Below are 288358 nucleotides of genomic sequence, written 5' to 3' on the forward strand. Positions count from 1 at the left end.
CAACTTGGAAATGGATTTTAAAAGGGAGTAGAAAGAGGGTGCCAGAATGGGAAAAACATGGATTGGCTCAAGGGAAGCAGATTAGACAGGCGTGCCAAACCTCACGCTTTGCAAGAAACTAGAAAATGACCCCCTTTCTATATTAATGCTCTGAGTTAAAGACCAACCACATTGTGGAGCAATGTAAAAAATACATCTAAATCCCACCCTCAATAAAAGAAAGAATGAAAATTCCAGGATTGTCACCTCATATCTATCCTTTCCTCCTTTAGTGTCACAAGACTGACTAATCCTGCAAGGTGCTGAAGATCTGTCAGCATCTTGCTGCAGGTCTGTGTTAGCTCGACCCACAGGCCTGCAAACATCCTGGAACAGCAACACAAATCCACTAATTCAGGCCTTTGTGTCTGCTAATGGATGTTATGCGGCTCCATGTAGATGTGATATGATAGGATTGATTGCTCTTAAGATCCCTCAGGCTTGCTTTTTAGCACCACCCTGCCACCCAAACTGTCGACCGGCGAACCCGCTCATCCCATGCTGCCTCTGTTGGTGGTCCCTAGAGTAAGCTATATTTTCTTCCATGCTTCTCTCCCTCACTTTTTTTATAGAGCTAACACAAAATTGTTCCTAATTCGCTGCTGCTAGAGGGGGGTAATTTGCGGCTTTTGGCTGAGTGTTGCAAGCCCCAAATTTGAAAAAGCTGCCGAGTTAAAGGCGCTCTGTGAAGCGCTGTAGAAGCAGCAGCAGGGAGAGGAAAGGAGAGCCGGAGAGAGAGAGAGGGCCCTGAATTCATTCATGTGAAGAGGAAAAAACACAAAAACATGATAAGCCTCTAAAGGCTGAGGACTGCAATGCAATAATAACTGGTGGGTAGACTGAGCCAAAGCCACCAATAATTATGGCTCTTTTAATGAAATGATGAAGATAATGCATGCTCTCTTGAAGTCAATACGATCCCAGTTTAGCCCATATAAACGCACGTACTTGAATCAGACTATGTTGGATCAAATGGTAGAGCTCATTTTCCTCATGTGTCTGAATTAGTTTGTGAGTTTGCTTATGGAAAAATGCCACAAGATTCACTGCTGCAAAGTATTTTTATCAAAGACAGAACAGATGGCTAGTGTGAAAACTGTATTTATCTAACTGAATAAGCCGCTACTTTGAGAATTTAAATGAAGGGAGACCCCTTTGCCCCCCAGGTAATACTTTACTTCCCATCAACTCTGACAAGCATTCCTCACCCTGCTGTGGGGAAGCATTCCCCCTAGAATGATGCTGCCACCGCCATAAACCAAAGCAATCAATAATGATGGCTCTTCTAATAGACAAATGGAGCTTATTTTTCCTCATGTTTCTGTAATAATCTGGGAATTTGCTTAGAGAAAGATTCCACCAGACTCTCACCAGCAAACAATCTGTTACATTTACCTAATGTTATTCTGGCACACACAGAAGGGAAAACTTAGCAGGAGTGTTTAACTGTACAACTCACCAACTGTAGTTTAAAAGGTTGTGATTTACTCTCAGTATCATGACTGTTCTTGTTGTTTCACAAGCGGAAGTATTTCCAACCTGCCTGATTTATCTTGTACGTGGGAGATAAGGGTAGCAGCCTTTCTTCAACCAGCTGACCATCCGTGACAACAGATGAGGGAGGGGCAGCGCTGCATGACACAACTCTTCAAAGAAAACTCTAGTATTTCAACAAATTCTTTGACATCTCCTTAAAAAGATTTTAAATCGTAGGAACAATATGACAAAACATTTTGGCAATTTTGAAACATAAATGCTTAGAAAATTGGTATACCTTGATACCTGTAACTGGTCCATGCCTATTTGACATGTGGTGTAGGACCTCAAGTATAGAAGACCAGTTAGGACAGTAGTGGGGTAGTCTACTCAAATCATATGACTTTTGTTTGCTGTGTTTTAAAGCAATTAAGACTAGTAATTCATATCTACAAACAGGGCTGGTTCTCCTGGTGGCCTGCTTTGTAACATTAGTCCTCTTAATAGGCTGAAAGAATCACAGAATAAAAAGAGTGAAAGCAGGATTTGTGGTTTCCCTAATGTGCAAGGCATGTGTGGTGTAAATTTCACCATGTACACCAGTTTGAAGTGCTCCAGCAGTCTCCGCGGGGCTGATAGTGTGCAGCGTAAACATCTGCAGAGTCCTAAAGTCACTCATATGCAGCTGTTGTTAATGTGGGTACTTAATGAACCCTGAGAACTTTCTTGAACACTTTGAACAGTGAAGAGGTATGTAAAATGCAATGGTGTGTTACGACCAGATTCATTGGTTAGCTAGCTGTGGCTAGCTGTGGGTTCACATGAAAAGAGGGTCATTTTATCCAGTTTGGCAGGACACACTTCAATTCAGTTTCAATTCAGTTCAGTTCAGTTTTTTTATATAATGCCATTTCACAACTCATGTCATCTCAAGGCACTTTACAAAGTCAATTCAATCAAATCATACATATTCCAAGTCAAGTATATACATTCCAATTAATCCTAATTATCAAACAGTGCAATCAAATTCAGTTTATTATTTAAATTGGTTAGAAAGCTTTCTATCTAAGGATAAAACCCTTTGATATACTGATTCCTAGTTAGCTTTGCAATTGTTAGAAGACTTGTTAGTGCTGTTATGTACAGGTAAACTGTGTACAAGCAACAAATGAAAACTGTTAAAATGTTTAAAAAAGAAACGTGTGAATGAAAACTGTGGCAAACTACAAATATGTAAGTATAATAAGAATAGTACTGAAACAACATCCATTTTTCTACTGATAAATGAGGATTTTTAATGCAACAGCTTTACTTTCCGGAATCTCTCTTATGATGGAAAGATGAGCAAAGTGGATATGAGAGTTTGGTTTTCTGCACAGAGTCTGGATCTCTTTTTTTTTTTTTTTACCAGGAAAAAAGTTCTCATTCATTTTGATGAACTGGGCCATCCTCGCTCACATCTCCTTGGTGGCCTACTGTCTCCTCGAAGGTGGAAGCCCACATGGATGTTTTTTTCTTTTTATCCCACATGCTTTTACATTTCCACAACAGCATGTCATTACGGAGTTTTTAAAACACTTAGGAGCAGTGTAAAAGGAGGTTGAAGGGGAGCAAAAAAAACACTTAAGAGCAATGAACAGCTCAACATTAACTGGGTATCACTCGGGGGAGCTGTAAAAGCTGCCTTGAGAGTGAAATGAAGTCAATAAATAAATTTGGCTGCTGTCAGACGTCTGGAACAGCTTGAGAGGGTTTCAGCAACAGGGCAACCATAGCATTTAAATGGGGGGGGGGCAATAAGTTTGGCCGGGCCCCCAGAATTAGCAGCTACAACGCGCTGAGAGGCTTTGACTAATGGGGTTGGGTTTGCATTGTGATAAATTTAAAAGCAAGAGGAATGTTTGATCTGCACTGAACCACAGTTTGTTGAAAGTCACAACGCTTGCTTGGCTCCCCTCACAATAGATTAGGTTTATTATTTTACGCTGATCCCACGTGAGCTGTGTCTGATAAAGATGCTACTCCCCCAAGGGTCTGTTTTCACAGCAGTCCGTCAGACTGACAACAAACAGTACACTGTATAAAGGAATTTCAGATGGTATTAATTATAAGCTGTTAAAATGACTTACATTTAAATCAAGCATAGCAGTTTTTAAATGTAATGTTCAATAATGGTTGAATTTTAACATTAGCGACTTTATTTTGAACAAACTACTATAAATCAACTGAAGATAGTTAGTCCAGTTAGTAGACAGCTTTTCTCCTTCGTTGTTTGTGGTGTCCAGCAGAGAACAAGGCTGATGAGTTCGCATGGGTTAAAAACCTTCATATGACTTGAAAATGTTTGAAAAAGTTTCTGTGCTGAAGTAAGATTTAAGTTTCTTTCTAGCTTTAAACTGTTTAGCCATAGTGCTAATGCTAAACTAGCTAACAAGCAAGCTTCAAATAAAGGGCAAATCTTAGCTGTGAATATCAGGGGAAAGGTTTACATTCCACCATTTAACAATTTAAAAAGTTTATTACTAATTAATTAAAATTTTATGCCTTCATAACAAAGCATTTATTTTGGCATAGGAGGACAAACTACACAACAATAAGAAACTTTGCAGCATGTCAAATATTAGCTATTGAAATTATATGAATTTTAATCAAGCATTTTGGTATGTAAATGTATTGTTCTATAAGGGTTCAATCCTAACCACATTTGCTGGTTTATTTTGCCAAGAAAATAAAAATTTTGATTTGAATAAAATGAAAGTGTTGGTTCAGTTAGCCGTTAGCTACTTTCATTCATCATGTGTGGCCAGCAGTGAACAAAGGCCAATATGTTCTTAACAGTTGTTCAATTAATAAACCCATTGACTCGGTAAAGGTTATGAACTGCCATAAGACTGGCTGATGGGAAGATTTCTCTGTTTGAGCAACAAATGAAGTTTGCATCCAGTTTTAGTTAGTTTGGTGACATCACTAATGCTAAGTGAACGGCACATCTTAGTTAGGGTTGTCAGGGGAACGGCTTATTGCCCACCTTTTTAGAGTTGATTTTAAAAGGAAAATAATTATTATTAGTGTTTATTTCTTTTTGACAGGGAGGTTTCACTAGTGCTCTAATGACTGCACCAGGTGGTCTAATGACTGCACCTGATAAATGACCTTCAGTCATTTATCAGCTGTATTTCGAATTGATCAATCTGAGCATGTATGTCTTAAATGTTAATTGAGGAAGATTATTCTGGTCTGAAAATTCAGAAATATATTCTGTGACCCTGTTTATAATCTGCTGATTGTGCATATATTTTGCACTTCTTCATGATTATTTAAATAAATATGGCTATTGGCTGTTGTGTATAAAGACAACATTTGGGAGCTGTCAACATTCCAATCCAGGCTGGAGATTCCCATCGCTGAGCTCCATGGTCCTCGCTCTCAGCGCGTCTGCTGCTGTGGAGCCAAACATCTGGACGGCGAGAGTGAAAGGAAGTAACAAAGAAGAGCAGAGGAGAGTGTTTCTGAGAGAGAGAGAGAGAGAAACAACAGTGGGTAAAAAAGGAGGGATGAAGTAAGGTCAAGAGAAGGGGTGAAAGCTGTTTGGCCAACAGCCGTGTTTATCTTGGAGACTCCCGTGGAGGAGGGAGCCCACATCAGTGAGCCTGTATCGGTGGATGAAAGTTCACACTCTCCTCTTTGTCCTCATCTGCTTCACCTCTTTCCAATTTGTTTTTCTCAGCATCTTCCAGGCAGAATTCTGTCTAATCCTTCAGATAACAATTAAACCTCTTACCCCAACCCTTACCCTGCCATCCTTATCAGAGCAGAGCTCCCCAACTGACAGCTACAATTTATTTTGCTCTTGCACGTCTCACTCTTGTTTTCCCCAGTTGTCCTGTAAAAACCTGCCCAACTCCTGTTTTCTCAGCAATTCATGGGATAAGCTGAAGCTCATAAAGAAAAAGTGCAGAGGGCACACAGAGGTCCTGTGCTCTGTAAAAAGACTTGGTAGCAGCAGTGTTGGAGTAAAGTGGACACACACACATATACCTTGGAAGCATTTGATCCCTGTAAACGCTGCATGTCCTGTAGAGGAGATGCTCAGTATATTTCCCTCCCTCCTTCACTCCCATATTTCACTGTGATGGCAACTTGAGCTTGTAAAAAAAGAAGAGAATAAAACTCACACATGACAGGTGCCAAAATCAGAAATGTAGAGGAATTAATGAGGTGATATTTTGAAGCTGCTTGCTTTTATTTTAAAAATTTTCTCCTTTGAGTTGTTGCCCTTTCTGTGAAAGACTCAGCGTTTAAGTCTGAACATATGATTGCAAGAGTAAAACTTCATCTGCACTGCTAACCACACTTTCTTAACATCATCGTTTTAGAAATTATAACAGAAATGATGAAAGTTTAAAACATTTTATTTATGTTTAATGAATCCATTTACAGGATCAATTATAAAGGAATTACACTAGTGTAATCTTATCTAAGCAGATCTTTAAACAGTTCTGGGGCAACCATTGCAGTGACACTATCTACTGGTATAGTGTAAATGATGTGAATGTAAATGTGCTCATTTGGAAGAAGTTTCAATCCAGATTTCATTTACAATAGCGGAAAAAATGAATCGTCCTCAGTATGATTTTTGTAGTATTATTGATTTAATCCATCATCATGCAGTGCCATGCAAAATGTTCATAACTTTCAAATGTTTTCACATTTCCACCTACCGATCAACTCAAACCAGCTTTCCTGACGCTGCTGAAAAAAAGCATCACCCCAGTATGCAGCTGCCACCACCATGTTTAACTAAAAGGACATTTTGACGTGTTTTCTTAGTTTTCCACAACACATGGCATTTTGCATGTAGGTAGTTTTGAATACTTTTGTAAGACCAGTATTTCAAATTTTTTAACTTTTTCCAGTTGGACGTTTATTCTGTAAAATTCAATTAAAAACAAAAGAATCTGTTGGCAATACCTTGGTTGCAGGATGCACGGTGCCGCAGTTGGTAGCACTGTTGCCTTGCAGCAAGAAGGTCCTAGTTTCCCAGTCGGGTGTCTTTCTCTTTGGAGTTTGCATGTTCTCCCCGTGCATATGTGGGTTTTCACCGGGTACTCTGGCTCCCACAGTCCAAAAACATGAATCTTAGGTAAACTGGTTTCTCTAAATTGCCCTTAGGTGCGAATAAGTGAGTGTGTGGTTGTTTGTCTTGTGTGTGTCTGTGTTGCCCTGCGATGGACTGGCGACCTGTCCAGGGTGTACCTCGCCTCCCGCCCATAGACTGCTGGAGATAGGCACCAGCTTCCCCGCGACCTACAATGGCAGTAGCGGTAGAAAATGACTGGCTGACTGACCTTGGTTGCATAAATCTGCGGACCTTTAAAGTAATACATTACTAAAGCATTTTGTTTCTTTGGTGCACGCCGAACATCAGTTATAGAGAATCCGATAAACTGTAAATAAGTTCAGTCGTCCTTGTAGGATTTTCCCGTAATTTCTTCATTTGCATCATTTAGCTCAAACGGGGAGGAGACAAAGGATCAAGTGTATCTCATTGTACAAAGATATCAGTCAGGAGAAAAGTATAAAAAATTTAACGGTGTTATATAAATACTTTGGCACAGTGAAAACAGTTATCAAGAATTGGAGAAAATATGGGACACCTGGGAAATGACCGAAGCTGATTGCTTCTCTGAAATTCTTCTTCTCTTTTAAAGAAAACCTGGCCAAAAGATTACCTCATCCCTTGTGGAAGAATGCATTGTGGTCTGATAAAATCAAATTGGAACTTCAGCCAGCATTTAGCAAAGGTATGTTTGACAACAATGAACATCACAAAAAAAACACGGTACCCACAGTGAAACATGGTGGAGGTAGCATCATGTGCTGGAGTTACTTTTCTGTGATGGAACTAGACATTTTGTCAATATGGATGGAAATGTGAACAGCTCTAAATATCAGTTTATATTTAAAACCTTCAGGTGTATGTAAGAAAGCTGAATATGTAGAAAGATTTAACAGTGAATCCAAATCAACGGAAAAAGAGAAAAAAAAATGAAGGTTTTGGAATGGCTGAGCCAGAAATAAATCTGACAGAAAATCTATGAAGACTGCTGTGGACAAGAGATGTCTTCACTATCTGCTGGATTTGGAAAACTAGCTTAAAGTTTTTTAGGCAAATATTACCAAGTTAATATGTTGGATGTCCTAGAAGACATTATGCTCAATGTAAATCAAAAGATCCTTCAACAAAGTATTAGTTTTAAGTTATGCAAAAAGGTTATTACACCTTTTCTTTGTTTTTATCATTTTCCTTCAGATTTGTTTGTTTTTATGTTAAATGTGCGAGGGTTATAAAATTAGAAAACAGGGAGGGTAGACTTTTGAGAACCACTATATATAGATAATGTGTGCTGTTTATGCAATGTTGCTCAAAAGTAACATAAAAACATTTCTGAAAGTTCCCGTGAAAAAGTTTTGGTAAACATTTGGGAACATGAAGAAATGTTCCCTTGATTCACATAATCAGAGTAAACGTACTGTGTTACATTCTGTCAGTGCATGTGTGTGTGTGTGTCTGTGTGTGTCTGTGTGTGTTTACTGCTGATGGCACAGCAGAGAATTTATTTAAACAGATGTGAACTCTTTGTGCCACGTTGACCTCAGGTCCTGCTCGCAACTGATCTCTCCGCCCTGGAAAAAATAACATCGGCTTTAACAGACTGACCTGTAAAGGAGAAGGCTCGCAAATGCACCGTGCAATAAGTCATCTCTGGAGTAATCGAATCTCTGCGTAATCTTGTCAGAGCACGCCTCGCTGCGACCTGCAGCACACATGCCAGGTTGCGTCCTCGCCTCCTATGAAATATCACAGCTAACCAGACTGTACTGTAAAACCAGAAGTTATTTTCCTTTCACATTTTGATATTTGAAGCAGGATTTATGCCTTCATTGAATGAAAATGTAGGGTCTTTACACCAAATGCACTGCACATAAACAGCACACAGTATGAATTAGTGGGGTGCAAGAGGTTGAAGACAAGAGCCATAAAGGAGGGGAAATTTATGTCCAAGCGAAACAGGCAGGAGGTCAGATGCAGAGGGAAGTGTGCGGGGTCGACAGGGATGATGAGACGGCAATGTTTGGATAGAGGAGAAGACAGAGCAATGCTAATTTATACCCGCTAATTGGAAACAGCAGAGTCCTGCACCTGAAGTACCTCTGCAGGGACCAAACGACGTGGGAGGGGGAAAAGACGCAATGGAGGCTGGGGTCGGTGTCAAAGGCACCCTTGTTGGCTCTGTTTCTGCATATGGGACAAGGGTGATCTGTGTGCATGTGGACCTGCAGGATGTCTCAGCAGAATTAGTGTGGATGTTAGAAATTTTCTCCAGGTCATGCTATTGTGACATTCTCACAAACAAACCACACACACACACACACGGAAGGCTTGAGACGGAGCAAAGACCACCCTGCTCCGAAGAGGAGAATCAGCTCAGTGTGTCATGGTTTTAATCTGACACCATCCAACACACGACCTGGCTGGACTTCAGCCGTTTTAGCTTCCTAGTTAAATAAATATGACAACCTCCTCGGATAATTACAGCACAGGGACCGAGTTGAGTCATAGCATCCGTTAATTATTAGGTGGGCCACGTGAACAACGCCGGCTCGCTTATTCAAAGGCCGACTACTTGTACGTGCCTTTAGTTGGCCGTACCGCAGTGAGTGATGGTATATTCAGATGTTGGCTGTGACTGGAGTCTGGCCTTGTGCTAAAACATGAAGTAATCTTGGAATTTAGATTGAAAAAACATTGATGTTGCTCCATATCTGCGTGATCTGTTTTGCACTACAGAACTGTAAGTTTTGGCACCCATTCAAGCCAGGGATTCTATCTAGGGACCACTTCTAACACAGAATATATTTGCATATTTGGTAGCACAATGAAAAGCTCTGGGAATGTATTTAGTAAACACACAGTTTACTAAATGCAGATTTTCTTGAAGAATCTTGCAGATTTTCCAAGACTCAAGATTCCAGACAGAATATTATTTATTTTAGACAACCTTGACATTAAAAATATTCTGCTTGGATGGATGGATGGATGGATGGATGGATGGATGGATGGATGGATGGATGGATGGATGGATGGATGGATGGATGGATGGAACCTTTAGACAACAGGATAAGGAATAGTGAAAATAAAAATATGTTTACTGTGCTATTTTTTTCTAAAATACTTAAATCAAACTCCAGACTAATATTCCAGACTGCGTCGGAACCCTGCACAATATTACTTGAAATCAGTTTAAACAAAACAAGCCAATACATTTAGCTAAAGCTGCAGATTAGTGCTCAGAATTGTGAGATAGGTCATGAATTGTGGGTCAAAAAACAATAGATTCAGTTATTAGTGAAGAATGACATCCACCTAAATAAAAACATTTCCAACATGACAGGTGGTGATGCAGAAGGATGTGAGGGTGAATCAGGGAACACGGGTTAGGAATCTCTGATTAATGCCTATTTTCCTAACGCAGCTGTGCGTGCTTTTGATGGAGCAAGTCATCATTACAGCGCTAAGTGACGGGCTGTCAGCACTCACCCGAAAACAGCCCTCTCCTAATATCCAGGACGTACAACCAAAACCTTCCAAATACCGTAGGCTAGGACTTGGACATGTGGGGAGCACATTGGTGTTGGAGTTCCTCCCTTGAGAAGAGGAGAACACAGCGAGGTTTAGATGTGGTGTGGGCTGGTTTGTATCCCTTTAAAGGCATGTCAGTTGTCTCCTCTGCTCCAGGGTTTTTTGAGAGAGGGGGGAAAATTCTTTCTGCTTCATCACTCCTCTTGATTGACATCCCAAAAGTCTGCACACAGCCATGGATGTATGCAAGCCATTTTCCTGCAATGGCACGCTCTGACACATTCCCACACACTCTTCCACTGTAGTGGTCTGTGCAGGGATTCAGCTCCCTCTCCCACCCCCCACCAAAAAAACTCACCCTTCCTTGTATCTTTTCTTAGGATGGAGATGTGAGTGCACATCAAAGCCACCACAATCTGTCTGTTTCTCTAAGGATTTGTCTCTCACACACTCTCCTCGCTTTAGCCATGCCTGTGCACAAACTTAAACACAATAATGTGAGAGCATGTAATGAAAAAGCCTTCAGCCTGTTCTTTGATCAGGGACAACAAATTCTTCTCAAGAGAGAGACACAACTGATTTATTTTTTGACATTGATGTCCTCACATAAACTGCAAAAGTATTCATACCGCTTGAAGGTTTTGACATTGTGTCAAGTTACTACCACAAACTTCAATGTACTTCATTAGGAAGTTATGTGATACACCAACACAATGTGGAAAGACAATGATGCATGGTTTTCAAGTTGTTTTACACATAGAAATCTTAAGTGTTGTGTGCATTTGTGTTCAGACCCCTACATTCTGATACTCCATAATAAAATCCAGTGCAACCAATTTCCTTCAGAGGTTCCTTAATAAGTACCGTAAATAGAGTTAACATTTTTGTAGGGTAACACAATCTCAGTATAAATCCAGCTATTCTGTTAAGACCTCAAACGTTTGGTAGGGATCAAACAGCATCATGATGACAGATGAAAACACCAGACTGGTCTGGGAGAAAGTTATGAAAGACGATGCTGTGGTCAGATATATAGGTCAAAAATAGGTGGCCTGTATGCACCGCTCTCACCTTCAATCTCTCTGACCGGTCAGCCAGCCCTCATTCGGCACTTTAACTGATATCTGTGGCAAGTGCTCTCTGTCTTCTCCAGTTTCCATTTTCACACAGCTCCCCAGACTAACTCTCCGCTCCAAGACAAGCAGCCTCCTCCGCAAGGCTTTTGTCTGCTCCGTTTGGACTTTCAGACTGTAGATGGAGCTCTCCCCCTCCATCCTGGACCCGGGAGAACAGACCCATTTGTCCCCCTCTGTTTGCAGGCTTGGGTGGGAGCGTCATGGACAGGACAGGGACTCTTTCAATTTTCAGTTGTGAACAATTTTGATATCATGTATCATGTACCCTCCTCTTCACAATTCTACGTCATCTTGTGTTGTTTTATCATCTAAAACTATGATGGCTGACAGGGCAAATATGCAGCAAATGGCTAAATGTGCTGCAAACATATAAATGATACAAACTCCAAAACACAGAAACACCAAAAACAAAGGCAACAGAAATATGCTGCAAAAGTAAAATGATGCAATCACAGAAAAAAGAGAAGCAAAAATCTCCAACTCACAAAAAAAAGCAAAGGAAAAATGATGTAAATAGAAAAAAACAACAGCAAGTTAAAAACAATCTGAAAACTCACCCACAAAACTAAAATGCATTTTACCAAAGTAAATATGCTGCTGTTTTATAGGATTGTAACATATTACGACCACTTGTTTGAAAAAGACATGAAGGCAAATGTACCTTTTCTTTCTGCTTTCTAAATTTCTTCTGGGCATCCCGTTAATGTCTTTACTAAGGGTCTGGTCCGATATGACTTGGTGGTCAATTACCCCTAGTGGTCTGGTGCAGCTTTTCTTTACTTGTGGATGTTTTTGCTTGTTAAGCATTTTTCCTTTACATTTGTTTTAACGCTTGCCTTTGCACGGCACTGCATCTTTAATTGATGCTGTTCTTTCTGCTGATCTGACACCAGCTTGGAGCAATATATCTTCCACCCGTCAGGATTTTCCCCATTAACAAATATTTAACTTTTGTCTTTTAAACATTCTTTTCTCAAATGAATTGTGTCACCAATCAGTAACTCAGTATTAGTAATTGCACACTTCAGTAACGCATAGCTACAAATACTGGAAGGTACAACTTTAAGTATGTACCCCCAAAATACTTGCAGCTGTAGTTACAGCAAATGTTAGTTCTAAAATGTAAGCCACACCTTTCAGACTTTTTTCTGTAGAACAAGTCTAAAAAATGTGTATTACTTTCCTCCCACTTTACAATTAGGAATCTGTCGCATGAAATCCAAATAAAATACATTAACGTTGGTATTTGTAATGTAACACAAGGTGAGAAAGAGGTATTAATAGTTTTGCATGCCGCTGTAAATAGTTGTACCAGTTCTTTTGTGGCAGAGAACTAGCAACCAAACTAGCTACATGTAAAGAGTTTTTGCTTTATCACATCATCTTAGTATTTGCAAACTGAGCCCACTGCCTTCTCTGGAAAGAAGTAAATTCATGCCGCTGCACATCTTGTTTTTGCCTTCATCCTGCAAGTCACGGTTACTGTATGTTTCCTCCGCCTTTCTGTAGGATGCATGTTTTCAAAGAGACCACGGAAAAAATCAGAGGCCTGTCCCTGCGCAATACTGTCCTTTACTCCCATTTCAGATGGAGATTGAAAGGGGTGTCGACTCCAGGGGCGTCAGTGAAGGATCAACAGGGTCTGATAGCACCAGCATTCCTGTATTTCCAGTGCGTGGGAGCTGGACCTTGAGGTGTACCAAACACTGAACTCACTGCAACTTCCTCTGCCTCACGATCTGCTGCCTGGTGGGCGCAGTCGTTGGAAAGTATTGCCTGCACCCCCAGTTTGCTCAAGGTTTTGTGTGAGTGGAGAGAGTGTTTTGGGTTTGGCGTCGCTTGAAAAGATACTACAATAACAGGCCCTTGAGCAGGAGTTATTATGTGCTTGGGTGAGAGTGGGAGCTCGTGTTGCAGGGACGGAGGTTGGATGCTCCCCAGCGTTGTTTTGGGTTTGTTAGTCACAGCTTACTGTAAAGAGTTTCCTAAGTCGCTCCTATTTAGAAACTGCTTTGTGCACCGCAACTTAGAAGTGGTGTCACGGGTCAAGTCCACCAGCTCTCCTGGCAGAAGATGTGTCGACACTATGGATCTGTGAAAACAAGCGAGTAGCAGAAGATCAGTTCCAGGTTGACTGCACACAAGCCCACCGTATCTGTGCAAGATGTGGCTCCAATCTTCCTGCATATCTGTCTCCGCCTCTGGCCTGTATAGGCCTCTATTATAAGTTCCTTCAGCTTTCATGACACGCCGATCCCAATCAGAAGCTGCGTGACAGCATATGGACCTGAGTGACATCTGATGTATATGGCAGCAGCGAGTCAATCTTCTCTTTGTGTCTCTCATTCATGTGGTGAGGGCAGGATTAAGACTTGATCCAACCAAGCAGAAGCGTAGGAGCAGGACCAGGGTCAAATCTGCCTTGAATTAAGCCCGTGTTGCAACAGAAATAATACAGTCACCTCCCCCAAAACCCTATAAAACTACTGAGGGTAGTGTGTCTGCATGTGTGTGTGCGCGTGTGTGTGTGTGTGTGTGTGTGTGTGTGTTTGTTTGTGTCGAGGCTGATACCAAACCACCGTCTGGTGTCTTTTACAGAGATGCAGGGTCTCTGCTGATGGTTCAAACACAGCTCAGGGCCCCAGCTTCAAAAGGACCCCAATCATCGCACCCACTTACAGCCAACGGTGCATGTCACTTAATGTGGACCACGCTATTCATCAATTATGGTGAGCTCAGGGGCCGTCCAGCACTCGCACCGCAGCTCCACAAGGAGAGAGTTGTCTCCTGCTCTGACTGAAGCCCCCTCCCAGAGACCTCAAAGCCCATCTGTTGCATGAGGTGCGCTGTGAGGCTGTTAACTCCTCAGAGCTGTCACACTAATAGACCTCCAGCTCTCCCTGCTTCTTTCATGCTGCGTTATCTCACCGCAACTCAGAGAAGGCCTCCTTTTAAATGTAGCCTCCTGCAGAGAGCATTAAGCGGCACGATAGTACACTTTATCCCCTCCTAATGTGATTGTCATCCCTTGTACACATCATGCAAATCTCTCTACTTTTTCCCTACTATTGCTTTGAAGCATCTTTCCGCAGTGCCTTACAATAGTAGTCTTACCCTTTTGAACTAATTTTGTCATGTTTCAAACACAAACGTGGATGTATTTAATTGGGACTTTTTGAGATGCAACAACACAAAGTTGAGCCCATTTCTGAAATGGAGGGAAACCAGTACATTTCTAACAATAACATTGTGGTGGAAGCATCATGCTGTGGGGAGTTCATGGGCAGCTTTATTTGCATGCTTCTACATAGTATTAATTGAGGGAGGGGCTGGATACGCAGTTTTCAGATTTTTATTTGTAAAATATTTTTTGATTGAAAAAGATTATTAAAATCAGCCCGACCCATGTTAACCCCTGAATTAATGTTTAACCAGGTTACTGACCAAATTGAATTTGAATATTGAATCAAGAAATCACTTAAATATAACTTTCTGACAAGATTACTCAGGCTAAAACATATCAGAAGCAACACATCATATCCCATTTCAAATAAATGTAGAAAACAGATGAGGATCTAAGTCAACATCTATCAGTATGGAAAGGGTTACAAAGCCATTCCTAAGGCTTTCGGACTCCCGAGAACCACAATGAGAGCCATTAGCAACAAATGGAGAAAACATGGTGAACCTACCGGTAGTGAGCCTACCAAAATTACTCTAAGACCACATCAATAACTAATTTCATGACCTCATTAAGGTTTATTATCCAAGAATAAGAAAGAGACTGGATGAAAATGACACCTATTGGAGCATAAAATACAACATATCAGAAAAAGAACATAATTCTGACAGTCTAATACAGTGGTGGTAATGTGATGATCTGGTGTTATGATTCTGGCCTGCTCAGTCTTCATGTCTTCATGTAATCGGCTAATCTGCTTCACCTGTCTGCTGCTGCACTGGAGTGCAATCAATCATGCCATGCACCTGTTTTTCTGCAGTTATATTCAGCCCTCAGACAGGCAGACAGTGCCAGATTTTCGAAAACCTACCAGTTAGTAGATGTCCAGCATTCCTTCCTGCCTGACCACGTTTTTGACCACTTTTTGCATCTTGGATTTCCCTGCCTTGCCTGACCCTCATTGGATGTCTCTCGCCTCTGGATCACGACCTTGTTTCTGCCTCTCGACCAAAGCCTCCTGCCTCACCCCTGGATTTGTCTGCCTGAGTCTGCCTCCCTGGTTTCACCCAGTTACTGCCCCCCCCTTGACTACCGAGTCTTGGGGGGCAATCCGACTTCTGGCTGCGGCGTGTTCTGCACCGATCCTCCCGGTCTGGAGACTGCCAGGACCACACCCCGCAAAGGAGCCTATTCTGATTCCTCCGTCCTACACGGACTCTGTTAAGGTGGATGGCTTCTTTGGAATCATATATATTTACTTAAGCTTTTTCAAGCCACTAACCTGCCTCTCCGTTCCCAGTGATCCCGGGTTCCCGGCTGGTGGAGTCCTGAGTATCTGTGCGCTGCTCCTGAATAAATCGTTTAACTTTTATTCTGTTTCTGACTGAAATTCTGGGTCCTCTGTCCTGAACCTTACCTCTGGGGCTGCCTTGCTCCTTTAGGACCGGGATACAATTGCAGTAACTGATGGAACCATTAATTCTGCTCTCTATCAAAAATCCTAATGGAGAATGTTCAACCATGAATTTTAATTCAAGCGACTTTGGTTATACAGAAGGATAATGTTAATGAGGATAACCAGCAAGTCTACCTCTGATTGGAGGGCCTAAGCAAAGTATGGACTTAAATCTGATTAAGATGCTGTGGCATTACCTTAAACATACCCAAAAACCTTCCACTGCAGCTGAATGGAAACAATTTTGCAAAGATGAGTGGGCCCAGGTTCCTCCATAGTGATGTAAAAGACTCATTGCCAGTTATTACAAATGCTCAAAGGCAGTTATTTCTGCCAAGCATGGCCGAACCAATTATTAGGTTTAGTGAGCAATTATTTTTTCACATCGGGCCAGGTTGCTTTAGATAGCTTTGACCTTTAATAAATGATATAATAATTAAAACCTCTGGTTATCCAAGTCTGATATTAAAAAGTGAGACAAATAAAAAAGGACTAGTAGATCGAGGCACGTGACGTCGCCCAGTACGGCGGAGCTGGGGTCCCACCCTGGAGCCAGGCCTGGGGTCAGGACTCGCCGGAGAGCGCCTGGTGGCCGGGTTGCTCCTCGCGGGACCCAGCCGGGCCAAGCCCGAACAAGAGATGCGAGGCCATCCCCCAGTGGGCCCACCACCTGCAGGGGGAACCGTGAGGGATCGGTGCAAAGAGGATTGGGCGGCAGACGGAGGTGGAGACCTCAGCGGCCCGATCCCCGGATGCTTAGGCTGGCTCTAGGGACGTGGAATGTCACCTTGCTGGGGGGGAAGGAGCCTGAGCTCCAGAGCCTGGGTTCCTGGCGGGCTGGGATGAGTTTGCTTGTTGCCTCCCAGCTCAGCCGTCTCGTGTTGGGGTTTACCCCAGTGGATGAGAAGGTCGCATCCCTGCACCTTCGGGTTGGGGACAGGTCTCTGACTGTTGTTTTGGTCTACGGGCTGAGTGATAGTGCGGAGTACCCGGCCTTCTTGGCATCCCTGTCGGGGGCGCTGGATAGTGCCCCTCCTGGGGACTCCATTATTCTGCTGGGGGACTTCCACGCCCACGTGGGAAACAACATTGACACCTGTAGAGGCGTGATTGGGAGGAATGGCCTCCCTGATCTGAATCTGAGTGGTGCTTTGTTATTGGACTTCTGTGCTAGTCACGGATTGTCCATAATGAACACTATGTTCAAACATAAGGGTGTCCATCAGTGCACTTGGCACCAGGACACCCTAGGCAGGAGGTCAATGATCGACTTGTTGTCGTATCATCAGACCTTTGGCCACATGTTTTGGACACTCGGGTGAAGAGAGGGGCTGAGCTGTCCACTGATAACCACCTGGTGCTGAATTGGATCCGCTGGAGGAGGAGAAAGCAGGACAGATGTGGCAGGCCCAAGCGCATAGTGAGGGTCTGCTGGGAACGTCTGGCGGAGCCCTTGGCCAGGGATGTATTCAACTCCCACCTCCAGGAGAGCTTTGACCAGATTCCGGGGGATGTTGGATACATAGAGTCCGAGTGGACCATGTTCTCCGCATCTATTGTTGATGCTGCTGCCTGTAGCTGCAGCCGTAAGGTCCGCGGTGCCTGTCGCGGCGGCAATCCCAGAACCCAATGGTGGACACCAGCAGTAAGGGACGCTGTGAAGCTGAAGAAGGAGTTCTATCGGCTGTGGTTGGCTTGCGGGACTCCTGAGGCGGCTCACGGGTACTGTGAGGCAAAGCGTGCTGCGGCCCGGGCTGTGGCAGAGTCAAAAACTTGGGCCTGGGAGGAGTTTGGTGAGGCCATGGAGAAGGACTATCGGTTGGCCTCAAACGATTCTGGCAAACCGTCCGGCGCCTCAGGAGGGGGAAGCAGTGCTTCGCCAACACTGTTTACAGTAGGGGTGGGAGGTTGCTGACCTCGACTGAGGACATTATTGGGCGGTGGAAGGAGTACTTCGAGGATCTCCTCAATCCTGTCATCACGCATTCCCTGGTGGAAACAGAGGCTGGGGACTCAGGGTTGGACTCTTTCATCACCCAGGCTGAAGTCACCGAGGTGGTAGGGCTTCGGGGGTGGATGAGATCCGCCCTGAGTACCTCAAATCTCTGGATGTTGTGGGGATGTCATGGTTGACACGCCTCTTCAACATTGCGTGGCAGTTGGGGACAGTGCCTCTGGACTGGCAGACAGGGGTGGTGGTCCCCCTTCATCAGAAGGATGACTGGAGGGTGTGTTCCAACTACAGGGGGATCACACTCCTCAGCCTCCCTGGTAAGGCCTACGCCAGGATATTGGAGAGGAGCGTCCAGCCGATAGTTAAACCTCGGCTTCAGGAGGAGCAGTGTGGTTTTCGTTCCGGCCGTGGAACACTGGACCAGCTCTACACCTCTACAGGGTGCTCGAGGGTTCATGGGAGTTTGCCCAACCAGTCCACATGTGTTTTGTGGCCCTGGAGAAAGCATTCGACTGTGTCCCTCGTGGTGCCCTGTGGGGGGTGCTCCAGGAGTATGGAATTGGGGGCCCTTTATTAGGGGCCCTCTGGTCTCTGTACAAGCGGAGCAGGAGTTTGGTCCGCATTGCCGGCATAAAGTCGGACCTGTTCCCAGTGCATGTTGGACTCCGGCCTGCTCATAACTTTTATGGACAGGATTTCTAGATGCAGCCAAGGGCCGGAGGGGGTCTGGTTTGGGGACCAGTGCATTTCATCTCTTCTTTTTGCAGATGACGTGGTCCTGCTGGCCCCCTCTAGCCAAGACCTACAGCATGCGCTGGGATGAGGATCAGCTCCTCCAAGTCAGAGGCCATGGTTCTCGACCGGAAAAGGGTAGCTTGTCCTCTTCAGGTTGGAGGGGAGTTCCTGCCTCAAGTGGAGGAGTTCAAGTATCTCGGGGTCTTGTTCACGAGTGAGGGAAGAATGGAGTGGGAGACCGACAGACGGATCGGTGTGGCTGCCGCAGTAATGGGGGCGCTGTGCCGGTCCTTTGTGGTGAAGAGAGAGCTGAGCCGAAAAGCGAAGCTCTCTATTTACCGGTCGGTCTACGTTCATACCATCACCTATGGCCATGAACTTTGGGTCATGACCGAGAGAACGAGATCCCAGATACAAACGGCTGAAATGAGCTTCCTCCGTAGGGTGGCCGGGCACTCCATTAGAGATAGGGTGAGGAGCTTGGCCATCCGGGAGGGGGTCGGAGTAGTGCCCCTGCTCCTCCACATTGAGAGGAGCCAGTTGAGGTGGCTTGGGCATCTATACCGGATGCCTCCTGGATGCCTTCCTCGGGAGGTGTTCCAGGCGCGTCCCACCGGTAGGAGGCCCAGGGGACGGCCCAGGACACACTGGAGGGACTATGTCTCACGGCTGGCCTGGGAATGCCTTGGGCTCCCCCCGGAGGAACTGGAGGAGGTGTCTGGGAAAAGGGACGTCTGGGTGTCTATGCTGAGTCTGCTGCCGCGGCGACCCGGTCCCAAATAAGCGTAAGACGACGAGATGATTGTAAGGGGACAAATACTTTTTCACAGCACTGAATACTTTAGTGATCTAATCCTTCTCCCACTTGTTTATCAGCGTTTGGATTCATTTAGGCTTCATCCGATTCTGATATGTTGCTGTGATGCATTACTGAAGCCCAAGTATCTAAGTGTCAGAATGTACACTATGGCTGTTCAAGGGAAGATAAATGACAAAGATATGGCAGCCATACTTAGATGTTTTTTTCTTTTAAAGAGGCAGATGACAGTGGCATGCACAAACATAAACCAGGCTACTCAACATCATCCAAGTCTGTTCTTTCTCCTCAGCCAGCTCCACTGCAGCCTCCGTCACATTTTTACCAGCCGTAGGCGCAAGTCATGGAGGGTGGTGGTCAGTGCTTGAGTCAAGCCTCTCTCATCCCTTATAGCTCTTCAGCTGCAGTTACATAAGACCCTATGTTTATGAATATATCCATGGGAGCTCCAACCTCAGCACCTGTGTCTGATTTCATATCTAAATTTGTCTCTTTCTTGTTTATGTTTACGCTTTGCCCTAGTCAGTGGAGACAAGTCCCTGATCCCCATTTGAGTCAGTTAAGATTTAGTCATCTGCCAATACAAGTCCCAGCCGGATACTTCAAAAAAATCTATTTACATACTGAGTGAGCTTGACAAGTCAGTAACTTAACAAGTCCAGTACAGACATAGGCCAATCAGTTAGAAAGGAGCCATTACTCCAAAGGAAAAAGAGAAAGATTACAATTTATAAATGGAGACAGGGACAAATAACTTGACTTTTGCAGACATTTCTTGGGGTTTGTTTAAACTCAAGCTGTAGTGTTTGGCCATAATGACCATTATTGCATTTGGAGGAGGAAGAAGAGGGAAACTTGAAAGCTTCAGAACACCATCCTAACTGTGAAGTACAGTGGAGGGAGCATAATGGTTTTACTGTTTTGCTGCAAGAAGGACTAGTGCACTTCACAAAGTAGATGTCATCATGAAGAAGGCAGCTTTATGTGGAAATACTAAAGCTACATTTCTAGACATCAGCCAAGACGTTGGGGCAAAAAAGAGTATTCTGCGTAGACACTGGCTCTAAACATACACCAAAATTAGCTACAACGTAGCTTAAGGACAACAAGGTCAATGTTTTGGACTGGTCATCACAAAGTTCCACATATATTGGTGGGACTATTTTGAGAAGCAGGTGGAAGTACAAAACACCCAATCCTTACAGTTTCAGACAATTCTATCAAACCACTGAGAAAAATGTATGCCAACATCTGAATGAGAAGAAAGTCAAAACAAAAATGCAGGTTAGAGTTTTTAATAAACTCCCACCTTGATCCAGGGGACTATGGTTTTTAACAGCACAGTTAGGTGAGGTAGTAAGTCAGTGTAGCATGTTTACTCTCTGCTTTGATACGAGTTTTTGACAACTCAGTCTTTAACATAATTCAATGCAAGTGGTCATTTGAAAAAAACCTTACAGAAAAAGTTGTTCTCCCACATTATAAACTCAACACTTTGTTTTGAACGTCATAGAATGTTATGAGTAATGTTTCAGCTGCTCTCTACGGATCTTTCTTTCTACAGATATCCGTCTGGGCAGTTTCCATGAAACAGACAAATGGGCACTGCAGCAGCCAGGACAGATTTGCTTTCTTTGTGTGGGAAAACCCAGATTTCCTTGATCTGAGAAGATAATGTGCATGACCTGATAGCCAAGATGAAAAAATAGTTTTTTGGAAACAATTGACTATAAATTGCACATCTTGGTAGAGCAGCTCAGAAAGTCAGAGAGTGGAGCAACAACAGGTACTGGGAGTTTAATCAGAGACTCCTGTTACAGATCATTTTAAAAATGCTGCGATCATAATCCAATATTTGGGATCTGACTGTTCCTTCTTCTTTGTGTCTTAACAAATAACTCTCTAGATCTTATTTTTGAATGCCTATTTTCTAATCCCTAAACCATGTCGGTTTTGCTGAATAATTTTTTTGCATCATGATGAGACATGATACTTACCTAGTTTTTTCTTCACTGCTGATTCATGTATGTAGACATACAGAGTGAACAGTATTGACCCAGATAAAGCATTCCATTAAAAACTGTGAAAACAACCACAAAGGCTACAACTAGAAGCAAATATACAAAACAGCTAAACTATAAAATAAAAACTGAATTACTAAATAATAACACTGCATAAATTAGGGGAAATGATTTATCTGAAGCAGTCAGGTGAAATATGATGTATTTATGAAGCCAGCAGCACCATAAAATTCAGGCTAAAAATGTGAAATAAATATGGTTGCAGGTAGATCGAAATTTAGCAAATAATATTTAGCTACTTTCAGATACACTTCCCACTCCTTTTTGTGTTGTAAATGTTCACATGAAAGCAAAAATAAAGGAAACTTGTAAGATGTTGGACTTTATCTTATGTCACACCCCGTGTAAATTTGTTGCAAAGCCTGTACTGAATACACACAGGATGGGGGAGATGGCTGATTCATAAACAACTGCATCCACACACACACACACACACACACACACACACACACACACACACACACACACACTGGGAGGGTGCTTAAAAACAGCACTAATAGGAAAAAGATGACAGGGAATGCATCGAGCGCTCCAGGAGAGTAAGAGGAGAGCGATGTTGGCCCGGCACACATCGACAGCTCCAGGATCAGATAAAAAAAGGCAGTTTCCTAAGGAAAGTCCATTGTTATTGCTGGGTTTCATTTGTTCTCTTTTATATGGCAACATTTTTGTGTGTTTTTCTAATACTTTCACTTACAGTGCCTTGCAAACGTTCTTACATTTGTTGAGATTTATTTTATTGGGATTTTATGTGATGGAGAGAAAAAGTAGTTCCGAATGTTTTAGTGGAAGGAAAAAAAATGCATGGTTTTATAAAAATTTGACAAATAATCCGAGGCATGTGGCATGCATTTGAATTCATTACACTGAGTCAATAATTTGTTTGACCACATTTCTCTGCAATTATAGTTGCAGGTCTTTCAGGTTATGTCTGTAGTTTGCCTTGTTATCTTCACAAAATACTGCTCACTTGTATCTGTGAACGTCAAGTTTGAAGTCTTGCCACAAATGCTTTGGATAGTTGAATAGTTGCATTTATGTCTTGAATATGCTTTGATCTGAACATTGTTGTTTCCATTCCATTGTTGTTCTGGAACAATATATCGGCATTAACATCGATATCAGTCGATACAGATATGTTAAAAACATATCTGTATCGGTCCAGCAAGTAAAACTGGGCCCATATTAATAACATCTTTTTTTCCAACTTGTTGTCGTTTATGTTTCGAGAGGGGGAAGGGGGTGGTCATTTGGTATTTGTGTGGTCATGTGACACTGATAGTGATGTAGCGCATGATTGTGGGGTGCTTAACAGAAGCAGAAAAGCAATGTCAGCGGTGGGAGTTTTCTTTTCATTATGCAATAATAAAGTCCGATTTTGACCCACATTTTCATAACAGTGCATTAACAGTGAGGTGCATTCCTAGTGATGGCAGATTTAGTTTTCCTGATATACAGCGTTTTGCATGCAGGCCCAAAGCTCCAGTTTTGGTCTGATCTGACCAGAGCACTTTTTTCCTTGTGTTTGCTGTGTCCCCTTCATGGCTTGTGGCAAACTACACATGGGACATGGTAGGATTTTCTGTCAACAATGACTATCTTCTTGCCACTCTTCCATAAAGGCCTGATTTTTGGAGTGTGTATCTAGAAGATGACCTTTCAGTAGGTTTTCCCACCTGAGCTGTGGATCTCTGCAGCTCCTTCAGAGTTACCTTGCATCTCTTGGCTGTTCCTTTGATTATTGCTTTAAATCAGGAGTCTGAACCGCTAAATGGCTTTTAATAACTTTGTCCAAAACTGATATAGAATTGGAAGGTGTTTTTAGATATAAATAGGTTAGATTAGCAGCTTTTCCATGTATTAAAATAGAAAGTTGTTCAAATATTGTGCATTAATTTTTTTCACCATTCAGCCACACGTGCTTTTTTCATGTTTGTCTATAAAGATATTCAATTAATATAATGTTCCATACAAGAAAATGTACTCTAAAAGTTGTTTTTTTTTTTTTTCCTAATGCCTAAACATAGATATAAAGTTGTATTATTTAACTTTAATAATATTAAACACATTTTATAAGTTAGGAGTAAAACCTGATCAGGCAAAACTTTAATTACACAGATAGACTGTTTACTAATTTGGTGACTTCAATTAGTTGTACTGGACTTTATTTAGGTGTATCAAAGTAAATGCCCTATTCATTATAAGGCACTACTTTTTTTTGAGCTGTCACAAAATCCTTTTAAAATGCACTGACATTTTCCTACCACAAGTATTCATACAGCTGGAGGTTTTCATATTTTCATCGCACTTTTTTGTGGTCTTATCTAAAAACTCTCCTATTTAGTCCTTTTTTTTTCAGTTGCTTCACTGTACAAACACAAAATTAGAATAGAATCAGAAAAGTGCTCCAACTCTCCCCCAGAAACATTTCTGTGGAAACCGAAAAGAGAACCGCCTGCTGCATTCAGGAAAACGTGTGTCATCTTGTTTATTTTCCCTTGGCCCGCTGTCTTTTTCCAGCCCATGGGGAGCGATGATAATAAAAAGATACTGCGGCGTCCAACATCTCCCACCGGACGAGCTCGGACAAAATCCAATGAGCGACCGTGAGGCCCTACAGCAACATTTCTGCTCTGAGGGGAGAGGAGGAGGAAGTTATATGGTGGGAGTTAATGTTTGCTCCCTCGTGTGTTTGTGCAGATTTTGGCTTAGATTATGTACACAAACACAAATTAAGTCATACCCTCATCCTTGGTGGGTAACTGTGTCCCAGAGGTGCCACTGGCAGCCAGTTCTGGCAACCGGCCTTGATTTCTGCTACTTTTCCTCTCAATTCCCTGCAAAACTTTCCCTTTAGTTTTCCCCATGGTCCCAGTCCCATCACCGCTCCCTCCATCTTCTGCCTGATGTGCATCTACTAATACTAAATAATATTTGGACAGGTGTTCTCTCATATACATTAACTTCAAGGGGTTCTGGTTTGCCATTTCACTGGCGTACCTTACAGAGAAAACAAAGCAGCAGATCCTGACGGGTGGACTCTTTGCACTGTAGTCCACAGTGAATGTATAATCCCTAACAATAAAAAAGTGTTTAGCACCAATTTTCCTTTACTTTTAAGACCCCCCCCCCCCACCACCAGACAAGAGGAGGCCACATCTGGAAGACAGATGTATTCCCATTCACTCACTCTCTCTTTCTCCTATGCCCCCCTCCTCTTTCTTTCTGGGGAAACATGAGAGCTGAGCTAATTCTCTCCCTCCCGCCCAGGCTGGACCACCCACATTCGGAAACGCCTAGCTGTTCCTGAGGCAGAGGCCGCCCAGCAGCTCACGGAGGGCCCAGAGCGAACAAGAGAGATGTAAGGACGGGTTGTTGCGGACGGTTTTAGTGGAGTACCAATTACGTCAGTGTCAAGGCTGTGAGCCATCACAGTGGAAGCAGGAGTGTCCCAGAGGCAGCAGGGGCCCTTTTGTTCAGTGCTCCACAAACTATGTCTTTCACTTTATTCTACTGTATAATGGATTTTCTTTTTAAATTAAAAACAAGATCTTTGTTCTGGGCTTCATACGGACTAAGAAAAACTAATCACATAATCGAGCATGTCAAGAAAACTGACAACGAGTTGGTAAATCTGCAGTTTTTATTTGCTTGGTAAGCAACAAACAAAAATCACAGTCAACTCCTACATAAAGATCAACACCGCCACCTTGTGGACATTCCTCAATATCGCGTCCCAACGACAGTGATTTTAATGTGCTCTCACGTTCATCAAAATATCATTGTTCAAAAAGTAAAGCCATAGTCCAGCAGTTTCTGTCCAAACCATGATAATTTTACCACCACCCTGCAGCGGTGGACAGAAGTCATGACGGAGTACAGTGATCTACAGTGTACTTTTACTTACTGTATGTAAAAGTCTGAAACATATTTGAGGTCATAGCTACAAATGCTTGAATGAGCAAGTGATGCAAGGTGGTGGCAGAATCATGCAGTGGGCATGTTTTTGCTAAATGTATAGCCAGAGCTAGAATGGAATGGTTTAGATCAGAGCATATTCAGGTGTTAGATTGGTCTAGCCAAAGTCCAGAATCCAAGTTAGAATCTGTGGCGTGACTTGAACAAATTTTGTTCACAGATGTTCTGCGTGCATTCTAATAGAGCTTGAGCTGATTTGTAAAGAAGAATGGGGTAAAAATGTCTCTATATGTGCAAAACTGGTGGGGACATACATCTAAACACTTGCAGCTGTAAATGCATTAAAACGTAGTTCTACAAAGCATTGACTCACAGGGAGCTGAACACAAATGCATGTAAAACATAATTTTCCTTTCCTTTCCTTTACATAAATCTATTGAATAAAATCCCAAAAAACACAATAAAGTTTAGGTTGTAATGAAAAAAAATATATACTTCAATACTTTTCCAATGTATCAAGTAAGTAAAAAGTGCTTGAACAACAGTAACAAGGCACAAGGCTATGTAGTGGAGAGTTGGCGTCCCAGGTGGAGCTCCTTGTGGCAGCAGAGGAAGATTAGTGAACAACATCAGGACCTATTTGGCAAGTTAAAACCCCAATGAACAGAAAATGATGGATATAATCTTAAAGTGTATGATCCTTTTACCCAGATGAGCTAGAGAAACTCCTACAATCCCCTCACTGTAGTGGTATGTATTTATTATTTATAAATTAATGGTAAACAGCAATATTTTGCTACCTGAGCTCCGCTGCAAAGATTATATATCATGAAGAACCACAAATATGCAGAGCTGAACAAAACAAAAAAAGTATCTAGGTTTAGCCTGTCTGAACTGTTGCATACTTTGAAACCTACTTTAATAGCAGAGGCATCAGTGATAGGAATGCACAAGGAGAGCACTTTTTTCCCTTAAATATGCACATTTATAAAATTTCATATGATGTGATAGTTTGCAATTTGAAAAAAAATAAAAGCAGCGTGCACATGTTGAAGCGTGTGCGTGATATTGGGAAAACCCTCAGAGAAATTGTTTCACAGAAAGAAATAAGCTTTTCTCCAGCTTTAATTGAGAGTAAATTACACAACCATTAAACTTCTCCAGCCAATAAGAGTTTTTAAAGCTAACAAACACCAAGCTAAAAAACACCAAACTTCCCATATAAGCTGCAGAAAGAAGAATGACAGAGCAATTTAATGGTTTTTGGTAGGTAACGGTAATCAGAGATGCTGTAGTGCTTGAAAGGGTCAATAGGCTTCTAAATAATTGGATATTTCTCAAATATGACCTAAAATGCTATCATGTTTCCACAGAAGTAGAGGAACCCAGTGATAAAAATAAGAGAGAATGATTATACTCGGTTCACTTCATACATAAATATTCATGTCTAAAACTTTATTTTAGACATGAATTTACTGTGTGGATATGACGTCCTGGCTATTGTTTTGAAAGCAGTAGCATCGTGTCTTCTGCTTATTTTAGGTCTGTGTGCTGCTTTTAGCTCCTGCGTTTTGAATATTATTATTATTACATAAACAGTTTGTTTTTGCCGTTTTTTTCTTGTTTCTGCGCCGCTAGATAATTGTATCTCTGTTATCAAACTACAAAAACGGCTTAACGGGTTAAAGTGGAACGCTCTTTGACCTCCAGCGGGGCGGCTTGCGAAGTGCTTCCGTCGCATTTAAAGAGACAGCACCAAAACGAGCACCTCAGTACAGGGGTAAAAGAGGGGCCTGTGGAGCTACACTAACAAGGAGCTACAATAACAGACCAAAGCATCGCAGTTCCACTTTATATATACCACAACTGAATGATTTAAGTGTGAAAAGGAAGGATTTAAAAGCATGATATGTCCCATTTAAGCAGTATTTGTATGCAGTGACATAAACGGCAAAAAAAAACAAAACTGCGTTTTGAAAGAAGGTATCAAAAAGAATACTTTGTGACAACTTTTTTTTGTCACTTTTAGTGTCATTGCAATGATAATAGAACAAATGTGACGGCATTGTGAGTTCACCAGACTTTTCAGATTTTTATTTGTAAAGAAAAAAATCTGAAAATCGTGTACAATATTCATTCCACTTCACAGTTATGCACCGCTTTGTGTTTGCCCATCACATGAAAACCCAATAAAGCAATAAAATGTGTGTGGTTGAAATGTTACAAATTGTGGAAACTGCAGCTGTATCTGTGGTAGATGCTTTCCTTTCTGCCAATCTGTCATCAACTTGGAGAATTTGCTCTTCCACCCTGGACAGCTAGCGATTTCCCATATTAAACATTTATTATTTGTCTTTTAAAACATTCTTTGTTCCAATGTATTGTGTGCCCAGGCTTAGAGATATTTTCCTGTGCAATTTGCAGGTATAATCCAGAAATGATCCAACTAACAAACCATCCTGGTTTAGATTCAACAGATTCTACCCAAATCATGACACTTCCTCCACCATGCTTCAACTCTGGACCAAAGTTATTAACATGGATTACAGTGATGCACTTTCGCCAACCATAATCTGATGTGACAATGTATTTTAGGTCATATTTATGCAGAAACACTTTCAAGCACCACTGTGAAACTGACTCTTTTACCAAGTGTTACTCAGTAAGCGCATAGTTTTGTAAAACAGCTAAAATTAGTTGAAGGTGCACCTGTTATTTAGTTTTCTCTGTTTTCCTTCTGCTCACTTCAGTAGCCACAGAACCCACAGTGGCTCCAACCGTGCCACCGATCTGCCCGCCTACAAACAGACCCACCAGGGACCCGAACAGAGCCTCCCTTCTTACTAGAGTGGGCAGCCACCTGATCCAGCCCATCAGCTTCTCCCATAAGCCCCAAAGAAAGGAGGGAGTGGCAGAGGAAGGCGAGACCCTGTTACCAGAAGGGAAAATACTATCTACATCCAAATCAAAATCACGAGTGCTTCTCTCTGCCTCTTCCCTGACTGCTTCCATTTCTTTCTCTGTCACCTCTGGTTGTGAGTTTGACGATGTGTTGTCACTCAGCTCTTCCCCCCTCCTCTGCCTTATAATCTCTATCTGCCGCTGCCTCACCCTGTCCTCAGCCTCCTGGTAGAGAGGGCAGCTGAGGTGCTTGGTACCGCTCTCCCTCACTGCCTGCTCAACCTTCTCCAGCAGCTCCTCCACCTTTTTCCCTTCTTCTTCTGCTTCTCCGCTGCATCTCTCCAGCGTATGGTAGCGGTCGCCACACCTTCCCACCAGCTCTTGGAGGTCTTTGCGCCAGGTCATGATATACTGCTCCAGTGGCTCGTCCTCTCCCAGCTCCTCTGTGTGGGTGAAGAGAACAATGGTGTTTGTGCTTACTGCAGCAGGGCCAAACAGTTTTGCAAGGGCGTCGAGTGCCTTGGATTCATCGTGAGCAGGCTCATTCAATGAGACACAGAGCAGGAAGGCATGAGGTCCAGGGCTGGATAAGGTGATGAAGGAGGAAATATGCGTCCTCCTCTCCTCTGGGCTACAGGCCGAGCTGTACCAGGCTGGACTGGACACCACCACTACCTACAAGGAGGGAGAGTGTCAGTTACAGGGTGAACCAATGCTGTACGAACATTCTGAGTCTGCACAAGAGAACAATTTCTATGATTTACAGTTATGTGTTTGGAATAATCTGAACACATAGAAAATTATATTTTGTGAGTATTTTATTGGGATTTTAGGAGACAGACTAAGACAGAGTGGTTCATAACTGAGAAGCGAAAGGACAAAGATGAAGGGTTATCATTTTGTTTGCTAAATAAAATCTGAAACATGTGAAGTACATATATAAGTTTTGTAGAACCATTGTTTAAGAACAGCTTCCCTCTCCGTGCTCAGGAGAAATATCCCCAAAACATGATGGTTCCACCACCGTGTTATTCACAAAAACATTTGGACACCTTTATTTTTCTTCCAATCACAACTGTGCTCTACTTTGTGTTGGTCTTTGACATAACGAAGAATACTGGTTTGTATTATGTATTATTAAATTTATTATTATTAATTTTGCTTTTTCTAAACCATTCCATTGTAGCTCTGGCTGCATATTTAGAGTCATTACCCTTGTCGCCATCAGTCTTTTGCAGTGTCTAACATGTTTTTTTTCCCCCCCAGGACTGTCCTATATTTTGCTCCATAAGTCTTCCCATCCCCACAGCATGATGCAGCATTCGCCATGTCTCACCATTAGAATTACACGTTCACGGTGATGAGTAATGTTAAATTTCTGTTCTCTAAAAATCATCTGAGGCGTTCAATTGGATTTATCCTGAAATCAAACAACACACAGATGGACTCTGTACTCATTCATGATTACAGTTGGTTGCACTGGATTTTATTTAGGGGTATGAGCATAAAAGGGGTGGGGAGAAAAAAAAATCCATACCACACTTTCCAGGTTTTTTGTTTTGGTCCATCACATCAAATCCCAATAATATACACTGAAGTTTGTGGATGTAATGTGACAAAATGTAAAAAAGTTCAATATTTTTGCAAGCCCAAGAGTAGCTGGAATCCACTAAAAGTAAAAAGAAAAACAACTAGTTATGTTAACAGTAGCTGCATAAAGTATATAAATTATAAAAATATTATGAAATGCACGTTTGTTTTCAGTGATCTGAGGAGATGTAAGTCATTCCTTCCTTCCTACCTGCCTCCCAGCAGCTTGCCCCCTGTGTCTGGTGCACTCCTGAACTTCCTGAGCATCTGTGCCCTGTTGGTTGTCTTCCAGGCCCAGGATGGAGCAGACTGCAGTTCTATTCTCTGCCTTGATCGGGCCCAGAACCACCAGCCTCAGCTCTGCGAAGAAAAACCGACACCCATACTTAATCACACTGTGTTGTTGTCGTCTCAAACAGTGCGTGAACTCTGCAAAGTTTGTCTGACTCACTTTAACCGTATTACTACATGCAGGCATGATAAGATAATACCAAAAGATAACCTGTTGTTGACTTTGCGCTCGGTTTATTCTGATAGTGTATAAGCGTGTGTAGAAACAACTCGTTTTCTCAGAATGGATTTTCCGAGAAGTGACGCGGCCATTGGCAACTGCCACCTTCTTCCCTCATCAGGAACCGCAAAGACGCGCAGCAGAGCAAGCAGCTCCCACCCACCCACTCCTCCGCCATTACTCTTATTATTAAACCTGAATAAAAACAACAGGGCGCTCCGTCTTACCGGACTGTGAGGCGGACGCTGCCATCTCCGCTCCTGCTTCGCTGCTGTCAGTGTTAGATCAGACTTCCTAATTCCTGCAGGCTGACTCAGGCTTGACAGTCTGGACTCCAGAGGCGAGCACAGCGCCATCTGCTGATGACGCCAGAGCTCTGCTTCATTATGCGTCATAATGAACCAGAATACGATTGAAATGTTCGTTTATTTTAGGAATTCAACTCAAAAATGAAATTCATGTGAAATAACACCGATTTACAATTAAGAAATGTAATTTTATGGCCAACTTCATGTCCAACAGTCCACAGAATAAGCCACGAGGTTTATTGGAAAGCCATCTCTTTCCAGCATCCATGTACTTCTGCTGAATTAGAACCTTTTGCACCGAACCTTTCAGCCCAGATGGTTTCAGAATATTTATCTCATGCTTGATTCAAGCATTTCCTTTTGGCAGCATTCCCCAAATCTGTAAGACAGCCCATGTTCTGCCTCTGCATAAAAACATCAGCCAACAAGTCTGATATAAATCATTACCGCCAATCTCAAAACAGCCCTGTTAAGCATAAATACTGTATTCACTTGTAAATTAGTAACTTCAAACGTTTCTATTCACTAACTGATTAACTGCTCCATGCTGGCTTTCGGAGCACCAATTCTGCTGCCACACTGGTTTTGCATAACTTCAGTTTTAGAAAATGCTTCATCAGTTGCTCTCAATAGGTCTGGACAAAATAACCTGCCTCTGGTTCACGAAAGATTAATGTGTTAAAATAGGACATTTTCAGCATTCTAATTTTCCTCCTTTTGAAGGTATTCCCCAGGGATCTGTCCTCGGAACAATTATTTTCACCATTTAAATCAATATTAAATCTTCTAATAATTCTAAATTCAATCTTTGTGCTGATGATACTGTCCTATAGTCTTGCAGATTCTTTAGAGTCCAAAATCTACAATCACTTCTTACGTTAATTCAAAAAGAACTTTAATTGAAATACCCCCTATACTGCTCAGAGAATAAATGCTCTTTATTTACACACCTCAGCTGCTTGAGGTTCATGCCACATGCACTGATGGTAGTAATTCATGGGGAAAAGGCCAAGATTGAATGCTTATAACGCAGAGAACATGGACATATTTCAAATAGGCACACATCTGTAATAAAAAAAAAATGTTTCATTAGTTTTATGTAATATTTAAATTTTCTAAGAAACTCAAATTTTGGGTTTTTTTAGCTGTAGGCCATAATCATCAAAACACTTAATATACATCACTGTGTATAAGGAGTATATATGATGTATGAGTGTCACTTATTGAATAAATGACCTTTTTGATGATCTAAATTTATAGGAAATCACCTGTTTTACATATTTTGATGTGCAACATAAAAACCATGTCATCCATGTCGCTAAAACAGTTTAATGTTGCCTTCTTGTTCAGTTTTTAACTGAAATTATTGGAAGATCTCTTCATTTCGATGAAGTTGCACCAAGAGCTGTGTTTGTCCAACACTTCCTAAATGTCCGAGTACAGTAAAAACCTAAATGCTGCACCAACGACATGAGTAAAAATCAAGTACTTTTAACATTGTAAATGTTCACGAGAGAAATATTTCCTAGACTGATGAGTGCATAAAACAACAGTTTAAATTTTTACACGTTTTAGTAAAAAAAAAAACAACTAATTAAGATAACTACAATCATACAATTTAAATCCTAGTCAATGCCAAAAACTCAACAGACACCTGTACAGTAACATAAGAACAAAACATATACAATAAAAGGTTTGATTTAAAATCAGCAATTACAAAATTTTGAGATATTATCTAAAAAAATACACTTTAAAAACATGTTGAAACTAGAAATATCCAGATCTTCAGATCCCAAGCAGTGGCTTAAGTTAAACTTCGAAGGCCTCTCCAGGATCAGACCCTTCCAGTCAGTTTGGTTGCTTTGATGCCACATTACTCCGTTTCAGGGTCCTCACAGACCGGGCATGATGTAGGCAATGTTGTCCAATGTGTTTGACTGACAGAAGAAAAGAGATAACTTTTAGGAACCAGCAAATATAGGCGAACCTAACACTTTTAAATGAAATGCCTTGTAAAAATATTCATACCCCTAGACCTTCTTATCCTGTCACATCATAACCACAAACCTCAATCCGTTTACTGGGATTTTATGTGCAAAGTAGCTCAGATGCAAAATGATGATTTTCAAACCGTTTATTCTAATAAAAAAAAACTTAAATGTGTGGAGTGAATTTATCTTGAGCCACCTTTAATCTGGTACCCTAAATAAAAGCTGGTCCTACCAATTGTCTTAAGAAATCATCTAATTCTTAAAACTAGCCCACCTGTGTATAATCTAATCTCAGTATAAATACGAGCTTGTCTGAGGCCTCGAAAACACAAACCTATCCAACTAAACCAGCCAACAAGAGCATTGATCAAAAGAGCAATAAAGAGGCTCATGGTGTCTCTAGAGGAGCTACAGAGATTCACAGCTCAAGTGTGAAAATCTGTAGACGCCATCCTCACAGTGAAACATGGCGGTGGTGCCATCATGCTTCAGCAGGTCAGAGTTGATGAGAAGATGGATGGAGCTAAATACAGGCCTGGAAGAAATCCTGTTGGGAGGAATACTTGAAACCTGGGTGAAGGTTTACCTTCCAGCAGGATAACAGCCCTGAACATACACTCAAAGCTACAATGGAATTATACAGATCAAACCATATTGATGTGTTACAATGGCCCAGTTAAAGTCCAGACCTAAATCTAGGTGAATATCTTTGGAAATACTTAAAAACTGCTGTTCACAAAAGTTCTCCATCTAATCTGACAGAGCATGTGTTATTTTGCTCGAAAGACCTTCATATGTAAAGAATTTGATGCTGCTCTATCCCATAAAATCCCCCAAAAGACTTTGGAAAAGTTTATGGGAAATAAAGACTTTTGCAATGCACTGCATGTTGTCTAGATAGCAGAAACATTAAGGATCACCGTTAATGTAAGACGGTAATTAAATAAAATATTCATTATTTAAAGAATATCATCTTTACCAGGACATTTCGAGGACATCCATTTAACTGTGGTATCTGTGCTGTGAGGCAGGTCAACGGGCCGAGAGCACACAGGATGGAGTCCAGAAGAACGGACAAACTCCCAGACACTGCCACCATCCCCTAAAACGACAAAGCATCACTCACATACCTTACTAATTTCAGTGCATACTAAACCTAAGCTCTAATTTTGTTTTATCTTTACTAATCCGGCTTGCAGAGATGCAGAAACTCACTTCTGTTTCTTGCAGCCGATGGCCAATCAGAGACAGGGACTCTCCAAGCAGCTGCAGGTGAGCTGCCGCGTCGATGGGGTCAACATCTGGCACTCGGGCCGGGGACAGCGACATAGCGCCCGGTGTTCTGGCTGGTGACACCAGCCCTGCTGTTGTTCCTACAACTGATGGCAAAACACAATTTAGACACAAAAGCATGTAGATTACACAGTGAGCTGAACAATAACAAGAATGCAGTGTGAATGCTATGAGCTGAATGGGTCTGGACTGAAGCAGAATGTTGCTGGGTCAGCAAAGTATTAAAACCTTTACAATAATAGGATAAACGTAGAAAGTATTGTATTGGTATAAATTACATGATCACTGAAGAGTACAACAACAGGTAAACTCTTCTATAAAACAGCCAAAAACAGAAGAATTCCTTGCTTCAGAAACCGAGAATTAAAAAGCTAAAGTATTCAGTTATTATAAAGGAGTATAAGGGTGCCTTGAAGGACAAAAAAAAAGGTTGGCTTGTTTGGACAGGTTTGCTTTTCTTTTTTATTACCGATTTCAAGCTCATTTACAAAAGGCATGATTGTTGCATGGCTTTAGTGCTAGTGCAATTTTGACTTTTCCTTGTTTTTTCGACTTTAAACCTAAAACAGGTAAGCCTATCCAGGTGATCCTAATACTGCTCTTAGTTATAGCCCAGTGTTTTGTTGCACTTTTAAAGTGTGCATGGGGTTTCTAGCTGAAACCCCATGCACACTTTAACAATGAACCTTGAAAGAGTACAAGGTGTTTGATTCAAAAACCATCCCCATTCTTTTCTATGGGAAATAGAATATTGTCTAGAACAAGAGTGTCCAAGGTCGGTCCTCAAGGGCCGGTGTCCTGCATGCTTTAGATCTGTCCCTATTTTAACACACCTGATTAAGCTGATTGCAGTTCAGCAAAAGCCTGGTAATCATCCATCAATGGAAATCAGGTGTGCTGAAGCAAAGATAAATTGCAAACATACAGGACCTCGAGGACTGGAATTGGACACACCTGGTCTAGAAGGTAGATAATTAAACAGTATAAAAGTTAGAAACAGCAGAAGTGAAAGCTGGCATGTCCTGAAACAGCTGAATCTTTTGATATTTGAAGGGTTTAAATAGCATAAAAACCAAAGTAGTTAGAGAGCAAAACGTACACAAAAGGGTTAGGACAGTGTGAATACTATGTAGCATTCACACTGTTCCAAAAGTGTGAATACTTTGTAGCATTCACACTGCCAACAGTTTGAATTCTTTGTAGCATTCACACTGTTCCAAAAGTGTGAATACTTTGTAGCATTCACACTGTTCCAAAAGTGTGAATACTTTGTAGCATTCACACTGTGCCAACAGTTTGAATTCTTTGTAGCATTCACACTGTTCCAAAAGTGTGAATACTTTGTAGCATTCACACTGTTCCAAAAGTGTGAATACTTTGTAGCATTCACACTGTGCCAACAGTTTGAATTCTTTGTAGCATTCACACTGTTCCAAAAGTGTGAATACTTTGTAGCATTCACACTGTTCCAAAAGTGTGAATACTTTGTAGCATTCACACTGCCAACAGTTTGAATTCTTTGTAGCATTCACACTGTTAGCTACAATCCTACAAAGAACACATCCAAGGTACCTTTGGTTTTGCCCTCACTGGAGGGCTTTTGCTTCACAGTGGTGGCCTCAGCTTTGTTCTGCTTGTGTTGCAGGTACTGGGCCTTCTGCCTCCAAACCTGAGAGGAAGGCAGATCACTTTAACACTCAGTAGTGTGGTAGGTGTCAGACTCCCTATATAGGTTTTCACTCCTTCTTGCTCTTTTTTAAAATATAAACATCAAGGTTCCCTACTAGTTTACAGCATATATATCTTTAGTGCTAGTACTTTGAACCAAAAATCAACCTAAGACTGAACATTTAGACAACGAATGAAGAATGAAGCCTGGAAATATAAATGTTTTTTCCTCACTTATCCAGACCTGGAACATACTGAAATTAACCTCATCCTGCAATGTGTTTAATGACTTCAAGAAACACAAAAACCTACTAGTTTGTCTTTCTCAGGCATGGCCTTCCACACCTCTGCCAGCTTCTTGCTTAGCTCGCCAAAATCTGCAGATTAGACACACACATCTTTCAGAGAAATCTGAAGGAATAATGTCTGTGCAAGAACACTTTACCCACCTAAACCTGGCTGCTCAGCGTTTATGTTGACCCTGTACTCTTTACAAAACACCTGATATGCTGTCGTCGTCTTCTTCTTGGTCTAGATGAATAACAAAAAACACTCAATAAGAGAGGAAAACAACACACAAAGCATAGAAATTATTTTCAGCTGGAAAAACCAGAGCTAAAACTTAACAAGTCAAACCTTTTCTTTATCCTTATCATGCTTTTCTCTGTCTTTATCTTCTTTCTTCTTCTTCTTCTCTGTTGTTCCATCATGGCCTTGATGGTGAGGGGTGATGGGCTTGCTCATAGCATACATTGGGCCAACAGCACTATGGCTGACAGTAGGATGGGAGTGGCTGTGGCTTCTTGAAGATTCTGGTGAAAATGACACAAAGATGAGCTTTCAATAGAGGTCACTCCTGAAGTAGCGTGTCTCGCCCTTACTGCTTTTTGTCATCCATAGTAAAAGTATTACTGGTTGTCATGTAGCACAGTGGTTCCCAATCTTTTTTGACTTGTGTACCCACTCAGTCAAACTTGTTCACAAAAATAGAACGTACCAATTATTAAGTGAAAATCATTTCATTTAATCTCCTTAACTTTTATTTTCAGCTCAAATTAAACATAAAGATAATTCTGTTGCCATGAAAATAACTATTTAAATAAATACAAAATCAACATAAATAATAAACCTGCCTTTGTTGTAACAAAAAACTGGAGCTCTTTTGAATAAGTCCCCAATAAACATCTAAACTTAAAGAAGTCTGCTACAGAACACTTAACAAACGTAATATTCAGGCTCACCATATCAGTTTTACTTTGTAGGCATCATTTAACTGAGCTTTGATAAGACACCTGAGTCTGGTTGTTCTTGATACGCTTTGATAGATCTGGAGGCAGAGTGGAAACAGCTGTTACTTTTCTCCCTCTCTCCTGGTGGCGGAGCGTCGTCAATGTGAACAGCAAGGACATCCCTGCTCTAGTCTTTCCCACCTGTGGTTGTTTTATTGTGCCCATTTTGCTCTTTTGGTTGATAAAAGCTTAGTGTATTTTGCACCTGGGTCCTAATAAAGCATCACACATCCAAAAAGTATCCCTACTAACTGATAACATTTACCTTCATCTTGGAAATAAAATATTAAATGTTTACACGTACCCCCTGCAATGTGCTCACGTACGACTAAGGGTACAAGGACAGCTAAAGTCAGACAGGAAGGCGTTCCACTTTGCTGCTCTGCTGCATTCATTTACATTAGAACTAAGGGGCTCTGAAGGGAAGAAGTGCTTCAATGTATTCAGCACTTTTAAACTGGGGTTTGCAGTACTGAGCATTTCTGAGTTTGTGAACGCTCATCATCCTATTCCTACCTTTCAGTGTCTTTCCTTTTTACTATCAGTCCTTATCATAGCTTGTAAATGTTTAAGACTATGGTGTTTGTCAAGAGTGCTGTTCATGAACTTAGAATTCAAACCAATTTATGTCAGGTTTTATTAGTGGGATGGAGACATTCCAGCATGAGCTCTGGAGGCCTGAATGAAAGAAAAGTGCAAGCTAGAATAATGAAAAAAAGTAGTGATATATAGGAAAGGGGTGTATACACAATTAGCCTAATGTTTTACTGCTGTTTAATTTATGAAACTGAAAGAAAGAAGAGCATTACATTTGCACCGTAATCACAAGAAAAAACCTAACCTGTCTATTTGGAAATATTTCTAGTTGCAAAACAAAACATAACAAGAAAAACACAGTCATGGTGTGGAAACGGTTCTGCTAATTCCAGTTTCATACCCATACATTTGCATTTTATTATCTCCTATTTCCATTTTGTACATGTAAACGAACCATTACCAATGTAAACTTGTCAAAACAATACATTTTTTGATATAATTGATACCAAAAAATGAATTAAAAACAATACAAACTGACTTGTTCTCATGTCCATGGCCGTAGCTACCATTGAGGACACAGAGATCCGAACCACAGTACTTTTTAAAGTCTGGCTACGGCCCTGCTCATGTCCCCAAACTGTCGCATTTCTTCCAGCAGCAGTGCTGTACTATCAGAGGCACTCAGCCTCTCCCCTACCTGCAGCCTTACCTGAACAAAACAATGAGGTGCTGCTAGAAGTTTTAAACTTTGCTAACAATAACAAATGCTGAATGAAGCCACATGCTAGCTGCACTAATGCTAACAAGTTAACTTTATGACAATGATGTTTGAGAGCAACCTCAAAAGGTCAGTAAAGCTCCTGTATCTGCAACAGAGAGGTAGTAAACCTCCCAGACGGCTCTCGCCATCTGTCTAAATATTAGGATAGACACGGACAGCACAATGATGGTGTCTGCAAATTGCTTGGGGTCCCGCAGGGGGACATCACATGCCTTCTGCTGAACAACGCAGTTTGCGTACCGGGAAAATAGGTAGGCAAATGCAGTCAACTTGGGACTCCAGCTCAACCACCCAGGGATGTATGCCAGGATCCTGTTAGTAGACTTCAGCTTAGCCTTCAACACCATGAACCCAGACATCCTTCACCAGAAACTCATCCAGCTCTCAGTGCCAACCACTACCTGTCAGTGGCAAGTGAGGCTGGAAAGCATCTTTTGCTGCACAAGAACCATTGCCCAAAAAAGTTGCGCCCCCCAGGTGTGTGTTCTCTCCCCACTCTTCATCTCTCTGTGCATAAATGACTGCTCCTCAGCATACCCATCAATGAAACTCCTGAAGTTTGCAAATGACACCACTGTCATTGGTCTGATTCAGGATCAGCAAGAAGCACAACCTTCCACGCCCCGGGGCAGTACCACTGGGTCAGACTCTGCGTCTCGGTCTCGCTACCCACATTTCGGCCTCATCAGGGTGGCTAAATGCTGCCACGCATAACCTCTGCAAGGGCCTGGAGTTTCCTTTGTTCATCACTGTGTGGGTTGGCTCATCCACAGAACAGGACAGGTCCACACTACAATGAACAATTAGGTCTGCATAGAGGATCATCAGAGCTGGCCTTCCCTACACCCGGCGACTTGTACGGGTTTAGAGTCAGGAAAAGGGAAGCTAACATCTCTGCAGATCCCACACACCCTGGACACATGCTTTTTAGATTTTCACCTTTAGGTCGGGGCTTCAGAGAGCTATTTGCAAAAACCAGCCACCACAGAGACGGTTTCTTCCCCCAGGCTGTCTCTGATGAACACAATAAACACCTTACTCAGAATATTCAGCTACTGTGATCTTAAACAAAATAAAGAGATTTCCACTGTCACAAACTGCCTTTCTTTTAATGAATACCTGAAAATAACAAAATAGGTACATCCCTAATTACAGCCTTTCTGAATTTCTTTTGGTTCTTATCCCCGTTTAATTCACTTGACTATTATGCAATATAAGAGGTTTATCCAAAATAACCTTCTGCTGATAAGATATTATTTATTGGAGCACATACTGACATTTCCACACCGCATACTATCAGTAGATTATTAAGAAAATGACCCTAAATCATTGTTTTTCAACGTGGATACTAAACAGCCCCCAGTGGATATGAGTGGGCGTATGGTCGGTCCAAAACGCCCATTGGCCGACTGCTCAAAGTTGACCAAAACTACAATCCTGTAGAAACAAAAGGTAATGTTGATTTTAAACTGCAATTACCAAGCTACAAGCAGCTGACTGCAGGCTGGTTACAGGAGCAGATAATCCAACCTATTCATCAGCCATTATCTGCTTATTACATTCCCAGATTTACTCTATAATAGCAGAACTATTGAAAACTACTACCAAATTTAGCTATTATTTATTTGAAATTTAGGCTTAACTCGATGTCTGAAAATCAAAGTACCAACAAAATAATGTCACAGATAACATTATAACTGTATTCATTTCTGTTAAATAATTTTAACAGCCGTATGAATACTTGTTGCTTTTCCGTACTGAATAAAAGCAATGCTGCTTGAAGATGTTTTACATTTTAGTTTTGAGTTTTAGTGTAAGTCATGCAAAACTGGGCAAATTTTACTCAAGGTTATTATTCTGAGAGAAGCCCATGATGTTCCATGTCCGTTTCCTCCTTTCTGGTGTAGTATCACATCTCTGTCCCAGGGATGCAGCTTAGGTCCCCTTTGACTGACGCACATCCAGTATCAGGACTAATTTGTTTCAGTTTGTATTAATAAAAATAGGTGTCTTTTAATAACCATGCTCAATAGTGTATAAACTGATGTGGGTAACAGAAACGTGTAGCTCTTGTACAAAGATGTACAAAGTGAACCATAAATCATCTATTCTACCAAATAAACCTACGAACGCAAGCGGAGGAATAAATGTGAACACACCTCCAAAACTTTTGCTGTGCTTCTTGTCCTTCCCACTTTTGTCCTTGTCTCTGTCTTTCTCTTTGTCCTTTTTCTTCTTGCTTTTCTTGCTCTTCTTTTTCTTTTTTGAAAGGTGTGTATATGAATCGTCTATTATCAGTTCCCCAGCCTCCAGTTCTGCCCCAGATGAAGAACTCTCATCTCCCACGCCACCTCCATAATGACCTGGAGAGGAGAGAATTTAGCGTTCAAAAGAAAACCAAGGCTTCATATAGAGATTACTATATGTTGCAGCCTAAACTGTGTGGATCTGATTGATCAAAATGTGTGTTCCATCTTGGAACATGTAGTTTCGTTACCTTCTACCTCCACCTCCTTCCCCACTACAGGCAGCGGGTCTCTGTTCTGCAGCAGCTTCTTCTTGGGCGACTTTGACGGCTGCATCCTCTCTCTGTCCTTCTCTTTTTTCACACTAACTTTGGATAAGTGTGGCGTTATTGGAAAGCTTTCCGGCTCCTCTTTCTCTGACGACATGATGAGCTTCATTTTCAGCCCGTCTGCCTCACGCAACGTAAGGGGTTCCTCTTTGGGAGCTCCGCCGTGAAACAGCGACAACTTGGAGGAAGAATGCTTCTTAAAAGAAGAAGACGATGACAACAGAGACATGGGGCGGGAGTGCGATAAGGAGTGGCTCCCTTTGCTTCCGCTGCTCTCACGTTTGCGGTCCTTGGAGGAATGCGACGAGAAGGTGGGATAAGAGGGTTTCTTGTGCAAGTGGGGGCTGGGGTCCGAACCTGTAGCCATTGGAGAGGTGATGGCCTGCAGGAGGCCCATTGCGGTGTCTGCCGGGAGCAATGAAGAGGGTGAAGAAAGAGGTGGAAAGCGCTCTACAGACTTATGCTTTTTCTTATGAGGAGGTGGGCCTAAACCATCATGATCTGACAAAGACAACAAAATCCAGTTATTAAGTGGAAATTTGTAAATGCAAAACATTGTTAAATCACATACAATTTAAATAAAATACCTTAAAGCTATTGGTTGTAATGTCACACAGTTAAAGGTATATATATTAAAACCTTAGCAAGACATTGCATCTTCTCATGCTTTTAGAAGTATAACTTGTCACCCCGGTAATAGTGGTCGTCACTGTGTTTCTTCTTCTTCTTGTGGAAGTCCCCTCCCAGCATGAAAAGCTCTGAATCCTTATTTGAATAGACACAATACATTTTATAACACTGTAATAAGCATTAACACAAACATTTAGAATAAAAAGAGAAATCACATACCTTTGGACGTTTTTTGGATGACTTTCGGACCTCTGCAGCAATCTCTTCTTCCTCTCGTAACAAATCCTTGTAGGACCTCCTTTTCTCCCTCTGGCTACGACCAGCAACGAGGCCTCCATCTGACCCCATCTCTAAAATATGACACTCACGTTGTGATTCATTTGTACAACTTTAGAACAAGGCTGTATTTACAGCGCTTTGCAAAAGTATTAACATTCTAACAAGCTTTCTAATGGACCTGCCCTGCATTTAGATTCTGACCAGTGTCCCTGCTGTAGACATCTCCCTACAGCATGATGCAGCCATCACCATGTGGATTTGTCAGGATGACATGGAGGATTAGTTTTCTGCCACACATGGTGTTTCACGTAGGACCAAAGACATTCAGTACTTCTCTGATAGTAATGTCCATAGTAATTAAATGTTCAGATGATGAATTGAACAGAGCTCTTTGAGATGTTCAAAGCTTGGGATATTGTTTTATAACCTAACCCTGCCTTAAATTTCTCCACAGCTTTAGCCCTGATCTCTTTGGTGTGCTCCTTGGTCTTCATGATGCTGTTTAATCAAAATGTTCTCTGACAACTTCTGATGACTGCATTGAACAACTGTATGTATACGGAGAATAAATTACACTGGACTCTGTTTTAGGAGTCAGCGTAAAGAAAGGTGAAAATAAATGCATGACGCACTTTTCAGATTTTTTTTCAAGGAATAAAACAAATAGTAAAATGATGTGCATCTCAGCATTGGTCTTTTACATACAATCCATTCAAGCCAATATATGTAACATGAGAAAACGTGGTAAGAGGTCAATGGTTATTGAGACTATTGCAAAGCACTGTAGAATTGTGCCCATGCACTGCAATTACATAGAAGAGGCTAAATAAAACCAGCGTGTATTAGTCGAATAAACTGTAGACACCATAGATAGTCAGAGCTAAAATACAATGAAGAGTGACATAAACAATGTCTTCTTTACCCTTTAACTCCTCATATGCCATGGTTTCCTCCTAGTCAACCCCTTTTCGTGTTTTGGGATGTTGACAGTCCTAAAATTAGAACAAAGACTTGTCAAGGAAACAAATAAAATGCTAACTAAAGTCAACAGAACAAGTGAGGCCAATTCTGACTGGAGACGTTTCTGTCATTGCCCTGAGTCAATTCTAAACAGATTCCAAGCAGGATGGATCAAAAAACAAACTTAAAGACGGACAAGTGTGACTAAATCAGGGAAAATATTAGCAATGGGATTGTATTACAGAAGCATCATTTTCAAACCAGTACCAAACTTTTAGCTAAACTATTCCCGCCTCCTTTCGCAAAGATACATAAACACACCCCCTTCCTTTTCACTTAGACGCTGATTGTCCGGCACATGCAGCACATTGCGACCCTCTAGGCCAGTTTGCAGTCAGCTGACCGGTGAGGGCGACTCAGGAAACACTGAGGCTTTGCCTAAAAGCTAGGCCTTGCTAGCTGTAAGTGGACCAAACAACGCGGCAAACATGCATTCATCTCATTTGTATTTTTATCTTCTGTTGCTCAATAATATATGTATATTACAAGATCTGAAAGGTGAGAGAAAACGCATTTATTAAATTTTAATACCTCAATTGAGATCTACAATTTACGCGGGTCCTCTCGCCATCTTTATTATCAGCAGACAACAATTCGCCTGTGGAGAGGCGTGGCTTTGCTGACGCAGCCAATCAGCGTGTGAGAAATGTGGAACTTTTAAATATACATCCGCTAATGTTTTGTTTTCAACTTTTCACAATGACATATTACAAGTGTTTTCATTTATTATCCGGTTAATATAAATATCATTTTAAATAAAGCTGTCATAGACAGAATCCCACAATCGCAGCCAACGTATTGATTTATTGGTTCATAATAATTTCGAACAGCAAAACATTCTTTACAACAAAGTTCACAAAGAGTAATTGTGCACAGTTAAAAAAAAATAAGGCAATTAAAAAAAGACACTTTGACAAGAAAACAAGATACACCAGTTAAAACTGTTAACCCACTGTGTCCTGTAATTATCACAGTATATTCAATGAACATAAGGCAAAACGAGAACGAGTGAGCTCATGGACAGTATTTGAATAAACAGTCTCTTATACAAAAGCCATGGTTCCACCTTATCTCAGTTACATTGGACTCCTGTTTTCAGTTTTTTACCTATCCTCTGAATGACTTTTTCTAAGAGATGCACCAGTAAATGGTGACAGGAATTGGCTGACTTTACACTTGCCGAGCCAATAATTATGACCGACCAATCGTATCTTTTTCCCGATCAGTTAACCGACCATGCAAAAGCGCTAACAGGTCATGCTGACGACCCTCTTTAATGTATTAGTTGTTCTTGAGAGAAGAAGACTTAAAGTTGCTCTTTTTAAAATCTAGATTCTATCTGTTATGGAACACGCTAGATTTGGAAATGTTAGAAGTCTTCTTACTTAAGGTTAGGGTATACGTTATCTAGGAAATACACACAGAGACTGAAGTTGGTAACGCTAACTGTGCTAATTCCTAGTATAGGATGGGGAAAACAGCTTAAAATGTCATCTCTGTAATTAGGTTGTCTTTGTTGATTAAATAATGACTTCCTGCTTAACTGTAGAGTTTAGTAACACTGACTGTTCTCTCTTTCTCTCCCATTTCTCACACATAGACCCAGTATGATGTTAGCTCTAGTTCTAATGGAACTACTTACTGAGCAATCACAGAAAGACTTCTTAAGGCTCCAGTACAGAGTTACAATAAATGTAGGAACGATTTAACAATCTGACACATCTGGCAGTAAATCAAAGGTTTTTTTTCACTCAAATATTATTTTGGAAACAGTTGCAATTTATATTGAATGCAAAAAATATATTTCATTGTGCACTTCCACATTCTGCAAATGCAAAAAAAAAAAAAGAAGTGAGTATTATAAAAGGAGTTTGCTTTATTTGTACAGATGTATTTGTCATATAATGACCTCAAAGAATTAAGCTGTATTAAAGAGAATTTTACTTATATCAAAACTGTTGTGAGGAGTTAATATTTTTAATTTATCCAAAAATTATAATAAATATAGTACTTATAAAGAAATTAGAATCAGTGGGTCAGAAGTTTGAAAAAAAATCTCAGAGCCACAAAACTTTTTGATTGATGCATCTGTGGTTTTTCTGAGATTTATCAACAGGACTTTTTTCTGGAATTAAAAAAGTCAGAACATATTAACCATAACATCAATGGGTTTCGTATCAAGTTGACAACTTTACAATCCCAGTATTATTAGAAAACCCATTCAGAAAACTTCAGGAGAAACGTTGTTGTTAAAGCTTTCTTGCCTGGGTTAAAACAAAAAGGCGCAGAGCTGTTGTCTATAGCAGTCATTTAAATAAACAATGACAGCCAATCCCGGTCTGATGTTAGACCTGTGCCCTTATGGATGTACACAGACAATTAGAGCCTTGGCAGTTTTAAAAAGGAGCTGGAGGTCAGCTCTGTGTTCAGTTAATCTTCTACCTAGCATCCAGGTTCTGTTTCTGTAGACTAAGTGATGTAAAACTAGCCAGCAAATCAGTCACCTCATCCACCTGAGAGAGAAAACAGAAAAGCATTTAAGGATTGATGAAGAAAAACCAAACCTATTAGAAGTTTATTATTAAATGAAAAACAAACCCACACATGATGCAATCACCTGGTGGCTGTCTAATTCTCACCTGCTCTCTGGTGCGTGTGTGTTGCAGCTGCGTTGAAATGTGCTCCAGTCTCTCTTTCGCTTCACTTTGGCCCATTAGGTTCAGGTACTCTCTGAGCATTTGAATTATCTGCAGGGGAAAATGACAGGTAAAAGTTAATCAACGGTAGAGACGACACTTTCAACTGCGATTTACAAATCCAACTATGGCCTCATGTACCTGAGTGACTTCTCCTCTGAGGGTCTCCAAGCTGCGTGATTCTCCTTCCTGCAAAATGTTAAGTTTGGAGCGGGCTAGATGCAGCGGGGTCCGGCCTGCTCGGTCAAGGGCATCCACGCGAGCTCCTGATGAGAATTGACAAAAGCTTTTGTTTTAGACTAAAAAGGAACTTGATCAATTTTCTTTGAAAATCCACTGAACCTTTGATTATGTCATTTACTGTAAAATCAGATAGAAGGCTAACACTTTCCAGTCTTTGTATTACCTTAAACATAATTTTAAGTGTTGGATTAAAGGATGGATTAAAGGATGGATGGATGTATGGATGGAGTAATAAAGTCAGAAAGAACAAATATTTTTCAATACCAAATTTTGTGTTTTTGTTCTTGTCCAGAACAATAAATATTTAAATCAATTAAATACTTTTCCCTCCAGCTTCTAAAATGACCCTGAATTGTTCAGCAGAAACAATGCTGATGGCCCTTTGTAGCCGTTAAGTTTTCACATCAGTAGCACAGCCAGGCCTATCTGTAATTCTCACAAGGTAAAAGTCAGGTAACATTGTACCTCTTCGGGTAAACTATAAAACTAATTAGCTTGCAGTTTTTGTTCAACTGAGTAAAACTCAAGTGTTTAACTCTTCTACAAAGGTCTCACCTCCTCTCAGCAATGTGGTGATTACAGGCACGTGGTTGGTGCAGGCCGCTGGAGAAATACAGGATGAAATGAGTAAAACAAATTTCAAAAATACATCTGGTTTAAGACAATATTACTGAATCATTGCTTTGGCATTTTGTACGTAGGTTGACCTTTAAGAAAGGCAGCGCCGAGCTGCTCAGTAAAAACCGTACTCAGGCATCATCAACCACAGTAACTACAGCTTTTACAGGTCAGGAGGAGGGCTGTCTTACCCAGGTGCAGAGGGGTATTTCCCAGGCTGTCTCTCTGGTTGGGGTCAGCACCATAACTCAACAACAGCTGCACTAAAACAAGAGAAGAATATCCATGTGTTTGCACATCTTATTACTGCTTTATTAAGGGGGATGCACACTTAAAAGGGGCTGCAGTCACCAGCTGTCACCAACCTACCGATGCCATCATTGCCATTGCAGGATGAGAAGTGAAGAGCTGTCCTGCCCTTGTCATCTGCAGCACAGGGGTCTATGTCATCCTGCAGGAGCTTTCGCACTGACGGAAAATAAAACAGAAAAACCCTTAATCGTTTCTTTACACTACTGCCAAACAATTAAACTGTATCACCACATCACTCATACCTGTGTCTATATCATTGCTGTTGGCAGCTTCCCTCATTCTTTTAGCAGCTGTGGAAAGAAGATGGAGATGGAATTATGATTTCATGAACTTCATGTGGCCGAAATTTGAGGCTTTTCATCTTAGTGTTAAATTAAAGGGCTATTTCAGTGTTTTTAAAAAGTCTTGAATGCATTTAAAAATGTTAAACATTTAGGCTGGTTAGACCAAAAACAAATAGTTTAACATTATACCAAGACTCTAAAAAATTTAGATTGTTTTAAAGAGTCTAATTCTGATTGGAACGACAAAAAAAAAGCATTTACCAAAAGAATTTGACAACAAAACCAACTTTGGTATTTCAATTTCCATTTTATTTTTGTATCTTGTTATTGCCCCTTTTTAATATTATGTTCCTTTCTTCCATTTGATTATATAGGCTCTCTCCTTTCATTTTTGATGTTAGCAAACAAAGAATGCCATTGGACAGGGGAAACTTGTTTTCACAGTACACACGGCTAACAAACACTGAGCCATGAGTTATTTTACGCTGACAATGGCCACTTTTAAACACAGTTTGTTTTCTCAAAAACACTGGAATCAATCTATCCAACCATGCAACTTGATCAATGAGCATCAGATCAATACTTGCTAGTTCTACGTTTTTCTGAGAAGGGTCATATACTTAATGCTTTTAATCGCTCCAATCAACTATGAGAGAAAGGTATTGCCTTATCTTCTGCCTGCAAGCTGAACGCTGGTTGTGCAAAGCAGAGCCGTCAGTAGTAGCAGTGCTAAAATGCCTGAGCACCCAACTCTCAGCACCCACAACTGTACAGGTCCTTCTCAAAATATTAGCATATTGTGATAAAGTTCATTATTTTCCATAATGTCATGATGAAAATTTAACATTCATATATTTTAGATTCATTGCACACTAACTGAAATATTTCAGGTCTTTTATTGTCTTAATACGGATAATTTTGGCATACAGCTCATGAAAATCCAGAATTCCTATCTCACAAAATTAGCATATCATTAAAAGGGTCTCTAAACGAGCTATGAACCTAATCATCTGAATCAACGAGTTAACTCTAAACACCTGCAAAAGATTCCTGAGGCCTTTAAAACTCCCAGCCTGGTTCATCACTCAAAACCCCAATCATGGGTAAGACTGCCGACCTGACTGCTGTCCAGAAGGCCACTATTGACACCCTCAAGCAAGAGGGTAAGACACAGAAAGAAATTTCTGAACGAATAGGCTGTTCCCAGAGTGCTGTATCAAGGCACCTCAGTGGGAAGTCTGTGGGAAGGAAAAAGTGTGGCAGAAAACGCTGCACAACGAGAAGAGGTGACAGGACCCTGAGGAAGATTGTGGAGAAGGGCCGATTCCAGACCTTGGGGGACCTGCGGAAGCAGTGGACTGAGTCTGGAGTAGAAACATCCAGAGCCACCGTGCACAGGCGTGTGCAGGAAATGGGCTACAGGTGCCGCATTCCCCAGGTCAAGCCACTTTTGTACCAGAAACAGCGGCAGAAGCGCCTGACCTCAACGTTCTCTTCACAATATCTTGACACTGGACTTCAGGCATTTTGGCATTTCCTTCTCCCCAGTCTTCCTCCAGACTCTGGCACCTTGATTTCCGAATGACATGCAGAATTTGCTTTCATCCGAAAAAAGTACTTTGGACCACTGAGCAACAGTCCAGTGCTGCTTCTCTGTAGCCCAGGTCAGGCGCTTCTGCCGCTGTTTCTGGTTCAAAAGTGGCTTGACCTGGGGAATGCGGCACCTGTAACCCATTTCCTGCACACGCCTGTGCACGGTGGCTCTGGATGTTTCTACTCCAGACTCAGTCCACTGCTTCCGCAGGTCCCCCAAGGTCTGGAATCGGCCCTTCTCCACAATCTTCCTCAGGGTCCGGTCACCTCTTCTCGTTGTGCAGCGTTTTCTGCCACACTTTTTCCTTCCTACAGACTTCCCACTGAGGTGCCTTGATACAGCACTCTGGGAACAGCCTATTCGTTCAGAAATCTCTTTCTGTGTCTTACCCTCTTGCTTGATGGTGTCAATAGTGGCCTTCTGGACAGCAGTCAGGTCGGCAGTCTTACCCATGATTGGGGTTTTGAGTGATGAACCAGGCTGGGAGTTTTAAAGGCCTCAGGAATCTTTTGCAGGTGTTTAGAGTTAACTCGTTGATTCAGATGATTAGGTTCATAGCTCGTTTAGAGACCCTTTTAATGATATGCTAATTTTGTGAGATAGGAATTTTGGGTTTTCATGAGCTGTATGCCAAAATCATCCGTATTAAGACAATAAAAGACCTGAAATATTTCAGTTAGTGTGCAATGAATCTAAAATATATGAATGTTAAATTTTCATCATGACATTATGGAAAATAATGAACTTTATCACAATATGCTAATATTTTGAGAAGGACCTGTATGCCACCTCTGGCCTGATAAGTTTTAGTGGGATACAAGTGGGACCACCACTTGTCATAACAACATAGAACACCTGAAACTGACAGGCATGGAAAAAAGCAGAGGAGCTAGACAGAAGTGATATCAGTAAGGGATCTTGTTATCTTGTTATCAGAGCACAGCCACTCTAGATTAAAATGCATGTTGCTTTCATTCACCTGTACAATGCAAATATGCAAATATTTAGTGGATATATTTTCCACTATTCTCTGAATTTTAGCTCTTAAATGCCAGCTTTCCCCCTACATTAGTATTGAACAATGACAACTGAAGACAGGATTATATATATTCAGCCTGAATCAAATTAAACTGTCTAGTTTTGATGTGTATTGTCTGGTATTTTTGCCTGATTTATGTGTTTTATTTTGTGAATCTTTTTTTTTTTTTTTTTTTTATTAAAGCTAAGGCTAGGTATAGACATAACATTTAACCATGTCTAAATGTTATCCGCGTTTAGCCTCGATGTTGAAATCAGGTCCATTGCTCAGTGGAGACCTGTCCGCTTACCGTAAATGTCTTTCCCCATAGGACCAAGGTTCCGCACGGCTCGCTGGTGTCTCCTGGCTCTGCTCCCCGCTATCTTCCCCAGCCTGCTCGCCACACCACCCGGAGCGAGCTCACCTCGCCCCGGTTCCCACAAAAGGTGCAGATACCTGTGCTCTTTGTCCTCTCTCGACCCGACTCGACCCAAAACCATTTTTCCTTCCCCTATTCCACTAATCCCGAACCCCACCGATGCTGCTGCTTCTGCGCCCATGTCCTCCATCCTCGCTGCCGCATTCCGCGGCTCTCCGTCCGCCGCTTTCCGGGTCTCACCTCCAAGTCCGTGCCCTAGCATGTACTCACCCTCGGAGATGGAGCGGTCATTTTCCGAAATAACGACAGAGGTCCATCCGTCCATGTTTTACTGCTACATAGATAGCTCAGTTTATAACCGTCTATGCTCACAGGTTCTGCCAGCGCTCGGAGGAAACAACTCTCAGGGGAATATAGCTGCAGCCACTGATATACGTGGAGCCATTGCAGGAAGCGTAATGAACTCCCTTAGAAAAGCACTCCCATCATAGATAAGTTGAACTATTAAAACAACACAAAACCTTCGCCTTTACGACACCAAGATGTCAGCTATTTTACAATTTACATTTCATTGTGTCAAAGTAGCAAAAGAGACAGCTATTGCACAGTGATCAGCTTCAGGGCGCTAACTACCAATCAGACTTCATGATATTTGTCTGTTACTCTCCAACAGCATCAACCAAACAAACCAGCCAATCAAAGGGTTCCAGTGTTGGACCAATCAGCGACCAATAATTACTGCGCGTGTGGCAGCGAAGAGATAAAAAGCCACACACCAATGTCTCCGCCATATTGTGAGTGACAATGTTGTTCTTAGTATAAAATATAAAAAGATTATAAGTCGCAGTATTTTTCCAAAGGTGGTTTTAAATGCATTTCAAGCATGTTGTGTTTCCTCTTGATTGTTTTATCTTAGTTTGATAGCAGATATTGTCCATTTTTGTCTCAGATTAACACCACTAGCACATGGAAGACCATATATTATCGTATATGAAAACAGTTGTTTTGAATCAGTTAATTTAAAATATTTTTATTCAAAATCCCTGTTTCCAAGAACACTTCTATGGTTTTCTAAGGTGAATCTGCCTCTAACAGATTGGTAGACATGTTTCTACTGGGCAACAAAGCCAATGTGGCATCTGCTCTTTTGTGTTTATGCTAAATATGCATTGCAATGAGACATGTTATATATCCACTTTGTATATATAAAACCTCAAGTAAAACATGAATAAAGCATAATTTGTCAAACCCAGCAGTATTGTAGTATGCGATGTAAAACTAAAATACACCATTGTAAAGACAAAAAATTGTGAAAAACAAAAAAAATTAGCTCTCAAGGAACATCTTATTTTCAGCGATCAACAATAACTTGCAACCTCCAGCTTATAACAGAAAGACCATGTAATAAATCAGGGGTTAGATTGAAAACTACATTTGTCTTGAGCTGATATTTTTTGAGTAGAAATCTGACAGATTTACAAGATAATGGTGGTAAAAATTAATTTCTCTAGTATAAGGATAGAATATAAGAGAATGACTCTGAGTGATGAAGGTAGCGATTCTGAGAGACCAAAGCAGCATTTAATGGGTAAAACAATCAGAGGTCAAGTTTCAGTCCAGAAGATACGGATGCTCCAGGTGGTGCCAGGTAGTTTGGAAATGCAGGGTTTGCTGCCGTTGACATTCCAGCAGTGACTTGCTCAACCGGCACCGGTCCAGCCTTGTAAACGCGCCGTCTCAGGTGACTGTAGTGCTGGACGCCCTGCTGATTCAAATATCCCTGCTGACAGAACAGCGGAGGCTTATGGTGTGTGAGGGCTGAGTGGAAACACGTCTCTGAAATGCAGAAGGAAACACACACAGCTGTGAGGAGTTGAGAAAGAAAATTGAAAAGAAAAAAAAAACGCCCCCACTGTGAATTTTGCTTATGGAGGATGTGGTTTAGAAATGTAAAAAAAAAAGTTTTCACAAGACCAGGAAAATGTGCTATAAGCCAGTGTGATGGACTAGGAAAACCAAACCAAACCTTAAAAAAAGGAAGGCTTGCTGCAGCGTCAATGAACTGATTTGATCAGCTGAGCTTCCTTAGTTGAAAAACATTTTAATACTTTGCATGAAAAAAAAAAAAGAATTTAACCGCATTATATTTTAACTATAACCAAATTGGAATTTGAATTTTTGTCTGTGTCTCGATTTAATATGAGAATACATGTGACTATAAATTGGATCTGTCTTCTAAAGTGCTTTCAGACACCATTTTTTGTGAATCAATCCTATATAAATAAACTAAATAGAATTAAACTGAAGATACACAGGCTCATAAAGAAACATTAATACATGCTCTGCTTTTTTCATCAGTTGAGCCTTAAATTATGTGCATAATCTATTTTTAATGCTTTTTGTTTTCTTCCAGATTCTTATTTACAAATTTTGAAAAATTCTGCATTTTAAGGGAATTTTTGTTTTAAAAATTAAAGATCATATTTCCACTGGAGTGCTTCTACCACATTATGTTGTGATTGGTACATTTGAATTAAGTAAATTGTGATAATGATGATTTTGGTTATATTACAAAGAGTTATAAATAGTCAGTAGGACTTTACAGATCATATGCTCTGTTTAAGGAACAGATCAGTTACTGTCCTGCCTTACCTGCACTGAATGCCCTCAGGTCAGTCTGGACACAGTGCTCCAGAAAGCGCCGCAGTGGCTGGATGTGAGACAGGGGACCGTCCCATTCTGTGAGGAAGTCCTCAACCATGTGATGAATCGCCTTTGGCCTTGGTAAAGGCCAGCCATGGGGACGCATCTTCATGTCTTGCTCTGTTAAAAAAAATACAAAATAAACCCAAATTCCCGGAGTTCGCTGAAAACCATCCCAACTACAATGCTGTTTGATGATGGCAGCATTCATACCTGTAGGGAGTGAGTCATAGTAGTATAAAACAGGGTGGAGAAAGTTGGATTTCCAAGCTCTAGTCCAGTCTGTTTCTGCCCTGCTACGCCCAAGATAGTCTATCTTCTTCTTCCCATACTGCATGACCACCACTATCACCCCTTGACTGGACACCTCATGGCCAGAAAGAGAGGAGAACTGGGGCAAAGCCTGGAGCAGAAACTCTTCGATGTACTCACAGTGAGAACTAAAACGAAAGGAAACAACGCAAACATACAATCAGCACAGAAGTTCAAGGTTAATGTGTCCGTGGTTACAAGGCGCGGTACTGTGTGTGGGCGAAGAGATCTGCTTTAGGCAAGAAATGAGTATAAGCTTCTGAAACAGGAACATCTGTAGGATGAAAAACAAAATGGTTCAAACATTACACAGTGCTTTACAAAAGTATCCATAACTCTTGAACTTTTTCACATAAGTCATTTTATGATTAGAAACTTCTAAGTATTTTATTGGTTTTCTTTTTTTGTGACAGACCATCATAAAGAATGCCATAACTGTAAAAAGGATGGAGAAGCTGGAAATACAGCTGGCACTGTTTTGGGGTATATCGGTACAAGCTTTGTACATTTACAGACATGTTTTGGCCCATTCTTCTCAGTAAAATTGCTCAAACAGTCTTATTGAATGGAAAGTGTCTGGGAACAACAATTTTCCAGTCTTGCCAAATAACCCCAAAACATCAATGTGCTTTGATCTAAAACAATCTGTTGCAGCTCTGGTTGCATGTTTAGAGTCATTGTCCTGCTAGAAGGTGAACCTCCGCTCCAGTCTCATGTCTTTTGCAGCATCTGATAGGTATTTTATTCCAGGATTGCCCTGGATTTAGCTCCCTCCATTTTCCCATCAACTCTGACAAGCTTCCTTATCTTTACCAAGGCTATGAATAATTCTGGCCCAACAGTTGTTGTGTCAACAGATTTTTCCACCTGTGCTGTGGATCTTTGTCCCTTTGCCCCTGAAGGTCACTCAAAATATCTCTGCAAAAAGGCTGCTTTGTAAATAACGAATACTTAGAAGTGAAGAGAAAAGCTGGAAAAAGTGCCTAAGTGCTCAGGATATCAGAAAATCAGCTGCTCACCCTTGAAGAAGTATAACATCCCCGAGCATCTCAAACATTTGGTACGGTCCAGAGGCCTCTCCGACCCGCTTCAGGATCCAGGACATCAGCTGTGTTGTCACGAGTCTGGTTGATGGCCATGTGTTGCCGTGGTAACGGTATTCGAGTAAACGATGTACGGCTCGAGCTGAAGTAGAGAACTCATGCGGCTTATTTGAAAATTTAAATGACATAAATGGACATCATTGTTGCTGTTGTTGTCATGAAATCCTGGCTTTTGAGTGCTACTAAACCCACTGCTCGTTCCTACAAATCTGAATAAATGTCCCAAACATCTGAAAAGAGCAAAGATTCCCCGGAGGTTTTACCTGTATAACGGAATCCATGGACGAAGCCTCCAGCAGAGGCTCGATAGTCTCTGGAGTGAGAGGCGGTTCCCAAAAGGAACAAACCGGGAGTGTTCTTTCCCTCATACCACGCCGTCACCCCTGGTAGTCTCCCTTTTGCATTTTCGCTGTGTGGGGGGCATGCAGAGCTGAGGAGATTTACATAAACAATGCTTGAATAACGCAAGCTTGTTTGGGCTTTTAAGACACAAAGGAAGTTCTCAGGAACTCCGGGCAGCTTGGTTATTTTGATCTGTACCTGTCAAAAATACTGAAGTTGAACCTGAATCCAAGGCATCGGATCACCCGGTCATAAGGTTTCCGCAGGGGAAAGTTGTCGATGTGGTCAACTTGAAGCTCCTCTCGGGATGCAATAGAACCATTCCTCTCATCGCTGTTCTGCATGTACTTCTGCAAACCCAGATAGAGCTTTGCCCTCATCTCTGCATCCTTCACTCCTGATCTCCTGCTGCTCTTCTCTTGTTTGGAGATGACTACGTCCTCCAGGTGTGCCTCAACCAACCCGTCAAGAGATTTCAGCTGGTATGTGTCCAATAGCTCATTGTTAACAGCTCTGGAATACATAAACAAAGCAGAAGTGTTTCTTCTCCTCATCTTACTTATATGAATAACATTTCCTGTTTTTACATCTTGCTTTACCGGAGATCTCCAACATAATGCGTCTGCCAGGCCAGACGGACGGGGCTGGAGCTGAGCATGTGCACCCGACTCGCTCTTCCTACGATGCTCTGAGCTGTTTCAAATGCAGAGTTTCCTTTCCCTAAGATCAGCACAGCCTGGCCTTTGTAGTCATCAGGGTTAGTGGTGATGGACTCATAGCCCTCAACCAAGTCAGACCCTGCAAACTCTACCTCCTGAGGAACCCACAGACCTGTCGCTACTAGAAGGATGCTGGAGTAGAGATAAATAAAAGTACAATGCATTGCAACCCACAGTAAATTGGCAAAGGTATTCATGCCCTGTATACGTTTTGTCACGTTACAGCCACAAACTTCAATGTATTTTATTATGATTTTATATGATAGACCAAGGGCTGCACGGTGGTGCAGTTGGTATCACTGTTGCCTTGCAGCAAGAAGGTCCTGGGTTCAACGTCAGGCGCGGTGTCTTTCTGCATGGAACATGGGCATGTTTAATACTGCATGTTCTGTAATAATAACATAAACCTAATTTTTTCAGTGCATGTTCTCCCCGTGCCGAGGACTCCAGCTTCCGCCCACAGTTCAAAAACGTTAATTGGTCTCTCTCAATTGCCTTTAGGTGTGAATAGGTGTGAGCATGATTGTTTGTTCTGTGTGTCTCTGTGTTGCCGTGCGATGGACTGTCAGCCTGTCCTGGGTGTACCCTGCCTCTCGCCCATAGACCGCTGGAGAGAGGCACCAGCTCCCCATGACCTAGTACGGAAGAAGCAGGTACAGAGGATGGATGATAGACCAACACAAAGTGGTGCAAAATACTGACGTGAATTGGAAAAAGATACATTGTTTCCCAAAAAAAGTGTGGTGTTCATTTCCATAGGTATTACACCAAACAAAATTAATACACAAACCCAAAACATTGGCTCTAACACCCCCCTTTAGCCTGATGCTACTAAATAAAATCCAGGCCAATCACAGTTAAAGTCAAGGATAGAGTTTGTCACTGCCTGTGTAGGGGACTCGGCAAACATAAAAAAGAAGGTGCTCTGGTAAGTTGAGACCAAAACTATACAATTTTTGCTTGCGTGCAATGTGGCAAGAGACTGGGATCTGTTTGCAGTTGGCTAAATAGGGTGCAATCCTGGGTAAAAGAACTTGTTAGAGGCTGCAAAAGACTTCAGACTGGGATAGAGGCTCACCTTCCAGTAGGACAATTTTACTAAGCATACAGCCAAAGCAGTAATGAAATAGTTTAGATCAAAGCACATTCATGTATTAGATAGTCAAGTCAAAGTCCAGACCTACATATTTATTTCGGAATCTGTGACAAAACCTGAAAATTGATTTCAGCCTAAAGATTTACAAAGTTGGAACACTTGGAGCTTTAGTTGGAGTGGAAAGACGGATTCTTAATAAAATGAAGAACATTATGGAGAACCCTGAGCATCCTCTTCATGAGACTGTCCTACAACAACAGAGTGTCTTTGGTCAGAGGCTTCTCCAGATCTGCTGTAAGACGGAGTGCTACAAGAGATTCTTCCTGCCCACAGCCATCAGCATCTACAACGGCTCTTTGAAGAAGACCTACATGATATGAGCTACAACAACATTTAATTTCCCTTTGGGATTAATAAAGTATTTTTGAATTGAATTTAATAACTGAGTATTAACTCAGGGGGGTTGAATACATATGCACACCACACTTTTCAGACTTTTACTTGGAACTAAATTAACCCCAGTATCACTATGTCAATAAAATACATTAAAACTTGTGGCTGTAAGGTAACAAAATAGGAAAAAGATCAATATTTTTTTTTTAGATTACCTGCATGTATAGTCTGCTGCGTGTTGATCAGTGAGGACGTAGCTCCTTCCTGTGGCTGACTGAACAGACCTGATCCGTCCGATGTCCACACCATAATGTACTTTTAACCCGAGCTCCCTCACAAACATGGAAAGGTACAGAGGGAAAGCATCGGCCGGAGGGTAAAACTCGCTGCTCAACCTCCTGAACAGCAGGTCTGGTTTATCGCTCAGCAGAGAGTTCCAGTCATGCCGCAGGTTGAACTCTCGATTGCACCTTCCTGTGTGGATTTTGTTAATGCTAATCAGCTTCCTGTGCCTGGGATATCTTCAAACATAGAAAACGAAAGAGAAAAAAATGCTTTAAAATGTGACACACACGTACCATTTTTACTGCCAATTTCGAAATCAGAGCTCTCATAAAGTTTCTCACTTGTTGAAAAAGCTGCCTGGGCCAGAGTTCCTCTCCAAGATGATGTAGTCCCTTCTTGCTTTGGAGAGGAAGAACCCCATCTGTAGACCAGCAGGTCCAGCTCCAAGCACACAGTAATTGTAGTGTCTGGTACCATTGTAGTGGTGCTCATCGAAGGAGGTTAGCACAAAGCCAAACAGGGTAAAAAGGATGAAACACAGAAGGTTTGGCTCCATAACCTGATGGGATAGGAAGCATAGTAGCATTGGAATAAAAATGTTTGATGGGGTGGTATCAATGGACGTTGTTACTAAGAATGAAGCCAGAAGAAGCACAAAAAATGTCTAAGAAGCTTCTAAAGATGAAACTGTATTTTCTGCTGAGGTATGTTGGCTGTTCATTCAAGATTCTCCTTTTAAACAGAGGCTCAGGAAGCTAATGGGAACAGAACATGTTGGATTAGGAAGCTTTCGCAGTCTCTTGGAATCTTATATTTGACATAAGGGTCTGTTTACTTCATGACATCACCTCTGGTCCTAACTCACTTGAACTCAAGTAAAAATAATTCAGTCAATCAATTAAGGCTCCTGTGCACCCAATATAAATGAATGAATAATGTTTGAAAAAGCCTTTTGCTCCCAAATATTAAGTTGGAAACAACTTTTTTTTACTTTTGATTTGATCTCGCAAAAGAATAGCAATGTTTCTTTTTAACATAAAGAATATATTGTTGAGACAGATCATCGCTTATTACAGATCGTAGAAAGAAAGTATGTTGTTGGTATTTATAGATCAAAAGGAGAAACCTGAATCGACAAAAATCGGCATTCTCAAGTCAGAGCGTTAGAAAATCAGTGAACATAAATCTACCACCAAATTTCCCTGATCCCACACATCTCTATATTTGTTCTAGAAAAAGAACTACACAGATATATGGGATTTCAATCAGTCTTTAAGTGATCATCTGTCATTCAGATTATATATTCCTTCGTGCCATTATGACATTTATTATAGAACTTTACATAAAAAAATAATAATTTGTTCAGTATGGCTTGAACCTCATTAACTACACGCCATGTACACAATGTCAGATTCAGTTAATTATATTTGTTCCGATGAGACTCGTTTGCCTTTTAAAAATTACAACCTTTAAACAGGTATTAAACATACTTATTTATTAACCCCACATGTCTGTATTAACATTGTTTCTTTATTGGTCGGATGTAATATTCTAACCTTTAAAGTTGTGTTTTATTCGCCGAAAATAATAGAGGCTGGAAAACACCAGTCTGTGTGGAAATATTCTATATAATATGAAGTGAATTACTTTTTAAAATACTATTCTAATTTATTGAAAATGACAGTATATGCTGATAATACTTATGACAACAAGATTTATCATGTATAAAATGTTAAGAGATATATTTTTTGAATGTTTATAGAAACTGTCCCATGCTTCTAGAGCCCAGAAGGTATTACTGGCATGGTTATTGAACAGAATACTCCTCTTGTATGAGCGATCTTGGTTCTGTTACTCTTACATTTGTAGCTCTGTCTTCTGGGATCATTTTAATGCTCTTGGGAGCCACCTGCTGGTGTGGGGGCTGGTTTCCCTTAAGCAGCTGCTGGATTTGCTTATGTCTTGGGCCGACTCTGTATGCAGGTAATTATCAGATGGTGCTATTCAAACAATATGGTTTAACATGTCTATTCAGCAAATCGTTTACCTAATTACCTTCTGTGGGCCACAATTACTGCTCTTTATCCGCAGTCTACATGTTTTTGGATCATAATTGGGGCTTTGGGTTAACACCGTCCATAGCTATACATATTTAGGCTACATTCAGTTCCAAACCAGAGAAAACATTTGTTCCCGTAAAGATTGATAAAAAGCCAGCGCTGCACTTTAGCGAGAAAGAACTTATGAAACCGCAGTAAACTGCAGCTTTCTGTGGACAAGGATCCCTCGGCTCTCCATGAACTGCCTGGCCGATGTTATGTCACCCTGCTGGGGATGCGGAGGCTGCTGCCGCGGCGGGAGCCAGATGTGAGGACGGTGTTATCGCTTCATATATGTCAAAGATGGAAATGTTACCTTCTACATGAGTCGGTGACTCTCCCGCCACATCTGGGGCTTCAGATATATTGAAATGGCAGCATATTTGTTCTCATCAGGCATTTTAAATCGCGTTGAGGGTGCAGCCTTCTGTAAATCTCCACCACGCAGCCCACTTCCCCCCGGGTTATGAAAACCAATGGAGAGCTGCCTGCATAAAGGGGCGTGATCAGAGAAATAACATAGGAGACACAGGAGCCGAGTCATGTTTCAAATCCACTTAAAGAGACCCGAATACAACGTAATAAACAGGCTGGAATAAAAAAAATAACTGCAATTGTTTCCATCAACATTTTAGATACGCCCAATAAAATACTGGAGAAGTCTTTTACATTTTCATGGATTTTTGTCCTGTACTGACTGGCCTTAGGCAAACAGTATGGTGGGTCCAGTTGCTATTCAGTGTCGGGGCAGATTTGTCCTGCAAATGTCACATAATGTTTCCTTGAGTTGTTGAACCATGTTGCCTTGATAAGCTGTTATGATTTGTTGTATGAACCTGTCATCGAGTCCTATACTACGGTGGCCGGGGGGTGCAAAACACTTTTACATTTCAGAAAACAAATTTACATTTCAGAAAACATTTTTACATTTCAGAAAACACTTTTACATTTCAGAAAACATTTTACATTTCAGAAAACATTTTTGCATTTCAGAAAACATTTTTGCATTTCAGAAAACATTTTACATTTCAGAAAACAAATTTACATTTCAGAAAACATTTTACATTTCAGAAAACAAATTTACATTTCAGAAAACAAATTTACATTTCAGAAAACAAATTTACATTTCAGAAAACAAATTTACATTTCAGAAAACATTTTACATTTCAGAAAACAAATTTACATTTCAGAAAACAAATTTACATTTCAGAAAACAAATTTACATTTCAGAAAACATTTTACATTTCAGAAAACAAATTTACATTTCAGAAAACATTTTTACATTTCAGAAAACAAATTTACATTTCAGAAAACAAATTTACATTTCAGAAAACAAATTTACATTTCAGAAAACATTTTTACATTTCAGAAAACAAATTTACATTTCAGAAAACATTTTACATTTCAGAAAACAAATTTACATTTCAGAAAATCAACCGGAAAGGGAATGTACCAACACTGACCTGGAAGTTAGCCTCAGGGCTGCATCCTTCGAAGGCCGTATTTGTAGACCGATTACGTTACAGCGCGGCGACGAAGGCTGTCCCAATTCATGAATCATGACTCCCTCCAAGACAAATGTGTCCTTATTTTGCCCGATTTGAAGGATGGGTCGTGAGTATCCTTCGCGGCCCATCATTTCCCATCATTCATTGCGGGTCGAAGTGGATTGGTCAAGCAGGGGAAGCCATGGCGGACCATAGCAACAAAAGCTGTGAGTAAATTGTGGAAAATTACACTTTCTGTGGCACAAATTAACTTCTACAATGTTTTTAGTGCGGGAATATAACTATGTAGACGTGAAATATCTGCTTGATTTATGTAGACATCGCTTAATTTCAAACGTGCTCCGACGGGTTCGGAGTTTTCCGTTCCCGGCGTAGTAACCGGGTCGCCTCGCCAGCCCTATATATATAAGGCCTAACCCTAACCCCTATATATATATATATATATATATATATATATATATATATATATATATATATAGATAGATAGATATATTATATATATATATATATATATATATATATATAATATATATATATAAACAACAACTTTCAATTTTAAGATAGATGCTATTCGTCACCAGGTCATCTACCGTCTAAAGACCCCTGAGGACTTAAGGCAGTGTCCCGTGAGTTTGCAGGGCTGGCACGCCACAGAGTTTTTCTTAAAGCTGTGGGTGCAATTGACGGCTGCCATATCCGCATCAGGTGTCCAAGCAGCCCTGATGGTCAGTGCTACAGGACCAGAAAACTCTTCCCTTCCATAATCCTGCAAGCAGTTTCTGACCATTGGAGCCATTTTATTGACACGTATGTGGGCTGGCCTGGGTCAGTGCATGACTCTAGGGTGCTTCGCCACAGCCCACTGTACAGTTTATCCTCCTCCAGGGCATTTTATCCTTGGTGATGGAGGGTACCCATGCCTCCAATATCCACTCCCCCTCATCACTCCCTACAAGAGGACAAGACATGGTGTGGGAGCCCAGCGCTTTAACAGCCATCATTCCAGAAACACGCTCTATAACAGAGCCTGTTTTTGGAATGAAGAAAACCAGATTCAGGGCCATCTCCCTGCAAGCGCTGGAGGTGCACGACACCTTTGTACCTCACGTAAGTTTTGACCTAGATCCATTTTATATATACATTATACATAATATATACACATACACACATATGCACCCTCTTTTAAATTGTTTTCAGGTCATAACAGCATGCACCATCATCCACAACATCTGCCTTGGTGCTGGGGATGTCATGGCCCCAGAGGATGACCCAGAGGAGACTGTAGAAGAGGATGAGGGTGAGGTTTGGACTGAGGCAGTCAGCGTTGCTCTCTGGCAGAACCAGCTTTCAGCTGAGGTGTCCACCCTGGAGGAGGTACCACCAGAACATGACTACTGTGTCCAGCCAAGTATAATATTATAGATGTGATTCATTTTTGAGGGGTATGACTAATTGTAATATTTTTTGAGAACCATCTTCTAATTCTGCATTTTTCCGATTACCTCTTAGTGATGTAGCAGCCGTCAATTCAGCCAGCCCTTTAAACCCACTTGATGGACGATACCGTGGACAGCGGAGAGAGACATCACAAACATCTGCAGACCACCTGTGTGATGCTTCGTTCACCATCCAGAAAGACTAACCACAGGTCTCAGTTGCAGCATCCCATCCAAGTCTCTGACCTTGTGAGAGATTTAGCCACACCGCCAGACTTTCTGTTCAGAAAGACATCTGCCTCTTTGTTCTGTTCAAGAGGTTTTTCCAGGAACCAGTCACTCAAGTTGATCCTGTTGTCGCCGTTGTAAATACTTGTACATAGTTTTATTTTATGCCTTTTGTCTTGTAATCTTGATCTGTTTGAATGTTTTCTTCCCCCATTCTGTTTAAAGTGCTGTTTGTATTTTTCATAATAAATTCTGTTTATAACTTTAAATGAAGTTGATGTATTGTTAGATCAAATGGAAATAACATTAGTGACAAAAACAATTTTGAAATTTATTAGAACACCTTAAAACTTTAAGAAACAATCTGAACAAAACTTAATATTTCTTATGTAGCATCTTATTTTGGTGCCATTCTTTGGAAAACAGTCTGTCCATTCTTTGTGCCCTCATGTCCTCCCTGATCATCTCCATCATCTCTGTCCCTCTTTCTTTTCTGACCCCTTCCTGCTGGCTCACTGTCTTCCTTCTCCGTCTGGTTGACCACTGCTCCGCTTGGCCCTGGAGTGTCCTCAGGGATGGAGGTATTTAGGACAGGAGCTGTTGTGGAAGACCTCTGTCCCAACACCTCATCCATAAGGACAAACCAGGGCCAAGTAGCAGCAGTGGGCTTTTCACTGATTCCCTCTCCTGACCCTGGATACTTACAATCCTAAAGTTAGATTGAATAAAAAAAAGAGTTGACTAAACAGAGAAACCAACAAGACTTTTAGAAATATTTTTTTATTTGTGTGTGACATGAGAACTTCTGAACATACTTTAAATTCTTTTCTTTTTTCAAATTGTCCCACATTGTTTTGTCCTGCAAAGGGGGTGACCTTCCCCTGTTGGTCCATCTTCTCCAGAATTGTCCTAAACCGAAAAAAGTATGTTAATCACTGGATGGATATTTATGAAAGTTAGAAAGATAGGAGTTATTGAAACTGGACAGAAACCGACTGCAAAGAATGTTGTTATTGTACCTCCAAGCCATGGTGGCTGGGTTTTTAGCTCCAGTAAAAAGGTGGTGGTTCTCACCCATGAGCTTAATAAACTGGCCCATCTGCAGCTTTGTAGCTAAACAAAATATGAAAATACCAACAAAAAAAAATCTTGCTTAATATCAGAGCAAAAATAAAGCCTTTTTTAATTTCACATTTGTCTTAATTTGAAGAAAATATTAAAATATTTCTATGCAAATGTCTAAAACAAGCTCTTTCAAACTTTTAACTTCTTTACTGAGATTCACTTACATTTGGAGGTGTATTCCTCGTCGGGTTTACCTGGAATCAGAAATTATAATGCTAACTGAATTATAAATAAACTTTTAAAACATATAGCACATTTCTTCATTAAAATTTAATATTGAAAAGCTTATTTATTCTCAATCACACTGTCCAGCGATACAGTTGGATTACATAAAATTGACCATTTATTCTGGTTAACCTTAATATCACCTGAAATGTTAAATCGATTTTCAGTAACAATTAAAATAATAACATAAACTGTTAGAAATCACTTGTGTTAAACGTTCACTGTGATGACTGCCAGCGGGAGCTTAGTGGCGATAGTCCGGTCAGATCTCTACCGAGCTAGCTCACCTCACCGCCGGTAGGGCTGGCAAGGCGAGCCGGTTACTACGCCCGGAACGGAAAACTCCGAACCCGTCGGAGCACGTTTGAAATTAAGCGATGTCTAGATAAATCAAGCAGATATTTCACGTCTACATAGTTATATTCCCGCACTAAAAACATTGTAGAAGTTAATTTGTGCCACAGAAAGTGTAATTCTCCACAATTTACTCACAGCTTTTGTTGCTATGGTCCGCCATGGCTTCCCCTGCTTGACCAATCCACTTCGACCCGCAATGAATGAGGGGAAATGATGGGCCGCGAAGGATACTCACAACGCATCCTTCAAATCGGGCAAAATAAGGACACATTTGTCTTGGAGGGAGTCATGATTCATGAATTGGGACAGCCTTCGTCGCCGCGCTGTAACGTAATCGGTCTACAAATACGGCCTTCGAAGGATGCAGCCCCTGAGGCTAACTTCCGGGTCAGCGTTGGTACATTCCCTTTCCGGTTGATTTTCTGAAATGTAAATTTGTTTTCTGAAATGTAAAATGTTTTCTGAAATGTAAAAATGTTTTCTGAAATGTAAATTTGTTTTCTGAAATGTAAAATGTTTTCTGAAATGTAAATTTGTTTTCTGAAATGTAAATTTGTTTTATGAAATGTAAATTTGTTTTCTGAAATGTAAAATGTTTTCTGAAATGTAAATTTGTTTTCTGAAATGTAAAATGTTTTCTGAAATGTAAATTTGTTTTCTGAAATGTAAAATGTTTTCTGAAATGTAAAAGTGTTTTCTGAAATGTAAAAATGTTTTCTGAAATGTAAATTTGTTTTCTGAAATGTAAAAGTGTTTTGCACCCCCCGGCCACCGTAGTATAGGACTCGATGACAGGTTCATACAACAAATCATAACAGCTTATCAAGGCAACATGGTTCAACAACTCAAGGAAACATTATGTGACATTTACAGGGCAAATCTGCCCCGACACTGAATAGCAACTGGACCCACCATACTGTTTGCCTAAGGCCAGTCAGTACAGGACAAAAATCCATGAAAATGTAAAAGACTTCTCCAGTATTTTATTGGGCGTATCTAAAATGTTGATGGAAACAATTGCAGTTATTTTTTTATTCCAGCCTGTTTATTACGTTGTATTCGGGTCTCTTTAAGTGGATTTGAAACATGACTCGGCTCCTGTGTCTCCTATGTTATTTCTCTGATCACGCCCCTTTATGCAGGCAGCTCTCCATTGGTTTTCATAACCCGGGGGGAAGTGGGCTGCGTGGTGGAGATTTACAGAAGGCTGCACCCTCAACGCGATTTAAAATGCCTGATGAGAACAAATATGCTGCCATTTCAATATATCTGAAGCCCCAGATGTGGCGGGAGAGTCACCGACTCATGTAGAAGGTAACATTTCCATCTTTGACATATATGAAGCGATAACACCGTCCTCACATCTGGCTCCCGCCGCGGCAGCAGCCTCCGCATCCCCAGCAGGGTGACATAACATCGGCCAGGCAGTTCATGGAGAGCCGAGGGATCCTTGTCCACAGAAAGCTGCAGTTTACCGCGGTTTCATAAGTTCTTTCTCGCTAAAGTGCAGCGCTGGCTTTTTATCAATCTTTACGGGAACAAATGTTTTCTCTGGTTTGGAACTGAATGTAGCCTAAATATGTATAGCTATGGACGGTGTTAATCCAAAGCCCCAATTATGATCCAAAAACATGTAGACTGCGGATAAAGAGCAGTAATTGTGGCCCACAGAAGGTAATTAGGTAAACGATTTGCTGAATAGACATGTTAAACCATATTGTTTGAATAGCACCATCTGATAATTACCTGCATACAGAGTCGGCCCAAGACATAAGCAAATCCAGCAGCTGCTTAAGGGAAACCAGCCCCCACACCAGCAGGTGGCTCCCAAGAGCATTAAAATGATCCCAGAAGACAGAGCTACAAATGTAAGAGTAACAGAACCAAGATCGCTCATACAAGAGGAGTATTCTGTTCAATAACCATGCCAGGAATACCTTCTGGGCTCTAGAAGCATGGGACAGTTTCTATAAACATTCAAAAAAAATATATCTTAACATTTTATACATGATAAATCTTGTTGTCATAAGTATTATCAGCATATACAGGTCCTTCTCAAAATATTAGCATATTGTGATAAAGTTCATTATTTTCCATAATGTAATGATGAAAATTTAACATTCATATATTTTAGATTCATTGCACACTAACTGAAATATTTCAGGTCTTTTATTGTCTTAATACGGATGATTTTGGCATACAGCTCATGAAAACCCAAAATTCCTATCTCACAAAATTAGCATATTTCATCCGACCAATAAAAGAAAAGTGTTTTTAATACAAAAAACGTCAACCTTCAAATAATCATGTACAGTTATGCACTCAATACTTGGTCGGGAATCCTTTTGCAGAAATGACTGCTTCAATGCGGCGTAGCATGGAGGCAATCAGCCTGTGGCACTGCTGAGGTCTTATGGAGGCCCAGGATGCTTCGATAGCGGCCTTTAGCTCATCCAGAGTGTTGGGTCTTGAGTCTCTCAACGTTCTCTTCACAATATCCCACAGATTCTCTATGGGGTTCAGCTCAGGAGAGTTGGCAGGCCAATTGAGCACAGTGATACCATGGTCAGTAAACCATTTACCAGTGGTTTTGGCACTGTGAGCAGGTGCCAGGTCGTGCTGAAAAATGAAATCTTCATCTCCATAAAGCTTTTCAGCAGATGGAAGCATGAAGTGCTCCAAAATCTCCTGATAGCTAGCTGCATTGACCCTGCCCTTGATAAAACACAGTGGACCAACACCAGCAGCTGACAGGGCACCCCAGACCATCACTGACTGTGGGTTCTTGACACTGGACTTCAGGCATTTTGGCATTTCCTTCTCCCCAGTCTTCCTCCAGACTCTGGCACCTTGATTTCCGAATGACATGCAGAATTTGCTTTCATCCAAAAAAAGTACTTTGGACCACTGAGCAACAGTCCAATGCTGCTTCTCTGTAGCTCAGGTCAGGCGCTTCTGCCGCTGTTTCTGGTTCAAAAGTGGCTTGACCTGGGGAATGCGGCACCTGTAGCCCATTTCCTGCACACGCCTGTGCACGGTGGCTCTGGATGTTTCTACTCCAGACTCAGTCCACTGCTTCCGCAGGTCCCCCAAGGTCTGGAATCGGCCCTTCTCCACAATCTTCCTTTGGAAAACAGTCTGTCCATTCTTTGTGCCCTCGTGTCCTCCCTGATCATCTCCATCATCTCTGTCCCTCTTTCTTTTCTGACCCCTTCCTGCTGGCTCACTGTCTTCCTTCTCCATCTGGTTGCCCACCGCTCCGCTTGGCCCTGGAGTGTCCTCAGGGATGGAGGTATTTAGGACAGGAGCTGTTGTGGAAGACCTCTGACCCAACACCTCATCCATAAGGACAAACCAGGGCCAAGTAGCAGCAGTGGGCTTTTCACTGATTCCCTCTCCTGACCCTGGATACTTACAATCCTAAAGTTAGATTGAATAAAAAAAGAGTTGACTAAACAGAGAAACCAACAAGACTTTTAGAAATATTTTTTTATTTGTGTGTGACATGAGAACTTCTGAACATACTTTAAATTCTTTTCTTTTTTCAAATTGTCCCACATTGTTTTGTCCTGCAAAGGGGGTGACCTTCCCCTGTTGGTCCATCTTCTCCAGAATTGTCCTAAACCGAAAGAAGTATGTTAATCACTGGATGGATATTTATGAAAGTTAGAAAGATAGGAGTTATTGAAACTGGACAGAAACTGACTGCAAAGAATGTTGTTATTGTACCTCCAAGCCACGGTGGCTGAGTTTTTAGCTCCAGTAAAAAGGTGGTGGTTCTCACCCATGAGCTTAATAAACTGGCCCGTCTGCGGCTTTGTAGCTAAACAAAATATGAAAATACCAAAAAAAAAGTCTTACCCATGATTGGGGTTTTGAGTGATGAACCAGGCTGGGAGTTTTAAAGGCCTCAGGAATCTTTTGCAGGTGTTTAGAGTTAACTCGTTGATTCAGATGATTAGGTTCATAGCTCGTTCAGAGACCCTTTTAATGATATGCTAATTTTGTGAGATAGGAATTTTGGGTTTTCATGAGCTGTATGCCAAAATCATCCGTATTAAGACAATAAAAGACCTGAAATATTTCAGTTAGTGTGCAATGAATCTAAAATATATGAATGTTAAATTTTCATCATGACATTATGGAAAATAATGAACTTTATCACAATATGCTAATATTTTGAGAAGGACCTGTACTGTCATTTTCAATAAATTAGAATAGTATTTTAAAAAGTAACTCACTTCATATTATATACAGTGTTTCTTTTTTTACTTTTACAGAATTAAAAGCCTGAAGCCGGTCCAGGTCAAAGGAGGAGATGGATTGAGCCAATTACAGAACAAAACATGTTAGAGACTTGATAACAGCGTGATAATTCAACTTCCAGCAGGACAACAACCCTAAACACCCAGCTTTAGCCACAGTGGGCTTGTTTAGATATAAAACTCCATTCTGTCTGACTGAAAATGGGCTACGTTGCAAAGAAGTCTCTAGATGTGTGAAGCTGGTTGGAACATGCCCCACATGACTTAAAGCTGTGCAAACGGGGTTCTCCAAAGCATTGAATAAATACAAGAGCACACCTCATTTTTCAGATTTTTATTTTAAACTAATTTCAAAATCATGCATCATTGTCCTTCCATTTCACAATTATATACTATTGTGTAAAATCCATTAGAGTTTGTGTTTACAAGAAGACAAACTGAAACAGATTCTTTGCAAAGCATTGTACACGACAAGCTCCAAGTTACAGTTCTGCTGCATAGATCAAATTTAAATTCAATCTTGATTTCATATTTAGCATGTAAAGTGCTCCACGTGCATGTTGAGTATAAAAGCCACATTTCTACAGTGCATACATTCCAGCTCCTATAGTTGCCAGGGCAACACACAGTCCTATGGTGAATTGCAGGATGGGTGACACTGGGACCCTGGTAGCTGCCAAGCTCCTTTTTGATATGTCCGTTTCTGTTGTGATGCTCAGCATTTTCTGTAAGTCATCAAAAACCTAATAGGAAAAAAAGCATGTTGGATAAACTCAGCAAGTTGCAAAATGCTTGCTCTGCATACAGAGGGTTTCAGTTCCTGCTTCTGCCAAATCTAAAGTAACGTGGAGGAGTTTATTAAGCTGTCACCGGTCAGTGACCTCTAACTCTAACTGGGAACCTGCTTGATCCCTGTCTCCTCACCCGGATGTTCAGCTCAAACGCTGCCACGGCCTCCTCCAGAACGACCGCCTTCTCCTCCTCGGTCAGCTCCACGCTGTTCATCCGGCTCCTGTACAGCTGCTTGAAACGGTTGGGGCTGCTCACGCCGGGGAAGGAGAAGAACGACAGCCCCTCTTTGCTGCTCAACCCCAGAGATTTCTGAGTGATTTTTCCCAATACTTGTCCGCCTGACAGATCGCCGAGGTAGCGGGTGTAGGCGTGGGCAACGAGTAGCTCAGGGTTGTCTTTGCCAATCTAAAAAAGGAGCCAAAGGGAATGCTTTTAAATTCAGCTTAGGTAGTGGAAATCTGTTGGTCCCTGAATACATTAGGGATTTTTTGACATGTGCAATGTGGTTCTTTACCCAGGGCAGCACAGTCTAGAGAGCAAAACAAAGGAAAAATTGCAGTTTTGATTAGCTAGTGGCAGTAGCATCCAGTCAGTGTGTAAGCATTGTAAGCACCTCACTAATGATGCAGAGGTTGGTATCTGTTTTAAAAAAGAACATTTATGTCCTTTATTCTGTTTGTAAAAATAAATGGGGGGTGGGGGCTTAGGAGAGGACCACCCAGGTTGCTATTCAAGCAAGAACCGCCACTGACTGCAGAACATTTTTACCCACCTTTCTCAGTCTCTGTTCATATCTGTGTGTGGCTGCAGGGACAATCACTCTCTTCTTCCAGTCCTGGCCAAAGAAATACTCCAGATCTCTTTCCAGAGATTCCAAGCGGGAAAGTTCCTGAGGGAAGTAAATAGGCGCCACAGCTGGATGAGAGGAATTTCTGTCCAGCTCTTCTTCTAGAGCTTTGTAGATCTCATAAAGGGAGCACAGCAGGACCTATCGGGGGACATTAGAGGAATATACAACTTTTAGGATGATGTGGAAAACAAAAAGCAGCAGAGAGAGCTGATCTTCAAATGTGATCATCTTACCTTGTATTGTGGCAGAGTAATCTGTCCCTTCTGGTAACTGAGCATCAGCTCTGTATTTTCAGCTCTGATATGGTTTTCCTTAGTGGCGGCTTTGATTTGCTCGGATAAGTCGCTAAAGACAGGCGGCAAACAAAGATTACAATTATCCATCTTCTTTTTCACTAAATGCTGGAAAAACGACCTTTATTAAATCATTTCATTGAACAATTAAGACAATGGGTTATACCGGCCAGCTTCACCCGAGTCATCTTTCCTTGCACTCTTCAAGGTCTCCATCTGTGTAGGTAACACTGAACTCTTTATGTTGCTTGTTAAAAGCGCCTTTAAAGCAACAATAGTCAATGAAACAGATGGACTTACATTCAGTAATCTGCAGTCCTCAGTTCTTTCCCTAAGCAGAAGTTGTCTCTTCTTTGCGATGGCTCTACTGTAGCCTCTTACACCTCTCACACTTTTTATACCATCCTGATGTTGTAGCTGCTGAGTCAAACGGTAAGTGTGACCGCTGCGTCATGTTTCTAAACCAGCAGCAGCTCCACATGACAAAGCAGATGTGAACCCAAAGTGGCAAAAATGGTAAACCATGATAAGGCAAAACTCAAAAGAGAGAAGTTTGGAGTTACTTATATTGCTCAAATGTACGAAGGTGCTTCTGTAGAGTAGTTTTCCAGGGACGAGGTTGAATTATTTCTGGTTTTATATAATTTTATGCTTTCACAGCTTTGATTTCAAAGGTTTTTATTCACTTTTTTTAATTCACTTTTAAGTCTACTTTTTCTTGTTTTAAATAAGTACAGCAACTAAAATATCACAATGTTCCTCATTCATTGTTCCATTTTGGTGCCCTTTTTTTTTACACCCATAGGTAACCCTAACCCTAGTTACCAGTTACAAATCATACATACAAAACATAAACAAACACTGACATTGCTTAGAAAAAGTATTCACACAGCTTGAACGTTTTCATGTCACAACCACACACCCTAATGTATTTAATTGTGATTTTAGGTGACAGACTAACACAATGTAGTGCATAATTAGGAAGTCAAAGGATATTTTGTTTTAAGCATTTTTCATGACTTAAAATCTTAAAAAAGTGTGACATCCATTTGCATTCAGCTTCTTTGCTCTGATACCTAAATACAAAAATGGCAGGAATTTATACATTGTTGAAAGAAAGGCAGAAGAAGTCCCTTATAGCCAAAAAGTTATTACGTGACACACCAAACGTGATGGGGCTTGGGTTGAATAAGACCTTTTTGGCCTGCGTGCAGAAAACTATGCCAGAAAAACAATGTACATCAGCTTTGGGTGGCTGTGGCTCAGGTGGTAGGAGTTCATCCTGTAACCAGTGGGTTGCTAGTTTGAAGCCCCGCTCAGTCGTTGTGTCCTTGGGCAAGACACTTCAGCTGACTTGTCTGCCGATGGTGTTCAGAGGGCTCGGTGGCGCTTGTGTTTTGTAGCATCACTTCTGTCAGGGCAGCTGTGGCAACAATGTAGCTTACCGCTGTCAGAGTGTGAATGGGTGGATGACCATTGTAGTGTAAAGTTCTTTGGGGTATCTGGGGACTCGATAAAGTGCTATACAAGTGTAGGCCATTTATCAGTTTTACCATTACATCACCCACACATTGAAACATGCTGTGGCAGCATCTTGCTGTGGATATTCCTTTCCTCTGCAGAGACAGGGAAGCTGGTCCAAATTGATAGGAAGTTGGATTGAACTTCGACCCTTGAAGAAAACCTGTTAGAGACTTAATGTTTATGTTTAGTAGCAAAGATGGTAAAGCTCAGAAAATAAATTTTTCCACCACAAGACTCCCATTCTTCGGACTTTGGTGTTTTTTTGAGAACCAACATGCTTTTCCAGCAGTTTTGGGATCTAAGCGTGCCTCGTCAACAGCATTTTTCCTTCCTTGTTACACAACTTGGTAGAAAAGTGAAGTAGGAAAATAGCAAGCTTGATGACCTGCCCACATTTCTTCTGTCGTTACAGATGTTTCTTTTAATACAAAAAGAGAGCATCCAAACAATACAGTTAAAACGGGAAAGGAAAATACGCCACCATACTTATTTCTATCATGTCCAGTTTTGACCCGCCCATTGTGATGAAGTAAAAGAAGAAAGGGATTCAGAAAAATGGGTTAGTTATAAGCATAATCACCATAGCGATATTCAGCAACAGTATTGTCATTAAATTTTCTTATTATTGTGCTCAAGGCATATTAAAGTAGCCCAGGTTATATGGGGTTCCAAATGTGACAAAAATGTTTAGGGTGTATTCACACTTGCCACTTTTGGTCCGCTTTAAACAGACCAGAGTTCGTTTCCCCCCTTGGTCCGGACCTTTTGTGCAGGTGTGAATACACTCAAGCGAACCCTGGTCCAAACCAAACAACTGGACCCGAGACTCACTTTTTGAGGTGGTCTTGGGCCGCTTCCAAACGGACTCTGGTGCGTTTCGCTTATGGTCTGAATACAAACCGACCCCGATCCGAACCAACTACAAAAACGTACGTCTCTTTGGACATAAAAAGCCACCGTAGCCGCTAGCAAAGGTGTGTGTTGTAAGCTAATCATACCTGATAAATGTGTGTTGCTTAGCATCGCTACTGGCTTGTTGTGGGACACGTAGAGAACGGAACGGGGTTCCAAAATAAAAAAATTTAACGTCTCAAAATCTGTGTTGAATGAGCTGCTCTTCAGCCTCACAATAATGTTGCAAATGTAATGACGCCATAAATATGCCGAACAGAGGTGCTGCACGCAGCACGTCTACAGTTGTTTTCCTAAATGTCCAGGTCTGCGCTCTGTCCCGCCCCCGTCATTTCTGTCCAATGGGAACAATGATCGTCACCTGCGTGGCTTTGTTTACAAGTAATAGTTCACTTGCAAAAAGTACAATGTAAAAAAAACTGCACCAAATGAAAAAAATAATGTTTGCTTTAGGTCCGGACCAAACAAGTGGACCAAAGGACTTTCCTGGTGTGAATACACCCTTAGATATGTTCATATGTACACTGTACATGTCCCGTGATTAAACATTTGTCTACATATATGTAAGTTTTGACTGCTTCTGCTGTAATAAAAGTATTTTTGATTTGATGTGTCAAACAAACCAGACGTAAAATTCAACATGGTCAGTTCTATTTTAGTCTATGCTGCTGTAGTCCTGAAATGTTGACCTGATGGGCTGTTTGACCATGTCGCCTGACTTAGGAGTCACTTGATGTCATTTTCTTGTGTTGTGTTGAGGACATTGAATTTTTAAAACAGTTGTCATTGTTTACAGAAGGAGCTTTATAACTTTTTAAGAACTTTTAGAAGTCCTCCTTTATTCTATTACTGCTCAGGACAAATCTAATCAAGGTCACTCTTCTTCTTGCTCTGTTCACACGGTTTATCACTACAGCCCTCTAATGGTGACTTCACTTTTATTATGTTCACTTATCACTGCAATTAGGGTTGTAATGACACAACCTAACAGCAAATGGAGATACAGTGGGGAGAACAAGTATTTGATACACTGCCAGTTTTGCAGGTTTCCCCACTTGCAAAGCATGTGGAAGTAATTCATTTTTATCGTATACACTTCAACTGTGAGTGACGGAACCTAAAACAAAAATCCAGAAAATCCCATTGTGATTTGGAAATTTGACCAAAAATTAAAGACTTCTACATGCTTTGCAAGTGGGAAAACCTGCAAAACAGCAGTCTATCAAATACTTGTTATCCCCACTGTACAGGTCCTTCTCAAAATATTAGCATATTGTTATAAAGTTCATTATTTTCCATAATGTAATGATGAAAATTTAACATTCATATATTTTAGATTCATTGCACACTAACTGAAATATTTCAGGTCTTTTATTGTCTTAATACGGATGATTTTGGCATACAGCTCATGAAAACCCAAAATTCCTATCTCACAAAATTAGCATATTTCATCCGACCAATAAAAAGAAAAGTGTTTTTAATACAAAAAACGTCAACCTTCAAATAATCATGTACAGTTATGCACTCAATACTTGGTTGGGAATCCTTTGGCAGAAATGACTGCTTCAATGCGGCGTGGCATGGAGGCAATCAGCCTGTGGCAATGCTGAGGTCTTATGGAGGCCCAGGATGCTTCAATAGCGGCCTTTAGCTCATCCAGAGTGTTGGGTCTTGAGTCTCTCAACGTTCTCTTCACAATATCCCACAGATTCTCTATGGGGTTCAGGTCAGGAGAGTTGGCAGGCCAATTGAGCACAGTGATACCATGGTCAGTAAACCATTCACCAGTGGTTTTGGCACTGTGAGCAGGTGCCAGGTCGTGCTGAAAAATTAAATCTTCATCTCCATAAAGCTTTTCAGCAGATGGAAGCATGAAGTGCTGACACGGCACCCCAGACCATCACTGACTGTGGGAACTTGAAACTGGACTTCTGGCATTTCCTTCTCCCCAGTCTTCCTCCAGACTCTGGCACCTTGATTTCCGAATGACATGCAGAATTTGCTTTCATCCGAAAAAAGTACTTTGGACCACTGAGCAACAGTCCAGTGCTGCTTCTCTGTAGCCCAGGTCAGGCGCTTCTGCCGCTGTTTCTGGTTCAAAAGTGGCTTGACCTGGGGAATGCGGCACCTGTAGCCCATTTCCTACACACACCTGTGCACGGTGGCTCTGGATGTTTCTACTCCAGACTCAGTCCACTGCTTCCGCAGGTCCCCCAAGGTCTGGAATCGGCCCTTCTCCACAATCTTCCTCAGGGTCCGGTCACCTCTTCTCGTTGTGCAGCATTTTCTGCCACACTTTTTCCTTCCCACAGACTTCCCACTGAGGTGCCTTGATACAGCACTCTGGGAACAGCCTATTCATTCAGAAATTTCTTTCTGTGTCTTACCCTCTTGCTTGAGGGTGTCAATAGTGGCCTTCTGGACAGCAGTCAGGTCGGCAGTCTTACCCATGATTGGGATTTTGAGTGATGAACCAGGCTGGGAGTTTTAAAGGCCTCAGGAATCTTTTGCAGGTGTTTAGAGTTAACTCGTTGATTCAGATGATTAGGTTCATAGCTCGTTTAGAGACCCTTTTAATGATATGCTAATTTTATGAGATAGGAAATTTGGGTTTTCATGAGCTGTATGCCAATAATCATCCGTATTAAGACAATAAAAGACCTGAAATATTTCAGTTAGTGTGCAATGAATCTAAAATATATGAATGTTAAATTTTCATCATGACATTATGGAAAATAATGAACTTTATCACAATATGCTAATATTTTGAGAAGGACCTGTATAGTACGGTGGCCGGGGGGTGCAAAACACTTTTACAAGTACCGAAACAAATTTACATTTCAGAAAACAATTTTACATTTCAGAAAATCAACCGGAAAGGGAATGTACCAACGCCGAGGCTGACCCGGAAGTCAGCCTCAGGGCTGCATCCTTCGAAGGCCGTATTCGTTGGCCGATTACGTTACAGCGCGGCGACGAAGGCTGTCCCAATTCATGAATAATTCCGAGCAAATGCTGCCGACAAATGTGTCCTTATTTTGCCCGATTTGAAGGATGGGTCGTGAGTATCCTTCGCGGCCCATCATTTCCCATCATTCATTGCGGGTCGAAGCGGATTGGTCAAGCAGGGGAAGCCATGGCGGACCATAGCAACAAAAGCTGTGAGTAAATTGTGGAAAATTACACTTTCTGTGACACAAATTAACTTCTACAATGTTTTTAGTGTGGGAATATAACTATGTAGACGTTAAATATCTGCTTGATTTATCTAGACATCGCTTAATTTCAAATGTGCTCCAACGTGTTTGGAGTTTTCCGTTCCCGGCGTAGTAACCGGCTCGCCTCGCCAGCCCTTCCCTCAGAAACTTTCCCGCTTGGAATCTCTGGAAAGAGATCTGGAGTATTTCTTTGGCCAGGACTGGAAGAAGAGAGTGATTGTCCCTGCAGCCACACACAGATATGAACAGAGACTGAGAAAGGTGGGTAAAAATGTTCTGCAGTCAGTGGCGGTTCTTGCTTGAATAGCAACCTGGGTGGTCCTCTCCTAAGCCCCCACCCCCCATTTATTTTTACAAACAGAATAAAGGACATCAATGTTTTTTTTTTAAACAGATACCAACCTCTGCATCATTAGTGAGGTGCTTACAATGCTTACACACTGACTGGATGCTACTGCCACTAGCTAATCAAAACTGCAATTTTTCCTTTGTTTTGCTCTCTAGACTGTGCTGCCCTGGGTAAAGAACCACATTGCACATGTCAAAAAATCCCTAATGTATTCAGGGACCAACAGATTTCCACTACCTAAGCTGAATTTAAAAGCATTCCCTTTGGCTCCTTTTTTAGATTGGCAAAGACAACCCTGAGCTACTCGTTGCCCACGCCTACACCCGCTACCTCGGCGATCTGTCAGGCGGACAAGTATTGGGAAAAATCACTCAGAAATCTCTGGGGTTGAGCAGCAAAGAGGGGCTGTCGTTCTTCTCCTTCCCCGGCGTGAGCAGCCCCAACCGTTTCAAGCAGCTGTACAGGAGCCGGATGAACAGCGTGGAGCTGACCGAGGAGGAGAAGGCGGTCGTTCTGGAGGAGGCCGTGGCAGCGTTTGAGCTGAACATCCGGGTGAGGAGACAGGGATCAAGCAGGTTCCCAGTTAGAGTTAGAGGTCACTGACCGGTGACAGCTTAATAAACTCCTCCACGTCACTTTAGATTTGGCAGAAGCAGGAACTGAAACCCTCTGTATGCAGAGCAAGCATTTTGCAACTTGCTGAGTTTATCCAACATGCTTTTTTTCCTATTAGGTTTTTGATGACTTACAGAAAATGCTGAGCATCACAACAGAAACGGACATATCAAAAAGGAGCTTGGCAGCTACCAGGGTCCCAGTGTCACCCATCCTGCAATTCACCATAGGACTGTGTGTTGCCCTGGCAACTATAGGAGCTGGAATGTATGCACTGTAGAAATGTGGCTTTTATACTCAACATGCACGTGGAGCACTTTACATGCTAAATATGAAATCAAGATTGAATTTAAATTTGATCTATGCAGCAGAACTGTAACTTGGAGCTTGTCATGTACAATGCTTTGCAAAGAGTCTGTTTCAGTTTGTCTTCTTGTAAACACAAACTCTAATGGATTTTACACAATAGTATATAATTGTGAAATGGAAGGACAATGATGCATGATTTTGAAATTAGTTTAAAATAAAAAATCTGAAAAATGAGGTGTGCTCTTGTATTTATTCAATGCTTTGGAGAACCCCGTTTGCACAGCTTTAAGTCATGTGGGGCATGTTCCAACCAGCTTCACACATCTAGAGACTTCTTTGCAACGTAGCCCATTTTCAGTCAGACAGAATGGAGTTTTATATCTAAACAAGCCCACTGTGGCTAAAGCTGGGTGTTTAGGGTTGTTGTCCTGCTGGAAGTTGAATTATCACACTGTTATCAAGTCTCTAACATGTTTTGTTCTGTAATTGGCTCAATCCATCTCCTCCTTTGACCTGGACCGGCTTCAGGCTTTTAATTCTGTAAAAGTAAAAAAAGAAACACTGTGTAGGGAAATCTTGAGTCCTGTGTTTCATGATCTTTGCAATCACGTCTCCCAACACCTGTTGTTGTTTTTTCCCCCTAAATCCAATTATTCTAAAACTGTTGGTTACTTTAGACCAGTAACTTTAACGTCAGTTTTAATGAAAATATTTGAAAGTTTAATCACATGTGAGATTTTAAAGCAGACTGGGCATCTTTTAGATAGAAGAGCAGTGGATCCAACCCTCACTATGCTAAACTTGGATTCTAATGGGACACATGCCAAGCTTTTATTTGCGTTTTTTCCTCAACTTTTAACACAATTCAACCGCATATTTTAATCAAAAGGCTCCACGCACAGTTTAAGCAATAATTTGCTGGGGTGGATTCTGGATTCGCACTCCGCTGCAAAACGAGTTTGACGCAGCGGGGGTGAGAATCAGCTCCCCTAAGCGGAGCAATGGTTCTCAACTGGAAAAGGGTGGCTTGCCCTCTCCATGTTGGAGGGGAGTTCCTGTCTCAGTTGGAAAGGTCTTGTGCAGAATTGAGGGGAGAATGGAGCGGGAGATTAACGGACATCAGTGTGGCCACCACAGTAATGCGGACACTGTACCGGTTCGATGTGGTAAAGCTGTCAAATTTACAGGTCGGTCTACGTGCCTACCCTATGGGCACGAACATTCATGACTGAAAGAACAAGATCCCAGATAAAAGCGGCTGAAATGAGCTTCCTCCACAGGGTAGCCAGCACTCGAACCTTAGAGATAGTTTGAGGAGCTCCAAGTAGAATGGCTGCTTCGTCACATCGAGACGAGTCAGCTGAGGAGACTCGGACTTCTGTTCCATAGGAGGCAGTGTTCAAAAAGTCACATTAGCGGGCCTTCTCCTTGAGGAAACCGTGGCATTTTAATATTGTCCAAACCATATTTAACTTTTATTATCCTTTTTATCAAATCAGTTTTATCCCTTTTCTTGGTGTGACCGTTTGGTCAGAGAAGAGTTCCCCTCAACTAGACTGATTGGAGAGTACCAACAGTCAGTCACATTTGATTTATCAGGTCTAAAATATTTCTGCTTTATAAAGATTTTCTCATATATTTATTTTGAAGTCTTGCTATGCTTTTCTGTGTTCTACTTTGATTTGACTCATGGAGCTTAGAGCACTTTGAGAACTGAATGGTTCTGCATGTGTAACGATTTTAAATGAATGTTTTGAACCACTGCAAAACAAATCTACCTATGGGTGGATTGTGTGGCGTTAGTTTTCTGCCCCTCAGTGTTTTAAATGTTCCTTCTTCTACATGCTGCTCCCCACCCCCACCACATGGCTGGAGGCAAATTGCAAACTGGATTTCTTGAGGCCTTTTTCCACTAGGCTGTCAAGTCCAGATGTGTGGAGAACATGACTAACAGTTATATTCTCCCACCTGAGCTATGATGTCTGCAGCTCCTCCATAGCTCTTTGAGCCATGCTCTCCTTAGCTGGCCATATTTTCATTTTCAGGTGACGGGTTGAACACAAATGGACTTGATATGTTAACCAGGTGACTTCTGAAGGCAATTAATTGCATTTCATTTAAGGGTATTAAAGTAAAAGGGGCTGAATTCAAATCCATGCCATGTTTCAGATTTTTTTTGTAAAAAAGAAGTACTGCATCATTTTCCCACCACAGCACAGTAATGGACTACTCTATTTTGGTCTAGCACATGAAACCCAATTACATTCAGTGACATTTCTGGCTTATTATGAAAATATGAATACAATTCAAGGCCTATTTATATGTTCACAGGGCACTTTATGCAGACTTCATGATAATCAAGCAATCTGTGCAGCCAGAACTTGTGTATACAATTCAGTTTTTATTGTTTAAACAGCATCTGCACCTGAACAGCGATGTTATTTTCAGAATCCATCCTCAAATATCCAGCAACCAGAACAACACAGACCAAAAGCTATTTACATAAACGACATAATGTGTGGCTGAGAGCACACTTTCCTCTACTTGACCCTGTAGAGGACCTTCCTCTGCATGCGGTGCTGCAGCTCCCCCCTCCTCAACATCAGGTGGAGAACCTTGTAGATGGCGTGCTCTGGATACTTCTGTAGAAGCGGGAGAAAAGAGTGGAGTGATGAGGATTTGCTCTCAATATTAAAAAGCAAAACACATTCATTGTGGTTTGCATATAGGAACAGTCAGATGTCACTGACGTGGGGAACAAGAACAGCCCCGGTAAAGGTTTTATTGCCTAACAAGTCCAAATTCATCAGTGACAATTGTTAGAGCGCCTGCTTTCAATACTCTGAACAGTACCATGCTTGTTTTATGATGGAAGGAGAAGTTTCTTTTCTCCTAGCATCACTCCAAAACAACCTGTTAGCAGGTAAATAGCCTCTAATCGTTGCCATGGAGACCCTGAGACGTTGCTGCAGCTTTTGCAAAACAACAAGATATAAAGTATGACATAAAACCAATTATTTCTTAGCATTAGATTTTCTCCCCTTACTGAAAGACTAATTTAAAGTTGGAGTTTGACGTTATTCCAGAGAGAGACTATACTGCTGCAATAAAATAAGATATTTAAGTGCTTTTTACAGGACTTTACCGATGGCGGGCAATAAATGACGTTGACACATGCAGTGTCTTAGACTCAAACCGACCTGCTTGGTGAAGTCCTGCACGATGCTGTGCTCGGACACCTGGGAGCCGATGGCAAAACGTCTCTTGAGCTGCTTCTCAATGCGGGAGATCATTTCCTGGTCTTCCTGAGAGGTAAATCCCTCCACTCCTAATTAACAGCGAGAAACTGTCAAGCTTAGCAAAAAACAGCCAAATGCTGTGAAAGTAAAACTCCATAACCCTACCGGAGAGGCTGCCAGACAGCGCAGCGTCCAGCGTGGACACCTGGAAGAGTCTGAGGGCCTCGTCCACCTCCTCTTCTCCAGCCACAGCCTGCAGCTTCATCTTAGCCAGAGATTCTGCGATACGGACGATGGCCTCCAGCTGCCTGTTAATAAAACGGGAGATATTACCAAATCATATCAAATATAGAGTAAAAACACAGAAAGAGCAATACTGGAAAGGAGATATACCTGATGGTGATGGGGATGGAGGGCCGCTTGTCCGTCTCCCTCTCGTGCTCCCTCGCGCCGCTCCTCATCACCACATATCTGTTTTTCAGCTTCTCAGCAGCGGCCGCCGACAGCCGAGGGCCGCATTTACTGTGGGCAAACATCCACACAAACACTTTACATCTGAGCCCATGACTGGGGGCCGTTACTCAGACATGTTGTGGGGCGCACTCACGTTCTGCCGTAGGCGATGTACTTCTTGAAAGTGGCCAGAGGAATCTCGCCCTCTACACCTTCGGTCTGCGTCTGAGCGCTCAGGTGGACGTTCATGACGTGGCGAGCCAGAGTCTGCAATCAAGGGCGGTTCTGATGTCAGACTAACATTTTTGGAAAACTGATGGCAGCTAAACCCTCCCCTCAGCATGATGCTGCTGCCAACATGCTTGACAGTTTTTGGGTTTAAAAGACTCCCCTCAACTCCTCTAAACATTGTTCTTGTCACTGTGGCCCAAGAGTTCCACCTTTGCCTTCTCTGATCAGAACATTTCTCTCCAGAAGATATCTGGCTGGTCCATGTAAGAAACAACAATTCAGTCAAGCTTGGGGCTTCACTCCAGGTTGGCACCCTCTTAGTTAATGCAGATGTTGAACAGGTTTTAATGTGGACAGGGAGAGTGGTGCTCCAGTATCTTCAGGTGTTTGATATGCATGAACCCTGGTGGTTCCTGGATTGTTTCCTGGAAGTTCTGACCAGTTTTCTTTCGTTTAACAGTGACAGGTTGGGTCAGATGGTTGACAAGTTGGAACATTACGGGGTGTTCCAACAGAACAATGATCATAAACACATCAAAACTGGTGCTGGAATGGATGAAGCAGGCTAATATTAGGCTTCTGGAATGACGCCAAGCCTATGGAAAAGCTACGGACTAGGCTCTTAAAGACGGGTCTGTTCCAGGAAACCAGATAATTTAAATGTGACAAGTTGTCACATATCCAGCCCAATGATGTCAGAAACATCTGCATGCGGTTGAGTTGCAACTTGATGAGATACACTTATCCAGATGTACCAGAACCAGATTCCTGTTTTTAAACATCACTGAAGTTGTTTAATAATCACCAAACCACGATTAGGCAAGGAAGAGGTGAAACATGAATAAAAACCTAGAATAATATCACGTTAATGTTGATAACGGGTGGATGTGAACTTGTGACCAGCACTGTGAAGCAGGAACCCTCCAGCACTCCTCACCATGTCTCTCTGCTGGTCATGGTGGTCCTTGATGATGAAAATCATATCGAAACGAGACAGGATGGTGGGCATGAAGTCGATGTTGTCCTCTCCCTTCGCGTCGTCCCAGCGGCCAAACACGGAGTTGGCGGCGGCGAGCACGGAGCAGCGCGAGTTCAGGGTGGTTGTGATGCCCGCCTGGGAGATGCAAAAATGTCAGGTTACCATGGTAACCACCCCAATAGCTTTTGTTTTTAACTCCCCTTTCTTATAAATACCTTAGCGATGGAGATGGTCTGCTGCTCCATGGCCTCATGGATCGCCACTCTGTCGTCTTCTCTCATCTGGGCAACAAAAACACAGATTTCACTTAGCTTCTGGAGCAAAATAAGAAACGCACCACTCCAGCCACTTGGTTCCATCTTACCTTGTCAAACTCATCAATGCAAACAACTCCACCATCTGCCAGGACCATGGCTCCTCCCTCCATGATGAATCCACGGGTGGTTGGATCCCTCAGCACCGAGGCAGTCAGCCCAGCAGCACTGCTGCCTTTACCTGATGTATAAACCTGTAGGCCACAGACGAATGACTGAGTATTACATCACTTAATGTTAATGATTCTACTGCAGCTCTGCAGAAAGATTAAGTACCCCGATTGGCGCACATCTCTCCACGAACTTCAGCAACTGAGACTTGGCTGTTCCAGGATCTCCGAGCATCAGCAAATTGATGTCGCCCCTACGAGTCAGACCGTCCGGCAGCCTAAAGGACACACATCACAATGGTAACCAAACACGTAAATCTGGACCCTGTGGCTAGAGCGAGGACAGAAACTGGCTTCCCACCTCTTTCTCGAACCTCCGAACAGCAGACAGGTGATGGCCTTCTTCAGGTCGTCGCTGCCGTAGATGGAAGGAGCCAAGGAGCTCGCCAGAGAGTTGTAGATTTTAGGCGAAGCAGCGAGCGCTCGGAGCTCCTCTTCCTCCTGAGGAGACACCGATCCAGTGGCACCACGACCTGGAACACACAGAACGAGGAAGGAAAAAAATTAAACATGACTAGAAAGATGTGGTATGCCTCCATGTGAGCAGATGAATGCATAAACTCATCCAAAGCATTTTAAAACCCTCTAACTTTAACTTTTCGGTAAATTATAACCATAAGTGTATTTTATTGGGATTTAATGTGAGACGAACACAAAGTAGCACAAAATTCTAAAGTGAAAAGAGAATGATGCAACTTTTTAAATACAATTTCTACAATGCTTTGCAAAGTGTATGCATTTGTAGTAAGCCCAATTTACAGCAATACCCCTTAGCAGCAACTCAGTCAGGGCAGGGATAAGGTTATGAGGATGATTAAACTATATTTATGATAGAAAATATGATCCTGAGCTCTTAACACTCCAGGTATCTATCATGGAAGGAGAGATTTCTTGCTATCATCTATCATCTTGTCTTTATAAAACCGTCTTTTCTTGTCCTGCCCCTTAGACAACTATGCCCTTCTGTGTTTTCGTCTATCACATTAAAAACCCGTAAAGAAAGAAGGTGGTGCACTTGCCTGCTCCCTCTGTATCCACCTGAATGCCGACCACTCGCAGGTAGGATGAGCGAATCCCTACGCCGATACCCTTCTCTTTGCCTGCTTTGGACTTCGCAGCTGCCACCTTTTTGATCGAGTAGATCCCCACGATGGTCACCCTGTTGCCGGGCACCACACGGTCACACAGATACCTGGGAGAAGAGGGGGTTGAACCTGTGTTAGCAGAAAACCCCACCGTGGATTTACCTGCTTCAAAGAGCCCCTCCTACCTGTCACAGTAAAGCTGGAGGTGACGGGGCATCTCTCCATGGGGCACAGCGTCCGGGGACTCCTGCAGGCGGAGCGTCTGGAAGTCCACGCAAATGCAGCGGTCCGGGATGATGAAGTAGGGGTCCATGGGACACTTCACCCTAGCGGCATTCTCGCTAAGCGGCAAAAGTTCCAACAGGTCAGAGTTGCCATTGTTTACTAAAACCTGGCTGGAGGAGTTGACCCCTCTCGCTCACACTCACCTGTTGCACTTGCGTGGCAGAGCATATCCCTGCAGGCCCGGAGGGAGGGGGATGTTGTTGAGGACATTGCGGCAGCCGCGACACTGCAGGCACACCTTGGTGGCTTTCGCCTTGACTGCTGTGGCCGAGATGATGATGCCGTGCACCTTCACCAGACGAGACACCTGCTCCGACTGATACAGGAGTAAAGTCCTCATTAAAACGACTGATGTCACGGTTGTAATGCAGCTCTTAGTGACATAGTTGCTAAAACAGAGAACTTATAAATAGCAAGTCATAATTACAAAAAATCTCTACACTGTGAATTGTGCAAACTCGACACATTTGATATTTGCTTTAACTTTTGAATCTTGTGAGAATCCAGAACATTTAGATTTTTTTTTTTTAAATCAAGCTAAAGATCATTTTCTCAGACGAAAAGCAGGTACCTTGAGGCTGCGAATGGAAGCATGATGGGCGTCACTCTTCAGCATGACCTGGATGTCCTGCACGGTCTCCTCGCCCACGGGCCGGGGACGGGTCACCTCATCGGCTACTTCTTTAGCAGCTTCTTCCAGCTGCAATTTAAAAATCGGTTAATGATAGAGGAAGGAAATCATTGTGATAGAAAACAAAAAGAGAACTAGAAAACTGTCGAAGCCGTCTCTGCTTCCCCGGGTCCGTTGATTTGGGTACAGGTTTCAAAAGAGTGAAATAAACACAAAGTACAATCAGCTTATGTTCGCCTCTGCAGAGTGAGAGAAAGGCGCTCCAGTGAAAACCTTTGAGCCCGACTCTACTGTCCTCTGTTTTCCAGCTAGTTTTATTCAGTCTTAAGGGTGTGTTCAACATATACATATATCATGTCACTCATGTATATAGCATAACATTTCCTTAGGCCCAAATAAGGAGTGCTTCTGGTTACTTTCTTCTGGCAAACTCATCTTCCCATCTCTTTCATCCTCCATCTATTTACGACCTTGCCCTCTCTCTACTCTTTCTCCCTTGTCATTCACTAATTTATGACGTTGCACTTTCTATGCCTCTCACTCCCCTATATCTGCACCTTCCAGTTACACACATAGATAGTTTATATTCTACAGAACTCACCAAGGGAAGGTTCTCAGTGGGCAGCTTGTAGAGGCAGTCCGACAAGTCTTCATCGAAGCTGGCAAGGTCCTCCATCTCCACCTCCACGCAGTACTCCCCCAAGGTGTAATGCCGCTTCAGCTCATCTCTGATTTAAATAAGTTACATGAGAAATGAATATAACACTTATTATTTCTGTTTCAAAGCAGGGTTTCTATCTGGGTTCATCACGACCCTTCCATTGCAGCTCTCCCTGTACGTTTAGAGTCTTTGTCATGAAGGAGAATGAACCTCTGCCTCTGGTTTTTTCAGCCTCCAACAGGTTTTCTACCAATATTGCCCTGTTTTTTTGCTCCATCCATCCATCCATCATCCCATTAACTCGTGTTCCTGCTGAAGCAATAAATCCCCACGGCATGATGCTGCCATCGCCATGCGGTAACAGTGGGAATGGTCAATGAGATGTTCAAAGCTTGGGTTTATAATATAGCCCTACTTTAAAACTTTAGATTTCTACTCTATTTAGTGTGTTCTAATTTAAGGGTACGACAGTAAAGGGGACTCAATACAAGTGCACACCATACTTTTTATAAATTTTATAAACTTTTTATAAATATTTGCAAAAGGCTAGCTCCATCCTTCTCCCCATAAACTGACCACTTCCCCTCCCCATTCTAAAGAAAAGCATTCCCACAGCATGATACTGCCACCACCACGTTTCACTGTAGGGATGATGTGTTCAGGGCAATGTGTAGCGTTAGTTGTTCACAGGGTTCTGCATGTAGACCAGAAAGTTGCAGTTCATCTAACATGGCCCCATGCTGTGTCCCTTACCTTACCTTACATGGCTCCTAGCACATTTTAAACAGGACTTCTTAAAGAGATCTTTTAAAAACAACTTTCTTATCGCTACACCTTCATGAAGTCCTGATTTATGGACTGCACAATTATTCTGAAAAACTAGCCACTGCTGAAGTGGATCAACAACAGATTGAAAACACGACGCAATATATATATATATATATATATATATTTTGTTTTTTTGTTACACGAACCGGTATTTCTCCCTCTCTGTATACTACATCGACGTTACTTACCTGTATTTATATGTAAAACCGGTGCGGTCGGTTCCCACTCGGAACTGGCGCAGAAACTCTCGGAACCTTTTCTTGATCTGGATGCGCTTCTGTCCGCCTTCGTCCCCGCCGGGAGCATCTCCACCTCCGAAGCTGTCGCTGTAGTACACTCCGGGGTCGTCAAAGCCAGACATAATGCAGGGAGCTGGATGGACGCAGCGGCGCGAATAAAAATCCGGAGAGAAGAAGGTAGCTTTCCTTTGACAAAGAAAAACCGAGGCGTCTAACTACCGGTGACAAAGCTGCACAGATGGTACGTTTCGCGGGAAAAACACTGGGTAATTTCCTGTCTGCTTTCCCGCGAACGTCCTTCGCTGACGTACTTCTGCTGTCTGCTGATTGGTGAAACCAAACATCGGCTCCTTCTATTGGTGAAAAAAGCTTACAGGTAGGCGCGTCATAAGGAGGGAGGTAGGGCTTAACAGAAGGATGGCGCGAAAAAGACAACGTGGGGAGGGGCTACAGAGCAACACGTGGTGACTGGGGTCAAATGAAAAGCTGTTTTCATTTATTAAGTTTGGAGCTTTTTAGGGAGATAGGATCAAAGTAAAATGATTTTGCCTCATGTATGTTTTTAAAACCACTTGAAGGTTTTACAGTATAACCCATTCTGTGTAAATTCAAGATGTGCAATTACTGTTTGAATAATATTGCTAAAAGTATTGGGTCAGACAACCAAATCAATGTATTCCGGTGTTAAAATCACTTTCATGGCTGCAGGTGTATAAGGTTTGGCGTGGAGAAACTTGATTGGACTGCACAGAGACCTGCCAATAGTTTTAAGACTGACAGAAATGTAGTTTTTCACAAACGTTACTGGTTCAGTGTTTTTGTGAAAGGATTTTTTATTAAGAAACACTGTTGGTTCTTGATGTGGTCGATATGACTCAGTCCAGGGTGGCATTCAGCTGGGGGATGCAGGAACAACCAGTCAAATGTTGCAACCAAAGTGAATTTTCTATTGCTACTCTGAATGTCCAGTCGATTACAAGAGGGTGCGCTCCCCTTGTGTTGTGCAGAGTGTAAGCCCTATAAACAACATTTAAACAAATACCACAACTTTCTAAGTAGATTAAAGCTGGAATCTGATTTGTAGCTTTTTATTGATGCTAAACTAAAGGGCAATTTCACAGATTTCTACAGAATGTGGAATATGTTTAATCAGTTTTCTCAAAATCTTAAGACTGGTTAAATCTGAATTACATTATTCTACACTGAACATTCAATATCCAGGCATTGATAAAACCTTTAAGAAACAAATTGTTTTTGTTCTTTAAAAATAATTTCTTGATTTGTTTTTTTCCAATGAACACAATATCATGTATTGTCTCATGAGCTGAATGGATTGTTAAACTCTGCTTTATTTGCAGTTATTAAGGTGGGGTTTGGTGTACAAGGAGGGGCCCATCTGGGTGTCATTCATACAAACCCTCTGCTGTTTAGAAACACATGGAAGTTTATGAAAAGTTAGGTCTAAATTGGGATTTATTGGAGAAAACAACTTCACTCCAGTCCCCTGGGGTCCAATCCATACCTCCTGCAAAATGTCATTCTGTCCTTGATCTTCTTCTTGGAAACATGTGGCTCTTACCGCTGCCGTATCTGCCACCAGGCCAGTTTTCAAAGGTCTCCATCCAACTGTGCAAACAAAAATACTGCCTGCTAGCTCTGTACTGGTGGCAACGTAATCCCTAGACATATCTAAACCTTTCCATGGCAACCCAGACTCAATACAAATGTCCACAATTAAAAATGAAAGCAGTAAAGTTTCTAAAAACAGGATCTGTGTCGGTCTCAAAATATTTGTCCCTAGCTGAATATTTTACATTTGGCTTACATACAGATACGTTTAATCAGACTGTATGAATGGTAAAATTTCCTCTACCTAAAAAAAAAATTTATAGCTATTTAATATCCAAAAGATAAGTTTATTATATTAGTCAAGGCAACACTAAACCGGTCAAAATAGCTCCAGCAATCATTTTCAATCACATTCATGGACTGAGGAGAAACATTCTTTCTCCTATAAGACGTAGTGCAGGAGTAATTTAATTTTTAGCCCTTTTTGTCTTCAAATATAATCACCTACACTCCAGCAAAATTACTTTATTCATCTACGAAAACAGAAAAACAACATTCATTTTAAATTGACCTATGAGCCTAAAATTTCAATCATCATTATTCATCAGTAACAACCAGTGTCATCCATAAGGCCGAGCAGTTTGCTGATGTCTCCCGATTCTTGCGTCTCTTCCTCCTTTCAGGAGATGACTCCGTGCTTCCTGCCCGTCTGGATGAAAGCGTCCAGGCAGCGATCGATGTTGCTGTCGGTGTGGGCTGCTGAAATCTGAACCCGGATTCTGGCTTTGCCCTTTGGCACGACTGGGTAGGAGAATCCAATCACATAGATTCCTGTGGAAGGAGGAAGATGGGTCGTCAGCTGAGGTTCTACGTAATATCAACCCCTGTGGTGTCCCCTCAGGTACAGCATCTAACCATGCTTCAGCATGTCATCGGCCATCAGAGAGGCCAAAGGTGCATCGCCGAGCATCACGGGACAAATGGGATGTGACGAGCCTGAGATGGTGAAGCCAGCCTGCGTCATCTTGTTCCGGAACCTGATTGGACGATGTTTAGAGTAGATTTAGAGCACCAATCACATGTCTCATGATTGCAATGTTTGTTCTCCATGAAAGCAACAAATATAAATCACTAAAGGAAGAGTTGTTATATTCTACATGCCACACCTTCCATAGGGCAAACGCACCTCATGGTTTTAGCCGTCATGCTCTGTGCGATCTCATTGGAGGCGAGCAGTAGCTCCACAGCCCGGGTCGCACAACCCACCACAGGAGGTGGGAGGGCGTTGGAGAACAGGTAAGGCCGCGAGCGCTGCCTGAGCAGGTCAATGAGAGGCTTTGGACCAACTGTGTAACCACCTGGGAGTAAAGGCATATTAGAGACTGCTTTAGCTTTAGAAGGTGGGGGTGGGTAAATAGCCTATAGATATCATGACCACTGATGGAGAAACACAGTTAGCAGCTAAAAACAAGAAGGTGAAGACCTGCTAAAATGCAGGTCTTTAAACTTCAGCTTACACTTTCTAATATTAGAACTACATCCATAAGCTGGCCAAACACTGCTGCAAATCTGGTAGACAGCGGCTTGCAAAAGTATTCAAGTCTTGTGCAGCATACAGAGTTTTCAGCCAGTATTTAGTTCCATACATCTTCCCATCAACTGTGATCAGCTTCCCTGTTCCTCCTAACATATGTTGACGGTGTTCGCTTCAACTGAAACCTGGACTTCTCATGGCTTTCTTTAAAAACTGGAGTTCCTTCATAAAGGCCTGATATGTAGAGTTATTTGTAGATTGATGTTGCCAGATTCTAATCCCTGAGCTGTGAATCTCTGCAGCTCATCCAGAGTTACCATGGGCAGTTTGGCTGTTACTCTGATAACTGCTCTCCTTGCCCAGCCTGTCAGGTGGACGGCCATATCTTGGGAGGTTTGCGGCTGCGGCATTCTCTTTCCATTTTTGGATGGTGGACTGAACATATTTAAATGAAACATCCCATTCTTGTATCGAAGCACTGCTAAGAAGTGAGTGACAATTCCTGTGCTGGAGTGGACGTACCTGCTGCTCCTCCCAAGGCTTTTCCCAGAGTGGAGTTCACAATCTGAACTCTGTCCATCACTCCCAGGAGCTCATCGGTTCCTCTGCACATTGGAAGACACAGAGGTTTAGTCACCTTTCAGTTAGAATAAAAAAAAAAACTACTTTAAAAGAACAATCAGACACAGTGATCAAATCCAAAATATTTCTGATTTCCAACTTTCTCTGCTTCCAAACAGAGTAATCCATGATTCCAAATATCCTTGTATTAAAATGTTCAAATCTAGAACGGAGTTGCATGTCACAATAGAAAAAAGTTAGGCTTTTACTGTATTTTACTTCCTCACCTGCCCCGAGGCCCCAGGAAACCTGTGGCGTGACATTCATCTATGAACACCATGGCTCCGTACTGTTCGGCGAGGTCGCAGATTCCTCGCAGGGGAGCAACGTCTCCATCCATGGAGAAGACTCCATCTGTCACCACGAGGCGCATTCGAGAAGACTGAAGAGGGAAATAGCCACATGTGATGGGGCTCGCAACCCAACAGGATCAACAGTAGTTAAAAATGAGAACACAAGAAATCTCTGCATCAACGTATCATTGAGCTTAGAGTGGCATCAGCGGTCTCCAGCAAGGCTGAAAGGTAGAAATGTTTTAAAGGGCCATTGCAACAACAAAAAAAGTGTCTCTTTAGCACACACCTGAGCCTCTCTGAGCTTCTCCTCCAGGTCTTTGAGGTCCATGTGTTTGTAGCGCAGCCTCTTTGCCCGGCACAGGCGAATCCCGTCGATGATGGAGGCATGGTTGAGCTCATCTGACAGCACGGCGTCATCTGGGCCCAACAGGACCTGCAAAAGGTTACTTCATGCTTTACTGGTGTCACAGAGATTGCTTTTCTTTTGTGCTGGGGCAACAGAGAGTAAATGTAGATGTACCTCAAACAACCCGGCGTTAGCGTCAAAACAGCTGGCGTAGAGGATGCAGTCCTCCCTCTCATGAAACTCTGCCAGCTTCTGCTCCAGATTTTTGTGAAGATCCTTAAAAAGGGAAAAAAAATGAAACCCGTCCAGTCTTACAGCAACTCGCAGAAGTAACCGTAACAACCACAAGCAGGATTGCATCTTAATGGGATTTTATTTGATAGACCAATTTAAAATAATGCATAATTGTTGAGTGGAGGTTTTTTAAAACAAATAAAATCTGCAAGGAAGAATGTGTTTGTATTCAGTCAGTTTACTCCCCCGAAATAAATGTGTGCACAACACCCAAAAAACACACAGTGCCTGGAGTGAAACATGGTAGTGGCAGCAATATGCTGACGGGATACTTTTTTATGCTGATTGAGGCTTAATACAGGGCAATTTCCCCCCATTTCACAATCATGCAAAGTTTTATGTTCATTCTATCAATAAATCCCAGTAAAATACACAGAAGTTTGGGGATATGAAAACTTTTGCGCAGGACTACATGCATTTAGCAGTTTACATGCTCTGAGCACATCAACCACCACCATACCTGCGTCCCACAGATGAATCTGACAGAGCTCAGTCCAGCACCATGCGTCTTCAGGGCATCTATTCCCGCCTGGACTACCTCAGGGTGACTGGACAGGCCGAGGTAGTTGTTGGCGCAGAAATTCAGTATACCTGAAACGCAGCATTTTTCAGATCAAGAAGAAAATACTTATTTTATTTAAAAGGTAGATTATAAATAAAATAATGAATTACTTTCACCTGCAGTAAGACAATAAACATTGTGACCAAGTCCTGAAATAAGAACGAAGAGTATAGCACAAACAATCCAGGAAGTATTTACACATGGTCAGTTTTGCACATGACAGGTCATGACCTAAAGCAAGTGGGGGCATTCATAAATCAGCAGTGTCAATGTATGGAAAGGGTTGCTGCTGAAATGTCAACAACTCAACAGAGGATCTGCTTGGCTTGCAGGACAGTAACAAGGTAGAGATTACAGCTTCTGCCATGCAGATCTATGTTAGGTTTGTAGCATATTTTATTTTCACTGAGCGGTTAAAACTGCTCAGTGTAAGTATGGTTTCAAAACTAAGCATTAACTGGTGTAAATCAACTAAATACATTTTACAGTAAATCAGAGATAAACTGTACTGTTTGAAGTAAAAGGAAAATTCAACTGCAGGACCCAGCATTGCAAATACTGCAGAATTAAACAAGTTTACATGAAAATTTAAAAAATTGCACAGTAACATAAATATAGCAGCCTTAAGGCCCAATATATACAGTTTATCTGCGAAAAAAGTTGATTTGGGGTTTAGTTCCACTTCAAACTATGGTGTATCAGTTCATTTTTTGTTGTAGTTCAGCATGAATTATGGACAAAGATTTTCCACTCTATTCCCTTTTATTTTGGCTCTGATCCTCTTCTGGATCGGTCTACTCCTTGAAAATATACCAGATAAAGACTCTATATCAAATCAGAAAAACTAAAAGTAATCTTCCACTGGTAGACATTATTCATTGGAGACATATATCCATACTTCCTTAAGGAAAATAAACAAAAATTAATTTATTACCTAGAAAAGTCAGGTACAAAGTGATCAAAAAATCTGATCCCAACGCAATTCAGTCTATAAATGCCCTGGAAAACTGCAGCCAACAATTAAGTGTTAACATTATATTTAACATATGTGGGGTTTTTCTTGTTTTTTACCAATGGTACCAGTTGGCAAAATGACCAACCCCTTGATTTTTGTGCCTTTTGTGATGTCATCAGCTCAGATACACATGAAGCATAATTAGCATTTTTTCCATTTGTTGTGTTTTTTTTATTACAATCTATTTGTGTTTTTAGTATGTGTGTATTTGTTGATGAAAAAAAAACACCAGTATCTTGCATTAACAGCATCTTTCGGTTTTATTCTCTTTCTCTTATAGGAAATTAACACATTGAACTGTTTATATCTGAAAGTCTACAGCTTACATTGAATAAGACTTTACAGTTGATGAGAGCAAATGTTTTATTTTTGTGCAGTGTTCTGTGGTATGTAGCAATGTTCAGATGCACAATTTAGGGCTTCTTGCATGGAAATGCAAAGACTGAAATATTTGTATCTTTTGATTTGCTCTTTGTCTTTTATTCATGTTTTATCTTAATTCCGTTTTTGATCTTAGTACTCTGCGGAGCCCTTTGAGATTTTTATGTGGAAAGTGCTATAAAAATAAACTTAACTGAACCAGAAGTAGTGCTCATGCTGTTGTGCAATCATGAATCCTTTGCCTAAATAAACGCATTAAAAATCTACCTTTCACAATAAGTAAAGTCTCCTTCACTGATCCACGTTTTTAAGGTTCCTTAACTGGGAATTCTGTGACGAACAAGAACTCACTCTCACGGCTGCCTTCCACGTTGATCAGCGGACCCTGCTTGGAGGTAATGATCCTCTCCGCCTTCCACGTCCCCGCGGCTCGGATCGTGTCCAGTTCGTGGTCCAGGACAGCTTTGGCCTCAGCGACAGCCGCGTAGCTCCGTTTCAGGTTCGGTTCCGATGACGCCAGCAGGCCCCGGGCCGGTTTAATTAAACTCCGAACGACTTTACTGAGAGACATGTCGCCGTAATGACTCTTTAACGTCACGCTGCACTCCTGCTGAGAGCCGACACTATAACAGCCAGGAGCGATTGCGTCACCTAATGCTAATGGCTGTATCTGTTTTTGGCCAATCATATTTCAGGAAATTGTAGCAGGTGGGTCCTTTCGTCCAATCTCTCTCTGTCTCTATAGTATGTCTTGTTTTCTCCATTAAAATCATTTAAAGGTTTTTAGACATGTGTAACTCTAAAGAGCAGAATAGCAAAAAGGTTTAATATTCTCCATGTTAAGAACTTGCAGGCTCTTCCTAAGTTTGGCAGGTCTTCTAAATTTAAAAATAATAAATAGATGTTATCGATTATTACACCTGTAACAACCAGTGTTTTGATATTTGTGTCAAATCATATTATGTTATACAGTTTAATTTTAAATGCTTAATACTGTGGAACGTATTATTATCATATTGTGAGGATCTCACCCTGGCCCATACCTGCTAAATACCCTAATAAATAAATAAAAGTTGTATCCAGTTGCTCACTAATGAAGGAAAATATATTTCTGTTAAGGAATTGCACTGAAATTTCTTTAGTAGTGTAGTTTTAAAAAATAATATGTACTGTGAAATGTGGGTCTGTGTTGTGAATAATTATAAAATACTAGATTTTTACACATTTGTTTCCTCAAATTACCTATATGGTTCTAAAAAGATAACACATTGTGTTATACTTTTTTAACCGGCTGATGGAGCAGTTGAATTGATTTCCATTGTGTCAGAAATGAACTAATTACTTGTTCATTTTGAAAAAAAAAAAAAACAAACCACTATCCAAGGACAAAAAGACACAGAAAGTAGTTCATATTTTTTGGAAAAACCGCAAAGAGAAATAAAAATAAAAAACCCCAAAAGACAGGAAATCTAAAAGGATAATGGTCATTTTCTTTTCTTTTATCTTGACTCAACTTCTATCTTTGAAGATGCTTGGCCTGAAAACCTTTACAACCACTGTTCTAAAGTAAACCGCATTAACATCATAGTTTAAAATCAATAGCAATAATTTCAAGAAAAACATAGAAAAAACCTAATTCCGATGTCCAGTTATTTGGCTTTAGTTTAATATCTGGTAGCACTCTGTATCTGTTTAAATTGATGCAGAGTGCATCAATTTAAAATAAAACATCATTATGCGGAAAATCTGGATGTACAAAATCTGGGATTTTTCCACATCCAACAACATACAGTAGATGTGAAGCATTTAAACAATAACAGTATGTTACATCAGAGCTTCACTTACAAGTTTACAGGGTTTTTTATAGTGGCTTTTTACCTTTCATGTTACCAATATATATCTATATCTATATCTATAGATATACATCTATATCTATATATATATATATATAGAAAGAGATATATATATCTATATAGATATATATAAATTTCACAGCAGTATAATACATAACATATCCTGCAAAGTGTTTCTTAGTAACAATATCTTTTTTTCCTTTAACTCCAGGAATGTAACCTTATAAAATGTGCAAAAGTTTGCCCACATACAAACCCTCATGTTATCAAGTAAAACCATTTCCTTCCTTCAACAGCATGGTTTTCATCCAGTTACAAGCGAGTTTTCTCACCAGTGCCAAGTGTGTGCAAAAAAAATGTCCGACGTTGTTCCTTGAAGATGGAATGTAATTTCCACATAATACCCTCAACTCAATGATTTATCAGGATGACTTCTCAACGTTCTAGCTAATGGCGCCAGTGCTTGATGAGCATTGTTAGTGCCTGGGTTACGACTCGGAGTAGTTGGCGTCCTGTGAGGAGCCTCGCAGGGATGGCAGGCGCTCAGCTGCTTTTGCTCTTTCTGCCAAAAACCGATCGAACTCTGCAGAGAGACACAAACATGATTCAGGGTTAAAGTCATTCAGGGATAATCTTGAAAAGGTTAAAAAGGTTGAAAAGGTTAAAAAGGTTTCCACATCAAGTATCCTAACTAGTTATTAATTATTCTAAAAGCTGTTGGATTATTTTGCAAAACTAAAGTTTAGAGCTTCCCATTTGGGAGCACTGTTAAAAATATTACATGACCCACTTTACACCCACAGTTGTCTCTAGTGCCACCTACTGTTAAAATACATAAATAACAGCAGGTATGAACAGTACAAGACACATCAATTATTTCTACCAAGCAACAAACAAACTAGACTGTGCCCACTGCTCCAAAAATAACAATTTTATATGTATATGTAAACTATGTATCTGAATGTATAATCAGAGAATGTTATCTATGTAACGGTTCCACATGCTAGTAAAGATGGTACCCTAATAATATGTTAGCTAACATCAGTTGGTCACCAAACAGGAAATACAATGTTTTATTCCTCACCTTCACTGGTCACACCGTCGGAGTCTTCAAAGTCATCGTACTGCATCACAGAAAAACAACACAGAAGAAACATTTTAATTCACCTACATGCATGCCAACATTCATGTTTAAGTGTTTTGTCAAAGTGCAGAGTTCTGATCACAGCTGCTGGTAAAGATGTGCAAAAAGCCTTCAAATAAATTCATCTTTTATTACAGCAGCACACTCACACAGTGAACATTTTAGAACACCCCAACCTTTAATTTGAGTACTTTAATTTAATTGGGAAACAAATCCCTTACTAAGACATTTGATCATATGTTCTGGATCACTGTGCTGCCGACAGAACCAGTTAGGACCAGTCCACCAGATTTTTATGGAAAACCCCCTGATATTTCAGAGTTCACGATGACATGCACTCTAACAAGGTCACCAGAGTTTTTGGTAGAGATCCAGGCCCAGACATGGTTTTTTTCTGGCATCACTCCCTAACAACTGTTTGGCTTGAAGGTGGTGTTTCATTTTTCTTATGGCGAGTTGGTGACCCCAAAATGCCAGTCTTTGCAGCAGTTCTCTAGCAGTGATCTTTAGCTCCCTTTACAGCAAACAGGATGGCAAAGGAAGGTATATTTTTCAGTGGGAGATTTTGCTGAAGCAATAAAAGATTAATTTATTTTAAGGCTTTTTGAAAATCCGTAACAGCGGTACCAATAAATACAATAGCTACTGTTAACTTTCAGGATATATATAACCTGTGTCATTTTATATGTCTTGTATGACCACATTTTTCACACAAAAGGTTTTCCAAGTGTACATCTCATTGTACAAACTTGCGCCAAATAAAATTTTTAACATGACAAACCTCTATGAAAAAAAAATCTCATTGATTCACATGAACTTTTCTCCACACTTAGTGTGTTTAGTAAGTTAGAAAATTAGCTGCATCTACCAAACAGTCAATACATTTTTTTTTAAAGTGGTCTCCTTTATCAGTACATCCACTTTGCGTGTTGGAACAGTCCCACTGGAAGCGAAGCAGCCCCTTAGCATGATGCTGCCACCACCGCACTTGACAGCTAGTCCAGGTTTGAAAGCTTGTCGTTGTGGCCAAATAGTTAAGTTCTAACTGGAAAACTTTTTTTCTAAAAACTCAGCTTGACTCAACAGTGTTTGCTGCTTTACATGTTCGGAATATTTAGAGAAGACATATTTAGACTAAAGTGGATAGGTACTGTATACCAGGATAGTTGGAACATAGATGAATCAATTTCATGAATTCCAGTTACTAACCTCATCTTCCAAAGCTAGCCATTTCTCTATATCATCCATGACATTGGACTGATTGATGGGAATCTGAGAAAGAAAGTATAGCAAAGGCTTCGTCAGTGGAGCTAGAAGTAAAATGGCAGTAACATCATGCCACCAATCCACCGAAAACAAGCCAGCAGTAAAACAACAGAAAACTGAAAATGTATTGACAAACAAAGCAATGAATGGAGAAAACTTAAGAAGTGAGAAAAATGTCACGTTTTGGCTCAACACTTCCTAAAAAACACAGTCATGCTCTCAGAATCCAACACCAACATGCAGACCATTGGGACTGAACCTTGATTAACTCAAACAAAAGTAACCCAAAACACAACATGTGTGAACAGCAGTCCAGGAGCAAAACAGCAAGCATTTACACATTTGCTTTGCAGTCAGACCCACCATTCCCCTCTTAATCATCCAATCTAACTTTGGCGAAGAGCTGCGTGTCGAGCTTGGACTCTCATCCTTTGTGCACACACACACACACACACACACACACACACACACACACACACACACACACACACACACAGAGTTTACTGAAAAGGAAACACTTAGAGAAGCATAACAATTCCCGCGAAAGGCAGCACTGCAGCTCACATATCCTCTACATCACTATGAACATCCTGTTTCTCTAAGATTAAAACCTACCTATAAGTCAAATGTTTTCAACCTTTTAATATTGTAAGCTGTTTCCACCTTAATGTTCACATGTGCTCAAAGGTCCCATGACAGACAAGTTCAATATTGTGACTAAACCTCTTAAATGGTAGAAATACCAAATGCCAGCGTGTTTCTTCTCACCAATCCAGTGGTTTGTAAACTCCTCTCCTTAGCTTGAGCCAGACCGTCCACTGTGACTTCATTCATACTACTGAAAACACAAGATTTGCACATTATTTAACTGACATGAAAGGCCAGTTACATAAAAACTTTATGTTAAATTAGTCAGGGTAAAACTTAAAAACAAAGATAAACTATTTTAACAGAAAATGCAAAAATCTCTGGAACGATACAAGATGAGAAAATTACTGAATTTGCTTTGTTTCTATCAGTAATTTAAGAATTTTACATTATATACTTACAGCATTTTCCTCACATGGTAGGAGTAAAGTAGTTATTTCTGTTTGATTTAGTTGAATGCTGTTATGCATTAAGACAGTTGGGATTCTTTCTCAAACAAAGGGACATTTTTAAATTTTTTCTGGCTGAATTTCTCAAGAAACTTTTAATCTTTTAGCTGCTGCAGGATGACGCATTACCTAAGCGAAAGATGTTATTAGAGATGCAGCAGAATGGGATTTTTAGCTTAACCTGCGCTGGCTGGTGAGACAAACAAACAAACCAAAAAAATCCAATATTTTACTGATCAGCAAATGCATCATACTGAGAGCTACCAAGTCACAACATAAGCAACACTCGTTAGTGTGGAAGCTGTTACAGAGAGGAAAACTGTATTTTCTAGGACATGTCCAGACATGTCTGGGGTTCAAGCAGACTAAGCGAGAGGAAACTTCAAGCAGATAACAAGAAGGTAGAACAGAGTAAATGCGGCAGCCTTTGGAAATCTGTGAAGATGAAGATTTGTTTTATCTAGCACATACAAACACTGCTCTTTTGGTGTTGCTAGCTAACATCCATTATTGCTAATATAAGATGCTAAAGACAATTTAAACTGTTAATTCTGTGATCATTTGGTCTTTGTTCTTTTTTAATCTTATATTAAAATTCTTAAAGAAAAATTAGAATCAGCTAAAATCGGTATACGTAGGTCAAAGCTTAAAAAAAAATATATATATATATAAAAAAATCAGAAATTGGGCCCAAAATTCAGTTTGGTGCATCGCTGGTTTTAGTCTTCAATTGTCACAAATCTACTGTTGATTTTTTTTTTTGTTTACCTTAATCTTTGTTGACTTGAGAAGTTTATTTTCTGTGATAACATGTCATCTGATTCACTTGTACCTGTGTAAAAAAAAGAGCAGGAAGCATTTTAAAATGACATAATGAAAACAGTAGGGATTAATGGTAAATCCTTTTATTGGTTCCTCTTTTCGTTACTGGCCACTTGACTGGATGAGGACCCATATTTATCTTGCTGCTACTCACTGTAAGCAGGAATGGCAACATAAAGCAAATCTACAGGTAAACTACAAATAACACACAAAAGCCTTTCCTGTCCTACCATCACAAACATAAACATGCACAACCATACTGGAACCTTATCTGCAACTGTTGGCTTTGCTCAGATGAGACTAAGACTGAGCTCTTCACAACAAACCACACAAATAAGAATTACATAGAAAAGCACCTCCTGCCCACTGTTAAGTACAGTAGTGGATGTGTCATGCTGTGGCCCCTTTTCTCTTACAAATGCCCTGAGAACCTTGCTACTAGAGCGTATGGGATCGTGAACTCTTAGAAATTTTGAAGGAAAGAGAACTGAGAAGGGGATCCTGCTCAGTTTTCTCACCAGATATTGATCTAAAACATGTGACTCAACACAGAAACGATTTAGGCTGCTGTAATAAAAAGGCTTATGAAAGAAACAAAAAAAACCAATAACACAAACTGAAACATCATTGTCTACATCAAACAGGAGGCAATGTCATATGAGGGAGTTCAGAGAGCAAGGTACATTGAAAACACAATGTGAAACGGAGCACTTACTTAGTTTAGCCATCTGACTGGACAAACTATCGGGTTTGGACAGACTGAGGGAGCTGTCGCTTTTAACTGAAGTGAAGCCTGATTGGTTGATGGATGAATCAAAATCTGACAGGTTTACATAGCTGGGACTCTGAAAGAGATCAAAAGAAAAGTGTACAATTTACCCATTTGACACTAGTATGAATGTGTGGCTGCTCTTTACCTTCTGCTCTGTGCTTTGACCATTCGTTAATCTTCTTTCAAACCTGTAATTAGCAAAACAACCAATCATACATTGGTGATTAAATAACACTTTCCAGCAGTTTTAATAATGATTTAGTAACCTGTGGTAGCGAGTGAAGGCAGTGTTCATTTCATCGTTGGTGGCCAGTAACTCCTCGATCAGCTTCTCCTCACTGAGTCTGGGGATGATCTTCACAATCCTGTCTTGCATTTCCTTACAAACAGTGTACAACTGCTAATGACACAATGAGACAAAGTATGTGTGGGTAGGGAAGGGGATTGAAGGGCCAGATGCAGCACAAAACGCATATAGTGCTAGATCAGTTAAGGGTAACGCAGCGTCAAGGAACAAGAAAGGAAGGGAATCCCTTTCCTGCAACAGTAAGAGCAAAGAATTTAGACGCAGTGAGACGGATCCATTTTTACCTCCAGCAGCTCCATGTCAGCTTGTTTCACTGTGACTGGATCCAGCTGGCTCATCATATCTGACATGGTGGACAGGTTGTTTCGCACAACTCCCAGCTCCGTCTTCAACATCTTTACCTGCAACAGTAGGATTGTTCAGTAAATGGACCAGGCTATAATTAGAGATGCACCGAGCAACCAGTTGGTGATTGGAAGAGACTGATTTTTCAACTCCATCCACGTGGGATGAGACTTCAGGGGATGACAGGAGGTTGAACGTTTTACAGCAAAGCAGTTCTGTTTGTCACGTTCTGTAGATGTTTGGGTTTTGGTTTTCTTTTTGGTTTAATTTCTTGTATGTTGCTTATGGATTCTTTTTGTTTATTTTCTGTTAGATGTGTAAGATTTTTCCCCTTGTGTTTCTGTTCAGCTTAATTTAGGTTTATTTATTCCCACAGCTGTGTAACACAGACTGCACTCTCACACACACAGTTTGACATCACCTCTACTCCTAATGTAGAAAAATAATGTTCAATCCCAGGCTTTCTGAAGTTTCTGTACAGTTACACTAAATCAATAAACAATTTAAGACTTAAAAGAAAACCACAGTTTTTTCTCTTAAAAATTAACGTGGACACTGTGGTTATTTATTTTTGAACGAAATTTGAAAATACTGAATACCTTATATATACAGTACAGACCAAACGTTTGGACACACCTTCTCATTCAAAGAGTTTTCTTTATTTTCATGACTATGAATATTGTAGCTTCACACTGAACACATCAAAACTATGAATTAACACATGTTGAATTATATACTGAACAAAAAAGTGTGAAACAACTGAAAATATGTCTTATATTCTAGGTTCTTCAAAGTAGCCACCTTTTGCTTTGATTACTGCTCCGCACACTCTTGGTATTCTGTTGATGAGCTTCAAGAGGAAGTAAACTGAAATGGTTTTCCAACAGTCTTGAAGGAGTTCCCAGAGATGCTTAGCACTTGTTGGCCCTTTTGCCTTCACTCTGCCATGCTGGTTCAGTATGCCTTCAATTTTGAATAAATCCCCAACAGTGTCACCAGCAAAGCAACCCCACACCATCACACCTCCTCCTCCATGCTTCACGGTGGGAACCAGGCATGTAGAGTCCATCCGTTCACCTCTTCTGCGCCGCACAAAGACACGGTGGTTGGAACCAAAGATCTCAAACTTGGACTCATCAGACCGAAGCACAGATTTCCACTGGTCTAATGTCCATTCCTTGTGTTCTTTAGCCCAAACAAGTCTCTTCTGCTTGTTGCCTGTCCTCAGCAGTGGTTTCCTAGCAGCTATTTTACCATGAAGGCCTGATTCACACAGTCTCCTCTTAACAGTTGTTCTAGAGATGTGTCTGCTGGTAGAACTCTGTGTGGCATTGACCTGTTCTCTAATCTGAGCTGCTGTTAACCTGCGATTTCTGAGGCTGGTGACTCGGATGAACTTATCGTCCGCAGCAGAGGTGACTCTTGGTCTTCCTTTCCTGGGGCGGTCCTCACGTGAGCCAGTTTCTTTATAGCACTTGATGGTTTTTGCGACTGCACTCGGGGACACTTTCAAAGTTTTTCCAATTGTTCGGACTGACTGACCTTCATTTCTTAAAGTAATGATGGCCACTCGTTTTTCTTTACTTAGCTGCTTTTTTCTTGCCATAATACACATTCTAACCGTCTATTCAGTAGGACTATCAGCTGTGCACTGTATCCACCTCCTGCACAACACAACTGACGGTCCCAACCCCATTTATAAGGCTTTAAATCCCACTTATTAAACCTGACAGGGCACACCTGTGAAGTGAAAACCATTTCAGGTGACTACCTCTTGAAGCTCATCAACAGAATGCCAAGAGTGTGCGGAGCAGTAATCAAAGCAAAAGGTGGCTACTTTGAAGAACCTAGAATATAAGACATATTTTCAGTTGTTTCACACTTTTTTGTTCAGTATATAATTCCACATGTGTTAATTCATAGTTTTGATGCCTTCAGTGTGAAGCTACAATATTCATAGTCATGAAAATAAAGAAAACTCTTTGGGAAGGTGTGTCCAAACTCTTGGTCTGTACTGTATATATATATTTTTTTAGGTATTCAAAAAAGCAAAAGGTTAAAAAGAGATTAAAGTAGGAGAAGAGATATGCTATAATTATTTATGGTTGGATTTTATTTTAAACAGTGCTGTAAAAAAGCATTGGCCCCTTATAGATTTGTGATGGTTTGTGATGTCTTTAGGAAAGTTTAATATCAGAAAAAGATAACCTGAGTAAATACAATATTTTCCATTTATGACTTCAACAGCTACTTCTTTGAGCCATTCTGAGGTGGACCTGCTGATGTCCTCTAGATCACCCTCCTGCTGCATAACTGGTGGACTTGTGCTTGAGGCTACTGACATTTTGACATTCTCCTTTAGAATTTTCAGCTAAAGAGCAAAATTCATGTCCCCATCAATTATGGAAAGTCCTCCAGGTTTTGAAACAGCACAGCAGCCCCACACCATCATTCTACCATCACCATTTTTAACTGTTGGCATGATGTTTAATGCTGTGTTTAATCAAAAGCAGATAGAATGGGACACGCACTCTCTAAAAATGTTCCACTTCTGTCTCTTCAGTCGATAGACTATTTTCCCAAAAGTCTTGGGGATCATTAAGATGCTTCTATCAGCAGTAGATTTGGCCTCGGAACTCTCCCATGGATGACATTTTGCCCAGTCTCTTTCTTACTGTTGACTTATGAACTCTGACCTTACTGAGGCAAGTGAGGCTTGCTGTATTTTAGATGTTCTGGGTTCTTTGTCACCTCCTGGAGGAGTTGTTGATGTGCTCTTGGATTCATTTTGATAGGACAGCCACTCATGAGAAGGTTCACCACTGTTCTATGTTTTCTTCACAAATCAAACATGGAATAGATTGAACTGCGGTTAACCAGAGTCAAAAAGTTCAAAAACGAACTGGCGCTGTAGCCCTTTCCAGGCAGATAGATGTTAGTGACTTTCTTTCAGAACTATTCTTAACATTCTTCACATCAGGGCATGGCGTGTTATTTTTTGAGACCTTTCAGCCTACCTAATGTTGTTAGACAGGTTCTGTTTAAGTGGTTTTTTGATTCTACAGAACTGACGGTTCTCAGGCATGGGTGCGGCTGGGTGGAATTGAGTGCAGCTTTTGTTTTTTTAATGTTTTGTTTAGGCACTAGTGTGCTTTATTTTTCTCAGTATTTTTAGAGAAAAAGCTGGCAGGAAATAGGGTGGAGAGAGTGGGAAAGACCTGCGGCAAACGTCAAAAGGCCGGGACTCATACCCGCGACAGCCGCGTCGAGGAGTAAGGCCTCTGTACATGGGTCGCACGCTCTATCCCTGCGCCACTGCTGCCTTCTGAGTGCAGCTTTTTCTGATTGATAACAGTGAACTTTATGGGGGGAGTTGGATTACTTACTATAAACATATTATTGTTTAAACAGGTACGTTTTTAACTGAAGCAAAAAGTAGAAAAAATCAGCTGAAACTGGTATGCGAAGGTCAGAGCTCTACAAAACCAGTCATCCGATATCAGCCACAAAAACTCAAATTTTTAGTGAAAGGAAATAATGATACGTGATACAATACTAAGTGAGAAATAAAAATGATGAGCAGTTGTTAAACCAGCATAAAGAGAGTGAAATTATAAGAGGAGTGGAAGTGAGATATAATCTTCTAGCTGCATCACCTGGCTAGGAGTAAAGACACCGGTTCCCTCCAGGGCCAGTTTGAGCTCAGAGGTGTGAGCTGGGATGAGAGGTTTAGAAGACAGGCGCACAGCAGGGAAAGCAGTAACAGTAGGCCCATTCTCAGGTATAGTCTGCCACGCAGAGAGGCAGCGAGAAGACAAGAGAAAGGAATGAGCAAAGATAAGAGAAAGCACACAGATGTCAGCAGCAAACCAAAGTGCACACAACACCGCCTGCACCTTTTTTGGGGCTTGAGCCAAGAAGTAATCGTCGAGCTGAGCCACGGGGAACTCCAGTCCCTTCCTTCGCAGGTCTTCATACACTGACACCACGCCCGTCAGGTCGGGCGAGCTGCGGAATGCGTCGGCCCATGCCTTGACGAGCAAAAACCAAAAATTACTGACAGACAATGAAGCTACTGAGTCTGTGCCCAGCCTGAGCTCTTTGTTTCACTCTGCCGCAGCCTCAGCCACACCTGTATGATGGCGAGGACTCTGTCATGCACAACTTGCGGAGGGTTGTTCCTCGGGATGATGGAGCGCACCAGAACCCCCTCAATAAAGTCGCGCGTTGTCACCAGGATGTGAAATCTGTACCCGCAGTTCTTCACGCAGGTCTCAAGAACCTGCAGTCAGAAAGAGGATGAAGGGAAATCCCACAGGAAAAAAATGCCAAACAGTTAACTTTCCCAACATTTTGCAGTGACTAATAGGACCAACACTCACAGTAAGTGTCAACATGATCTCCTTGAAGTTCTTGTTTGCAACAATCCTCTTCTTTATGGCTCTGACTGCATCTCTGGGCCTGTAAATCAGAAAGTTTACAACAAGCACTTAAACTCCAGGGAAGAACGTGTTTCTGATGATGACAGATAAATCACACACACACACACACACACACACACACACACACACACACACACACACACCCTTCCTCTGAGCTGTTGACAATGTCACAGATTTCCATGTTGAGTTCCCAGTCTTCGGAAGGTGAACTGGAGTTAGTGGCACGCTCTGTAAAAAAGAATCAGATATTACGACCGCTTACTATTTTATGCTAAATTAATTACACTTTTCATTCAGACCATTAATAGCAGGTCATCCATTTTCTTTCTGTAGTTAAAACATTTAGTAACTCTTCTAGATATTTGGAAGTAATTGGAACAGATTTACTTTAATTTAAATTCAAATTAAAAAATATTAAAATTAAATTAAGAATACAGACAAAACAACAATATTCGAGGTAATAAAATGTAATAAAAAAAACAAAAGGAGGTAAAAAAAAACACAGCTTTGTTGTTTTATGTGACAGGATGTGTTTACGTTGCATTTTGTATTTTTTGAAATGTTGACCTTAACTAAACCAGAGATCCAAAGACCTCGGCTGGAGGTTGAAAATAGCCGTGCCAGGCCAACATCCCACCTTTTTCCAACTAGTGAACGCACCATACATAAGCATTACCAGGTTGCGCTAACCTGGTAATGCTTACCTGGTGAGGTGTTTAATATGATGTCAGATGAAGCACAGACGTATTTAAAAGGAACATGAATTCTTTATGGAGGTGTGTCGCTTGCAAGGAATCACAATGGTTAGCCTTGCAGAAAGAAGGTTCTGGGTTCAAATCCCAGCATGGGGCGGCTTCTGCGGGGAGTTTGCATGTTCTCTCCATGTGTGGGCTTTCTCCATGTACTCCAGTTAGGCCCAAAAACATTACTGTTAAGTTAATTGATCTAAAAGGAGCGATCTGCCACACCACATTACATTCATACCCTTCTTGGGGACGTGCTGTCAAATTTGGCAAAGGAGTAAGGTGACCTGCAGCCGATTTCGGTAGATAACAGGAAGGTTGAATGTATTACAGAAAAGTTGTTCAGTTATCCTTTTGATCTTTTAACCTCTGTCTGAGATGGATTGTGTTAGATTTGAAAATGTTGGTAGTCCATTGAAGATCTTAGAGTTTAGATAAGGGTCACCATTCTCTGTAAACAGAGATTGCTTTTAACTGCACTAATGCCCCTTTTCCATAAGTATCTACTCTACTTGACTCGCATTGGGTTGGCTCTACACGGTTTGGTTCATTTTCCATTACAAATGAGTACCATCTCAATGTGGGCAGGGTTGTAAACAGCAAGGTGTGCCCATAGTCCAAAAAAGTAATGTGATTTGTCACACAAACAAAACAACGACCTTGACTGCTGCTCCGTCTATGCTGTTGTCAGACTGAGAGTGAAAGAAGAGCCAGAGAAGGCTGCAGGCGGCAAGACGAAGCCCTCTGGATCAGTACAGGAGAGAGAGGGAAGCTGTGGAGCGGTACAAGCTAGGGGACATGTGAGGGTCAGCTAACGCTACAATAAAAAATAAAACACATTAAGCCCAGTGTACAACAGTGTATTAAAATATGATGTGAATAGTAATACCGCCCCCTACCCAATCAGTGACTGACAGACTTCTGACATGGCGTTTTCAACACGGGTCGACTTGCTTGGAATTGCAGGCAAGCAGGTACTAAATACAGTAATGGTTCGACGAAACCGTTACTAATGGAAAAGCCTAAAAAGCGAGTAGAGCCGTACTAAACCACACTGAGTAGGGACCAGTGGAAAAGGGGCATTCTAGCGCAGATTGCTATCATATGCAAAAAAATTATAATTTTATGTCAACTCCAAATTTTTGTCTTTGTTGAGTTTTACAGTAATGGACCCCTGACACACAGTGTGACTTCGCCTCTACTCCAAATACAAATGATAAATGATCGACAGGCTAGAAAGAGGAAGTTCTCAAAGAAAAATCAAAAACAACTAAAACCAGTATTGGAAAGTCAAAATTTAACAAAACCTTGTCAGAAGTAATGAGCCACAAATCTCTGATGGGTCCATCTCCAAGCTAAATGTTGTTTGGTTGTACTTTGAATGGCTCTACCTTTGTTTAATTTATTTGTTTTTCAATTTTAATTTAGATTTTGGGCCTGGAATGTTAGTTTTACAGTTGTATTGTACTTCCACAGGATGTTTTGTACCAATCATGTGTCAATTGGTATCCATCTTGGGAACAGTTTGTACCCACTTTGATAACAGATGACTTAAAGTCATTTTCTGTAATCCATTCATAGTCTACTGTAAGTAAATGTGGTCATGTGACACCAATACATCATATCTACCCGCAGGATGTTGCTCAGAATAATTTTGGTTCATAATCTGTCGGAATTTCTTTATCAACTGGTCCACATTGGTGTTATATAAAACCTTCAGAATAATGTGCAAATAAATTAAAATGTGTATGTTATTCGAGGATTTTATTTATCTGCATAATGAATCAATATTCTTAAAGATAAAAAATAAATAAAGTAGTACACAGATTTGTGGTTGTGCTTGTCGTTTAGGATCAAATGCTGTCCTTCCTAGTGCCTTTTCTTTTGTTTTTTCAAAATAATACTACACCAGACACAATATGCAAGACAGTTATGTAAAGTAAAGCAAGCATGTTGCTTGTTTGGTCAGTAGTACTTTGTGATAAAAAACAGATGTATAAGTTGCATAGTCAATGTGATTTACTTTAGAAGGCTTAATGCCATTGTTGAGATGCCTTTCTTCATTCTGTGGGATTATTTTTAGCTCCTAGCTGCTCAAATGAAGGATAAATGATTTCCTGTTTGATGCCAAAACCTTGTATCTTGCTCCTCAAAGACAGACTGGATGACATAATTTTGAAGAACTCTAATCAGCCATGACGACAAAAATCCTAGATGTGCGCATTTATGTGTGTGCACACATTCCACTTTGGTATTTAAAGGCAGCACACTCCTAGCTACCTAAAAAGAAAGTAAAAATTGGCACCAAAAAGGGATTTGCCAGTTTTTTTTTTTTTTTTTGGAGTGGGAGTCATCTGGATGAGGTGAGAGAGAGCGAAATAAAGGAAAAGCTTGAGTCTGACTTCAGTTGGCAACCCTGGTTTAGGGGAAAAACTACATATTTAGAATAGAATTGTTTATTTGTCTCTCAGTGGGGAAGATCCCAAAGCACAGGAGCATGTTTGAAAGGCAAATAGAAGTACACTGGTACACCCATTAAAATCATAGTAATAATAATAATAATAATGATAATAATAATAAAACTACAACAGACAAGAATACTGATTGGCAAACCTATAATTAAATGCATATGAATTTTAGATATTTTAAAAAGAAATTACACTATATATATTTAATATCCCCAAATTAACATCATTTGAAGAAGGGTGAAAACGAGCGCACTAATAATGTTGCTGGCTGTTTGGTGGCCTGTTGTGTGGATGGAGAAAGCCCAACTGTTTACCCTGAGCATTATTTACAGGTGCAACATTAGGAAATGTCAATATAGGTGTATGTGGTTCCTGGTTCCCAAGGTTACTACAGTCAGTACAATAAATGGAGATAAACTCTTTAAACATTTATTAGAGGTTCTTCGGATTTCAGTAATTCGCATTGCTACGGAATATTTATTAAAGCTGCCAGTTTACTTTATATTAATGAGAGGCACAGAAAGCCAGGGTGATATATGCATGTAGTGCAGCCTTCACTCATTTGGGTCAGATGGGGTTATGATGGGGAGGGGGTGTCCGGATCAGCTCGGTGCAGGTTAAAAACAGACCCAACAGGGACCAATCGGTTTCCCCAACACCTCCCCCGCCTAATCATTGTCTGCTGAGGGCGGCAGTCACCCCTGTAAGCCGCTGTTCCTCCATCCGTGTTCATGCATTTAACTTGGGTTTTCCATCAGACCGGCAGCAAGCCTTGACCGCATCGTCCCTTGGAATAAAAATGAGGCTACAGAACAGCCTGGATGGCAGCTCGGCGGAGCTTTAATGGGTGTCTGCGGGCGGAACGCTTGAGCGAAGCCTGTAATAACCCTAATCATCACCACTGTAATTTTACGTTGCTTATTTTAGAGCTCACCGATCCGCTGTCCCACCGGCGAGCTGAACGGGTTCCCCAGCAGAAACTCCATGGTGGTGGGCGGTGAGAGGGTCCAACGTCCCCTGGCCCCGCTGCTGCTGCTGCTACAGAGCTTTCTCCAAAGTGGGGCACTAAGTGCGTCAGGCTTTAAAGGGAAAGCAGCCTGCTCCTCATCAGTTGCTGGCTGTAATAATGTTAGTGCGTTGTAACTGCGCCCCGCGGCGGCTGCTAGGATTTCTGCTCCGTGTAAACATCTCAGGGAAATCTTTGCATTTGCATAAAGTGAATGTATACATTAGAGTGCAGAACTGCCAGAATTATAGAACACAGAAAATGATCACCTCACATAAAAACAAAAAAGACTCTCTTACAGCTGCATGTATTTATTCCTGTGTAGCTATTTAGAAATGAAAAATCTAATCCAGTAGTGCGTAATTGTAAGGTAAAAGTAGTTTAACATTTTTACAATGAAAATCTAAAGTGTGGACTGCATTTGTATTTAGCCCCCATTATCCTGGTGTCCCTAAATAAACACCAGTGCAATAAACTGCCTTGACGGGCGTAGTAACAGTCACTAAGGGGGCGGGGCTTTTGCGAAAGGACAATTGCCTGTGTATAAATTAATCTGAGTATAAATGCAGCTTTTAGGCCTAAAACAAAATATTAATATTTATTTTTTACATAATCATGTATGTGAAAGTTGTGAATATGTCATTAATATAAATGTTCTAAAGGTTACTTTTCTGTTTTCCTCTTATTTTTTAAACCGCTGCCTGGATAGGCGTCTGGTCTGCTCTATTACTGTAATGCACCTTGAATGCGCGAAACTAATCTTTAACAGAGAGCTAACGTCAGCTGGCGTGACGGTCGGCTTACTCGACCGCAGTAAACTGTGCTGGGTGACACCAAAAACATAACAGCAGTAACCCCGATGGTTATGCCAGGCAGCACTAAAGTCTTGAGCATGCATTCTGCATATTCCATGCGGACACGGTGCTCAGTGGCTCTTACAAGATAACACCTGTTTGCTTCTACACCTGCAGAAACATTCATATTAACCGTTTTTTACCAAAAAGTGCACGGTACTTATGAATGCAAGATGTATTTAGTGGTAAATGTGACTTAATATAGAACATTTGTGTATCTGTTAACACCTGAATCTAAACACCTGTGGGTCTGAGTTATCTATTATTTATTGTCGTAGATGTCAGAGTCTGAGTCTGTGTGTGTTTTAGTGTACTTGTCTACATAACCATTCAGTATTTCTCAGTTGGTGCTGGAGCTCTCAGGTGCGCTGGATGACGGGTGTCAGAACCCGGTGGTGGACACCGGCAGTAAGGGATGCTGTTAAGCTGAAGAAGGAGTCCTATTGGCTGTGGTTGGCTTGTGGGACTCCTGAGGCGGCTGACGGGTACCGTGAGGCCAAGCGTGCTGCGGCCCGGGCTGTGGCAGAGGCAAAAACTCGGGCCTGGGAAGAGTTCGGTGAGGCCATGGAGAAGGACTACCGGTTGGCCTCGAAGCGATTCTGGCAAACCGTCCGGCGCCTCAGGAGGGGGAAGCAGTGCTTCGCCGACACTGTTTATAGTGGGGGCGGGAGGCTGCTGACCTCGACTGAGGACATTATTGGGCGGTGGAAGGAGGTACTTCGAGGATCTCCTCAATCCTGCCATCATTCATTCCATGGTGGAAACAGAGGCTGGGACTCTTTCATCACCCAGGCTGAAGTCACCGAGGTGGTTAAAAAGCTCCGCGGTGGCAAGGCTTCGGGGGTGGATGAGATCCGCCCTAAGTACCTCAAGTCTCTGGATGTTTTATGGCTGTCATGGTTGACACGCCTCTTCAACATTGCGTGGCGATCGGGGACAGTGCCTCTGGACTGGCAGACTGGGGTGGTGGTCCCCCTTTATAAGAAGGGGGACCGGAGGGTGTGTTCCAACTACAGGGGGATCACACTCCTCAGCCTCCCTGGTAAGGCCTACGCCAGGGTATTGGAGAGGAGAGTCCGACCGATAGTCGAACCTCGGCTTCAGGAGGAGCAGTGTGGTTTTCGTCCCGGCCGTGGAACACTGGACCAGCTCTATACCCTCTACAGGGTGCTCGAGGGTTCATGGGAGTTTGCCCAACCGGTTCACATGTGTTTTGTGGACCTGGAGAAGGCATTCGACTGTGTCCCTCGTGATGCCCTGTGGGGGGTGCTCCAGGAGTATGGAATCGGGGGCCCTTTATTAGGGGCCATCCGGTCCCTGTACGAGCGGAGCAGGAGTTTGGTTCGCATTGCCGGCACTAAGTCGGACCTGTTCCCGGTGCATGTTGGACTCCGGCAGGGCTGCCCTTTGTCACCGGTCCTGTTCATAACTTTTATGGACAGGATTTCTAGATGCAGCCAAGGGCTGGAGGGGGTCTGGTTTGGGGACCAGTGGATTTCGTCTCTTCTTTTTGTGGATGACGTGGTCCTGCTGGCCCCCTCTAGCCAAGACCTACAGCATGCGCTGGGATGAGGATCAAGTCCTCCAAGTCCGAGGCCATGGTACTCGACCGGAAAAGGGTGGCTTGTCCTCTTCAGGTTGGAGGGGAGTTCCTGCCTCAAGTGGAGGAGTTTAAGTATCTCGGGGTCTTGTTCACGAGTGAGGGAAGAATGGAGCGGGAGATCGACAGACGGATCGGTGCGGCTGCCACAGTAATGGGGGCGCTGTACCGGTCCGTTGTGGTGAAGAGAGAGCTGAGCCGAAAAGCAAAGCTCTCAATTTACTGGTCGGTCTACGTTCCTACCCTCACCTATGGCCATGACCGAAAGAACGAGATCCCGGATACAAGCGGCTGAAATGAGCTGGAGGGACTATGTCTCTCGTCTGGCCAGGGAACGCCTTGGGCTCCCCCTGGAGGAACTGGAGGAGGTGTCTGGAGAGAGGGACGTCTGGATAAGCGGAAGACGACGAGTACGAGTACATTTTTGTGATGAATAATTTGTATTTCTTGTCTGAATTTGAAATGAAATAAGGGTCAGGAATTTATTGATCAGAAGATTACAGAATGCCGTGGGTGAAACATTGTTTTTTTCCACAATGTGTAGCTTTTTTTAGTCACCATTGTAGTAGTTTGTGCCCCCTGTGATAGCTCATTGTGAAATCTGAGCTCCACAGCAGTTTGTGGCATAATCTCATATATCAGTCAATGGCCACAATAAAGGTGTGTAAAGCAGCAGACGGGTGCTGGCCAATCATGGATTGTCAGAGTAAAAATCTTTAGTGTCTGTATGTTGACACTGAGCTCTGGAAATTCACGTATCATTTATTCTTCTTAACATTTCTCATACTGTGACTGTTAAACCACATAGCCCAAATAACTCCATATTAATGTGTCTCAGGTGAAGATCAGCCGAGTTCATGTCTGAAGATTAACGCAGTTCAAGTGTCTGAATTTTGGAGGAACAGCAGCAGGCCTGCTGTTCTAAACCTCTCGCAAGAAAATAACGGTTTAAAAGTTTCATACTTTCCCCTTCTTTACACACATACAGTAAATACTAATGGTAAAGATTTAGTTCCTTAAATCTAGAGTTTATTTTCAAATTCTAAAGCTATTTAAGAGGAAACAAATTTAAAGACATACAATAGAGAGAGAGCTGCATTGAAAATAAATATAATTTATTCAGCACATAATGCAATACAGCCCCTGGAACTGGAAATTACTCTATACTACTTGCAGAAGAACTTTGACTCAGAAAACGAAAAGTAAGCACAAAGTTGATAATTGGCAAATCTATTCCTTCAGGAACTATCAGCCAGGACTACATGCAGAAACAAACTGATTCCTTTCTTGCTTCTAATTAGCGTAGGCTGGTTGTATACTCGTCTGTATTCACAGCTCGTAGCCCACTGATTGCTCTCAGCCTGAAAACTGAGGACAGTGGAGAATGCTGCACGCCTCTGACCACATCTGTTTGTAAGCAGCCAGCTGCGATGGCCTTTAACAACTACCATGATAGCAGAACAGTGAAGCACAACACATTTTCAAGCAAAAGAAAAACGGAAAACTTTACCCACAAAAAGCAGAGTCCTTTAGGAAGCATTTTCTTGATGGCGGTCCAGTTTGTGGTGCAATTAGGCTGCAACTTCTCAGCATGAGTCATCAGTGGGTTGAGGCAAAAAACATCTGAGGTTGGAACCGAAACCATTTGGTTTCATCATCATTAAAGAGAACGATATTCCCAGCCAACACCACATACAGAATACCTTCTAATCCCGTTGTCATGGCAGTAAAGATGTAGAATGCCAGTGGACAGTTCACTGTTTTTCTTTGTGTATTTAAGTATTCATATCCCTTGACCTCTTTCATATTTTGTCATGTTACAAACACAAACCCCAATGTATTTTAATTGGGTTTTAGGTGAAAGGCCACTACAAATTAGTGCTTATTTTTGAAGTGGAAGGAAAAGGATACATAGTTTTAAACATTTTAAGAATACAAATTAGAAAAGTGTTTCCTCCATTTATGTTCAACCCCCTGAGTTAAGAGTTTGTAGAACCTACCTGTTCAGCAATAAATGCATCACAAAATATTTTTGCCAAAGTAGTCTGCTTTTTTTAGAAATCGGATGTGTAAATCTTTGTGGATCTGAAACATGAAAAAGGCACTCACATGTTTGCCCTTTTAAAAAGAAAGGTATTCACTGTCCTATATTTTTTGGTTCGAATGTTTATAATATTTCCATCTAGGAGTTTTTCTGGCTGTATTGTCAGCAATAAGAACAGGATGTGGGCGCATCCTTCTTGAAAAAGCTTGTTTTAAATGGGTGTTCCCAAGTCTGCTTTTGAGTAAAAAGCCACAAGAAATCTAAGAGAAAAAACAAATGCAGAATGCAGAAAAACAACACAAAGATGAAAATATTATGTTAATAATTCCAATAATCATTCCAATCATCATTTGATCTTTTTAAAGACAAAAACTATAAGGCATTTACATAGTTAAACAAAATAATACCCAGTTATTTCATTCTTATAATTTAATATTCACTTGAAAGAATTTGAGATTGGTTGTAGTGTATTACTCCCTCAAGTGTTCTACACTTACTCTGTCTAATACATTACGAATGGTTAATTACACTGTGAGAACAGCCCTAATCAGATCAACTCACTTTAACTAGAATGAGGGTTGATTAGTAATGAATCCAATAAGCATCACTTCTGCAAAACATATTGTATAAAATGAACATTTTACAGAAACCAATCACAGGCCATGTGTGTCCTATGCATTGCCTTTATATATAGTGATTCATTCAAACCCCTTGAACTTTTTCACATTATGTTACCTTACAACCACAGAATTCATTGCAGTATAGTTGGATTTTATGTTTTAGACAATTTGCACCAAGCTGTTTAGGAGACATCGTAAACGCAGAAGAAAAGAAGGTGCTCTGGTCAGATGAGAGAAAAATGTAACTCTAAATGCAAAATGCAACATGTGGCAGAAAACTAAACTGCATGATGGACACGGTGGTGGCAGCATCATGCAATGGGGATGCTTCTTTCAGCAGGGACAACAAAACAGGTGAGAGTAAATGGGAACATGGATGGAGATGAATGAAGGATAATCCTAGAAAACATGTTAGAAGCTGCAAAAGACCTGAAACTGGGGTGGAGGTTCACCTTCCAACAGGAAACCAACCCTAAACATACAACCAGTAGTGCAATTAAAGGGCTTAGATTAAAGCATATTCATGTGTCACAATAGACCAGTCAAAGTCCAGTCCTAAATCTAATTGAAAATTTGTAGTAAGACTTAATAATTGTAATCTTCACAGACAGTCTGGATCTAATTTAACTGAACTTGAGCTATTCTGTCAAGAATGGCCAATTTTAGTTTTTCAGTCTAGATGTGCAAAGCAGGTACACTTTAATTGCAGCAAAAGGTGGTCTCTACAAAGTATTGACACTGAGGCTGAATACAAATAAACACCACACTCATATTTTATGTGTATAAACTTTTAAAAGCCATGCATCACTTTCCTGCCACTTCACAATCATGCGCTACGTTGTGTGTTTTCTATTCATGAAATCCCAATGAAATACATGGAAGTTTGTGGCTATAATATTATAAAAGCTCAAGGGGATTGAACACTTTTTCAAGGTGCGCTATATTACAGAATCATTTATTATGAAAGGAAAACCACAGAACAGATACACAAAAACATTGAGGAGCAACATGCAGTGGCCTCCAGTTTTTACTTCTTTAAAGGATAGAGCAGGAGAAGCCGCAGCAGTCTTTCAGCAGCGTCAGTCCAGTTTTAGAGACAAACGGATTAGATGTCTGCTGGGATTTGGATGCAACCTTACGATCTTGCAGAGCACCTGAACGACACAAAATAATGGAAAACACACTGGGCCCGATCTTCAAAGATTCCAAATAAGTGCTACATTGCACGTGCAACTGGTGGACGTGTTGCGGCTGATCTACAAAGATTGCTTGCGCAATGGAAACCAGGTATAAAAGTGGTTTGGACGGCCCTATTTGGATGAGAAAATTGCGTGTGCTACTGGCTGTTACCTTGGAGAGTGTTGGAGAGCAGTGCAGTCATAAAAGAAAGATGAAGTTAGAAGCCACGATGTTAGAGGTAATAATAATAAATACAATAATAATAGTAAATTGCATTTATATACAGTAAGTATCTCAAAGTGCAACAAAACAACAGTAAAAATATTCAAAAAGATGAAAATACTAGAAACTACAGTTAAACCATGAAAGTATAGATAATTATATTTGCATATCCTCCTCCCACAAATTTGAGAGTTTGAGTTATTATCTTATGTTTTGCATTTTCATGAAGGCAAACATTTGTAGATCAGCTTTGCGTACACAATCCAGTATGCACATGTTTTTGTACACGCAAACCTTTTGAAGATCAGGCCCTTAGTCTATAAAATCTGAAGGTCTATATTTGTAGAATGTAACTTCTTGTAGGGCTGCATGATATTAGGAAACACACACAATAAGTGATAATATTGGTCAACTCTGCATATGCGGTGTGATTTGGTGAAAATAAACAATGAATTAAAAAGCGTTCCTGTCCCTCTGCATGGGGTTCATTGCCAATATAGAACAAAGAAAAAGAGTAGTCCATCCAGCAACTGGAAGATATTGAAGAAAAAAATTATTTATTAACATAAAGGTTTTCTTAAAAAAAAGCTGCAGCAATAAAACTGCTTAGTTGGAGTTTCTTAACATCTTAACCACCCAAGAACCTCTTTACCTTCTAAACGTTATGCAGCAATAAATAACTAGTGTAGCTAAATGTATCACAGGTATAGAGAGCCTTAATGCGTTAGTTAAAAAATTATCAGACATTTATCGGAGTCCGGGCAGTTCTTTGTGATATGCATACTGTGTACAGTGGTAATGCGATAATGATAAATATGCTATATATGGTACAGTACTTTCTTACTAAAAATCTAACACGACAAATCTTAGAAGTCTTCAGTGCGGCCAAGCTGAAGGTACAAACAGGAGTCAGAAAGCTTAATTTGACACAAAGAACTTCACTGATCATTCTTTCATGCCAAATTCATTGTTGAAGATAAACAATGAATTTTCATACACTTTTTAAAGTTTGTTTGTACATTTTCTGTGTTCTAACTAAATTGCAATATACTTCATTGCTTTTTAGAAATTGAATGTGCTACCTGCTGCCTTCTGCAGAAAAACTCATCTCTATGCACTGATTCTTACCAAAACAAACAAACTTCAAAACATCTCTTTGGGGATTTTAAGAAGGAAACCCTACATCTAAATGGGATGTTTCTTTTGGTGTAATTGAACCCAACGTTTTATACAATTTATAATCTGTATCTGTATTAACCTATAACTATTTGGTATACAGGTAGAACCCCATTAAACAACATTGCAAAATTCACACCTTGACATATCAGTGGGACTCAGTGACTTGTTTAACTCACCTTTTTCAGCCAAACCACTGGAAAATTTTGACTGTAAGAAGGCTGGCATCTCCGTGTCTTCCTTTCTTTCCCTGAGGAGGACAAAATATTCTTGATTTTATTGTTCTAGGACATGTTTTTAATGCTTTATTTGATGCACCGATAACTTAAGACCACAGACTGGACTGACACATTCATTCTGTGAATGCTGCATCTGTACAGCTCTTTTCTCATTTTTTTCATTTTCATATCTAATATTTACCGGAGATGTCTGTGCTACCTCCCACCTGACATCCTAGTTTGTGAGGAATAAACTGTCACTCAGTTATTTCTGATCCTCAGCTGCTTATCAGCAATGGCAGCTAATTTGCACCATAAATAAACAGCCGGAGTGATGTAGGATGTACTGTTTAGATCCTGTACGTGATAAAACCAAGAACACATAAAAAGCAAAGCAAGTTTATTTCTATAGCTTCCTCCATTCATTAGCAATAAAACAGTACCTTGGAGCAGCCAGAAAGTACATTAGAAAAATTACATCAAGAAAATAACATTAAATTGCATGTATTACATAGCTAAAAACTGATAAAACAAACTGTCAATGTAAGCTTAACCCATAAAGAAATGTTGCAGAAATCAATAAAGTTTTCCATCCTAAATTAAAGCAGCCAACAGTTTCCTCACACATTAGGCTTTCAGGGGCTTGGTTTTAGAGTTGAAGAGGATGCTGACTCCAATTTTTTAGTTCTGGTCGTGGCAACAATAAGTAAACAGTGTAGGAACTCTCTGACAAACTAACTCTGAGACATATTTAGGCCCCAGATCATTCAGTGCCATTTTAAAATATCACAGGAGTGAGACATTTTCTGTTTCCTGTGTTGGTGAGGACTCTGGCAGCAGCATTTTGGATAATGTACAGATGTGGGATTTTTATTTGCTGAATCTTAAGGCATTATTGAAATAATCTAGTCGACTGAAAATTTAAGCATGCAGCAGTTGTTACATGTTTTGCTTTAAGAGGAATTTCACAATTCTTGCAAAGTTTCTCAAATGACAGCAGGGTTTGTTCGTTCCATCCATCCATCCATCCATCCAGTCGCTTGTGTATCCAGGATACAAGCAGCCCTGGTGGAGTCAAGTCTACAGTAACAAGCTTGACCATGTACGAGAATGTGAGCACAGGTCTTTGGTTAGTAATACGTCTTGTTGAGTGTTGATCTCCAACCTTGCACTTCTAGGCTAAAAATTAATTACTTCTGTAGGAAATTGGTGTCTTGTGAGAAATATAAAGATGTGTGTCATTAGCATAGTATAAGAGAAGTAATACTCTAAACAATCTGAACTAGGGAGGACATGTACATATGGAATAAAAGTGGCCCGAGAATAAACCCTTGAGGAACCCTACGTGTGAACTTTATTTGGTCAAATTATAATGCAAAATGATACCCAGTTATCAGTTCAGTATCATATGATCAACTATATCAAATGCCACACTCAGACACATTATTAAAAAATGGAAGGTTTCGGTCCATCACTTTTAAGATGTAAGTCTGGTGATAATTTTACAAGAGCAGTTAGAGGATCAGACTAAAAAGGAGTGACGTGAATGAACAAAATGCAAAGAGATAGATTTTAAGAGAGGGGACAAAAAAGACTTCATGTAAACAGCTGATTCAAATACAGGTACTTTTCAGAGTGCAAAAGTCATCTATTAGGAACATTTCACTACACTTTGTGAAAGATTCTGTCACCAAAAGCGTGATCCAAAACATGCTGAAATACTCAACTCTTGTAGTTAGCTTATTTAGTGAAATCAAAAATCTGTATTAAATATCTTGCATCTCTGCCAAATGATGATCTTCTACATTTATAATGTACATTTTTAGGGTGTTGGGAAAACATCACCACTCAAAGTCCTCTTGGTTCTTTAGTCTCACCTGAGCCGCTCAAACTCCACGTCGTCCACCAGGAAGTCTCTGGTCTCCACCAGCTGGGTGATCTGCTTCAGCAGCTCCTCCTCCCGCGCTCTGTCCTCTTTGGACTTGTCTTCGTCTGTTTAACAGTCACAAGATGGGCCTCATAATTTGAAACAGTCCTATCTATTTAAATGAAAAACTACAAGTAATTTGGGATTATTTTGTAGGTCCAGTAGACCTTTGAAAGATCCTTTATTTAGATCTATTCCATCGCCTTTAGAAAAAAAAAATTACTTACTTTAGTTCACTTACTTTCATGTTAAAACTCTAAATAAAATCAGCCTTGTGGTAGTTAGACTGTTAGGCTTCATCGATCATTACGAGGTTTTTTAATTTAAGAAAATACTTTTACTGATCTTTTCAGTAGGTGCAGCGACTGTTTAGTATTATACCTTAAACTCAATAACTTGAAGAGTTTCTTTACTGGTCTAAAATTTTAAGGCACAAGATTTAATAAAATATCAACTCAAGGTTAAATGAGAAAAAACCCTTGAAAAAATAAATCTATATTTAAAGGTCCTGTTTGTAGAATGTGCTGAAATTTACACCTGTCCTCCGAAGGTAATCACTGTTCACAAGCACACAGATCTTCATTAGAGATTAGAAAATCAAAAACTGCATTAGCTGGAAACCTTCTGAGAAAATGTGGGTGGGTCGGCAACAATGTGGGAAATCGCCACACACAGAAAGAGACGTTTTCTATAAATATTTTTCAATTTACCTGGAATTGTGATGAGTTTCTGCAGCTCCTGTTTCAACCGTGTAATTTCTTTACAGAGCTGAATGTCATCCATCTTGAGTGAAGAACATAAAACAACGGCGTTGGACATGTGCAGAAAAGTCAGCTGTGTGTAAACTGGACTTGAATGTTTTTGTTACTGAAGTGAATGCTTGACTTCAGCATTGCACAGTCTGTTTATGATATATTCAAAAGTTCAACATTAACAGATTTTAATTTCTTTCTATTATTTTTCTTAGAGGAAAATTAGTATTTAAATTTCTAAAAGGGTAAATATTATATTTGATCAATTTTCTAAATAAAATGAGTTAGCCTTTAGCAGATTTTTCAGTGGTAAATTAAATGTTAAATGAATAAAAGATAACTGTTAATAAATATTTAACAATTTAAAGATAATTATTACATGTTCATGACTTGGATTGGAGCCACCTCTAAATACATCAGCCAAGAAATGAAAGCTTGGGAACAAATGGGTCTTCCAAATGGACAATAATCCTTAATATACGGCCACATTGGCGACAGAGTGGCTGAAGGAGAACCGAGTCAATGTTCTGTCAGTAGGAATGGACCAAAAGTAATGCAAACCTTTAGAAGAAGCTTGTGGAAGGAAACAAAAAACTAATTATTTGCTTCATACACTTCGAAAGGAAAAAAACTAAGAAAATGTATGTATACCTCTGAATTTGAAGAAAGTTTAACAAAACATCTCCTTCTCATTTTTCTAGTATTAAGCAAATAGAAATAATAATAAAAAGTTAACTTTTGTCTGATTTAAAGGCAGACAGGGAGACATTTTTTTTACGTGTCTTTCTATACAGAGTGTACATTTATGGGTTCAACTGCACAGTATGCGGGTTTAATAGCTGAAATATCATCACCATTCTGCCCTCTGTGTATAATCCTACCTGACACTTTAATGTCAGATTTGACCTTCTCAATAGTAATAGCTCATTTAATGGGGCTGGCTGCATGTGGAAATTGGACTGTTTGATACACTTTGAGCTTGTTTAATCTAACAGGCTTTACGTCAGCTGTACATATAGGAGTATGACTCATGGGCTCACAGAGAAGTGCTTTTTTAAGATATTGATATATAAATGTAGGAGATGGATTGGAGTAGGAGTTGGGCAGACACATGACAGGCTATGTTTGTGGAAAAACCTGGAGGATGCACATAAAACATAAATATGAATTCCAGTGATATATTCTGAAGAGTAATAATCTCAGTTACCTTTATTTTGTAGATAAATGTAATTCTTAGACTAGTGTTCCTGCTGCACACCTTGTTCTCTTACTGAAGCTGCATTTGGGGATGCATTGTTTAGTATTCCAACTGCATTAGGAGTTGTAATAATGAAAGATTTGAAAATACAGAAAACAAACACTTAAATCCTACTGTCACCAAGCCAATGGGGATAATTGCTTTCATTTAAAACTGAAAAGCAACAACTATTTCTACTGTGGTTAACATAATATAATGCTGGGATGAGCAGTTATTGCATTATCTACATCAGGGGTTCCCACACATTTCAGCTTGTGACCCCCCAAAAAACAGTACTAGAGACTGGTGACCCCCTATTGGCGACCTGGCGATCCCCTAAAAATACATATAATTAATTCACTCTATATTTATTTATTAAATAAATAAGTATATAGTTTAATAATTTAATGGTATGTCTAATTATTTAATAATGTATTAAATAAGTAAATGGTTCAGTTAAATTATGTAATAATCACCTCCCCCGGGGACCCTACATAGACAAGTAGTTATAGATGATGGATGGATATTTCCAAACAGCCAAATTTGTCCTTTAGGTAAGAGAGGGGAAACTGTGGTAGCCTTTTCTATCAGCCAGCTGACTGGCAGTGTGCAGCAACCAGTGGGTTAGGACCAGTGCTGTGCTACCCTTGGTTCCATACAGCCAAGACAACTCTGGTTGTTCCGGTGGTTTCCATCTCATTAACATGACCTTAAACTATAGGAACAGTAAAAAGAAGGTTTTTTGCGATTTTGACACAGTTTCTTAACCTTTCGGGACCTATGGCTATCAACTGTTTTATAAAACCCATGTCACCATATGAGTGCCTATCACATGTCAGTAATGTGCATGTAAAAGCGAAATCTGACAAGAAAAGGTACATTCTCTGTCAGGCTGCGCCTCCACTACACCGACTCCAACACGCTTCCTAATTATCAACTGCCTCCAACCCTTCTCCCTGTTGCAATGTGTCAAAAATAATGAGGTGTCTACAGAAAAAGAGCAAAATAATTAAAAACTATGAGAGGGTTTTGGCAGCCTGCTACAGTTTTAATCATGCTTGTAGTCCATTTTGCCATCGTGCACATGGCTGCGCTTGCTGCTGCTTGTTGTGCTCCTTGACTTATTCCCGATGGACAGCTAGGAGCATCTTGGAGTAATCAGAGGATTATAATACCATGTTTTACTGTGCTCGAGGCATTAATAGTAAGAAGATAATTAAATGACACCAGAAACATATATTGTCAATCAAGCCTATATCTAAAACAGAATGCCTTATGTCTAAGCAGGGGGTCAATTTAAAGCAGATTTTGGCTGCATTTATTTTTCTTTCACTGTGAGCTTGAACAGCTAAATGTATATTTTGAAATAATAATGATAACAAGAATGATTTTTACTTAAATTGTTTGTCTATGTTGTACTTTTTGGAATTTTGCTCACATTTTGACGTTAAATAACTTCTATGTAGGCACATCTTTTTATGCTGCAGCAAAGATTATCTTTACAGATGGCACAATTTCAGAAGGCTACACGTAATAATTCCCCTGGTGAGAGAAAAAAAAGCTGAACTTACTTTGGCATTTCCCTAATGGCTGGAATGGTGTTTCTGCAGAGCATTATGATGTCAACAAGAAGGTGCCTTTTTGGGAGGAACATTTAGTGCTTCCACTTGGTATATTTTGGGGAGATTTTATATGACAACAAAATGCACAGTTGTGCAGTGGAAGAGAGATTTGTGTATTTTGTTTTTAGGAATACAAATCTAAAAAACCTGGTGTGCATTTTTAGTTATTCTGATACCACTAAATAAACTCAAGTGCCCTCAGAAGTCTAATTAGTACATACTCTGCCTGTGAATAATTTAATCTCAGTATAAATCCAGCTGTTCTGTGAAGACCGCAGAGATTTGCTAGAGAACATTAATGAGCAAAAAGCTTCACAAAGACCAAGGAAACACAGCAGACTGGTCCAAACCAGGTAGGACACACCAAGTATGTGGAAGAAGTGCTCTGGTTAGATGAGACCAAAGTGTAACTTTTTGGAAAGCACGCAAAACATTAAAACAAACAAAAATCTAAATCCAAGTTAAACTCAGTTAGAACCTTTGTAAAACAGGTCCTGTTTATAGACATTCTCCATCCAATCTGATTGAGCTTAAGCTATTCTGCAAAGAACAACATGCAAATAATCAGTGTCTATATTTAAGGAAAGCTGCTAGTGGCATATCCCCAAAGACCTCCAGCTGTAATTTTAGCAAAAGGTGGTTTCTAGAGTGGATTAAAGGAAGCTGATCTACACCTCACTTTAGATTTTTGTTCAACTTTTTGTTTCATTTTCCTAAAACGTCAGAACCATGTGCTACCTTGTGTTGGTTGCTCACATAGAATACATTGACGTTACGGTTGTAACATGAAACAACGTGAAAACGTTCAAGTGCTAATAACAGCAGTTTCATCATTCATGACTGCTGCAGATCCGGAGATATGAAAACCAAAGATATAAATTGCAATGTAGGAGGTAAAGTAAAAATAATTTGACTTCTATTTTCTAAAGTTTTTAGCATAAATGTAAAGATCTTACATGTATCTTAGCTCTGATTCTCGCCGTATGAGGATGTCCCGTATCCGGTCAATCTTGAACAGCTCGCCATCAATCTCCTCAATCGTGACTGTAGAGTCGGCCATTGAGATTACATCTTCTGCTGAAAGGCAGAAAAATATGGAATTTATCTGCAATCATCCACAGAACAAATGGAAAGATGGGGAGCTTTGAACTTTGTCACAGTAAATGTGTTACTGTATTGAGGGCAGGAAAGAATCAGGTATAACTGATTATGAAGGTGTTTTTTCAGAAGTATTTCTCTGAGATTTCATCATTTTATTCTAATATATGATTCTGCATGTTGATTGCTTAAACTCCTAAACCTGAACAGCAGCATGAATAAAACCCACAGTACCTGTTCAAGGTAAAACGTCCCGTTTTAGATAGAATACTTTATAAAAACAATAATGACAGTGCCCTGATATGAACTCATCAGCAGGGCAATGATTCGCTAAAGTGGGTATGGCTTCTAAAACAACTTTTAACCAGCCTTTGAACTTTGAAATTATCACTAAAAATCACTAGTATAGGAAGAAACTTGTGCCATCAGAAACTGAATTTGAATTGCTCAGACTGAATCTGTATTTGCATATTTGTAAATTAAATGCATTGATTTGTAAACGAATTTCACTAAACTGAAACTGAATTTAATGGTTTAAAACTGAATTTGTTAGCTTTAAAATTTGCTTTGATTTGTATTGAAAATTCAGTTTCATTACTTTCACTTTCAGTTCTATAATTCAATTTCACTTCCAAAATTCAGTTTTTTGTGTCACACATCCGGGTCCTTAAAGCCACAGATTCACCGATTCACAGATGTCATGAACTATTGCTGTGCCCAAATTCAGGGGCTGCAACCTTTGAAGGTCACATTTGTAGGCCGATTACGTCATGGCGAGGCGTGGAAAAGGCTATCCAACTTCGATGGTTCTTTCATCCCTACTGACCGCCAGAGGTGGTGCTTCAAGCACTGAATGATCCAACACATGATCATTCTTGCGCATGCGCAGGTCGAGAAATTAATAACAACATGGTCACATGTGACCTACCGGTGGCTCACGTGAGTGTATATAGTCACATGACACCGGGAGCCCAGTCCCTTCCTTCTTCTCGCGCACAGGTTGATGAATGCAGGTGTTGACTTGTGTTTGTTTGTTCCTCGTTCCTCTTGCTGCTGGGAGCCTCGTGATCGTTTGTGGTCAGAGCTGCGGATGATTCTGCCCTCCAGAGGCTACGCAAGCTGCCTTTTCTTCCAGGGTTTGTTCCAGGGTTTAAGTTTGTTCGACTCGCCGGTAGCATTTTCTGCTCGTGCTGAGTCTATTTACTTTCTTCAGCAATGGTTTGCTGCTTGCTTTGATTTGGCTCGCCTGGTTGTCTGACTCGCCAGTGGCGTTTTCTGCTCGTGCTGAGTCTGTTTAGTTTTCGGCAGTAGTTGCTGCTCGCTTTTGTTTATTCCTGTTTGTCCGACCAGCCGGTGGCATTTCTGCTCGTGCTGAGTCCTACGGCTTGTTGCTGTAACAGGGTCTTGACGGTGTTTTTTCTGCCCGTTCGACCCCATTTGTCCACTGGGTCATGGACAATCTTTGTTGTGTGTCCTGTTCGGCTCCCCTACAGCCGGAGGACGGTCATGACGTGCCCTCGCTGCCTTGGTGTTGACCATCTCAGGGAGGCGCTTTCAGATCCTGCCTGCTCTAATTGCAGCGTTCTGCCATGAGCAGTGCGGTTGGCCCGGCTGTCCTCGGTGGAGCAGCCTGTTGACTCTCCTGCAGGATCCGTTGCCGCTTGGACAGGGTGCGGCCTCCACGAAATGGTCTGCTGAGGATGTGCCCTTGGCGCCTGGGAGGAGAGCCAAGCGGTGAGGGTCCCCAGGACTGTCCTCTAGAGTGAACCAACTTTCTACGGAGCTGGCCCAGATGAAGGCCCTGCTTCAGTCTTTCCGGGCGGATGGTGGCCGCAGTAAGTCTTCCCCTGCTGAGCAGCGCGGGTCCTCGCATTGCGAGGATGATGTTATTTCGATTGTGGCCTCGGGCACCCTCTTTCGAGAAGCCTTTCCGGAATTGGGCTCCCGGACCTCAGGTTCGGGCTCCGGTGCCTCCCTGGGAGATGCGGGGGAACCAGTGTCTGCAGCTATTAAAACGGCTCTGGGCCGTTTGCAGCTGGACGTTCCCCTGGCCCAGCCTGCTCCATCTAGCGCCTTCTTTAGGCGCTGTGATGCCGAGGCCGCCTTTGTTGTTCCTCCCTCAGCAGAGTACGTCCAGGAGCTGCATGCTTGCTGGACAGATACAAGGGCCTTTTCCCGCCCGACAGCGGATGGCAGGGCCCTGGCTGCCATGCATGAGGCACCCAAGTTCGGGTTGGGCTGCATGTCCTTTGTCGAGTCTGCCATTGCATCCCTCATTGTTCCTCCCGATGAGTCGTTGAGGACTAATGACCATTGTCCACGACCGCAATGCCGTGTCACGGACGATTTGCTGTGTAGGGCCTACGACTCAGGTGCCCGGATGGGCCGCATAGGGAACTCACTCTCCCATCTGATGTTGGGCCTCTCCTCTTCGATGGAGTCGGTTCCCTTGGACCAGTCAACTCAGGGCTTGTTGGACGCCTCTCTGCAGGCCTTTGCTCTGATGACGCGTGAGCTTGGACGCACGCTCTCTACATTGGTCCATGCTCGGTGCCAGGTGTGGCTGGCGCAATCGCCCCTTGATGTAGGAGCAGGTCCTACATCAAGGTGGGTGTCCCGCTCGGCCCCCTTCCGTGTCGGAGGGAAGTCGTCCATACGGATGCTTCCTCCAAAGGTTGGGGAGCGACCTGGCAAGACCATGCGGCTCAGGGGGTGTGATCCCCGCGGCAGTGCCAGGTCCATATCAATGTTCTGGAGCTGATGGCTGTGTTCCTGGCGCTCTGTGCTTTCCTTCCAGGGCTGCTGGGACAACATGTGTTGGTTCGGTCAGACAACACCTCGGTTGTCTTCCATATAAATCACCAAGGGGGTCCAGGTCTCTGAGACTACTGTCCCTGGCCTGGCGGCTCCTGGTCTGGGCGGCGCCACGCCTTGCCAGCCTCAGGGCAGCCTATATTCCGGGTCCGCAGAATGTCTCCGTGGACTTTCTGTCTCGGCGGGTTCCACTTCCGGGGGAGTGGCGGCTTCACCCGGAGGTGGTGGATCACATTTGGGCCACCTTCGGCAGGGCGGAGGTGGACCTGTTTGCCTCCAGAGATGCAGTTCATTGTCCCCTCTGATTTTCCCCGATGGACAATGCCAGTCCTCTGGGCTGCGACGCACTGGCGCACAAGTGGCCCCGGACCCTTCTCTATGCCTTTCCCCCATTTCCCCTGATCCCCCAGATGTTTCTGAGGGTTCTTCAGGACAGGCACGAGCTTCTGCTGGTAGCCCCCTTTTGGCCAGGGAGGACCTGGTTTCCACTGCTGCGCAGGCTCTGCTCCAGCTTGCCGATGCGCCTCCCCTCCAGGAGAGACTTCCTCTCCCAGATGGGGGGCTGGATTCTTCACCCCGATCCGGGCCGCCTGAAACTCTGGCTTTGGCCTCTACAGGTGCAGGCTCTGCCTTCTCCCATTATGGGGGCAGGGTTGGACAGACCATGACTGGTGCATGGGCACCGACCACACGGGCCGCCTATGGTGCGAAGTGGGCGGTCTTTGCCGGCTGGTGCCGTGGTAAGGGACTGGACCCTATTCACAGTCCTGTTTCCCATTTGCTGTCCTTCCTTCAGGAGTTTCTGGATCTAGGGCGATCTTCTTCCACCTTGAAGGTGTGTGTATCAGCCATTTCCCGTTGGCATGTTGGGTTTGCTGGTTGCTCTGTTGGCCAGCATGGGGATGTCGCCAACCGCCTTCTGTGTCCCGCTGAGGTTAGTGGTGTTGCTGTGTTCCTTGGGGTCTCTGTGGGATCCCTCGGGACCCTGTTGGTATGCATCATCCAGTGCTTGAAGCACCGCCTCTGGCGGTCAGTAAGGATGAAATAGAACGAAAGTTACGAATGTAAGTACGGTTCTATGAATCCCGGATGACCGCCAGAACGCTCGGTCCCTCGGTCTCCGCGTGCTCGCGAGAAGATTGTCGGGACTGGGCTTCCGGTGTCATGTAACTATATAGACTCACGTGAGCCACCGGTAGGTCACATGTGACCATGTTGTTATTAATTTCTCGACCTGCGCATGCGCAAGAATGATCATTCAGTGCTTGAAGCACCGCCTCTGGCGGTCATCCGGGATTCATAGAGCCGTAGTTACATTTGTAACTTTCGTTCCTTACATGTGGCTGACAAATGCGTTCTTCTCTTCTCCAGATTTGAAGGATGGTGCTCAGACGTCTGCGGTTTAAAGTCCTTGTCCTCATTATTGCCACGGCTGAGACAAAAACTTAATCATAAAACCTAAAATTATAACTTTTTCATGCTAACTTTGGAGCTTCCTCAGTCCAGAAAGCAGCATCTCTCCTCTCAGCTTCTCCAACTGCGTGAAGCTCACACTCCACCCACTTGAAAAATTCCAGCAAATAGGCAGAATGGTTAGTGCTTCGTTTGTGCAGGTTTGTGCCGTTTAAATTTTCGTTTGTGCTGTTTTGGTTTCTGAGATATTAAAGGTTATTTTTTAGGTCATCCAGAGGTCACCATCCCCCCATTTTGCTCCGAATTGAACCAGAGTGGGCTCATTTATTAGTGCTTCGTTTGTGCCGTTTACATTTTCGTTTGTGCTGTTTTCTTCTCTTTTTTTGATTTAGTTTATTGATGGTTGGCAAGGAAATTGGTGCATTACCGTCACCGACTGGTATGGTGTGTGAACCAGAATGTCACTCAAGCGTTATATGTGTAACTTTGAATAACAAAATACTCATTGACAATTTTTCATTTTTGAGATTTTTCCAAATATGTCAACCAAATCTAGTTTCACTTTAATTCTTTTGTGCTGCTCACCGGTCAGCGTTATGTTTTACTTTCAGGTGACAGCATAACTTCACCTAAATAGGAAACGATGAATTTCACCGGCTGCAAGCTGTAATTACTGTTTTGGTTCAGTGTTGGTTGTGTTCCGGCACTTTCTTGTCACCAAGTCAGTGTGAAGTTGTCGGATGTTGTCAACGTAGAAAAGGACAAACGGTAAGTCTTTCATTTCTCTTCGTTGAAAAACAGTGACATTACAACTTTTTTTGTATTTTATGGATCCGGTCCACCCTCCCACAGCATTTTTTTGTTTTGTTTTGTTTTTTGGGTGAAATTAACCACCACTCAACTTTATTGATATAGATTTTTTCGGTGAAATGTTTCTTATATAATAAGTTTCAAGTGTTATGAGTAGCCTATGCCTGCTTCTCCTGCCATTTCAGAACCCCTGAGCCTTATTTTATAAGTTCTGGCTTGGCTGTGGTCCAATTATCCCAGTGGATCGTTTTATGTGAAAAAACATTATTGCATATACAATAATACAATTATTAGTATGTAGTTTATTTATTTTTATTTTTTATCGTTTCAAGCAGATTACTTTAATATGACAATGTCACACAGTAACAGCCACAGCACTGACGGCTGGAGGAGGAGCTTCAGCAACTGGTGCCGTACCGAGAAGAGCGAAATCAAGTGGAGCGCCTGAAATGTGCCAGGAAAAAGGGGCATATGTGGCTATTGGCAGCAGCTTTTTGCTTCTCACACTACAAATAGCTCTCTATTCTATAGCCTTAAGCCCCATAGTGCAAAGCTTCATTTGCACTTACCCATAATAGACGCAAAAAAGCTCGCTAGCGAGGATATATTAGCAGCTAGTTACCTGTAGCCTCAACAACCTCGAGTCACAGAACGCAATGATGTCTGCGCACGGCTCAAACTCTTATTTGACAGTAAAGTCCCGCGAAAACAAACTACATATACAAGAATATACGAGATTTAAATAATCCGGCCACAACAAAATTTAAGATGTCCTGTGATTAACGTATTTAAGGCTAACTTTTTTTCCCTGAATTTAAGACATTTTAAGGCCTTAGTTTTAGAAACATGAATTTCAGACTTTTTAAGGATGCGGCATTAGCCTCCCAGCTCCATTTGTTCGGCTTTACAGCTCTGTGCTTCACGCTAACACGGTTGCTAGGCAACATAAATTATGCTGAGGTAAGGGCAGGGGAAATGCAGAACGACGTAACACCGGTGGCACTCTATGCTAATCTGGCATGTTTAGCAAATAGCTGTAGGTAGCATAAGTGTTACTGTTTGACCGTCATTTGTTAACATGTCATTTGTTTATATGACGCTTCTTGTAGACGCTCATTGACTTGGTGATTGACATCCGCCAAGCTCATGTATGCTGCACTATTCCAGCTCAAAATGCCGTAAAATAAGTTTAACCTGTTGTGAAACGTAAATCGACGAATTTGTGTTTGATTAATCTGTGGCTATCCTCAAGAACCGGATATGTGACACAAAAAACTGCATTTTGGAACTGAAATTGAATTGCAGACCTGAAAGTGAAAGTAGTCAAACTGAATTTTTATTACAAAGAAATTCAGTTTCAAACCCTTAAATTTTGTTTCACTTTGGTGAAATTAAATGCCTTGGTTTGAAAAGGAATTTCAAACGCAAATACAGATTCAGTCTCAGCAATTCAAATTCAGTTTCGGTGGCACAAGTTTCTTCCCCTACACCACTGTATTCTAATGAGAACCAACTTTTTGACAAAGCATTTTTGAATGCACTGTAACTTATGGTCTATGTAGAAGTCTGTCTACTTTTGTAGACTAACAGACTCTTGTACCTCAGAATATCTTTAGAATATTCTTTTTATGTACCTTCACCAGCATTGACATTTCCTAATATTCATAACCTGCCAATCCCAGTAGCCTATTGTGCAATTACTACTGTATATCTACGTTTCTTCAGCAGCTAGTGTTTTTTTGGGCCATGATCCATGTACAGGTCCTTCTCAAAATATTAGCATATTGTGATAAAGTTAATTATTTTCCATAATGTCATGATGAAAATTTAACATTCATATATTTTAGATTCATTGCACACTAACTGAAATATTTCAGGTCTTTTATTGTCTTAATACAGATGATTTTGGCATACAGCTCATGAAAACCCAAAATTCCTATCTCACAAAATTAGCATATTATTAAAAGGGTCTCTAAACAAGCTATGAACCTAATCATCTGAATCAACAAGTTAACTCTAAACACCTGCAAAAGATTCCTGAGGCCTTTAAAACTCCCAGCCTGGTTCATCACTCAAAACCCCAATCATGGGTAAGACTGCCGACCTGACTGCTGTCCAGAAGGCCACTATTGACACCCTCAAGCAAGAGGGTAAGACACAGAAAGAAATTTCTGAACGAATAGGCTGTTCCCAGAGTGCTGTATCAAGGCACCTTAGTGGGAAGTCTGTGGGAAGGAAAAAGTGTGGCAGAAAACGCTGCACAACGAGAAGAGGTGACCGGACCCTGAGGAAGATTGTGGAGAAGGGCCGATTCCAGACCTTGGGGGACCTGCGGAAGCAGTGGACTGAGTCTGGAGTAGAAACATCCAGAGCCACCGTGCACAGGCGTGTGCAGGAAATGGGCTACAGGTGCTGCATTCCCCAGGTCAAGCCACTTTTGAACCAGAAACAGCGGCAGAAGTGCCTGACCTGGGCTACAGAGAAGCAGCACTGGACTGTTGCTCAGTGGTCCAAAGTACTTTTTTCGGATGAAAGCAAATTCTGCATGTCATTCGGAAATCAAGGTGCCAGAGTCTGGAGGAAGACTGGGGAGAAGGAAATGCCAAAATGCCAGAAGTCCAGTGTCAAGTACCCACAGTCAGTGATGGTCTGGGGTGCCGTGTCAGCTGCTGGTGTTGGTCCACTGTGTTTTATCAAGGGCAGGGTCAATGCAGCTAGCTATCAGGAGATTTTGGGGCACTTCATGCTTCCATCTGCTGAAAAGCTTTATGGAGATGAAGATTTCATTTTTCAGCACGACCTGGCACCTGCTCAGAGTGCCAAAACCACTGGTAAATGGTTTACTGACCATGGTATCACTGCGCTCAATTGGCCTGCCAACTCTCCTGACCTGAACCCCATAGAGAATCTGTGGGATATTGTGAAGAGAACGTTGAGACACTCAAGACCCAACACTCTGGATGAGCTAAAGGCCGCTATCGAAGCATCCTGGGCCTCCATAAGACCTCAGCAGTGCCACAGGCTGATTGCCTCCATGCCACGCCGCATTGAAGCAGTCATTTCTGCAAAAGGATTCCCGACCAAGTATTGAGTGCATAACTGTACATGATTATTTGAAGGTTGACGTTTTTTGTATTAAAAACACTTTTCTTTTATTGGTCGGATATAATATGCTAATTTTGTGAGATAGGAATTTTGGGTTTTCATGAGCTGTTTGCCAAAATCATCCGTATTAAGACAATAAAAGACCTGAAATATTTCAGTTAGTGTGGAATGAATCTAAAATATATGAATGTTAAATTTTCATCATGACATTATGGAAAATAATGAACTTTATCACAATATGCTAATATTTTGAGAAGGACCTGTAGTAGACCTGGTGGGACTGTTGGCTCACAGGGACAGAAGTGCATCAGGTGGAACATGGGCATGGATGCACTTGCTGCAGAGAGCTTATAACCCTTTTTCTCATCAAATCTCTCCTTTTTTTTGTGTATATTTTTGTTGTATATAAATAAAGGTTTTTACGTTTTCTTAAAAACAAAAATCTGAGTAAAGAACTTGGGCAATAATTTTGCTAAATCAGAATAATCAAAAACAAATGGATACTTCCCTCCAGCACCACTTCTTCCTATGGCCTGCTACTGCTCACCAGCAGCAACGAGTCATCCATCCAGCAGAGCTTGAATTGGCCCTTATTTACCTGACCTTGTGTGCATAAGCATAACCATTACACTGTCAGGCTGGAAAAACGGCACACACACAAATCATTAGGTACCACTGGTAAATTCAACTTGTCTGTATTTTCTTTTACTCCAAGACCTCCAGTAACCTTCAAACATTTTGTCCAAGCTGTTCATTTTACACCAGGGAAGATTATCTGAAACACTCCCATTTACATTGTGCAGAGGTTTTGTTTTCAAAATCCTGCTTTTTGGCATTGAAAAAACTATTTAAATGTGAAAATCAAGAAAATATTATTCTGCATGTAATAAATATGAAGAACTATAGCTGCCCACAAAAATATTTACTATCTGTTCCGCTCTCTCACATCACAACAATTTTATAATATTATAAATGTCTTACTCAAAATTATAATTCAGCAAAATAAACCATTACAGCAATCTTTTAATGTGGCTGTCAAAGTGATCACTGTGTAGCTGATGCAGTTAGGGATACTAGACTTGTTTGGTTAGAAAAACACTTCTTAAGCATTTTATCAGACATTGCTTTGGGATTTATTTCATTTTAACTTTAGTCAGACTACTATAATCAATGATGTTAATTTTGCCTTAGATTTTGTTTTTGTTGGAACGTTTACTTATTGTATGGATAAACATGCTCACCTTAGAGAGTTTATAGTAAGGGGTTGTAACAGTACTTGGTTTATTGCTGGTCTCGTAAGTATCTTACACAAGAGAAATCAGCAAAACCAGGGAAGTCAGGCTCTGAAGTAGATTGATTTTGTAATTGGCAAAAGTGCAACCAATGTACACTTTATATTACCAAAGAAAAACAAGACTATTACTTATCTCAAACTACAAGCTATCTAAAAATCCCCCAAAAAACCTTTGGTTACTAAGAAATCTCTTTTAGGTAACCCTCAGTTTCTGACTTATGTTCTCAACTTCTTGTTGATTCTCTCACAGTGTCAGACAAATTATAAAATGCTCACTTCCTGATCATTGATACTATATCCAAGGATCAAAAAATCTCTTATTTCTCAGTTTTCTGTCAGTGAAATTTTAAAACCTTTAAAAGCTTGATACTTAAAACTCTAAAGGTCTGTGTATCCTTCCTTCCTATTTATTACCTCCATGCAGGTGTTATAGCTTAACCAGTGTCACAAACTTTTATTCTTTCCATTCACACTAATTATGTTTCTGATATTTACAAAAGAGCTTTTGTACTAGCTTTGCTAAAATATGGGGATCCCACTTTATTACTCGTACTCGTCATCTTCCGCTTTATCCGGGACCGGGTCGCGGGGGCAGCAGACTCAGCAGAGACGTCCAGACGTCCCTCTCCCCAGACACCTCCTCCAGCTCCTCCGGGGGGAGCCCAAGGCGTTCCCAGGCCAGTCGAGAGACATAGTCCCTCCAGCGTGTCCTGGGCCGTCCCCTGGGCCTCCTCCTGGTGGGACGTGCCTGGAACACCTCCCGAGGAAGGCGTCCAGGAGGCATCCGGTATAGATGCACGAGCCACCTCAACTGGCTCCTCTCGATGTGGAGAAGCAGTGGCTTTACTCCGAGCCCCTCCCGGATGGCCGAGCTCCTCACCCTATCTCTAGGGGAGTGCCCAGCCACCCTACGGAGGAAGCTCATTTCAGCCGCTTGTATCCGTGATCTCGTTCTTTCGGTCATGACCCAAAGTTCATGGCCATAGGTGAGGGTAGGAACGTAGACCGACCGGTAAATTGAGAGCTTCGCTTTTCGGCTCAGCTCTCTCTTCACCACAACGGACCAGCACAGCGCCCCCATTACTGCAGCAGCCGCACCGATCCGTCTGTCGATCTCCCGCTCCATTCTTCTCTCACTCATGAACAAGACCCCGAGATACTTAAACTCCTCCACTTGAGGCAGGAACTCCCCTCCAACCTCAAGAGGACAAGCCACCCTTTTCCGGTCGAGAACCATGGCCTCGGACTTGGAGGAGCTGATCCTCTTCCCAGCCGCTGCACACTCGGCTGCGAACCGAGTGTGCCCACTTTATTAAATACATCATATTGTTTGTATATGTATATGTCTGTCTACTTTTACATGTACATGAACTTTGATGACATCCTATTCTTAATCCATAAGGTCCAATTTGTTGATGGATCCAGCGTTGCCAGCAATAGCAACTTTAACTATTCTGTAACTATCTTCCACAAGGGTTAGAAGTGTGTTCATTGTAAGATGAGAAAACTAGAAATGCAGCCTCCGCTCTAATTCATCCCAATTCATCCCACGTGTCGCTGCTTCAAAGTTTTTGATGACTTTATGCTTTGGATCCTGAGGACTGCTGTGCTGAACATTTTGTAAAATTTGTCAAAAGCATTTGACACTCTGGATCAATACCTTTTTATCCTTAAGAACTTCAGACAAAGGCCTTACAGCCCGAGCCCTTGGCCTGTTTTTAAATGATCTTTCTGGTAATATGTAGAAGTGTTAAAGTCCCTGTTTTTCCCTCGTGGTCTCAGTTTCAGCACAGGTGATCTATACGGATGGAGACTTTATATTTTAAATCACAACAGAATTATTACCAACATATTAAAATCTTCTTACAATGCAAAATATCAGATTTAGTGTACCTAAATCTGCTTTTAATTTATTTATTGAACTTGGCTTTCAAAGAAAGAGTAACCCAAATCCTGGTATTGCTGCTGTGAATAGACTAAATTCTCTTATTTTAATTTCTCATTCGAGCTTAAAGATCTGCAAACTGTATGCCCTTGTTTTGATTAGGCAAGTATACAAAAAACACAGCTTTCTGTAAGAACGTTTGCCTGTCATAGCTTCTGATTTGATTCAAATACTCAAATTCATTCCTTTTGTCAGATGTTGTCCCCCAGACCTTAAAAACAGCATTTATTATCAAACAACTTATCAAAGCATTTGAACTCTGCAATTTATCAATATGGTTAGTAGTGAAATACTTTAACAATATTCAGCCGTTTTGACGTCTTCCAGTCAGGTTAATGTGCTAGCTACAGGTCCTTCTCAAAATATTAGCATATTGTGATAAAGTTCATTATTTTCCATAATGTCATGATGAAAATTTAACATTCATATATTTTAGATTCATTGCACACTAACTGAAATATTTCAGGTCTTTTATTGTCTTAATACGGATGATTTTGGCATACAGCTCATGAAAACCCAAAATTCCTATCTCACAAAATTAGCATATCATTAAAAGGGTCTCTAAACGAGCTATGAACCTAATCATCTGAATCAACGAGTTAACTCTAAACACCTGCAAAAGATTCCTGAGGCCTTTAAAACTCCCAGTCTGGTTCATCACTCAAAACCCCAATCATGGGTAAGACTGCCGACCTGACTGCTGTCCAGAAGGCCACTATTGACACCCTCAAGCAAGAGGGTAAGACACAGAAAGAAATTTCTGAACGAATAGGCTGTTCCCAGAGTGCTGTATCAAGGCACCTCAGTGGGAAGTCTGTGGGAAGGAAAAAGTGTGGCAGAAAACGCTGCACAACGAGAAGAGGTGACCGGACCCTGAGGAAGATTGTGGAGAAGGGCCGATTCCAGACCTTGGGGGACCTGCGGAAGCAGTGGACTGAGTCTGGAGTAGAAACATCCAGAGCCACCGTGCACAGGCGTGTGCAGGAAATGGGCTACAGGTGCCACATTCCCCAGGTCAAGCCACTTTTGAACCAGAAACAGCGGCAGAAGTGCCTGACCTGGGCTACAGAGAAGCAGCACTGGACTGTTGCTCAGTGGTCCAAAGTACTTTTTTCGGATGAAAGCAAATTCTGCATGTCATTCGGAAATCAAGGTGCCAGAGTCTGGAGGAAGACTGGGGAGAAGGAAATGCCAAAATGCCAGAAGTCCAGTGTCAAGTACCCACAGTCAGTGATGGTCTGGGGTGCCGTGTCAGCTGCTGGTGTTGGTCCACTGTGTTTTATCAAGGGCAGGGTCAATGCAGCTAGCTATCAGGAGATTTTGGAGCACTTCATGCTTCCATCTGCTGAAAAGCTTTATGGAGATGAAGATTTCATTTTTCAGCACGACCTGGCACCTGCTCAGAGTGCCAAAACCACTGGTAAATGGTTTACTGACCATGGTATCACTGTGCTCAATTGGCCTGCCAACTCTCCTGACCTGAACCCCATAGAGAATCTGTGGGATATTGTGAAGAGAACGTTGAGAGACTCAAGACCCAACACTCTGGATGAGCTAAAGGCCGCTATCGAAGCATCCTGGGCCTCCATAAGACCTCAGCAGTGCCACAGGCTGATTGCCTCCATGCCACGCCGCATTGAAGCAGTCATTTCTGCAAAAGGATTCCCGACCAAGTATTGAGTGCATAACCGTACATGATTATTTGAAGGTTGACGTTTTTTGTATTAAAAACACTTTTCTTTTATTGGTCAGATGAAATATACTAATTTTGTGAGATAGGAATTTTGGGTTTTCATGAGCTGTATGCCAAAATCATCCGTATTAAGACAATAAAAGACCTGAAATATTTCAGTTAGTGTGCAATGAATCTAAAATATATGAATGTTAAATTTTCATCATGACATTATGGAAAATAATGAACTTTATCACAATATGCTAATATTTTGAGAAGGACCTGTACATTACTGACACTGCCGTTGTCAAGGTGTTTAATGACATCTGCATAAATGCTGACTGTGGAACAACCACACTGATGGTATTATTGGATGTCAGAGCAGTATTTGACACTTTTGACATATATGCTATATTACTGGAGCGACTGGAGAACTAGGTCAATCTTTCTGGTGCAGTTCTGGTAGGAGTCTTACTTGAAGGACAGGGACTTATTTGTGTCAGTAGGTAACTTTACATCGCAGTTGACAAAAATCATATGTGGGGTTCCCCAATGTTCCATCTTGGGACTCCTTTTATTTAATATCTACATGCTGCCTCCCCCTTAGCTCAGATTTGAACAAATAAGACAAGTTACCATAGCTGCTCAGATGACACACACCTCTATATTACAATGTCATCAGCTGACTATGAAGCTATTCAAGCGTTAGGTAGATGGAAATTAAAAGTTTGGATGTGCCACTATTTTCTTCAGTTAAACAAAAACAAAACTGAAGTAATTATTTATGCACTAAAGGAGGAGCGCTCAAGAGTCAGCACCCAGTTTCATGTGTTCAGGTCTGCCTAAGAAGTCAATCAGATAGTTGCAGCTGATACAGAACACAGCATCCCATTGCTGCGACGATGCCTATAAATGTCCATGCAATCAGCCAATCTTCAGTTATATAATATCCCAGGCATTTAACAGCAGTACACACTTTTAAGAACAGCACCACATAAAGAGGAACTAGGAAATACCCATTTCTGACCCTTCCTGCATCTTATAATCATGATGCTACTCTTTATTGCATTGTATATAATGTCATGCTCCTGGCCATATTGTGAGCAGACCCTCAGTAACTGTTGGAGGACTAAAAATAACCAAATGATCTGCATATATCAGGTGATTTATTATAGTCCCACCAGCAACACACCCTGTCCCAGTCTTGTAGCTGCCTTGATAAGTCATCTATATACGCATTAAAAAGAACCCAAACTGGTTATCAGAGGTAAAGAAAAAAATGTTTCATCTTTGTCAGTATAATCCTCTCCAAAACCGCTGCTAGCACACTGGCTTAAGCTATGGGCCGATAATTATTCTCATTTAATTTCCCAGTTTTATCTTTCATAATAAGCACTAATATGACAGTTAAAAGTGAGACAAGCAAAATGCCATGAACTAAAAACCCAGTAAAACACAAGGCAAGCAAAGGAAAGAATTTTAAATGTTCTGCAGACATCTCATTCATACCACATACCACAATGAGCCAATCATGTTCAAGTTTTTTAGACAGTGTAGTTACCCAAAATTATTATTCCATTAATTTAGCTATGTAAAATAATAAAATATGTATCGAGAAAATTATCTAAATAGTACTAATAATATTAATAATAATAATACAATTCCAGATAAAAACTCACTTGCTTTCTCTGTCGCTCTGTGCAACTCAGTTTTATCCAGCGCTCCATACTGTTGAGAGGATTTTCTATCTTCTTCCATGCCTGTAAAATAAATGCCGGCTTTTCCTGAGGTTGCAGAGAGAATTTAAAGGTGAAGTCCGTGTACTGTTCTGTTATAAATCAGTAGTCTCTGACAGACTCCATGCAGTGTCACGGTAACATTGAAGAAAATGAGAGCAGAGCAGACAGCAGATGCTGAATTCAGCCTCTCGGGGTTCTTTTCTTTGCTCAGAGGCGCCCCCTACTGGTCAGAAATGTCCCTACAATCCAGAATGCTTCTCAACTCACCTCTACAAGCTTTAGAAGTGGATATAAACCACTTGGAATTAACAGCCATCTGCTTCTTCAGTGCTCCAATGCACCTTCTACTACTTGGACTTTGTCTTTTTTATTGAACTGTTTTGTATTTTCACTGATTTATAATGGTTTTCAACAGCATGCTGGAAATGGCATTACCAGTCCTCCAGGGGGGCACCCAGATGTTCTTGCAGCGAAGCAATGATCAGTCTTACAGCAGTATTAGACTGCAAGCACAGCATAAGGTATATTTAATCCATAATAATTTGACAAAAATGCATAAGCCTTCATACATTTAACAGTTTTCTCAGCGGGAAATCTTGAGGAAAAGCATTAAGTAAGGTGGAACATTAGACCTCACAGTTCTTTCTCCTGGAGACACAGAGTCCTAATAGAGCAGTAGTGATCCCAACACTTGCTGACAAACTGTAACTTCACGGCTGTCAACAGATCAAAATAAAGCATCTGACATGAGGTATGTTTGGCACAAACTCATTTTAAAGTACAGCTTTGACAAGAATTTCTTACACAGATGCCCAAAAGCAATCATTTGTAATGTAATGCTCAACTTAAAGTTAAATACATACGATCAGAGAATGAGCACTTCTCCATCTGCTTAATCACATATTTTATTATTTCACAGTTTAGTGTCCAATGTAAGGGACAGAAATGATGGCTGCAGCAGTCAGGGGTGGAGGAGGACCAACAGCCTGTTTGGGTGGGGTGTAACAGGATGCCAGTCCAGTTTGGCCTGGTCGTCTGCACATGTGTTTAGTTTACACTGCGGTAAGAGGCTTCAGTGTTTCTACTCTCATGATGTCTAAGCTGTTGAGCTTGTATACTGAAGCCGGGTTTTTGGTCCTTATAATCCTGCTGCTTTGTCTTCAAAAACAACTAGACCTAAAACAACGTCTGCCTTTGCAAATGAGAACCAGAATCCTTCAATAGAGCTGGCACCCCTGCAGGATGCTGGAACCTTTAGTTAAAAAAAGTAAATTGCAATGAGCAGTTATAGTCAAAAAATCTTTGGTGGTAATCAAACTTGTCAGGGGAGAAAATCCAGCATCCTTGGCTGGCATTTGGTAATAAGGAATGACATGTCAGGCAATGTGCCAAATCTGATAGGGAATATAATTGCTAATCCAATGCTAAAAATTCTATATTTTAAACACATTTTGTTAGAGATGCACCGATCGGGCATTTCTTCCTGGTACCCATTTTCTGGATTTCTTTAGGTCTGACGTGCTGTATCCAATTTCAAACATCAATTTTATTTTTCTAACGACTATAAACACATAAAAGAAAAATGCTGAATCTTATTTGCTAAAGGTAATAGTTTTGAGTCTAAAGGAAAATGGATGAATCTATGCTTTTGAAGCATGTTTGCTATTTACTGAACTCAAAATGTGCATGACAACAGCAGCAAAGCCCACCAATCTGAGCACATCATTCTCATCATGTAACATGGTGGTGGCAACATCATGCTGTGGGGATGATTATCTTCAGCAGTGACAACTAAAGACAAGGCAGTACCCGACAAAACAACCTGATAAAGCTTACAGAAGACTTGAGTTGGGTAGACATTCAACTTTCAGTGGCATAACTCTAAACATGCAAATAGAACAGAGTGTATTCATGTGTTGGAATAGCCCAGTCAGTCCAGACCTAGATCCAATAGTCTGTAGATCTGACTTAAAACAGGATGTTCACAGATGCTCTCCAACGAATCGGACTGACTTTGAGCTTTTTACCAAAGAAGAATAAGCAAAACTCTCAGTCTCCAATACTGCCAATCAGCCAATATTGATATCTTACTGCCTGATTGGTGCATCGCCACATTTTATAGATATTTTCTTTCACCACATCATCAGGTCGGTTAGTTTAGGTGTCTGACTCTCCTTTCATAGTTGGTATTGCCTCGGTCATCCTCCATGGCCTCATCCAGCCAGTCTCTCTCTGGCTCAGATTCAGAGTCACTGGCCTCGCTTGCGTCAGCTGCCAAAAGCCGTGAGTAGTTAATCCTGCGCTGGCGAGGGGCTTTCCACTGCAGCAGAGGAAGGCACACACACCATGCCATAAGTCCCACTGCCACCCCTCGGTACAGCCATGTCACCCCAAATCTCTGCACCACAAACCCTCCAGCAAAACTCCCGAGTGCACTCCCTAAGTGCAGGCACAAGGAACTGTAGACCCTCCTGACACTTCTTTCAGCCCCTGGTGTTGCAACGTCCTCACACTGGATCCCCACAGCCCACCAGAGGGCGCCGCTGCTGAAGGTACTCAGCACCTGTGCAGGCAAGGCCATCCAGGGCCCCCAGAGGAAGGAGTAGTAGAAGCACTGTATCCCGAGACTAGCAGCCCCCACTAGAAGGACCTTGCTTGGGCTCAGGAGCTTAGATACTCTGCCGGCCAGAAGGGGAAAGGCAGCCTGCGAGAGCAAAGCGAGGGCTAGAGACAGTCCCATGTGCACCTCAGTGCTCCCATTATCCTCCATCTGCCAAAGCAGGAAGTTTTCCACAGCTGAGTTCACCACTCCGACCAGGAGGATGGTAAAAGCACAGAGCAGAGCTTGGGGGGAGCTGTGCACCAGCTGCATGGCCTTCAGGAGCCCGTTGGCTCTGTCTCGCTTTTTGTTCAGGTACAGAGGGAGGTAGACAGCTACAGGCAGAGCTAGAGCTGCCAGGCCTGCATAGAAGTAAAAATGCACTGCACTTCTGGAGGTGTGAGCAACTATGAGACAGCTCAGCTGGCCAACCACAAGCCCGGCTCCCCCGACCCCAAAGGCTCCCCCGAGTAGATCCCACACCCCTGTGCTGCTGTGACGGTCCGAGGCATCCGCGTAGTCCAAATACTCGTAAAGGCCGTCATCTACCGTCCACTTAAGAGGGGCCGACGTCCACTCCCACACTGACACGATGATGAGCATCAAGAAGAAGAGTTGGTTCTGAATGTCCATCTCCTTCAGGCTGGCTAGAAATCCAGAACTGTTCACAGACCTCTTATTCCTTTCTGCACTTAAAAAAGAGCTGATGGTGGAATGCACAACGCTCAGTACTGTAGGACTGCTGCTTGGGACCAATGATGCTTCTACTTGCGAGGGCTGAATTTCTGAGTTTTCGGTATCATTTTGATTAGGTTTAGTTGGTACAGGAGGAGGTTCTGAATAACTGACTGAGTTAGAAGGGGAGGTTGCAAGAGCAAATTATCTATGTGTAATAGTTGGCAATGTCTGACTCGTAGTACTAGTTGTAAGGTCAACTAGACTTTTACCTGAACCAGAACTGAAGTTGGAGGTGTTACAGGTGCTGCTCTGTGTGCCAGGATTCCCTACAGGCGGTAGGAGCAGCAGGAGCAGAGCGGCTGCAGCAGAAAACACCAGCGAGCAGTTTATCACCACCCGCCTTTTGTTGTAGCGTTTGGAGAGGAGACCAGCTGCTGGGCTCCACACCAGAGTTATGGAGTGCTTAGTGCCCATGATGATGCCAGTCATGGATGGAGACAGGCCCAGCTGGCGGAAATACAGGGTGAGGAAGGGGAGCAGACAGGCTTGGGAACAAGAGCAGAGGAAGCTGAAGGTGCCTGTCAGAGCGAGGGCACGCTTGACGTCGATCTGCTTGATCCTCCTCATGGTCCTCCAGCAGCACAGTGTCTCTTAAAAGATTTCACATGGACAAACTGCTGGGATTCAGAAAAGGAGACACAAACAGGAAATTATGCAGTAACGCGTTTGCAAAGGTATTTCCACCCACTGAACATATTTTATTGTGATTTTATGTGATAGACCACAAAAAGTGTGGTGTGCATTTGTAATTAACCGCCTTTACACTAATAAGACCTAAATAAAATCCAGTACGACCACAATCTTTTGCAAGTTACTCATTACTAAATAGAGACAGTCTCTGTTTGATATAACCTCAGTATAGATCCAGCTGTTCTGTGAAGACCTCAAAGGTTTGTTACAGAACATTGGTGAATAAAGAGCATCATGAAGATCAAGGACCACACCAGAAAGGTCAAGGGGAAAAGCTGTGACGAATTTAAAGAAGCGACAGATTATAAAACAGTATCCCAAGCTTTGAATATCTTGCAGAGCTCTGTTCAATGCATCATTCAACAAAGCGAAAGATTATGGAACAACTGCAAACCTAGTAAAACATCGCCATCCACCTACACTGACAGGCCAGGCAGGGAGACTATTAAACAGAAAAACAGAATAGAGGCCCATGGTAACTCTGGAGAAGCTGCAGAGATCCACATCTGAAGAGGGACAAACTGTAAACAGGGAAACAAAATTTGGCTTTTATTAAAGAGTGGCAAAGAATGAAGCCATCAATGAGAGGAAGCCAGGGGAGGTTTCCCACAATCCACACACGGGACAATGCAAACAGATGTAAAAGGGTGCTCTGGTCAGATTAGACCAAAACTGAACATTTTGACCTATTTGTGTGGTGGGAAACCAACAATCTACATTACCCTCAACTGAATGAAACACGGCAGTGGCAGCATCATGCTGTGGGGATGACTGTCCTTAGCAAGGACAGGGAAATTGTTTAGAGTTGAATGGAAGATGGATGAACCTAAATATAGGGCGATGCAGGAAAAAAACCATTAGAGGCTGCAAAAGACCTGAGACTGTGGTGAAGGTTCACCTTCCAACAGGACAATGACACTTAACATACAGTCAGAGCTACAATTGGATGGTTTATATCAAAGCATATTGGTGTGTTGGAATGGCCCAGTTAAAATCCAGATCTAAATCCCAGTCAGAATCTGTGTCAAGACTGCAAAAATGTCAATCTTTATGTGCCACGCTGGTAGAAACATACACCAAAAAAAGTAGCAGCTCAAAGTGCAGCAAAATACAGTTTTACAGAATATTGACATTAGGATACTGAACACAAATGCACACCACACTTTTCAGATTTTTATTTGCAAAACATTTTGAAAACCAAATATAATTTAACCTACTGTTCACCATTATACTTTGTGATGGTCTTTCCCATAACATACACTGATGTTTGCAGAAGTAACATTCGGAATGTGAAAAACAGGGTGCGTATACTTTTGCAAGAAGACTGTGTCAATTGACTTCCTGTGTAGGTCAGTCACTACCGTCCAATAGTCCGGTCTAAGTCCAAAAAATTACCTTTCTAATGGCTATTCTGCAAACACTAAATAATCTGTTATTTGGACTATAAATCATCAAGGAAAAATGGAGAAATCTCTTTTCTAAAGTCAAAAAGATAGCTCACATATATATATATATACATATATATATATACATATATATATATATGTATATATATGTTGACGTAAAGGCGCAGCGCGTGAAACGCCTGTTTATGCTTACTATCACACCATAAAATTACCTTTTCTTTAAATATAAATGTATAAGCATCAAATCTCCAAGCGGAAATATGTTAGTGAAGGAAAAACAAGGAAAGCGACGGAGAAGTACACCTGTCAGGCTGGATCCACCTGTCCCAGCTGGACGTCAGGATGTTTAACACTTGTCCACGTCACACCAAGCCCGCGAGATACGGAAAGAGTGCCACAAAGTTACAAATGTAAGGCTTACCCAGTCTTTTCTTCTTCAAAATCGTCTATCTTTTATTTTCCCAATTCAGGTACAAACAAGACATCCAGAACTTTTCCTTCTCCTTCGTGTTTTAGTTCTACACACACCTGCTGCAGCCAGGGGGCGGTTCATGGACCCTGGTCATGCAGTAACTGCAGCGCACCTACAAGTAGACGCCTGACGAGCAATTCCACAACTACAGCGCCTCCTAGTGGTCTGGAGTGCGCCGGAGACTTTAGTGTAAAGAGTTGTGTTTTTTAGCTCATCATTAACTACAGGTCCTTCTCAAAATATTATCATATTGTGATAAAGTTCATTATTTTCCATAATGTAACGATGAAAATTTAACATTCATATATTTTAGATTCATTGCACACTAACTGAAATATTTCAGGTCTTTTATTGTCTTAATACAGATGATTTTGGCATACATCTCATGAAAACCCAAAATTCCTATCTCACAAAATTAGCATATTTAATCCGACCAATAAAAGAAAAGTGTTTTTAATACAAAAAACGTCAACCTTCAAATAATCATGTACAGTTATGCACTCAGTACTTGGTCGGGAATCCTTTTGCAGAAATGACTGCTTCAATGCGGCGTGGCATGGAGGCAATCAGCCTGTGGCACTGCTGAGGTCTTATGGAGGTCCAGGATGCTTCGATAGCGGCCATTAGCTCATCCAGAGTGTTGGGTCTTGAGTCTCTCAACGTTCTCTTCACAATATCCCACAGATTCTCTATGGGGTTCAGGTCAGGAGAGTTGGCAGGCCAATTGAGCACAGTGATACCATGGTCAATAAACCATTTACCAGTGGTTTTAGCACTGTGAGCAGGTGCCAGGTCGTGCTGAAAAATGAAATCTTCATCTCCATAAAGCTTTTCAGCAGATGGAAGCATGAAGTGCTCCAAAATCTCCTGATAGCTAGCTGCATTGACCCTGCCCTTGATAAAACACAGTGGACCAACACCAGCAGCTGACACGGCACTCCAGACCATCACTGACTGTGGGTACTTGACACTGGACTTCTGGCATTTTGGCATTTCCTTCTCCCCAGTCTTCCTCCAGACTCTGGCACCTTGATTTCCGAATGACATGCAGAATTTGCTTTCATCCGAAAAAAGTACTTTGGACCACTGAGCAACAGTCCAGTGCTGCTTCTCTGTAGCCCAGGTCAGGCGCTTCTGCCGCTGTTTCTGGTTCAAAAGTGGCTTTACCTGGGGAATGCGGCACCTGTAGCCCATTTCCTGCACACGCCTGTGCACGGTGGCTCTGGGTGTTTCTACTCCAGACTCAGTCCACTGCTTCCGCAGGTCCCCCAAGGTCTGGAATCGGCCCTTCTCCACAATCTTCCTCAGGGTCCGGTCACCTCTTCTCGTTGTGCAGCGTTTTCTGCCACACTTTTTCCTTCCCACAGACTTCCCACTGAGGTGCCTTGATACAGCACTCTGGGAACAGCCTATTCGTTCAGAAATTTCTTTCTGTGTCTTACCCTCTTGCTTGAGGGTGTCATAGTGGCCTTCTGGACAGCAGTCAGGTCGGCAGTCTTACCCATGATTGGGGTTTTGAGTGATGAACCAGGCTGGGAGTTTTAAAGGCCTCAGGAATCTTTTGCAGGTGTTTAGAGTTAACTCGTTGATTCAGATGATTAGGTTCATAGCTCGTTTAGAGACCCTTTTAATGATATGCTAATTTTGTGAGATAGGAATTTTGGGTTTTCATGAGCTGTATGCCAAAATCATCCGTATTAAGACAATAAAAGACCTGAAATATTTCAGTTAGTGTGCAATGAATCTAAAATATATTAATGTTAAATTTTCATCATTACATTATGGAAAATAATGAACTTTATCACAATATGCTAATATTTTGAGAAGGACTTGTAGATGTAGAAATACTTCTGATAATGTTAAACACCACATTAAACACGGAATATGGTAAAAATAATTATTATATGAAGGAGAATGATTTACTGTCGTGTTAAAATTAGTAGTGGCAAGTAAAGCTCACAATTCTTACACTAGCTTTAATTTCCATTCTTGTAAATAGATCGGGAACACTGAACTGAAGACAAAATTGTATAAAATAGTTACGTTTTTTCCGCTATAAATTGTACTAAAACAAGTTTTAAGGTTTGGAAAATATATATATTTTTTCACAGAGAGGCTACATCTTCATACATCAGTGATGGTTTATTGACCAAATAGCAAATTAGAGGATTTAGCAAATACGCTTGCCATTAGTAACGACATGCAACAAGTCAGTATTTTGGACATCCTTATAAAACAAGACGATGAACACTAATGATGGAGCAAGACAGAGAATCATCTGTGCCTTGCAACAGTGAACTTTACAGTGAGCGTACATCCAGAAACGTCACTGTATTTTTTGGGGATTTTATGTGATAAACCAACACAATGTAGTGCAGCATTGTTAAACGGACGGGAAACGATACATGGTTTTTAAACACATGACTATTCTTTGATCTAAATGATTTTATTGTAGCTCTGCTAGAGTTTTATGTGCTTCACTGCATTGTTTAAGTACACTGGTAAAATCATGCACATCTATTATGTAAATACCATAAAACTGTAAATAGCTGCAATGTCTTTAGTTTTGCTATGTCTTCAAAAGGCAAAAAAATTTCATAACGGTTTGGTGAGATTTTTCGCCATTTGTACTCGCGTGAGGAGAAAAGACAAATAGCTGAAGGTTTTATTTATCATGTAAAGTAAACAAGCAAATGTATGGAATTGTCTGGAACAGGTATTGACTGTCTGTAAACAGAAAAGGGGGACAAAAGTGATAGGTATGGTTTTATTTGAGTTGAGAATCAAATAAGAATTAATAAAATATAAGATTCTATGATTGCATCATTTCATTAGTTTCACATGAAAATAAATAGCTTACTTGATATACATATAATAATTGTACTCAGGTAGTCAGTTTTTATGAATGATGGCAAATTAGTGAAATTCAGTACAGCTGGTAAGTTAGTATCATCATATAGGAATACCATAGTAATTTTGGGTTTTAAATACATATTTGAACTATGATTATACAACAGTCAGCTTCAATGATTATTAAACACAAAAATTAGGCGGAAAAATACTTGCAGATTCATACTTAAAATCAGATCTTCACACACACTACACAAAAACACACAACCTGTTTTTCTTCAATCTGACATTAAATCAAATTTAACTTTTCCTGTTTTATGTCATTTAAAATGAACTAAAGATGAAATAAAGTTCTATTTATTTGATAAATGCCTGAGTGATGAGAGAGAGAATTAAACTTGGAAGTTTTCCTTAATATTTGCCTTTTAAACTTGGCAAAGATTGAACGTCTTGGTCAAAATTACAGGAACTATGTTTGCAGGGCTCAGGATTAGGTTTTGAAACTGTTTTAACAAGTAAGCAAGGTAGTGGCAGCACCATGCCGTGGGGCTTACCTGCTTCCAGTGTTAATGGTTCATTGCACAAGAGGAATTGAATATTATCTAATCTAAACTCTTCAACTTTAAACTTAGCCATGGCCAAAACTACAATAAAAAATCACAATAAATGTAAACGTGTAACCTAAATCATGCTCTATGCTGTCCTTTGAAAATGAATAATCAAAAGCCCAATCTTATTCTGGCATTCATACCCATGATAAGTGTGTGTGTACTTCAGGCTGGATGTGTGATTGTTGTACCACATGAAGAAACATTAGTGACCCAAAAAAAAGGATGTTGTTCAGTGTCCTCTTCATCTGAGTTGCTTTGAATAAAATTACTACATCTACGAAAACGTTGGAAATATTAACATGACCAAGACATGTGTGTCTACCTCAGTTTAGGTATTTAAAAACATGCTTTTTGAGCACAAAATATTTTAGAAATTATTGTCCCAAGACAGTGAAAAACACACAAAAAAATATTTATTTTTTCTCAATCAAAACACATGTTTAACAGAAAATGGTAAATATTTTTATGTACCTATCAACAACACAAAATTTATTTTTTAGGGTTAAACGCAGAGTTGAAAGTGAGCCGGTACGGTCCGGTACTGCGTACCACTAAAAGATTCTGTGCCGGTACGCAGTACAGGGAAGAGGGAAGAATGGCTGTCTGCTGTCATCCAGAACCAGTTACGGCTGCAAAAATTCACGAGCACACAAATATCAGATCCACTACCAATAGGCAGTCTAAAACATAAATATAGCTATATTTCCCCTCATTCCAAATAGTTTCTGAACTGTTCTGCTAAGATGGAGCCTCAATGCTCTTGCTTTGCTTCTCTCCCCTCGGAGCTCGAGGCTTTAGTGAACGGCCAGCCTTTAAAACGAGCACCGCTACGTTTAATGTCTGTCTGCGCGCTGCTAAATACCCCAGTTAAAAGCAAAGGGAGACTAACTAGTTGTATTTCATGTTATTTTGCTGAATTACAACACAGTAAAGCTCGAAAACACCACTTATGACCAGAGATTTTACATACAATACACGAGAGAGCATGCGCGCTTACCTCCAAAACAGAGTGGTTGCCAAGGAGATCGGTGCGTTACGACAAGATGAACAATAAATCACTAAGCATCCACAGACTTTTAAATAAAAAGCGCGAAAACAACCGAAGTGTGAAATTTTTAATTTAAATGAAATCAAAACTTGACCGCAATGCAGAGAACAATAATTGATTTGTTCAAAAGGAAAGACGGAAACTGAATATATATAAATATATATATATATATATATATATATTTATATATATTCTACATTGTCAAGATTCTAATTTCTGCCTTATACAGACAGCCTACAGTAAAGTAAAATATTAATACATTTTAATTAGTTTGAGTTTGGACTTGCTGAGAGAGATCTCGAGAGGGCCACAGATGAGAGCAACAACACACACACACATATTCATATACATATATATATATAAATATATATACACACATGCATATATGCCCCCAGTGCCTCCCCAGCCACCCCTCTAGCTCTGCCCCTAAGAACCAGCTGGAATTTAAAATTACTTTCACTACTGGTTAAACGTATAATAAATAATCACCTGTTTCTTGAAATGAAATGTTAATTTCTGTTCTCTGTCCTTACTTTATTTTCCCACTCATTGTGTTCTATTCTATACATCCTGGATCCTTCGACAGTGCTGTGTCAGATGGGTCACTGACACGAGGCAGAGAAAGAGGTGATGGGAAGGCAGAGCAGAGAGCAGTATGTCGGGTGCAAGGGTTGGATTTGGCCCGGTAGTGTTTTGTAGGTCCTCCAATCCAAACTGCTGCCTGGTTTGCTGCACAGGGACACCTCACACCTAAAGACAACACACAGAGTTACTGCCAGTTTATACCTCAATGCATCCATGCTGAGTTTCATATAATACATGTTTCTGAAATACACAAAATTTAAAATGCATTTATAGCTTTATTTTTTTTAAGTTGGCTGTCAAGGTGCAATAATAGAATATTATTTTTTTCCCATGAAAAATTATGAACGGTTACCTTTTGACTCTTTGAATGAATGTCTTTTTGTCTTGATCCAGACAAACAGCAAACGTTGTCCCATCCCCTTGAGCACTCATGTGCACCTTGTCCACCTTTATTTCTGATACCAAGATCTGCTCCAAACACAAGAGTCAGTCTGTTTTTTAAAGAAACTATCCAGAGATGTATTTAAGTTTCACCAATAAATGCATAACAAGAATAAAAGTGCAACCGGGTAATGGAGTATGAATTTCCACAACATGATTTTACAAAATAAAAGGATTATAAAAACTGAATTGAAGAAAGAAAGTGCTAATTCCATTTTGTTTGTATTTGGGTTGATGACATCACAAGAGGCGTGGTAACTGAACTGTTCAGCTGTTTGAGCTAGAGTTGCACTCTGAAGACCCCCAAACCATGCTGGATGAAATTGTGGATGATGTGGATGAATTGATGATGAAGACAATGATCTACTTCAGAACTTTACCTCAAACCAACCTTCTCATCTTTCTAGTTGATCTTTTCCTTTCTGTGTATATTTGCCAGTAATAAAACAAGTTAATATCAAACTGTATTTGAATCACAAGTCAAAATGTGACTGGTCAGTAGGGCAGACATGCATGGCATTTTCTGAACAGCTTGTCTCTTTCTCACTTCCTCCCTTTAGTGTAAAAACTGCAATAATAATGATGCCATGTATTGTCATGATCTGCCTCTGTTAGGTTTTGAGTTTGAGCTCCTTGTCTGCTTTCTCTACTTCGGCTTGCTATTATTTCAGTTCATTCATGTTTATTAGAATCATCATTCATTCTTGTGTTTAGATTACGTTGTGGGATTCCTGTGTTAGATGTTTTTGTTTGTGTTTTCTTGTAGATCTGTTCCTCCCTGTTTATGTTCTTTAAGTTAGTTCTATTGTTTACTTATTTCTTTCTGTTTTGGTTATTTTCCTGGATTCCTTGCTCATTTGTGTCAATTAGCCACCCCTTATCTGTTGCCTGCATGTTCTTTTCCACCAGCTGCTCCTGATTCCCCTCTGATTAGCACCCTGTGTTCATTGGTCTATTCTCCACCCTTCCTCAGTACTTATACTCCCTGGTTTTATTATTCTTCACTGGTTCCTCCTGGTTACTACCTGCTCAATGTCTGATACCCTGCCTGTGTTCCATGACCTCGGCTGTAAGTTCACCAGATTCTATTATTAAATATTCAGTTCACCATGTGTCTCCCAAACTCTTGCCTGCACTTTAGTCCAGCAAAAACTGACAGGTATAAATTGCAGATATTTACATGGTGTGGCTAACTGATCATTTGATCTGTTCCTCCCTGTCTGCTCTGCAGGAAACATTGTTGAGACTTAAAAATCAACTTAATGTAAAGTACCAACCAGACCATAATCTTGATGCAAGTCAATTTGTTTTATGACAATGTAAAGTTGATGAGCCCTTGGTATTATTTACATAAAACAATTATGGAAAGAATCTGAGTTTTCAGCCAGTTGGTACCATCCAAATTTAGCCTAATGGTAGATGTTAAATGTCAGGCTTGGTTGATCAATTCAAACTCACTTTAAACCACATTTTTAAATCAATGACGTCTTTTTGTTCTTAACTTTTCAACCATGATTTTACATTATTTAGACCAGAAGGCACCATCGTCTTTTCTTTGTCTATTCAACAAAAAACTGCTTGGTGCGATGGCTTAAACGTTTGCTGCAGCCATACAGTGTGCAAGTAAACACCTTTTAGGGAGGAAATTGATTACAAACATGTAAATATAGAGGAAAAAAGCAGGAGAAATACAGATGAAATAACTCAAAAGAACTACGATCAGTTGCCTCATGCCTTATGTGATGTCATTAGAGGCATGGAAGCTTGTCTTGGAGGGTAGATTTAATCTTGATTAAATCATGATCTACAATAAAATAGAATAACAGATAGAAAAGTGGATCATTACACATAGTTCTATAGGTACTAAACTGGTTCGGAACTGAGTTTGATTGGTTTTACAGAAAAGCCAGGGTTGTAGCTTTAAAATGGGAAGTTGTGTGTAAGCATTAGTATATTTAAACTACCCTTTACCTGGTTATAACCCTTTTTAGATTTGGAGTTCTGCTTCTTCAGAACCTCTGTCAAGGTCAGCTGCAGACCTTCTATAGAATCTGGATAAAGGAGCAAAACACAAACAAAAGTAGAAAATGAAGTTAAAGCACTTTATTTAAAAGGTGAAGCTGCAGAGCTGGGGTATGGCAATAGAGCACTGACCCAGCTGCTCTGAATTGCTGCAGGTTTTTTGAAGGTTAATCGACGTGCAGACGACATCTTGGTGGATCCACCTACTCCTCCCACTGACGGCCACCTGTACTCATGTCAAACAGGAAACAGTTAGGATTAGCTGGGGCTGGTAGAAATAGAAATGTATACTATTGTTTCTAAAGCAGGAAGTCAACGTAAAGGAACAATACCTTTTTGTAGGCCACACTCAGTGTGAGAGGAACAGCCTCCCGCTCTGCATCCATTCCCAACCTTTTGCTTGCAGCCCCTTCAGAAACAATACATCACATATGAATTCACATGCACATATGTGTATGTGTTGCTTTTTGTCTGTGTATGTTTTGCAGAGTGTGACTAACCCATGGCCTTAACAGCTCTGGCTCCAGCTGTGTGTCCCAGCTCCAAGGAATGAATGAACACTTCCTTTCTCTTCTCTCCCCCTGCCAGGGTCAGCTGTGCAAAGGAAGGAACCAGAATATTTTACACTGGGAGCGGGTCGACATGTCCTGTACATGTTGCCGTGTGAGATGATCCTCTGACCTCAGCCTGGTAGAGCTGCACCAGAATTGGCTGATCTGCATGTCTGCAGTAATAGAGAACCAAGTCAGCCAACAGGGGAAGACGATGCTCCATGCTGCCAGTGCTGGTGGAGACATCATCGTCCTTGGGAGCAGCCTGAGTCATGGGAAGTTAATATACTACAGCAGGGGTATCATGTGCACACTGATACGCAATCATTAATGCTTGACCAGAAAAGCTGCCTTTTTATATGTATTCAATTACCAAGTTAATTTCCAGGAGGCATGTGCAGATTTTAAAGACTGTGAATATAATCATTATAAATCTTAACTTAACTTTTTCAATATTCTTTGGTTTAAAGATCTCTTTATCAGCTGCCACAGGAAATGGACATAGATTTTGTTTTTCTCATACCGGATGGACGATAGAGAAACTTTGCTGCCCCTCCCCCATCGGTTGCCATGCACTTCCAAGCAGCTTGCCTAAAGAAGCCTACTATGATTTTAAAATTCAGCTGTCTTGAGATATTTCACGTCATGGCATGGAAAGGAGTGCTACCCATCATTGTTATGAAGGCAACATTGTTTTAAAGCTACAGTTAATGAGTTGAGTGGTGTGTCTCTCGAAGGTCAGTAAAGTCTAGAATTAAGGATTTCTTAGCGGATTTCAGGATAAAGTGTTTGTTTAACTTTACCAATAGGTTTTTTCTAACTGAAAGTAATATTAATGATTTGGAGTGGCCCAGCCAGAGTTCTGACTTGAATCTGATAGAGAATCTGTAGAGGGAGCCAAAGGTTAAGGTAATGGCAAAGAGGCCTTCCAAGATCAAAAACCTAAAACCCTTTAAAGATAAATTGTTAAAATACAAGCAATAACATTTATAAGTAGGGTTTGAATGTTGTAATGCCAATAAAGATTTTTCCACTGATTATTAATAGTGAGCTTTGGAATTGTTTTATTCATTTTTTTTTTTTTTTTTTTTTTTTTTTTTTACCTCCATCATGGTGGCAAGATAAATATGGCTAACCATTCAGGTGTTCTCAGTGAGGAAAACAGAAAGTTATGGATTACTCATGAATTTTACATATTTTTATGAGGGGTGGTCCATAAATGTAGTTGGCACTGTGCAAAAGATGCAGCATTTGTGACAGCTACTTTAATTTAGCCATACCCATTTTGTCTGTGGTGTCTAAATAAAAAAAAACCAAAAACAATGATTAGGATTTAATAGCTAGATTTGTTTCTTGTTCTAAAAAATCTTTATTTAAAAAAAAAAAAAAACAAACATTTACTTATATTGCCTACTGTAAAATAATAATACCTCACAGTAATTTACCTCGCAGAGCACTTCAGAGGACAAGCTGAGCAGATTGAGGACATTGCGCTCATACCAGGGATCTATCAGGCCCAACATCTCTGCTATATCTGTTGTACTGTCCTCCACTTCCTGGCCATTTAATTCCTGTCACAATACAGAAATATTAAGTAAAATTCCGTAAAGATTTTACTGAAATAAATGACCTAAATCTCTTGGATAATTATATTACATGTGTGGAGACGCTGCAGTACCTGTCCTTCTGTTGGCGTGTGACCTCCTCCTGGACTTGTAGCTCTCTTCTTGATGGGAACAAAGTAAAACTGCAGTTTGCATGTCTTAGTGAGTTGGGGACACCTTCTCTCTTTCTGCTGCAGATCACTGTATGCCCGAGCAAGCCTCCCAGCCTCTCTGTCACCTCCAAATGCAACCACCTTGACGACAGTGGGCACTTCTGGCTCATTCCCCTCATCGCAGCTCAGGATCGGCCTCCTGCGAACGCAGATGTGCCTCCGGGGAGAGGAAGGATCTACTGGAGCTGTGACGGACACATTCAGATGAGGATGTCTCATGGGAGTCCCTGAATGTTTGAGCTGGGCCCCTGTCATTAGGTAGTCTTTGGTGATGTCACCATTGTAGCCCATGCTCTGGACACGGCGGCAAGTGCTTGGACTGTGGGGTGTCTTGAAGATCAAGGAGAGACGCTCCAAACCCAAGAGGGATTTAGACTTTTTCTTGGGCTTCTTTCTAACCTTCGGATGGGTGCCTTGTCCTTCCTCAGTCTCCTCATGCGCTGTGTCCTCACTGAAGTCGCTTTCCACTCCTGATGAAGCAGACGGCACAGACCAGCTGGAGGAAAGAGAGTAACCTGAAAACGAAGAGTGCCTCGAGGAAGACGAGGTGGTGGATATCCGATGGCTTTGAATCTGATCATCCAGTTTGTTTGAGTCCAGCTCGTCTTCTTCATCAATGCTAGTGTCAATAGTATCATCCTCACATATTTTTGGGAAACACTCTGGAGGGGAATCCAGGTCAGAATCAACTGCAAGAAGGTCTTTCAGGACCTCTACATGAACGAGAAGAGTGGAATAAGAGTTGGAGATATGATACTGATGCACAGCAGCTAATGGTAGATTAATTGTTTTCAAATTACCAAAGTTATCGTCCTCCCATAAACATGTGTGACATTTGGGAAAGGGCAGCGTTAGGATTTCAACAGATCCTAAAATGAGAAGGAGATGCGTAGATCAAACAAAAAATAAGAACATGAATGTTATCATTTTATTCTTACTCCATTAAGTATCACAAACCAAAATATATTTTAACAGGATTATATCTAATAGACCAGTATGGGGTAGAGTAAAAATATGAAGAAGATAATTGAATTTTGTGTATTTATTTACAAATAAATATTTGAAATGAACACTATTCATGGAAATTTGCCCCCCCCCCCCCCCTTACTCTGATACCCCTAATCTAATAAACCCAGTGTAATCAACTGCCTACATGAGTCACTTACTTAGTAAATACAGTTTATTTTGTGTAATTTAATCTCAGTATAAACCAAGCTGTTCAATGAGGACCTTAACTAAGGCCTTCATTGAAGGCCGGACCAAACAGGCCTTAGCTGTTTGGTCCGGTCAGGGAGAAAGTTGTAAAGACGTTTAAGGCAGGTGTAAATACTGAAGTAATATCCCAAGCTTTGATGACTGGCATCAGGACAACCCTAAACATTCAGCTACAGCCCAGTTCAAGCCCAATCTAAATCCTTTTAAAAACTGTGGCAAGACATGGTGGTCACAAGCGCTCTTCATCCAGTCTGACTGAAATTGAGCTATTTTGGAAAGAGGAATGGTCAAAAGTATTAGTCACTAAATGTGCAAAGCTGGTAGAGGCATACTTCAAAAGAAATGGTGTTATAACTGCAGTGAAAAGTGGTTCTGACTCAGGGGTCTGAATGCAGTTGCACGCCAAAGTTTTGTATTTGTAAAACGTTTCACAAACCATTTGACTTAACCACGTGAAAATTTATATACATTAAAGCTTGTGGCTGCAACTTGACAAATCTGGGAAAGTCCTAGGGCTATGAATACTTTTGGAAGGCACATTATATGGGGTTTGTCTCCGGTGTTCTGTGCCTTACCAGTCTCTGAGCAACCATCCCTAGAAGGGACAGCAAGACTTTCTCTGAGCTTCTCCAAGCTGTGGAGTAGACCCTCCCTAGCAGTCGTATTATTTGGCACAGAGGTCGCTGTCTCCATGCTGCCAGTTATGGTCTCCAAAAGCTGTTCCAGCTCATATAACTCTTTTTCCTGATGTTAAATAAAGAAGGATATTATTTTAAAAAGACAAGAACAAAGTGGTACTACAACTAAAATGTGATCTATAATGTTTGCTATTTACCTGCAGAGCAGCGTGGAGAGCCTGCAGGTCCAGTTTGTTACCAAAAGCAGCCTGAAAACTGTGCAGGATAAGAGTTGTAATGACGTTTCTGTTGGAATAATTGATGGTACTGAGCTGCTCAGAGGCCAACTGGACCTCCTGAGGGACATCACCACCTGGGCTCACCAACAGCACCATTCTGATGAAGACAGTGATTCATTTTTACGTAAGATGTATCCATTTTTAATGTGTAATCTATTGTTCATTTCTAGGAACTTGAATTAGGTACTTACATGGTTTTAGAGCAGTTGACATCAGGGGAAATTGCCTGCTCCGTCCTTACCAATCGTTGAAATGAAATACCTGCAATAAAAAGGCAATGAAGTATGAACAACAGTGGGTGAACACTGTTCAACAGGAATGTAGCACAGTAAATGTTTTAATAGCTTAGACTCCCGAACTCAATATTTATTTCATAGTAAAGTTAATTTTGTACTTTAGATGGAAACATACTATATATAAAAGCGGTGGAGGTAATCGAGGATTAGCAATAATTTTCTTATTTTTGGTCAAGTACACAGTTTAACAAGAGGAAGCAGTGAGGGTTGGACATGTCAAGATAAAGAGCTGAACAAGAGATTGATTAGACAGAATCTCCACAGAGAGGTGGTTAAAACAGGTGTGCCCAAAGTGTGGCCTGGTGGCCATTTGCGGCCCTCCAAATGATTTTGTGTGGCCTTTAACCAAAGTTCAAGAATGGTACATTTTTGGCCCATCAACACAAGCAGTTGATGCAGATAGACTTTTTTGTGCACAATTTTCACTGATGTGAGGCCTTTAAATAAAATTGCATCCACTGACATTTGCTCAAAAGCAGGCTCAGGCGCAGTCTTTTATTAAACTTTGCCTAATAACGTAGGAAAGAGTGACTCATATTTGGTTCGTGCTGCTGAAAATACACAAAGAAATTAGCTAGACCAAGTCAAAAGGAAACAATCAACAAGTTAGGAAATGTTATGGCATTCTACTGTTGGGAGTAACCTTTATTATTATGCTTGTAGCAGTTCTAATGTTTCCCTTTTGTTACAATAGGATAAGAAGGCTCATCGACACACAGTACAAGGATAAATGGCCCAAGGTTTGTCATAAATGACCTGAAGCTGGGGCACTGGGGTAGATAGTGGAGCAGCCGGTATAACTGGGTTGATTAGAAACCTACAGCACACTTAGATTAAGGATGGACACCCGCTACTACACAATCTAACAGATAGACACCACAATGGTGACACATAGTCTACTGATAATCACTGAGGGAGGGAACATCCGTTGCATTGGAGTGCCAGATATAAAACTACATGTGACCTTCTATTGTGGCTCTTCGTCATGCTTACACAGACGGCAACGGTCCGAGACGGGAACCTCAGCGCTGATTTCTGTAATCATTCCTCTGTCTTAACTTAGATTAAAAAGAGCTAAAAGTTAGAAACTGGTTAAGAGTCGTTCCTTTAAGAGTCTTTAGATAGTCTCCTGTAGAGACTCACAATAAGAAACACAAAATGCAATTAGAGAAGTTTGAATGCTGAGAAGGACATGAACTTGAATGAACGTATTAGAGTTAGACTTAGAATTGTCTTCCCCCCGGGATCCGATACTGGTGAAGGAGAGGAGGCCTGATGATAAGAGAACTGGAGAAGCTGGGAATCGATGGAGGCGATGGGGTGGAGGAGGGTCGAAGTTTGGCTGACAGCTGAATGGGAGACTTTAAATGCGGAGCCTTGAAGGATCATTGGCTGAGGATTACTGCAGACTTGATGCTGATTGGTTGGAGCGAAGACACACGGAGGAGCCATTTTATGAAGCTGGAGGAGTGGGTGAGTCTCCCAGATTTGTTATCACTCCATTTGTCATTGTCTTTTTCCTTGTTTCCCTGGAAATAAACCTTTGAAAAGTTTTACTCTTGTATGTATATTGGACTCTTTTGAATAATAGGCTACTGCCTCAACTAGGGTCTGGAGTCTGGAGACTCAACCTGGGCGCTCTTTGCCTGTGACTCCCCGTGGCTCCCCCCCACAGCTCCACCCTGTGGCCATCGATATCACTGCCGTACTGTTGAAAATAGCTGTGGACTACAAGTACTCCGCTGCTGCGCAGGGGCGGCTGCTGTATTCGGATCTACAGGAAGTAACTAAAATTACACTGTGAACGTGATGAATGATAAAATTGAAATGGTAAAAATGGAAGCGCTAAAATCAAGGCAGTGAATGAAAACAGAAAACGTTGAATTTGATAATCTTAATATTTATAACATTAATATTTACCATGTTATCATTTTAATGACCTCCAAATTCACAGATTCTAATTTTTACAAAGAAGAAATTAATCACATGTTGGTTTTTACGGAACTCAATTTTACCATGTTCAGTATTTCACACCTTCAATTCATTTCAAGTTGATTTATGTTACATTGACCCCTCATAGTTGTCCACCTGTGTGGACATGTGAAAAACTGTTGTGTCATAGAGTGGTTTCAGGTTGGATCAGCTTGCAGGGAGAACTATTACTATAAAAACTAACCGAGAGGGAACTACAGGTCCTTCTCAAAATATTAGCATATTGTGATAAAGTTCATTATTTTCCATAATGTCATGATGAAAATTTAACATTCATATATTTTAGATTCATTGCACACTAACTGAAATTTTTCAGGTCTTTTATTGTCTTAATACGGATGATTTTGGCATACAGCTCATGAAAACCCAAAATTCCTATCTCACACAATTAGCATATTTCATCCGACCAATAAAAGAAAAGTGTTTTTAATACAAAAAACATCAACCTTCAAATAATCATGTACAGTTATGCACTCAATACTTGGTCGGGAATCCTTTTGCAGAAATGACTGCTTCAATGCGGCGTGGCATGGAGGCAATTAGCCTGTGGCACTGCTGAGGTCTTATGGAGGCCCAGGATGCTTGGATAGCGGCCTTTAGCTCATCCAGAGTGTTGGGTCTTGAGTCTCTCAACGTTCTCTTCATAATATCCCACAGATTCTCTATGGGGTTCAGGTCAGGAGAATTGGAAGGCCAATTGAGCACAGTGATACCATGGTCAGTAAACCATTTACCAGTGGTTTTGGCACTGTGAGCAGGTGCCAGGTCGTGCTGAAAAATGAAATCATCTCCATAAAGCTTTTCAGCAGATGGAAGCATGAAGTGCTCCAAAATCTCCTGATAGCTAGCTGCATTGACCCTGCCCTTGATAAAACACAGTGGACAAACACCAGCAGCTGACACGGCACCCCAGACCATCACTGACTGTGGGTACTTGACACTGGACTTCTGGCATTTTGGCATTTCCTTCTCCCCAGTCTTCCTCCAGACTCTGGCACCTTGATTTCCGAATGACATGCAGAATTTGCTTTCATCTGAAAAAAGTACTTTGGACCACTGAGCAACAGTCCATTGCTGCTTCTATGTAGCCCAGGTCAGGCGCTTCTGCTGCTGTGTCTGGTTCAAAAGTGGCTTGACCTGGGGAATGCGGCACCTGTAGCCCATTTCCTGCACACGCCTGTGCACGGTGGCTCTGGATGTTTCTACTCCAGACTCAGTCCACTGCTTCCACAGGTCCCCCAAGGTCTGGAATCGGCCCTTCTCCACAATCTTCCTCAGGGTCCGGTCACCTCTTCTCGTTGTGCAGCGTTTTCTGTCACACTTTTTCCTTCCCACAGACTTCCCACTGAGGTGCCTTGATACAGCACTCTGGGAACAGCCTATTTGTTCAGAAATTTCTTTCTGTGTCTTACCCTCTTGCTTGAGGATGTTAATAGTGGCCTTCTGGACAGCAGTCAGGTCGGCAGTCTTACCCATGATTGGGGTTTTGAGTGATGAACCAGGCTGGGAGTTTTAAAGGCCTCAGGAATCTTTTGCAGGTGTTTAGAGTTAACTCGTTGATTCAGATGATTAGGTTCATAGCTCGTTTAGAGACCCTTTTAATGATATATGCTAATTTTGTGAGATAGGAATTTTGGGTTTTCATGAGCTGTATGCCAAAATCATCCGTATTAAGACAATAAAAGACCTGAAATATTTCAGTTAGTGTTCAATGAATCTAAAATATATGAATGTTAAATTTTCATCATGACATTATGGAAAATAATGAACTTTATCACAATATGCTAATATTTTGAGAAGGACCTGTATATACTGTAAACCAAGGCTGGGGAAAGAACAACTAATATTAAGGGGAACAAGGGGAACAAGCAACTAAATCATAACAAAAAGAGGTCTAAAGCCAGGAGGAAGAAACTAACAAAACTAAGCACAACGCTGCAGTAAACAAGCCTAAATAAACTACTCAATCAAAACACACTAAAAACCAAAGCAAAGTCCAAAATGGCAGATCCTGACAGTTTGTGAAGCTCATGTTTAACAATAATGAATTCATTCTTTTTTCTCAAGCCTAAAAATGATGGAAAACACTTGGAGAGAGCATTCGGAATAGGTGAAAATATCATAATTATTGCATAGAAGGGTTTTTTAGTGTAGTTCTTCTTTGTATGTATGGTATACATACTGTACAGCCTTTTATTACCAATGTATAGGTGTATTTCTGTTTTCCATCTGCCTGTCACTTTGCTGCCGATTCACCAAACCTCCCTATTGAGACACAAATAAAGGAATATTCTATTCTATTCAAAAATACTTTATTAATCCCAAAGGGAAATTAAATGTAGTTGTAGCTCATATATACTATTTGGCTGAATGCAAACATGTAGAACCAGAGGGGTCCATGGCTGAGGTTGAAGATAAAACATTTGAGGTGTTACAGGAAACTGTGGGTCAAAGGAGGGTGGGATGTCTGGCTGAGAGCAAGAGGGGAGGATGCTGAGCTTGTTTCTGAACTGAACCTATTAAAGAATGTGTTTAATTCATTGGCTCTGTCCAGACCTCCATTGGTCTGATTGTCCTTCTTGAAGTCGGTGATCTTCTTCATCCCTGACCAAACATCTCTGATATTGTTTTGCTGGAGCTTGCGCCAGCTCTCCAGCTTCTATTCTATTCTAGTAAAATGTAACTCTTTATTAATGGCTCAATGCGGCTAACTAGGCTGTTTTGTAAAATTTTTATTTAGATAAAGAAAATTGTTGCTAGATGACAGTGAAAGGGCATTTATAAGAAAAATGGCTAGTATATCCAGTGGGAGTTCCGTTGTAGCTTCATGGAACACCCTATGTTTGTCTGAGCAATTTGACTCTCACAAACAAAAACTAATGTAAAATTGTATTTTAAATGACACAAACTTTGATAAATAAAGTAAGTAAGTAAATATAAAGAAAATATATTATATATTTTAAAATATATTTTAAAATGATGATCTCAATTATTAAGAGAAAAACTATGTGAACCACCCTGGCCCTGTGTGAAAAAAGTAATATCTTACTAAACCTATTGGTTTTACCATCCTTGGTGACAGCAACTGCTATGAAGCATTTGTGATTTACACCGCTCTGGAGGAATTTTGGCCCACTCCTCTTTGCAGAATTGATTTAATTCAGTCGTACAGCAAGATTTTTAAACCACGACTAGAATATTTAAAGCCATAACGCAGCAACTCATTCGGATTTAACTCCAGACTGTTGTAGGCCAGTTCTATAACTTCATTTCATTTATTCAGTCAGAACAATTCAGAGGTGGTTGGTATGCTTTGAATCATTGTCCTGCTGCACAACCCAGATGCATTTTAGTTTAAGGTCACAAACACATTGCCCTTCAGGATCCTCACACTACCACCACCATGTTTGACAGTCAACATGATGTTCTGTTTCTGAAATTGTGTGTTAGTTTTCCACCAGATTAAACAGGTAACACACTTTCCAAAAGGTTCCACTTTGGGAGTCTTGGGAGTCATAAAGATGTGTTTTTCCAGCAATTGTACCTTGGAATTCTCCCATGGAGGCCATTTTTGTTTGCTCCTTGATGTTGGATCATGAACTCTGACCTTAACTGAGGCCATTGAGGCCTGCGGAGCTTTAGGTGTTGTTCTTGGTTCTTTGATGTACTTTTGAAATCATTTTGTTAGGCTGAACATTCTTGGGAAGGTTGGTAACTGCTTTATGTTTTTGTTACTTCATGTTGACAGACTGGCTCTATTTTATAGATTTTTTGATTCCACATGCTTTTATCCTTCAGTAAATTATTGAAACCATAATTTAAAAATGGCATTTTGTATTTACTCAGGTTCTCTATGTCTGGTATTAAAATTGGTTTAAGGATCTGAAACGGTTGTGACAAAGAAGCAAATCCAGTGGAAATCTGTTAGAAGGGAAATACTTTTCTTTGACACCTTTATATAAACGTTTGTACAACCTGGTGCCCGAATCTCCTGGTCAATGACAATTAGTAAACTTTTGCAGGCAGAGCTACAAGGCTCTGGCCAGGCCAGGAACTGGTGGAACAACAGATAGGCCTCCTGCAGCACACTGCAAGCTGGAGCTAAATAAGGGGTCTAGAAGACAGAAAGAAATTGTTTGATATAAAACAAAATGCTGATTTAATGCATAACAAACACAAAAAAAAGAAATTGGTCACGTGTTCCTTTTCTGCACACAAATGATTAAAACTCACTCTGAGAAGAGCTGCAGAGAAAAGGAGGGTCAGGGGCACCACCAGTTCATTCCGACACTCCACCAGCACCTGCAGAACAATACAAAATCTGAAATAAAAACAGACATTCACCTTTGACATTACAACTTGAGACAGCATTGCTGGTTGTGGTTTTTTTTCACCTCCTTTGTTTTTTGCAGTATTTTTTGCAGAAGGATGAGGAAGTTGTGGGGATGCCTCTTCACATGTTCCTCCAAACACCAGCGGCTTATGCACAGTCCAGCTGGTTTGAAAGACAAAAACACACAACCTGAACTCAGGCACAGTTCCCTTTTAGGCTTCATTCTGATGTAAATCTGTAAAGAGCTTTATTTGACAATTCATGTAAAAAAGAAGTGATGAATGTCACTGAATGTCACCGATATCCACACACCAGTTTCTATTCTTGATGACTTTATGAATGAAACTGTTCCGTTAGATATTTCAAAACTAATGTTGCTTGATTCTGCTGGTGTGTCACCACTTTCAGTTCCCATTTTGTCTAGGAACCCAACAACAAGCCTCCTGTTGGTTAGTTGGATATTTAACTGAATTTGATTGTTTTCACACAACATCTTACGCTAGCCTTATCATAGTATATAAATGTTTTTCCTCCTCCAGGCTCTTCATCTTGGTCATACTTCTCGTTTCATAGCATCAGTGTGAAAGCAAGTGTAGTTTGGGATTCTTACCATTCCACAGCTGCTTGTCGGGAGAGTTGATTCCCAGGTGACAGAGGCAGCGCTCGAGGCTATGCTGGATACGGTCCTCAGTGCACGAGCTCTGCTCCATCGTCTGCAAAATCATCCCAACATCCACAGGTGTATGAGAAAAGACAAACCAAGAGGAAGTTCTTTCTGTTTGCCTCTGTTCCTGGCGAACCAAATGGTCCCGTCAGTTGACCCAACTTCCTGCTGTTGTCGTTGTCAGTAAACAATAATCATTGTTGCTCCGTTCCAGAGACAAAACAGCTCCAACCCGAGATAAAAGGCTTGCTCATACACAGAGAGATTCAACCAATGTTTGAGTGCTTGGGAGAAGATGTCAGGACTGAAACAAGCCGAAACTTCCCATTAGTGAGTGATACTCTGTCTGAGTGAACCGGAGATGAGCTGGTGGAAAACAAACGTCACAACTTCTACTTTTTCTGCTTAAAATTAGCCGTCTGTAATAGGTTGGTAATGACTCACACTTACGATGGAAATTAATCTTACAGAAGGTCAACTCCATTTTAGATGCCCCCAAAACTCTTCCCTCAAATTAACCTATAAGCTCAAAATTGAAATGACTATGAATAGTTATGTCTATTTAAAATAGCCAGGGCTGGGCCTGCAGAGGTAAAGTAAAACTGACCTGACGTCAACAAGCAAGATTATATGAGCTTTCATGTTTGACGTGGATGATGACGAAATCTGATGATGACTTAAAGACGAAATTCTGAGGAATTTTAGATGCTTGGGAGTAAAAATGGATCCTACCCTGAAACTTCATAGTTCATTAAACTCTGTGGTGAAATTTGCTTTTTTTAGTTGTGACGTTTGTCAAAAGTTAAGCTTTTTCTGTCCAAAAGCAACTTGGAGACAGTGATAAACTTTTAAAAAGCAGGCGTCCTGATTCCTGTTATGTTCCCTTTTTAGGAATTACTGTGACTTCCACAGCTTGCCTACAACTGGTGCAAAATGCCAACCGTTCGATTTTTAACTGGTACAAGTAAACATGAGAACATTTCTCCAACTTCTCAGTTTATTTCTGGATTAATTTTAGAAACTTGATTTACTTTATAAGTCTAAACTGCTGCACCCATGTGTCCCATCCTATTCCCTCCGATCATCAGGACCAGATGCTTTTAGTGGTTCCAAAGAAACGATGTGAACAGAGAAGTGATCAGGCTTTCATTGTTGAAGTTCCTAAACTGTGAAAGGACTTGTATTTATCGAACTTCTGTTTTTGTGCTTAGATTTGTCTTTTATTTCATTACCTGTTTGTTGGTTTCAATGGGTTTTCCTGTGCCCTAAGATGACGTGTTGGGAATAGAATAGTCTTTATTGTCATTGTACTGGGGGTACAATTGGCCCTATACAAATAAACTGAAATGAATTTAATTTATTTGAAGTTATATATAATCTTGTAGGGAATTTACACAAGGATTTAAGTAAAAAAAACAAAAAAAAAACATGCTCTAATTTACTTTTTAAAAAACAGCTTGCTGACTGTAGCTTTAAAAGAGTGCTAGCTTAATAATGCCTTATTCGTACCGGTCTGCTTCACTGTCGTCATGACCGCAAATCCTGTGTGAAAAAATTATTTAGAAATGGCGACTTTAACTCCTAATACAGCAATGGTGACTGTTGGTGCATCTGACATGCGATGAGCATCGCATTGCAAACGACCTGGTGTCATCTAGCGGTCACAATGGGGAGGACATCTGGTTGTTATTTTGCAGCATGAAGCTGTATTTGAAATATGATGGACTAGGATGGATTTGAAACTTTTGCCGTCATTGAAATTGAAAGTTGTTTAGTAACGTCATCAGCAAAATAAGGTACCTAAGACTGGGAAATTTGTTTAACTTGTGTTATATCAAACCATTCCTCATGTTGCATCATACGTACAGGGGTTGGACAATTAAACTGAAATACCTGTCATTTTAGTGTGGGAGGTTTCATGGCTAAATTGGACCAGCCTGGTAGCCAGTCTTCATTGATTGCACATTGCATCAGTAAGAGCAGAGTGTGAAGGTTCAATTAGCAGGGTAAGAGCACAGTTTTGCTCAAAATATTGAAATGCACACAACATTATGGGTGACATACCAGAGTTCAAAAGAGGACAAATTGTTGGTGCACGACTTGCTGGCGCATCTGTGACCAAGACAACAAGTCTTTGTAATGTATCAAGAGCCACGGTATCCAGGGTAATGTCAGCATACCACCAAGAAGGACGAACCACATCCAACAGGATTAACTGTGGACCCAAGAGGAAGCTGTCTGAAAGGGATGTTCGGGTGCTAACTCGGATTATATCCAAAAAACATAAAACCACGGCTGCCCAAATCACGGCAGAATTAAATGTGCACCTCAACTCTCCTGTTTCCACCAGAACTGTCTGTCAGGAGCTCCACAGGGTCAATATACACGGCCGGGCTGCTATAGTCAAACCTTTGGTCACTCATGCCAATGCCAAACGTCGGTTTCAATGGTGCAAGGAGTGCAAATCTTGGGTTGTGGACAATGTGAAGCATGTATTGTTCTCTGATGAGTCCACCTTTACTGTTTTCCCCACATCCGGGAGAGTTACGGTGTGGAGAAGCCCCAAAGAAGCGTACCACCCAGACTGTTGCATGCCAAGAGTGAAGCATGGGGGTGGATCAGTGATGGTTTGGGCTGCTATATCATGGCATTCCCTTGGTCCAATACTTGTGCTAGATGGGCGCGTCACTGCCAAGGACTACCGAACCATTCTTGAGGACCATGTGCATCCAATGGTTCAAACATTGTATCCTGAAGGCGGTGCCGTGTATCAGGATGACAATGCACCAATACACACAGCAAGACTGGTGAAAGATTGGTTTGATGAACATGAAAGTGAAGTTGAACATCTCCCATGGAATGCACAGTCACCAGACCTAAATATTATTGAGCCACTTTGGGGTGTTTTGGAGGAGCGAGTCAGGAAACGTTTTCCTCCACCAGTATCACGTAGTGACCTGGCCACTATCCTGCAAGAAGAATGGCTTAAAATCCCTCTGACCACTGTGCAGGACTTGTACAGGTCCTTCTCAAAATATTAGCATATTGTGATAAAGTTCATTATTTTCCATAATGTCATGATGAAAATTTAACATTCATATATTTTAGATTCATTGCACACTAACTGAAATATTTCAGGTCTTTTATTGTCTTAATACGGATGATTTTGGCATACAGCTCATGAAAACCCAAAATTCCTATCTCACAAAATTAGCATATCATTAAAAGGGTCTCTAAACGAGCTATGAACCTAATCATCTGAATCAACGAGTTAACTCTAAACACCTGCAAAAGATTCCTGAGGCCTTTAAAACTCCCAGCCTGGTTCATCACTCAAAACCCCAATCATGGGTAAGACTGCCGACCTGACTGCTGTCCAGAAGGCCACTATTGACACCCTCAAGCAAGAGGGTAAGACACAGAAAGAAATTTCTGAACGAATAGGCTGTTCCCAGAGTGCTGTATCAAGGCACCTCAGTGGGAAGTCTGTGGGAAGGAAAAAGTGTGACAGAAAACGCTGCACAACGAGAAGAGGTGACCGGACCCTGAGGAAGATTGTGGAGAAGGGCCAATTCCAGACCTTGGGGGACCTGCGGAAGCAGTGGACTGAGTCTGGAGTAGAAACATCCAGAGCCACCGTGCACAGGCGTGTGCAGGAAATGGGCTACAGGTGCCGCATTCCCCAGGTCAAGCCACTTTTGAACCAGAAACAGCGGCAGAAGCGCCTGACCTGGGCTACAGAGAAGCAGCACTGGACTGTTGCTCAGTGGTCCAAAGTACTTTTTTCGGATGAAAGCAAATTCTGCATGTCATTCGGAAATCAAGGTGCCAGAGTCTGGAGGAAGACTGGGGAGAAGGAAATGCCAAAATGCCAGAAGTCCAGTGTCAAGTACCCACAGTCAGTGATGGTCTGGGGTGCCGTGTCAGCTGCTGGTGTTGGTCCACTGTGTTTTATCAAGGGCAGGGTCAATGCAGCTAGCTATCAGGAGATTTTGGAGCACTTCATGCTTCCATCTGCTGAAAAGCTTTATGGAGATGAAGATTTCATTTTTCAGCACGACCTGGCACCTGCTCACAGTGCCAAAACCACTGGTAAATGGTTTACTGACCATGGTATCACTGTGCTCAATTGGCCTGCCAACTCTCCTGACCTGAACCCCATAGAGAATCTGTGGGATATTGTGAAGAGAACGTTGAGAGACTCAAGACCCAATACTCTGGATGAGCTAAAGGCCGCTATCGAAGCATCCTGGGCCTCCATAAGACCTCAGCAGTGCCACAGGCTGATTGCCTCCATGCCACGCCGCATTGAAGCAGTCATTTCTGCAAAAGGATTCCCGACCAAGTATTGAGTGCATAAATGTACATGATTATTTGAAGGTTGACGTTTTTTGTATTAAAAACACTTTTATTGGTCGGATGAAATATGCTAATTTTGTGAGATAGGAATTTTGGGTTTTCATGAGCTGTATGCCACAATAATCCGTTTTAAGACAATAAAAGACCTGAAATATTTCAGTTAGTGTGCAATGAATCTAAAATATATGAATGTTAAATTTTCATCATGACATTATGGAAAATAATGAACTTTATCACAATATGCTAATATTTTGAGAAGGACCTGTATATGTCATTCCCAAGACGAATTGATGCTGTATTGGCGACAAAAGGAGGCCCTACACCATACTAATAAATTATTGTAGTCTAAAACCAGGTGTTTCAGTTTCATTGTCCAACCCCTGTACATACAGTATATCTACTGTCGCTATTTTCAAATTAACAACTTCTACTTAATGTAGCATCTGCTTGACAGCAAAAACATATTTTTTAAATGTATTGTACTTGTCAGTAAAATCAGACTGTAAGGGCTTAACCTATGGGAAAGGTTAAAGACCATAACAACACACCATTCTATTAGGATTTTATGAGGTCTTTTTTCCCCAAACACTTTTTACCGGTTAGGGTATAATGTTTATGTTTTATCTTCTTCATTACTCAAGGACAACTTCTTCAGCCCTCTATAATGACCACATGCACTCAGCATTTCAACATCAAAGTTAAAGATTTTTAAATATATTTTCTAGTTTTAGCTCTTTTGTCCTCAAAGGCACCTGAAATGTTCCACTTTATTAAGGCAGACGCTACATTGTCCGCTGAGGAAACAGGTGGTGATCCACTGTAAGTCAGGTAGCACTGTCCAGCACTTTTGAGCAAGCCTGATCTGTCACAAAATGCCAACTGCTGCCCAGAATCATTAGGCTTAATGCTGATACTGTCCAACTGGCATAAAGACCTGCAGTTTACTAGTCCATAGAGACACTGATTGTAAAGCCTAAAAAAAACAAAACTAAATGCAAACACAAAAGTGTGACATCCTGGTTAAACTAGTACATGGTTAATAAGAGGAACAGGAAATATGCAGAGGTTGAATAATACTATGCAGATGTGATGTTAGCTACATAAAAAAGGCTTGTTTCTCCTGTAAAGAGGCAGCACAAAAAAAAACTAAAAATATCATATATGTAACTTAGAAAATCCAAATTAGACAGTATATGACACAAAACATACCACTTCATTTTCAGATGAGATGCAAAATTTACATCACATTATTTGAGAAAGGCATAACTCTTACCACTAATTGCATTAATCAGTGTCCCAGATCAGCCCGGATCAGCCACAGCTGAGAGACGTCGGCCGGCAGTAGGAAATACCAAGACCACATCCTCTTGTGTTGGTGCCTTCCAAAAACAAAACCCTCCAACTGTGCAGTCAAGACAGCAAGGGTTGCAAAACAGGAACTGAGTCTTTTTGCTGAAGTAGTTTACATATGTGCTGCTGCTGCAGGAGGCGGAGTCTTCTGTCTGACAGATGTCACCTGACCCTTTCGAAATCAGGTAGGACGCCTCTACTAACCTCTGCTCATGTTCAGTCAAATTAAAAGAAAGTAAACCAAGTTTTCAGTGTACACCTCAAATATATCAAAACCCACAAGAGATTACACAATGTCCACAAGGTGACCCTTGCTGCTTCCGTAGGATCTGATAGGAGAAGTAACACTTTAATTGACAGGCCATCGAGAAGTTTGACCACCTCTATAAAAGCAGTTTTGGCAATTTTGGGTATTGACCCAAAACAGAGTCTTGGTACCCCATGGCTCTGTTTTGGGCCCACTTTTTTGTTGCCCTTTGGACACCCCTTTAAATAAATTTGAGTTCTTCATACTGTCTAAATTGCTTAAGTGCCTAAAATAAACTAAAACTTGTTTGTAAAGTTTGTAAATTTAATTGAACTTTAATAAGACTGAGATTAGAACAGGCAACAGATTAGACATTTGAACTTGGTTGTTAAGCAATATGTAAGAAAATTAGGTGGTATTTATGATTAATCAATGTCTCTTGAAAGTCCCTCTGAAGTGTTTTCATCATTTGGGATGTATTTCCATCTAAGCTAAAAAGATGGGTGTCAAAACGGGAACTGAGATAATTTATTCATACTACTTATTTTCTGCCATCTAGACCATTGTAAAACACTTTTGACATGCATCAACAAAAAAAGCTCTTTATCACCTTCAGTTGGTCCAAAACTCTACAGCAGGACTCATTATAAAAACAAACTTCACTCTGCTTTTACTTTCTAATTTCAAATATACAATACTATTGTTTATTTGTTTGAATTGTCAGCACAATTTAATTTGTTTTTTTCTTTTAATTGTGTTTTAATGTCATTTTTATTCTCTGTCTTTGTAAAGGACTTTGTGATTTGTATCTGCAAAAGGTGCTTTGTAAATAAACGCACTATTTACTACAAACTGTTGCATGGAGCATAGGGGCATGTATTAACACAAAGCCAACATAGCAAAACATTACAAATAACCTTAGAACGGTGATTTTATCATCCATTTAAAAAAAAATTTAAATCCGTTGTTCTACAGTGGAAAAGATTAAGCATAACTGGAAAACATTTTAAGGGAGTTGCCTGTCTTCCATAGAGTGGACTTCCCAGGAAATCCCAAGGGCAATCAGTGCATTGCTAAAGGCAAGCTTGTTTAAGTTAATGACATCAAAATTAGAGAAAGACTGAATGAAGTGTAGCTAGTTTGGGAGAGTAGTCAATAGAACAAAGACTGGTTTCTTTTAAAGAACATGACAGCAGGACTTGTGTTTGCAAAATTTGCAACTGAACCACAAGACTTCTGAAACAATATTCGTTGAACAACTGGCATTAAAGTTGAGATTTTTGGCCATAATGCACAGCACCATATTTGGTAAAAACAATAAAAATAAAATAAACAAACAGTAAATCAGACTCAAACCTACAACATAATGGGTGAGAAATCATTCAAGGTTTTGCACTGGCCTAGTCAAAGTCCAGACCTCAACCTGTTAAATACTGTGGTGGAAGCAAAAGAAAGGTGTGCATAAATCAATATCTGCCAACTTGCATGAACTGAAACAACATAGTAAAGAAGAGTGGAACAAATTTCACACAGGCACAGAAAAAGGTTATTGCTAACGAACCATCACTGTGAAAATCACTGACTGTTGTATTTTAAACCACTTCTTGAAATATATTTCTATTTTAAAAGCTTTTCTGTTAAATTTAGAGTATTTGTTTTGCTTCAGTGCTCATTTACGTGTTTTATCTTGGTTTCCCTGCACACTTAACTGTCATGGTTGCATTAAAAGAAGTTTAAAGGCAAACAGAGGATTTCCGGACACTTATTCTGTACAAGATTTCACCTTTTAATGTGAGCTTTGGGTCGGAGAGACCTTCATCAGAACATACAAACAAACCAAGTTAAAAGAAGTTTAGAAATGCCATGATTGTTTTGAGAAGACATTATGCCATTGATTGTTACTGTATGCTGACAAAATGTAAACATCCTGTGTATTAAGTTGCCAGAAGAGACCAATAGTTTTAGCCCAATGAGGCCTTGTGAATGCAATTCTCAATGCCTTCCAATGCTTACATAAAACCTGTATTATATACACTGCTCAAAGAAATAAAGGGAACACTTAAACAACACAATATAACTCCAAGTAAATCAAACTTCTGTGAAATCAAACTGTCCACTTAGGAAGCAACACTGATTGACAATCAATTTCACATGATGTTGTTCAAATGGAAAATTTGAAAATTATCAAGACACTCAATAAAGGAGTAGTTCTGCAGGTAGGACCACAGACCACTTCTCAGTATCTATGCTTTCTGGCTGATGTTTTGGTCACTTCTGAATGTTGGTGGTGCTTTCACACTCGTGGTAGCATGAGACGGACTCTACAACCCACACAAGTGGCTCAGGTAGTGCAGCTCATCCAGGATGGCACATCAATGCGAGCTGTGGCAAGAAGGTTTGTTGTGTCTGTCAGCGTAGTGTCCAGAGCCTGGAGGCGCTACCAGGAGACAGGCCAGTACACCAGGAGACGTGGAAGAGGCCGTAGGAGGGCAACAACCCAGCAGCAGGACCGTTACCTCCGCCTTTGTGGAAGGAGGAACAGGAGGAGCACTGCCAGAGCCCTGCAAAATGACCTCCAGCAGGCCACAAATGTGCATGTGTCTGCACAAACGGTTAGAAACTGACTCCATGAGGATGGTTTGAGGGCCCGACGTCCACGAATGGGGGTTGTGGTCACACCCCAACACCGTGCAGGACACTTGGAATTTGCCAGAAAACACCAGGATTGGCAAATTCACCACTGGTGCCCTGTGCTCTTCACAGATGAAAGCAGGTTCACACTGAGCACATGTAACAGACATGACAGAGTCTGGAGACACCGTGGAGAGCGATCTGCTGCCTGCAACATCCTTCAGCATGACTGGTTTGGCAGTGGGTCAGTAATGGTGTGGGGTGGCATTTCTTTCCGTGTGCTCGCCAGAGGTAGCCTGACTGCCATTAGGTACCGAGATGAGATCCTCAGACCCCTTGTGAGACCATATGCTGGTGCGGTTGGCCTTGGGTTCCTCCTAATGCAGGACAATGCTAGACCTCATGTGGCTGGAGTGTGTCAGCAGTTCCTGCAAGATGAAGACATTGAAGCTATGGACTGGCCCGCCCGTTCCCCAGACCTGAATCCAATTGAGCACATCTGGGACATCATGTCTCGCTCCATCCACCAACGTCACGTTGCACCACAGACTGTCCAGGAGTTGGTGGATGCTTTAGTCCAGGTCTGGGAGGAGATTCCTCAGGAGACCATCCACCGTCTCATCAGGAGCATGTCCAGGAGTTGTAGGGAGGTCATAGAGGCACGTGGAGACCACACACAATACTTTTTGAGTGTTCCCTTTATTTTTTCGAGCAGTGTATTTTGGCAGAGCTAACATGCAAGAATGATACCTATCTGTGAGCAAATAGTACAGTTAGTGTCCTATTGGACTATTTTTTGAGCTCTAGTACCTGAGCCATGATCATAATTTAGGCCTACATTTCAAAATAAAAATCTTGTTCAATGATATTGTCACTTCCACTGCTAGGGGACATACAACTAGCCACACAATTTGAGCCATCATTAATCCTGATGATATGTGTGTGCAGACCAACTGTGGACAGCACAGTATATAATGTAGGCGGGATTAGCTGTTTGGATTATTTAAAAAAAGCATGCTGAAGCATCTGTAATCTGTAATTAAGATTGTATTGGTTTTTAGATAAGATAAATGTGCAGTTGAATGTATCTGCAATTATGAACTTCTTTTTTGATCTTAGACCAGCTGCATATTATTTTCCTGTTATGATCAATCTTACAACCTGAAAACAACCATTTGAAGCTTTTTGATTCTTTGTTAAATTCTAAAAAAGTGTTAAAATGTGGATACATTTGTTCGAAATTTCAAATGCTTTTAGAATCTGGTGAAAATGTAATGTGCTATGTTTGAAATTGTTTAATGAATGTTTAACACAATCAATTTCTTCTTTTTTTATGAAAACGTTATTTTAACACAGTTCCTTTATATAGCACCAATTTGCAACAAAGATTGCTTAAAAGCCCTATGCGAAAAACTAAACAAAACAAACAGTCAATTTAGTCCAATCATAGAGACGGATTCAAAGTCAATTAAATACATCCCAGTTTGATCCTAAATGTCAGATAATTCTGTGAAGTTACTTATTTTTCAAATTGGTAAAACGCTTTCTATCAGAGGAAACTGGGGGTTTGAGAAGACAGAGAAGACACAATAAATACAGAAGCACTGGTCCATGAGTACTTTCTCTGTTAAAGAAAAAGTAGAGGCTTAATGGCAGCAATAGCTCCTTTAGTGACTTCATCTAAGAGAGAAACACAGCTAAATTGATTAGCTCTAAGCTAGTGCATAGGACGAAAGAGCCCAGATAAGGTTAGTCGCAGGAAAAGCCTCTTCAAATGCTGTGCCTGCAAAGAAACAGGGTTAAACACAGAAAGACAGTCAAGTGTATCATCTATAGGAAGAGAACACGATGTCATTGGCAGCAGTAGCCCAGCTGATGCCTCCCTCCAGGAAGGTGTCACTGCCAAACAGCAGGCCAGATAAAACAGAGATGGAACATAAAGTCAAAACAGGAGAGTAGTAGAAGAAAGTAGCAGATGAATATTGGTCAGTATGTCCTCTAGCAGTCTAAGCTTGCAGCATCATAACAATAGAGATAGCTCAGGATAACCTATGCCAGTTTAAATATAAGTTTTATCACAAAGAAAAACTTTAAGCCTGTATAAAGGAGACAGGGTATCAGCCTCATGGACTAAAACTGGGAGCTGGTTCAACAGGAGAGGAGCCTGATAACTAAAAGATCTGCCTCCCATTGTAATTTCAGAAACTCTATGAACCACAAGTAAACCTGCAGTCTGAGAACGAAATGCTCTGTTAGGAACATATGGAACAATCAGATCTCTGATGTATGATGGAGCTAGATTATTAAGGGCTTTATATGTGAGGAGGAGAATTTTAAATTCCATTCTGGATTTAACAGGGAGCCAATGAAGAGATGCTAATTTCAGTGTATGAAATATGCTTGCACATATTATAACAAATTACATCTTGCTTTGTTTTAATTTTTGTGCTTAAAGGCTAAAAAACAGTAAAAGTTAAAGCTTGCTGTTGATAAAATTTCTTTGTTGGAGCTAGAATTGAACAGCTTTAACTAGCTTGCAATAGTGCTAATGCTAACATCGTGCTAGAAAATTGGACTTCTTGACCCTCAGGCAGTGACTGCCAATAAACTTAACCTTAGTTGTTAGGGAAAGGTTTGCATGTTAGCCTCTCAGAATATATTTAAAGTTTAGTTTTATTTCACTAATGTTTTGCTTCTTTTTAACATGAGTAAAATGACCTTAATAATTATGTACAATTCAACTAATTTAGTTTTTTAGTTAATTTTAAAGTACATTTTAGTTCCTAAACATTTATTATTTCTGCACAGAAATATCCATTAGTCTACATGAAAAAAAGTAGGTTACACCCGTTTTATTGATTCAGTTCGAAGAGTTTGTGTTAGCTGTGTGTTGAAAAGAAATTATGCTTAACCACACATAATTGAGAAAACAGAAAGTATAATAATAATAGAAGAAAAGAAAACTTGCACCACTGCAACGAAATAGAAATTCTCCATTGGCAAAGGTCTTATCTAACATCACGGAGGCTAAAGAAGTTTACGTGTTTCTTTTGAACATATCACTCAAGCATAGAAACCCTTGGCATAAACTTTTCAATGTTTGGTTTTATTCTGTTACTGTGAATAAATGAAAAAGAGACCTTTTGCTTTTTTAAATATTTATTTAATTCTGATATTTCACCACAAGATGTCGCCACTCCCTTTTACATAGCAAGGAGAAGGTTGAAAAAAAAGCTTTCCACTGCTCTAACACTAGTGGACCTCTCTTTATTCCTCCCATTAGAATAGAGAGGCAATGGGACAAACAGTGATAGAGGTGGGCAGAGGTGTGACAGCGGGGACCGGCTGAGCTGAGGCAGTGACAGGCAGCCAGTTAGGCATTTGTAATTATTTTTCTTTCTCTTTCTCCTTCTTCTTTTTTATTTTCAGAAAGGAGGGAGAGACTATTGCACCTTTGTCTCGTGCGTAAACTGGATAGGCTTTTTTCTCCAAATTCTGCGGAGCCCAACACTTTCAGCCTGAGCTGTGCATTTGAGAGGTGGTGGTCTGGGTGGAGTTTTCTTTCCCTTTGTAAGATTTCTCTACACATTCAGCACCATGCCCTTCTTTTGCCGTGCATTCCTCTGGTTCTCCTGATCTCCCTAATTAATTTTCTCTTAGGATTTGCTGCAGGTGCTGTAAAGTGCTAACTGTGTATTCATTGTGTTCCAGCGCATCGGCCCTTGCGGCGCTCGGATTAGTCCTACCATGAGAAGGGTTTTGGAGACTTGGATCGCCCTGCTGACAGTTTGCGTGCTGACCGGAGGTGCCTCCGCAGGATACGGGCTGAGCATGTTCGCCGCGCAGTCCTCCCCACCGGACCCGTGCTACGATGAGAACGGGAATCCCCGGAGGTGCATCCCGGACTTTGTCAACTCCGCTTTCGGGAAAGACGTGCGCGTATCTAGTACCTGCGGCACCCCTGCGGGTCGCTACTGCGTGGTGACCGAGAAGGGAGAGGAGCGCACCCGGGACTGCCACACGTGCGACGCCGGGGACCCTAAGAAGTCCCATCCACCCGCCTATCTGACGGACCTCAACAACCCGCACAACCTGACCTGTTGGCAGTCTGAGAACTACGCACAGTACCCACAGAACGTCACCCTGACCCTATCACTTGGGAAAAAGTTCGAGGTTACCTACGTGAGCCTACAGTTCTGCTCGCCCAGACCCGAGTCCATGGCGATCTACAAGTCTATGGACTACGGCAAATCGTGGGTCCCGTTCCAGTTCTATTCCACGCAGTGCAAAAAGATGTACAACCGGCAGAACAAGGCGACAATCACCAAGCAGAACGAGCAGGAAGCGATCTGCACGGACTCCCACACCGACATGCACCCTCTAACCGGCGGCCTGATCGCCTTCAGCACCCTGGACGGCAGACCGTCGGCGCACGACTTCGACAACTCGCCGGTGCTGCAGGACTGGGTCACGGCCACCGACATCAAGGTGATCTTCAGCCGCCTCCACACCTTCGGCGACGAGAACGAGGACGACTCGGAGCTGGCGCGCGACTCCTACTTCTACGCCGTGTCGGACCTGCAGGTCGGAGGACGGTGCAAGTGCAACGGGCACGCATCAAAGTGCGTCAAAGACAGAGAGGGGAACCTTGTGTGCGAGTGCAAACACAACACGGCGGGCCCGGAGTGCGACAGGTGCAAGCCGTTCCACTATGACCGACCGTGGCAGCGCGCCACGGCCAGAGAGGCAAACGAGTGTGTCGGTAAGGGGGAAGTTTTTTTATTATACCTTATTTTGAAAATATTAAATTTGTTAGAATTTAAACAATTCAACTATTGCGCACAATTTATTTTTGGTGATTTGAATTAAAAATGTTCGGTGGAACGTTTGCAGCTCAAAAAACTTTATTAGATGTAACGAAAACATGTGTTTAAATTCTAACATATTTTTGAGATAATTTTACCCAAGTTAATTAATTTAATTTATATTTATTTTTGACGTACAATTTAGGCAATATATGCGCACGTATATTTAATAAAATACAAGAAACATTTTACACAGCGCTGGTTAACAATATTTACGGGACACTTCATAACCTAAAATCATCTTTCTAAGTATAGCTTTAAAACCTACAAGCTGAGATCAGTTTTACTGCTGCTGCCATAAGTGTGCAAATTGTATTGAATGCGGATGATCCCCTCTGTCATAACTGACATGCTGGGTCCTCATTGACTGTAAACTCAAGACTAACAAGCATCTTCACTTTCCCCTTTTATTAAGTCATCTGGTTTTTCCTCCTTTGTTAAAAAGGAACAACATTCAAAGAAGAAAAAAAGAAAAGTGGATAAATCTGAGCTATGTCTGAATCAGGGGCGTTACTAGACCTAACGTCATACACAAGATCTGAATACAAATAAAATCCAGAGCCAAATTTTCAGTTTGGTTTATTTTTCATATGTGCATTTATATATATATATATATATTATCATTATTTAAATACATTAACACCAACAGTTAGGCTTTGTTAACAATATTCTCTGGACAAAAAACCTGCTTTCCTGCTGAATTTAACTTCTAAATCACTGTCTTAAAATCTTTTTCAGTCCTACTCCTACATGATCTTTTTGTAAAACACCATATCCGGTCTCATCTATCCCTTCTTAGTTTGGACATGTATATGCAACATTACTGAAGCAATTTGAAGTTTTTTAGTGTCTTTTTAAAAATAACCTGGCATCACAATCACAAAAGCACAGTGCATGGATAGAGGAAGGCCACTCATCGGAAAAAAAACCCTAAGATCTTCGATCTTACCATTGGTGTCATTAGGTTTATTTTAGGGGAGCTGAAGCTGCCCTAAAATTTCCCTAAGCCCCCCTATATAATTATAGGGGGGCTTAGGGAAATGTATAGGTTGAAAGAAATATTGCACATTTAATAATTTGATTACACTGGTTGTGTTTTTATTTAATATGATCTATATTATGTAATATATTAGAGCATAAAACCTTGGACTAATCACACTTATAATGTCCTGAATTCTAAAACGAGGGTGCACTATTCTTTAAAAAAAAAAGAAAATCATGATTGTGTTTGTTTGTAACCTTTTTCATGACCACAAACCCAACATGTAGACTTTAAAAATAATATCAAGTCACATATATTTATACTTAATAATTCTAAAGATTTAGAAGAGGAAAAGTGGGGTAAACAAGAGAAATTATGTTATAAATGCTATACAAGTAATCATAATTATATAAATCAAGCACATTTCAGTTTGATGGCAGTGGTTTGGGGATGTGTGGTGCTCATGGCTTTCTACATGCCTAGGTTCACAAACTATTGTGTTTGATTTAAATGTTAATCATTTCAAACTAAAGACTTAGATGCCCCCTCCCGTGTTGGGCTTTGAAGAATTTGAAGAAAACTGCCTATTCAGTTTACACGCGAGACCCTGCAAGGAAAGCAGATGTAGAAGATGGATGGATGGATGGATGGATGGATGGAGGGAATTATTTTAATAGGCTGTGCAGAAACTAAGTCATTGGTAATGAGAAAGATGATTTCCTCAAAATAAACATACAATCTTTTTTTGACAGACAAAAAAATAAAAGTAGGTGAGTTCTTTTTATCAAAATTTAAGAACTTCACATACGGCAAATTATTGTTTTTTTTAATGAGAAATGTGTGTCTGTTTTATAGAGCTACATAAAAACATTTCATCCTTAAAGAGTATGTATTTTTTACCAGTGAAAATATATCATCAACAATCAAGGTGAAGGGCAGAACGTCCTCCAAATGCATAATTGTGCACAGAACGACACTTTCGACTGCAGCAACAGCTTTAATAGGAAGGAAACATCACAGCAGATAGACTGCAGGGGCAGGATGTGTTTCCATAAGCAGGTGTTGTTACAGATCGCAGGGCCGATTAGGGCTGTTTTATTGACATCTCTGGCACGTAGAGTATAAACTGTCACTTTAGAAGCGGTAAACTATTCACAGAGGGGAACAAAGCATTGAGTAATTTGAATCCAAGTGTTATTTGCTGTGATGTCTATTTCCAACAGAGCAGCAGGGGCTTATATCAACAGCTCAGGCCTCTCTGAGCCACGGCGAGACAAATCAGGAGAAGTAACGAGGCTCGCCATTGCTGTAGAATGCTCAACCAAATGGAACAAGTGAACAAGTTGTTCCTTTTGGCCTCCGACTTTCGCCCACATGTGGTCGCATTTTAAGAAAACAAAAGCATGTCACTTGTGGCATCCATCTCACTGTCAGTGGGAGGCCTCCCCACCCCTCTGCTTCACCTTCTCTTGCTTTGTGAAAGTGGTGTCATCAGATAAAACTGCAGAAGAACCATACAAAGGAAATAATAGGAAGGGTGGCCTGACACCAGAGCTGGCCCAAGGTTGCATGGGCCCCAAAACAGAATTTTAGTCGGGGACTCAGTCAAGACGAGAGGTGGGCAATACATTTTCCTAAAGCGTCACATGATAGCTTTGATTACCCTCATCCAACAGATGGAATATCTTACCAGCATGCTAAGTGTGCATTCATGACAACTGGAAATAGTGAAAAATAAATGTTGTACTGCAAACAATTCTTTGCTAAATTATTAGTCTTTTTCAGTCCTTACTTTGTAGTCCATGTACTGTATCTGTCTCTTTTTATAGCATAAGTCGACATTAGTACATACAGTATATTAGGGTGCTAATATATTGACCCAAACAGAAGACAGTAGTTACCTTCAAAGTAAAAGTCTGTTTTTCAAATAAAAACAGGCTCTTCTCTAGTCTCTAATCTTACTTTTTGGATTTTCTACTGACCAGCCTAGAGCGTCTATATGACCAAAAGTGCCCAAGCACGGTTCAGATCATTACTCAACAGCCACCACAACGTCACCAATCTCTCTTTTGAATGGATTGTGCTTGATGGTTTGCACATTGTTAAATTACACACAATTAAACAACATGTTAACAAGTGAGCCATCAATTAACGTCTTAATTCAACTTTTTTGACAGAATGTCATCACTTCTTATTTTTGATAGAATAAGTAGGGTTCATCTTATGGTCTGCCAGTCATGTTTAATGTACAGCACTTCAATAAAAACTCTACAGAGCCGAGACGGACTGGCTACCTCTACCAACCACTAGTTAAATAACAGTTCTAACCTTTTACTGTGTTGATATGTTCAGACATATTACAAACCATATAAACACATCAGCCGCACACAACCAGTGAGAAAAACTCTAACTGAACCAACATCTGATCAAATGTTTACTTCAGATTTTTCCCAAGATAAAGTAGTCAGTGTAGAATGTAACCATTATTCAACCTGAAAATGTTCAAATAATTTTAATGACTAATATTTAATACTCTCAGAAACTCCTGTTTATAGTGTAGATTTATTTGCAAACAGTTACTTTGCATGAAATGTGGGCCCACCACACTCTTGGGGTCCCCCTGCTGGCCTCCGGGCCCTAAGCGGTGGCTTGGCTTGCTTTTGCCTCGGAACTGCCTCTATAGCAACAACTGGTGTCCCTTTGTTGTAGACCATTGTGATATTGGAGCAAGGGGAAGAAAAAGATGTGGTTATGGGAGAGTTGGTTTCCCCTCTTGGTGGCAGGCATCAAGGAAGTAAGTCACAGTCAGGTTCCCATGACGTTATGTGCATGGTTGCCATAATTATGTTTTTATTTAAAAAAAGGCGTTTATGTTGGCAGGCAACCTTTGAGTTCTTATCAGCTGGAGGCACATGACTAGAACATTTTACAATAACGAGAAAGGACCGTACAGGTCTCCCCACCCCTGAGGTGTCTGAATAATCATAATATAATCAGAAAGTAAAATGGGGGAGTTAGTTAGTTTGGGATAGATGTTTGAAATGCCTAAAGGGGCAGCAGGCTGCAGAGCTTCTGGGCTGGAACCTCTGCATGAAATTAACATTAACAGAGGGTTATAACATCTAGAAAGAGGTGGAAAGGGAGACCAAAAAAGATGTAGAACAGCAACACAGCCATGTTTCTGTGGAAGGCCAAAAGTGTCACAATCCAATAAATAGGTCATTAAATAATTACACATTATAATAATTATATATGCCATAAATAAATAAAAATTTTTAAAATGAGGCTAACTCTTTATAGTTAAGGGCGATTGGAAATAATAAAGGTTTTAATTTTAGGATCTTAAATTATTAATTTATTTATTATCTTGTTGTATGTATTTCCAGTTTTATAAAAAATGTTACATATATGAATATTTATTCTAAGAGTTATTTGTTTATTTGATTTGGGCACTTCTGGCGCTCCATAGTTGGAATATAAAATCTGTCATGATAATGTTCACTGTTATGATACAGTTCTTACTGATTAAAACTGTCCACATTCACTATGCCACCAAATTCACAAGTTTGTGTCTCCATTTGTACAAATTAATTACTGCATATGAAAACCTGGCAGAGATTCATTATTTTGCGGCATGAATGTGGTTAGAAAATCAACACAGTGACAGGCCAGGCCCTCGTGTCCCTGGCAGCTGCTTCATATTCTCTCCATGCTCGGTGTAGCCCTGACCCTAGAGAGTAACCCCCCCCCACTCTCTGCATGACTGATGGGCTGTGAAGCGAACTGTGGGAAACTTTTGTCTGCCAAGTGGGTTTTGAGGCAAGATGAAAATGGTAGCCTCAGTCACTCACACGTGTAATTTTGCACTTGTTCAATTTTCAGCGTGTTTTTGGTGTCACCCCATCATGCGTTGTTCTGGCCCAGTCATTCTCGTGTCCCATGTGCCCCCTTGATTTAGTTCCTAAGCATCCTTTCTTTTACCTCGACAGAGTCTTCTCTTTGTGGTTGGGTGCATTTTTATGTGGTTACAGGTGAATTTAAATTCTTCCGAGATTTCTGCTAACTAAGCATAAAGATCTGTGTACAGACAAAAGTAATGCAGAACAGTATTTTGGAATATACTGAGATGCCTTTCCACCTGCAAGGCCACTGAAGTAGTTATCAATTGGATGTTGGCTCAGCTCCAAGTCCGTGCAGACCATTTCTGTCTCTCTGCTTTAATACTGTAGCTTGCATGATCAAAATACACACTAAATAACCATGAAATTTTAATTAATACATTTGCCGGAATGTTTTTTTTTAAACACAACAGTTTGACATTAATGTAATTCTAAACTAGTCGGTACAGACATTTTTTCCTGTCAAATGTTGGAAAAATGCAAGTCTGTCAAAGTATCATTGACAGCCAATAGCAGTTTTCGATATGGAAAATAAGGCCCTCCGCCAACTTTGGGATGGTGTGTGTCATTTTCTTTTATTTTGTTTGTTTCTAAGTGCTCCTGACAGTTGTGCTCAGTGAAAGCACTGCGAGAAATATGCTTGTCGATTGTGGGTGGTGAATGACTCTGAGGGGGATTCACAAGTCATGATTTGTCGCCACACTGAAGGGCTGTCTCAAGGCTTTTTACAGAGTCTGGATTGAATTTGATCATTTATAGTAAAAAATCTAAAATACTTTAAATTTTTATGGCGATTAGAACCAGCTTAGACTGAGACAAGTTTGAAAAGCACTATGTAGACTGGTCAAACTCTGGCCAAATTATTCTTTACTGTTTACTGACACAGGTTGTGATTTGTAATTTTCTAACTCCTTTACTTATACTATACAGATTAAATTATTAATTGTTTTGCAGAACGGGCTTTATTTGGGGTGTGAGTGTGTATGGTTGAGGGTTTAGGGTGGGGAAGAAGCAGGCTTGCCCAGGATACTATTTATGCCAGAACCACTTCTGCCAACTGCACCAGTTATGAACAAATTTGTGTTATGAAAAGATTTAACAAACAATTATAGATCTGTATACAGTCAAAACTTGATTCCCTTGAGAGAGCAGGAAGAATCCATGGTAGTTGGTTCTGACCGGTTAGGCCATACGAGACCTGCTTCCCATCTGGGACTCATTTCAGGCTCCAACGGCACCGGCCCGTGTGATGGGAGAGAGGTATTTTTCTACAGCGTGATGTGATATATGTTCTTGAAACAGAAGCCGTGTTTTGGTTCCTTCCCTCCTCTTCTGCCTCCTCTGCCTCTGTGTCTTCGCCTTTGTGTGATAATCAGAGCCATCTATTGCCATTGTTTAGTTTGGTGCTTTTTTCCACATGAATTGAAGAAAAATAATGCAAAATAGTAACAGAAACAGGCTCTGTTTGCAAACGATTAGACTGACTTATAGTGCCTTGCAACAATATCAATTTCACTTGAACAATTTCACAGCTTGTCACCTCACAGCCACAAATTTAATGCATTTTATTAGATTTTTGTTTGACAGAAGAACAAAAAGTAGCACATATTATGATCTGTAAATATTACATGGTTTTCATTTTTTTTTTTACAACTATCTGAAAAGTGTGCCGTATATTTGCCTTCATTTGGCTGATACCCCTGAATTACATCTAAGGTAGATAATTTTCTTTAAAGGTCAACTTATTAGTAAACAGAGTCCAACTGTCTGTAATTTAATCCAGCTGTGCTGTCAAGGCCTCAGATGTTATCAGAGAAAATTAGTGAACAAATGACAAGACAGTTGTGGAGCCAGGTTATAAAACAATATCAGAAGCTTTGAACACTTTACAGAGCTCTGTGGAATCCATCTGAAAATGTAAAGATTTTTGCACCACTGCAAATCTACCGAGACATGGGTGTCCACCTAAACAGACAGGGCAGGGCAAGATCAGTTTTAATCAGAGAAGCAGCCGTGGTAACTCTGGAGGTGCTGTGGAGATCCTCTGCTCAGGTGAAGAATCTATTCACAGGACAACTATTGGTAGTATAATTCAGAAATCTGGCCCTTATGAAATGGTTGTATAAAGAAAGCCATTGTTGAAAGAAAGCATAAGAAGTTTGCAGTTTGCCACAAGCCAGGTAGGGAACACATCAAACATGATAGAAAACAGTGCTCCGGTCAGATGAGACCAAACTCTGACTTTTTGGTCTACATACAAAACACTGAGTGTGGTGAAAAAATAATGCTGCATTGCTATCACCCTTAATATATCATTCTCATGATGAAACATGCTGGTGGCAGCATTATGATGAGTGAATGCTTTTCTTCAGTAGGGACAGGAAGGCTGGTCAGAGTTGATGAGAATATAGATTAAGCTAAATACTATCCTCTACGAAAACCTGTCAGATCCCGCATTAGACCTAAGACTGTGTTGCAGGTTCAACTTCCAGCACGACAATGACCCTAAACATACAGCCAGAGCTGCAATAGAATGGTTTACATCAATGGTTTACATCAATATATATTCATGAGTTAGAATGGCCTAGTCAAAGACCTGACATAATGCCAAAATAAAAAAAGATATCCTCCAGCTCATCATCACACACTATTTTGTGTTATGTGATAAACGTATCTTGTTTAATGGGCTTTTACTGTAAAGCACTTTGTGTTTTCATTTGTGAAAATTGCTATATAAACAAGGAAATCTGTACAAGATTTTACAACTGGAAGAGCTACTGATCTCATCTCAAAATACATTATACTTTCAATATCAATAGACGAGATCAAATAGATAAAACGATACAAACAGTTTGTCTAGGTCAGGAAACACTGGGATTTTTTTTGGTGTTCCAGATGGATGGAAAGTGGAACACAGTCATATTTCCCACCAGGAGTCCACAGCCTGTCAGATGGACCAAGGAGTCTCAGTCATCTGGAACACATCATTGCTCAGGGGAGCTCATTTTAGAAACTTTAAGCCATACACATTTTACCATCATTTTGCATCACACCTTGTTGGTTTTTGTGTAAACAGTTGAAGCTTCGCCAGACATTTGTGAATTATGTTTTATTTCATTTCTATGGTTATCTTGGAGAGTTGTAAACAGATTTTCTTTAATTATCTCTTAAATATGAGGGTGTATGGAGGCACAGTTGTAAGCACTGTAAGCACTGACTTGCAGTAAGGGGGTTCTATGTTCAAAGCCCGTTAGAAGCTGCAAAAGACTTGAAACTGGGACAGAGGTTCACCTTCCAGCACGACAGCAACCCTCAACATACACCCAGAAATGAAATGATTTAGATTAAACCACATTCATGTGTTTGAATGGCCCAGTCAAAGTTCAGGCCTAAATCTATTTGGAAATGCGAGGTAAAACATGCAAATTGCCGTTTCAGTTGTGCTCTACATTTAAAAAGATAGCTGCCCTGTATTTAGCTCCATCCGTTGAAATAAAGTATCCCCACAGCATTATGCTGCTTCCACCATGCTTCACTTTGGAGATTGCTGTGTGTTCTATTAGACACACAAACATGTGAACTCGTGTGAATACTTTTAAAGCCTAATAGTTGTACTCAGTTTTGTTTAAGGGTAACAGGCTGACTAAATATGCACACCACACTTTTCATATTTTGTATAATCTGGTGAATGTTTAATTATTTTCTTCCTCTTGATGGTTAAGTGCAAGTTTGTGTTGGTCTGTTAGATAAACACGCAATAATAAGATTGAAGTTTAACATTGCAATGCAACCAAACGTGGAAAGGTTCAAGGTTCAAACTTATGAATAGTTTTACAAGGCACTGTAAACCAAAAGAGATTCATAGCTTTTGAGCTGTTCTTGTTTAACTTTGTCTTTTGGATTCAAGTGATTGACCTTTGCAATGGAAACAGCATAAAGCAGACATTACTGCTACTACCTCACATTTCAGTACATCCCACAGTACACAGTCTGTCACTCATATTATCAGTTCAAGTAAAGCCTCTATCATTTTGATTGTGTGTCCATGACACAGGCTTTACGCACTTAAAAAACAGGAACTGCTGCAGTTTTGAAACCAGCCTCATTTAACTCCATCATGATTACAAACGGAGAACAATGCTCCTGAATCTGGCTCTCGTTCTGCTCCTTTCCAATGTTTCTTGCAACATAAGCCCGTGTGAATTTGGTAAAAGGTTTTTCTGTGTACAGTCAGACCATAAAACAAAGAAATGCATTTGGGGCATTTAAAAATGAGGGGGAAAAATCCATGTTCTGCTACAGTCCAGTGTCCTCTGGGTAAACGCGGTATGTTTTGAGGATTTTGTTTTGTTGAGCTCATAATTCAAGACAGACGTGATGTTTAAAGCCAAAAAACAAAAAAAAAAAAGTTTTGCCCAGGGTTTATGGAGCAGGCTGAACAATTTTGTTCAACTAAGTGGTGGATGGCAGTTTTGCGGGATGTCACAGTGTTATGAGTTGAGGTTGCTCACTTTGATTTAATTCGCTGATCCTTTATGCAATATTTGTTGATTAACACGTTTATGGTTCTGAAGCATATCGATACAGCACGGTTTTTTAAAACATAATATGTGCAAAAAAAGGTTTAGAAAACATTTGATGACTGATCTCCAGCATAAACAGTCCGTGGCATCCTTCTTTAATTAACAATGTTTTTTTTTACTTTTAGTGATAAAAGATTTCACTTTAAAACAATAACCCTGGATTTCTGCTTTCTTGTTTAATGTATAGTGTTCCTGATGCCACAAAGTAGTGTTTTTTTGTGTTTTGATGCAAAACACATATTTCCAAATTCCAGATTTTAACAGCATTAAAATAAAATCTTTGTTTAGTTAAGAAAAACCTAATTCAGGTCTGGCCCAGTGTACAGTGTACATATTTTTTGCATTGTATATGCAACTAAAAATGATCAAACGTTGACCAGATTCCTTAAAATAGTGTTAATTGTCCTTTAATCTAGGCTCTATTGAACAGCAGTGGAATAGGAAATAAACTATTTAAACTTCATTTAGAAAACAAATGACAACAATTCACATTTTCCATTGCTGTTGCCTTGTGTGGTGAGCCGAGCCATAATGCCCATATTAATAAAAGTTGGAGTGCAGAATCTTATTTGATCTTACAGGTCTGCCATATTTACTTCAACAACAGATTGGCTAATACAGTTTGTTGGAGGAGGATCCCTCACTGACTGAGTCACAGATTCAGCATGTTGAACAAAAGTTAAAGCAAGAATTATTAGCTCTTGTATAATATAATGTTGTGACAGTACCTAAAGCTGCAGTGTAACAGTAGCATGCTGTGGTTGTGGCTGTTACAGTTTCAGCTTGTTTCAAGATTATTACCTTAGCTATGTCACTTCTTCTATAAAGTGACTAACCTGTACAGAAATTAAATCCAGAATGAAAATGTGTTTGGTGCAGTTGTTGTGGTTCTGAGACATGAAGTTTGAACTGCTCATTCTTTTAGGTATCAGTGCCCAAAGGGGTTAGAAAAATCTCACTTCTTGATGGATAAGATTCACCTACTCAGTAAAAAAACAGTCTAATCTTAAATGTTTAGGCTGTTTAGTAAAGAAAGTCTAATGTAGCACGCAGTTTATTTATTTATTTATTTAATTAACCAGGTAGGTTAATTAGAACAAAGCCTTATATACAATAACGACCTTGTGGAGAGAGACAAGGGCACAACAGGCAACACATCATTACAACAACATATAAACTGTTTACAAGTTATAAGAATGCTGTTAAAATCATAAAAAACGATACTGTGACACATAGAATAAACACTAAGCATTTTAGCCGAAACATGTGCAGGTTTCAGAAAACATATTCATTATAACATTAAGCATAATGAGCTGGGCGGAGCGTGGTCTATAGGGAGGCAGAGAAGCATGTAACAAATGACAATGATTGGATGCGGACAGACCGATTAGACATTTAGAAATAAACACATACCATTGGATTTTCCTTCAGTTTTATAAGGATGAACAGTTTACAGTAGAATACAAACAACAGTTTTATGTTTCTGCTATGAAAACTTAGGAGATTAGCTTTATATGGTATCACCATAGTCAAACATGGACATGAATGTCATTTAGGCAAAGGTTTTCCTCGCAAAAGAAGTAAAAGATTGAATGCATGCGCTAAAACAAACAAAGTTTGGACTTGATCTCTGATTGTAACCTAGTGATGTGCTGTGAGAATGAAAGACAACTATCCAGCCAGATACCCAAGTATTTATATTCAGAAACTTGGTCAATGGCTGTACCTTCTGCGGTGGCGATGTTTGGAAGTGTAAATTATTGTAAATTACTTTTCCTTCCAAACCACATTACTTTGGTTTTGTTGATGCATGATCACCGTCTCCATCGTTTCCCTCAGTCAATACTTTGCGGAGCCACTTTTCCCTGCAATTACAGCCGCAAGCCTTTTGGGACAAATTTCTACCAGCTTTACTTTTAAAGTGAAGGTAAACACCCCTGTTGCCTTTTCCAGCCTCTAACAAGTTTTGTTCCAGTATTGCCCTGTAATTAGATCCATCCTTCTTCCCACTAGATCAACAACCCTGTCCCAGCTGAGGAAAGCATCACAATGTTTCACAATGTTGATAGTGTGTTCTGGATAATGTGAAATGTCAGTTTTGTGTTTTTCTGTAAAAAAAAGTAAAAACAATATGCCACTTTAAAATTAAATGCTATTTTGTGTTAGTCCATCACATAGACCCTGATAAAATATGTTGAGGTTTATGGTCATAATATGAAAAAATGTTTTGCAGCACACTGTAATAAGAGATTATTTTAATATTAGCTGACAGCCTTTGTTATGTAGCAATAACAGATGTACACAAGGCTGGTTTAGTCTCAGATCACGCTCATTTTTAAATGTTTCAGTCTCAACTCAGAATAGGAAACCTCTCTGGTACAATTAGTTGATAATTTAGAATTTTTAGGGGGTTTTGGCCATTTTATTTTGTTAGTTCATGTGAAGAGTTGTTCCCGCCTGTAATGAGTGCATGTCAGTGTGAACGGGTGGATGCTCAGCTCTTTGTGTCCACTGTCTGTCTACATGGAGCTGAGTCAACTGGGGCCTCATGGGGTGGCATCAGGACCACCTAGTGCGTGCACTTTTGGCCCTTTTTGAGCCACTGAGGCAGGGCAGGCTGGGAATGATTAATGGATCAGGGGAGTGACACGCTCCACAGCTCAGCTTCAGTCCCCCGACTAGCTCCCCTGCTGCGCTGCCACCCGACACAGCCGGCTCAGAGACAACACCGCTTTCACGCCCACACACAACACGCTTCATCAGTGTCACTTACCCGTCTCACCCACAGTGCCATGTCCCCCCAACCCCCCACATTCCCGTCAAAAGCATTTAGGAACTCCTCAGTGCAAGCAAAGCTAAGCTGCTTTGGCAGGGACCATCTTTTCCTGCTGAGTTGTTGACACGACCATCCCCCCCCCCTCAGAAGTAGCTGAGAGGTCCATGCTAACTCTGGAGGAGCTGCAGAGATCAACAGCCTAGGTGAGAGACGACTATTAGTTGGGCACTCCACAAATATGGTTGTTATGTAAGACCATTGAAAAAAAAGTCACAAGCAATGTAGAGAATGCAGCAAACATGTAGAAGAGCCAAACTGTACACGTAAGACTGGGGGGGAGGCTCACCTTCCAGCAGGATAACGACTTGCAGCCTTTGGCTGCAAGGGAATTGTTTAGATCAAAGCACTTCTTATGTGTTCGAATTACCTAGTCAAAGTCCACTGGCAACACTTCAGACTTTTATATTTTGATTTGTGAAATGGTGAAAATCATGTCATTTTTATTTTTTTAAATGTATTTTCTTTCTGTCTTAACAACATTTAAAATCTCAGTTAGAGACTCTGACAAAATGCGAAAAATTTTACTGGTTTTGAATATTTTTACAAATGCTGTATAATAAAAAATAAAAACGTACAATGAGTCTGCAGGGGATTTGCTGTTCTTTTAGGAAAGTATTCCAGCATTGTCTCGTGAAAATTATGTAAATCAAATGTGACTGCTGTTTTGTTTTCCAGCAAATATCAATATTGTCGGTGTCCAGTTGCCAGACTTCGCTTTTTATTAGAACCAACTTTTCCAGAGCACTTTTGCTCAAAGTAAAGACAATGAAAAAAGTCAGCGTTAAAGAGGAAATAAAGTTGTTGGATCCAGTTTCATATTTATTTCTCCATATAACGTCTGTGTGGGTGTCTCCAAGTGGATCTGTTTCCCCATAATGGATTTCCACATCCTCCTGTTCTCTGTCTCCATCACTCACACACCCCAGTGTGCAATTTTTCTCAGAGAGAGAACGACAAGCCACTTATTGGATTTGAGGGGATATCCAGCAGGATAGATACAGCAGAGGGAAATCTCACTGGTTACCACATATTGCTCCCAAATTGACTATAAATATCCTAGGGTTCCACATCTGCTCAAAAGCGGGAAGAGTTGGGAATTCATCACCTTCCTCCCTCTATGTGTGTTTGTGTGTGAGGTGGAGACAGATGTCTCCGTCTGACTGGGAGTACAGAATCATCCTCAGACAGGGAATCAAGACGTGATCTAAGCCGCCGTAACTCTCTCAGCCCTAGTCCCTGTGGAGATAGTTTCCATCCTCCTCTCATCGCTCGTTCAGGTCACCATGGCTACCGTGGGGCAGATAGCTCGTGATTCCTCCAAATCAGTGGAAAGCAATTTCCTTCCTCTTGGTGATCGGTACAGATTTGAGACATTCAGCAGACAGTTTCCTCCCTTGCCCGCTCACAGGAAAAATCTGGGCACTGCTTGTGTGTTGTACATTCAGGCAACATCCAGCTATCCACGGCATGCAGGCATCTGCGCGTGTGTGCATGTGTGCAATGTGAAGTATGCTTACACAAAGGAAGAAGGTCAGTTTCACTGGAAAATGAGCCTGTGATAACAAGTAATATCTGCTTCCCTCCTAGGTTGATAGCTTGGAAAAAGAATGACCTCAGCACTGGGACCATGTTAGTTTACACTGAGAACAGCAACCCATGAACTGCAGGCTTCTGTAAAAGTATCTACAGGCAGCTTTCTGAAAACAGTGGACATACAAAAGAGGTTGTTGCATTAAATTAGAATATTGGACTCTTCCCCAATCTGGCATCATTGCTGCATAGCTTCAGCCTGAGTTACAATATTTTGAATTTTTTTTAAAACATTTCATTTTTCAATTAAAAAAATGCATTTGTACAATCAGTGAGATATTAATCAAAAACACTGTAATTTCCATCTCTGACTAGCGACAACCTCAACATTAATGTTATGTCCACGTTTTCTTTGAAGTCGGAGTTTGGATCTGGGAATGAAACCACATCTGAGTGAAGCACATTATGTTTGGAATTCGGGGAAACCAATGGAATTTGCAATTTGTCGTAGCACTAACTGCTGTTAGCAATACAAGACAAAACCAACGTTTCCATGAATTTTAAATGCTAAAGGAATGTGTTCACTAATAGGTGTTGTGCAGCAGTAGGTCTGCTGCCGTTTCAATGAGATAAAAACTCAGAAGTTCACCTCAGGTATACTTGGCTTCAGTCTACTTTACCACTTAGAATTATGACTTTGGTGGGGTGAACTTGTTTTAGAATATCTGATTTTAGAGTTAGTTTGCTGGGATGCTAACAAAGCTAGCATGTTTTGATGTGACATGTTGATAACTAAGCTTGTAACATATTTGAATGTGGTTCGTATCAATCGTGAGGAAGAAACATAAAGTAAAAGATGCTATCCTGCCTTCATATACGCTGAAAGTTGTAACATTTAATAACTAGTGTTTCAGCTGCTCTCTATACTGCTCACCCCTATCACCTCTACATAAAGTTTAGTCCTAGACTTCCATCCACTGCAAACTATTAGGGAGGTAGAAGAGGATTACTTGTGCTCTAAAAGCCATGCTGAAGATCCATTATCTATATTTTGAAGTCATTTCACTTTCTTGTTTTGTTTTCTGTTTTAAAATGAGCGAGAAATAAAAGTAATAAAATTTACTAAAAATATCTGATATTTGGAGGTCTAGTTTCAAATAGGAACCAACACAAATGACACCCACTCACTGTTTAGCAACAATTCACATCTATTTCTGTAGAAGAGATCCTCTGTAGAGGAGATAAACATAAAGGTCAGACATAAATTGTGAAACCTTTTCTCTTCACTCAGCAGAAAAAAAATGAACCCACCAGTTTTTACTCTTTTGAAATGTTGTTAGATTTTTATTTTATTATTTTCTTTATCAATGATGCTAATTAAAAGATTTAATGTCAGCTGGGCCAGACTTTAACAACGGCTTACTAAGGTTTTGAGGGCCCCAAAATTAATATAATTTTTTTGATGAAATGACTATTATGACATATTTTTTGGGGAAAAACTTAAGCCGACATCACTTTGAGGTGTTTTAATTTGTTGGATTTTCATGAAGATATTGAAAAAGCAACTATTCAAAGAAAATAATGTCATAGCCCCTCATCTAAGCTAATCATCAACCCTGAGCACGTCAAACAAGCAACACCACATCTTAAGCTTCGCCCCTTTATCTTTGTTTTTGATGTATTTTATTGCCTCGTCACCTACAGGCCTAGGATGGTTACTTTCACATTTTGGATCATTGATATTTGTATGGATAAGTGACGATATTTCTAATAATGAAGTTTTATAAGAAATGCTTTGAAAGGAAACGAAGATTGTTTGCAGAGAGATCTTCTCTCATGTGGTTAAGGTCTAAAATACTTTAAACCGATGTCTTCCTAATTGTTCAACTTTGTAATTTGCTTGTGTGGGTAGGTGTGATGGAGTATTAGGGCCAGACTGAGAGAAATAATTTTTTTGAAAATTATGAGAATAAAGCCATGATATTACGTCTACAAGAACAGAGTCGTAATATTACAAGAAGAAAGTCATACTATTAGACTACTATAAAGTCATAATAAAATGAGAATATAGCCAAAACATATTACTAGAATAAAGTCGTAATAATACGAGAATAAAGTCATAATATTACCACAATGAAGTTGTAATATTACAAGAAAAAAGTTGTACAAAAATCGAAATGAGACAGCTCCTCTTCTACAAAATACGCAGTTTCTTCCAAGGACGTATATTTTTTTCTTCAAAACAGACAGTCATTTGCACAGTCATTTCAAATCACTTTGAAAAATACACAGCTTCTACATGATTTATCTTGGTGGTATGAATTATTCTATCTGGAAAGACGGACTGCATAGAGTGATTTTAATGGTTCGTTTAAAGCTTTTTTTAAATTAATTTAACAAAGCAGATCAAAACATTTTGAAACTAGTTTTTGAGAACATAAATCAGTTGTTTCCATAGGTATTTGTGACTATTAAACATAGTAACTTTTTAAAGTGGAACTAAACCCCATATAAAATAATAACTCTGCCCCCAGTGCCAAGTGCGGGGATGGGCAGAGGGGTTAAGCGGGCGAAAGTGGCAGCTAGCTTAATTTGGTAAATTGACACATGGAGGGCTGGTAGTTTCACAACAAATATGTCTTTGAGATGGAGGGTTCCCCCCCCTCTGAATGTTTGAACCAATAGGAAAATTCAACTGCGGTAGCCACTGTTCTTAGACTACCGCAGGGTAGTCACCGTTCAACCCAAAGAGGGCAGCACTAAGACAGTTTTAGGGCAAATATTCTATACTGAACAGGTTCACATGAAATTTTTGCACAGTAACATAAAGATAGCATCGTTAAGGCCCAGTTTAGTGTATCTGATATGTTTGAGGGCTACAGATTCTAAATCTGATAGGAGCGATTTTGTACACTGAACTGCAAGTCAGCTATCCTGGCGTTTTACAGTTTCTTAACAGTGATTGTGATGCAAATGTTCTGAAAATGTGAGTAAATGTTCCATTATGTGGACTGAACTTTGGGTTATCCAGGAATTTAACCTGTGCCTAGTAAAAAGAAACAACAGCATCTGTTTTTTTTTTTTCTTAAAATAGTTCAGAGTTAAATCCATGGATTTAACTGAATGCTGTTGTGCTGGCTGCCTTGATTAATCTTTTGCGTTATTTATTTTACTCATAACTACTTGGCCTCAAACTTTAAATAGTTGCTGTCTGCATCTTTGAGTGCTTCAAGAAGAAACCAAGCCTTTTCTTCTTCAACTCAGGACCATGTCCTGGCAGCCATCTAGCAACCAGACAAAACTTTGTGAGAAATACATGCTAATATATAAGTAATAAGCTTCCTTTCTTTTAATAAAACAACAATAAACCATTTATTTGTTGAATTGTTGTTTTTTTTCTGCAGAAAATGGGGCGACTATGGGTGCAGAAGTGAGGCTCTGTAAAGATGTCCGTCATAACATGATGTGACTTGATTACACATCAGTTTTTAAATTAAAAACTGTTGCATTGCAGTTTCTTCTGGAAACAGCTGAAGTAAAAAGTAAAAATGATGTTGAAGTTCAAAGCACGGGGGAGAGATGATTTTTGAGTTGGGAATGTGGACATTTACAAATAGACCTTTGGAGAAAAAGGGAGAAAACCACAATAAACATGCTGCAACTAAGACGGCGTGTCACTTCAGCTTTATGATTTACAACCTGGTGGCTTCCTGCCTCACTCTCCCTAACTCCCTTTGCAGGAGAGAACACCGGGTAGCTGCCGCATGCCAGATTGCTAAAACAACCTTTCTAACCCTTTCTCTGGGGAGGGGATCTGGACTTCAGCCCAACACTGAGGTGCTGCCTGGACCTGGAAGTGTTCTATTTTTGTTTGGGGAATAATGTCCACTCTGGCCCCAGTTAATTTAGACAGCCTTCATGCAATGTCAGGTTTATTTAATGTTTCACTTTTTCAAGTTGATCAGAGTTATTTGGAACTTAATTAATGCATGATGTCCTGTTTCCTAGGGTTATAATATGATGTGACACAAAGAGCCACTTGCTACAAGGCTGGTGAGGACCTTTATTTATCTTGCTACCACTCAGAGTAAGCAAAGCCCACTGTGAGACACATGCAAAGAGTGGCGTCTTGTGTCACCAAGTCTCTATAACAACCATTAGATGCTATCTACATGCTAAACGGTTGTTTGGGAGTAAACCAAAAAAAAATTATTTTCCTTTCTACCATTTGGTATGAAACAAAGGATTGATATATGATAAAGCATTTTATGCCATGTGTTAAGTATGGTGGACGATGTGCGACACTATGGGGGTGTTTCTCTTCCAAAGGCCCTGGGAGCCTTAGAGTGCATGGAATCATGAAGTTGTTAAAAAATAAGGCTTTACCAGTGGTGCCTTTAAATCTGGTCAGTAATGGGTTTTTTTTTACAAGTGGACAATATTTGTTGTTTTGCTTTTCCTGCTCTGTATTTATCCTTTGTTAAAGGATAAATACATTAGCTACAGGGGGAAATAGAGCAGCAACAATGGAACAGCAAATATATAAACAAAGAGAGGAATCACCATTTCATCCATTTTTTGCTCAGTTCTGTTTAGTAAGAAGCTCAGTATGTCATAATGGGGTTTTCTTAGAGTCTGAGATACACAACCACAAGGACAAAGACAGCGTTTTAACAGTTTATTTAGAAACACGGAAAAAGGTCAGACTGGAACCAGGGCTGGAGCTGAAGGAGAAAGACAGAAGCTGGTAAAGACTCTGGGTGGAAACGGAGAAACTGTGAATGTGTTCTTTTAGATGCTGACTTAACGGCGTTGGGTTCTTGGCAAGACCGGGGGAAAATAAGTCCTTCTCCACAGTGGCTTGAGGCTGACAGGCTGTGAACAGTTTTTGGAGGATGAAGTGCTTTGTTTCTTCTCCTCCAAGAAACTCCACTATGGTTGGAGAGTTTTAACGTTGGAGGGGGGATAGGCAGGTTGACGGGTGGTTCTCAGGTGACTCCTGAGAAGCTGGGCTTGGAGTTGAAAGCAGAGAGGAGGTTCAGGGCTGAGGTGTCAAGGCTGGAGCTCCCAAACTCCTCTGAATGTGAAAACGGAGACCAGACAAGTTCCATGACTTCCTACAGCGAAGGGTGATCTGCAAGGCAGGGAAAGAAAAACAAGGAGATCAGAAAAAAAGCTTCGAAGCAGGACTGCAGAGAAGCAGAGGTCTAGCTGTTACCAGCTGATTGCTCTCAGATGAGCAACACCTGTGCTGCACCATCTGCTAGTCACACCCTGCACAGAGAGAACACAGCACACAAACACAGCCTGCATGCAGCCTGTACACAAACCATTGTAGATATGACACAGTCAGCCCTGAGTAGTTAACATAGATCCTCAAGACAGCCATACATGCACAGACTCAACTATGAGGACAGCATGTAAACTCCAGTAAGAAATGCGACTGGTGACTTTGTAGACGTGAAGCTAAAGAGGTGATACAAGGAATTTTTTAATAAACAAAAAATGTATATACAGTACAGACCAAAAGTTTGGACACACCTCATTCAAAGAATTTTCTTTATTTTCATGACTATGAATATTGTAGCTTCACACTGAAGGCATCAAAACTATAAATTAACACATGTGGAATTATATACTGAACAAAAAAGTGTGAAACAACTGAAAATATGTCTTATATTCTAGGTTCTTCAAAGTAGCCACCTTTTGCTTTGATTACTGCTCTGCACACTCTTGGCTCATCAGTTTTCTTGTCTTGCCAAAGGTTATCCCCCAACTGGTCTTATTTTTGCACCCTCTAAATTGTGCCCTTCCAGCATTGCCCTGTATTTAGCTCTAACTATCTTCTAATGAAATCCAAGCAGATTGCCAGTCTCTGCTGATGAAGAGCATCCCTGCAGCATTATGCTGTCACCATCATCTTTCAAACTGCAGATGTGTGTTTAGGGTGATGTGTAGTGGTAGTTTTCTGCCTTACATATTGCTTTGTAAATACGATAAAAAGTTTAATTTTGGTCTCATCTGACTTGAAAACCTTTCTCTGCACTTGCTGTTTCTCCTGCATAGCTTGTGACAAACTAGAGAACGAGACTTTTATGTCTGTCTCTCTGCAATCGTGTTCTGTTAGCCACTCTTCTAAAGACCATATTCATGTACACAACTAAATTTTGTTGAAATAATCTGCATCTGAGGTGTGGATGTCTGCAGCTCCTCCAGAGTTACCACTGGCCTCATGGCTGCTTCTCTAGTTAATGCTCTGCTTGCACAGTCTGTTCTTTAAAAAACAGAGCAGCTACTGTATATTGATACCGAGATTAAACTACACACTGTATTTGTGAATTAGGTCACTTCTGAAAGATTTCAGTTGGATTATATTTTATGTAGTGGTGGCAGAGAATGGCCCTGTTTGTTTACATTTCAGTCTCTAGACATGTAAAGCTGGTAGAGACATGCCCTAACGAATTCCTAATGTTTTTTTCACTTTATGCACAAAAAATTACAACAAAATACATTCAAGTTTGTAGTTTAATGTGACAAAAAGTAAAACATTTCAAGGATTATGTATACTTTTTAAGGCCCCGTAAATCTTAAGCTTCTATTATAAGACTTCAGCTTTAATTAGCAACTTTACAATATCAAACGAAGACGAAAGTGTTGGTAGAAAATGGCTGACGTGTAGCAAAGATCTCAAGGGGGCTTGATGCATCCTTTCCAGCAAACTAGACGAGGATTACGCCCACTACCTTGGATGTCTTCCAACCCTGCTGCATGAGGATAAATGGGCTGAGATATGCTGCCCATTATGCATTATTATTCATAAAAGAAGGCGTGTTATCATTGGCAGCGTCTATCAGTGGCTGCTTCAAGAGGAAAGTGAATAACTCCGGTCACCACAGATTGCACAATTACACGATGTAGCCTCCAGAAACTGTCAGGGCTTTTGTTTCTGCATGTTGAAAGAATCATAATTTAGAGCAGATTGGACTCATAGACAGTGTAGATAATGTGATTTCTATTATTTCAGTTCTCTCACATACCTAACATGCATGAAGCCATCACATATTAAGTATCATTGTCAGAGCCAACAGAATTTATTAGACTGCACAGCTAGTAGAGTGTTTGCAGATCTACTTTAAAGCCTGGTAAAGAAAACTACTGTTCCTGTCGGGAACCCCTCTAACAACTTAACTAACAGATTATTGCAAAGCTAATCTTACATTGCTCTTGCTAATTGCCCTGTGTATAGGCTGATGTCAGTTTGCATTACCTAATGACATCCATGGGGATGAGAAGCAGCCCAGAGAGGTACTTCAGCCAGTCCTGAATTGGGTGGCTGTATATGTTGAGCCAGTGCATTCCCCGTTCGCCAGGCAACCGAACTGTTTACAAGCAGTTACTCACACAAAAGCTGAGGGCGGGCTGATTGCTCAACTAATTGATCCCAAACCAGAGATCACAGAGCTGCGCTCGTAAAGACAGGGAACAACCCCCTGTCCCACCACCACCACCACCACCATGACATCAGCCCCCTCTGCATGGCGGGACTTAGCCTGCAAGTCAGCATTGAGACTAATTTGCACACTGAGGCATGCTGTTTGCAGACAGACCAAAGGCAAATTGTCATGAGTGAAAGGCATGACACACATTTTTTAGCTATTAATCAACAAGTGAGTAGTCTGTAATTAGACTAGAATGGTTGCCAGCATGGGGGCATCTTTATTAGACCTCACAGCACGACAGTCGTACAAACATCTACTCGTAAATGGCAATTGCAGCAAAAAGTTTGATTATTCCAACACAGGAAGTAACTGGAAATTCTAAAGTAGGAGCCTTTGTCAACAAGAAACAGTAGATATGACACCATGACAGTTTACACCCAAGATTATTTACCTGTAAAATGCCTCATCTTAATGAATCTAAGTGTAAAAAACTATTCTTCTTTAAGCAAACTGCTAATGATGCCAATATTTAGCATAATTCTGGTTTACCTTCTAGTTTTAGCAGAACAAATGGCTAAAGCATATTGGATCGGTATATACCAGGGGTATAAACCCATAAGAAGAGGGGATACATGATGTAGGACTCAGGAGATTTTAGTGATGTTTTTTTTTTTTTGCAAACTAAGAAATATCAAGTTGTGCTTTTACAAATAATGTGAGGATTACGAGTGACAAACTTCAATCACCCATCCATTGTCTAAGCCTATTTATAGGGGAAGGGTTTGGGGGGGTGGGGTACACCCTGGACAGGTATCCTCTAACAGCCACATTTGGACTTGAAGAAGGGGGCAAACTCAGATAGCACAGACACATGCATGGCAAGAATGTGTAAATTACATGCAAAAAGATGTATGGCTGAGATTCAAATCCAGGACCTTCTTGCTCCAAGGCAACAGTGTTAACCACTGCTCTACCATGCAGCCGAATTTGTAATCAGTGTAGAATAATTCAGTCCAGGTTCGACATGTGGTACTGTTGTCAAAAAAAACCTTTTAATCTGCGCTTTTTGTGTTTTGCAAATAGAAAAAAGATTTATAATCTCAAACAGGTTTTAAAGAATTGCTGTTCAGTGTAGAATGATCTGGTTTAGGTTTGATCAATCTAAAACAATTATAGATTATATATTATATTGACATTTTAACCTAGAGAGGATCAAAATTGTATGCATTGAAAAATTATGAAATAATCATTTAATTTAGTCCTAGAAGTAAGCTCTGAAGCTATGCTAACTTTAGGGTCATTAGCAGCTGATAGTTAGCCAATCACAGTGATCTCACAGCTCACAGTGCTCCCAAAGTTTTTCCATCTTTTTTGCAGCCGTATTTTTATTTATTTTTTTATTACCAGATAAACACTTTGCAAAGAGTTAAGGCTTCTTAAGTGCTTTCGTAACCCAGTGCTGGCTGATGGACGGTCTTTTTTGTGGACTCCAGCAATGGGGCCACTCAAGAACTACTTCCATTTTCTCTTCAAAATAAGAGTCTCAGTCAAGGACGTAGGATGTCAAGCTTATAGAATAAACTATTACATTTGGAATTGAAAAAAAAAAACTGCTAAGCTCGTGAACAGCTAAGCAACATGCTGGCAGCAACTGAATGGCACCCGATGAGAAAAATACAATTCGACTGTCTTCATCATCTCATGTTAGCAATTAGCATGGCTAGTAGTATTGAAACATCAGCCCTTGTGTGTATTTCCTTGAGAATGTAAATTCTTACTTTAAATCTGAGATTTCCAAAAAGCCAACATTTCCAATTCCAGTATGTTCTGGGAGAGACAAAAATTGAAAGCTCAAAAAGGATAAAAGAGAGCAACTACGCTGCACTCTATTTAGCCTTCCTGGTGTCTGCTAAAAGTCTTGGTCTCTCAAAGACAAAATAAAACACAAACATGTTCGTTCGTTCGTTCGTCGTCTTCCGCTTATCCAGGACCGGGTCGCGGGGGCAGCAGACTCAGCAGAGACGCCCAGACGTCCCTCTCTCCAGACACCTCCTCCAGTTCCTCCAGGGGAGCCCAAGGCGTTCCCAGGCCAGCCGAGAGACATAGTCCCTCCAGCGTGTCCTGGGCCGTCCCCTGGGCCTCCTCCCGGTGGGACGTGCCTGGAACACCTCCCGAGGAAGGCGTCCAGGAGGCATCCGGTATAGATGCCCGAGCCACCTCAACTGGCTCCTCTCGATGTGGAGGAGCAGCGGCTCTACTCCGAGCCCCTCCCGGATGGCCGAGCTCCTCACCCTATCTCTAAGGGAGTGCCCGGCCACCCTACGGAGGAAGCTCATTTCAGCCGCTTGTATCCGTGATCCCCTCCTTGAACCGTCACCTTAACGTGGTGGAGGGGTTTGAGTGCTCAAATGATCCTAGAGGCTATGTTGTCTGGGGCCTAAATGCCCCTGGTAGGGTCTCCCATGGCAAACAGGTTCTAGGTGATGGGTCAGACAAAGAATGGTTCAAGAACCCCTCATGAAGAACACAATATCGAGGCACGTGACGTCGCCCGGTACGGCGGAGCCAGGGTCCCACCCTGGAGCCAGGCCTGGGGTCGGGACTCGTCGGAGAGCGCCTGGTGGCCGGGTTGCTCCTCGCGGGACCCGGCCGGGCCAAGCCCGAACGAGAGACGCGAGGCCATCCTCCAGTGGGCCCACCACCTGCAGGGGGAACCGTGAGGGACCGGTGCAAAGAGGATTGGGTGGCGGACGAAGGTGGAGACCTCAACGGCCCGATCCCCGGATGCTTAGGCTGGCTCTAGGGACAAACATGTCTCATAAAAAAAAACTGTTTATTTTTAAATAGCTTCGTACACGTCTGACTTAATTTGTTTAACATCTCACTGATACAGGACTTATATATGACACAATAACTGTCAGAAAATATATATTTTTTTGAGTTTTAGACTTGCTGGTCACTGGTCATGGACAGCCAATGTCTCAGTGCATCTCTATGTCCAATCAAAATATTAATGAAGTATCGTTGGATTGTGTATGAATTATTATGTCTGTGGGCTGATGCTATCCCTGAACTTCTCTGGGTAAATTGATGAAATGAATTAATAAGATTTTTTTAAGGGCACTTGGCTGTTTTCACATTTGCTCCGTCAGAGCCAGAACACAGCTGATCTCATTATTCTCACCCAATCAGTTTGAGTTGGATGGCCTCCTGGGTAGGCAATGTGTGTCATGGTAGGTGAGGTTGTTGTAGGACCAAAGTGCAGCAAAGAGCGAAGGGAGCAGCATGACGAGCAGATGAATCAATTTAATAAATGAAAACAGGTAAACTTACAAACATTGGCAGGACAAAAATACATGCAGGTGTCGGCTCAGGACATGGAATTGTTATGATTTAGGGGAGTTTGGGTTTGGTTTTGGGTTTTTCTAATTTTTTGTTCTCATAGTTGAGTTTTGAAATCTCTTTCTGTTTTAGAGGTGGTGCTGTAGTTGTTCAGGTTTGTTTGCTTGTGGATGTTTTCAGTTCCTAGTGATTTCAGGTTCATGTTCTGTTACAGTTATGTTTCTTAGGTTTAATTATGTTCTTAGATTTCTGTTTTGCCCAGTTACATTTTGTTTCTCCCTGCCTCTGTCAACCCAATCAGCTTCATTTAGTCCACCTGCATCTTGTAATCTGTTTCCTTGTTTCACCTGGTTTACGCTCCATATATACACATCTGTTCTGTTTACTCCTCGCGGCAACATTATGGATCACGTCACCCTGTTATCATTCAGTTCATGCCGTTCATGCCAAGCCAGTCTTGTCTGCTTGCCCATGCCTGTTTTTGCCAACACCTACTGAAGTGAGTTTTATTTATTAAATCCTTTATTCACCACAGTTACACTACCTGTCCGTCTGCATACTGGGGTCCTCCGTCACACCACGCCTGACAGGAGTGGAGAGTTGACAGGGTAATATGCAGTGTAGTTTTCAGGGTAGATTTCAGGAGGAACCAGTGGAGAACAATGACAATAAGGGAGTATATGTATTGAGGCAGGTCAGCCACGGAGCGTAGAGGACCTTCTGCAGACTTGGAACCATGGGATGCTTAGGAAACTTGTAACCACTGTGGAGCTTAAGGGAGCATCGGGAGAAATTAAAATAGACATTCCCAGCTCCTGACATGCACTTAGAATCCAGCACCAAATTATTAAGACTGTTCATTTGTTTTCAAGGGCCACACAGACGTTGAGACTAACTGTAGGTGCAGATTACTGTAATTGTTGATGTTCCCTTAGGCTGCCACAGAAATATAAAGCAAGCATTTCCTCGTAAACCCATATCACACGAGGAATTATCTTATCAGTTAAAATAGTGTACAACAGAACGCTGCAAGCTTTATTTCCAACTGCAAGAGTGAGGTGTCTCACCTACAACCTTGGTGACAACTTCAGTGCTTTTAAAGAGTTTTTAAAAGGTTATTGATTCATACATTCAGGGTATAGGAGGAACTTAGTTTTGTTTCTGGTTTGCAGCTAAAGTCAGGCAGTGTTTCTGATTCCAGAACCGAGCCAAACACCCAAAAAACTACCCTAATGATGACAGAAAATAAATGATAAAGAATGATAAAGAGTTTGTATCTCCACATTTTCTTTTGCTATTGGTGACGTGATTTCATATTGCATGCTACCATTGCATTTTACCCATTTGAAGTTATCTTGTTTTACAAATTTACAGTAACATCAAGTTTTTCATTCAAAGGTCCTGACAGAACGTTTGTGTAAAGTTATATAGATATTGTGCACTGTACACATAAGAATCAGATAAAATAGTTGGATTGGACATAATTTGGAATACATGTACAGCAATGATAGCTATGCAAGTGACACATGTAGAAAGTCTCCCAAGGGTATAAGTGGTGGCATCATGAAAAGTGTTGCAGGCTGTTGCCCAAGCATCCAACAATCAGACAAAACAATGAATGAGAGTCATCAGACATTAAACATCTTAGAGGAGTTTATATGTATGGTTTGGGTTTGCAAGAGGCTGCGGTCGTATTAAACAGCTCCTCAACATTTGGGGTGCACACTCTTCGTGGTACATTGGTAGCAATGGCATTTTGGGGTAAGCAAGCATATCTGTTCTGGTTGCCTAAGGTTGACCACAACATGATCTGATTGTCAATATAGAGAACAGGGAGTCAATAGAACCACCTGAAATCTGCTCAGGTCATCTGGACACAGGTATCACATGCTTTACAAGATGGACAGGTGTGCCCTCACGTAAGTAATGGCTCAAATCATCTGGCCTAATACACTCCTACAAAGTGGCCTAGTGCTGGAAATACAGCTATGATGCATATCTCACTGTCAGACATTCCAGCAACTCCCTGTAACAGATTGCTTCAGTCATTATGCCCGCACTTGTGTTAGCAAATATCTTTTGGTGTCCGTCTTAGGAATACCCGCTTCTTGGAAATCGAATCATTGTCATACCTATCACTAGGCTGCATGTGAACCAAAATACATTCAGTTTATGCCATCACTTTTGCTAAGGGAAGAGAGAGAAACACCATAATCTCTGCATTTAACACTGTAGCATACATAAATTGGTCATTAGATAAAACAGCATGCCGCAGATTTTTTAGAGAGAGCTCCAGCGGTCACACATTATGCATAATACACATATGCGCAACTGCTTCTGAATCAGCGCAACTGCAACTCAAATATCACAGTAATGACCCAACAATGACATCACTTACATGCACAGTATGCTTTTCAAATGATTCATTCACCTGGTTAAAACTGAAAGTGAAACCATTTACTTGGCTAATAATTGTCTGACCACTTGGGGGCACTCATAGATCATTGAAATGTCCAAATAGTAAGTTGGGCCTTTAATATGGAAAACAAAATAAAAATAAAAAGTAACTATCCTGTCATGATGCAGCAGGACACTGTAAACTCTACCCCATTGATCTCAGGATAAATTTACTTTTTACACTGAGAGCGGCTCAAAAGTGATTGATAGGTCAAACACAATGAGAGGACTTTATGTTCATCAAAATCTCTTAAATTTCCTCACCTTTAGACCCATGTAGCAGGTGTTTTTCAAAACAATAGCATACTACATCGCTCGAAAGGAAACAATGTGGAAGCAGGTATAGATTAAAATGAAAACAAACATTTTCAAGTAGTTATTTTATAAGGAAATGTATTGTCAATATATTTACTGAAGAAACAAATTCCAGTTTCCCAAGATCCTCCTCTCATCAGAAAGGGAAAAAAATCACCACCACCATTGTAGCTTGATTAAAGAGAAACTTGGAGCCATTATGTTTTGGCTCAATGTTTCATGGTTTCCATATTTATGTGACACCACAGTTAGAGTGTAGGAGGCCCACGCACAAACATTATCTAGTATGTGAGAGATAAAAATCTCTCTGTTCAGCTACAGTTGCTTTTTTGTACTGTTTACATTTTCTTCTGAAATCATCAAAAGCGGTCCGGAAACCTGTAAAGTGAGTCATCATCTGGAAAACTTGTTACCCAAGCTCTTTGTTGTCTTTGCCCTCATGAAAATCACAGCTGCTGCAGTGATGTGTGATCAAACTATTTACTGTGGGGGAGACGTGCGTCAGGTGGCAGTGGGCTCTTAGCTTAGGGCGAAGAATCAGAGAACTTGCTCCTAACATTTAGCCGTAAAAAACAGGTGTTTTCAAAGAAAGAGGGTTACTGCTTTGTGACAGAACTGCCTGGTTTTGTAAAAGCCATAAAAATTCAATTCTCTCCCTAATTTGGTCATGATAGAAAAAAGCCATTTAAAATCATTTGGCATTTTTATGTCATTTGTATGCAGAGCATAGAATACCAGTGTATTATTATTTTTTTTTTTTTGATAGTTTGACATTTTCGCATGTTTCGTCATAAACACCTTAGAAAATCTCCGCTTAGATCAACCCACCTTGTTTGAAGCTGAATCCTGATGAGTGAAAAATTGGCAAGGCAAAGAAATTATCTAGTACCAGTAAAGAACCCAAAAATAACAGGTTGTTGTTTTGGCCTTTGTTCATAAGGGTGTGAGCTGTGGACTCTCAGGCACCTTGGTAGGTAAGAAAGTAAGCCTTTTGGGAAAGGATGAAAACCACTGATATAAAAGCCGTACAAATAAGTTCTCACATATAATGTATTTTCTATTAGGAATACAGTTTTACATTTTCTATTAGATTCGTATGGTTGTTCAAGAGCAGAATGCTAAGCCAAGATTGGAAAGAAGGTTGTGGCTTTAAAGCTACACAAGCTAAGCTCTTGTTTTGATGATAAATTTTTGGACATCAGGGCATTTTTGGAATCCTGATATCTGTCTAACTACTGAATGTAGAATCATCCTGGTTCGCTTCGTTCATCCTGGTCGGTGTTTACATCCCACCGCAAGCTAACGTGCAGGTCGCACAGCGCATGCTCGCCGACCAGATACTGAGTGTGGAGCGGACCAACCCGGACTCCTTAGTAATCGTCGCTGGTGACTTTAACAAAGGTAATCTGACCCACGAACTTCCCAAATACAGACAGTTTATAAAATGTCCGACCAGAGAGGACAACATTCTGGATCACTGTTACACCACCATCAGAGATGCTTATCACGCCGTCCCACGTGCTGCACTGGGCCAATCCGACCACATCATGGTCCACCTGATTCCTGCATACAGGCAGAAACTAAAGCTCTGCAAACCTGTTGTGAGGACGTCAAGGAAGTGGAGCAGTGAGGCTGTGGAGAATCTCCAGGCGTGTTTAGGCTGTACAGACTGGGATGTGTTCAGGACTACTACCAACAGTCTGGACGAGTACACAGAGGCTGTGACTTCCTACATCAGCTTCTGTGAGGACAGCTGTGTACCATCATGCACCAGGGTGAGTTACAACAACGACAAACCCTGGTTCACAGCTAAACTCAGAAGGTTAAGACTGGATAAGGAAGAGGCCTTCAGGAGTGGGGACAAAGACATATACAGAGAGGCCAAGTACAAGTTTGGCAAGGCAGTGAAAGAGGCCAAACGACTGTACTCTGAGAAGCTCCAAATCCAGTTCTCAGCCAACGACTCTGCGTCTGTCTGGAAAGGGCTCAAGCAAATCACCAACTACAAGCCGAAAGCCCCCCACTCCATCAACGACCGACGCCTCGCCAACGACCTGAACGAGTTCTACTGCCGCTTTGAAAGACAAAGGGACAGTCCTGCAACCATCTCCCACGACGCCCCCCAACAGCTGCAGCCACAATCCACCACCCCCACCTCCCCAACCTCAAGAGGGGCCTTGGCACCTCCAACCCCCACCAGCCCCCTACCCACGCCGAGGACGGCTCTTTCCATCCAGGAGAGGGACGTCAACAAACTCTTCAGGAGACAGAACCCCCGGAAAGCTGCTGGTTCTGTCTCACCAGCCAGCCTGAAGCACTGCGCTGATCAGCTGTCTCCAGTCTTCACAGACATTTTTAACACCTCACTGGAGACATGTCATGTGCCAGCCTGCTTCAAGTCCTCCACCATCGTCCCTGTTCCCAAGAAGCCAAGGACCACAGGGCTTAATGACTTCAGACCCGTCGCCCTGACCTCTGTGGTGATGAAGTCCTTTGAGCGCCTTGTGCTCTCACACCTAAAAGACATCACCGACCCCCTCCTGGACCCCCTGCAGTTTGCCTACAGAGCCAACAGGTCTGTAGATGATGCAGTCAACCTAGCCCTTCACTTCATCCTCCGGCACCTGGACTCCACAGGAACCTATGCCAGGATCCTGTTTGTGGATTTCAGCTCTGCCTTCAACACCATCGTCCCAGCTCTGCTCCAGGAGAAGCTCTCCCAGCTGAGTGTGCCCGACTCCACCTGCAGGTGGATCACTGACTTCCTGTCTGACAGGAAGCAGCGCGTGAGGCTGGGGAAGCATGTCTCTGACTCCCTGACCATCAGCACCGGTTCCCCCCAAGGCTGTGTTCTCTCTCCTCTGCTCTTCTCCCTGTACACCAACAGCTGCACCTCCAGTCACCAGTCTGTCAAGCTTCTGAAGTTTGCGGACGACACCACCCTGATCGGACTCATCTCTGATGGTGACGAGTCCGCGTACAGATGGGAAGTGGACCATCTGTTGGACTGGTGCAGCCAGAACAGCCTTGAGCTCAACGCTCTAAAGACAGTGGAGATGGTTGTGAACTTCAGGCAGAACCCAGCCCCACCTGCCCCCATCACCCTCTGTGACTCCACAATTGACACTGTGGAATCTTTCCGCTTCCTGGGAACCATCATCTCCCAGGATCTCAAGTGGGAGCCAAACATCAGCTCCCTCATCAAGAAAGCCCAGCAGAGGATGTTCTTCCTGCGGCAGCTGAAGAAATTCAACCTGCCAAAGACTATGATGGTGCACTTCTACACAGCCATCATTGAGTCCATCCTCACCTCCTCCATCACCATCTGGTACGCCGCTGCTACAGCCAAGGATAAGGGCAGACTGCAGCGTGTCATTCGGTCTGCTGAGAAGGTGATTGGCTGCAGTCTACTGTCGCTCCAGGAACTGTACACCTCCAGGACCCTGAAGCGGGCAGGGAAGATTCTGGCTGATCCCTCCCACCCCGGTCACAGACTATTTGAGACTCTCCCCTCTGGCAGGAGGCTGCGGTCCATCCGGACCAAAACCTCACGCCACAAGAACAGTTTTTTCCCATCTGCCACCAGCCTGGTTAACAAAGCCCGGAAACCACCCTGACATTCCCCCTTTCCCCCACACCCCCCCTTTTTTTGCTGACAGGACACCTGTAACCTGTAACTCTATGCGTTACATTAACGCTCAGCTTGGACTCCTGCTTACTTGCACTGCTTTACTTGCACAATGATCACCTGCACTGTTGTATTGCTCTTGCATCTTATACTGCTCTATATTTACTCTCACTCACTTAAAACTGTGCACTTATATTATATTATATTGTAGATATGTTTGTACTGTTTAATTTGTATTGTATTGCACCGACTACGCCAAAACAAATTCCTTGTATGTCCAAAAACGTACTTGGCAATAAAGCTTTTCTGATTCTGATTCTGATGTGATTTTAGATCCCCAGCTTTCAGTAGATTCTGTATTTGACTACAGGATGTATTATTTTGTGGTAAAATTTGCATTTTCTTCATGAATGTTTAGGAAAGACGTTGCCTTATCATTGTGAACTTTGCAAAAAAATATTTATTCACCTTGAAGGTTTTTCACATTTTGCTAATTTACAAACACAAGCAAAATGTATTTTATCAGGATTTTATGTGGTAGGCTACCTTGTATTACTCTTGCCGCTTTGATTGCACCTATCGCTGCAAGTCCTTGCTTTGCACAAATAGAGACTGAAGATTTTTCTTTCCAAATTAATTGAAGCTAAGTCAGGTTGGATGGAGAAATTTGCCAAATCTTGTCAAAGATATACATTTGGACTTTGACTGGGTCATATAGCACAAGTATTTGCTTTGATCTTAAATGTCCTATTGTAGCATTGACTGTATGTTTGGGGTCGATGTCCTGCTAGAAGGACAGCCCAGTCTCAAGTCTTTTGCCGCGTCCAACTGGTTTTCTTCCAGCATAGCCCTGTGTCTATCTCTATACATCCTCACTTTAACTCTGACCATCTTCCCTGTTCCGGCTGAAGAAAAGCACCCCTCAGCATGATTCTGCCGTCCCCATGTTTCAACATGGGAAAAGTAAACACACCAGTAATGTGCAGTGTTAGTTTCCTACCACCATAACGATTTGCATTTCCGCATTATTTACAGAACAGTTGTTTTTATCCTGAGATAAATTACACACGTGTGGATTAATTAATTAGGTGACTTGTGAAGACAGTTGATTGCACTGGATTTTATTTATAGGTATCACATTAAAAATAGACTGAATATAAATATAAACAAATGTTGAAACCCATATATCATTTTCCTTCCACCCAACAATTATGCACAGCTTTGTGTTGTTTATCACATAAAATCATAATGAAAAAAATGCAGTATGTAGTTGTGACTTGACGTTCAAGTGGCATGAATGCATCCATAAGGCACTTCACATAAGCTGAAAAATAATTGTAATACTTTGTTTATCCATATTAAACAAGACACACATTTTTTAGAGAGAATCCTGTTTGTCAGGCCACAGAAAATGTTCCAAAAAGTAATCAAGATCTTTATTGTTTTTATTTAAACGGGTGTTTGTGTTTGTTTTGGTCTGCAGAGGTTTTGACCTTGGAACCCTCCTGCATATTTTTAACCTAACTAAGACAACTGAGGCCTGCAGTACTTTTATTTTTGTCCTGGGTTTGTGACCTCCAGCATGAGTTGTTGATGCACTCTTTGAATACTTTCGGTTCTCCAGCAACTCCAGTTCACCACTGTTTCATGTGTTCTTGATTTATGGATAATGGCTCTTATCGTGGTTCAGTTGAGTCCCAAAATCTTGATGAATTTCTCTACATAGGAGCTTGATCTTTTTCTTTCGATCTTGTAGCGTACTTCATGTTGTTAGGCAGGTACTATTAAGGTTGTTTCTGAATTCTACTGGTCTGAGAGTAATCAGGCTTGAAAGTGGCTAGTAAAATTAAACCAAATTAACTTGGTGGTCCTCCATGTCTCCAACTCCAATTAAACTAGTGGAAGGACAATTATATTTTCAACAAGCTCCAGGTTGGTTTGGAAAGCTTTTTGCCCTTAATAAATTAAAGCATTTAAGAAAACCAAATGTTTTATTTACTCAGGTCTTTTGGTTTTTTTGTCACAATTAGAGTTTAGTTTTTGGGACCTATGAGACTTAATAATAACAACCTTTATACATTTGTTTTTTATATACAGAAAATCTGCAGTTTTTTGTACTTATGCATGTAAATTTTGTTATTAAAAATCGTTAAAGAGACATGTTGCAATTTTTAGTCAGGGACGTTACCTTACACCTATATCCATCAGTATCTTTGTACCACAAACGCAAATTAATGGAGTATTTTGCTGTCTTTTTACTCTTTGCCCAGCGTGCCACTGCAACCTGCACGCCCGCCGCTGCCGCTTCAACATGGAGCTGTACAAGCTGTCCGGCCGCAGGAGTGGCGGGGTCTGTCTCAACTGTCGTCACAATACAGCAGGGCGCCACTGTCACTATTGCAAGGAGGGCTACTACAGGGACATGACCAAGTCCATTTCTCACCGCAGAGCTTGTAAAGGTAGCAGATGTTTTGTATAGCACTTCTGAAACAAGAATGTAACCCAAAGTGCACACAAGAATAACAGCATCACAGAAAAGCTAAAAAACTAAAAACAGATATCAGACAAATACTGATCAACTGGGTATCATCAGCATACCAGTGGAAGTAAATGTCTTGTATGGCCTAGAAGATGCATGTAACGGGTAAATGTGAACTAATGACTATGGCAACTCTTATTTAAGTGTAACCAATCATATAACAAGATCTCGTTTTATTTAAATATGACATATTTACACATTTGGACTCTACTGGTAGATGGAAATGACACATTTTAATGTAAAATATCATCTGACATTCAAGCCATACAGACTATGCTCTGTTAACAAGACCTTGATCTCAGATGAAGTTTAGTCTGTCTCCATAAAAGAAAAAATTCAGTTGCTCAGCAGGAATCATAATTTTCAGCCTACTACACCTTCATGTCTATGAGACAGAGTTGTTCGTAACACAGAGATGACACAGTGCTGACAGAATATCTCCAAGACAGATAAGGCATGGAATATAATGCATCCATCCATCATCCATACCAGCTCATCCAGGGTGTTTTTGTGCATAGTTAAGTGTGTAATTGAACAACATGTTTCTTACTTTTTTCTTTCAATTCTATCGTCACACTGTCTCCACCACTCTCAAGGCCAGTTGGAGTCCGTTGACCTGGCCAAATATGTAATTAGCATGCGGCACAAAAATGAATGAGACCTAAAATATAATTTGCAATGAAATATGGCATCCAAGCTGTCCGTTGTAATTATATTGCACTCATTGATGCTGCGATGACAATGGAGCTTCAATATATTGCGCAGCTGTATGCAAAACGTTTGATATATTAGCAAAAACAAAAAAGAGGGAAGGGGGATTTTAATTGTTCCCAAAAATATAGCTAAAATCTTCCCTCGTCTTGTCTTGTGAACCCAATAGTTTTTATCGTGCATTGTTTAATGAACTGGAGGTGTTGCTATGTTACTAGTAGTCAGTGTAGTTTTTTGCAGCAATGTCTTAAAAGTGTGCTAATTATAAATGTATGTTTAGGGAATTCCTGTTCTCAGCATAAAAATGTGATAATTCAGTCAGTCAGTCAGTCGTTTTCTACCGCTTATTCCATAGTGGGTCGCGGGGGAGCTGGTGCCTAACTCCAGCAGTCTATGGGTGAGAGGCGGGGTACACCCTGGACAGGTCGCCAGTCCATCGCAGGGCAACACACAAACAACCATGCACACACTCATTCATACACCTAGGGGCAATTTAGAGAGACCAATTAACCTAACAGACCTGTCTTTGGACTGTGGGAGGAAGCCGGAGTACCCGGTGAGAACCCATGCATGCACAGGGAGAACATGCAAACTCCATGCAGAAAGACCCCCGGTCGGGAATCGAACCCAGGACCTTCTTGCTGCAAGGCAACAGTGCTACCAACTGCGCCACCGTGCAGTCCACGGTGATAATTCACTAATACAGTTATTCGCATATGTTAGCCAATAAAAAGTTTAAAAGCTAAAAGAAACTGCAGAAATGAAAAGAAGTGACTGTTAATTATGCAGAAATATGCTCCAGGCCAGTCTTTCTGGTAAATATAAGCTTGACAGACTAGCACATGGTTTCTAAAGAACAGAAAAACAAACTGCTGACACGGTTCAGGTAATAATCAAATTCTTTAGGAAAGAGCAGACCATACGCTTTTCAGCTATGGTGTCAGCGAAATGACCCATGCAACTCCTATTTGAGGCCCTCCATGAATGCCGTACAAGACAAGCATAACAAACAGGCCAGAGGTGGGTGTCGATCCATTGAGCAGATCAGTGGAAACGGCTCGCTAATCGGCATTCTCTACTGTTCACTCAGCGAGTACACACACACACGTGTACAGGGCATAAAAAAAAGACAAAACACACACACAGGTGTGAGCACACACGCAAGGTTTGAGACCAAGCTGGCAGGAACTAAACTGTGGGGAGACAAAAGCTGAACTCCTTCTGTGTGGAAGGATCTCTGGGAGTAAAAACGGGCCCAGTACGAACAAACTGCTCCCACTCGGACCCTCTAGTTAGAATCTCACCAGCAAGATATCCGAGTGATATGCTAAATGTTTTTCCATGTGTCTGCATGAGCCGAAAAACAATAACATACATGCATGAAATACTATGGATGTAGAATAGCTTGCAGAAGCATTACTCCTCTTGAACTTCTTTTGATTTCAGAAACTTTACAAAATTTGAAGAATTTGTTCACAGACACTTTCCATTCAATCCAAGCAAAATAGACTGGGCAAAAGTATTGATTCTCTAGATGCACAAAGCTGGTAGGGAAATGTATGCTACACTTTTCATCTTGAAATCCTGTAATTTTTCTTCTACTTCACAATTACTTTTTGTGAATCTATCACATAAAACCTCAATTAAATACATTGAGGTTTGTGGTTGCAACGTGACAAAATGTAAAAAGGTTTCACTTTTCCAAGGCTCGCTAAAAATAGCGAACTGGAGTCTATTTAATGATAAGATGAACAAAAACAAGGCGCACAAACATTCCTTTAGCTGCCATTTTAATTTTCTCTTTAATCTCTTACTGCACCACATGAAGCAATGAGCCATTTTAGATAGATCCACATACTACCTTGTTAAGCCAAACTAAATGCCGAGCTACGACTGGCTGCTGACAGAATTTTAGGATGCCAGTCCACTGGCGCCTTTATCTTTGGTACATTGCTGGCCAAAACAGCAACGTGATATTTCCTGCTTTACACCACAACAGTTTGCTTTGAATTCTGCTTTTCTCAGCTCACATGGAATGGAAATAAAGGCATGCAAAGCAGACCGTTCAGATGTTTTTCCATCAGTTAGAGGTCCTAGTCAAGCAGAGTGCGGTGTTCAGTTGTGGTGGTGTTGTAGTGAACACAAGCCTGATAAATCATCTGCACTTAGCGTAAAAACATGACAAATGGATCGCAGGTTCACCATGCCAGCCTAAACATTTTCCCAAGTTACATTTTGGAGTATTTCCATTTGGAGGAGTTGGCACTAAAAGCAGGCTAGTTTAACAAAGGTTCCTACTTTGCTTGATTATGCAGTGATATCCATACATCTCTGCGAAGGCTTTTCCAAACAGCTGAAACAGTAACCTGAACACGTTTCCCTACCTCTCCAGCCACCCAGCTCATTGCTGTGGGATCAAATCCAAACAGTCTGATTGCTGCCTTTCTTCTCAGGTGACAAAAACGGCCTTTCGTGACATCAGTTAAAAATCGCCGTATTTATTGTTCAAATCAGCTGGCCATCTCATTCTGCTGTTGTTGGACAGGAAATACAGCACAGTGCCAACAAAGCCAGGAGGAAACCTGCTTTCATTCCCCATTCCTGCACCACCTGATGAGGGTGGTACATGGTTCATTGCACTGCAGTCCCCAAAGCACTCAGCAACCATTTAGTTCTTCAGGGCCCTCCACTGCAGCTTCAAATTAAGCAGTTTGACATTTTCAAAATGTTCCAATTATCAAAAAGAGAAAAGAATTGCACGAAAATACATAAAAGTTTTCCATTATGAATCTTGAAATAGCTGTGCATCTTCCTTTAGTAAATAGTGTTGGGAAAGTGGTTCTTTTTACACACACAAAAAAACTTTTCTTTTACATAAAAAAGGCCTGGTATAGAGCTTTTTTGCTCGTGTTTACATGACATGCTACAGTGAGGGAGTCTGACAAAACATTTGGTTCTAAAAGTGAGATCTACTGAAGTACCTCAGCTGCAAGCACAGTGGCAACCCACCAAATCTAACCAACCGAATAGTGTGATGCAATGCAGGCAAAACACTACAGCCTTAAATATTCTGTGATTTTTTTTATACCGCTTTTATTTCTGGGCTCTGATTTTACTAATACAACCTGCCATTTATTTTTCTTTTTTAAACTGGAAGGATACCAAAAGGTAGCTCCACTGCAAAAAAACCCCCAAAAAAACATCCATTGTATAAATATGCCTTGGAAAACCTTTCATTCCCCTTTACTGTGTTTTGTAAAAAATGTATAACCTAGACCAACAAAATGTACTTAATAATTATGAAGAGGAAGGAAAATAGTAAATGGGTGTCAGAATTTTGAAGAATGTGAAAAAATCTGAAAAGTGTGGCGTGCATTTGCATTCAGTCCCATTTACTCTGACGGAGAAGTTTAAAGCAGGGTTAGGTTATAAAACAATATCTGAACCTTGAACATCTCATAGAGCTATGTTCAGTTCATCTTTTGAAGAATGAAAGAGAATAAAACAACTGCAACACAACAAGGCATGGCTTGAACTGACAGGCCTGGCAAGGAAAGGAATATTTAGAGAAAGGGTCCCTAGTAACTCTAAAGAAGCTTCAAAGATCCACAGCTCAGGAAGGATAATCTCTCAACAGGTCAACTAGTAGTAGGGCAAGAAGAAAACCATTCTTGATAAAAATCCACAAGATATCTCGTTTGCAGTTTGCCACGTGCCACGTGCCAGGGAGGCAACACAGTAATTTTGTAAAAGAAGATTCTCTAGTCAGACGATTCCAAAATTGACCTTTTTGGCCTACATGGTATGTGGCAGAAAATGAATGTCCTTTTTCCACTAGCTCCATTTAGCCCTATTCGACTCCACTCGGTCCGCTTTGTGAGCGTTTCTATTACTGTTTTTACCTGTACCAACTTTTTTGGTCCCTGGAGCTGAGTAGGGACTAAATGTAACCTGAACAGACTGCTGTTCACTGATTGGCAATGGGACCAGGAGAAATTAGAAGGTTTTTGCTGAGCTAGTGCAGGAAAAAGTTCATGAAAGTCAAAAGCGACTACAATAATATTAAGGACCACATTTGCCGAAGCAGGTCAAATTAAAATTTAATTTTACTCTTTACAAATATAAACCATGCCTGAAGAATGAAAGAGAAAGAACACCATGTCAGCTTTCTGAATTACACACAGGTAACGGGAGGGGGGATGGGTTATTTAACAACTACTTATATCAGCTGATGACATAAAATCAGAAGTACAAACATTTGCCCCGGAACACACAAAGCAATACCACCATGAACCAATGTGTTTGGTTTGGAAATTTATCGACTGCTATAGCTAATTTATTAAGAAAACCAGCGTCTGCAGGAGGAGGGAGCAGGCAGGGAGCAGCTGCCTGTAATCAGGCTACCTGCATCGGATCAAACGGGAGGAAGATCCCGCTCAATACGCAGAGCACCAATATCCAATAGCCAACTTAAAACTAACTTTACCGTGGTCAGAGGTCCACGGTTTTGTCCTTTAAAGTTCTTGTCCTCATTATTGCCATGGCTGAGGCAAAAACTTTCCTATAAAGGCCAAAATTGTAACTTCTTCAGGCAAACTATGGAGCTTCATCTGTCCAGACAGCAGCATCTCTCCTCTCTGCTTCTCCTGTCACACCCCCCTCACATTATCCCAATTATCCCAGTGGATCATTTCATACATGGAAAAACATATAGAAGACATTCTTGCATATACAATAATGCAAACATTATTGGTATTTAGATTATTTATGTTTTTATTTTCTATTTATTTAGTTATTTTTTGTCATTTTACGCAGATTGCTTTAATGTGACAATGTCCCAAAGTAATTTTAATAGCCCCACAGTGCACTACGCTGACAGTTGAATGTGGGGCTTCAAGGCACAGCTTCAGCCATTAGTGGGTCAATGGAAACACACCTGGTACCTTACCAAGTATAGTGAAACCGAGTGGAATGGAGTGGAGTGGAGCCGCGCCACGTGGCGTAAAATGAGCGAGTGGAAAAGGGGCATACTTCTGTATAGTGAAACATGGTGATGGTAGCGTCAGGCTGTTGGGATATTTTTCTTCAGCAGAGACAAGAAAAGCTGGTCAGCGTTGATGGCAAGATAGATGGAGCTAAAAAACCAAAAGACTTGAGACTGACTCGGATGTTTGATGTATATTCAAGATGTATTTTATGTGTTAGAATGGCCCAGTCAAAGTCCAGGGTGAAATCCAACTGACAATCTGTGGCAAGACCTGAAAACTGATGCTCCTAGATACTCTTCATCTAATCTGACTGAGTGTGACCTATGAAGAATGGGAAAAACTTTCATTTTATAGCAAAGCAAACATGAAAAATGTAAAAAAAGGTTAAGGTGTATGAATACTTTGCAAGGCACTGTATTTTCTAGGGGTCCAGTAGAAAGGAGCATAATTTAAAAGCAGCTAATGGTTTTTTTTTTGGAGTACCATAGAAGGAAAAATTTCAAACTGAGGGAAGTAGAGAATAATTTATAGATTTTTCATTTTAAAGTGTTCATATTTCCTATTCATATTAACTATTCAGAAAAATAGACTACATTCCCATGTTGCATTCATTCTGTGATAAATTGGCACTTTATTCAAAGATTTTAAACAATCTAAAAGTGGCGACTTTAAGAATTAGGAAATAAATGCAGCAAATACCTGACAGAGGACATAAGAATGGATCTCCTTCAGCTGATCATCGACTGTATTCCAAGTTTTGCGATAATATCTTTTTAGGAATCAGCTTTAAAACATTTGATTTACAACGATTGGAAACAACTGAACTTCAAATCAGTGGAAAAGGAATAACATTGACAGACCCCTAGAAAGTAATTGAAACTTTCAAGAAAAACAGCATAATATTAAAATAGGAGTTATGCATATATACTAGTATCAAAATGGACAGTGACATTTGTTAAAATACCACATTTTATTCATTCAAATCTTTTGTGCATATAAATTTCTGTTCCCATAATTTAATTAAGAACATTTTGTTTTCTGTTAAAGAAAATAAACTCGATACCTAAAACATGTCACCACTGGACTGGATTTTATCAATTATATTTGCCAGAAACTTCCAGGAATCCAGTCCTGACAAACAAGTGAAGCCGTCCTACATTCCCACAGAAAGATTTAAACAGAATCTCATTACATTAATGGAGACATTCCAGCTCAAAGCACCTCCAGCATCAACTGGACCACTTGAAGCCCGTTTTTTGAGATGACTCGGCTGGTACTTATAATACATGCGGGACTAATAGTGAGGCTGGGCTTCAACTTCAAACACAGACTTTATGGTAAAACTTTGGCAGCAACCAATCTTGCAATCACACACACACACATACGCACACACACACACACACACACACACACACACACACACACGCACGCACGCACGCACGCACGCACGCACGCACGCACGCATGCACGCACGCACACACACACACATACACACACACATCTCGACAAAATATTTCTCACATTTAATGTGTGATCCTCGCAACTAACAGCCCAAACAGACTTTGAAGTGCGTTCCACTCTTCCATTAATGGGAAACATTATTCAGGCAGTGTTTGCAGGCAGCTCCAAGCCAAAAAGCTTCACACTGGAAACTCAATCTAAAAAGCAGACAGCCTGTCTGATCACAATGACGCAGAGGACACACAACTGCTTACACACTTACGATCAGACACACGCCCAGATGCAATTAGTGGTGAAAGTGAAACCCCTATAATTTATCGAGTTATTTACTCCTCTGCGTGCCTTAAAGAGCGAGCCTAATGAAGAATCTTACAGTCGTGATGGGTGGAGGAAAGCAGCCTAATTGGATTGAGGTTATATGCTGGTGCAAGGCCCATTTTCCCATCTGGGATGGTCTGAAAGGAAAGCACAGCTAGAGTACATTATTTCCTTCAAACCTTTATTGCTATGATTACCCTTAGATTATAATGAATATTTAGACTCTGCAGAGGAAGGCCCTGGCACATTATAGTCATATGCAAATGTTTGTTTTGTTCTTGTTTTGCAAGCTGCTCATGTTTTTGTTTTCAAGTCAAAGGTTGTTTAGTCGTGCACCGTCTTGCGTGGTGTTCCTGTAACTGTTTTTGCCTTTTCCCGCTGTAGCGTGCGACTGCCATCCTGTTGGAGCAGCAGGGAAGACGTGCAACCAGACAACAGGCCAGTGCCCCTGCAAGGATGGAGTGACGGGGATCACCTGCAACCGCTGCGCCAAGGGTTACCAGCAGAGCCGTTCCCCCATCGCTCCATGCATAAGTAAGCAATTAACCTTTACGCAGATACAAAAAAATTATATATATGTCTTCAAAATCATGACTGCGAGATTTTCTATATGTATTCCAGTTAAATGATTTAAACAGTGATTATACCCAAGCAAGTCTTTATACAGTCACTCACAGCGCTTCTCTAAAGTGTACCACCGCAAACGTTAATGTATTTTATCTAATTTTATCTAATAGACCAACACAAATGTAACACATAATTGTTAAGTGAAAAGGAAATTATACACGTTATCAAAGTTTTGTACAAATCTGAAACATGTAGTGGGCTTTTGTATTCAGCCCCCTTTACTCTGATACACCTACATCTAAAGCAGTGGAATCTGTGTCCTTCTGAAATCCCCCAAATAGTAAGTAATTTGTCAAAGAAGGTTCTCTAGTAAATTTCAGTAAATTTATGTGTGGTTTAACCTCAGTATAAATCCAGCTGTCCTTCGAAGGTTTTGAAGGTTAGTTAGAGAACATTAGAGAACAAACAGCTTTATGAACACCTAGAAACACAGCAGAAAGACCAGGGAGAAAGTTGAGTTAATCTTTAAACCACTAAACATCCCAGGTTTTGAACATCTTAAGGGGAACTGCTTAATCCAAAAAAGGGAAAGAGTACGGTAACATGGTGGTCACATTATGCTGCCACCACCATGCCACGACCTTCCAGCAGGACAATGACCATAAACATACAGCCAGAGCTACAACAAAACAGTTTTAAAGCACATTCATGTGTTAGAATGGTCTAGTCAAAGTCCAGACCTAAATCCATTTGAGAATCGATGACGAGACTTGAAAATTGCTGTTCACAGGTGCTCTCCATCCAATCTGACAGAGGTTGAGTTTTTTTTTTCAAAGAAAAATGTGCAAAGTGTTCAGTCTTTAATCTATAAAGCTGGTAGAGACATAACCTAAAGTACTTGCAGCTGTAATTGTAGCAAAAGGTGGTTCTACAAAGTGTTTCCCTTAAGGTGAATACAAATGCAGGCCACACTTTTCAGAATTTTTTTTTTTTGCCAAACATTATGACAGACATTCTTTTTCTTTCAGCTTCACATTTATGCAATACGTTTTGTTGGTCTATCATGAGAAATCCCAATAAAATACACAGTGGCTTTGGGTGGAATGTGACAAAATGTGAAAAGATTCAGTTGGTATACATACTTTTAAAAGGGATTGTATAAATTCTGAAGTCAAAGTTTGGATATTGTGAGTTAAAGATTATCTGCAAAGTAACTCAAAGACATGATCTAAACATGCCTGTTATCTATAAAACAATGACAACTTATTATTGTATCCTAGCGCCATTACTTTGAATAGATATTTAGCTGTTTAAAAATGAGTCTAGATAAACAAATCATTACGACTCAACTAGCACAGCTTTGTTTGCCTGCAGTGCCGTTAACAATCCCTCTCATAATAAATCTTCCTAACCAGTCCGAGGGAATGATGACTTGTATGTTTATTGTCTGTATCTGCAGCCTGCAGATTCCAGACCTTCTGCAATAAACGCCAGCGCCTCCCAGGAGCACAGATAGGCCACTAGTACCTGCTGTAGCTGGAAGCATCAAGTAGCTGCCTGGCATGAACAGATAAGATAACAGTGATGTCAGGGAGGACTCGAACATGCTAGCTATTGTCAGCCTTGTCACCAAGGTTGACATTCCTGATAGGAGCCAGTTGTAGGAACTGGACATGGTGTGGTAACCAAGAACAGGGATTTAACAAGATATAAATGGGGGGCAAAAGGTTCTCAAAGACTGTGAATGTATTTAGTTTCTCATATTTTATTTTTACAGATTATGTCTTTTCCTTTTAATGGTATGTTATTAAATTTTTGTGATACTAAACTTCCTGCCAGCTACAAATTTAACAAGACCAGCAGTATGTGCTGTCTCCACTGCCAGGACACCACAGTCAGTATAGGAAGAGGAACATACAGGGAAAACCTACAGAAGAGATATAACATTTTAAGCACATTAACAATAACTACATATGGCATCTTGCAGATGTTTTCACATCTCTTTTATTGTTATGTTACAAACTTTGAAGTATTTTATTGCAATTTTATGTGATAGACCAACAGAAAGTTGCACATACAATTAAGACCAGATATTTACACACACTGTATAAAAAGACACTTAGGCGTTTGTTTTTTCTCACTGCTTTAAATTAATCAGAATAAACATTTTCTGCTTTATGTTGTTTAGGATTACCAAAATATTTTCTGTTTTTGAATTTTCTTCCACAACCTTTTCTCAATAGTTTTCAGGACTTTTGGCTTATACCTTCTGACTGATCTGGTGTAACTTGGTTAGGTTTTAGGCTGCCTTGCTCACTAAGCCTTTTAGGTCTGGCAACAAATTTTTTCTGATATTGAGAGGCAATTTTGATAGCCACTCTAAAACATTCACTAGAGCAATCAAAGACTGGCACAAACTCCCAGAAAGTCTGAAATTATGCTCTAACCTGCATGATTTCTCACAAAAGGTTAGATAGGAACTACTAGGAAACCAGCAGTGTCAAGATTAACTGTGATTATGTTTAATATAATGTATGTACTTATTTTAAATTGTAGACTTAAGTTTTATGTAAATGGCGGTAAATGGAATAGATCGTTTTGTGTGAATGGCTGAAGATGTATTTTATTGTTGCGACCTGGCCAGGGACTGCAAATGGAAATTAGCTATAGCTAAATTAGGGGTTAAACATCTCTTCTTTTATTAAGATTAATGTGTGTACACATTGTCCCTGTGAAATAAATATAAACAAAACAAACAAAACAAACTTTGTTTTCCTTGAACCACTCTGTAACTAATTTGGCTGGTTTGGCTCCTGTTTACTTCAAAAATATCCTTTAAAAAAATCCTTCCGGAATAGTATGATGGCTGGACATTACTTCTGTGTTTATATAAATGCATATAAATGTTTGAACATATGAACCTGGCACCTTGAGATATCTGGATGGAAATTTTACTCATTTGTACTATTGGCTCATTTATTTAGGTTTTTCTATGATGTCACTCAGGGAAGTTGTCTGTTTTAGATGTTGCCTTGAAACACATCCTTAGCTATACCTCTATTTAACCCAAATGTTGTTAATTACAACTTTGTAGCTATGTTAGTGTCTGACATGCAATAACATATCAGAAGCCTACAAAGCCATTACATCATCATCTGGGCTGTCCCAGCTTGTTTAAAGACATACTAATTTTCATGTATGTAAACTTAAAAAATAGCAATATATAAATTACCAAGAATAATTATCTGGCATTTAGCAAATTGAAATAATTTCTAATTTCAGTAGTCCTAACTGCTCTTAAACAGAAAATGTTTAGTTTGATTTGATCTCAGACAGTGAAAGAAAACATTCTTTTACACAATGTAAGGAACAGGGTTTTTTTCATTTTTATTTTTTTTTCATATAAAAATCTGATAAGTGTGACATGCATTTGCCTTCAGCCCCCCTTATTCTGATGCCGCCTGTTTAACATCCAGGACATACTGCCTTCAGTAGTGACCTGATTAATAAACAGAGTATCCAGTGTGCAATTTAACTTTAATGTTTTCTCACCGTTAGGCCTGAATCCTAATGGTGGAACATGGTGGTGGCAGCATTATGGTGGGGGGATGCTTTTCGTAGAAGGCACATCACACTTTGGTTTTATATTTCCATGCACTTCACAATTAGCAGCTGCTTTGTGTTGGTTTATCACAGAATAATTACCGTTAAAGATTTTTTTTAAAGTGCTTCTCATGAAATTCTGCTCCTATACTCAACAGCAAGCTTCAAATATGAAACCATCACTTTATTGTAAATTCTTTCATGCATTATTGACAATAAAAATGTGTATCTTTCATTTCTTTCATACAGAAATCCCTGTGGCATCTCCAACATCAACTTATAGCAGCTACGAGGAGCCATCAGGTGAGCAACCACAACATTATTTGACTAAAATAATGTTAAAACAATCCAAACTATATCCTACATTGACTTTTAATTTTGGTAGTTTTTATACAGTATATTCATTTGGAGTAGGATCTTATTAAACATCAACTAAACCAAAGTTCTCCTATGTGTGCAAAATACGTTGAGTATTTCAAGCACAGGCACTTTTTCTTCTGCCCTTCCGAACTCAGCACATCAGTGAGATCAGACTGCCGCTGATGTAAAATCCAGATATTTTGCCAGTGCTCCATGTGGCCTCATCCCCTGTATTCCCAGCCTGCCCAGCAACCTCCCCAGAGTTTCAGCCCTGATTACATGCTTCATTTGCACCAGTTTGTATTTCTATCAAGGCTCGCTGTGCCAGAAGAGAAGCCCTGCTGGACCTCATTGTTCATGTGATTCGACAAGAGTCTCCATGTCGGACCGCTGAGATTATATGATTAGACAAATGTTTCTATCTAAACCTTTAATTTACACTAAGAGTCTTCAAAGTGGTTTCATTATTTTCTTTTTAATAAAAAGAGAGTATGATTCAGGTTTGTTTGAATAGCTCCAGTCAACTCTGGTCATCGATCAGTGCCTGACGAATGTGGCGCCACTGACTTCCCTGAGCTTTGTTGTGAATTTCACTTCCTGCTTTAGCAACTGCCGAGGCTGTGAGGAGTTTGGATTCCTGTCACAATCTCCAAACAGACACCACCCTCCAAATTAGGAGCACCGTGGTCCCTGGGGACCCCTCAGAATGAACATGTCACACAAAGGGGGCGTTTGTCCTCACAGCAGGAGATTGGACCTTAATAAGAGCAGCGGGTGTGATGGGACACTGCGGCAATTGCACCAAGGGGCTAATGGGTAACGTCAGCTATCAAAGGGAAGCATGATGAAGGCCCCCAGGGGCCAGCAACAGATAAAGAGTACCCCTCCTTGCTTTCGCCACTTCATTTACATGGAAATCATGAATGCTCGATATTGACTTGTCAATTTCATTTACTTTGGGATTTCCTCTTTTCTTATTTCTCCAGCCAGCCCAGAAAGGAGCCAGACATTCCAACTTACTCTTCATACATGAATTCGATCCTCACCTCACGTCCCAAACCACTTTTTACTCTCCCGTTTTTTTGTGAGAGGGAGGAGAGGGCGTTTTTTTCTTGCTTCATCATTACCTAGGCAACCTCATTCACACAGAGTATAATGGGGAAGAAAGGGAAAGACTCGACAGAGGGCTGGAAGAAATAATGAAGTTTGTCCATATTCAGGCGAGCTGAAAGGTCCCCCATCTCTCTCTCTCTATACTGCCCCCCCTCCTTTTTCTCTTAAGACTGCCCTGCCCAGCTTTCCCACCCCCCCTCCCAAAGAAAATGCACAAGGCTTATTGCTCCAACAGAGGCAGAGTGGGGGTGCACTTGAAGATGGTCTGGTTCCAATTTGTGCCGGTCAGTGGAAACTATAGATGGAACAAATTATTTTAAATTTTAGCATGGCCTCAGGTCCAGGCATCGGCCTCTTAATTACACAAGGTACCTGGCACAGTGACAGTATGACATAAAAGCCACTGATCAAGCCCTTAGGAGCAGAAACCCATGTACACATGCAGTGATTCAGATGGGAATCTGCTAAAAGCCTCTCTTCCGAGGACTAGGAACATTCAGCCATTTGGCTGGTGTTAGAGTGTTTATTTTTCTGCAGCATGTGGTTTAAAAGGGTGCTAATTTCTGATGGGTTTCCCCCCCAGTAACCTTCTTTTATGTGCGGGTGACCTCAGGGTAACCCACACAATAACGGGCTGGACACTGATGAGAGACCAGGCTGGAATGGAAAACATGGAGGCATATAGTAGGAGTGTGCTGACAGACACAGGAGGACGTGTGTAAGCTTTAATCTGTTTCACACTTCTTCTCTGAAGGCATGCTTAAGTGTCTGGGTGTCACATTCTGGGTTTGGGTTGGACCAAAGTGCAGACAAGAGCTTGATAGCAGCATGATTAAAGGAAGGTTCTGACTTTATTCAAAGTTTCCTCCAAAAACGTAGCAAAACACTGCAGGCAATTAACAAAGACCAAAATCCACAACTCACAAAGTTGGCTTAGCAGGAACATGGTGAATACAGCACATGATGTGCGTAGTGAATGGAAGGAACCAGCACTGAACACATAAACCAGACTAACTAATATACTAAGGGAATACAAAGGGCGGGTAATCGAAGGAACAGGGAACAGGTGTGACAAGGAGGCAGGGAGGTTGAAGGAACAGGTGAAACTAATGCATAGACTAAACATGGGCGAAGGGACTAATTAACAATAAAGAGACACAGACCTAAGCCAAACTAAAGGCCAAGATAAAATAACCAAAGAAGCATAAGAAATCTAGAATAACCAAGAACTAAAGGAAACAGAGAAACTGGAGGAAACCCTGATTACAAAAGTAAACAAAACCTAAAACCACAATGACTAAATTAACTAGAACCAAGCAGGGAACCTGAGGACAAACAAAGATGTAAACAATAACTAAAGCTGACCTAACAAGAGGGAGAACTAGAACTATAGAACTAAACCTAAGGGACTGAACTAGGAGAGGGAACAAAAATGCCTAACATAAATAAACACAGAGAATCCAAGGAAGATACAGAACTATAATAATCACAATGACAATAATAATGCAACTATTCTAAGTAAAGCAACACCAAGGGAACAAGGGCGAGAGGAAACCAACAAACACTAGGAGGCGGTCGGTAGAGGGAAACAAACTATCAGGGAGCAAAGTCAAATAAATAAACATGACTACGAAATCCCAAACTAAATAAAAAGTTGAAAACACAAGACCACAACAAATTCAAAGATGTCATATTGTGTTACTGGGAACAAAAGTAATGTGACAAGGTTGGAACCAGATTATATTTAAATAATTTCTTGTCTTAAGAGAAGTCTGTCTCACTAAGTGATTTCCATTTACTGTCAGCTTTACATCATCTAGTCAAGTCAGTATGAGCTTTTATTATGAGCCCCAGATATGAAGATGACAGTTTTCATCTTGGCACCATGTTGCATCAATATATGAAACTCTTTTTTTGAGTATTTCTTGAGTTGCCTTGTTGTGCTGACAGAGTCTTCTACTGACATGCAGTTACAAAAAGATTTAAGAAGCCTACATTGCTTTAAAATCGTTTATCTGGCAGCATTTTGGGTACTCAGTGAAAAATAGAAACAACAGCATTGTGACAGTCAAGATGTGAATGATCTGTAAGCACAGGAAGATTACAACTGGTTAATAGCTGTTAGCCACTAACAATGCTAAAATTATCATCTGAAAACATGAAAAAAGTATGAGAATCTACACAAGTATATAAGAAAGCACTTTTTAATGTCTTTTTATGTCATAGTACCATCTTTCAATTAGAGAAGCATAAAAAACACCAATAAGGATTATTTATAATTAGTCAAATTGTACCTGTGATATTTAACTAACCCTTTAATTACACATTTCTTAACTTAAGATCTGGAGGTATCATTACACTGCTACAATAAACTGATCCTATATGCTTCAACCATATGTGGTGCTAGAAGATAGAAGCTAAAATTGTCCAAAGCCTGTTGCACACTATGCTAAAGGTTTGAGATTCTTATTGCAAAGGTAATGTTAAGCATTTAGACAAGATCTTTATTAAATAATGTGAATGTAAACTGTCATGGTTAATCCTATTGCGAGTGTTTCTCTTAGACAAAGTCCCTAAGATAGCTTCTGACCTTAGACTTACCAGAAAATTTGACTAGAAAAGACATTTGGCTTGCTGACAATATTTCCTTACTAAGGCACCGAAGAGGCCTCAGCGCCTTACAAATTGTTATTTTGGCAGCACTTTGAGAGCGCAGCAAAAAAAGAGAAATCATTACAGAGACAAAGGCAAGTTGCAAACTATTTCTAAGCACCGTGTGGCTAAAGTTAGATGGCCTCCATCTGATCAGCTCTTGCTCATAATCAAAAATAGGGAAGGGGATGGTTCTGCACTGAAAATAGATTTTGAAAAACACACTTTGAGTTTTATGAACACTTTATTCCATTTATGAAAGCAAAAAAAAGAGGGGTTAGATGTTTTTTGGAACATTAACTCCTACCACGTCATTTAATTTTGCATGCTGCTTTTGTTCTGCTCCCATTCTGAATAGTGTGTGCCTATTGGGATTAATAGGATGGAATTCATAGTGTTCTGCTGCATCATGACCAGATTCTTTACTTTTCCGTGAGGTCATTATCTCAATAAAAAATGTTTCTTTATGGTGAAGAATCAAATGACCATCTGGTAATGAAAATCCACTATTAGTCAGATAATTATTAGCCGAATGTATCCAAATCATGCAATAGTGTGACTCTGGTTTACTTGGATTTCACAGTTTTCACAAAAACATTGCTTAAATAACGTCTTGCTCTTGTTTACCCAATATTGTGTATTAATGCAATCCTAAACAGGACCAAATGTAAAGCCCATTCGGCTGGATCTCGCTGGACCACATGTTTAGATCTTATAGGGAGCACTTAATAAATTGCAGGATAAGCATTGCTAACCTGTACCTTCACTCCTTTCCTTTTCTTATCGCCAGATTGCGACTCTTACTGTAAAGCCTCCAAGGGAAAAATGAAGATCACCATGAAGAAGTACTGTAAAAAAGACTTTGGTAAGTGAATCCAGTACACAGGAATGTGTTCTTCCATATGGAAGGCCGCTGTCATGAGGTCAAATGCCTCAATTATTCAGAGCCCAATAACGTTCAAACCATGCCCTGTACCTTCATTTTCATGTCTCTATTGATGACTTAATGAAAACATAACTAAGCCATGCCGGCTTTTAATGATTAGTTCAACATATTTTTATTCTCTAATGTGGGCTTTTGTGAAGTCTGGCCTTAAACATAGTGTGTTTTCAGAAATACTATCCTAAAAGGATCATTTTCAAGCATGACTGGGAAAACTGGGCTTTTCAAGATATTCAAACGTTAGCCAACGTTCTGACACTGAGAATTAATCTTTTTTTGTGCTGATTTGTCAGATCTGATCACATTTCAGACATGTTTTCATTGACATATTTCTAGGTCTTATCTCTTTTGATAACACTCTAGGGAATTGTGTAGAGTTAAATGGAAATATTCAAGAATTGGCTTGAATTTCTTAAAAAAACGCCAAATCACTGAGGTCCGTCTAGTTGTGTCAAATAAATATAAGAACATTTATTGTATTCCGCAAGGCACACAGAGTACATTTAACCAACATGGATATCCTGCCCTGTTTCTAATCAGTTTAGTTTTGCACAACAATCTTTTTTCTATCTTGCAAATATTCTTATTGTCATAACAGGAAATAAATAGGGTGAATAGATAGGATATGCTAAGTGATAAGACAACACTGTTGGTACTAAATACTTTATGTATTCCACAAGTGGCCCTATTAAAGGCCAAATTTATTTCATTTAATTTCATATTTTTGTATACAGTGACAATAAAGTGTTCAATTCAGTAGATATCCTTATGTCATTTTAATGTTAATGCCATATAAATTTTAGATTTTTAATTATGTATTTCCACTGTTTCTTTCCATGAATAAATATTTATACTACACCTAAATTCAGCAATTGTTTAAAACATTTATTTTATTTTTTTAATAGTTTGGCTTTTTTGTAAACTTTTCTCTAGTTCACGCAGTATTGAAATTATACCGGCTGGAATATAAACAGAATCCCCCATTAATATTTTGACAAACCACAAACTGTTTTTAAATGGTTCAGTTTGTGGTCTTTGACCCACTATCTAGCTGTTGATGAAGGATGAATCTGGAGGTATTAATCCTTTTATATTGTTCCATCGTCTTTGCACAATCAACCAGTATCACTGACAGCGAAACAGTATCACTTACTGTAGCCTATCAGCTACAGTAAGAGGAAATTTGCTGATGTCACCAGAAGTCCAAGAAGATGACTGTTACCCCCTAAATTTATATTTTTGATACAGGTCAAATAACTTTGAAATGTATTAATATGGAAGCCTCAAATTAGTTTAATGCTCATGAACTAACACATACGTGCAAAAATAACAGTTTAGTGCTCATGCCTTTTAATATTTCTTGCCAAAAAGGAGTGATCTTTTAAAAAAAGAAGTTTCAAGTCAAAATTGACTTCCATCCATCCATCTTCTGTACCCCCTCTATTATGTTCAGGGCAAGTGAGGGGTCGCGGCTATCTCAGTTAACAGGCATGATGTGGGGTACAGCCTGGAGAGGTTATTAGTCCATTACAGAGCTGTAAGACACAGAAAACCATTTATGCACATTGTCATAATTAAAGGCAATTCCAAATTATCTTTACATGTAGCTTTCTTGTATTGGTGGAAAACAACAGGGTACCCGGGAAAATCCACTCATGTACAGGATGAAGATGCAAACTTTGTGTCTTTCAGGACTTTTTTGCCCCCCAAAATTATTTTTAAACGAGAATTTAAAGATACATAAGCTAACAGGCAGTATTTCTGTTATCCTCCTGGGTTATAGGGTAGTGAATGTTTGAATATATATTTTAGGACCGCAAAGAAATCACAATTCATTGCTTTTTCTGACAAGTCGTAAAAAAGCCAGAGCGCCAATGTTTAAATTGTGTTAATCTTGTTGCAGACCCTGTAAAAGACTAAAGAAACATGTGACAATGCATGAGTATCCCAGGACTCTTTAGAGAACTCTATTGGTGGCATTTGGGAAAACCTTCAGGCGTTTTACAGCTAATCACAGACAGACAAGAGAGGAAGTGTGATGTAACACTGTCAGTGAATGAGCTGAATCACCTCAAATAATGCAGATTCAGGTTGCTATTTTACAGTGTCTTGCTAATTACTTTTTCATTACAATTTCATCACTTTTCATCATAAACTTTAATACATTTTATTGGGTTTTTATAGACCAACATAGAGTACAGCATATTTGTTAAGTACAAGGATAATGATACATGATTATCAGTTTTTGTTTTTTTTTACAAATAAATATCTGAAGGGCGTGACATGTATTTGTACTAACTCAGCCTCACAGAATCAATACTTTGTAGAAGTGGCTTTTTCTGCAGATACAGCTGGAAATTGTCTTACTCTGATATCTAAAAAAAAATTTTCCTGCAACATTCAGAAGTCTTTAGAAGGTACCTCATTAGTAAATAATACTTCATCTCAGTGTATGTACCACTGATCTAATGGTTTTTCTACAAGCCATGCAGTGGACACACCAAATGTGAAAATGATGCTCTAAAAACACTTTTCCCACAGTGAAATATGGTGGTGGCAGAATCATGTTCTGGGTATGCCTTTCCTAGAAGAGCCAAGGGAGTTGGTCTGAGTTGATAGAAAAGTGGATGGAGCAAAATTTAGGAAGTAAACTTGTTTGAGACGGCAAAAAATCTAAAATTATGCATGAGCTGGTTAACATTATCAAGGTATACTAAGATTTTTACAAGTTTCAGTATCGCTAAAATTCTTCATCCTATTGTTCTTGTGCTTCAAGGTACTTTTAATAAGCTAATAGAGAAAGTTCCAGTGGCCCCAGAGTTTTCTCCAGCAACAGAGTAGCTCTCTGTTTCTCGTCTCTGGCTGTTGCATTGCTGCACTGCAACACATTTCTCTTGTTTAAAAGAGAGAAAGTCAAGTGTTTGCAAAGCTACTGCATGGAAACCAAAGGAGCACCCCCCACTACTGTTATTAATGTAATGCTTTTTTGAAAGCAAAGTTGACATGCTAAGAAACTAGAGAGGCATCTCGCTGCAGACTGCAGGTTCATTGCATCAACAGATAGTTGACCAACAAACGAGCACATATGAGCTTGTTAGACTACCACTGTAACTCAATAAAAAGCTAAAGACTAAAAAGGTTTAACACTGCACATTAAGTGTACTTTCTAGCATGACCATGGCACTAGAGGTATAATTAAATGGTTCAAATCATTTGGTGAAAAAAACCCAGTCCTCAGAAGCTGGTGTCCTGCATATTTTAGATGTGTCTGGTCTCCAACACATCTTACAGTATTGCTGTATAACCTCCTCAGTAGGTCATCAATGTCTGCACAGGCCTCACAATAAACCATACATTTGATTCAGGTGGGTTGAGCCAGGAGAACATCTAAAATATGCGGTATACTGACTCCAGAGGACTAGAGCTGACCACTTCTGGTTTAGATTAAAGCATTTTGTTGTGCTGGAACGACCAAGTCAAAGTCTAAATCTAACTCTAATTAACAATCTGTGGCAAGACTTCAAAACTGGTTTCTCAATCCAATCTTGATGTGTTTTTCAAGAACAATGGGCAAAGTTGTCAGTTTTTAGATGTGGAAGAGACATAATCCCAACAAACTTTGCGGTGAAAGGTGTTTGTTTTTTTTTTGAAACCTTGTGTCATTTTCCATCCATATCAGAATAATGCACTGCTTTCTTATGGTCTATCACATAACGTCCAGATGAAGTATATTGAAGTTTGTGATTGTATTAAGACAAAATGTATAAATACTCTAGAACATATTTAGTAAAAAAGGGAGAAGGAATAGAATGGTTTGTATTATTCAGTGCAGTATCAGCAGTAGCTTTTGACATACAGTAATGTAATTTCACTATTTCTGCTTGTGTAGGCCTCTTTCTGAACTTGCATTCAAAATCTTTAGCAGCAAAACTGCTCAATTCAACAGAGAAGAATTGGTTTCTTTTTTTATCATCCAGATGAACACTGGCCAAATGTATTTTAGTCCCCTCGCAGATGATTCTACACTAATTCAGTCCATTTGCTGCCTTTGGAGATGAAGCCATATGTAGTCATTGTTCATATTTCCATTGACTTGACTCTTAATCATCAGAGCTGAGAGCCGCAGTGCAGCTATAAATCAGTCAGGCTGGTTCAAGTAAAGGGTGCGTATGCTGTTGAATTCCTCTGAAGCAGATGATTTTATCCCGGGTCGTTTCGAGGCAGCAAGGCAGACATCAGCGCTCAGCATGCGTTCCCTTTGCCACGGTCTAATTCATTTCTCAGGCTTGTCGCCTTGCTTTTGTGGGGCTTCAGAGTCTCTTCTCTATTCTTCTGGGGGGGCTGCAACCCTCCGTGTGTGAGTGCTATTGCAGGCCCCCGGGGGTCACGGGAAGGGGCCCTCTGTTTAAACACAGTTGTGCGGTTTGCCTGCACCAAGCATTCCACAGGGCACAAACAGGTGGTAAATTAAGCAGACGGTGACGGATTGCCACCCTGTAGAAAAAGAAATATGTTTTGTTTATTCAATTTTAGTTTTTCATCACCACCGTAGCTACGGAGACGGCAGACACAAAGGAATTATATTCCCCCCAGACACCCTCCTCTACACACACGTACCCTCCCTCTCCCTGCCAGAAGGAAGACAATGAATCAAAAGGGCCGCGTGTTGACAGACGCTCCGGGATAGTGCTCAAAGGCAGGGCCCCCGGATCCACTCGGCCACCTCTCTGCACTCACCCAAGGGTAACAGGTCCCTGATCATTCACTCAGTTGATAACCAGAGGGGACAGGGGCTTCTGCGTGCTAATTAAGCAAGCCCTAATTTCATTAGCCCCCTTAGCCTGTTAGTGGCATGCAGTGTCGATCCGCAGCACACCCATAGATCAGCTCGGTAGGAAGTTTGGCTGTAAGGAAGACCCGGCCACCAGCCATTGTTGGAACTTAGGATCATTCCACACTTCCTCTCGTCGGACACAGTGGTTTATTTTCTAACTGGTGTCTATTTAACTTAAAGCAAGTGGCACAAAGTGTGTGTGTGTGTGTTTGTGTGTGTGTGTGTGTGTGTGTGTGTGTGTGTGTGTGTGTGTGTGTGTGTGTGTGTGTGTGTGTGTGTGTGTGTGTGTCAGTGTGGATTGGTGTGTGCCTCAATACTCCCCACAGTCTGAAAACATACTTGAGAGTGAAAGCAAAAGAGGCAAGACACTGACAGGGAGCTCTGGGCCCCTGCGCCACAACCGGGTCTCCTCCACTGAGTCTATCAGTGATCCCTGTCCCTGCTGGATTCTCACGCTGTGAAGTTGGATGGAGTTCCGGGAGCAGAACCCCGGAAAGCTCATGAGGTCGGAAACACATCCCGATTCTCCCCGAGCTTTTTCTGTGGCTGCGATGACAAATAGTGGCCCCCTACTTCTACCACCCACCACCCTTTATGTGTAGGGATGAAGGAGAGGCCTGCAGTGAATGGCAGGGCTGTGAGAGCCCGCTCTACTCAGCCCAACAGACCTTCTTTCTGGTGAAATTGTGTGCAATTTGCTCACACTATGCATTGATGAAAACACACTTGAACATCTCAACTCGTAATCTTATTTTTATAGTGCCTTGCAAAAGCATTCGTCACCCTTGAACATTTTCCCATTTGTTCACATTACAATCTCAAATCCTATTTATTTTATTGGGGTTTTATGTGATGGACCAACACAATGTAGCACACAATTGTAAAGTGGAGACGGACACATGGTTTTATTTCTTTTTTTGTTTCTTTGACAAAAATCTGTAAAGCTTATGCACTCATTGTGATGTGCATTTGTTTATACCCCCTGAGTAAACCACCAAACATGCGCATCTAGAGACTGAAACTTTTTCTCATATCTTTAGGTCTATTATTTTCCCATCAACTGTGAGACACTTCCCTGTTCCAGCTGAAGGAAACCTTCACTAGAGGATAATGCTGGGCTAATTTTCTGATTACTAATAATAGTGCTGCAGAAGATGTCTATTGATTGGGATATTGTAACGTAACCCTGCTTTAAACTTCTCCACAACTTTATCCATGTTCTCTAACAAACCTCTGAGGCCTCATATGATACTATTAATTACACACAGGTGGAGTCTCTTTACTAATAAGGTCACGGTTGGTTGGATATAATTTTGGGGTCTCAGTGTATAAGGGGTTTGAGTACCAATACAGGCCACACTTTTTAAAATGTTTTTACACTTTACAATTATGCACTACTTTGTGTTGTTCAAACATCTTAAATCCCACTTAAATCGCTTCTCACAGTTTTAGGTAAAAAGCCCAACCACTTACAGCATAATTAGACATTCCTGGCTAAACTTGCAGAACAAAGCACACATTAGCTGCAATGCTGTTGAGCTGTTTCTACCCCTCATGCAGTCACAATGACATAGTAATAGCAAAATCTGCTTTGGGCTTTACTCTTTCCCTGGTATGAAAATGTCTACCGCAAGCGGTGGCCCGATAGGTACCAGATTTAGGGTGATTTACCGTGTGTTTTCAGATGTTCAGAACTTCAACTTTACACCTGACAGATCAAATGGACAAAAATGGTTTCAGACGTTCTATTAGTTGCAGATGTGGAGTTGTTTGCATTAAATACATTAAAAAGAACACAGAAATCCAGCTCCTCCACTTTTACCCTAGTGACATCAGTTCTCTCCATTGGAAATTAATTGTGTTAGCAAAGGCACAGGGAGTCCCATGGAAACTGTTGAATGTTGGCAAGTGTGTTCACATTGTGGAAAAGGTCAGAGGTCAGAGTTTAAGGGAGGAGCTGTGACATGCTGCTTGTCTCTGAGTCATTTTCACACAATGTTCTCTAAATGCTTTTGAAAAAAAGAAAGTGCTGTGCTGGTTGCATGTATTGGTACTCCTCTTAAAGTCGCGTAAAAACCCTTTAAATATATTTGGGGTTTTTTTGGGAAAAATCATATTTTCTTACATTATATTTAGTATATTTGTTTTTTTAGGGAAAAAAACACCATGATTAGAAATAATTATTGTTTACCAAACCCCTGGTGCGAAATTATTGGCACAACTGCTGTCAGTATTTCTGTACCACTAGGAAAGAACATAGTCCTCCCTTACAACATTTCATAAAGATGGAGCACTCCTGTATGCTCTCTGCTACTGTCTCCTCAACTCACTAACAGGTTTTCTCTAGGACTGAGCACTGGAGATTAAGATGGTCATGTAAGAAGGCGTTATTATGTGTCTGGTGGACATATGTCTGGTTTGGACATATGTTTGAGATTTTTATCCCAAACATATGTCCCAATGTCCTAATGATGTGCTATTTTAATTAAGGAGGTGGACTTCCTGATTTTAATTTACAATCTTCTGCTATTTCAAAGAGTTCATGATGCCATGCACTCTATCAAGCCTTGTGGCGCCTTTAAAAGAAAAACAGTCCCACAGCATCACATATCCTCCCCTATACTTGAGTGAGCATGAGTTGTTTTTCCTTATATTCATCAATTAGTTCATTTCAGTCTCATCTGATCAAGGCACACTGTACACTGGCCTTTTTTGGCATCACTCTTTTTAAAACAGCTGACATGTAGATAGGATCTAATAGTTGTTATGCAGTTACGCCCCACTGAATAACCATACTCCAAATAAAGTTTAGTGTTTCAGTGTCAGATTTTGTTACAGCAATAAAATATGAATTTGGTTTAAATCTTTTCATTTATTCTCAACAGGGGTGTCAAAAATCTGTCTAACATATTTGAAAGAGTTTAATTTTAAACACTTTTTAAAGGAATGTTGTATAGAGCAATGGATTAATTTGCACTAAACAGTATAAGTCCAAACTCAGTTTGTTTATACGTATTCTTTCTGTGAGTCTTGTATCTAATTTGGTAAATCATGCTTTTACTCTTTGTTAGCATTCACATATTGTTCACCAAGGTGGTTCAACCTCTGCTTTTCTTCTCCAACAGCTGTCCAAGTCCACGTTCTCAAAGGAGACAAGGCAGGCGAGTGGTGGAAGTTCACTGTCAACATCCTTTCTGTCTACAAACAAGGGGGACACCGCATCCGCCGTGGAGACCAGCTTCTGTGGGTGCGCGCCAAGGATGTGGCCTGCAAGTGTCCCAAGATCAAGCCTGGGAAAAAGTACCTGCTCCTGGGCACTGACGATGACTCCCCTGGACAGAGCGGTGTAGTTGCAGACAAAGGAAGCCTGCTCATCCCGTGGAAAGACCTGTGGGGTCGTCGGCTGAGGAAGTTTCAACAGCGCGGCAAGAGGGGAAAGTGCTAAAAATGGCTCGTGGGTGAGAGGAGGAGAGAAATCGGTGTGAGGGGTGGCAGCAAGCTGACGCCTCCGCCAGGATTACAATAAGGAGAGGGGAAGGGATAGATGATAGATGAACTGAAATAGATATAAATAAAGGGACAAAAGTGAAGAGTAGGAGAAATGGGGAGTTGACCGAGTGCTGCTGCTCTGAGCTGGAGTAAAAGAGAATAATGTTTTTAGGAACTTTTGTGAAGGAGCTCGTTCTACAGTTGTTCTGTTTTTTTGTATTTGAGGTGTGTTATATTGTGTAATCGCAGAGTTTGCACCTAATTCCACAAACATGATTCAAACAAACCCTTTTAGCCCATGATGTCGCTGTATAAAAACGCACCACGCTGAGCTGCAAAGCTGCTTTTCCTGATTTTGTGAAAAACTGTTTGGAGCTAGAACACAGCATCACAGGACTGTATGCATACTGTATGTATGCAAGGTTGTTCCTACAAATCTGCCAAACTTTGTCTACTTTTACTAAACTATTAACCTGTTCTAAGCAGCTATCTCTGAGTGCCATGTTTCCCAGGAACTTCCTGATTAAGTAGGAGCGTTACCTCATTGGGTTCTGGGAATTAAACGCAATTGAGATCCTTTCCTCTTTGTGTTCAAGTCTCTGCTCAGCTCTTGCCTACGATTCAGGTGCATCTCAATATATTAAAGTATCATCGAGAAGTTAATTTATTTTAGTTATCAGTTCCAAAGTGAAATGCTTATTAGATAGGTTTACTACAAAAAGAGTGGAATGTTTCTAGCATCCATCATAGCTTAGAGTTAATAAAGCTCAAAGTTCAGTGCCTCAGAAAATCTGATCACTACACAAGACCAATAAAACAAAGTTTTTAAAACAGAAATCTTGCCCAAATGAAATGTATGTCCGTATAATGTACAATATACATGGGCTGATTTAATAGCAGCAACATAACACCAAGAGATGACATAACGTGCCAAACAATCACTGACTATTGGAAACTTTACACTGAACCTCACACTGGATTGTGTGATACCCCACTCTTCCTCTGAACTCTAGGACCAGATTTGTCAATAAAACTCAGAACAGAGGACTTTTGATCACTAGTTAACAGTTAAGTCCTTAGACCAAAGGTGCTTCAGATGGTATGTCTGTTTTAGGAGTCGTTAAACACAGAAAGATGAGACAGCTGTAGCTGATGTCTAGGACACGTCTCTGTATGGTGGGCTCCTAAAGATCTGACTCCAGTCACAGTCCACACCTTGTCAATCCTCCACCCACCTCTTGAAGTTTGGTGGATGCTGCAGTTATCTCTGTTGCTTGTGCTCCTTCTTCCACACTTTTTCCTCCCACTCAACTTTCCATCAAAAATGCTTGGGTTGATACATCTGTTAATCGCCACCTCTTTTAACAATGACCTTTTGAGGCTTACCAGGGTAAGCATGTTAGTTCAGCAGCCTTCCCATGATTGAGAAAGGGAGAACATTTCTATATTTAAAATAACTTTTTTAGTTGTTCTTATAAGGTAATGTTTTTATTTTCTGAGAAACAGAATCAACAAAATCAATACAAAGAATCTATAGGTGAATTTAACTTTTGAAGGTAATTACTGAAATAAAGTAACCATTTGGTGATATACTAATTTATTGTGTTGTACCTGCATAATAAGTTATGGTGACCTCTGCAATGTAAAGTAACAGTGTGTGCATAAGTCATTGTTTTTTTGTTTGGTTTTGTAGAAGATGCTGATTTATTGCCTAGATGTAGAGAATATGTGTCAACAATGCACATACAGTGCCTTGCGAAAGTATTCGGCCCCTTGAACTTTTTAACCTCTTGCCACATTTCAGGCTTCAAACATAAAGATATAAAATTCAAATTTTTTGTGAAGAATCAACAACAAGTGGGACACAATCGTGAAGTGGAATGAAATTTATTGGATGTGTCAAACATTTTTAACAAATAAAAACTTAAAAGTGGAGTGTGCAATATTATTCGGCCCCTTTACTTTCAGTGCAGCAAACTCACTCCAGACGTTCAGTGAGGATCTCTGAATGATCCAATGTTGTCCCAAATGACTGATGATGATAAATAGAATCCACCTGTGTGTAATCAAGTCTCCGTATAAATGCACCTGCTCTGTGATAGTCTCAGGGTTCTGTTCAAAGCGCAGAGAGCATCATGAAGACCAAGGAACACACCAGGCAGGTCCGAGATACTGTTGTGGAGAAGTTTAAAGCCGGATTTGGATACAAAAAGATTTCCCAAGCTTTAAACATCCCAAGGAGCACTGTGCAAGCAATCATATTGAAATGGAAGGAGTATCAGACCACTGCAAATCTACCAAGACCCGGCTGTCCCTCTAAACTTTCATCTGGAACAAGGAGAAGACTGATCAGAGATGCAGCCAAGAGGCCCAAGATCACTCTGGATGAACTGCAGAGATCTACAGCTGAGGTGGGAGAGTCTGTCCATAGGACAACAATCAGTCGTACACTGCACAAATCTGGCCTTTATGGAAGAGTGGCAAGAAGAAAGCCATTTCTCTAAGATATCCATAAAAAGTCTCGTTTAAAGTTTGCCACAAGCCACCTGGGAGACACACCAAACATGTGGAAGAAGGTGCTCTGGTCAGATGAAACCAAAATCAAACTGTTTGGCCACAATGCAAAACGATATTTTTGGTGTAAAAGCAACACAGCTCATCACCCTGAACACACCATCCCCACTGTCAAACATGGTGGTGGCAGCATCATGGTTTGGGTCTGCTTTTCATCAGCAGGGACAGGGAAGATGGTCAAAATTGATGAGAAGATGGATGGGGCCAAATACAGGACCATTCTGGAAGAAAACCTGTTGGAGTCTGCAAGAGACCTGAGACTGGGACGGAGATTTATCTTCCAACAAGACAATGATCCAAAACATAAAGCCAAATCTACAATGGAATGGTTCACAGATAAACGTATCCAGGTGTTGGAATGGCCAAGTCAAAGTCCAGACCTGAATCCAATCGAGAATCTGTGGAAAGAGCTGAAGTCTGCTGTTCACGTACGCTCTCCATCCAACCTCACTGAGCTCCAGCTGTTTTGCAAGGAAGAAAGGGCAAGAATTTCAGTCTCTCATTTGCAAAACTGATAGAGACAAACCCCAAGCAACTTGCAGCTGTAATTGCAGCAAAGGTTGGCGCTACAAAGTATTAACGCAAGGGGGCCGAATAATATTGCACGCCTCACTTTTCAGTTTTTTATTTGTTAAAGTTTGACACATCCAATACATTTCATTCCACTTCACGATTGTGTCCCACTTGTTGATTCTTTACAAAAAATTTGAATTTTATATCTTTATGTTTGACGCCTGAAATGTGGCAAGAGGTTGAAACGTTCAAGGGGGCCGATTACGTTCGCAAGGCACTGTGTGTTACTTATGTTATAGTCTGAGTTTTAGAACATATTGGATATGTTCATATTTTTCGGGTGGCATCCGAAAGGAGGAAATTCCCAAATTTATGTAAAAGACACATTAGCTGTATAGCTAGTGCAAAACCTACTTGCCTCACAGACGAACTGATGTTCATGCCAGCTACAGAAGAATCTAAAAAGGACTAAACTTTGACATCTTCAAAACCCATGTGAGCGACACCTCACACCACCTGCATGCCACATGCTCACCATTTACTGTAGCTGATGAGCTGATGATGATTGTGAATTATGCACATTTATTTTAAAATATTCAGTGTCGAAAAGAAAAAAACCTGTGGAGTGATAAAATATCAGAGATGTTTATAGTGTAAGTGTATTCAGCACGATGTGTCAAATATTCATCACCTCACAGTGTCTTTTTGAGGGAGAGATTCTCTTACCTGTAGCTGGTACTCAACATAAAGGCATGACTGATTGTCTGTATATGAAATAGCTGTATAGTATTACTTTTCTTCCTTGTTATTATACCATTAACCAGATAAACAGTGTCTACATGTGATCCTAACCCTTGTTTTTGACAATAGCAGCTTAATGAGCAAAAATGAAAATAAACAAATGTTTGCCAGTGTACATGTATCCTGGAGACCTAGCATGAATGCAACCACACTGTAATGCATAACTCCAGGTGTACTCCTCAGTACTCTGTGCATCATACTGTTTGTGTTTGATTAAAATCTGCTTACAAAGACTCTGTGAGCAAGACTGGGCTGAAACATTTCCACCTGTTTTTCAAGCTTTGTCACAGAAAGGTACTTTCCTACCAGAAGTTTGTTCTCCATAAACAGAACCCAACAATTTTCTCCTCATGTTTATACTCTGGCTTGTAAATGTTGTTAGGAGTGTGCAACGCAAATGGTTGTGTAATGTCTTGCAATACTAATATATGATGTTTATCACAAATGAATATATTTAATGACACATGAAATAATGTGGCTTTTCGTGTGTTTATTGTCAAGCTTCAGGTTTGTTTTCATACTTCTGCAGCGGATTTTAGGCGCCTGTAGTATAAAACGGTATTAAGTGGTTTTGGCTGGTGAGCAGACCATCAAAAATAAAATGAATCAATCTAAAAGGCTAATCCCTGCTGAATATTATGGCTTTTGGACTTCTTTAACTGCAGAACAAAACATGCTTTTCTAATAAAAACACAGCAAATGTACACATTCTATGCAGCTTTTACATGATTTATGTTGAAACTATTAACTCCTTTGTTTTATGACTTTTTCCACAGTTGAAAGAACAGATATGTTAGAAGAAGCACATTGCTATACTTTTTCACAAAATGAAATGCATCTAAACTCTTCTTTTTTCTGGGTGAAATGATCACACAACAAACAACTTTGATCAATGTACTCATTTAAAATTAAGTTGAATTTATTGTGATTTTTCTCTATTCCACACAGTGTCAAAACTGTAAACACATGCTTAAATTTATGCATGCACACCAACTAATATTTGGGTAAATATCCCAATTTAAATGGTTTAGTTACCTGACACAGACACATAGGCTACAAGTTTTCAATTCAGTTCAATTCAGTTTTGAGTGTGAGCAGCCATCTGTTACAACCGACCGGGGGTTTGGGGAGACAGACCTTAAGCACAAAATAAGAAACACACAGAAGCACTCATCCATGAGCATCTTCTATGTTAAAAAAGTAGAAAGTTAATGGCAGTAGTAGCTCCTTTAGTGGCTTTATCTAAGAGTCACATTACTAAACAGATAGGCTTTGAGCAAGTAGTAAAATCTATGGGATGAAGACAGCACACAGGTAGTTACAGCAATAGTTGATTTAGTAGCAATGTCTAGGGGTGGGACAAGATTAAACACAGAAAGACAGAGCCAAGTATATCATCTATAGAAAAAGAACATGAAGTTATTGGCAGAAACAGGTCCGCCAATGCCCCATCCAGCAAAAATAAAAACTGAGAGAGAACATAAAGTTAAAAGCTGAAATAACAGCAAATAATGCAACAATGGAGAGTAGTAGGAGAGAGTAGCAGAGGAAGTATGGACAGTATGTCCTCCAGCATCCTAAGTGTTAAGCAGCATAACTATAGAGATAGCTAGGGACATCCAAAGCCATTCTAACCAAAAGCCTTTTAAAACAGGAAAGTTTTAAGGCCAGTCTTGAAAGTAGACAGGGTGTATGCCTCACAGACTAAAACTGGGAGGTAAATCCACAAGCCTAATAATTTAAGTTTCTGGCTCCCATTTTACTTTTAGAAATTCTAGGAACCACCAGTAATCTGAAAGTAATAATCTAGCCTTGAAGTAAAAATGCATGTGTCTGCATCACTCGTCAGCAGGATATTTCTAATTTTAGCAGTATTCCCGAGGTGAAGGAGGGAAGTCCTACAATCCTGTTTAAAATGGCTTTGGCTTTTTATGTGTCCTAAATGCTAAATATCTACTCACATTGCATCATTACATAGATCAACAACTGCTCTTTGCAAAGGAAGGTATCTCTGATGATCAACTACAGCAGGTGATTCTTTTGTCTCTGTGTCTGAGCCAAATGGAGAGAACATTTGACTGCGACTGCTGTCTGACTGTATTTGAACTTCCCTTCCAATGCGGTGAAGTTAATCCATCATGACCAAAACATGGGCTGATTACATGCTGAAAAATGACCCTTTCAGCTGTTTCCATTCACCGCTGCTATCTTTTTCACAGGAGAGCAGAAATTAGGACTACCAGAATGTTGCCAGAGTTTTGTTTATTTTTGCTTTATTGTTTCAAATTTTGAGTTAACATAGGCCACTTTGGAGATCTACAAGTAAACTAGGCTTACCACAGAGCACTTTTAAATCCTTGGGTGATCTCAAGCTACTGCTCTGAGATCACATTTCCAATGACTTTCTCTTTCTGGATCAATCGCTATTGGGTGGCCATTTTGCTTTGGACCATCATCACTTTCTTACTTTTTATTTTTCAAACTTTGTCTAAAAACTTTTGTCAATTTCAGTCCTGGAAATGAATATTCCTTTTCTGAGCTACAACCCAAGCACAACTGAAAAGGAGAAATTGTAAAAAACAAAATAGGATTTATGCCCTTTGACAAGCTTAAGGAACAACCATGCTGTCCAGCTCTACTGCAAAAGTATAACGCCTCTCTTCTTCTAATCAAATATTTACTTTTTAGAATGTTGACATTTACGTAAGTGGAAGATTTGTGGGGCCCTTTCAGAAACACTGAACTGGAGTTGCCAGTGTGACCTTAAAAATATGAAGCAAATTGAACATCAGGAACAAATGAATTAAAACATACGCTGCTGCCAGAGAACTTGTCCTGCAGTGCTGATCATCATTTGTATTGGATCGCATGCCTGCATAAACTTCACAGACAATAAGGACTGGCTGTAAGATTGCTATAACACAGGCATATTAGTGAAGAGATATCACCGACATGTCTAATCCAAACCACAGATGTTTTTGTTGAAGCCGGGAGGCTTTGGAATCCCTGGAAACCCCTAAACTCATTCCTACTGGGGCGGGGGTTGACACAAACACACAGTTCTGAACCCGCTACAAACAAGGGTCCGTCTTTCTTGGATTGTGCATTGGGTACTGATAGACTCTTGGAAATGCCCGGTCCAAAATAGTTTACAGAGGTCCAGCAATTGTGCATTGAGTGCTGAAAGTTTAAGCAGTGCTCACCATTAACACAAATCCACCAGGATCACCACAAGCCTGTCGATGAAAAGAAAGCAGAGGGCAAGTGATGGTTTTACTGATAGATGTTTGTTTAATTTTCCCAATTTAAGCTCCCTAGTTTTCTTTGACAATAATATCAAAAAGGTCTGCAAGACATTAACAGCCTCACCTCAGCACACAATGTCCGAGTGTTGCACAACATTGAATTTGGACCCAAGTTGCTCCAAAGATTTGGGAGGAATGGGAGCGTTGAAAAGAGATTTGGGTATATTTGAACTTTCCTCTCAGTGCGCGCAAGGATGGAACTGGAACAACAAGCATGTTAACATGGTATGATCCTAGTTTCGTTTCCTTAAAATTGACTTTTCATTGGGGTTGGGTTTCCAGCAGCACCACCCAGTTGGAACTTTCCACTCAAATGGGTTCCCCAGACATATTAGTACAATTGTCCTGTTTGGAAAATAACGCAGCAGGCAGGGTCGCTGTGACAGTATGACATGCTAAGGGTGTCTTTGCTTTGATGGCAGGCTGGCCCTCTGCCCTCGTCCTTCAGTGGTGTGCCTCACTTGGAAATGGAAAGCGGCTGGGGAAATGGTCCAAACACCCATGACCCCCACTCAATATGCCAAATGGTCATGTCAGGATGGAAAACGTTGATTTCTTTATCAGATTCAGCCTGTGAAAACATTCAGAGGATTTAGATTTATTGTTTTTTCCTTATTGTTCTTTGCCCTCTTGTTTTGCCCTTAAAGGTTACCCGGTGAGTGTTTTGAGACCTCTGTGGCTGTCTGCAATGCCCAAAAACATTACATTGTGAGTTATGAGACTTCCTTGCATGTGGTTAAGTTTTATATTTCCAAGGAGGCCCATGCAGCCTTCTCCATGGTATTTCAGTCTGCAGTGGCTTGCAAAAGTATCAACACCCCGAGAACTTTTCCAAACTTTGTCATGATGCAACCACGAACTTCAATATACACCAATCGTACAAATGTTTTGTACATAAAATACATAAAATCTGGTGCAAACACTTGCTTTAAGCAGTTCCCTAAATAGGGGGTAGAGTCCATCTTTGTATAAGTTAATGTCGGTATGAATGAAGCTGTTCAGTAAAGGCCTTAGACGTTTGTTAGAGCTCATAAGGACACAAACAGCATCATGAAGACCAAGGAACACAGCAGACGAGTCATGTTAAAGTGTAAGGAAGTTTAAAGCAGGGTTATGTTATAAAGCAATATCTAAATCTTTGAACATTCCAAGGAGCATTGCTCAATTCATCATCTGGTAATGGAAAACGTATGGCACAACTACTAATCCACTAAGACATGGCAATCCACCTAAACTGGCATGTTGTTCAAAGAGAGATAAATTAAAAGCAACCAGGAGGTCCATGGTAACTTTCACCTGATCCACAGTTCAGGTGGGAGAATCTTTTGGCAGGAGACACATGAGTCCCGCACTCCACAAATCGAGCAGTTACAAAAAATGGAAAGAATAACACTATTGTCCTACAAAGTGAAAATTGCCTAATAACTAACTCATTAGTTACAAGATGACAAGATGTGTTCAAATCTCAGTTTCAGAACAATGTTGTAATAACCCTGATTTGTTTTATATTGCACTATGTGGGACAAAACTAATTACAAAATCGACCAAAATAAGGTGAGAGGCCTGTTATAAAGTAGGAGGACTAAAGAGGAGGATGTGCACCCCCCTTGCAGCTACAAATCGTTTGTTTTTCTGAAACCAAATTTACCTCTCGCTCAGTCCTCTAAGCCCATCGTAAAACCAGAGCTGTGGTGCAGATGCTGTTTTGTTTGCTCCTAAGCACCCGACTAAACACAGAGCTAGCAAACATTGTGTTTTCTCAGCTGACTGAAAGTACTTTCTCTGTTTACTTTGTTTCCTGCAAGAATGGCAAACTAAACTATATAGCTGACAAAATGCAGAGCAGATTTTAACTCTTACATTTGCAAGTATGCCTGAGCTCTGATAAATTATATCAAATAAGCAAACAGCACAATAACAAATAACTTCAGAGCTAGCTGAAGTGATGGGAGCCAAAAAATGCTTCACAGCTTAATATGTTTCTGTTGCTACTCATTTTTCTACAACCAGATGGAATGCTGCATTTTCCACTTTTCTTCTCTTAATGGCTTTCTCTTTCCAGCATTTATTCACATTTAACAGTCACTCCTTTTCATGGTCATTCTCCCTTTTTAGCCTGTATTCAAAGGTTGGTTTTAACAAAAATTATAATGCTCCTTTTGTGACTAAAAAAAGGTTAAAAACAGGTATATTTGATATCAGTCTAAAGTGCATGAATAGAGATGCACTAAACATGCAAAGGGTGAAGGAAAGGTAACACTACATCTCACCTTAAAAACTAATTTCCTAATTGAAAAATAGTGGTGGCTGCATCATGCTGTGGGGAGGCCCTTTTTCAGCAGGCACAGGGCTTATGGAAAAATACAGTAGATGGAGCTAAATACAGTTGTCAGAAAATTAGTTCCTGTAAGACATTAACAGCTCCTTTCAAATACACACATTCTCTAATAATTACCCTCAGAGTTAAATTAGAGTCTGGTTTTAACAGAAATTAGGAACAATGCTCCTTTGATGATTAAAAGAAGGCTAAAAGCTATATATTTAATATCAAGCAAATATGTAAACTATGCCTAAACACAAACACATCATCCCATACATGCAACACTGCAAGAAAATGACATCACACACTGTTTTTCTTGATGCCAACACCTTCATTGCAACCTCCTCCCCCCATCCTTCAACTCCTTTCACTCTCACCAAAACAGTCTCTGCTTTTCTGTCTTTTCTTTCCAGGTCCACGGTTCAAAAGCTGTATTTCTAGCCCACTACATCAGAGCACAAAGGTCTTTCTTATACATCCAGAGGAAAGTCCCATTGGAGAAAGGCCTCAATCCCATCCTGGTATGGGCCACGGACAGAAGGGTGAACACAGACAGAGTTGGTCCTTTTTATTCTCATTACCATTTCCATACAGGGTTAAGCCACTTGGCGTTTGGATGGTATGTACTATATTCCCCACCACTCACACCCCACCGGTATTCTCAGGATCCAAGTTAAATGATCAGTAAGGCAATCAGGTCATAAACTAGCTCTTTTTAATGCCTCTTCACTCACACTGCAGGGACCTAAAGATGCCAGAGTGGAGAGAGTGTGTGCTGAGAGGAGAGTCCTTCAGTAGCCTCACAGTAGCACCCTGCTGAACAGACGCCCAAAAGACTATAAAACTCAGATGTCTTAAATTACCTCACTTTTTTGTGAGGTAATTTGTGTGTTTTTTTTTTTTTTTTTGTTTTTTTTTTACTTTGGCCCTGTTGATGCAAATTGTTCTACATTTTCCTAGGTTGTGTATTTTGTAATTATTAGGATTTGATTTTTCTTCTTGTCTTTTGCATGCCTTTTAAACTAAATAGAGAAATGTGTGGTTCTTAAGTATTTTCTTGCCTTTGACTCACATTGGAGTTAATTGTTTGAATAAAAAGCTGGTCTTGATTCTTCTTTCAGCTGTACCCCTACTGTTAGAAATGTTGGTGTGCTCTTTCACTCAAATTTTAAACTTAACATACAAACAACTAAACCATACAGAATGCTGCTCGGGTTTGGATATCGCCCCCACCCATAAACCAATCTAATTAGCATAGGCACCTTCATCCTAGATCAACTGATACATTGTGTGAATTCTGATGGATAATCTGGCCAATCTGACATTTTCACTTGTAAACAAGCAGTGTTTTACAGAGCAAACACGGAATAAAAACATCTGGAAACATCGACTTTTACATCTTAAACAAGATAATAGCATCATGCCCGAATATTTGCTGTGTTTGATGAAGACTGGCTTGGACAGAACACACTCCAAAAATATACAGTTTGTTTTTGTAAAACTGTCATTTAAGGGTTTAGAAAATTCATAATAAAATGAGTTATTTATGGGGAGAACTGCTGTAAATAATGACATTCATAAAAAATACATCAATACATAATATTTCTACAGCAACCTTTACGTGATAATTATTTGCGTCTAAGACACAGGTGAATCATAAATTGAAGGGAGCACAAGGATGATTTATATATACTCAGTTGAAACTTTAGATCTATTTATTTTCCACTTTAACTTTATAAAACAGACTTATAATGCAAAGACTTAAAAAATCATGCAATATTTTCTGAAGAAGTTTGAACAAAAAGTGACAAACATAAAGCTTTGTCCTCCTGGCTCGGACACATCTTTTTGTTTTACTCTTCCATCCGCCATTCCTGCTCCCCTACATTCATACGGGAAAGTGTTGGCTCGCAACTAAAAAAAAGTCTTGGATTAAACAAAGTGCAGAGTGACTTCAGGGTCTGGGATCTTCAAATAAACCCTGCCTGGGTGTCATGGGGACCAGGAAGTGGAATTAACCGCTATATTAGCTGACCTTCATCTTGTTGTTTGTCCTAACCTGGCTGGCTGGGCCCATGACCGGCTAGTAACCACGGCCGCCGAGTCCAACAATGCCGGCATTTCCATCGGTAAGAAAGAAAAACACTGGCTTTAGTGGTTTACTGTGTAAACAAGATGAGCATTGCCAAACACTCCTCGCTCCCACATTTCACAATCGCTTTCTATATTGCCATTTCTGCTTCTTGTCTCCTGCCCATTTGTGGAACTCTGAGAAGCTACCAAACTGTTCTGGGTCGGGTGTGGGACAGAAATTTAGGAAAACAGCCCTGACCTGTGTAAAAGTGCTCCTGTTGATGAGTTACACAGAAAGGCAACAAATAAGGACATGTTGGTTTAGACTTCCAGAGTGGCTAAAAGTTAAAACATCTCTTATTCAGAGTCTAAAAAATACTGAAATAAAACCTGTTCCAAAAGACTTGAGACTGGGGCAGTGGTTCACCTTCCAACAGGATGATACTAAACATACAGCTAGAGTTACAATAGAGTTTTTTGGATCAACTCGTTTTCATGTGTAGGAATGCTTCAGTCAAATTCCAGGCATAAACCTAATTGAGAATCTGTGTCAAGGCTTGAAAAATTGCTTGAGCTAGCGCAACGCTGGTAGATACTTGCAGTAAAAAGGTAAACAAACAGAACTTATATGGCAATTTTTTGTGTCATCCTGACCACATAAAGCACTTTACACTAGAGCCACATTTACCAAACAAGCACACATTCAACCACTGATCAGCAGGCAAATTGGAGGTAAATGCCTTTCCCAGGGGCACACTGACATGTAGAATCAAATCCACAACTTTCATATGTCAAGACAATTACTCTTCGCCAGGTGGTTCTACAAAGTATAAACTCATTGGGAACTGAATAGAAATGCATACCACACTTTTCAGGTTTTTATTTGCACATAAATGTTATAAACCTTGTAGAATTTTCCGTCTTCTTCACAAGTGTGCATGACTTTTTGTTGGTCTATCTCGAAAATGCTAATAAAATACATTGAAATTTGTGACAAAAGGTGACCAAAGAAGCTCAGGTTGTGTAAATACTTTTGTAAGACATGTGGCCTATATCCAGAGAACCACCTGTAAGAGCAAAAGGTAAAAAAAACATTCTGCAACCAATCAGGAGAAAAGAAACATTTCTAAGTTTTTTTGTCCACTTCTTAACTTTAAATGGGTGGTCCAAATCAATTTATAAAAGGTTATATTCAGTACCAGGGGTGGCTAAAGTGCGGCCCGGTGGCCAAGATGCTGTGCTACCACAATTTAAAAATATTGCACATTAGCCCCAAGAGCATTTTCTTCACTGATGCAACTCTTACATTAATCACGTTTTTATTTTACTTTCATTTTAATAGAACATAAAAACATCCAATAATTTTTGCTCAAAAGTACATGGGCGCACTAATCCTTTAAACCTGGCAGTTAACCCAGAAAATGTAGGCTAGTGAATGCTTTTGGTTTTATAGAGGCGAATATGTGACAAACTATGTTTCTGACCTGCAATGTTTTACACATCGCATATTATAAAAAAAAATAATAATAATAATATATAAATAATAATAATAATAATAATAATAATAATAATTTGTATAGCATTTCAGTCAAAGTATATTATATAATAAAAAACACTGTCAAGGAAACATAATTAAAAGACACTCAAATTGAAGACAAAAATCAACAAAAGTAACAATAAAATTAAAGAAATTAGAATAAAGAACAATAAAATAAAAAAAAATGCTTATTGTAAAGATGGAAAGTAATCCAATTGATTATAATGAAGCATAAACAAGGCAGAAGTGCTGACAATTCAAATCTTACATGCTGTATTAATCAAGAATGTGACTATTTTAGCCAATTTTTAAAATAAGGAGTGTTTGATTATAAAGGCAGAAAGACACGAAAACATCATATGACTTTAATATTTAGGTATATTATTTCCAGTTTTCAGGAAATATAACTGTATTTGAGAATAAAAATGTCTGTGTTGTAAAATCTCAGAATAACCTTATGTTTAAAAGGTTTGGGGTCTGTTTTTACCATCATTTAGTATTTTGTACCTAAACCGAGTAAAAAAGCATAGTAAAAGTGAAGCGCTTCTGTGATGCTTTTAAATCAGCTTCCCTGCTTGCTTGGATTAATGTAGGAAGACATCAAACGGTCAGAAAATAGAGATGCTGTATAAAGGTAAGATAAAGTAAGTTTATTTCTATAGCACTTTTCAGTAACGAGACACTAAACGCAATAAAAAATTGTATTGCATAGTTATGACTTCTGTGTTTCTGTAACTAAAAAAAACTATGAATCTGTGTGGATGAAAAAGAAAAACAGAGCATGGTCAAATATTTCAGAGACTTGGGCTTTACAGCCCAGAATCTTCATCACAGGTGACAGATAGCAGTTGCAAAATTTCAGCAATCTGACCAAAAGGGATCAAAGAGAAAAGAAAGACATTTAAGCTCCTGTTCTGATTTGGGGGATGATGGCACTCCTTTGGCCAACCTTGTGTGTGTATCTCTGTATGTGGTGGGATTCAGTCATGTTGCGACCTTAAATTGAAGAGGCCATCAGAAGACCACCAGCAGCAGAGGGATCAGACACGTTTCAGCCTCAGTAATCATCCACAGGGTCACCAGAGGATGACTGGGGTCACACTGGCAACCGGGAGGGAATCTATTATCTCACATTTAACAACCACACACACACACACACACACAGACACACACACACACACACACACACACACACACACACACACACACAATCACCTTCAACATTTCAACCTTGGGCTTACTGTTGTAAAATTATACAAAAGGTTGTTATTTGGAGGGGATAACAGAAGAACGATGGGCATTCAATTACATGGTAAATAGTGATTGAGGCTCATTTTACATCCACTCTAAAGCAGGTTATGTTAGACCATAACTGGTAAATTGACACTGATTACACCAATAACAGTTATTTTACTCATTAAGCTACTTCACTTTACTAAAGAATTTCTCAATAAATCCTTGATACTCAAGGGTCATAACAATGAATTCTGGTATCTTGTATGAATCTTGAGGAGTTATGACACAAATCAATGAAATAACACCATGATTGTCAAATTATATTTTAACTGTTACCACAGACACACTAATTATGTCATTTAAATCAAGATCAGTCATTATATAAACTGAAAAATAAACGTATAAATTAAAATGCAACAAAAAGAACTTAGAGAGACAGTGGAAAGATACCCATCGCCAAACACAAGTTAGATACAATAATTATTCCCATAATTGTAGAATGTCTCAATATCAACAAAGCAACAAAACAGGATAGGAAAGTGCACTATTAAGAAATTATTATATAATGAATATGATGATATAATGATTCACTGACCAAAATCTTTTTAAAAAGTTCTATTCCACAGTCTAACAGTACAGAAACAATTTAAAACGATTTAGAAAATAATGGTTTCACTGTACTGAACAACAAAACATTTAAATAGAACACAGTATCATTAAACACCACGATCCCCACCAAGCAATAGTAAAACACATTTGGCCCTCTAAATTGCTTTCCATGTGCAGTAAAGCAGTCTCCAAGATCGCTAAGACTGTTGGAACATCACACAGGGCTCTGTGAGAACATCCCAAAACAAAATCAACAAAATCCCAAAAACACAGATCCGTATGAGCTTAGGCTTTCAATTCAATTCACTTTATTTATATAGCACCAATTCACAATACATGTCTCAAGGTACTTCACAACAGTCAGGTACATACATTCCAATTAATCCTAACCATTGAACAGTGCAGTCAGAGTTAGTTATTTATTCAATTTGGATAAAAGGTTTTTCTATCTAAGGAATCCCAGCAGATTGCATCCAGTCAGTGACTTGCAGCATTCCCTCCTCCTGGATGAGCATGTAGAGACAGTGGATAGTCATTAGCGTTGACTTTGCAGCAATCCCTCATACTGAGCATGCATGTGGCGACAGTGGAGAGGAAAAACTCCCTTTTAACAGGAAGAAACCTCCAGCAGAACCAGGCTCAGTGTGAGCGGCCATCTGCCACGACCTACTGGAGGTTTGAGAGAACAGAGCAGAGACACAAAAAGAACAAAGAAGCACTGATCCAGGAGTCCTTTCTATGGGAAGGAAAAGTAAATGTTAGTGGATGTACCTCCTTTAGTCGTTTCACCTCGAAAGAAAGAGCAGATAAACTCTGATACAGTTTTCAAGGTTAGAGTCTGAAAGAGAGCACATATAATTAGTTACAGTTAAGCTCAGTCAATTTCCATGTCTAGGAGAGAGAAAGGGTTAAACACTGAAAGACAGGGCCATGTGGATCATTGGTAGAGGGTGAGCATTAAGTTGTTGCTAGCAGAAGCTTGGACGATTCCCTTCTCCAGAAAGGTGTCACAGGTAGACACAGAGCCAGGCTTTGAAGACTGAGATTGATTTTCAAGGATTGTTTTGCAACTTTTGTAAAGCTTTATTATATACAACTAGTCCCTGTTTATACAATTTCTATCTTGTCCTTCTCCACCTCCTTCTCCCTATCCCCCTCTCTCCTCTTTGCTGAATATAATGGCATGCTCACTCATTCATACTCTGACGTTTTTTTGCATTTAAGATGCAGCCTAAAAACTTAACAACTTTTCCCATGCACTATTTGGAGGTGCATGCGCTTCCCCCCTCCCAGTAAAACACATCTTGATCTTGATGTGCAATGAGTCCAAGCAAGACATGTTCTTTTTATTTAGTTGTGTTTGCATTGAGGTTGTGGATTATTAGTTGGCTGAATATAGCCACAGTTTCTAGAGAAGTTCAAGCATACCATGGGGGTGATTGGGTTGTACCTTTGGCATGTGGCCAGCATTGCCAGTCCTCCTTCAAATTCTTCAAATAACTGAGCCCTGTTGCGGATCACATGTCATGGATCAGCTACCATTGCTGCTGTCAGGTTCCTTCACTCGGTACCCAAATAATGAACTGAAGAGGATCAGAGCTGCCTGGATCAAAGCTGGAAAACTGACGAGGGACAGATGGGCTGGTCCCACCTAGCACAGCCAGTTGTGATCGGAGGACTATTCAGCAAACGGCTTCGAACAAGAAACTTCTAAATTCACAAGAGAAAAGATGTCAGAGGTTGGAAAGTCTGACAGATGAAGGAGAATGTTGAAGCATCTAATGTGAAAAGATTGCCAAAGAAAAGGTTGTTGCTACTGTTGCTAAATGGATCAGGGCTTAACTGTTAAGAACACTTCCTTAATGCAAAAGATAGATTTCTGCAGTTATTGTTCATAATTTAAAATATTAAATTATTATTTTTCTTATTAATCATAGTAATCCAAAATTTTTATTATTATTAAAATAAGATAAATTACACGCGATATATTTAAATAAATGTTTCTCTAAAGATTTTGAAATAAAGTAAAAAAAAAAAAAAATAACCCACCAGGTAGTGTCTTCAGATTTTGAATCATCCTTTGTGTCTGCTGCTGCTGCTGCTCCATGCTGCTCACTTCGTAGAGAGTCCAAAACAGTTCATTCTGTAGAAGTTAAAGCAGTTAAACAACTGCATTTTTTGTTTTATACATCCAGATATTTTCATGTTTGGCTCTACAATGGGTGAGTTCACTGAGTGCAGCGAAGCTATGTTTGTTGTTTAATTTGATGCATTTAATGTTTAATTGCTCGGTTTATAATACCTTAGTTAACCCAGTAATTGATGTAATTGGTCTAATCTAAACAACTGCTAATATATGCGTGTATTTATTAATACAGCAAGATCCAGTCCATCTTTAGTGAATTATTTTGAAAATCCAGATGTTGTGCTCGTTCTGTTTCCTGGTGGTATGGTATAATTCATGCTGATTGACTCCAGCAAAAATAGACTCTGGTCAAATTAGATGGTTGTCCGCAGGGCCCAGCACTTGTGCTCTGCCATCTGATGACAGCTGACTTTCTTCTCCAGATTCTGCTGAGTATCTCTGCGATAGTGACCGAAATATATCTAAAGAAATATCAGATTATTCGCTGTCTGCGTTGTCAGCCATTGTTGCAGTCAATTTACGTGCGGGGGTTCCCCTCATAAAAGATTGCAAAGGAGTAGTCTGGAAATGCCTTTTTAGTGAAATTTATGACCATATATCTTAACTGTTCATTTCAGTGGCATGAATTTACGTTTTAAAAATATTTTATCAATGTTTCCCTTCCAGAAATGTAATTGGATTTATCATGAAAATTCACTGTCACAGGCACTTTAAAGTTGTGAAATGGGCTTAGTCTGGCATGAAGGAGGCCTATGAGGCCCAGTTTCCAGTGATTATATAATTTCAGCGTTCCTACGTTATACGCTGCCTTGGTAAAAAGTCCTTTTCTTCATAATCACACAGAACAAGTATTAATATGTATGAGAAGCTCAGATCCCCCCAAACGTTACAGGGATTGTGAGTTACAAGAGCTTTGGGCAGCCATGGCTAATGAGAGACTCAAATGTGCTGTCATATTGAGTTTAAAGGATTTGACCCACAAGCAGAAAGCAATTCAGGAGACGGCATTGTTCGGTAAAGTGTTTATTTACAACTGGGTGAATAATGCAGGGAACTGGAACCAATGCAAACTGTAGAAATAAACAAGAAGGTAAGCAGGGATAACTCTGGGGCTGAACTCAGGAAAATAATAAATCTGTCTTACAAAGAATAGTGGAGGGATCCGCCAGAGGGGGAGGGGAGAAACCAAGTGGTTGTTTGCCAGTGAGATTGAAGATGGTGGATATGGTAAGCCAGGAGAGTTTGTAATCCACGAGGTGCGATGGAGGGAGGAGGGTGGACAGGGTTCGCAGATGGAGGTCCGAGGTACGCAGGAATCAAGAGGCTGCCAGCCGGCGTGATCCAACGAAGTTATGAGAGACTTGAGTCTTTGTTCATAGAATTGGATTGCTTCCTTCCAGAAGACGGTTTATCCAGACAGGATTCAATACAAGGCAAAATCAGGTTCAGGAAACCTGCAGGATACAAAGACAAAGTTACTCAGTGTACAAGGCAAGGTCAAGGGCAAAGGTAACATGGCTGAGTAGTACCACTAAGGGCAACACTCTGGCAGTGAGTTGCTGGCAGCCTCCTCCTTAAATAGTCCTCTGCAGATAATCAGGGGAATAGCGAACACCTGTCACCTCTCCTCCAGATTCCACGCCATCTAGGGGCTGAGCACAGTAAAAGCACCAACAGACACACAGAGCACAGATCCTGACATGTGCGACCACAAAGTAGCAAACCATGCCTGCAAACAAAGAGGTCCTAAATTTGTTGTCCAACATCGCAAACACTCCACTGTGAAACTAATTTAACGGCTGAGCCTTGTCCGTGTTGCTGGGAGAGACTTTGATAGAACGAGCACTTCTAATGACACGAATCCATTACCAGAGTCTGCCAGTGCATCTCAATGCTTGGACATCACTCAGGAGGAGACACAAATCACTCAGCACTCTGACAACAAGTGTCAGATGCCTGGCCTGCAAGATGCATACATTAAATGAATTATCTCTAAATGAAATGAAGGGTTCAATTAAATTTTTTTTCCTGATCAAAAGAACATAAAGCATGCAAAAAGAACTGTTTGTACTGAGTAATCCTTTTTTTTTTTTTTTAACATTCTTTATTTAAGTATATGCGTTATTATGAACCCAACATATATGCATCCATACATATTTACCTGCACACACATAATACAACAGAAAAAAGAAAACAAACAAACAAAACGGATTAGTGTCTTGGCAAACAGTTAACATCCATTTAAGCAATCGAAATCGATCAAAATGGCCCTTATGGACTCACATGACGGGTGGGTGAACCCACCCAGCGTCTTCCATAAAGAGAAGAAAGAAAAAAAAGTACGAAACCCACAGAAGGGACTAACACAACTTCTACTACCAACAGTCTGGACGAGTACACAGAGGCTGTGACTTCCTACATCAGCTTCTGTGAGGACAGCTGTGTACCATCATGCACCAGGGTGAGTTACAACAATGACAAACCCTGGTTCACAGCTAAACTCAGAAGGTTAAGACTGGATAAGGAAGAGGCCTTCAGGAGTGGGGACAAAGACATATACAGAGAGACGAAGTACAAGTTTGGCAAGGCGGTGAAAGAGGCCAAACGACTGTACTCTGAGAAGCTCCAAAACCAGTTCTCAGCCAACGACTCTGCATCTGTCTGGAAAGGGCTCAAGCAAATCACCAACTACAAGCCGAAAGCCCCCCACTCCATCAACGACCGACGCCTCGCCAACGACCTGAACGAGTTCTACTGCCGCTTTGAAAGACAAAGGGACAGTCCTGCAACCATCCCCCACGACGCCCCCCAACACCTGCAGCCACAATCCACCACCCCCACTTCCCTATCCTCAAGAGGGGCCTTGGCACCTCCAACCCCCACCTTGAAGTTCCCCCCCACCAGCCCCCTACCCACGCCGAGGACGGCTCTTTCCATCCAGGAGAGGGACGTCAACAAACTCTTCAGGAGACAGAACCCCCGGAAAGCTGCTGGTCCGGATTCTGTCTCACCAGCCAGCCTGAAGCACTGCGCTGATCAGCTGTCTCCAGTCTTCACAGACATTTTTAACACCTCAATGGAGACATGTCATGTGCCAGCCTGCTTCAAGTCCTCCATCATCGTCCCTGTTCCCAAGAAGCCAAGGACCACAGGGCTTAATGACTTCAGACCCGTCGCCCTGACCTCTGTGGTGATGAAGTCCTTTGAGCGCCTTGTGCTCTCACACCTAAAAGACATCACCGACCCCCTCCTTGACCCCCTGCAGTTTGCCTACAGAGCCAACAGGTCTGTAGATGATGCAGTCAACCTAGCCCTTCACTTCATCCTCCGGCACCTGGACTCCACAGGAACCTATGCCAGGATCCTGTTAGTGGATTTCAGCTCTGCCTTCAACACCATTGTCCCAGTTCTGCTACAGGAGAAGCTCTCCCAGCTGAGTATGCCCGACTCCACCTGCAGGTGGATCACTGACTTCCTGTCTGACAGGAAGCAGCTCGTGAGGCTGGGGAAGCACATCTCTGACTCCCTGACCATCAGCACCGGTTCCCCCCAAGGCTGTGTTCTCTCTCCTCTGCTCTTCTCCCTGTACACCAACAGCTGCACCTCCAGTCACCAGTCTGTCAAGCTTCTGAAGTTTGCGGACGACACCACCCTGATCGGACTCATCTCTGATGGTGACGAGTCCGCGTATAGATGGGAGGTGGACCATCTGTTGGACTGGTGCAGCCAGAACAACCTTGAGCTCAACGCTCTAAAGACAGTGGAGATGGTTGTGGACTTCAGGCAGAACCCAGCCCCACCTGCCCCCATCACCCTCTGTGACTCCACAATTGACACTGTGGAATCTTTCCGCTTCCTGGGAACCATCATCTCCCAGGATCTCAAGTGGGAGCCAAACATCAGCTCCCTCATCAAGAAAGCCCAGCAGAGGATGTTCTTCCTGCGGCAGCTGAAGAAATTCAACCTGCCAAAGACTATGATGGTGCACGTCTACACAGCCATCATTGAGTCCATCCTCACCTCCTCCATCACCATCTGGTACGCTGCTGCTACAGCCAAGGATAAGGGCAGGCTGCAGCGTGTCATTCGGTCTGCTGAGAAGGTGATTGGCTGCAGTCTACTGTCGCTCCAGGAACTGTACACCTCCAGGACCCTGAAACGGGCAGGGAAGATTCTGGCTGATCCCTCCCACCCTGGTCACAGACTCTTTGAGACTCTCCCCTCTGGCAGGAGGCTGCGGTCCATCCGGACCAAAACCTCACGCCACAAGATCAGTTTTTTCCCATCTGCCACCAACCTGGTTAACAAAGCCCGGAAACCACCCTGACACTCTCCCTTTCCCCCACACCCTCCCTGTTTTTGCTGACAGGACACCTGTAACCTGTAACTCTATGCGTTACATTAACTCTCAGCTTGGACTCCTGCTTTACTTGCACTGCCATACTTGCACAATGATCACCTGCACTGTTGTATTGCTCTTGCATCTTATACTGCTCTACATTTACTCTCACTCACTTAAAACTGTGCACATATATTTATATTATATTGTAGATATGTTTATACTGTTTAATTTGTACTGTATTGCACCGACTACGCCAAAACAAATTCCTTGTATGTCCAAAAACGTACTTGGCAATAAAGCTTTTCTGATTCTGATTCTGATTAGAACCCACAACATCTTCATCTGTGTGACCATCCAAAGTGGGAGATAGCTGGGGTCCATACTCTCAGAAAAACGTCCATTTTTACTTGAAGTGTTGCCGTTATCCTTATGTTTTAAATCTCACCAATGCTTTTCATATTTAGCCTTCATTTTCAAAGTTTTGTTGAAGTCCAGGGCCCATTTAATTCCATATTTTTTTAATTAATGTAACTCATAAAGTTTTTTTTTTGTTTTTTTTTTTTTAGGGCTGCACGGTGGTGCAGTTGGTAGCACTGTTGCCTTGCAGCAAGAAGGTCCTGGGTTTGATTCCCAGCCGGGGGTCTTTCTGCATGGAGTTTGCATGTTCTCCCCGTGTATGCGTGGGTTCTCACCGGGTACTCCGGCTTCCTCCCACAGTCCAAAGACATGCCTGTTAGGTTAATTGGTAACTCTAAATTGCCCTTAGGTGTATGAATGAGTGTGTGCATGGTTGTTTGTGTGTTGCCCTGCGATGGACTGGCGACCTGTCCAGGGTGTACCCTGTCTCTCGCCCATAGACTGCTGGAGATAGGCACCAGCTCCCCTGCGACCCACTATGGAATAAGCGGTAGAAAATGACTGACTGACTGAAGTTTTTTTATTTATGCCTCAGCTTTTTATGTTGATTACAATTATTAGGAACTTCGTATTAGTAATCCATGATTGTCTGTTTCCCTGGGGTATGAATATGATGTGACACAAAGGCCCAATTGGTCACTGGCTACTATGTTGGGCATAAACCCATATTTATCTTACCACTTCGCAAATGCCTCTTTTCCATTCATGGGTCCAGCACTGCATTGCTCCACTCTACTTTGCTCTACTCTGCAAAAAACCAGTTGTGTCTTCAATGACCATCAGTGTCATGTGATGTGCAAAATAAAATATACACCCACCATTGCACACCATGTCCATTTAAACCAGTGAGACCACCTATTCACCATAGCCTGAATATTATTTTTTTTAAGTATTCTGTTGCTGATTATTTTTTTAAACGTCTGTTTATTGAGAACTTATCCAAGCGGGGCACCCCATCCCGCCAACAAGGTAGTAATACTATGTTCTCACAGTTGATGTCATTCATTTTATTAGATCATGTCATGAGCGATTTCTGTCCCTGCATCATTGCTGCTCTAGGTTCTTTGTCCAAACTTGACAAAAGCTGCACGAAAACACAGTCCTCATACTCTGTGTCGACGCTGACACGTTGAGTTACGTACGCTCGCAAGCAGGTGAACACACTCTCCCAACAGCGGAGAGAGAGCGGACAGAAAAACATGCCGCTAAAACCTGGAAAGCAAGCGAGGATATCTGCAGCTTTTAAAAGTGCAGAATTTCGTTTTGATGGCAGCACTTCCTCTTCTGCGAGCAGCAGCAGAGCTAACTCTCCTACTCCTGGTACATATGGCAAAGATACAAGTACACAAAATAGCCCAAGTGTTGCACAGCTTAAACAGGCTCCAATTATATACAGTACAGACCAAAGGTTTGGACACACCTTCTCATTCAAAGAGTTTTCTTTATTTTCATGACTATGAATATTGTAACTTCACACTGAAGGCATCAAAACTATGAATCAACACATGTGGAATTATATACTGAACAAAAAAGTGTGAAACAACTGAAAATATGTCTTATATTCTAGTTTCTTCAAAGTAGCCACCTTTTGCTTTGATTACTGCTCCGCACACTCTTGGCATTCTGTTGATGAGCTTCAAGAGGTAGTCACCTGAAATGGTTTTCCAACAGTCTTGAAGGAGTTCCCAGAGATGCTTAGTCCTTTTGCCTTTACTCTGCGGTCCAGCTCACCCCAAACCATCTCGATTGGGTTCAGGTCCGGTGACTGTGGAGGCCAGGTCATCTGGCGCAGCACCCATCACTCTCCTTCTTGGTCAAATAGCCCTTACACAGCCTGGAGGTGTGTTTGGAGTCATTGTCCTGTTGAAAAATAAATGATGGTCCAACTAAACGCAAACCGGATGGAATAGCATACCGCTGCAAGATGCTGTGGTAGCCATACTGGTTCAGTATGCCTTCAATTTTCAATAAATCCCCAACAGTGTCACCAGCAAAGCACCCCCACACCATCACACCTCCTCCTCCATGCTTCACGGTGGGAACCAGGCATGTAGAGTCCATCCGTTCACCTCTTCTGCGCCGCACAAAGACACGGTGGTTGGAACCAAAGATCTCAAACTTGGACTCATCAGACCAAAGCACAGATTTCCACTGGTCTAATGTCCATTCCTTGTGTTCTTTAGCCCAAACAAGTCTCTTCTGCTTGTTGCCTGTCCTCAGCAGTGGTTTCCTAGCAGCTATTTTACCATGAAGGCCTGATTCACACAGTCTCCTCTTAACAGTTGTTCTAGAGATGTATCTGCTGCTAGAACTCTGTGTGGCATTGACCTGTTCTCTAATCTGAGCTGCTGTTAACCTGCGATTTCTGAGGCTGGTGACTAGGATGAACTTATCGTCCGCAGCAGAGGTGACTCTTGGTCTTCCTTTCCTTTCCTCACGTGAGCCAGTTTCTTTATAGCACTTGATGGTTTTTGCGACTGCACTCGGGGACACTTTCAAAGTTTTCCCAATTGTTCGGACTGACTGACCTTCATTTCTTAAAGTAATGATGGCCACTCGTTTTTCTTTACTTAGCTGCTTTTTTCTTGCCATAATACACATTCTAACAGTCTATTCAGTAGGACTATCAGCTGTGTACTGTATCCACCTCCTGCACAACACAACTGATGGTCCCAGCCCCATTTATAAGGCTTGAAATCCCACTTATTAAACCTGACAAGGCACACCTGTGAAGTGAAAACCATTTCAGGTGACTACCTCTTGAAGCTCATCAACAGAATGCCAGGAGTGTGCGGAGCAGTAATCAAAGCAAAAGGTGGCTACTTTGAAGAACCTAGAATATAAGACATATTTTCAGTTGTTTCACACTTTTTTGTTCAGTATATAATTCCACATGTGTTAATTCATAGTTTTGATGTCTTCAGTGTGAAGCTACAATATTCATAGTCATGAAAATAAAGAAAACTCTTTGAATGAGAAGGTGTGTCCAAACTTAAATCCTAGGGGGACACACTGGAGGGGGTACCCGTGGTATAGCAAAATGGCTCAGGGGATACCCAAGTTAAAAAAGGTTGGGAACCACTGCTTTAGAAAACCTGTAGGGTGGTCTGAAGAGAAGAGAGGAGCCAGGACTATTATCAGCCTCAGGCAGTGGTGTCTTTTTAGGCAGGGCTTTTTGGGCAAGTTAAAAACTAAATTAAAAACTAATTAAAAACACAAAATTATTTTACTGTGATTCTTTTTGTTTTTACTAACACAACATTAGAATGAAACCAATAAAGACTTTATGGGCAGATTCTTTTCAGTTTTCTTTGTCTGGAAAAATGTCTTTTTGTGTTCATTAAAAATGATATATTATCTATATTTGGCAAGTTTAATGAGCCTGCTTTTGAAAACAACTCACTGAATGTTACTAGTCAAATTTACAGTGAATTTGAATGAAAACCAAAACACATAATAAATAAAATATGAACAATTTGTGTTGTACCTGACATTTTCCATATGTGAAAGTCTAAGAAATAATTTTAGGGACCACTCTTTGGATGCCCCCGATCTAGACCAAGTATGCAAAGAGGAATGGTCAAAGATCCAACTCTCCAACCTTGTGAAATATAATTAAGAACAATAATAATAATAATAATTTAATGTAATAATTTATGCAAACGTAACACCTCAGAAACTTTCTTAAAGTTTCTAAAAGACGAGTACAACATAACGTTTTTTTCCTGTTTTGTCACAAAAACAAAATAGGTAAAAATAAATCCTTAACTCTTGGCATGACAGGTTTGGTTGAACTCAACTTTTTTAAGACCCAAGTTTGAGAAATGAACAGAAAGACCCCAAGGAGTAAGAATTCCTAGTGGGAAAATCCAAAATCCTGATATCCAATGCAAAACCAAAATTCAATATGGCAGCCAGTACTGTATATCGTCCTTGAATTTACATGTTGCCACAATATTTGAAAGTACAGGTCCAGCTTGTATTACTAATAAAAGTCAGCCTAAGTGAGGAAAGCTACAGGGTTGAGTAGTAACTTTTTAATCTAATACCGTTACGTAATTTAATTGCAAACCCACACTAACTGTAATTCTTTACAGTTACTCAGGAAAATATGTAAGAAGCCCTTAAGCAAAACAGTCATGATTTCAATTTGCATAAGATTTAATTATTTTCTGTGAAAAGTACAGCAGAATATTTATTGACTTTTATTTTTTTTTATTTTATATATGCTGTATTTGGTTGTTCAGAAAGATGAAAAAAACTGTGAATATCAGATTTTCAAGTTCAAAAGAATGCATTATGAAATGAAGAATGAAGAATGCTATGCATACTATATAGTGCACTTAATTAGTTATATTGATGAAGTAATTAAAATAGCTAGACTGCAAATATATTTTAAACAGAATTAGTCATAATTGTATCCAGTTACACTTTCAAATAAATGTACCTGAAGATGGAGATTAATTAACAGGTTCTATTGTTTTTCCTACTTGCAACTGAATCATTAAGTTAGGTGTGGTGTTATTCCCAAATGTCTGACTTCGAAAAGAAATGGTACGCAGCCTAAGAAGACAGAAGGACTTCCATGTTCAATGTCGTCCACTTCTGTTCTTGGGAATATGACATTTTCACTGCACCTCTGTTTTCAACTAAAGATCAATATGCTCATTTATTTGTCAGTTTGTGTTTATTTGCTCTATATTAGTGCCTCTAAAGGGAAGCCAAGTACCAACCAGAGTTATAGAAGACAAAGTACTATCATTATTGGCAAAAGTGGCTTTGCACTAAGTATTAACAGCAACGGTACCAATAATTATGGTACCAGTGATTTTATTAAAACAATTACTTCTTAACATGGGATTTTTTTAATCACTAAGTAAATTAAGTCAAAATGTTCAGTGTGTGTTTATGCTACTGCAATAAAATAATACCCAGGCAGGCTTTTCTTAAATGATTGCTCAGACTAACCTTGGCAACAACGCTGACCTGAAACAGTCCCTCCCTGGGGTTTACTGAGGATATGCGGGATCTATCCCTGCTTTGATTCCGAAAGAGCCCGAGGATGTTGTACTGCAGAAAGGAAGAGGGTGGTGCTGCCTTATTCGCGCTGTCTGGACTGTAGCTGTCTTCCGGTTTGGAGTGGATGAGGCAGAATGAGGACTGGTGACAGACGCGTTCCCGTTTCTCATAGCATCACCACTTTACACTACGTCTCGTGTGTCAGACTGTGATTCAAAGCTTCCACTGGATAGCATGGCACAATATTTTATTGTTCAAGCCAAGCTTGATACTGAGCTTTTTCCATGTTTCTCTGCAAATGAGAACTACAGAAATCATTTTCCTTGTTTCAGATTTGTTGTGGAGGTGAACGACTGAGATCCACATAAGCTGAATGACTGGAGGGTAACAGAGGGAGGGTGGGGTCAGCTGAAGAACATTTAAAGATGGTATTCATTAACCTTCTTTGAATTAAACATCAGATCAGAGGTCAAAACAAAACTGCATCAGGTATTATGGTAAACTGGGGCATAGCAGTCTGTACGTGACTTTTACTGGGGAAGGCAGATCATATGGAACAGATAGACATGAGCCCTGAATCTTTTTTATTGCACTGCTTCACCTTGCGTGAGGCATCAGTGAGAGAAAGAGTGGAAACAGCCTCGGTGTAGACTCAACAAACTAAAAATGTCTGTGTGTGTGTGTGTCAGCATAAGAATGAGACGTGTATCTGATCGGAGTGATTTCTATGGTCCGGCATGCGTGTGAAGCTTGACCGGACTCCCCTCTCTTCTCTCCAGGGGAGGTGCAATGAAAAGCTCAATGGACGTCTCTCTTCCCAGCATCTGGCTCTTAGAAGTGTCCGCGAACACATGGGCTCATTAGTTCCACCTCCGGGTGGACTCCTGCCCAATCCACGTTGATGTGATCTCACAGGGGCCTGGGCCAGGCCTCCTGAGGGACCTATAACCACCCAGGCAACAGAACAAATAGCTCAGAGATTACACACACTTCTTTATGGCAGGTGATTCTTTGCCCTCTTTCCAAAGCACGCAAGATCTTCAAAGTCCCACACTTGGAGCACTGTTCTCACCCTTGGCTTCTTCATCTTCAAACTACTTGGGGGTTGAAATCTTGGCAATAACCAGAGATAGGGAACTGCAGGTAAGGTCACTGAAGGTGACAGGGCGTGCTTTGGTACACACAAGGGGATCTGAGTTATCCAAGTGTGTCTATATCTGAAGGAAAGTACAAAAGTATATTGATTTCAAAATTGATTTTACCATATTTGGAACATATGTAGTTGCTGAAACATCTGTACCTTTGCTAATTCCTTGTAAAACCACCTTTTGTTACCATACCATCTGCAAGTCTTTAAAGTGTGTCTCCAACTTTACACATCGGTAGATTTAAATTGTTGCCAATTCCTCTTTTTAAAATAGCTTTAACAATTGAATTTAGCTCTGGGTGTTGACTAGGCCATTCTACCATAAATATGCTTTCTTCTTAACCACTTCATTGTATCTCTGGCTGTATGTTCCTGATAAAAGAGAAACCCATGCCCCAGTCTCAAGTCTTTTGGTGTCTCTAACAGGTTTTCTTCCATCTTCTGAGTCCCTGCTGAAGGAAAATAATTCCCTCAGCTTGATGGTGCCACTACTATGTTTTACTGTGGGGATATTGTTTTCAGGCTGGTGTGCAGGAGTAGCTTGCCCCTGCACTTCTGACCAGATAAACCTCTTCCAGTTGTTCACTCAGTACATGGATTCGGAAAACTGCCAATGAGACATCTAAGCTTTCTTCTTGTCGCTCTTTCATAAAAGCCAGATTTGTGAACTAATACATGTCCTGTCAACAGACCTTTCCACAGCTTTCATGCCTCTTCAATGCTCGTTAATGCTCTCTTTTCCTGACCTGTTCGTTTATTTGGATGGCCATGGTTTGCAGTTGAGCCTTATTCTTTCATTTCAGATGTTTGTTGAAATATGCTTTGGGAGATGTTCAAAGTTTGGGATATTGTTTTATAACCTGTATAATATGAGCTACAACAACATTTAATTTCCTTTTGGGATTCATAAAATATTTTTTAATTGGATTGAATTGAACATAACCCTGCTTTAGACTTCTTCCACAACTTTCTCCCCGACCTGTCTGTTGTGTTCCTTGATCCTCGTGATGCTGTTTGTTCACTGATGTTCTCTAACAAACCTCTTAGGCCTTTACAGACCAGCAACTATGTCACAATTATGTGCTACTTTGTGTATCAGATCAAATCCCAAATGAAGTGGGGTGCAATATGCTGATGGGGATCCACCTCGGCCACATGGAGAACTAGGACAGAACTGCACAGAGAGAACAAAAGAGACTAAATACTCTGAATTCCAGAAAGCACAGTATTAGACACTTTTCAAAACAGCTCTCTGGAAGGAGCATTCACTGAAATGACATTAAAGATGTGCTTTAGGGAGACACGCATGTGAATGTCTTGATCTCGCTGGCAGAATAAATACTGCATCTTTGAAAACACCTTAGATCCAAAGTAAAATGTGGTCCGCTGTCTTTGTATCCAGTGACCATACCCCAGCCAAAAATAATAGATTCTCCAAAAAGAGACAGGTCTGTCTCTGATTAAGTTATTGAAGCGGCTTTTGCTGCTGCTTAAAGAAAACGCCGAACAGGCAAACCAGTACTGGGCAAGCACATATTCCAGCAGCTGCAGGATGCAGCCCCTGAATTTGGATACAGGCATTTTCGCCATCTTGGTAGTCCATAACTCCATTCAATCTGACACTGTAATGATTTGTTAACACGGCATTACGAATTAGTTGTCCAAAATGTAATTGATTTCTAATTCAACAAATGATTTTTGAAACACTATTTTATTAAAATAGTTAAAACACTATTTTAATATAATTCCTTTTCCCTTCTGCTTTGCATTGTAAACTGGTTGTGTGAACGCATAACAACTGTTCTTTGTTAGCTTTTAAAGTTAATTTGGCCTCATTCCCAATTCCACACCTTGGTTCTTAAACATACATATTGACACTGAACTGTGTCAATATGTATATCCCAGCATTCCTATTTTGTTAAATATTAATGTTTCGGTTTTATTCTAATTTGCTCCTTTCATCATTATTAAAGATGAACTACACCTGCAGGGTTTCCAGGACCAAAACAAATAAATTATACTTTTTCAATGGAAAAACTAAAATTTGTCATTCCTTTAAATAATTAATGGGGAAGCCACAATCGACAATGATGACAAATCAGAGGGAATCCAAACATTCCTTGTGGAGATTGTTAATCTGTAATTGGGGGATCACTGTTTACATAAAAATAGATTTTAAAAAGGTTTTTTGTATACATTCTTTTATTGCAATATTAGATAGTTTCACTTGAATTTAGACCCAATGAGTTGAGCTCACTTTCACAGCACATCATACCAAATGCCACTCCAGTGGTGAAAGATGGGCTGGTAGGCGGCACAGACGAGGAAATGGATGGCAGTGGGAAAGATGCGGGAGGCATGGAGGTTATCCACCAGCTGAGGAAACACAATGGCTGGCATCTCTGATCTCTTTGTGATAAAAATCAGTTATTGAGCCAATACAAACACTTGTGCAGAAAAGTTTGAAACATCCACACAGGAAAAAGAGAAATAGTCCTCACTGACAGGAAATGAGCATCCTCTTGCTCAGACCCAGCAAAGCATACATTCTTCCAACACACAGGTAGTTGAATATGCTCTTGTTACCATAGAGATTAAGGACGTTTTCAAACCTATAGTTGGTTTACTTTGCTCAGAATCAGTTCAGTTTGAGAAACTCAAGTGAAACACAGAGAAAACCACGCGAGAATGTTCAGTCAGTTTATTTGTCAGATGTGTATGGGTTCGGAGTAGCAAATGTAAATACAGGAAGCAGATGCTGTGTTTTGCGCTAGTCAAAAACCTGAAGAATTGAATCCTCTTATTAGTAGTGTTCTGGGCACAGTTTCAGGCATAAGTATCTGAGAGGTATACCGAATTGAATTGAGAATAATTCTTGAAAGTTGCACACAACTTTATGCTTTATGAAAAAGATGCGCAGTCAAAGATTACTCTACTGCATCCCGTAATGCAATGCAATCCTGACTAAGGGAAGGCGATTGGCTCAAGCTTGCAGTGTACACTTAGTTGCTGTGTCAGATTGAGAGCTTATCACAAGGAACTACTCTAGAGTTGTCGGTACTGTTGTTCAGGTCCGCACCCTAGTGCTGTTACATGGTGTTCATATTCTTTTATTTATTTTTAAATCTTTTATTTAAGTTTAAAAAAAAATTGTGTTCATATCCACACAAACGGATGGCACAAAAGAGGAAAATGAACGAGTTTGTTTTGAACTGATTAAATACTTCGAGAGTGAAAACACCCAAATGTCAAAGTAGCAATGTTAACTTGTTATAAAAATTCCTCTTCTTTACCTTTTACTGTTATAGTGGATTTAACTGAAAACTGACTAAAAAGCCAAATTAAACTGATGTTTTTTTTAATATGTCATACGTGCAGCTGTGTAAATGTCTACCATCCTAAAACTTTTCATTGGTACTTCACTGATTTTAGGCCTTAAATGTAAACTGATTCTCCTTTAATCGATCAATAAAAGCAAGTAAAGAACAACAATAAGAGGAACTCTAAAGAATAAATGAGCTGTTACCAGATGCAAAACTGATAGTCAACAATGTAATCAGTTTTGTTTAGAATCAAAAACAGCTCAATAAACTTTTAAATGGAAAAATAAACAAATGTGATGTTGTTCCCCAGCCATGGGAAGAAACATGGACTCTACTTATGACTCTACTGCTTTGAAGAATCCTTGGATCCAAGGTTGACTACGATCTGATGTTAGTGTATCCATCAGTCAAAGGACAACCAAAAATTAAGTAATAATCTGCTGTATGCTTATCCAGCAAATCATGGGGGTTATTCGAATCACATCGGTAATGTGCTGTGTTTATGTGGTTGCGGGGGTCGAGGTGGGGGACGCCTGTCCCGGGTGCTTGCCGCTGCTGGCCAGGGACTTCTTGCCGGGTGAGTTTGTCCCATCTTGGTGTGGGGCTGGGGTATCTGTTGTGAACGAGTTGCTCTGTGGACGGGGGTTGGGGAAGCATTGCGCGGGACCCTTGCCTTGCCATCGTGGCGTGTTGTATGGTGGGGGGCAGGATGCAGCGAGGGTGCTTGGAGCGGGGCCGTGTGTGGACCTAGCGCTGTGTGGGTATGGCTTCATCAGCTGTCGGGGATGGAGCTCACCTATGGGGGTGTGCCCCTGTGCTGTGGGGAGGGGATTCATGGCATTTGGGTTCGGGGGCATGTGTAAGATATCTGTGTCCTGGTAGGGGTTGGCCCTGTGGGGAAATTCATGTTGGGGTTCATTGGGATGTGGGGTTCATGGGGGTGGGATTGGAATTCATTGGGGCGTTGGGACTGTTTCATCCTCTGGTTGGCAGGCTAGTTTGGACCATGTAGACCCCTCTTTTGAATATGGCCCCCTCTCTGGATGAGAATGGGAGTCCTTGGGGGCTGGGGTTGGGGTGGGGTCCTAGCCAGGGTTGCTCAAGTTTAGGCACCAGCCCAGCCCAGGCTAGCCCAGCCCAGGTTCAAATGTGTCCCCGCCACACTACTACCGGACGTTAATTGGTGTCTCTGCCTGCTGGTGGTTCTTGTGTCCGGGGCTGGGTGCTTTGATGTGTGCTTGCTCACTCCCAGTGGCTGCTTGCCGGGGCCTGGACCCCTGGGTTGTCATGGTCTGGTGTGTGTTCGGACCAAAATGCAAACAGGTACTAGGGCTCGGCACATTGTGAATACAATCTTTTAATTAGGCTCATAGTAAAGCACTTACAAAGTCGCTGGAGAAAACCCCAGATGAAAATCCTGGTAAGCATGATACAGGGAAACAAAAGGAGCTCGAGGAGGGATGTGACATACATGGGGAACCAGGGAGGAGTAATGCAAACAAACCAGCTAATAAACAGAGGCAGGTGGAATGTGGACCAATGAAAGGGGAAGGCAGGTAATCAGATGGAAGTGGTAACAGGTGAGGAAGTGATAAGCTGGGAGACTGAGGGGGAATGTGACTACTTACATAAGCAGAGGGAATTCAACATGAGGGACAGAGCAAAGAGAACTATACTAAAATAACAAACCTGGGGTAAAGATAAAAAACCTGTAACAATAAACAGAAGGGAACTGGGGACATAGGGAAAATAGCTAATTAACAAAACTGAGTAGCACAGACCTGCTGGGGAAGCAAATACAAGCACCTAGGTATAAATGAACATAACTACTAAACAGAAAGCACAAAAGAAGGAACTAACTAACAAAGTAAACAAACACAAAACCCCATAATGTCAGATCCTGACATGGGCTCTGTCAGGCCTCTGCTTAATGGGTGATACAGGTCCTTCTCAAAATATTAGCATATTGTGATAAAGTTCATTATTTTCCATAATGTCATGATGAAAATTTAACATTAATATATTTTAGATTCATTGCACACTAACTGAAATATTTCAGGTCTTTTATTGTCTTAATATGGATGATTTTGGCATACAGCTCATGAAAACCCAAAATTCCTATCTCACAAAAATTAGCATATCATTAAAAGGGTCTCTAAACGAGCTATGAACCTAATCATCTGAATCAACGAGTTAACTCTAAACACCTGCAAAAGATTCCTGAGGCCTTTAAAACTCCCATCCTGGTTCATCACTCAAAACCCCAATCATGGGTAAGACTGCCGACCTGACTGCTGTCCAGAAGGCCACTATTGACACCCTCAAGCAAGAGGGTAAGACACAGAAAGAAATTTCTGAACGAATAGGCTGTTCCCAGAGTGCTGTATCAAGGCACCTCAGTGGGAAGTCTGTGGGAAGGAAAAAGTGTGGCAGAAAACGCTGCACAACGAGAAGAGGTGACCGGACCCTGAGGAGGATTGTGGAGAAGGGCCGATTCCAGACCTTGGGGGACCTGCGGAAGCAGTGGACTGAGTCTGGAGTAGAAACATCCAGAGCCACCGTGCACAGGCGTGTGCAGGAAATGGGCTACAGGTGCCGCATTCCCCAGGTCAAGCCACTTTTGAACCAGAAACAGCGGCAGAAGCGCCTGACCTGGGCTACAGAGAAGCAGCACTGGACTGTTGCTCAGTGGTCCAAAGTACTTTTTTCGGATGAAAGCAAATTCTGCATGTCATTCGGAAATCAAGGTGCCAGAGTCTGGAGGAAGACTGGGGAGAAGGAAATGCCAAAATGCCAGAAGTCCAGTGTCAAGTAGCCACAGTCAGTGATGGTCTGGGGTGCCGTGTCAGCTGCTGGTGTTGGTCCACTGTGTTTTATCAAGGGCAGGGTCAATGCAGCTAGCTATCAGGAGATTTTGGAGCACTTCATGCTTCCATCTGCTGAAAATCTTTATGGAGATGAAGATTTCATTTTTCAGCACAACCTGGCACCTGCTCACAGTGCCAAAACCACTGGTAAATGGTTTACTGACCATGGTATCACTGTGCTCAATTGGCCTGCCAACTCTCCTGACCTGAACCCCATAGAGAATCTGTGGGATATTGTGAAGAGAACGTTGAGAGACTCAAGACCCAACACTCTGGATGAGCTAAAGGCCGCTATCGAAGCATCCTGGGCCTCCATAAGACCTCAGCAGTGCCACAGGCTGATTGCCTCCATGCCACGCCGCATTGAAGCAGTCATTTCTGCCAAAGGATTCCCGACCAAGTATTGAGTGCATAACTGTAGATGATTATTTGAAGGTTGACATTTTTTGTATTAAAAACACTTTTCTTTTATTGGTCGGATGAAATATGCTAATTTTGTGAGATAGGAATTTTGGGTTTTCATGAGCTGTATGCCAAAATCATCCGTATTAAGACAATAAAAGACCTGAAATATTTCAGTTAGTGTGCAATAAATCTAAAATATATGAATGTTAAATTTTCATCATGACATTATGGAAAATAATGAACTTTATCACAATATGCTAATATTTTGAGAAGGACCTGTATGTCCCGGGGTCTCGGGTCACTGGGTCCATGGCTGGATCTGTTGAGCCGTAGATGGCTGCCGGCGGGGCCTGTGGGCTCGTCACTGCAGCTCCCTCGGGCTTCTGCGTTGTGGCTGCTGGGTGGTTCCCCTGGGACTCTCCCTGCTCTTATCTGGGAGGTTGCGGTAGTCCCAGCGGTAGTTCTCCTGGGGTTCCTGTGCTCTGGGGGCCTTTGGATGTCTATGGCTCGGATCTCCTCCATATCCTTCCCAGGTCCAGGGGTGCAGGTCTGTGGCTCCTCACACTCGCTATTGCATATTTGTATGGAGAAACCTTGTATACACCAGCGCGCTCACACTCAGACCCACAGGTGTTTAGATTCAAATGTTAACAGATACACAATGTTCTGTATTGAGCTGTATTTACCACTAAATACATCTTGCATTCATAAGTATCGTGCACATTTTGGTAAAAAATCTGTTATTATGTATGTCTCTGCGGGTGTAGAAGCAAGCAGGGTGTTATCTTATATTCTCTTCATCCTGCTTTCTTTCCTCCATTCTTTTCTCCTTCTCTCCCCTTTTCCTTTTTGCCCCACATCTCTCTCTTTTGTACTTCTTATTTTTTTCCTTTTCGTTTCTGTCTCCATGTCCATAACAATTGAAATAATCCCAAAGCAGTTTCTAATAAAGTTTCTTTTATAAATAGTAGAGCAAGTAGAGCTTCAAAGCGTTAGCTGTAATAATCCAGTTGTGAAAGTAAATTTGTTGGGCTTTTTCTTGGCACGCAGACAACAATTTTGAGCGGTATTCTGCCGGACAGGTCATGGTTTTAAAAAAATCATGGGGGTAATTAAGACAAACTGTCTTTAACCTTTCTTTCTGAGCTTCTGCAGAAAAGGAATCTGAGCCAGAGGCTCCCCCAGAAGAGATGGTGTCGCTAATCACATCGAGTGCAGTAGCTTTGTTCTGCCTGCCTAAGATGAGATAGCATTAGTGGGTTTGCTCCTTTTTACCTGTTTTTTCTTAATCTCCTTGAAGTAACCTGCCACAGATAGGTTAGGATATTGCTTAAAACATGCCAAATGTTGTCTCAGCTAGCAGCTAACAAGCTTATAGCGCTGCTTATACCACACATTAGACAGCTTTGTTTACAAGAGCTTGTCTCATTTGCTTCATAATCGTTAGATAATGCATAGTCAGCGCTTGTATAGACATTACTATTTGTATTAATGGTAGTCAAAGTATGGGTAAAAATTATAGAGTTGCTAAATACACAGTTTTCTTTGTATTAGCAGCCCGTGACCAGATGTAGTACCACCACATTTCTCCGTCCGTTGGTGTATAGTTTACTGCCACCATTTTTAGAACTCAGTTCAACTATTTGCTGAATAATTACAAAACATTAACAATCAATTATTCAAGAAGGTTAGGGATTTCTAATTTGGCAAATAATAGTTACTTATGCAAATGTCAGATGAATCCTGCCAGGACAGATGATTATCGGGTCAGTTAGATTTAGTATAACTGATGGAAGGAGAGAACTCAAGAAGACTTAACGCTTAAAATAAATCATACAATGTTTTACCAAAGAATTTGTTTAAGAGTGAGTACATTTATCCAACCATGTCAAAAGACACATCCTGTGGTCGTGGAAAATATGTCAGTCTGTTTCAGAAGGGTCAAATCATTGGCATGCATCAAGCAGAGAAAATATCTAAGGAGATTGCAGAAACTACTAAAATTGGGTTAAGAACTGTGCAAAGCATTATTAAAAACTGGAAGGATAGTGGGGACCCACAGTAGGTACCAGGCACCATCATGCCAAGGGCCTACTGTACAAGCCTGTGGGGACAGTGCTATGATCTGGGGTTGCTGCAGTTGGTCAGGTCTGGGTTCAGCAACAGTATGTGTTCAAAGAATGTGGTCAGCTGATTGCCTAAATGTTCTGAATGACCAGGTTATTCCATCTATGCATTTTTCTTCCATGATGGCACAGGCATATTCCAAGATGACAATGCCAGGATTCATGGGGCTCACATTGTGAAAGTGTGGTTCAGGGAGCATGAGACATCATTCTCACACATGGATTGGCCACCACAGAGTCCAGACCTTAACCCCATTGAGAATCTTTGGGATGTGCTGGAGAAGGCTTTGCGCAGCAGTCAGACTCTGCCATCATCAATGCAAGATTTTGGTGAAAAATTAATGCAACACTGGGTGGAAATAAATTTTGTGACATTGCAGAAACTTATCGAAACAATGCCACATTGAATGTGTGTTGTAATCAAAGCTTCACAGCTAATATTAGAGTGTGACCTTTTTAATTTGGTGGCGACATTTTTTTTGGCCAGGTAGTGTATTTAGACATATGGCTATTAAACATGTATTGTAACTACACTAATAAAATTTAAGTACTATAAGTTAACAAAAAAATCAAAGAGAAGACTAGACTGTTCCATAAAATGCATTAAAATGCAATTTCTGGTGAGGAATAAATTAGGACAATTCTGCGTTTATTTCAGAAATGAGCAAAATTACACACAGCCAAAGCACATTAGGCACACATAATCAGAATATGGTACTCAAAATTTTCAAGAAGATTTTCTGTGTTTAAACCTCAGGACCCATATTCACAAAGAATCCTAGTCACAAGATTCTAGTGACTTTATTCTAAGAAAAATCTTAGAATTTCTCTTTGGATGTTTGTATGGTACAATACAAGTGGACAAAATTAATTATAATGGTGTCAATCCTGGAAATTTACCAGGGATTTATAGACTTTCAAGAACCACTGTAGCAAGATCTCCAGTTACAACAGACTACTATGGATGTTTTTAAGAGTCTGAGAAAGAAAAATCAAACTGAAAAAAGAACCTGTAGACTTGGATCTGGATCTGTTCTTACCACTTGCTGTATGGAAGATCTTACCAGAGAACATGATGGCAAATCCTTTTTTCTATTGCTATTTATCTCTTCACAAAACGTACAAGTTGGCACATGGTTTTGAAAGATAAATATTAAGATGAAAAAATAAGGCATACAAACATCCCTCTGGTTTCAGCTCTGCATACAGGTCCTTCTCAAAATATTAGCATATTGTGATAAAGTTCATTATTTTCCATAATGTAATGATGAAAATGTATCATTCATATATTTTAGATTCATTGCACACTAACTGAAATATTTCAGGTCTTTTATTGTCTTAATACGGATTATTTTAGCATACAGCTCATGAAAACCCAAAATTCCTATCTCACAAAATTAGCATATTTCATCCGACCAATAAAAGAAAAGTGTTTTTAATACAAAAAACGTCAACCTTCAAATAATCATGTACAGTTATGCACTCAATACTTGGTTGGGAATCCTTTGGCAGAAATGACTGCTTCAATGCGGCGTGGCATGGAGGCAATCAGCCTGTGGCACTGCTGAGGTCTTATGGAGGCCCAGGATGCTTCGATAGCGGCCTTTAGTTCATCCAGAGTGTTGGGTCTTGAGTCTCTCAACGTTCTCTTCACAATATCCCACAGATTCTCTTTGGGGTTCAGGTCAGGAGAGTTGGCAGGCCAATTGAGCACAGTGAGACCATGGTCAGTAAACCATTTACCAGTGGTTTTGGCACTGTGAGCAGGTGCCAGGTTGTGCTGAAAAATGAAATCTTCATCTCCATAAAGCTTTTCAGCAGATGGAAGCATGAAGTGCTCCAAAATCTCCTGATAGCTAGCTGCATTGACCCTGCCCTTGATAAAACACAGTGGACCAACACCAGCAGCTGACACGGCACCCCAGACCATCACTGACTGTGGGTACTTGACACTGGACTTCTGGCATTTTGGCATTTCCTTCTCCCCAGTCTTCCTCCAGACTCTGGCACCTTGATTTCCGAATGACATGCAGAATTTGCTTTCATCCGAAAAAAGTACTTTGGACCACTGAGCAACAGTCCAGTGCTGCTTCTCTGTAGCCCAGGTCTGGGGAATGCTGCACCTGTAGCCCATTTCCTGCACACACCTGTGCACGGTGGCTCTGGATGTTTCTACTCCAGACTCAGTCCACTGCTTCCGCAGGTCCCCCAAGGTCTGGAATCGGCCCTTCTCCACAATCTTCCTCAGGGTCCGGTCACCTCTTCTCGTTGTGTAGCGTTTTCTGCCACACTTTTTCCTTCCCACAGACTTCCCATTGAGGTGCCTTGATACAGCACTCTGGGAACAGCCTATTCGTTCAGAAATTTCTTTCTGTGTCTTACCCTCTTGCTTGAGGGTGTCAATAGTGGCCTTCTGGACAGCAGTCAGGTCGGCAGTCTTACCCATGATTGGGGTTTTGAGTGATGAACCAGGCTGGGAGTTTTAAAGGCCTCAGGAATCTTTTGCAGGTGTTTAGAGTTAACTTGTTGATTCAGATGATTAGGTTCATAGCTCGTTTAGAGACCCTTTTAATGATATGCTAATTTTGTGAGATAGGAATTTTGGGTTTTCATGAGCTGTATGCCAAAATCATCCGTATTAAGACAATAAAAGACCTGAAATATTTCAGTTAGTGTGCAATGAATCTAAAATATATGAATGTTAAATTTTCATCATTACATTATGGAAAATAATGAACTTTATCACAATATGCTAATATTTTGAGAAGGACCTGTATTCTCCGTTTGTCCCAACTACTCTTAAATCACAGCTTTCAATTTTTTTTTTACAATGGTTATGTTTGATTGAGTCATTCCGCAGCTACAGAAGTGCAGCAACATCACAGCTGCGAGCTCAAGCAGCTAAGCTGAGCAGGTCTACGCTACTCCATGCTTTTTCTAAACACTGTATGCACACAACAGACCAGAAGGAGATTGTAGTGATGCTCCCTTCTGCATCCACAGATCATACATTTCTCAGCAGACAGACAGGTTGATCCAGAATATTCAGGTGCTGCGGGGATGTGGTTTATAAATAATAATAATCTCTAACGTTTGACAATTTGAGCAGTCTTGGTTGCAATGGAACAGCTCTGCACAGCCCAGATAGTGAAGACATTTCATTGATATGTTGTAGGAAAACCCTGTTAACAAGCTCTCTCGCTGCTCAGGCCAAAACCATTTCCTCATGACTGCTTCTTCATGCGTGCTGTTTAGATAGAAAATTGCACCCTCCCTGCAGGGGAGCTAGCTGAGTCAGTTCCCACCAAGTTCTCGCTGCATAAACTAGCACCTGCAGGACTGAAGAAAGAGCCAGCCGCTCACGCTGAGGCAGATCCCTGCTCGGGCCTTTTCCAGCTGAAGGCCTTACTGCACATCAAGGGTTCACTCTGGTCATAGAACCGTCCATTTCCTCTCTGGGCCTCAGGTTTAATGTTGTGCAAAGATTTTTAAAAATATTGCTACAGGTGTCAGGCACAAAGAAGTCTTCCCTTTGGTGGAAAAATGTTAAGACATTTTCCATAAAAGCTCATATACCGCTCTTTCTAAACATATTTACACACCATGGACCTTTTCACATTATGTCAACCTGCAGCCATATGTTACTGGGATTTTACATGACAAGCCACCACAAAATAGCAAAAAGACCATTTTAATCCTATTCCCTTGGAATTTATTTAAGAACAGCCAGTAGTCTTTAAAATTCACCTAAACAATAAATAGAATAAATGTATGCAATTTAATCTCATGAAGGGGACACAGCAAACATGTGGAAGAACATGACCAAAATTTAACTTTTTGACCTAAACGCAAAACGTTATGTATGGTGGAAAACTTACACTGCATGTCACCCCGAACACGGCATCCCCATTTTTAAACACGGTGGTGGCAGCATCGTGCGCTTTGGATGTTTTTCTTTAGCAGAGATAGAGGAGCTGGTCGGATTTGATAAGAAGATGGTTGGATATAATTTTAGACAGTCCTGGAAGACTACCTGTTAGAGGCCCCAAAGACAGAGGTTCATCGTACAGCAGGATGACTGTAAACACACAGGCAGAGTTCCAAAGGAATGGTGTACATCCGTGGCGCTCAAACGTTTTACAATTACCAACTCAGTAGATACTAGGTTTTCCTAGTACCACCATGCTAATAGACATTAGTACACAATAGGATTTTTTTTTGTTTGTGGTATTCTGTGATGAATAAGATATTATACATCGATACAGCTTCTATACACGCCTCTTCCACGGTGGGTCGCAGAGGAGCTGGTGCCTGCCTCCAGCAGTCTATGATAGACAGGCAGGGCACACCCTGGACAGGTGGGTGGATGCAAATGCAATATTTCTACACTGGCTGCATAGAAAACCCAATAATTTCCACAAAAAAAGGCTTCAATTGTACTTCTAATATCTGATATTTCTCACTCCTTTAGTGAACATGTTTTCTTGGTATTTGAATGCACAAAATGCAGAGAAACACATTATTAGCTTGGGTTGCTGATACCAGTTAGCCTCTTCACTGAACATATAAATTTAGCAAATTCATTAAGTTCATAACTTAAAACTGGAACATGGTTAGGTTGGGTTTGAGGTAATTACTCAAAGTTCTAATTTTAGAGGTTGAACACGACCCAGCCCAAGTACCCGCTGGATCCTGTTCCTGGTTCACTTCATCCTTCAGTTTAACTATTGTACATTTCTATTAGGATGTTTCTGAAATTTTCACAAAACGTAGATTTAATTTCAAATTAAAAATTCTATTTTTTTTTTTCAAATTTAAAAACTAATTTTGTTATATGTCATTTTTACCAGCTTAACAATAAACAAAATGTGCAATATTTTAATGAAACGAAGAAGGTACTCTGTTCTTTGTTGAAAAGGGAACTGTAAATTGTTTAGATGTGATACATAAAAAGGGTCTCAGTACTTTATTAAAAGAAAGGCGGACAGTGCATGGCGCATGGCAAAGCTGTAGAGTGCCTTATCTGTATATGTGCACATCAGTACAGTCCTAACCCTGGAGCCCTATGCTGCATGTCTTCCTTCTTTCTCTACCCCACTTCCTGTCTCCCTAGTCTGATAAAAATAAAAATAATAAAAGCCACTAGTGTGGCAAAAACAATTTAAATTTAAAATTTTTCAGATGGATTGTTTTCTATTTTGTTTTGGAAGGTTTTCAGACTTTTATTATTAAGAAGAATAGGAAATAGATTGTTGCATTCACCCACGTGTAATCACCAATATGCTTTTGAGTAAACTATCCTACTAGTTAGTGTATGTTTCAAATGGTCAATGACCATCCCTCACTGAATTTCTTTTAACGTTGACATCTGTATCAACTTTCTGTGCTGGCAGGAAAAATTGTTACTATTGTTTATTTGTAGTTGGGGGCATCAAAAACCATCCCAAGTGCTGCAAATGGCCCCCTGTGTCATGAAGTGACATTTTGGACTTTGTGGATTCTTTGATGGTTTATTTTGTAATTTAGATTTTCCTTTTGGCTCTTTGTTTATTTCTTAGGTTATTGTTTCTATGTTCCCCTCTAGTTTCTCTGTTTACTTTAGTTCATAGTTATTCTAGTTCTTTATTTCCTCCTCTAATTTATTCTCTTGCTTAGTTTGTGTTTTCTGTCCTTTCACTCTTCCTCAGCCTTTGTATTTGTTTCACCTGTTCCTGCTGCTTCCCTGCCTCCTTGTCGCACCTGTTCCCTGTTCCGTTGATTATCTGCTTTTGTTATTTCCCCAGTATATTAGTTGGTTTGGTGTCTCTGTTCCAGGCTGGTTCCTTGTGTTCGTCATTACCCCGTTGCCTACTATGACTATGCTTTGTTTATGCTTCGCTTGGATCTTATGCTACGTTTCTGCCATTAGTACCTACAGTGTTTTGTAAGTTTTGGATTTTGACTTTGATTTATACCTGCAGTGTTTTGTTACGTTTTTGCCTTTGGTGAATAAACTACGATGTGGCTACCGAGCTCTTGTCTGCACTTTGGTCCGACCCAAAATCCCCCCACGACACCCTGGGTCTGTGGACATCTATGCTGTAAAAATTCAATGCCTACATTTCTTCTGAGTATCAATAAGGGAAACCAGAGTGCCACCAGGGGTACTTGTACCACATTTTGAGAACCACTGATTTAGATCATGGTATATCCATGTGTTACAATGGCCTAGTCAAAGTCCAGACCTAAATTCAGTTGACAGACTTTGATTTGAGTTTAAGCTATTGTACACAGAAGAATGAGAGAAAAAAAATCTCCAAAAGACTTGCAGCTGGAATTGCAAAAAAAAAAAACGTGGTTTTACAAAGTATTCACTGTCAATGTGTTGAATACAAATGCAAGGCACACTTTTCAGATTCTTTATCTAAAGAAAAAATAAAACTGTACCCTTGTTCTTCCACTTCATAGTCATGCAGTACTTTGTGTTATAGCATACAATCCCAGTGAAATACATTGAAGTTCATGATTGCAATCTAAACATATGTTACATTGAGACATGAAAACTACATAATATAGAACCAAGACAGTTAGTGCTTCACCATTTGAAAATGATCAGGTCAAGAGTAAATAACACCACAGCGTGTCATTCGATACATATTAGTTGTAAACTGTTATGCTAAAGATATATTCATCATCACTCTGAATTTGTATTCATATAACTTCTTCTGTAATCCTAGGCTTTTTGATTCCAGGGATGACAAACTGGACTCAATAATGAGTGACTGTGGATAGGCTGCTCATGACTGCAGCTCAACTTGAGTAGTTTTTGTTGGGTAGGTGTTGTTGTTTGAAGGCCCTGAGGCCTATTTAAGATTAAATCACAAATTTCATGGGGGCCATGTTGTGTAGTGGCCGAGTTGGCTCCCCATGCTTTTAGGTGATGACGCAGCCATCTGATGTTCAGTACAAAGCTGTGAATACGCTGTGAAAACAGATCAGTAAAGCTACAAGATCTAAAAACACTAAAAATCACACATTTAGGACTGAACTCAGAGCTATTTTGAAAGCCTTGTGTTACCCTGCTTTATCCTTTCCAAAACCAGTTTGGATCTGTTTTTGGTTTCTGTTAATTCTTTTGTAATCTTTAATTTATTAGATTTCCTTATTCTCTTCATTTTTGCTTAGTAGTTTTAGTTGAGTGTTACCAGCCAAGAACAGAAGTTGTGAGTTTAATCTGTGCAGGGCTAGCTGTTACCACTGAAATCCCCTCTTTCACCTATTCTATAACACTGTCATATTGAGCTGGTATTCACAGAACAATGCCTGACAGACGGAAAGTTGTTTGGCTAAAATTAAATATTCAAACTTTGTTAATAATTATCAGTACCACTGTCAGTAAAGAAGACCCTCAGTATGATGCTGCCAGCACCATGCTTCAGTAGTTCAGGGTTCTTTAATTTAAAATATTTGAGCTCTATTCTGCCAAGAAGAGTGGTGTTTGCTCTGATATTAAGCAAGATTTTTTGTTTTTTGGTATTTTCATATTTTTTTTTAGGTACAAAGCCGCAGACGGGCCAGTTTATTAAGCTCATGGGTGAGAACCACCACCTTTTTACTGGAGCTAAAAACTCAGCCACCGTGGCCTGGAGGTACAATAACAACATTCTTTGCAGTCAGTTTCTGTCCAGCTTTAATAACTCCTATCTTTCTAACTTTCATAAATATCCATCCAGTGATTAACATACTTTTTTCGGTTTAGGACAATTCAGGAGAAGATGGACCAACAGGGGAAGGTCACCCCCTTTGCAGGACAAAACAATGTGGGACAATTTGAAAAAAGAAAAGAATTTAAAGTATGTTCAGAAGTTCTCATGTCACACAAATAAAAAAAATATTTCTAAAAGTCTTGTTGGTTTCTCTGTTTAGTCAACTCTTTTTTTATTCCATCTAACTTTAGGATTGCAAGTATCCAGGGTCAGGAGAGGGAGTCAGTGAAAAGCCCACTGCTGCTACTTGGCCCTGGTTTGTCCTTATGGATGAGGTGTTGGGACAGAGGTCTTCCACAACAGCTCCTGTCCTAATTGCCTCCATCCCTGAGGACACTCCAGGGCCAAGCGGAGCAGTGGTCAACCAGACGGAGAAGGAAGACAGTGAGCCAGCAGGAAGGGGTCAGAAAAGAAAGAGGGACAGAGATGATGGAGATGATCAGGGAGGACATGAGGGCACAGAGAATGGACAGACTGTTTTCCAAAGAATGGCACCAAAATAAGATGCTACATAAGAAATATTAAGTTTTGTTCAGATTGTTTCTTAAGGTTTTAAGGTGTTCTAATAAATTTCAAAATTGTTTTTGTCACTAATGTTATTTACATTTGATCTAACAATACATCAACTTCATTTAAAGTTATAAACAGAATTTATTATGAAAAATACAAACAGCACTTTAAACAGAATGGGGGAAGAAAACATTCAAACAGATCAAGATTACAAGACAAAAGGCATCAAATAAAACTATGTACAAGTATTTACAACGGCGACAACAGGATCAACCTGAGTGACTGGTTCCTGGAAAAACCTCTTGAACAGAACAAAGAGGCAGATGTCTTTCTGAACAGAAAGTCTGGCGGTGTGGCTAAATCTCTCACAAGGTCAGAGACTTGGATGGGATGCTGCAACTGAGACCTGTGGTTAGTCTTTCTGGATGGTGAACGAAGCATCACACAGGTGGTCTGCAGATGTTTGTGATGTCTCTCTCCGCTGTCCACGGTATCGTCCATCAAGTGGGTTTAAAGGGCTGCCACATCACTAAGAGGTAATCGGAAAAATGCAGAATTAGAAGATGGTGCTAACAAAATATTGCAATTAGTTATACCCCTCAAAAATGAATCACATCTATAATATTATACTTGGCTGACACAGTAGTCATGTTCTGGTGGTACCTCCTCCAGGGTGGACACCTCAGCTGAAAGCTGGTCCCGCCAGAGAGCAACGCTGACTGCCTCAGTCCCGACCTCACCCTCATCCTCTTCTACAGCCTCCTCTGGGTCATCCTCTGAGCCCATGACACCCCCAGCACCAAGGCAGATGTTGTGGAGGATGGTGCATGCTGTTATGACCTGAAAACAATTTAAAAGAGGGTGCATATGTGTGTATGGGTATATATTATGTATAATGTATAAATAAAATGGATCTAGGTCAAAACTTACGTGAGGTACAAAGGTGTCGTGCACCTCCAGCGCTTGCAGGAAGATGGCCCTGAATCTGGTTTTCATCATTCCAAAAACACGCTCTGTTATAGAGCGTGTTTCTGGAATGATGGCTGTTAAAGCGCTGGGCTCCCACACCATGTCTTGTCCTCTTGTAGGGAGTGATGAGGGGGAGTGGATATTGGAGGCATGGGTACCCTCCATCAGCAAGGATAAAATGCCCTGGAGGAGGATAAACTGTACAGTGGGCTTTGGCGGAGCACCCTAGAGTCATGCACTGACCCAGGCCAGCCCACATACATGTCAATAAAATGGCTCCAATGGTCAGAAACTGCTTGCAGGATTATGGAAGGGAAGAGTTTCCTTTTCCTGTAGCACTGACCATCAGGGCTGCTTGGACACCTGAAGCGGATATGGCAGCCGTCAATTGCACCCACAGCTTTAAGAAAAGCTCTGTGGCGTGCCAGCCCTGCAAACTCACGGGACACTGCCTTAAGTCCTCAAGGGTCTTTAGAAGGTAGATGACCTCGTGACGAATAACCACAATCTCCTCTGTAACTCTGTGGACGATGCGATGAACAGTAGAGCGAGGCATCCCAAACACTCTGCAGACCACTCTGTAGGATGTGCCACTTGCCAGCCAGAAATGAAAAACCAAGGTCTCAATAGTAGCACCCCATCCATGTTGCCTATCCTGGTGCAAAAGATTAAGCTGCACTGCCCCATCCCGAAAATCAGGCCTGGTGTCCTCCTGGTTGAAAAAGCGTTTCAGGACTGGGACACTCAGGTTGATCCTGCAGTAAAGGGGTCTGGTCTAGAAAAGGGAAGAATGGAGATGGAAAAACACTCGTACTCAGGACTTGTCGTCTTCCGCCTTATCCGGGACCGGGTCGCGGGGGCAGCAGACTCAGCAGAGACGCCCAGACGTCTCTCTCCCCAGACACCTCCTCCAGTTCCTCCAGGGGGAGCCCAAGGCGTTCCCAGGCCAGCCGAGAGACATAGTCCCTCCAGCGTGTCCTGGGTCGTCCCATGGGCCTCCTCCCGGTGGGACGTGCCTGGAACACCTCCAGAGGAAGGCGTCCAGGAAGCATCCGGTATAGATGCCCGAGCCACCTCAACTGGCTCCTCTCGATGTGGAGGAGCAGCGGCTCTACTCCGAGCCCCTCCCGGATGGCCAAGCTCCTCACCCTATCTCTAAGGGAGTGCCCGGCCACCCTACGGAGGAAGCTCATTTCAGCCACTTGTATCCGGGATCTCGTTCTTTCGGTCATGACCCAAAGTTCATGGCCATAGGTGAGGGTAGGAACGTAGACCGACCGGTAAATCAAGAGCTTCGCTTTTCAGCTCAGCTCTCTCTTCACCACAATGGACAGGCACAGCGCCCCCATTACTGTGGCAGCTGCACTGATCCGTCTGTCGATCTCCCGCTCCGTTCTTCCCTCACTTGTGAACAAGACCCCGAGATACTTAAACTCCTCCACTTGAGGCAGGAACTCCCCTCCAACCTGAAGAGGACAAGCCACCCTTTTCCGGTCGAGAACCATGGCCTCGGACTTGGAGGAGCTGATCTTCATCCCAGCCGCTTCACACTTGGCTGTGAACCGCCCCAGTGCATGCTGTAGGTCTTGGCTAGAGGGGGCCAGCAGGACCATGTCATCTGCAAAAAGAAGAGACGAAATCCTCTGGTCCCCAAACCAGACCCCCTTGGGTGCGCCTAGAAATCCTGTCCATAAAAGTTATGAACAGGACCGGTGACAAAGGGCAGCCCTGCCGGATTCCAACATGCACCGGGAACAGGTCCGACTTAGTGCCGGCAATGCGAACCAAACTCCTGCTCCGCTTGTACAGAGACCGGATGGCCTCTAATAAAGGGCCTCCAATTCCATACTCCTGGAGCACCCCCTACAGGGCATCACGAGGGACACAGCCGAATGCTTTCTCCAGGTCCACAAAACACATGGAGATGGAAAAACACATTATTTTTAAGGCATGCTTCTTGATATTTTCAGTGATCAAAGCAAGTAGATACTAATACACCAAATAAACTGCATTATTATATAATTATCTAAGACCAGTCAGAGAGGATCAAATATTTTATAATTCCCATCTATCTTAAAATTGAAAGTTGGAGCCGGAGACTTTAGTGTAAAGAGTTGTGTGTTTTAGCTCGTCATTAACTACAGGTCCTTCTCAAAATATTAGCATATTGTGATAAAGTTCATTATTTTCCATAATGTCATGATGAAAATTTAACATTCATATATTTTAGATTCATTGCACACTAACTGAAATATTTCAGGTCTTTTATTGTCTTAATACGGATGATTTTGGCATACAGCTCATGAAAACCCAAAATTCCTATCTCACAAAATTAGCATATTTCATCCGACCAATAAAAGAAAAGTGTTTTTAATACAAAAAACGTCAACCTTCAAATAATCATGTACAGTTATGCAATCAATACTTGGTCGGGAATCCTTTTGCAGAAATGACTGCTTCAATGCGGCGTGGCATAGAGGCAATCAGCCTGTGGCACTGCTGAGGTCTTATGGAGGCCCAGGATGCTTCGAAAGCGGCCTTTAGCTCATCCAGAGTGTTGGGTCTTGAGTCTCTCAACGTTCTCTTCACAATATCCCACAGATTCTCTATGGGGTTCAGGTCAGGAGAGTTGGCAGGCCAATTGAGCACAGTGATACCATGGTCAGTAAACCATTTACCAGTGGTTTTGGCACTGTGAGCAGGTGCCAGGTCATGCTGAAAAATGAAATCTTCATCTCCATAAAGCTTTTCAGCAGATGGAAGCATGAAGTGCTCCAAAATCTCCTGATAGCTAGCTGCATTGACCCTGCCCTTGATAAAACACAGTGGACCAACACCAGCAGCTGACACGGCACCCCAGACCATCACTCACTGTGGGTACTTGACACTGGACTTCTGGCATTTTGGCCTTTCCTTCTCCCCAGTCTTCCTCCAGACTCTGGCACCTTGATTTCCGAATGACATGCAGAATTTGCTTTCATCCGAAAAAAGTACTTTGGACCACTGAGCAACAGTCCAGTGCTGTTTCTCTGTAGCCCAGGTCTGGGGAATGCGGCACCTGTAGCCCATTTCCTGCACACGCCTGTGCACGGTGGCTCTGGATGTTTTTACTCCAGACTCAGTCCAGTGCTTCCGCAGGTCCCCCAAGGTCTGGAATCGGCCCTTCTCCACAATCTTCCTCAGGGTCCGGTCACCTCTTCTCGTTGTGCAGCGTTTTCTGCCGCACTTTTTCCTTCCCACAGACTTCCCACTGAGGTGCCTTGATACAGCACTCTGGGAACAGCCTATTCGTTCAGAAATTTCTTTCTGTGTCTTACCCTCTTGCTTGAGGGTGTCAATAGTGGCCTTCTGGACAGCAGTCAGGTTGGCAGTCTTACCCATGATTGGGGTTTTGAGTGATGAACCAGGCTGTGAGTTTTAAAGGCCTCAGGAATCTTTTGCAGGTGTTTAGAGTTAACTCGTTGATTCAGATGATTAGGTTCATAGCTCGTTTAGAGACCCTTTTAATGATATGCTAATTTTATGAGATAGGAATTTTGGGTTTTCATGAGCTGTATGCCAACATCATCCGTATTAAGACAATAAAAGACCTGAAATAGTTCAGTTAGTGTGCAATGAATCTAAAATATATGAATGTTAAATTTTCATCATTACATTATGGAAAATAATGAACTTTATCACAATATGCTAATATTTTGAGAAGGACCTGTATATAAAATATGTCGACATACATTATCCATAAAGTTGCTATCTATTTGTTTATTGGCTAGAAGCTTTAAGTTAAATCAAACGTCTTTTTTACCTGAACATGATTGTCTCTCAGCCGGAGATAAAATAAAGGAGATGTCTGCGACGACGATAAAACTGCTGAAGTTCCTCAAAAATAAAAAATAAAAGGATGCAGCCCCTGAGGCTGACTTCCGGGTCAGTCTCGGCGTTGGTACATTCCTTTTCCGGTTGATTTTGTCAAATGTATATTTGTTTCAGTACTTGTAAAAGTGTTTTGCATCTTGTTAAATTGTTTTCTGAAATATTAATTTGTCTTTAAGTTTGTAAGAGTGTTTTAGATTTTGTAATGTACAGTAGTTTTTATGGTTTTACCAGTGGGTTAAATCAGACTACAAATCTCAAAACTTACTGATTTGTTGTTAATTGATATAAATTAAAGCTATAGCGCACGGATAATAAAGACCACACATGTGGAAATCCAAAAGTCTCGCAGTATAAACATTTAAATTGTTAAATATACATTTAGAACGGTAATATTTAAAATAGGATTGATCATACATAAATTATTCAAATACATTGGTCTAGAACTATCAAAGGTTATTTAATACACAATTTCATAATGAAGTGTAAAAACAAATAAATACAATTTTATTTATTACATTGTTAAATCATACATCATTATTTTAGTATTTATTTGACCCTTATCCACGTAGCAACTCGGCTTCAGTCAAATAACCTTGGTAATACAGTATTAGCCCTGCCCACTGGTTTGTAAGTGAAGCTCAGAGCTCAAATACATTTTATCAGGGCTTTAAAACAATAAATACCTACTGAAATAAATCTGATTGATGACATGCAGTTAATTTAAAAAAGTCACATTTTTATTTGTGTATTTAAGACTGAAATGTTAAAAATCAATTAAATGCCCATGCTTTCAATTACATTTACATCATCACAAATATGAATATCTATCTATTTATATATATATATATATATACTGGATTGTGGCATCACTGCACATCCACACAATTTAATCAGGGGAAGATTTGCAAGTCCAACTTTTTTCGGTTCTCAACAGGCCTCGGTTCGCCTCTGTTAATAAATAAGAAGCGTAATAAAACTTTAACACTGAAACATGTGGATTCAACACAATCTGGTTCAAGCTGATTGCATTACATTCCAAGAAAATCTAACAAGTATTTCTATACTTAATCTTTCTCCACATACTTAACATAAATCATTTGTAACTTCCACACAATGAGTGATGGCTTCTAACATGTACAGTACGCAACAGAAAAATAAACAGATCTGCAGTAGGCATGAATATTTAGAGTTGGAGTAGGAGCATGTAATGATTTCTAAACAGGTCTTAAACCCATTTAAGGTTTTGGATCACATGTATGGGTTTTACTGTATAAATAAATTTGTGCTTTCTCTGGATTTGCTGTTAATTGTTTATGTGAGTTTAAACCCAAACCAACAAAGAGAACTTAAGGAAATCCTACTTGGTGGTGTTGCAATAGTATGCATGTGAGGTGCTGTAAACTCAAGCACATGTCTTTGTAAACAGGAATGAATAGTTAAATTTAATATGTTTCTCAAGTGTGGTTTTGCAACGTGTGATGTAATCTGTTATCAAATGCAAAAAAAAAGCTGAAAATAAAACTGCAGCTTTTTTTCTCTAATCTCATCAGAAAGACACACGCATAGCCAAATAAATTCCCAGTTTAAATGCATTAAACCAGGAAACGTTGTAATGAGGGAATTGCACATCTGTTGACTGGAACTGTGCTATCAGGAGGTAGGACATCAAAAGTCCAAAGTTATTTTGATCTGTGAATGTACCAAATGTAATTGCTACCATGTCGAGCTGACAACAACACTCTTTGGTGTGGAAGCTGTCCCTGTGGGAAGAAGACTCAATGCTAGCTCTTGTCAGTAATAGTGAGGTATTTAAAATCAATGAAAATTTAAAAGGAAACTTTTTTTTTTCAATACATAATAAGACACGTCTGTGGTTCATTCAGATTGCAGGAGAATGAGAGAGCTGGACTTCAGCGGATAACAGTAAGGCTAAATGTAATTACATCAAAGTTGGGCTGCCTTTAACCCCTGTCTGTCGTGGAACAGGCTGGTTTAAAATGCCACCAGTCTTTTATCAGTCTACAATATACACTTGAGGATTACTGTACTCATACTGTTAGCCATGCCAACTGTGCAAATTGCTAAAATAAGATGCTGAAAACTGTTTTAAAAATTTCTTAAAGAGAAATCTGAAACGTTCAAAGTACTTACCAGCAGGTACAGGGGTTGGACAGTGAAACTGAAACACCTGGTTTTAGACCACAATAATTTATTAGTATGGTGTAGGGACTCCTTTTGCGGCCAATACAGCGTCAATTCGTCTTGGGAATGACATATACAAGTCCTGCACAGTGGTCAGAGGGATTTTAAGCCATTCTTCTTGCAGGATAGTGGACAGGTCACTACATGATACTGGTGGAGGAAAACGTTTCCTTACTCGCTCCTCCAAAACACCCCAAAGTGGCTCAATAATATTTAGATCTGGTGACTGTGCAGGCCATGGGAGATGTTCAACTTCACTTTCATGTTCATCAAACCAATCTTTCACCAGTCTTGCTGTGTGTATTGGTGCATTGTCATCCTGATACACGGCACCGCCTTCAGGATACAATGTTTGAACCATTGGATGCACATGGTCCTCAAGAATGGTTCGGTAGTCCTTGGCAGTGACGCGCCCATCTAGCACAAGTATTGGGCCAAGGGAATGCCATGATATGGCAGCCCAAACCATCACTGATCCACCCCCATGCTTCACTCTGGGCATGCAACAGTCTGGGTGGTACGCTTCTTTGGGGCTTCTCCACACCGTAACTCTCCCGGATGTGGGGAAAACAGTAAAGGTGGACTCATCAGAGAACAATACATGTTTCACATTATCCACAGCCCAAGATTTGCGCTCCTTGCACCATTGAAACCGACGTTTGGCATTGGCATGAGTGACCAAAGGTTTGGCTATAGCAGCC

The 288358-nt window shown here is 40.9% G+C and overlaps 13 protein-coding genes and 1 long non-coding RNA gene across 17 annotated transcripts; 3 read left to right on the forward strand and 11 right to left on the reverse strand.

Annotated features, from left to right (window-relative positions):
- Positions 1-25148: 25148 nt before the first annotated feature.
- Positions 25149-30784, reverse strand: LOC124863771 (GTPase IMAP family member 4-like). Its single transcript, XM_047358244.1, has 3 exons — positions 30667-30784; positions 30140-30288; positions 25149-29013 (listed from the first exon to the last, which is right to left on the reverse strand). Exons 1-3 carry the CDS (start codon positions 30689-30691, stop codon positions 28150-28152), a joined length of 1038 nt encoding a protein of 345 aa, XP_047214200.1. The 5' UTR covers positions 30692-30784; the 3' UTR covers positions 25149-28149.
- Positions 30785-32056: 1272 nt separating this feature from the next.
- On the reverse strand, positions 32057-43417 carry LOC124864580 (HMG box-containing protein 4-like). The gene is made up of 13 exons (XM_047359416.1): positions 43342-43417; positions 42713-42782; positions 41731-41861; positions 41571-41646; positions 40804-41382; positions 40466-40669; positions 36336-36511; positions 36149-36230; positions 36012-36076; positions 35604-35700; positions 33954-34117; positions 33718-33840; positions 32057-32684 (listed from the first exon to the last, which is right to left on the reverse strand). Exons 2-13 carry the CDS (start codon positions 42732-42734, stop codon positions 32640-32642), a joined length of 1764 nt encoding a protein of 587 aa, XP_047215372.1. The 5' UTR covers positions 42735-42782; positions 43342-43417; the 3' UTR covers positions 32057-32639.
- Positions 43418-43594: 177 nt separating this feature from the next.
- LOC124864581 (ankyrin repeat domain-containing protein 54-like) lies at positions 43595-50564 on the reverse strand. The gene is made up of 8 exons (XM_047359417.1): positions 49886-50564; positions 46922-46969; positions 46737-46835; positions 46559-46630; positions 46305-46352; positions 45648-45772; positions 45450-45557; positions 43595-45323 (listed from the first exon to the last, which is right to left on the reverse strand). The coding sequence occupies exons 1-8, from the start codon at positions 50277-50279 to the stop codon at positions 45249-45251; spliced, it is 969 nt and encodes a 322-aa protein (XP_047215373.1). The 5' UTR covers positions 50280-50564; the 3' UTR covers positions 43595-45248.
- A 937-nt stretch (positions 50565-51501) lies between these two features.
- On the reverse strand, positions 51502-59481 carry LOC124863985 (FAD-dependent oxidoreductase domain-containing protein 2-like). Its single transcript, XM_047358584.1, has 10 exons — positions 59323-59481; positions 57249-57466; positions 56838-57143; positions 55014-55265; positions 54613-54927; positions 54336-54502; positions 53989-54154; positions 52871-53097; positions 52607-52777; positions 51502-51790 (listed from the first exon to the last, which is right to left on the reverse strand). The coding sequence occupies exons 2-10, from the start codon at positions 57461-57463 to the stop codon at positions 51552-51554; spliced, it is 2058 nt and encodes a 685-aa protein (XP_047214540.1). The 5' UTR covers positions 57464-57466; positions 59323-59481; the 3' UTR covers positions 51502-51551.
- A 5549-nt stretch (positions 59482-65030) lies between these two features.
- LOC124864311 lies at positions 65031-68465 on the forward strand. The gene is made up of 2 exons (XR_007037289.1): positions 65031-65199; positions 68166-68465. It is a non-coding gene; the product is annotated as an uncharacterized LOC124864311 (long non-coding RNA).
- A 4-nt stretch (positions 68466-68469) lies between these two features.
- Positions 68470-70496, reverse strand: LOC124864309 (heme oxygenase-like). The gene is made up of 6 exons (XM_047359042.1): positions 70386-70496; positions 70252-70301; positions 70026-70137; positions 69715-69930; positions 69075-69347; positions 68470-68893 (listed from the first exon to the last, which is right to left on the reverse strand). Exons 2-6 carry the CDS (start codon positions 70299-70301, stop codon positions 68732-68734), a joined length of 813 nt encoding a protein of 270 aa, XP_047214998.1. The 5' UTR covers positions 70386-70496; the 3' UTR covers positions 68470-68731.
- A 5150-nt stretch (positions 70497-75646) lies between these two features.
- Positions 75647-77246, forward strand: LOC124864310 (heme oxygenase-like). Its single transcript, XM_047359043.1, has 4 exons — positions 75647-75682; positions 75852-76000; positions 76368-76640; positions 76822-77246. The coding sequence occupies exons 1-4, from the start codon at positions 75658-75660 to the stop codon at positions 76981-76983; spliced, it is 609 nt and encodes a 202-aa protein (XP_047214999.1). The 5' UTR covers positions 75647-75657; the 3' UTR covers positions 76984-77246.
- A 2147-nt stretch (positions 77247-79393) lies between these two features.
- LOC124864307 (DNA replication licensing factor mcm5-like) lies at positions 79394-86439 on the reverse strand. Its single transcript, XM_047359040.1, has 16 exons — positions 86077-86439; positions 85001-85127; positions 84340-84468; positions 83912-84084; positions 83669-83824; positions 83418-83590; positions 82700-82871; positions 82505-82616; positions 82279-82422; positions 82130-82195; positions 81873-82049; positions 80859-80971; positions 80645-80773; positions 80417-80559; positions 80213-80340; positions 79394-79654 (listed from the first exon to the last, which is right to left on the reverse strand). Exons 1-16 carry the CDS (start codon positions 86247-86249, stop codon positions 79553-79555), a joined length of 2217 nt encoding a protein of 738 aa, XP_047214996.1. The 5' UTR covers positions 86250-86439; the 3' UTR covers positions 79394-79552.
- A 1583-nt stretch (positions 86440-88022) lies between these two features.
- On the reverse strand, positions 88023-93406 carry LOC124864308 (2-amino-3-ketobutyrate coenzyme A ligase, mitochondrial-like). The gene is made up of 9 exons (XM_047359041.1): positions 93097-93406; positions 91248-91378; positions 90668-90769; positions 90434-90580; positions 90079-90233; positions 89753-89835; positions 88883-89054; positions 88612-88733; positions 88023-88527 (listed from the first exon to the last, which is right to left on the reverse strand). The coding sequence occupies exons 1-9, from the start codon at positions 93314-93316 to the stop codon at positions 88376-88378; spliced, it is 1284 nt and encodes a 427-aa protein (XP_047214997.1). The 5' UTR covers positions 93317-93406; the 3' UTR covers positions 88023-88375.
- A 983-nt stretch (positions 93407-94389) lies between these two features.
- LOC124863877 (target of Myb protein 1-like) lies at positions 94390-113016 on the reverse strand. Of its 4 annotated transcripts, none has more exons than XM_047358414.1 (17): positions 112975-113016; positions 108939-109203; positions 104937-105021; positions 104734-104812; positions 104484-104633; positions 104248-104382; positions 104008-104139; positions 100291-100407; positions 99966-100096; positions 99845-99887; positions 99643-99772; positions 98874-98937; positions 97777-97846; positions 97372-97437; positions 96952-97014; positions 95683-95722; positions 94390-95181 (listed from the first exon to the last, which is right to left on the reverse strand). In XM_047358414.1, exons 1-17 carry the CDS (start codon positions 113002-113004, stop codon positions 95087-95089), a joined length of 1695 nt encoding a protein of 564 aa, XP_047214370.1. In that variant the 5' UTR covers positions 113005-113016; the 3' UTR covers positions 94390-95086. The 4 variants fall into 4 exon arrangements, with proteins under 4 accessions (XP_047214370.1, XP_047214369.1, XP_047214372.1 ...); XM_047358413.1 differs by having other exon boundaries at positions 99966-100099; XM_047358416.1 differs by lacking the exon at positions 104008-104139 and having other exon boundaries at positions 99966-100099.
- Positions 113017-115163: 2147 nt separating this feature from the next.
- LOC124864764 (bMERB domain-containing protein 1-like) lies at positions 115164-138872 on the reverse strand. Its single transcript, XM_047359669.1, has 8 exons — positions 138787-138872; positions 138292-138396; positions 123418-123538; position 121788; positions 119561-119633; positions 118801-118915; positions 116885-116955; positions 115164-115282 (listed from the first exon to the last, which is right to left on the reverse strand). The coding sequence occupies exons 2-8, from the start codon at positions 138368-138370 to the stop codon at positions 115164-115166; spliced, it is 579 nt and encodes a 192-aa protein (XP_047215625.1). The 5' UTR covers positions 138371-138396; positions 138787-138872.
- Positions 138873-139201: 329 nt separating this feature from the next.
- Positions 139202-144335, reverse strand: LOC124864649 (major facilitator superfamily domain-containing protein 6-like). Its single transcript, XM_047359507.1, is given in 2 exon segments — positions 139202-142302; positions 144206-144335. A coding segment is annotated over 1 exon segment (1752 nt). The 5' UTR covers positions 142256-142302; positions 144206-144335; the 3' UTR covers positions 139202-140503.
- A 4744-nt stretch (positions 144336-149079) lies between these two features.
- On the reverse strand, positions 149080-169283 carry LOC124864076 (phosphoinositide 3-kinase regulatory subunit 5-like). Its single transcript, XM_047358698.1, has 18 exons — positions 169190-169283; positions 163504-163606; positions 162955-163055; positions 162794-162862; positions 162536-162674; positions 156464-156533; positions 156192-156369; positions 155932-156100; positions 154942-155010; positions 154043-154854; positions 153810-153935; positions 152495-152629; positions 152314-152407; positions 152146-152222; positions 151946-152039; positions 151763-151842; positions 149703-149818; positions 149080-149515 (listed from the first exon to the last, which is right to left on the reverse strand). The coding sequence occupies exons 1-18, from the start codon at positions 169199-169201 to the stop codon at positions 149368-149370; spliced, it is 2592 nt and encodes an 863-aa protein (XP_047214654.1). The 5' UTR covers positions 169202-169283; the 3' UTR covers positions 149080-149367.
- Positions 169284-175875: 6592 nt separating this feature from the next.
- Positions 175876-237442, forward strand: LOC124864455 (netrin-1-like). The gene is made up of 6 exons (XM_047359237.1): positions 175876-176906; positions 210291-210479; positions 218422-218571; positions 222457-222510; positions 227123-227197; positions 235235-237442. The coding sequence occupies exons 1-6, from the start codon at positions 175892-175894 to the stop codon at positions 235552-235554; spliced, it is 1803 nt and encodes a 600-aa protein (XP_047215193.1). The 5' UTR covers positions 175876-175891; the 3' UTR covers positions 235555-237442.
- Positions 237443-288358: the final 50916 nt, after the last annotated feature.

The sequence above is a fragment of the Girardinichthys multiradiatus genome, chromosome Y (genome assembly GCF_021462225.1).
Source record: "Girardinichthys multiradiatus isolate DD_20200921_A chromosome Y, DD_fGirMul_XY1, whole genome shotgun sequence".
NCBI classification, from domain to species: domain Eukaryota; kingdom Metazoa; phylum Chordata; class Actinopteri; order Cyprinodontiformes; family Goodeidae; genus Girardinichthys; species Girardinichthys multiradiatus.

What these genes read in the sequence shown, in the direction of transcription:
- LOC124863771 (XM_047358244.1), bottom strand. Translation starts at nt 30,691, where the DNA reads ATGGCAGCGTCCGCCTCACAGTCCG. An exon ending in AGCGTCCGCCTCACAGTCCG is followed by an intron (nt 30,289 to 30,666) that starts GTAAGACGGAGC and finishes TTTTCTTCGCAG; the next exon opens with AGCTGAGGCTGGTGGTTCTG. An exon ending in GGCAAGCTGCTGGGAGGCAG is followed by an intron (nt 29,014 to 30,139) that starts GTAGGAAGGAAG and finishes CCCTCCTTGTAG; the next exon opens with GTAGTGGTGGTGTCCAGTCC.
- LOC124864580 (XM_047359416.1), bottom strand. Translation starts at nt 42,734, where the DNA reads ATGGCATATGAGGAGTTAAAGG. An exon ending in CATCCAAAAAACGTCCAAAG is followed by an intron (nt 41,647 to 41,730) that starts GTATGTGATTTC and finishes TATTCAAATAAG; the next exon opens with GATTCAGAGCTTTTCATGCT. An exon ending in TGCCTGAGAAAGACAAACTA is followed by an intron (nt 35,701 to 36,011) that starts GTAGGTTTTTGT and finishes CCTTCCTCTCAG; the next exon opens with GTTTGGAGGCAGAAGGCCCA.
- LOC124864581 (XM_047359417.1), bottom strand. Translation starts at nt 50,279, where the DNA reads ATGGACGGATGGACCTCTGTCGTTATTTCGGAAAATGACCGCTCCATC. An exon ending in CAATGGCAATGATGGCATCG is followed by an intron (nt 46,631 to 46,736) that starts GTAGGTTGGTGA and finishes CTCTTGTTTTAG; the next exon opens with TGCAGCTGTTGTTGAGTTAT. An exon ending in AAATACCCCTCTGCACCTGG is followed by an intron (nt 46,353 to 46,558) that starts GTAAGACAGCCC and finishes GTATTTCTCCAG; the next exon opens with CGGCCTGCACCAACCACGTG.
- LOC124863985 (XM_047358584.1), bottom strand. Translation starts at nt 57,463, where the DNA reads ATGGAGCCAAACCTTCTGTGTTTCATCCTTTTTACCCTGTTTGGCTTT. An exon ending in CCAGGCAGCTTTTTCAACAA is followed by an intron (nt 57,144 to 57,248) that starts GTGAGAAACTTT and finishes CTATGTTTGAAG; the next exon opens with ATATCCCAGGCACAGGAAGC. An exon ending in CATTATGTTGGAGATCTCCG is followed by an intron (nt 54,928 to 55,013) that starts GTAAAGCAAGAT and finishes TATGTATTCCAG; the next exon opens with AGCTGTTAACAATGAGCTAT.
- LOC124864309 (XM_047359042.1), bottom strand. Translation starts at nt 70,301, where the DNA reads ATGGAGACCTTGAAGAGTGCAAGGAAAGATGACTCGGGTGAAGCTGGC. An exon ending in TTACTCTGCCACAATACAAG is followed by an intron (nt 69,931 to 70,025) that starts GTAAGATGATCA and finishes GTCCCCCGATAG; the next exon opens with GTCCTGCTGTGCTCCCTTTA. An exon ending in CGTTTGAGCTGAACATCCGG is followed by an intron (nt 68,894 to 69,074) that starts GTGAGGAGACAG and finishes TTTTCCTATTAG; the next exon opens with GTTTTTGATGACTTACAGAA.
- LOC124864310 (XM_047359043.1), top strand. Translation starts at nt 75,658, where the DNA reads ATGGCGGACCATAGCAACAAAAGCT. An exon ending in ATGAACAGAGACTGAGAAAG is followed by an intron (nt 76,001 to 76,367) that starts GTGGGTAAAAAT and finishes CTCCTTTTTTAG; the next exon opens with ATTGGCAAAGACAACCCTGA. An exon ending in CGTTTGAGCTGAACATCCGG is followed by an intron (nt 76,641 to 76,821) that starts GTGAGGAGACAG and finishes TTTTCCTATTAG; the next exon opens with GTTTTTGATGACTTACAGAA.
- LOC124864307 (XM_047359040.1), bottom strand. Translation starts at nt 86,249, where the DNA reads ATGTCTGGCTTTGACGACCCCGGAGTGTACTACAGCGACAGCTTCGGA. An exon ending in CTGCCACGCAAGTGCAACAG is followed by an intron (nt 83,825 to 83,911) that starts GTGAGTGTGAGC and finishes TTTGCCGCTTAG; the next exon opens with CGAGAATGCCGCTAGGGTGA. An exon ending in AGAGATGTGCGCCAATCGGG is followed by an intron (nt 82,423 to 82,504) that starts GTACTTAATCTT and finishes TGTGGCCTACAG; the next exon opens with GTTTATACATCAGGTAAAGG.
- LOC124864308 (XM_047359041.1), bottom strand. Translation starts at nt 93,316, where the DNA reads ATGTCTCTCAGTAAAGTCGTTCGGAGTTTAATTAAACCGGCCCGGGGC. An exon ending in CGTGGAAGGCAGCCGTGAGA is followed by an intron (nt 91,379 to 93,096) that starts GTGAGTTCTTGT and finishes GCTGCGTTTCAG; the next exon opens with GTATACTGAATTTCTGCGCC. An exon ending in AGCCTTGGGAGGAGCAGCAG is followed by an intron (nt 89,055 to 89,752) that starts GTACGTCCACTC and finishes CTTTACTCCCAG; the next exon opens with GTGGTTACACAGTTGGTCCA.
- LOC124863877 (XM_047358413.1), bottom strand. Translation starts at nt 113,004, where the DNA reads ATGCTTCCTAAAGGACTCTGCTTTTTGTGG. An exon ending in GTGTCTTTACTCCTAGCCAG is followed by an intron (nt 100,408 to 104,007) that starts GTGATGCAGCTA and finishes CTACTGTTGCAG; the next exon opens with GTAAAGATGTTGAAGACGGA. An exon ending in CAGTCAGATGGCTAAACTAA is followed by an intron (nt 98,938 to 99,642) that starts GTAAGTGCTCCG and finishes TTTTTTACACAG; the next exon opens with GTACAAGTGAATCAGATGAC.
- LOC124864764 (XM_047359669.1), bottom strand. Translation starts at nt 138,370, where the DNA reads ATGGAAGAAGATAGAAAATCCTCTCAACAGTATGGAGCGCTGGATAAA. An exon ending in CAGAGCGACAGAGAAAGCAA is followed by an intron (nt 123,539 to 138,291) that starts GTGAGTTTTTAT and finishes TCTGCCTTTCAG; the next exon opens with CAGAAGATGTAATCTCAATG. An exon ending in CAGTGGTTTGGCTGAAAAAG is followed by an intron (nt 115,283 to 116,884) that starts GTGAGTTAAACA and finishes TGTGTCGTTCAG; the next exon opens with GTGCTCTGCAAGATCGTAAG.
- LOC124864076 (XM_047358698.1), bottom strand. An exon ending in ACACGCCAACAGAAGGACAG is followed by an intron (nt 153,936 to 154,042) that starts GTACTGCAGCGT and finishes GTATTGTGACAG; the next exon opens with GAATTAAATGGCCAGGAAGT. An exon ending in CAGAGCTGTTAAGGCCATGG is followed by an intron (nt 152,223 to 152,313) that starts GTTAGTCACACT and finishes TTGTTTCTGAAG; the next exon opens with GGGCTGCAAGCAAAAGGTTG.
- LOC124864455 (XM_047359237.1), top strand. Translation starts at nt 175,892, where the DNA reads ATGAGAAGGGTTTTGGAGACTTGGATCGCCCTGCTGACAGTTTGCGTG. An exon ending in TCACCGCAGAGCTTGTAAAG is followed by an intron (nt 210,480 to 218,421) that starts GTAGCAGATGTT and finishes TTCCCGCTGTAG; the next exon opens with CGTGCGACTGCCATCCTGTT. An exon ending in GTACTGTAAAAAAGACTTTG is followed by an intron (nt 227,198 to 235,234) that starts GTAAGTGAATCC and finishes CTTCTCCAACAG; the next exon opens with CTGTCCAAGTCCACGTTCTC.